The 236,775-nt window shown below is 39.2% G+C and overlaps 6 protein-coding genes across 11 annotated transcripts; 2 read left to right on the top strand and 4 right to left on the bottom strand.

The window, feature by feature from the left end:
* Positions 1-23,232: 23,232 nt before the first annotated feature.
* gab1 (GRB2-associated binding protein 1) lies at positions 23,233-77,128 on the bottom strand. Of its 6 annotated transcripts, XM_055224422.1 has the most exons (14): positions 76,629-77,069; positions 76,384-76,544; positions 40,825-40,953; positions 39,403-39,568; positions 36,418-36,649; positions 35,170-35,831; positions 32,780-32,874; positions 31,978-32,275; positions 29,570-29,662; positions 28,193-28,286; positions 26,879-26,993; positions 25,681-25,809; positions 25,056-25,247; positions 23,233-25,013 (listed from the first exon to the last, which is right to left on the bottom strand). In XM_055224422.1, exons 2-13 carry the CDS (start codon positions 76,453-76,455, stop codon positions 25,089-25,091), a joined length of 2,244 nt encoding a protein of 747 aa, XP_055080397.1. In that variant the 5' UTR covers positions 76,456-76,544; positions 76,629-77,069; the 3' UTR covers positions 23,233-25,013; positions 25,056-25,088. The 6 variants fall into 6 exon arrangements, with proteins under 6 accessions (XP_055080397.1, XP_055080390.1, XP_055080400.1 ...); XM_055224415.1 differs by having other exon boundaries at positions 23,233-25,247; positions 76,629-77,128; XM_055224425.1 differs by lacking the exon at positions 26,879-26,993 and adding an exon at positions 26,289-26,364 and having other exon boundaries at positions 23,233-25,247; positions 76,629-77,071.
* A 1,462-nt stretch (positions 77,129-78,590) lies between these two features.
* Positions 78,591-89,130, bottom strand: usp38 (ubiquitin specific peptidase 38). Its single transcript, XM_033967328.2, is given in 13 exon segments — positions 78,591-79,593; positions 84,617-85,958; positions 86,182-86,288; positions 86,382-86,475; positions 86,559-86,686; positions 86,688-86,737; positions 86,740-86,752; positions 86,830-86,988; positions 87,187-87,288; positions 87,370-87,499; positions 87,579-87,714; positions 87,791-88,481; positions 88,985-89,130. Coding segments are annotated over 12 exon segments (3,105 nt in total). The 5' UTR covers positions 88,473-88,481; positions 88,985-89,130; the 3' UTR covers positions 78,591-79,431.
* Positions 89,131-89,522: 392 nt separating this feature from the next.
* smarca5 (SWI/SNF related, matrix associated, actin dependent regulator of chromatin, subfamily a, member 5) lies at positions 89,523-97,795 on the top strand. Its single transcript, XM_033967422.2, is given in 25 exon segments — positions 89,523-89,771; positions 90,358-90,498; positions 90,723-90,889; positions 91,446-91,546; positions 91,629-91,729; positions 91,824-92,003; positions 92,090-92,245; positions 92,366-92,497; positions 92,642-92,710; positions 92,808-92,852; positions 92,854-92,918; positions 93,044-93,270; positions 93,670-93,791; positions 94,050-94,202; positions 94,287-94,419; positions 94,502-94,650; positions 94,736-94,858; positions 94,973-95,080; positions 95,148-95,261; positions 95,454-95,576; positions 95,813-95,945; positions 96,020-96,138; positions 96,561-96,773; positions 97,166-97,276; positions 97,384-97,795. Coding segments are annotated over 25 exon segments (3,126 nt in total). The 5' UTR covers positions 89,523-89,696; the 3' UTR covers positions 97,450-97,795.
* A 32-nt stretch (positions 97,796-97,827) lies between these two features.
* On the bottom strand, positions 97,828-134,160 carry frem3 (Fras1 related extracellular matrix 3). Its single transcript, XM_033967532.2, has 24 exons — positions 128,894-134,160; positions 128,555-128,644; positions 118,682-118,828; positions 116,758-116,988; positions 116,547-116,672; positions 115,403-115,654; positions 110,856-111,005; positions 110,572-110,781; positions 109,824-110,021; positions 108,923-109,087; positions 107,936-108,118; positions 107,527-107,657; positions 106,012-106,170; positions 105,162-105,465; positions 104,949-105,080; positions 103,967-104,298; positions 102,999-103,191; positions 102,712-102,816; positions 101,372-101,499; positions 101,143-101,277; positions 100,691-100,817; positions 100,273-100,460; positions 99,606-99,752; positions 97,828-99,118 (listed from the first exon to the last, which is right to left on the bottom strand). The coding sequence occupies exons 1-24, from the start codon at positions 133,905-133,907 to the stop codon at positions 98,570-98,572; spliced, it is 9,396 nt and encodes a 3,131-aa protein (XP_033823423.1). The 5' UTR covers positions 133,908-134,160; the 3' UTR covers positions 97,828-98,569.
* Positions 134,161-139,416: 5,256 nt separating this feature from the next.
* si:dkey-27h10.2 (podocalyxin) lies at positions 139,417-153,625 on the bottom strand. The gene is made up of 10 exons (XM_033965497.2): positions 153,495-153,625; positions 150,963-151,154; positions 150,775-150,888; positions 150,403-150,441; positions 150,248-150,327; positions 150,081-150,177; positions 149,083-149,166; positions 146,329-146,580; positions 145,904-145,956; positions 139,417-139,502 (listed from the first exon to the last, which is right to left on the bottom strand). Exons 1-9 carry the CDS (start codon positions 153,526-153,528, stop codon positions 145,913-145,915), a joined length of 936 nt encoding a protein of 311 aa, XP_033821388.2. The 5' UTR covers positions 153,529-153,625; the 3' UTR covers positions 139,417-139,502; positions 145,904-145,912.
* Positions 153,626-193,506: 39,881 nt separating this feature from the next.
* On the top strand, positions 193,507-215,425 carry hhip (hedgehog interacting protein). Its single transcript, XM_033991849.2, has 13 exons — positions 193,507-194,229; positions 196,408-196,600; positions 198,923-199,064; positions 199,263-199,464; positions 204,452-204,603; positions 205,486-205,659; positions 207,692-207,835; positions 208,026-208,144; positions 208,223-208,346; positions 208,923-209,059; positions 209,791-209,872; positions 213,985-214,133; positions 214,679-215,425. Exons 1-13 carry the CDS (start codon positions 193,954-193,956, stop codon positions 214,873-214,875), a joined length of 2,091 nt encoding a protein of 696 aa, XP_033847740.1. The 5' UTR covers positions 193,507-193,953; the 3' UTR covers positions 214,876-215,425.
* The last annotated feature ends 21,350 nt before the right edge of the window (positions 215,426-236,775 follow it).

Consider the following 236,775-nt stretch of genomic DNA (forward strand, 5'->3'; position numbering starts at 1 on the left):
AATACAGAAACAATTAGAATCAAATTTGGTGTGTTAATTATTCAGGGTCTTGTTAAATATTATATGTATTCACTTTTCCAGGGAAATAGATTTGTTCCATCCTTGGTTGCAGCCTTGCTTGTTTATGGACTGGGCTATGATAAACATCCAGAGGGCTCCTAAGATCCATCCTGCGTTTGAAGATTTACCCCCGAGCATGGTAAGTCCCCTCACACAGATGGCTGCTGATCCAATACACTGACAAAATCACTGCCAACTTCTACAATTATTTAGTTTGCAGTCACAAGTCAGAAGATTAGAAAAATTTGGTAAAGGCAATGGCAGCTTTCATTCATACGCCTGTCACGATAACAACATTTGAAATGCGATATATTGGTGAAGAAAAGAAAAAGGAAATACAATAAATGGTAATATTGAAAGTACATTATGCTACTAACACAATAACCCTGTACAGACATGTTATGTAATAAAAATCCAAAATGTAATAATACTGTGATCATGTAATAAAACTGCGTTTTGTACAAATGTCCTTATTATGCAATAAACTGCCTCAATGCATTTTGTTATTAAATATTGAGCAAATTATTACAAAATATGTATGGTAAAACTTTTTTTTTTCTCCTCAAAATATAACAACATGGTGCATTATGAGAGAATCAAAATCAAAAGAGGTTAGGCTACATTATATTAGACAACTAAGGCTTGTAATATTTTATGTTTATTTTATTGTAATTATGAGTCTCTACAGCTCAAATCTTATTGTAGTATGCAAAAAGAACACAATGTTCCTACTAGTGCAAAGGAAAAAGTCCCCACAATAAAAAAATATTGAAAGATAAGTCGATATAGTCATTATTGTGACAGGCTTATTCAGTCACATTTAAAATTACACTTAATTCAAGTGGCTCTTTCCTCTTTTGAAAATGAATGTCATTATACTGCAGACACCTTTAAGTTAGTGGAGAGCTAACCATACCTTGTTGATTTTTTACTTTAGGGCAGTGGCAGTGTACTACAGTGTATTTAACATGAAATAAATGCTTTTTGACCTGAAGAGCCAACAACAATTACCGGTACACTCCAAAAATTGTATTAAATGAATCAAATGATAAAAAAAATGGAGCACATGTTTCACTTGTATTAGCTTTAGCTAATGCTATGTCTGTAATGGGTATTATAGTAATATAAGTTTCACTGACTGTGGTTTCATGCTCAAGTCTGATTATTAAAGGAGACCTATTACGCAAAACTGACTTTTCAGAGCTTTTAACCATGACATAGTTATTTCCTCCTTTACCGTCATGAAGTTGTATTTAGAGTGACACTTGCATGTTTACGCAATATTTAATTGGCCTTTTTTTTTGAGACGCCACATTGCCAATACACTAACATTTTAACCGCCACTGATACACACCCACTGCTCTGTACTTACATGTTGTTCAATTTTATATTCTTAATCTGTGATACGCGTAGGATTTGGCAGCATTGCGTGGTAATTTTGGTACAAATGGAAAAAAAAAAAAAATTCTGTTACTTGCTAGTGTGACGTGTAGCTGTCCATCGGAGGTGCTGGACAGCTACCCGCCGTTGTTGCGGTGACATTTACGACGACGTCTGCTTTCATTGGGCACTGCAGTTTTGTAACACGGAAGTCAGCGGACTGGTTTCTTTTAAGCCGTTTTAGATTAATATTGCGATTTAAAATGTGCAAATTATAACATAATGAGCCATGGATATCATAGATTATAACTATATAGCAGACGCAAGCACAATATGTCTGCTTTAAAAGATGTTTTGAGTTATAAGACTATTAAAATGCCAAAACAGTAAAATTCATCTGATTTCTTTCCGACCATGGTCCCTCTTATTACTCTCATCACATTTTGCTATTTGCAGAAATCAGATATTTGGTGTGGCTGTGAATATCCGTATCTGTAATAATCCGTAGCAAGCCGTTGTAAGTCAGTAAAAGACTCCTGTAAATGTAAAACTACTTGCCAAAGCAGGGAATTTAATGACTCCACGTTTTACATCTACCTACCTGTTTGAGTCATTGTTTTTAGCTTTGTAGCATTTGTGTTGCACCCTGGTATCGCTGGTTATAAAGTGTAATAGTGTTTTTTTTGTGTTGCACAGGGGTTACGTTAGAGACTTAATTGAGTGCTGAGAGGCAGAGGCAGAGTGCACCCGGGACTGCTGCTGGGTATCTTTGCCATCTATCTACTTTGCATGTCAGGCAGAGAGGCATGATTGATGAAAACTTCCGCTGTCAGCTACAAATTGATTTTTTCGCACTAAGTCCCTCAAAAATGTAGAAACAGGGAGTAGCGAAGTTTTAAATATTATGTTGTTTTAATTGAAAGGTAGCATTAATACCTGGATAGAAAAGTACTGGTAGTCAGCGTTACTGCATTATTGATAGAGCAGATTAGTTGTCATGTTTTTTGCTGCCTTGGCCAAGACGATGGTTCAGAATTCACCCACATTAAATTTTAGATGCAAATTAATAAACAAACTAATACTGATGTAGACATAGCATTCTTAGAGAGGGGTAATAAAAATGCAGAATCACATGTTTGGTAGATATCAAATGTACCAGTGATTACCCAGAGGATAATGCATTGGAGCAAGGAGCAAATGAACACATGGCGGATAACTGTTCGAGGTCAAGTCATGGCATTAATGTTTGAACAGCTAACAAGGACATGCACACGTGGACGTACACACAGTAGCACTTTCAGGGTGATTTATGGAGGTTGAAAGAACAATTGAAAATGAGCTGCAGAAACATGTGCGACAGGTCTGTGGGGAAGCTCCCTGACACAGAGGGCAGCTACACTAAGCCAGTGATAGTGAATAATGCTATGGACGTGATGCATGTACACGAACCACTATAAAGCCAGAACAAAAAGAAGTACATTATTGTACATTTTGCATCCATTAAACAATAATCATGTATGTTTTGCATGCAATGCCAAATGGTAATATTTCTCAATGGGATGCTTTGATTAAATGTTGGGGACTGCTGTTGGCTGGTCATTGGGGTTTAATTTGGTTTGCCAGGAATAAAAACAGGAACAAGTATGTTGAGCAGTTTTGTCAATTTATTTGCCAACATATGGATGACACGAGAAAAGTATATCATGTGACTAGTCCATACAATAGTTTGTGATCTTCTTCTGTTTGTTTAGATGAAAAGAAAAGGAAAACATAGAAAGGAGTCTACTCTGCAGTGATCAATTGTGCTGGTTGACTCTGGTGCTGATCTCCCATTAGCCCTGTCCCTGAGGACATCATTGTGTTTGTGTCAGAAGTGTAGGATGACCTCTGGTAAATATGTGGCAGGCACACAGTGTGGAGGTAATCCTCATTCCATTGCATCGTGGGTGGGAAGATGTGGGATGATACTAAGCAAAAGCAATGTTTACTGATGTGTAGCAGTCCTACTCACTGATGCATACAAAAATATAATTTTAATTAAAGCATTTTATTTCATTGCAACACAGAGAAAGTGGGACGTTATGTTTCTTTCTGTGTGGCATCATCCAATCCTAAAATACAATGCCTTCAGTCTTGAATACTTTATAGATAAACAATGGTTGTGTCTCCATTTGAGCCAGGCTGTACCACTTCAGGGACACACAGTGCACTCAGAAGTCCCCAGCATCACTTAGGTTTTTCTGTTCAATTGTTTCATTTTCTTTTTTAACATTTTCACCAAATGTTTAGGATAACTGGTCAGATGGCTGAGATACAATTACAGATCTTTCGAGTAAATTTTGTAATTTTGTAAATAGTTTGCCATCTCAGTAAGTGCTTTGTATCATGCACAATGAGTCTCATTCATGAAGCGTTCTTACAAACAAATTTGTTCTTAAGATTGTTCTTATGAACATTTTTGGCATTCACAAAATGTTTTCTTAACTGAAAATGTTCTTCTGGAAGAATAAGTCCGACGAACGGTCAGGAGCACTCATAAGAACAAACTTCTGTTTTAGAAAATTTTAGATAATGCAATCCAAAATTCAAATTCCTCCATGATTGTAAGTTATATATTGTCTTAATTTATTTTGTATAAAAACGATTTAATAACATTTACGAGGAGTTTTATAGAGTACATGGTTTATAAAACAATAAACAGACTTTACACGCTGCTGTGACAGCCTCAGCCTGTCACAGCCGCAGTGCTCTCCTTATGAGCCACAGTTCTTTGGATGTATGAATTTACTCATGTTGTTATTGCTAAAAAAAAAAAAAAAAAAAACTTTCAAAATTTCTAAAGTCTTACTGTGAGAGAGCTTACCTCTCCACAGATCTCACTTGTAAATTAGCCTTGTGGCATCAGCTGCTTGTCTCCATGAAGATAGATACATCCAACATCCAAGGAGACGAGCAGGTGGGTCATCAGTCTGCAGTCTCCACCACAGATACATACTGTAGTTTTAAAGTGCCAATGACAGACTGGACAACTAATTTTACTAAAATACATTTAGATTATTATATTTAAGATTTTGCAATCAATCAATCAATCAATCAATCAATCAATCAATATATTATATATATATATATATATATATATATATATATATATATATATATATATATATATATTCCCAATTTTTACTTCTTGGTTGGAAATCAAAACAGTCTTTTTTTTTTTCTTTTTTAATAGTAACAATAATCTTTTGTTTACCAAGCTTTTTGGAGACAGTGGGTGGGTGTCCTGCTATTACGCATGGCGTACCACAGTTTATAGGGCTCAATATGAAATTCGAGCAAGTCGTGTTCTCTGTATTGATCTACTATATAAGTTATGAAGCAATGATACTGATCGTGTGGCAACTGGACATCAACGCAATCAATGTTCAACTTCATCCCAAAAATGAATAAATAAGCAGCATATCACGCACATGTGCAGATATTATGATGATATTCACTCATTTTAGTTTTAGCTCAAATTAAAATGCTGTACTCTGATTATTGATACAAGTCCTTGGTGTGTGTGCATGTGCTTTGTTTGCCTGGTCTCAGGAGGCTCGCGCTTGTCTTATGACTACTCATGATACGCAACACAAGGCAAATCAAACATCGTAGGCATGGAATAAATCTGTTACCGTTAACAATACATGTCAGGACATCACTTTCATTTAGCTATAGTTGAAAACTCTGTAATGGGGGAATAATCTAATCGTATTGTTTATTACAAGTCTATATTAGGCAACAATAGGTTTTTGGACCCACACCATGTCTCAGTGTCACTAGCCATATGACTCTCAGTTGAACACACACAAACCAATTCCTTTCTGCAGGGCAAAAATCCTATTACTTCTGCTACCACCTCGGTGGCAGCATATCATAGTCCAGCTGGGTGCTTGATTGCTCGGACAAAATGCACTGATAGTACTTGGAGTACTGTGAAAAATTCACTTTGACAACTGACGCCTATGGCTTTGTCATGAGGCTCTTATTTTTCCAACATTCCTTTTACACTGGTGAAATGTGAAGTAGGGCTTCACAACTAATCGTTATCAAATCAAAATGGCAATTTGGGTTTGTGCAGCCTTTGTGCTTTGATAATTGAATTTCCTCTACAAAGAACAAAATATCCTTTTTATAGAAAAATCACATTGTACCTGTAGTTTAAACCTCTATAAACATGTTCTGAAATGCATGGGATTGTTGTATTAGTTCAATTCAGTTCATATTTCAGTTTTCTCTCAAACATTAAAGTGCCTGGAGGTGTTTACAATGTGCAGTCTGAAACAGAATCCTACTTTTAAAATATATATTGCATCAAATCAAATAAAATCTAATCAAAATAACCATACATTAGGAACTTCAACTGCAGACAGAGCCCCAGCACAAGTAAGGACACAGCACTTACGTCCATAAAATACCAGATTGTGATCGTAATACTTGTCATAAAAATCACAATTATTTTTTATTTTTATTTTTTTAAATCAAAATCCTGCAGCCCTAATGTGAAATATACTGAGAAATTACAGCCAGATGAAAAAAAGATAATCAGTGATGGGGCAAGAGTGAGGGCACAAAACTTTTAACTTAACCAGGTCCAACATGTAGAGAAAATGGCTCTAATTCTGTCCCCTATAGTGATCTTATGGCTAGTGTCTCTGAACTGACAGCCACTCTGTTCCTCTTCCTGCTCTGTGTCTTCCTGGATTTATCGGAGTGATTTAGCCCCTGCTCTCAATCAGAGGAACATGTCCAGGTCTAGTTCATCCTGAAGCCCAGTGGACTGTGTGGCCACATTGACGAAGTGCATCTGCCCCTTTTCTAAAGACTCCTCCATCAGCAACAGACTCAAAGGGGACAGAGAATAAAGGAACACGGAGAAAGTGGAATGGGGTGTTTAACAAAGAACAGTGCAATTAGACGAGTAATTAAGTACAATGCAGCAAACTCTGAAAAGGACATGTACAAATATTAGGAAAGAAATATCTAAAATATCATAAGCAGTGTAAAACAAGGAAAACTTAAACTCAGTCAATTAATTCTGGTTTTAGTCATTTCCAAAGAAAGACAGTCCTGTCCTATCATGAACTTTTCTGTTTGGAGCTTCCATTGCGCCTTATTACACTTCCTTGGAAAAGGTTATGCTGAATGTGTTCTACTATTTCTTTTCTTTGTTATATCACCACCTACACAATACGTTTGTTTTATAACCTATTCCCCTATAGCTATCCAACAGAATCCACATTGATCCAGAGGATTTCCCATAGGAACACCTATGTACACACAAACATGTGTGCTATTTAAATCCACAACATGTCAATACTTCTTCTGTTCGTGCACTTGAAGACTCGCTGTGCAGACAATCTCCATAAGCTTCAATTAGTCGTCAGGGGCGTTATAGCAACTTCCACATGCAGCGAATCCCAACAGGTTGACTAAAGAAGTGATTTCAGCTCTTATCACACTGGAGCTCACACTAACAAGCCCAGCCCAGTCATTTCCTCTTGGCTGCCTTTAATTATTTAGGAAACACACAGTGAATACTGTAAATCTGCTCACAAGCGCACACAGCCTTAAATCCACAGCAGCTGGAACATTATTTTCCCAATTAAACTGATGTTTGCTGAGTAAACACATCCCAGAATGCCACAGTCCTATACTCTGTTTGATATAAACTATCTACCAATTTTAAACCAACTATTACCAAGAATAATTCATAAACATCTGCTGCAATCATACTCACTGGACAGACAGATGTTAAAACGAATCACTAAACTATGTAGTACTGAAAAACAGAATAAAACAATCATTTTAGTTTGGCAGTTTTAGTAGTGTTGGTTGGTCAAGAAAGAAGGACAGGATTGGGGCAAAATGAGAACATCAAGACAATTAGACAACCATAAAGTGTTCACACATCAGGGCTACTACCAGTGCTGTTTATCAGAAATCAAAACACGTATCGATGAGATTATATTTGACATCAATAAAACTGGTGCTAGTAGTATTTCAGACATTTTAGTCAATATATCCATGATACAACTGGAATATGCAGGACATATGCAGCATTCTTTTCTTCATTTATACCAAAAAGATCACATTGTACAGCTTTTTAGTGTTGTCCTGACACTAAAATTTCCAGATCAAGTTCGATAGTAAAGAATGGACTTGATACTTGATACCGATTTTGATACCCAAATGATCATTTCAAAGTATTATATTTTCCAACACAAAATAATACTACCGGTATTTGTTTATTATGCCATGTAGTCTTCTACTTGCTTAAATGTATAGTTTCAATACTAGTTTTAGTATTGATTAGTATTAATTCATTTTCAATACGTATGATAACTCTACAGCTTTCTTACATACTGAGCTCAGTGTCTCAGAGCAGTATTGAGATAACAATTTGCTTGCACATATTGGTGGATCAAGGGCTTCCAGCGCACATTGTGGGAGTGACTTATGGTCCCCCTGGGAAATAAAGTCTAATTGATAATTACAAAGAGCCGACTTGGTGAGGCACCAGCCCACACACTCTATCAGCACTGCCTGAATTGTGCGCAGCATGCTAAATACTTAACCAATATTTATGGATATTACAAAATAATGATCTGTCCTATTGGTTCACATTGCATTCTTAATAAGGTCAGGTGGGAAACAATATTGACAACAACTGTAGGACTATTATTGGGAAAGCCCTTGAAGATATGAATTCTGCTTTGCTAGAAGAAACTGTCTGAGTGCGGCCTATAAGAATAATAGAGTTTTCACAAAGTGGGTGATTTAGCTTACAGTTTTACGGTGTTTCTCTCCACCGTGCAGAGCAGTACATGCTAGTAGTGCCTTGCAGATGACATCCAGATCATGTTTTATTTGCTTTTGGCTTCAGTTAAAATGTAGAAAGCAAAATGCAATTGGATTTTATAGAACACAATATTACAAAATAAGATGCATAATGCAGCAGCAAAACTCCAACTCCTCTAACAGCATCAGAGTATCAGATTAGATAATCAGTATTATCACCAAAGGTTTCTCTGCCACACTAAAAGAGATTGTAACTAGACACACAATAGGACTAACATGATCAGGGCTATATGATGTATTTATTTATTTTACCAAATCATATTTATTTTAGCAAATCATAAATAAACAACAGGCACATAAAACACACAACCGCACAGAATGAAAATAACATATTTAAAAGGGAGTAGGGATGTAGTACTCCACTTGTTTTCCTAGTAACTTTTCTCTGGGAGACGAAGTTACTTAGACTCGAAAAAATGAGGGCTTGAGAGTGACTTGGACTTGAAAAATTGTGACTTGACTATAACACTGGGTGGAAGTACCAAAAACGTTCAGAGCCCAATCTTCTGATGGTACTCAACAGGTGGTAACCAAGTTGCACTGTCTCCACATGCACATGATGAGGGGGCGTCGCTTTTTAAACAAGACGTGTGTTTTTTAAAAAGGAGCAGGTGCACACTGCTCATGATAGAATTTTTTTTATCATTTCCTAAAATATATTTATTCCACATTTTCAGAAATATGATAAAATGATATTCCTAAAAAGAAATCTCTGCATCTCTTTGAGCTTGTTTGTGTATCTCCATAGTTCTATACTTTCCAATATGAAGATTCATGAACACTAAACACTTTTTTTAGGCCACTGGATACACTGCTTTCTGTCCCTTTTCTGTCCGACGCATAGCTCTGGTCTTTGAAATATACAGCATATATTATTGACCGAAATGTATGCACATTTTTTTATCAAATGGACAGACTTTGCAGTCTTCTGTGGCCAGTAAAGCTTTGCCTGAACTCACAACACTTTTCATACCAACATGTCTTTTAAAACTGACAATTCTGCATCTGGAGCCCAACTTTCTTTTTGCTCTGTGAATATGGGCAACAGTAGCAGGAGAGATTGTCATGAAGAAATCATCTCTACCTTAACCTTTGAAAAGGGTTAGATGTGTCAGTCCTGCAGGCCACTTCATGAGTTAAAAAGCAAGGTAGAAGTCCATGGGATGTGACAGCTGTGTACTCTGGGCAAAATTCTGTCTGTTGCATCAGCCTCAGCTGAAAAGGAAGAAAGTGACCAAAAATTCCATTACCACGGAGATGCTCCAAAGATAAAACAGATGAAAAAATATTACACATTGACTTGTTTTGTGGCTGGCTGTGCAACTTAAGCAGTACTTCAGCTAAAAGTACTTTGAGTGGGTTATATGCAGACTGCCTGTTACACCTCTACTGTGTACTGCGCTGTTGATTTGACCTAGTCAGTGCAGTTTCACGTGGGTTCGAGGGACATGCCACTACAGACTGCTTTGCGGCCATTTAATAGTGATATTTGCACAGCTTAACAGCATTTTCTATTTCTTTGTTACAAAAATATTTCTACTTGATGAGGTTTTTTTATTACTGTAGTTTAGTTGTTTTTATAGCCTTCCGGTCTTTTTTCTGATTCAAAACCATTTAAAGGTGGCACTTCACTGCTGGTTTATGCTGTACATGCATTGTGATTTTCCTGAATGATTACTGCTTGTGAAGCTTGCCTGTGATCAGTTTGTTGTCGTTTTGAGTTGTTGACATGAAGCTTCTCTTTCTATTAAAGCCATAGTTTGTTCACCTACTGAAGGAATTAGCACAATTTAAATATGATTGATTTGAACATTTAACCGTGTAATATCACTGCAGCTCCTGGGTACCAAACTCCTTTGTTCCACCCCGTTTTTGGTCTAATGAGTCATTTTTTGGGAAATTAATCGCATTTATTAACTCATTAACTTTGAAATGACAACTTTTAAAACAATTTCCTCAGCGTTTTTGTGTTCATAGTATTACAGTAATTGAATGACACCTTTTTAAGAAGCTTCAAAATTATTTCTTGTCTGGAGGTCAAAAATTAAAATTCCAAAGTATGAAGGTAATGCTTCAAACAGTAATAAAACACCTGCGTAAAACACTACTCAGTAGTACCTTATATTTTATTAGCCTACTAAAAGGTGACTTAACCTTTTAGTTACTTAAACTAATTACAAAACAACACAATTAAAAAAATTTTGCCCCCAAAATACACCAATGTCCCCAATTCGATCACAGTTTATTCAAGAGGTATTCTATCATTTTTGAAGAGCATCCTGACTCTTGCAAAGCTTTAATCCATTACAGGCTGTTCTGAGCATTATCTGGTAATTGGCACATTCCCTTGGTGAAAATGTGACAGCAATCTCTGCCTCCCATCAAAGACGGATGCATTTTGGAGTAAATTCAATGTGGCTTTTGAACTTATCCTTGTTTTCCCCAACCACCAGACTCTCTCGTCTCTCAATATTGAAAACTGAAGCATCACTTTAGGGCAGGACTGTATGCATTAATGTACATTGCTAATGATGATGCCCTTACTCTAAATTATACTACGCTACTACAATACTGTACACTAACAGGTATTTTTGTTTCACAAGGCATTTGAAAAGAAAAACACCAATGTACTAGTGCAATATGTAAAATTAATAAATGAAATGTGAAGGTCCAAGGCCGGGTGCTGATGTATTAATGGGTTTCAGCGTCCTGTTATATGCAACGTTTTGAGGACTTTGCCCATTCAAAAAGATTAGATATAATATTTAGTTTTCAAATGTTAATCACTGTGGCCCTAATTTATCAACATTATGAAGCCCAGACTATAAGGTTGGTAAAAAAGCTGGAACACCTTTTATGTACATTTTATTAAAAATTGTAAACTGCTCTATTGTAAAAAATAGCATATATTGTAAAAAATTGTAAACTGCTATATTGTTCAGCAAAAGTACTTATTAAAGAGGGGGTATTATGCAAAATGTACTTCTTTGAACCATGTTATAATGTTGTTCTTTCATCAAAAACATCCCTGAAGAGAAGATTTTACATGTCATCCATGCACGTTTCAATAATTTAGTGATCTCTCCTAGGCAAACTCTCCCTACAGTTAGCTACAAGACTCTGTGCAATGCTCAGCCAACAAGTCGACAACAATTCTCCATAAATATACAAAAGCATAATACAAAATTTGACAAACCTGGTGCGATGTGCAGTAGTTTCATTAGAGGGATAGCGTTCTGAAAGGGAACTGACTGAACAAAGGGCGAGGAAACAAGAGGGTCAAAAACAAAAGTGAATCTTATGAAACATGTTAAGACGTTGTTTTCTGAGAGTATACTATTTTCAAAACAACATGTGATATGCTAGCAGTTAATACTCCACGGATCAGAATTCAAAATTGCCCTCTTTAATAGAGACAGATCCTTTGGCTATCTGTACAAAAGCACTTTTCAAATGATGGATAGTGCAGGATCACTCAAACATGCATGAATCCAAGTACAATACAACGCTGACTTGTACTGTATAAATAATAGATCTACTTAAAAGAAAAACATTTGCTATAAAAAACATGGTCTGTTTCAATGTCTTCATAACCAAATTAGAGAAACAAGCCTGTACTCTAAAGCTGGATTGGTTACTAATTTGTTTCTTAATATGCACTACTTGAACCAACTGGAGCTGAATAAAAGAGCCCAGAATAACATGAGTTACCCTGAGATAAGGCTCCCCCACTGTGCCCACTTAAACACCTCCCCCCACACCCGCTTCTGCAGTGCCTCCTAAATAAATGCACACTGACTTTTATTAATAGCCTGTCATCACAGTTAACATTTATTTCATGTGTATTCATCCAAACAGGTTTTACAAATGGCCTACTGTTTGAGAACCGTGTCTTGAAAAATTGGCCTTGTTTTACTTTATTTATTAATAATACATCTCCTGAATTGCCCTCATGAATATCAATGACTACAGACATGTAAAGACCAATGTCAGGTAAATGCGTTTTCTTCTGCCTTGTACCAAAAATGTAATCTAACCGAGCTGTTTGCAGTGCTCTAAAACAAGGCTATAGCACAGATGCATATAAGAAAAATTTAAAAGGTCAAATCCATCTGTCCATCCATTTTGTGATCATTTATGTTTTGATTTGTTGTATTGTGATTTTAATCTCTTTCTTATTCTGTTAATCACTTTGAATTACCTTGTGTATGAATTGTGATATACTAATAAACTTGCCTTGCTTTGCTTTGCCATTTACTTCCATTTACCTGGGGTCGGGTCACGGGGCAGCAGTCTAAGCAGGGACTCCCAGACTTCCCTCACCTCAGACGCATCCTTCAGCTCCTCCGGTGGGACCCCAAGTCTTTCCCAGGCCAGCCGAAAGATGTAGTCCCTCCAGTGTGTCCTGGGTCTTCCCCGGGGCCTCCTCCCGGTGGGACATGCCCAAAACCCCTCCCCAGGGAGGTGTCCAGGGGGCACCCAGGAACAGATGCACGAGTCACCTCAGCTGGCTCCTCTCAATGTGGAGGAGCAGTGGCTCTACTCTGAGCACTTTCCGTGTGCCCAAGCTCCTCACCCTATCTCTAAGGAGGCGCCACCCTGCCAAGAAACCCATTTTGGCGATGTTGTCCTTTCGGTCATTACCTAAAGCTCATGACCATAGGTGAGGGTAGGAATGCAGATTGAAATCGAGAGCTTTGCCTTTTGGATTAGCTCTTTCTTTACCGATACAGCGACCACATCACAATGGACGCTGCACCGGTCCGCCTGTCAATCTCACGCTCCATTCCTCCCTCACTTGGGAACATATACTTGAACTCCTCCACTTGAGGCAGAGACTCACCACCCACCCGAAGAGGGCAAGCCACCTTTTTCCGGTCGAAAACCATGGCCTCGGATTTGGAGGAGCTGATTCTCATCTCAGCCACTACACACTCGGCTGCAAACCGCCCCAGTGCCTGCTGCAGGTCCTGGCTTGATGAAGCCATCAGGACAACATCATCTGCAAACAGCAGAGATGAAATCCTGTGGTCCCCAAACCGGACCCCCTCCGATCCCTGGCTGTGCCAAGAAATTACGTTCAAAATTACAATGAACAGAACTGGTGACAAAGGGCAGCCCTGGTGGAGTCCAACATGCACCTGTAAATTTACTTTATAATACTGAATTATATTTCATGCTGTGCCTTCACTATTGCTTCTTTTCCTAGTTAAAATTCACAATATATGGGTAACAGTTAGCTAATAAGATATGGCCCAATGCATGGCCAAGTAAGTATCAAATGATAATAAATAAATTAATAAAAAATAGTTTAAAGTTGAAGTTAATCTTTTACATTTTGGACTAGTTTGGTGTTTGTATCTTGCAAAATCTTACAGGGGCTCATTTCACCAACACTAAAAAATATTTGTTACCACCATATCAATAACTATTTAAAACAGATCATTTTGGATATAATTATTTTCTTTCTACTTGAAAAGTTGAAATTAGCTTGATGTATCAACACTAAAAAGTCACATTCACAGGACAGAAATGAACCTTTCCTGAATAGCTTTAGAGTGATGTTGAGCTGTATCAGAACAAGTACAGTATAAGATCGCACAGACCTGTATTTGCCCATGGCCGATTATGGAAAATACTAAGATTTAACACTTCATATTCTATTCTCTAAAAAAAATATTGTGGCACCAAATATAATCCTTAGTACCAAAAATTAGCTTAAAAATTAAGTATCGTGACACCTCTGTAACCAACTGTCTTTCAGCTCATCTTTGATGAAATTCTCCCTTTTAAGTTATAACGTGGGTATCCTTCACATTTGCAACTCTACAGAATTGATGGTCCACTGGCCCTTATAGTGGCAGGGCACAAATCCCAGAATCCCAGAAGTGTGCACTTTTAGGAAGAAATCTGGTGTGTTGACAAAAAATTGATTACCCCTGCAAGCAGACAATCTATTTCTTCCTCTAAACAGATAGCAGACAGCAATAGGAAGAGAAAGGTCGGACGTTCACACAGGGAAAGAGTGTGTGTGTGTGATGGAGAAATAACAAGAAAAGTGCCGTTTTGCAGCTACTTCCCATTCCCAAAGACAAACATGCCAATGAAAGTGTTTTGCATTGCTGATTTATTGAGTGATAGTGCAGAATCTGAGCTGAATTTCAATGGAATGTAGACTTTCATGGTTACAGACATCCAGGCATTTGTTTTGTTTTTTTGGGTTATTAATATTTTTATTACATTTTAACATATTACAATCTCTCCCACCCCTCCCTGGGCACCAGGCAAGCACAGGGACAGAACACAACTGTTACATACACAAATGCATTAAGATTAACACATTCCTATACATTCATATATCCTCAAAGACACACACACAAACACGTGCACACACACACACACACACACACACACATCAGGCACAGCTCCCAAATAAAGTATACAAACACACTAATGTGTATACACGTAAATACAAACCAATATAAAATATGAAAAATAACCGTAGTAAAATAAACAAAAATAAATAAATAAAGGCATTTGTTTTCAGTGGGACGTGAGTTCCATTTGATTCAAATTCAATTATGTAATTATGTCATTGGATAATTTAAAAGGTCGTTACATTACCTGTTATTGAAGCTCACTGTGATTTCTCATGAGACAAAAGTAAAAATGAGAGGAATACAGAGTATTCGTCCTTCACTGTACAACACAGTAGCCTTACTAATGAACCATTTAACAACAGTGTTGGGAGGAAGAGCAGTTAAACCATTGGCTGCTTATGGGTTTAGCAAGAGTGTAAAGACGTAAGAGACAGTAATACTTTATGATGACAAGAGACAGAGTGAATAATGAGAGGTGTTGGGCCAGTTTCTTTGGGAGGCCAAGCTCCTAAATTATTCTTGTACCATGCCTCATCTTTCCTAGCCTGGCTCCACTTCTCTGTATAGGCTTTACAGAGGAATCAAGTTTGGAGGCACAGCCATTAACAGCTCTCTCTTGTCCAAAACATTTCTCAACCAACCAATCATATCGCCACAATGAAGTGGACAACCTAATGGCCCAAGGTCCTTTATCCAAAATAAACAAGCTGGTGCCTGCTACAGTGAGTTCACTTTTGTCACAATTTTAAATACCACGTCCCTACGTCGGATATAGTGTAGGCTGTGTTGTGCTCCATTTAAAACATAATTAAAGACAACTTCATGAGATGACAAGATGTTATACAGGGAGTAACAGAAATGTTGAAACTAAATTGGAAACAGAGAATTTGGTAGTGTAACCATGACAGACAGATATGCAAATGCGCTCATCTATCTTTCGGGAACATGGAGTGAGAGGGCTTTAGTTCATCTTGAAGGAGCACTTTGTCTCAGTCACACAGCATTTCTGCAACCCTAAACCAAGAAAATGCAGAGCTCTCTACACTGATGTGACACTTAGCTATCAAAAAACTATTATTTTTCTTAACCAGAAGAACAAGTAGATAGTAATAATACTGATCTAATTGGAAAGAAAAAATGCATTTCTTTCAATACATACCATTTACTTGTTTTTTTTCCAATCTGCCACATCTTACCCTCATGATCCATTTTAACAAATGCAAACTAATGGTGCGTTGAAGAACGCGTTAGACGCCTCTAGTTGGGCACCTTTGCATTTGAGAACAAATGCCCCCAACGCCTATCATGGACGCTCTGGACGCATGTCATCTTGACGTGTGTCCAGAGCGTCCGTTGCAGTCTGCAAGTGCGTTTGGATGTTTTGTTTCCCCTGTGTTTTTGTGAACACTGCAGACCAGATTGAGAAAGTTGCCTTAGTGTATTTATTACATAAAACCCATCAACGGAGGTGATCGGCTCTGTGGAGGCATGTCTGGGTCCGTGGCTAGCCTTTAAGCTAAAGGCTAGCTTAATTAAGTCGCTGCTACTTTCTAGCTCATGTCTTTCTACTTTTTCTGGATAATGACGTTGCTTTGTCACTGGAGTGTAGTCTCTGATTGGTTGACGCTGTGCGTCAAATGCCAAAAAGTTCAGCTTTTTCAAATTTTGGACAACTTTTGAACAAAGCATCCAACGCCGTGTCAACACCAGATTCGTGTCCTTCTGGTGCTTGAAAACACGCTGCAAAAACGCAGGGTGGCCAAGACGCGTGTCCACCATAGACTTTGCATGTGAACTCGATGCCCTTGACGCCCCAGTGTGAATGCACCATAAGAAGTGTGTTCTGCTGGTGCCTGTGCTTAACAAAATCAATGTCAGCTTCTGAAGGACGCACACTGAAAGTATGGGAATGTGTATACAAATTCTTGCTTGCTTGAAATAAGTCAAAATCAGCTTCTGCTTCAAGTATTTTATTACTTTTTTCATCAGAAACAAAAAAATCATAATAATTTGGAAGGTGAAGAAAAAAGAAAATGGTGAGATTTCTCCATATGATTTTGCAGAACCAGGGTAGTCTAAAATAGCTGATTCTCTATTAAGTTGCGACAAGTCCCATTACATAGATGAATAGGTGTTTTGATTGGTATACACAGGGCAGCCAAACTATGATGTGCGTTATTTAAAGTGCCCCTTAAAGACAACTAAAATCTGATGAAGTGTCTGCTATTCTAACAGAGAGTGCTGAGTGCTCTACCTGCGACTACTGCACTAATAATGCATTACTATAAGCAGTGGCAGCACTATCTTAAAATGGGAGCAAATGGCCGTTAGTTGACCAAAATATCAAGCGCAAATCGAACCTTCGAAAAATGAGTTCAGATTGCAGTTATGGATGTCTTGTTGTCTGCCTCACAAACTCCAACATGCTGTGTAAGACCCTCTAGCACCACTGCACTGATGAAGAGCTGACACGCCACAAAAGAAACTATCAAGAGGGAAACAAAACAACTTGTGCTGCTTTCAACACATTTTGACCACTGATTAGTTTACCCTGTAACAAAGACACACACAACAGAAGTAATTACTCCACGTTTCACTGAAAAATTACAGCAAGGATGAAATGATCTATATTTTAATTGGTCATGCAATTTCATATGGGGCTGTTAACTCATTATTTTCATGAAGGTCTTATATGAATATTAGACAAAAATGTGTATTTCTAAATAAGACATCTTGGTAAAATAATAACCCAGTTTTTGTCAATACAAGACCAGTGGTGCTCAAATTGTTCAAACCATACCAAGTACCACTAATAGCAAGATTTGGCTTTCCAGCACCAAATTTAACTCAGGTCTAATCCAAGTGGACTACATAATGTAGTAAAATCTACTTCAAATTAACTCACAAACTGAATAACACCCCCTGAAGGAGCTGGCGTACCACCAGTGGTACACCCATCCCAGTTTGAGAAACACTGTACTACACCAACTACAATATAAAAGCAATATACTACAACAATTAATACGATGACAATACATTTCCATTTAAGAGACTCTTAAAGGAGGGATGGATCTGAGGCTTGACAGAATCCCATTCATTAATCATTGATTTGTTCAGCAACATTTATTCCTACTGTGCCTCAAGTGGATAGAATTTACACAGAACTACATTTAGTATAATTCTTTAGGCAAATTCCTCCAGGTAATAAAATGAATAGTACCTCACTGCGCACTGTAAAGTTCCTATCTAGAGCATTAGTAAGTCTGCAGCCATATCCCTAGTGATATTATAATCGTGAGCTTATTTAATGGCCCAACAAAATGTGTCCTATGCAGTGAAAGTGAGCAGTGGAAAATGATGCAAATCACAAGCTGAATTACAAGAGTCCAGTGAATCCCAGTGAATATAAATACCAGCCTTTCCAACAGTAATGGTTTGACAGCTCCAAATGAATCACTCCTCATCATATGGCAGGAGATGGTGAAATTCAATCAACAAGCTCAGGCTATATTTGATTAGTGGTGTTATTGGTGAATACAATAATAACAAAACTTTTAAAATGAGGCCAGTTTGGTTCAAGGATGAGGGTAACAATACAAGAAAATACTGTGAAAATGTGGTATGTGACACAGCTGCAAAAAAAAAGAAAAATAATTCATTAAATGTAAAACAAAAATCTCGACCAAGCTGCCTGTCAATCATGCCCATATGAATTCTCAAGACCGGTGCCAAGATCACAGATTTGTTTGTATATTCTTAAAGAAGTGTGTATTCTTGGCTCACAAGGATAATATTTGCCTGACCAGCCAGTCCCTCCTACATTCTGTTTGAACGCAGAATGGTCTGGAACCAGACCATAAACTGTGTCAGACAACCGTCCCAATCACAGCCGCTAATTTGCAGCACATCTCCTCTCAAATATTCTTGTATCATTCAGAACAAAATATATAACTTCTTTTACCTGAGATGACTAAGAGTTTAGTGCTTTGACTGTTTTCTCTGTTACTTTCTCCCTTTTTTACTAGTTTGTTTTGATGTGAACAAACCATGCATTTCTCTAATTGGTTAAGCCTCGAGTCACACTCATTGCAAATCGGAGAGACAAGATATATGGTTCCAGACCCACACGTCTTTGTTAAATTTTTATTGTAAGTGTGGTTTGGGCTGACCAGGAAAGGATAATATGACCTGCAATCATGATTGATGGAATAAAAATTTTTTAAAGTCTATTATAAATGGTAATACTAGCATTAAGTTGTTATGAACATGTATTTACCCACACTTTGTGTGTGTGTATATATATATATATATATATATATATATATATATATATATATACACACACTTTTTTTTTGTTGAGAAATTTCCATTAAATGCTGATATTTTATTTTTTTATTTTATTTATTTATATAATTTATTTATTTATTTAAAAGGGACAATGCACATTAATAAACACCAGTAAAAAATACACGTGTAAATGTGCTGAAGTTAGCTGCACAGCTGATTTTCATTCGCAGTCCCTCAACATCTAAAACGGGACAAGAGACAGGACAACACAAACAACAATCAAACAACTCCACAGATCACAAAAAATTCACACTCCATACGGTCTAAAGTGCCTATTTATAAATATGTGGCTAAAGTGCTTCCAGTAATTTTAAAGTGCTGTAGTGTTCTAATAAATAAATTGATTTAGTTTAAAGCCAGTTCAGTCCAGATGTGTTAGTCGTCTCCTGCCGCTCAGAGACGACCAAGACACTGGAGTTTACAGAGCGCCCTAAAACATTCATACATATATACATATTTACATATTAACAGTAAAAAACAGTAACAGCATAGATTGCTGGGTACATGTATGCCTACATGCGTATATATATGCATGCACCGCACAACAACAACAACAGTAAAATATGAGTCTGTTCAGACAATCATGGTAATGCTACATACGTATATGTATCATGTACATGAGTCTGAACAGCTCTAATGGGAGCAATGTTAATTAGATTTGAGCCATTTTTTAAGGTAAGTTTTAAAGGTGTTATACGTAGAGGATTCTCTTATTGTGTGAGGGATGTTATTCCAGATGTTACAGCCTCTGACTGAGAGGACTGACTGTGCAAAGGTGGTACATCTATAAGGAACCTCACTATCACCTCTACTAGTCGCTCTGGTATTCCTGCCAGTGGGAGCTTTTTGTTTAATAAATTCTTGTAGTGGTGGTGCGAGTCCATGGAGGATTTTGTATATTGTACAAGCATACCTAAAGTGTTTGAAATTTTCAAAGCTCAATAAATTATATGTTTCAAGAATTTGACAGTGGTGATATGAAATTGGTTTCTTAGCAAAGATTTTTTTGTCCTCTTTTATACAGTGATTCAATCTGTTTAAGTGTGGTGTCACTGGTCAGGGTCCAATTAGTGAAGCAGTATTCGATATGTGAAAAGATCAGCGCATGCAGAGACATTCTTGCTGCCTTTAATGTCAATGACATTAAAGGCATTTTTAACGCATTTTTTGAAAGTGAAGGAGGAGTCGAGAACTACACTGAGATACTTGAACTCTTGTACCAACTCGAGCTCCTCTCCCCTCGGAAATACTTTTGAACTTGTAATCTGCTTAGAAATTTGTTTTGAGAAAATCATACAAACAGTTTTTTTTGTATTTAAGAGTAGACATGATTTTGTGAGCCAGTCTTGGGCTTCTTGTGTGTTTTTTGCAGGTGTGAATATTACAGCATGATTGGCGTACATTTGTATGTGAATGTTTCTGCAAGCATCCGGAAGATTATTTATGTAAAGAGAGAACAGAACTGGTCCCAGTATGGACCCTTATGGGACCCCTACTGTGCACTCCAGGTATGGTGATTTGACACTGTTGACCATAACACACTGTGTTCTATTGTTCAAGGATGATTTTATCCATTTGAGTGCTTGATTTGAAAAATTTAAATGTGTGAGTTTGGCTACAAGAATCTTGTGGTCCACGGTGTCAAATGCCTTTTTTAGATCTATAAATATTGCACCAACACAACCGCTTTTGTCCAACAAAGATTTTGTTTTTTCTATAAAAACACTAATTGCAGATGATGGGTACGAAATCTGAACTGCATGGGGTGTAAATGTGTATGGATATCTGGTGTATATCTCCTGCTTTGAAAATAGGACTGACGACATCGACCTTCCATACAGTTGGGACCATGGAATGTCTGATTGATAGGTTTACCATGTGTGTGATTGGTGCTATTAGTGCATCCTTGTATTCTTTAAAGCAGCTGGCATCAAGATCAAAGTAATCTTTAGCTCTGGATATATTTAATGAATCTATTATTTTATCTACTTCTGTTGGAGTTATTTCATCTATGTTAAAAATTGGTAGTTCAGGATTGATTGGACAAAACTCATGTTCTGGTGGGTTAAACTGTTTAGATATTTCCTGCACATAATTTATGAAGAAATTATTTAGCTCAGAGGCAAAAATGGAAGGGTCTTTTACTAACTTATTGTTAATCTGTAACTCTAACTCATCACTATCTTTTTTTTCAATTATCAGTTCGTAATTAAAAGTTTAAAGTAGTGACAGCATAATAGGAAAAGAAATGTACTTACAGCATGATGTGGGAGATGAGAGTGTGCCCAGGTGGTGGTAGTTGTGCATATGGAGCAGGATCACTGGCTGCAGGAATGGGATGATAAGGCAGTTGGACAGATGTGGTAAGCACAAGTGGAGATGATGCCGTATAGGGCTGCCAAGAACTGCTGTAATGAGATGGATGTGATCAGACATATGTCCAAGATTCAAAAAAGGTTTCATTCATTCAGACAGATAAGCTCCAGTGAAGTTCATCTGAGAGCCTCAAACACTGGCAGCATAAGAGTGTGGGTTAACCAATATTATTTCTGAAAAATGACATCTGATGTCCGTACAGTCAGTTTTCATTAGTCTACTAGATTCTCTGGCAACCATTTTAATGTGAACTTCCAGCTTCTGAAAATGATGTTTTAAATTTAGAGCCTAGTTTTGTGTTCCCTCCACAGGGTGAGGACCTCAGTCACATGGGAGGAGTTTGGAGTAGAGCCGCTGCTCCTTCATGTGGAGAGGAGCTGGCTGAGGTGGCTCCAACGTCTATTCAGGATGCCTCCTGAACAACTCCATGGGGAGTTGCTCAGGGCAGGTCCCACAAGGAGGAGGCTCCAGGGAAGACTCAGGCTGCGCTGGAGGGACTGTGTCTCTCGGCTGGCTTGTGAAAGCCGAGGGATCCTCCTGGAAGAGTTGTGTGTGGAGAGAGAAGTGTGGGCATCCCTGTTTAGACTGCTGCCTCTGTGACTGGCCCGGATAAAGCGGGAGGAAATGGATGGCTTGATAGATTTTAGACACTATCCAATTTTGAGGCCTATTATGTTAAAAATAGGTGCAAAAATAATGTACTAACCAAAAATATGTTTTAAATAATCCTGGAAACATTGTTGTTCACTAATTAGCTTGGGTTAGCTAACTCCGTGGTTATTGACTTGGCTAACACGTGCTAATGCTAATGCCATAGACTATATATATATATATATATATATATATATATAACTATACATCTTCTTTATGTAGTCTATGTTATTAGCCTGTTCACCAAATAGATCAGCTTCATACTTCAAACTTGTATCTTTTTGCAGAGTGGGCCCTTAAAGTCCATTAAATGTGTTTACCTTGTCCACGTGTCTGGTCCTGGGCAGGTCCTTGGGTTTTGAGCCCAGACTTTCTCTTTGGTTGACCCACAGAACATCCCAATTGTCATAATGCTACTTTACTTTATCTACTTTAATAGCATTCGAGTAGGCCAAATAAATTGTAGGAAATGTCACTGTGGCGCATATAGGAAAAATAAAGTTTTAAGAGGCATCAGAACTAAATATCCTGACAGTGGAAGTTGTTTACCTGAAGTGAAGACGAGAGCACGCGCTGGGAATAGACATTTCTCAAGCAACAGCTCCACCTAGTGACCATATATGTACATACAGTATGTTTATGTTATGTTTGTAAAGGACATTAGAAAGGGACTAGCCTATGCAAATTCATTTTAAAGATGAACGAGGCCTAAAGAAAGCATATCTGTCCCTTTGTCTGTTTAAAATATGACAGTAAAAAATACCATTCCGTAGAGAATGCATGAATAAGATTGTAAAATTGTACTTTGTCTACAAAAGCACCAAGACTAAAGCAATACAATTATAGCTCTTATTCACTCAGGGGGTTTTAGGCTACACATACTTTTTTGTAGCCGATATACAACATCTTATTTTATTTAGTGTGAAAATAATATTACAGTAATATTACTTATTACAGTCACAGCATAGGCAGTCCGTGGCCTGCCTAGAGATGGGTACATTGTCACTGACTCTCAAAAGCTATCGCAAAGTCAACAGCATAACCAGGTATGCTGGACACAGACAAATACCTAATAGGGTAGCCTAGGTCCAACTACACAAAGCTTAACAAAAACACAACCAAATGTTTTAAAGTTGTTGTTTTTCTTTTTATTTAGTTCATTTTAAAATTTACATTTCTGTCAAGAATTATTAAAAAAGATAAAGCATCACCTGCCTTGCAGTTTGTATCACAAAGAAAGTGACCAAGAGAGTGACAAAGATGGCTTAGTAGGCAAATGTTTTAATCATTTATCAAATCAATGGCAGTCTATATACAGCAGAAATATTGTATTTAATGACAACACATGCTTGAGGCTTGAAGCACAGACTTATGTCAATGTGTAAGGGAACATGGGATTAAAACATTATGGCAGTTCAATTGCAAATAAATTAAACCTAAGACAACAGAGTTTGGAATCTCAGTGAGCATGTGAATGTAACTGCAGTGCATGTAAAACTATGCAGACAAAGTGAGCAGGACAACTCCCAATAAAATAATGTGAAAAATAAATTACAAATGAATAGCTGTTAATAGTATGTCATTGCAAAGAGTACCTGATTTGCTCTCTCTAGCCTAAGATTACCACCTTTGCATAACCTAGAGAAATCATGTCACAATGGATTTAAACTCACAGTAATTCATTCTTTAGTCCTGAAGCCACCTCGATCAGGCGGAGGATTCTACCCTGCAGAATCCACAAGCCTTTTAGTCACACACTGGAAAATGCATACAAATAAAGGACACTTATTTGGATGTTTATATACATAATACTTTTGTACAGTCTTTGTGCTTCTTTCATGATGGATTGAAGCACTTGTGGAAAAAGTTGAACAAATACGAACTGAAGGTAGCCCCAAACTGACCATGTGAATTGTGCATGTCCTTGGAGATCACAGTTATCCTTACATAGACCAAAAGAGAGAATCCACTTCCATAAGGTTGTTGTCGTTGTAGCAAAACATCTGTGAATCTGGTGCTTACCTATGTGACTGACTAAACTACGAATGGAAAGATCCCTGTAGAATACTGTAAAGTGAATTATCGTATGAAAAAGTATATAAAAAGAGCTAAATGGCTTTGTTGACTGTTTTCTTAATAAACTGGTGCGTGCATGTAAAATACTGGAATCTGAACACTGGCAGTGCAAGGTCTGATATTATTAAGCTAATTGCCTGTTTTCATTGGTTTAAAGCTAAATAAAGCCAGAGCCATGTTTTAAATTTAATCAGTGCAAAAGTTCTAAAGTTTACAATGTAATTAAAGCAGGATCAGATGTGCTGTTGTTTCATGTGATTTTTTTATTTTGTCCTGGAAAAGACCAGCCAGGAAGACTGACAAGTGGTGTGGTAGAAATGAGCATTTCTCAGTATAGATTCACAAATTGCGCTGCAATAACAACCTCATACCGTTTGGCAAAACAGTTTGCTTGTTTGAAATTAAGTCAAGTTAAAAATAGTTACTAGTTAATAGCAACATGTTGCACTGGCTGTTACAAACCATGATCATGTATATTACCTCGAACTCAAAACAATAACAGCAACATAAATTTAGGAAATGTTTACTGGGGGTCAACCCAGAAGCCACTCAGGATGAAAAACATAGGAAAAATTTGGACTCTGATTAAGAAAGAAAATGTATCCACAAAGGGGCAACAGTCAAACCTAAATTAAGTCCAGTCTTGTCACCTGCGTTCACATTGCATACAGCTTATTGTTGGCCGACACTCCACGTACAGATGTCAGTACAGTGCAGCTCCGGGAGGACAGCAGCTCCACTCGACTCTCCCACTGAGAACAGCACAGACTGTACTGTGCCTCCATGAGAGCCTTAAACAGTTAACAAGGCCTGTGATATCAGGCCTGAGGTACCAGGCCTGAAGTACCAGGCCTGAGGCACCAGGCCTGAGGCACCAGGTCTGAGGTGAGCTGCTGGGCTGGAGTGTGACACAGCACATCACTTGGTTCCTTTGTTGGGGGTGTCTGTGTCTGTAGACTGTCGGCCATCGTTCCAGGCCTCTCTGGTGCTTTTTAAAGCCTGAGTCCGCTGCCTGTCCACAACCACATAGTCCACACGCTCGTCTGATGCAGGCATGCCTGCCCCATTGCTTTTCATCTGCAATTACACATTTTAACGTGAAGATTATTGGCTCAAGGTAGAGTAAAAACAAAGCTTTATTGTGATGGTCGACACCACAGAGGGATACCTAAATACATACATGGACATTAAAAATCTAAGTAAATGTTAATGTTTTTTATGTAAATAGTTTAATGTATATAGGTTCCTGGAATAATAACAACAAATATAACCAGGATCTATTAAGCACTTGATAAAAATGAATGCAGTAAAGATCTTGACATGCCAGAGCACATCTCCAACCATAACGGGTCACCACGGAACATTTCATGAGACAGTGTTTTTGTCAGAATAGACCTCTTAGGGCAAGAGACAAGTGTCTATGTGCTTCCATTTGTGTGATGTCAAGTTGTTTTGCACTGGTTGCAAGTACTATGCACATTCAAATGTTAATCACTATTGTTGTTCTTACCTTCCTCGGTGGAGTAGAGGTTCCAGACTCAAGATCCAAATCTAGATACTCCACCTGCTTGTCTCCTTTTGGTTTAGACATGGGGCTGCTTCCACCATCAGCAGTCATTGGTGGAACGAGCTTCATGTTCTAGATGCCATGAAATATATTGTATTAAAGTTACAGTGGAACTTAGAGCATTTCACTGTGTTGTCACAAGAGATAGTAGATGTAGATTTGATTTTGTTATATAACATACAATAATATAATGCCAATATGGTCTTTCATATAGATTTGGATCCCTCATGAGGATGTATTTTGAGAAACTTCAATTAAAAAAGTTAAATAAAATTTAAAAAATTAAATATGCTACAGGACATGCACTATTTTGTTATGATATTGTGACAACACAGAAACATGTGTCAAATTAAAACATGTTAAACTATACTACAGGTGGATGGAGTTAAGACTACAATGGCAGAATGGTGTCTATATCCTAAATATCACTGCAACCACTATTACCAAGGCAAACTTAGGACTATGATTTCACACTTGCAATAATTCACACAATACACTTTAGTTTACGGACAGGGTAAGCCATGCAGTTTTGTGGTGGCAACCCTGCTCACCTCCTCTATGGGTTCAACCTCCTCCACCTCCCTCTTTATAGGGGTGATGGGGACAGTGCAGTAGAAGGACTCCTCTCTAGCAAAAGTCAGGAAAACAACAGGAAAAAGAGAAGATAAAGCTTTAGTAGAGCAACATGCCAAAAGCAAGCAAGAATAGAAATAAACAAGTGATGAAAGAGTGTCAGCCAGAAAAGGAAAAATTAAAATCAATAGCAAATCAATTTGAAAACAGGTTCTCTAATAAGTAAAGTGTAAGGCAGAGGAAACGTGTATGACCTGTGAATTTACAGAAAAAAGCAAGTTGCAATTTAAGAGCTGCCAAGCAAGAGAACAAAAAGTGAAGAGGGGGCGACAGGACGGATCGAAGCTGTGAAAAACAAAAGATGAAGTTTCGAGGAGTCCCTCTTCAGCACCTAGTCATTTGTACAAGTAATAAGGCTTTATAGATCTGGGTTTTGCTGTTTGTCTACCATTTAGGACCATTGCTACATTTATATGGCATTTGTAAACTCTTACAGCCAATTAAAATAGATTTATAAGGACTGGAAATGCATCTTGCTATGATTGAGAAACAGTGTTGCGTTACATACTGGTTCGTCTGGGGGGACCATGGGTACATAATTGTCATCACATTCCTCGGAGTCAGTGCTGGAGGCTGTACTATGCACTGACGCAGGTCGCGTTGACATTGGAAACCTAGGGAAACTGTGGAGCATTCACAATGTTTACACGCAGGCTTCCAAAGAAACACAGTCCACTAGTGAGCACATGTAATGTCTTATGTCAGCCACTGCGTCCCAATGAGTCCCTGTAGCACCAAGCATAAGGTCATACAAGCACATGACCTGCTTTTTAAAAAATGCACAAACTCGCTGCTCCTCCATTGAAGGACTTCATAAAGTCAAAGACTGAGTGAGATGAGCACCAGGGCCACGGCTCGAGGAGACTGTGTGGTATCACACAGATGCACCATATTTGGATAGACAATGCTGTCTGTCAAAAACACTAATAATTGGAACAATCTTCCACAGACAATAAGAGAAAGTCCATCTCTGTCCACTTTCAAACTGCACCTTAAACTGTGGATGAAGGAAATCAGTCTATGAACACTGTTCTGTGTTATGTCTTTAATTGAAAAATGTTATAATTGTCTTCTGTGTCACCTGCCTAGGGACAGCTGATGAAAATTTGCAACAATCAGTCATATTTACACTGCAATTACAGATATTCATTAATATGCACTGTCCCTATCAAATAAATAAAACAGATAAAGAGAGAGCCCATAATCCCATGTATAATGTTATCTAATAGCTACAGAGAGACTACTGTAATGCATGAAGTGTTAGTTTCTACATCTTTGTTTTGTTTTTGTTGTTGTTTTTTTTACTTTAGTTTATTAGACAATTGTTCACACCAAATTCATTTTTGTGCACGGAAGAAAATTATAGTGTAAAGTGTCCTTTTCACAAACTTTCCATCACAAAAAAACAAGACAGTTAGAATATTTTTTTGAAGACTGAAAAATAGGGCTGTGTGTTTTTGGACAAAAATGTATAAATACATAAAAAAGAATTACTGACAAGTAAGAGATTGCAATACATATTTAAAAGTACAATTCTATTATTCAGAGTGCACTTTATAAACTCATTTGCAAGAAGACTGAAATTTGATCTGATGAATAAATACAAAAATGCATTCATTCCACATTGCAATCTTATCTAAATAAATGCAGCCTTTGCAATCTGATAATTGTACCAAATCAAAGTGCAATTTCTGTTTGACTGTGATACGTTGTGCTGCCCTATGTTTAGTTACTCAATATTAATTCAAGAAAGCAAAATGAATGGTGTGAACAAGCTTGTATATACAAGTAAAATGTAGAGCTGTAATGTTGGGACACTTACTCTCTGGCAAACGAGCGCGTAACAGGTGAGCGGACCGGTGTACAAGGCTCCTCCCACTCCGGCAGTGGTTTTATCTCCAGTGGGGCAGGTTTTCCTGACACATAAGAAGAAAATAGATAAAGGTATACTGTGATGGTATGTGCTGTGTTCGATATGGATTTAAAACCTCTAAATAATAATAATTTTTAAAATCCTGATATGAAAAGTGTAAGATACAATTTAACATCTGCAAAACTGAAGGATAACTTCATTGTAATTTTAGTTGTATACATAAGATTACAGACATTTCAAGTAGTCGTTGTGTCCTATCCACGGGTTTCAGACTCAGAATGATGAAAATCTAGCACTGTTCCCATGAATACCCACTGTGTCTCTGATCTGAGTGACTGGTGAATGAAATGATGGTGTTGTGGTGTATGTTCTCGTGATAGTGGTGGGGAAACTGTATGTGCAATGTGCCCCCCGTCTGCACAAAGACAGATGTGACTGACAGAACAATGTACTTGAAGGTGCACTAAGTAACATTTCTAGTGGAGCATCTACCACTAGCTTGTCTCCATTGAAATTGTGTTACGTAGTATGGCATTAACTTATCCATATTGCACTTGTTCAGTTACAGGTGTTTAATTGCCAAAATATTTCTTTAAATATGCTCTCCACAGGCCTGACCTGTAACCTGCCCTGGCAGCGTCAACCGTCTTGTCTCCAGATGGATTGATATTTATTTGTCAGATACATCTAGTTTAATAACATGCACTGAAAGGTCAAAATAATCCTCCTTATGTCTTTAGTTGCAAAAAATGTAAGTAGTCAAGCCATGACAAGAAAACTACAGGAGCTACCTGCTTGTTTCCATGGAAATCTTAATTAATATTGCCATACTGTAGAACATTCCAAACAAAACAACATCTCCATGGAGACAAGCAGGTGACAAAATCTCCACCCGAAAGGTTACATAGTGCACCATATTCTGGGCAACAACCTCCATTGTAGTGCCGACACAGAAAAACTCAGACATACTCTAACATTTGTTCTTGGTTGAGTCTATGCATTATTCACTCTTTATATACAGTCTAGGCCCTACACGTGTTTGAAATTTTTGTTGTGAGACAGGAGCATTGGTCCGTCTTCCATGTTATTCATTCACAGCAAAAACACTATAAAACAAATCAAGTCATACAATGCATTCAAACATCTTGAAAGAACAAAGGGCACACACTCTGAACACACTACACATACTGACAGGACAAAAACCCAGAGAAGACCCTAATGACACAGTAGTGGCTCATCCAGTGCATGCAGAGAACAGAGGTGGAACAGTCTGGACAAGTCAGAAGATTTCAGAGAGACAACAGCAGTTCAGTGTGGAGTACCTACCCTTGCGTCGTCCCCTGGGGAATTCACCTACGGTTTGAGAGTCCGTTCTCTCTAAACCCACACCTTTTGCTCTTATTATTTTAGGACTTTGACCTGATTGGTGAAAGAAGACTTGGCTTATTATAAATACTTTTGGCAATCACAACATTTACACCCTGAGATGTATACAATTGCCCTGCCATGCAAAGCCAAAGACGAGATATTGACGAACATCCATTGATTGTACACCATTTTTTATGCAATCATGAAGAGGATGATTGTCATGACCAACAGCAGACGATGCTAACCGACATGCACCTCGCTCCATGCACCACGGCTTCCCACGCAAACACTGACATCACACCTGTGCATGCAAATGTCACGAGAGAGAGGCACAGACTTTTAAATTGTGAACACGCTCCTTGTATTCCATCATTCGATTAGTCAACAGAGATTATGAATTATGAACAGTTTTAGAAAAATATAATCTGTATTAATAACAAAGACAAGACAGTAAAAAGCATGGCTCATGGTAAATATAAATCAGAAAAAAACATTTGCATATTATTACTTTCAGAGAGTCTATTATGTACATAACATGCAACAATCCAAATACAAGATGTGCACCTTTAGCAAATACGCATTCACATAAATTCAAGATCTACTTTAGACTTGTAGCTCAGGGTTCATAACTAGTTCATGCAATAAAAAAATGTCTTAAAACAGCATCTTTTTCACTATAAAAAAGTATATTTCAGTATAAGTTTGGTATATGAATAATTGTTATTATTCAGATATATAATCACAAATGGCTTTATTGTACCAAAGGGAAAAGGGAACACAAGCTCAGACACTGGAGAAACATTTCCGAGGTTACGTGGGATTTCACACACGATTTGACGACGTTTTATGGCCCGCGATGAAACAAAACAGAAAGAAACGACGCACGAGAAGGGTCAGCCGCTGACTGCTCCTCAAAGAGCTGCAGCAGAGTCGGCCCGTGCCAAATGGGACAGATACAAGAGGTCCGACCGCACTCCCCTCGGAACACAGTGTTTTCTGTTTGAGAGAAGAACTCAACCTTAATATGCAGAGTTTGTGTGTTACATGTGTGAATGAAACAAAACAACTCTGGGCAAGAAACAACATTATATCAGATCAGAAAATAATGTAATATCGGTTCTTTAATGGTAAATAACTGTTAAATTGTGATGTTTCTACTCGCAATAACCACAACACAAAACCAAAAACTGTGCCATCCCCAATAACAAACCCTGATGTTGCTCTAACTACATATGTGTGTGTGATATTTCTCCCTGCACAGAGCGAAAGTCCCGGCCCTATTAGGTCTCAAATCAAAGGACTCCATTCAGATGAGTGGAACAAAGGGGACAGAGGTGACCACTCGGCTCTTTGGTCACTCCACAGGGCCTCAGCCAAACAAGAGTGCTTTTGTCATGGACCCATCTGTGCCAGGAAAGGATGCTGCCACTGCACAAACTCATCCAAAAGGTGAAACTAGCTTGTTACTGATGGGAACACTGGTATCACACGGACCAGAGGACAGAATCTACCCAGCTCTGCAACATCTTCTATGCTATCAGTTGGTGTCTAGTATAATTTTCAAGCTGAACGCAGATTTTACGTAACCGTGTCATAAGCCAAAAAAGAAAATGGGAAGTAGCACTAGAAGAAAACTAAATAATTATTGGAAATGGTTAATGGGTGTAAGACTAAATAAGAGGCATTCCAGATCTGGAAGTGGGTTAAAGTGCATAAAACAGGTTCAACTATTAATTTATCTAAAACATAGTAAACTTCACTATATTTAAGATTTCCAAAAAATCTTGTGTAGTCTTTTGTACTTTTGTAATTTTGGTGAAGGGTCTAATTTTTACTTCCTGGTTTGACACAGGCAGCAAATGTGACATACATAGAGGTCTGTTACTTTGACAAGTTTTGGTCCTTCAAATCGGTTTAATCAATGCTTAAACCGTCTTCCTTGTACATAAATTGTACTTATGTCATCAACTGTCAACAAAGAGTATTCAGTTTTCAAATTGACTGTATTTCCCAATTTTTTGTTTCCTACTTTTTTCCACAAACTTTCACTTATGATCAATATTTTCTTCAGGTACTATCCCACCAAATCAAGTTAGAATTTCAAAAATATATTAATCTGTCAAATGCACTTTAAGTCAATAAGTAGGACTGAAAAGACCAAATGAAAATAAACACCACTTATTCAACAAAACACTGGTTTATTTTATACCCATGAGCCAGCGGTAGAGAAAATGAGCAGAATTGACAATGAAGCGCAGTTAGCAGTCCGGTTGGTACATTAGTCAGAACAGACCCAAGAGCAGACACCAAGATGTTAATGCTCTTTAGAGAAGCTGCACATGCGTCGGTACCTTAGAGGCGCTCACCTTTGCGGTCAGGTTTGAGGTTACGGTCCACTGGAGGAGGCTGGCAGTCGCTCATCATGGGTCGCCGAGGGGGAGTCTTGGGACTGGATCTGAAGCCCATGTGAGCAGGGGGAGGTACCTGCTTCCCCAGAGAGGAGAACTCCATACTGCTGGGGGTCATGGGGACGTAGTTGGCTTCGTGTATAGGCTCAGACAGACTGCCTGAGTGGTGCGATGGGGAGTTAGCGCTCATGGGGACGTAGTTCTGATCTACCTCTTCTGTGGACTGGCTTCCCAAGGGCATCATGCCTTTGTTTTTCTAGTAACAAGAGACGAGGCAGACATTGAGATATATGCTCAGCCGCTACAGTGACCACCTGAACATTCAAAATACACAACCAGTCAAAAGTTTGGACACTTCTTTATTTCCATGATTATTTGCATTGTAGATTCTCACTTAAGGCATCTATAATCTAATATCTTAAGGCAACTATAATTGAACACATATGGAATTTAGCAAAAAAAAAAAAAAATGTAAATAACCCTGGTTTGCACTTTGGCATTTTAACAGACTAAGTCAAAAAGCTCATAGAGAGATGGTCAAGGGTTTGCAGCTCTCTCATCAAAGTAAAGGGTGGAATTTGTATATAAAAAATAAAAAAATATATATTGCTAAGTTATTCAACTTTTTTCCTTTACTTTGTTCCATCAATATGTATATAAAATGTAGAGACTAGTGAACATAAAGAAAAGGGAAAAAAAAACTAAAAACATTGATGACATGTACAAACTTTTGACTGGTAGTGTAGGTGTTGATACTTACAAAATAACTATTGAAGCTTTCATTGAAATCAAATGAGCAGCTTTTGTCAGAGGGAAATGACCTAGGAATGTCATAGCAGTCCTGCGATCCAAAATCTAGAAGAAAAAGTTTAATTAAGTCAATTAAAACCAAAATAGAAGGGAGGGTTGAAAATCACTTCACGTTTAACCAATTAACTAAATGATCATATAATTTTAATAACCTTACTTATCTACAAATCTATATAGAATCATTTGTATTTTGCATTCTCAAACAGGCACAGTTGTAATAATTGATGTCATCACTAGAGGGCGAGTGATGTGGGGCCTGTTTAAGCCAATGATATTTTAATTCAGGAATGACTTGTTTTTGTGCTCACACTTTCTGGCACTGGTATCCTGCACTGGCAGCAGATTTGTTTTCAGACAGTTATCTGCTCAACAGTGAAGGAATCCCAAACATTTAAAAACACTCAGCTATTTTCAAACACGATATTTTATCTGGAAGGGGAAATATTACACTGACCGGTTATTACACAACTAAAACTTTTTGATTAGTCAGGGGGATTTAATATTACCAAAAAAATATAAACATAAGAGATAACACATTCTTTTGCATAGGCCTAGAACTTTGAATGTAAAACACTGTGTGGAAACCTGAATTGCTTTCACTAATCACTTCTTGGTCCACAGAGCCACTAACAGCAGCTTAAAATTATTGTGGTGACTCTGCAAATACTAAAGAGATATAGGGCTCCAGACTATTCGAGCTGGGTGCACCGGTGCGTCTAAGATTTTCATGTGGGTGTACCAGAACATGATTTGGGTGCACCAAAACCCAAAACTTATTGAAGCCATTGTAATGGATTGTCCTTAAACTGCTTCAACAATAAGGACTAAACAAGTAACTAGGTTAGATATGTTTACCTGGATATACAATTCACTTTGTATACTATACATTTATTAAAGAAAAAGAAATATAGGCAATAATATTTCAATAATGACTTGTTTTATCTAGTGAAAGTTGTTTAGTTGATCATAACATTAAGAATGTACCTTTTCTTTAAGCAGAATTAGTAGCCTATAAGTTTAATTCATAAAAAGCTACTAAATAAATATTGGCTTCAAAAACTAGTCAGAGTGAGAGGTCTGTGCTTTTAAGGATCTTTATAGTTCACTATACGACGTGCAGAGTGAGGCCTCTTACTTTCAATTGTGGATTTTTTGCCATCTAGATATATTTTCTTTTTCACCTCGCACATCGCCAGCTTCATTTGAGTAACTAAACACAGTGTGGAGGATCTGCAGGTTTGATGCTGCTCTTTAAAAATTAAATACTGTGTCTCATTCACAAATGGTCGAAAAGCGAAACTTATGAGCTCCACAGTCCATATTAAACTATGTACCAGAGCCTGGCCTGAGCGTATCGGCCTTGGCTCCAACTGCCTTTAGTGATCTAGTCAGCGACTCAGCGTTGAGATGAGAATGAGTAACTTGAGTTTTCATTTTGTTGTTGATTTCAAATGTTAAATGTGTTCTATACTATTTAATCCACATTTATAATGGGGGGAGTGAAGACTGAGATGAATGGGAAGAAGATCTGTCAGGTGCCCAAGGAAATTTTGCAGTTGCTCCAAGTAAAATTTTAGGAGCATGTGCGCTCAAATTGGTCACACTCTGGAGCCCTGAGATGACTAATCACCAAGGTAAGGCCTTTAAATAAAAGTCAGCACATAAACAACATTTTGTTGCAAATTAGCCACATGCTTTGCTCATCACTTCACCAGTGCATTGTAGAACTTTTAGATTAAAACTAAAAAGGATATAAAACACTTGTTCAGTTGCAGACCTTTTCTAAAATAGACTTTTCAGAGCTATTTAACAAGTTATAGCTGTTTCCCCTTCTCATTTACCCTCTCGAAGTTGTATTTGGAGTGATTCGTGCATGTTTCTGTCTTTTTAGATGAATATTGCGATTTAAATTGAGCAAATAATAACATGATGAGATTATAACTATATAGCAGGCACAAGCACAATATGTCTTTGTTAAATAATGAGTAATACCAATGAGCTTGTATTCAGTTTCTTGATTATTATTTTTTTTTAATCTTTCTCTAAACATTTTAAGTTGGTAAAAATGTAGTTTCTTATACTCCCTCTGAATTTTTTTTAAATACAGAACAGATTCTCTAACCCTATCAAAATCCAGAAAATGTCCTAGGGCTTTTAATAGAGCTCGGAATTGTGTCGTCATACCTCAAAATTTTAGGATGCTAAATAGAAAAGTTAGCAGTCATTCAAAAGTATTCTGACAATGTAGAGTGATTTGCGCCGCTGCTACAAACATGGCAGATTTTGTCATTACCATAGACCTTCAATCTGGAGCTTTACACCTGACCAGTGAAGTCTAACCTTTCCGTAGCCGTGAACAGTCCACAGTGCCGATGGTGTTGCTGCGCAGTGCCTTGTTTCCCGTGGCCGTGGGCACACAATAGTTCCCGTCTGTTTCTGAAGCTGACCGGGGCACGCAGTAGTTGTCCGTAGGCGATCGCTCAGCAGGGGGCGGTGGTGGTCCTGATGTGGAAGTGAGAGAGGGTTTGGGTGGTCTCGGAGGTGGGACCACATCTCCCCCACCCTCCGACCCTGTAGAAGGCATTGTACGGGGCACTTGATATGTACAGTTCGAACCAGGTGTGGTGGGGAAATCATAACTGATAGACATGTTACGCATTTGCATCTCCATGGAAGCCTTCCGAGAGGGCGTGTTGAAGGTGTAAATCTCGGGGGACTCGGTGCTGTCCGGGTGCGTAGAAGGCGAGGGGGCAGATTTGGGGCCGAGCACAGTGTCCTGGGAGTAGCTGCGGGGCAGGTGGTACAGACCAGTGTCAGTAGAGAAGGAGGTGCCTCGTGAGGGAGGGGAGTCGTAGATAGATGAGGCCGAGGCAGGGCCGTGGTGCTGGGGGAAGAACCCATTGTGCGAGCTGTGCTTGGCCGACGAGGTGGAGGTGGGCGTGCGGTGGGATGGGAGGTTGTCATTTAGGTCGGTCTCTGAAGAGGTAGACTTTGCATGAGCCCTAAAACAATAAGAGTGAGAAAACCAGTTACTTTAAAGAGGTTAGCAATAAAATCTTTAACCCAAAAGGGCATTTCACTTTGACGAAGAGGTGTTTAATGCAACAAGACATTTTAACTCCAAGCAGGAAAATTTGGTTGCATGACATGGTCCCTGCATGTTTGTTTGTTTAAATATCCAGCTGAGGTATTGTTAGAATCTAACACACTATGGACCATTTGTACATGATGAATCCTATTCTGTATCTGTACAACTTGCCCTGTTTTATTAGTACAACAAAAATGCAATGCAGTAACACATGCAAATATGAATTAACAGCAACGTCAAGTAAGGGGTCTTGGTGAGAGAGAGCACCACTGCACGAGCAGGCAGGTCCAGCTGATGGGCTGGTGACTCACAGACTAGCTTGTGGACAGAGAGTCCTGCTCTCACACTCCTCCAGGAGAAAGTACTCCTGGTCTCCCTCCAGTGGAGACTCAGGCTGCACAGAGCTAGGACTGAGCAGGGCCAGAGTGTCAGACAGGAGAAAGCAGAGATGAAATGACAACGAACAGCTCAGACTGATGACAGAGCACAGCTGGGCTCACCTGTGGGGGTCAGGCTTCTTGCTCTCACAGTTGACCAGCCACAGATAGTCCTCAGTGGGCTCCTCTGAACTGGACTGGGATTCGAGGTGAGGAACGTGGACAGGCTGATATGGAGGAGGGATAGCTGACAGCACAGACGCGGCTGGGCCTATAATGTTCCCATGGTGAGCAGGGTGTGGGGGTGTGTCCACCACCTGGCCTGTGGACGACTGGGAAGAGGCTTTGGCAGCTTCTGTGAAGACAAATACAAGCAATCATGTGTCATAGTGCATATAGTGTCAAAAACAGATTTCAGCACAATCATGTGTAACTTTGAGTACTTACTATAGGAAGTGTAATGTATTACACTGTGAAATACAAAAGCCAACAACATATCTAATTTGTGTTGGATGTTTGGATGTTGTATTTGAGGCTTTCCTTTAATCTTCCTGTCACAGAGCATACACTGTTACATACAGCCTAGTGAGAAACATGCAGAGAAATTATGAAAGGTTCACTTTCTATGACAGTGTTCTTGTGAATCTCTCAGACAGCATTTCCTCTAGGTCCCTGCTTTTCACACAGGCTTTTCAAATCGAACAGTCTTTTTCAATCCCTTCTGCTTGAGCTGATTGTTGTTCTTCAGAAAGAGCCAACATGGCTGCTGCGTATGCTGGATGAAATGCATCTATGTTTTCTGACACTTTTTTCTTCTTTTCACAGTTTTCCTCCCACTCAGTTTGATGAGAAAGAGGCAGGCACTATGGAATTAACATCTTAATACAAAATCACTTTAGTGGCGTGCTTCACCTGCTCCCTCCTGTGTCCTTGCTGGCTGGTTTGTCACAGTCTTAAGTGCTGATCCATGCAGCAAAAGGGGAAATCCTCAGTGCTCATCCCCTTGTATCCTCCTACACTTTCTTGTTCTCTGTGCATGTTGTCTGTTGAATACCTGCCCAGCCTTGAAGCTCACTACTGCAGCCCACACCAGAGTAGGGTGGGAGGCGAGTCTTACAATCTTTAGAATTTGAAGTGAGCAAAAACAAGAGCCAAGAACAGTATTTCCTTTTAACCCTGTGAGAGTAGCTGTGGGAGAGGGGTTCATAAATCTCCAGCATAGGGCAATATTTTTTAAGGTGACCTGCTGCCTAAAGAATACACATAATGCTTTATTTTAACACTTAAGTGAAAGGAGATAACTGCACAAAACCTGACTACACAGCTCTCTTACAGGTTTATGGTAAAGAAAAGCACTGTGGGTGTGTTTGTAGTAAATTTAAATTAGAGTGTGGGGAAAATAATCAAAATTGAAAAAAATTCAAAATATCAGCATATCGCCATCGGCCGATCTCTACTTAAATAGTGCCGGTATTTAAAGAGATTTGATTTAGTTTTGGGCCCATCTCATGCTAGTGAGGGGATCTATATTGTTCTGATACATTTATAGTGTACAGTAATTCTCCTTGGAGACAAGCAGGTGGCAGATCTCATCCACCAGAAGGATTACACATTGCACCTTCAATATAGTCATTGTCACAGATCTAGTTAAGAGAGATATTAGTACAGGACTGTCAGAAATACAGCACTAGCTCAGATCACATAATACTCTGTTGAAACAAATGATTGCTTATGGGTGTGGACACAAAATACCACTGTAACCATTAGAATGCAAGATACAGCTACTATCAAAACATTTCTTTCACATCAGTAAGTTTGCATTAAGTTGCCAGGGATGCCCCACAACACCACATATGTAATATGCGGAGGCTTACACACTGTTCTGTGGAGGTGTTGACCTTAGACAGAGATGCTGTGTGACTCATGCTTGAATAGAAGAAAAGCACATCTTCTTTTAAAAGATTCTCACCGTGGTACATCAGATGAAAAATGTTTGCAACAGTTATGCTATTTTCAATGAAAATAACATGTATTTGAATATGTGTGGGGAAAGAAAGTCCAAGTTGAAATTCAAAGACAAAGGGAAACAAAAGCTTGAGAGGGGAAAAGGAGGAGATTCAGATAAGAGTGGAGCTGGGGGACAAGCACATAATGCTTTGATTATGTAGTACTGCGAACAAGAGTAATGTGAGCCTGAACATTGCACATGGATCCACATATGCTCCATTGGACCTTGGCTGAGAACTGGTCTCCTTCTGATGCATTCACATGGGTCACTCTCTTGTTAAAAATGTAAATGTGTCTGTCATAGGGGGTACGAATATGGCAAATTACTCAGAATAGGTCATGATTTTGATTTGATCACATTTGAGGTACACTGCAGCTTTATATTGTCATGAACTATATGCACCTTCACGCTTCACTGTGACTGATGACTTCCATTAGTCACTTACACAAAACATGATAGAAACAGACCAAAACCAGGAGAACGTGAAACAATTAGAGGGGATTAAACAGAAAAGGTAGTCTGTAGACTAATCTCTCCAAATAATCAGATCATCACAGTGGAGCATGGTACAAATTGATATGGTCTTGTTGCCCACAGCTAGTCAGGCTAAACAAAATGGCATTGCTGAAATGAAAGATATATTAGGGCATCAAAGTATCATCACTTCATCCCTTTATACAGTAGAATGTAATTTTCAACACAGAATATAGGTAATTTATTAATTATTCCATGGTCATACCATCTCTGATAAAAGGTCAAGACCATTTTAAACTATTAATGTTCAAATTTGTTTCAGTTGTATAATTATTTTATACAACTGATTGGCACACCCTTCTACAAATTATGACATACAAGACCTAAAAAAAACAGAAACCTAAAAATTGCAGCTTTATATTGTCATCAAGAGGTAAGTAAATGCACATTCTGGGAGTTTACGCTTCACTGTGACAGATGAGTTCCACTAGTCACATACACAAAACATGAAAGAAGAAGACCAAAAGCAGAAGAAGGTGAAGAAAGATAGAGGGCCTAACAAACCCAAAGACTTCTGATAAGCATGTGTCCTTGGTGATGAGAAGGGCAAATGTTTTATGTCTTACCATCGTCAGTGGGGTTGAAGCCACAGATTTCACAGATGGAGTGAACCCACTTGTTCATCTCCTCCTCAGTGTCAGCCACCAGGTAGAAGACGCGGTCGATGGTCTTGATGTCAAATATGAAGCTGTGCTCCAAGTCCTTCTTGTTAAAAGTCAGTCCAGCATCCACCTAAACAACACTGAGGTCAGTTTCAGTGGTTGCATAACTTAAATTGTAGTAAACAATGAGTATGAAAGAGCCTATATTACGCATGATTGACTCGCGTGAGCTTTAAGTCATGGTATAATGTTGTTACCTTCTCAAAAACATGCCTGAAGTTGTGTTTTGTTTCATTCACGCGTTTGTGTAATCTGTAATCTATTATTAATCTGTATACATCTCCAAAACTCAAAATGCTCTGTTCCACCTTGTGATGTCATGAAGTGGTAGTTTTCAAGTTAACTTCTTTTAACTATCTTTTACCTAGTAGAGATTGGCAATTCCAGGGCTGAAATTATCCAAATGATTCTAGTGAAGGTGTGTGGAGTTTAAAAGCACAGTGGAGCACTTCCTGTATTATCATATGACATCACAAGAGTGTTTTCTGTTTGAAAGAAGAACTAAATGTGCAGGACTTGTGTGTTAAACATGTGTGAATGAAACAAAACACAACTCCAGGTCTGTTTTTGATGAGGAAACAAAAGTGCAATACAGATCAGAAAATACAAGTGTTAAGTATAGAGGAGGGTCAATTTCTGTTATTTTTATAGTTGGCTAAAAACACTAATCTTTCTGAAATAAGCTATAGTCTACATATTCATCACTGCCCATTGCAAATCAGTGGATCAACAGTTCTGCAATATTCCATACTAGTATAGAATTTAATTAAATCTAAATGAAGGCAATTATAATATTTATGCTGTATCTCATTCTGTATTGTAAAAACTAAAATGTTTTATAATTGTATGCAATATGGGGCCTATTTGTTGTAATTAGAGCTGGATGATAAAAATTAATCATGATGTTGCCTCATATTGATCAGTCACAATTTTTGAGACAATTTATTCTGATTTATAAACAACTAATTCAATTGGCATTCAATAGTCATTTCCTGAACATAAACAACACAGACTTTTAACCACGGTCATTTAAAATTTAAAAAAATGTCAGAAATGTTAAATTTTCTACTTCCAAAGTCTGACCTCTGCTCCAAACCACATATTTTTTCTGACCGAGGATCACCTCTGAACCTCTTGATTAAATAGACCAAAACATATTATTGACGATATGAATCTCAATCTCAATCAAAACTGCATCCAGCACAGCCCAAATTGTAATAATCATATAATAATATTTAGCACCTCTATCACGGCTGAACCAATGTAAATAGATTGTGAATAGTTAAAGAAATAGTTAATAAATACTTAAACTATAATGTTCTGTACCTGCTCACATAGGTTGAGGTCTATGACTCTTATTGGCTTCTTGGCATGGTCATTCTTGTAATACTCCAACACGTCTGGGTCGCCCGTCAGACGGCCATTGCGAAGAACAAACCACCGCTTCTTCCATGCCTGCGGGAGAGCAAAGAAACAGGGGCAAAGGTCAAGCAAGTTTATAACTGACCATAACCTGACCAGATGCTTTGAGTGTCACAGTCTGCATGCAAATTTTCACCACACATGACATCATAGACTGCTACCAACTCAGTCTTACGCACAGGTGGGTAATACTCAGTTACATTGTACATTTCATAGTACCTTACTAGCAGCATACTATTTGAGTAAGTGCTGGTTACTCTTCTCACTGAGAGTAAGTCTACAAGTGACAAAGCCCTTAATTTAATGTTTTATCCTTCAAATTACAGTAACTTTCAATTATAAATCAGATGTTGGTCCCGAAAGTTACTCTTACTTGAGCAATAGTTTCACCAAATACCTTTTTACTCTTACTTGTGTAATGTCTTGTACCTCTACTTTGTACTTCCACTTGAGTAGTATTATTTTAAAGTAACGCTGCTCTTACTTGAGTACAGTTTTTGACTATTCTACCCACCTCTGTTCTTAAGTGCCAAGAAAAGGCCTGTAACCAAAAGTATGTGTCTGGGATAACATAACAAAAGCCACATCGTCTGGACTGGCACACTCAATGAAATCTAAAAAGGGAAACATGCAATTAAGCCTTTGAGAGGCACTTTATCGTCTGTGTTCACAAGAAAATGGGAGACAAAGGAGGAAAGAATATAAAACTTTAACAAACAAATTGAGATTAATGTCTTTTACTCGCTAATCATCTTCTTTATAAACCACTTACTTACATTTTTAGCAGGGTCAGAGTGAACATGTCCTCCATTATCAAGATATCTGAAAGGAGCTTTTTGTTGACTGATACGCTGGTATTTCAAAAATCTCACAATAAAAAGATATTGACAAGAAAACAAATGCTGCATAAGTGCTGTAGGATAAATTTATCAGTGAAATGTGCAAAATTTTGAACATTTGAAGTCACAAATTCAGGAAAACAGTAGCCGTTTTTTCCTACTGATCATACTGTACTTTGCTATGAAATAAAAGTAAATACACAAATGTTGACCATGATAATTTCCATTCTTTTTATTGGCTATTGACCCAAGAACTCACTGCATTAACACAGAATTATGCATTTTAACAATATTAATTTTGTCCCATCTGTATTCAATATTATTAGTCTATAGAATGTTGAGATGTCACCTGAAACACAGCAATGCAAGTGTCAATCTAAATTATAAATCTCTCTTATGAAAACTGCTATCAAAAATGTGAATTATTTTGGCTTAGAAATGATCAATAAGCTCCAACGGACAAACAGCCACCAGTGAGATCAGAGAGATCAGGAAGCAGACCAATCGTGTGAGAGGAATGCAGACCAGAGCTTTGCAGCCGTTGGGCCGAGACTTTGACCTGTTAAACAATGGTGTATTCTTGTCTTTTCTGTTTTTCCATGGGGTGTTGTTAGCTTTTGGGCCAAACCCAACCTGAGACACAGCGAAGAGCATCAGAACACTCGCTCCACAAACAGGACGACTGCTGGGTAAAGCAGCAGGAAAGGGGGGATAAACTTGTGTAAAAGGTACATGTGTAAAAGTATGTATGAGGTCAAATATTTCAGGAAGCACTGCGAGTTATTCTCAAGAATTTACACAATATGTCAAAGATATCTAGATATAAGGATGCATTGTTCTAGTGCTGATTTAGTTTTCAGAAAACTTTGCATTTTTCAGTTGAAGCTAAAATAAAATAAAGAACTATGAAGCCCAATTTGGAGGCGTTATTAGCAACCAGTGGAGACACTGGAGACACAAGAACACTCAGCACAGTGTGCCGAAGTTGACCAGTCAAATTTGACCCAGTTTCCTTGTTTACACAATCATAATGTCAAACCAAAGTCACATACATAATACGTCTTTGGTTTAAAAAGAGCCAAGTAAGAAATACAACAGGGGCCTATAGCTATATAATAAAAAAAATATTTGATGGCAATTTGCTGCACTGGAGAAATATCGATAGTCTTCCCACACTGCCATGCACTCACACATGCAGCACAGAGTTCAAACTTATGTAACCATGCACACAGCGAAACAGCCTGTATGAAGACTGTCAGACACACTTTAAAAGCAGCTCTTCACTAAAGGCCCAGTGAGCACACAAAGGCTGCACTGATGAGCTGTGTGCACTGCACAAAGACACTGGGTGTGGAGAGGAAACCTCGCTCTCTGCCACATGACAAAGCAATTTGGGCTCAGGTTTCCCTTTGGGGAACAGAAGGACCCAAAGCTAAGGTTACAGCTGGGACAAGCCCGCCCAGGCCCTCTGTTGACAGGGAGAGGTGCTGCAAAACAAGGATAGGTCAGGCCAGCATAGAGGGCACCTGCTGTGACTAATTACACTACCAATATTACCGGGGCTTAATTTGAGCTGGAACAAACTGGAATAGGGAGGGCATCCGTCGAACTGAGCATAGTAAACAGCTTTGTGTGAATGAGCAGCTTTTACACAAATCCAGATCTGAGGAGGGCTGTCCTGGGAGGGCATCCGACGCATATATAAGAACAATATAAAAACAAATAGACAAATAAAATGGCCTTTTATATTATTTAGAATTGAGTAAAATGGTCAACTGCATTATATTTTGATTTTGCTCATACTTGCCTATTCTGTGTATTGTGGTAAAGTTTGACTTTGTATGGACATCGGTCCCAAAGCCATTTTTTGTTCTGGCAATGTCTGATTTACAAATTAAGCACTGAATATGACCTTTTATTACATTGCACAAGAGCTGCTGTACTACTGATAATGAACTACAGCAAGAACAAAAGATAGTCCATAATTAGAAAAGCAATTTTTATTTCACCATATACCGGTAATTGTTTTGGTAGTTCATATTTTTAGATACATACAGCTGCCTACCTCCATAGATACATCCTATTGAACTTGCCCTTGTAAAAAAATTATAATCCATCATCTAGATCTTGTCACGTCAGCTGAAATCCAAGTAGAATGATTAGGTTTGAGCTGTCCCTTGAATGGGAATCCAACAGCACACTGGCTTTGATTATAAGCTAACCATGCATAGTAGTAGTGCCCTCCCACTTACCCCCCGATATTTGTGGCATTTGAAAGACACAGGAAGACATCATGCTTTGGGGCAAGGGGGGCGGCATTGCGGGTCCAGTCATGACGAGAACTGAGCATGGGGTGGAGGCAGAGGAGGAGATGCCAACTGAGTGTAGTCATTCTCCCAAAATGGTCATATCAGTAATAAGACTTGCTTTTGCAATTGCTTTAGTTCTGGGGTTAATGTCATTTATAAAAAAGTTCACTATGTAACTTTAACAATCCAGTTGTTGTTTTTCCTAAATATAAAATAATGGGACATTAACTTAACCCATCTTCAATGTTTAGAATGAACTGGATGTAGTTACTACTACTGCTACTTATCTCCATGGCAATAGACATATATAATGCCATACTGTACAACATTTTAAGCTAAACAACAGCATTCTTATGGAGAAAACCTGGTGGTGGACACGCCAACAGAAAAGATACATAGTGCATTGTGTCGTTCACATTTTCTATCCATCCTTGAACACAATCTTGAAATCCTTGAACACAAATGGTTATCTGTACAGAAATCATACGTGTTTTCAAACTTTATACTACTGAGCTCGTTGGAGGAAAATTGGTAATGGAGCAGAATGCAGATTGCATTGGAAAGTTCTAAAAAAACTATTTGCTTCATTTGACTACTTCATTCTAGTGATACACTTTACCTCTACCTGCTGCCACTAACGTCATTGAGCGGTCCTTGCATCTTTATGATTTAGATACCTTAATGCATGCTAAAAGGTCTTTAAGTGCACTAATTGCAAATATGGGTATACTGTCAGCACAAGCTGTTAAATAGCATACTTAAGCCCCATCGCTAATGGGACAAGATAGTAAAGAGGGATGATAGGGATGCTTCAGGGGCGGTAGCAGCTGCCAACTGAAAACATTTATAGGACAACATATAAAATAGAGCAAAAGTATAGCCATAAGAACATGATTTACAGACGAGACAGTAAAAAGATTATCCAGCAATAAGACTTGGGTGCTCCTGTCTAGCCCAAAACTGCAACTGACTAGTCGAACAATGGCAGAGTGGTTATCCTGACTGACTAGATAATTATTTCTATCATACATTGATACATTTTAATCAGGGTAGCAAAACTATAGAAAATCAGATTCTAATCAATACCAAAACTAGTATCAAAACTAGATATTCATTTGAGCAGATATCAAGACTAAGAAAAGTCATATTCACAGACAGAAATGAATGAATAGCTTTAGAATGATCTTGAGCTGTATCAGAACAAATATAGAACTACATGGTATACGCCCATGGACCATTATGGAACCTACGACTGAGGGATTACACAGATATAAGGCCACGTGGTAATATAAAAGAAAGTATTAAGATTTAATGTTAAAAAAGCGCGTTCTATTGTCTAAGTAAAAAAGAAATGTTAATATCGTGACAACACCATTTCAAATACACTATAACCCAAATAAAAAGGAGCAAATATGTTGACTAAAGACTTCTAGATAGACCATATTTAAAAATAAAAAATAAGAAAATAAGAAATTGTTGATTTAATTATGCCACTGTTTTTGTAATTAAAATACTGTTTTTATGGCTGGGCAATATGGTGATAATCAAACTGAGTTCACGAGACGATCTGCTATTTTGGTGAAATAGACACATTGCGATTCCCTGTTTTTCTGTTTATTGCAGGTCTATGATCAAAAAGACACTCAAAGACACTTTCCACCACACACTCCTCCTATTGGTCAGCCTTCAGCATGCTCTGAATGAGGGCCAGGTGGATTTAACCAATCAAAGTGAAGAGGAAACTTTCAGATATTAACTAAACATAAATCGTGACAAAACCATGACATGAATTTTTTTGTCATGTGGCCCTCCCCTAGTTGAGATAATGTATTATTTTTTATAGTCATCATTGAGTGGACTACATTTGTGTGTTGATGTCTTTAATCGCAGGTGTAAACATAGGCTTAGTTCATACAAGTCTGAGTCTGTGCAGTTATCACTCAGCAGGCAGCGAGAGGCCGGGCCATCTGTCCCGTGTGAGTGGGCTGGGGGAGAATGACCTGTACCCCAGCTGCACTGACTCATCCCCTCTGTTTGGTCCTCACCAAAACACGGCCTAAAGGCTCCGGGAGACGCACCACGGGGCCGACACGGGGGAGAGAAGGTCATCGCCACGGTGATAAGGGAACGAAATTAGTATGTGCTATCGCTTCATCAGCTGCAAAACGCGGACAGGCAACATTTGAAGGCCATGCAGAGAGCGACGCATCGCTTCTGCACAGTTAATATTACAATGGGGAGCTTTTCGGGCATTAGCTACACACCTGGTATCTCACAAAGACAGGAAATTAAATATACACAGTGCAGCTATTGAGGTGTGTGCACATCAGATGAGAAGTACAAATGGGCCCTGAGTGAAGTGGTAAGAAAAATATACTACAAAGCTACAGTTTTTGCAAGTTTGGACTTATGTTATGACACTTCAAAAAGCAAAAAACTGCAAGCAGACTACAAAACATGTCACAACACCACCATGTGAGGCTTCTGACAAGGCTACAGCGTCTACCAATAGAGAGTTTTGAACTGTTGAACTTCAAGAAGACAGAATTAACTCTTTCGTTGACCATGACCCAGATATGAGATAAGCTGTAGACATCATTCATAAAAAACACAATACTTTTAAATGCATTGTTGAGATTGAATGTTAAATGTGAATATAAAATGATATAATTAATGAAATCATAATCGTAAAAAAACATCAAAATACGAGATCAAGATTGTGATAAAAGGCGGGATATTCATGTACCAGATTTCAGGTTTGTGTACCTATGAGACTTAGAGTTACCAGCAGGTGGAGTTAATGAATAATCCAATGTACTCTGCAATTTTAAGTGTCAAAACAATGCTACATAGGCTTAAACCAAATGCACTTTTATTATTAACAAGTCAAATTCCCTCATGGTACCCCATATTGATTATATTCATCACTTATCAGATATTGACGCAGCCTAAGTGACATTTCAGAGTCTGATATGCATCCTAAGGCATGTGCCCAAAAATGCATGACACAGCAAAGTCCAAGTCCAGTAAAGAAAATACGCAGTCTCTTCAACCACAGCGGGCGATTATCTGGACCCCAGGACAGAGCTGAACAAAGACGGGCCTGAGAGCGGGGTGTGGGGAGCGCGTCAGAAGTTTTGGCGCTCACGGTCGTGGTGACGAGCTGTGCACAGGGAGAAGGAGAGGACTCACAAAAGCTCCTCTATGCCGACTGCCGCAACTCGTATAAATCAGGCTTTGTTACAAGACATGACTTGGATTCTTGCTAAACAGCTATTTTTACATCGTTGGGCAGCGGAGAGGGTTGTTAACGTACAAGCAAAAGTGCATGGCCTTTGGCGGACTGTATCGACGTCATCCGAGCAGGCTTCACCTACTCAGAGGGGAGGGAGACTTCCACAGAGGACCAGCGTGCCCTACATCCAGCTACACCGAAGACAGTCATGCATTTGTGGTAATATTGGTAAACTGCTTATGTAATCAACAAACCTATTTTATAAAGCTATAGCTGACTTAATACATTCTTGGTGTGTATCTGAACTAAACTGGACTCAAAATACCACTAGGAAAAACAATTTGAACAAAAAAATACTAGGAAATTGTGTATTTATATGGAAAAAAGATTCAATCCAATCTTCAGCTAGCTCACTCCATACTCCATACACTTTCCTTTCTGCTGATGTGCAAATAAATCTTTATAATCTAAATAAAATAAGTAGTCGACTAATTGACCAAAGGACTACAGCCGTACTATTTTGAGCAAAAACTCTGAAACAAGCGACATTTAAAACAACTACTGTATATAAAAAAGTTGCAAATATAATTGAATTTCAGCGTAGGGTGATATTTTTGTACTTTTGTGTTTAATTTTATGAACCTCAGCCTAGAAATGTACATGGAATTTGAAAGACACTGCTGGATTGTAAACTGTTAAATTGTTGTTATTGGTTATCGGTACAGTCAATTGAAAATAAACAACAACAAAAAATTGAGATATTCATTTATATCAATATGCCCCACTTTTATATCCTACATCACATTCAGAGAACATTTAACCAAAGCACAAGTTGTCTTCAATAAAGTTGTCAGAAGTATTAAAACTTAGATATTAACTGAAACTTGTAACTCAAACTAGCATTGAACCTGGATACTCATTTGATACTTGTAACTAAAACATATATTCACTTTAAATGCATTAAAAACACATCAATAGTTATTAAAAAAAAGAATGCTAAATATTAAATAAATATGCACAGATACTTTACAAAGCTGGAAGAAACCACTCATAAAAGAAAAACAAGCTATTGAAGGTAAAAACTTATATCAGACTTGCCAAGGCTTACCATAACATTCAATACAAATGACTAAACAATGAAACAAAGTTGTAATGAAATCAAGCAAAAACACCTCACACTGCCAAATAAAAGTTGATGTACAGGAGCCTACCTTGAGTATAGCTTAAGAGAAACCTTCCCTCGTGCCTCTCTGAGTGTCTTTGCCAGTGCGTCTGGCTCAAAAGGGGGTTTGTTGTTGTTTTTAATGTCTTCTGGCTTTATCATGTGCTGCCCAGAGTGTGAGGGTCTGCAGCTTGTGACCTCTCCCTCTGAGGACTTCCTGTTCCATGTAATCAGGTTGGTCCAGACCTTCTTAACGGCCACTTCTCAATAAGAGTGGGTGGGACTATGGGGTTTCTATTTAGTTAGCACGTTAAGGGAGCGAGCGTGTGCAGCGCGCTTCAACAGTTTCCCTTTCAAAACAAAGCGGTACTCAGATCAGGCATGTTCACAGTGCAGCTTAGGGGCCAATCAGGGACATGGGGTTTCAATAGCACCAGAGGACTAACTAGTGGAGACTGCATTATACACAGGTGTAGTGCTAAATTTAGTCAAATGGTGGCGTCTATCAGAGGCACAAAATTATGGAATACACTGCCAGAGCACATCCGAAACTGACAACTACTCAGCCTTCAAAATCGTTCTTAAAACTGATTGAAAAGAAAAGAAATATACTAGTCATGCACACATTGATGATCTTATGTCTTTTATCTGGCTTAAAGGAACAACAATTTACAATGGATGAAATGTAGCTTTTGTGCTAAATCCAGCATATTTATGTTGACACTGATTGCTAACACATTGATTAGTTTACACTGTCCTAATTCAAATAAACGTATAAATCACATGAATAAGCAGAGATATATCCTCTCAATGCAATGGCAAATGACAATAGGCCAAAAATATGTTGAAATAAATAGACATGGTTCATGCTTGCTTCTATTTCAGTTCAGTCTACAAATTTCATTTTTTTTTTTACATTTATTGAATATTTATGACCAAATGTCTGTAACTAACAGGTTTCAATCAGCCAGTTATGAGTCAGTACTAAGACAGATCTCCATTTGAAAATAACTGATAACTTCAACATTACATGATAGTATGGCAAATTATGCTAGTGTTGACTAGAGGGTCACCACAGGGGTCAGAATGATGTTCTTGACTGAAGTAAACTGTGTTTGTTTACAATGGAATATTAAAATTTGAAAGTGGATTAATCTTTAGACCTGCAGAGATAACAATCCTGGTATTGAATATTAGGGCAGATCTTTACTGCATAGGATATCAGTTCTGTGATATCGGTTAAGCCGATATCCTGGTTGGGCCTTTAATTGGATGTAATAAGTAATAATTTACAGGCTGAGTTTGGCTTAGAATGTTTCGGAATGTTCCAGCTTTTATTTATAAATTTTCAGTAGTTATTTGAAGAAAGATAAATAACATTTGCTTAACACAATGCAAATGGATCTCTTGTGTAATAAATGAACTGTGTTTTAAGGAACCAAGTGCCATTTTCCCTCCCCACACTGGCTCTGGTCAATATCGATTATCGGCAGATACTTAAAGCTGAAAAAGCTGGATCAATGCATGTCATAATCCCAAGAATCCAATCTTATTTTTGACATCTTTATCATCACAACATCAATAATAAATAAAAATAGAAGAAAAAAAAAGTATAAATAATAAAACGTGATCAAATCTGAAATGTCTGAACCCTGCTGACACACATCACTCCAGCCGTTATGTGATCCCATCAAATGAACACACTTCCTGTTACAACTTACAAAAGGTACATCATGGTAAAGACAGTTCTTATGTCCTGGCTCTATAACTCCTGTCTCATCTTACCACTCATGTTGATCATTCTAATGGACTCATTGTATTGATGCTGTCCTATTGGGAAACCGCAGCAGTCAAGTACTCATCCCCATTGCTTCAGCTTCATTCACAGCCCGTAATTACAGACAACTAGTGTCACATCGCTGGGTCCTTGCTTCTCCTGTATCTACCATCCAAGCGTGCACCAGCTTCCTGTTGCTGTTTTATGATGTTGTTTCCCATCTGCACTCTCATTAAAGGAGGTCAGAGATGCCACGACATGGACAGCTTCCTTTAGGGCGGGCTTTATGACAAACCCCAGTGGAAAACGCTGCTGGTTACAGCTACAGAGACGTCAGCTAGTGAGTAAACAGAAGGATATAGTAACAGAAGCTAAAATTAAGTGGGGATCTTTGTTGTAAAAGCCCAAGAGACATAGCAGAACAGCTTAGCATTAGAGCTGTAGGGCTTTAGTTGCATAGTCGATCAGTTGATGGTGTCTTGATTGACCAAAATGGGAAAGGGAAGTTAATGAGTGAGCTGAAAATTAGGTGTTTTTTTGATTTTCAGATCAGCCCAAAAATATCGACAGAGCTCATCAGCCATCATTTTCTTTTTAAACAGTTGTATCGAACATGTAAAAAAAAACCCATTTTGGTTGATCCCTAATATACAAAGACAAAATTCAGCGCTTGGATTATTAGATGGTTTACTCAACAACATTTCCAGTTAAAGATACGAAATATGCATTTTGTAAAATAACTGACTGGTTTCAAAATGCAAACAAAAAAGCAAAAATCCTCAGTTATATTTTTAGCTTGCAGTCAACTGTAGAGCGGTAGTCAATTAAAAAAAAAATCTGTTTGACTAAAAAAAGTGTCCTGCTGATTAGTCAACTAAAAACATCCGCCATGTATCTGATCAAAACTGCCCTCACAAGACGGCAACCACAAGGGAGTACATTCAAAACAAATATTTACACTGATAAATACTGAGAAACTGTATTTTTATCCAAAGATGCAGATTAAACTCACAATTCACTTCCAAATCTTCAACTAACTCTATACATACCTTGCTGTTGCTGCTGCTGTTCCATATAAACCCCTCCTATCAAAACAAATACAAATTTTGGTTGACTTAGACACCATCCACAGCCCCAGTCATCACAATATAACAAAAAGAGCCGAGGCCACCCAAGCACCGACTGATCCCTATACGTCCCTCTCATAAACACCCACAAAGGTCATCCCTCTTTATTTCTCCAGGCTCCGAGTGAAAACAAAAAACATTGAATCTTTGTTGAAACGTCACACCACACCTTCCCACGTGGGTCAGCAGTGCAGCAGAAAAGCAACATTTACTTTCAAGGCTAAGCTTTATGAACAAATGAAACACTGCAAACTCATTAGGATGATTACTAGCGAACAGTTCGGCCGGTCATGAATTTTGAAGTGCGATATATTGTGATATTTTGCAGAAAAAAACAGGGTGACCTCAGTAAAACATTTCCAAAGTGAACCATATTGTTAAAATTCCCCTTAAAAATGATTATTCCATCTTATAGTAATTATGATGACAGGTCTATAGTTCAATATATCAACTTATCATTCAATATACACTAGATAACCAATGTTTTTCAAGTATCTTTTCTTCGCACTAGCTGGGAAATATTTAATTTTCTGTAGTATTAGGCCTATGTGATGATATCTGAGTTGTAAATGGTCCAAAAATTAACATACAAGACACATTATAGACATTAGAACTAACTACTAGTGTTTCATTGTACTATTTATACATTGCGGTCCACATTAAGCATTTTATGATGTGTGAATACATTTTAACATCGTTTATTGTGACATTTTCAGACTCAATATATATCGCAAATCAAAATGTGTTACTGTGACAGGCCTGTTGAACGATAAATTGATAAAGTAATCATAGTGACAGGCGTACTGACAGTTACAAATAGAGGTGCCCATTATGAATATATCAAGGCCAAGAAAAACAAAAAGTGCATTAGATGTGATCGCATCTTGTTTAGCAGAACTACGCTCTTACTTCTGACTGAGAATCTCTGCACTTACGCATTGGCGCTTGTGTAACGCTGACAGTAAGCCATGTAATGTATGTCTTTATAACACTTTTTAACTTTTAACTTCTGTATATGTACTAGCCTGCTTACCTGGAAATGACTACAAAAGCGCAACATAAGCATAAAAGGTTAATTATAATGAAAGGTAGCATGTTAACTGATAGTACTGTGCTGTAACATGCGTCTACCGGTAATCATAAAACTATTTTGTTTGTCCTTATTATACAGTCTCTTTTCAGGTGGCAGGAGGATGTTGGGGTCACCAGTGTATTTACTGGTAGGGGCTGCTGGGAGAGAAGGCTTTGGGAACCCTAAACCCTCATACTCCTAACTAAAGATGGAGAGTTCTGTCATTGATGCCAAGTCACCCACTGCTTCTCTAGACAGCACCATTGAGGGATGGAGCAAAAGCAGAGGAGCTTCTGTCTGCTATACAGTTACAATCTACGACTCCCGTGGATCATTATATATCGCCCATTTTAAATCACAATATTCATCTAAAACAAACAAGTCCGCTGATTTTTGCGTTATAAAACTGCAGTCCCCATTGGTAGCAGATGTTGCCTTAAACATCATCACAACAAAAAGCTGTGGAGTTGTTAGCACCTAGCTAGCTGCACATCACGGTAGCGAACAGTGGATTTTTCTTTATTTGTACCAAAATTACTATACAGTGCTGCTGAATCCTGCGTGCATCAAGAAAGACATATACCGCTGGTGGTGAAAATGGTGCTTGATATGGCGTCCTGAAAATAAACAATTAATAAAGATTGCTCAAACATGCACAAATCAAAATACAACTTCCAGAGGGTAAATACGAAAGGGAAACAACTATAACATGGCTAAAAGCTTCGAAAAGTAGATTTTGTGTAACAGGTCTGCTTTAATGTTTACATTTTGTGGCTCGAGTTAACTGGAACAAAGAATATTCTAATTTCTTTTGGCACGTTGAACTAAAATATTATGAAACACAAATCAGTACTCCATCTTTTTAATAGTCCAACAAACGTCACTTAAAATAGAATTCAACAGATTCTCTCTTTGCGTCACAACTTGGAGCCTGCACAGATGCCACACATGGTCCAAGGTCGACAGTTGTTTCGTACAGCTGGACATATGCTACGGAGGGAACACTTGTGCATTCCTACCTAACCAGAAATAAACCAGAGAACCGACATCTGCTGTTCAATGTAAAGACAGTTGGAGCAAGTTGACTTCTGTAAACATTGAGCACAACCACTGCACACAGACGACATGCCGTAAGCTCTTAGCAAAGCCAGACAGACAATAAGAGGTGCCTATTGATCTCTTTGTAAGTAGTATCTATATTAGCTCAACAACTGGATGGTTTGTCTTCACCTATGCAATCTTCTTCAGCGGGTTCAGTGTGCCATCCCACCTTCGCAATGCTTTCATGTTGCAGCTGTGAAATTCTCACCCAGCTAGCACCCAGAGTAAAGCTCCAGACTCAACTATCACGAGACCGACTCTTGTCCTCTTTCTATGACTACAAGACATTTCTTCAAGAGTTTACGGGATAAACAATCATTTCTTTGGCAGGTGATAACTGAGACACCATGATACAGGAACTGGTGATCATAAAGAGTTTTTTCATTTTTTATGTTACCCTTTGTTGTGGTTGAATAGATTCCACGGCATACCACCAACTCAAAGATTCCCACATCTTTTCTTTAAAAAAAAAAAAAAAAAAAAGCCAAAAATTGTCCTGGAATTTTAAATTTGGCAAAGGTGATTGTTTTGCTTTCCTTTCAGTTCCGGACAAGTCAGAAAGGTAAATTATTCAATGAAATTAATGTGTGAATCTGTCTCAAATTGGACATTCATCAAAGGACCATCTGACAATGTCCTCAAGGCACCCTAGTGTTCTCTGGCACACTGGTTGAAAATCAAGGAAACTAGCAAACCAAAAATAACATTAAACAACTTAGCATTGCCAATATCATTAGAAAAGCTGATTCTAAGTTATTTACCTTAAGGTGAGAGGCCGTAGAGTTTCCATCTTGCACCTATTCCATTCTTGTGTAAAGACCAAAAGCCTGCATAGACAACTATGTAGCAGCAGCTGCCTTTTAGCGCACCAACTCTTTTGTGTGGGGCGGAGACAGGAACCCAGGCTGAACTAATGATTCCATATCATTCACTGGAGTGTCCAGCCGCAGAGCGAGGGAAATCCCATATGCACGGACAGAGGGAGAATGAAAGTTGCTCGATTGTATTTCATTACAGAAATATGATAAAAATACTAGTGGAACTTCTATATATGCCAGTGTCTATAGTAACCTGCTGTTTGGAGTCTACCTCTTGCTCTAGGGGTAAAGCATTAACTCCCAAGTGAGCAGGTTTAAAGATTAATAGGGCACATTGTGAATGACTGAGGGAGCACACAATCAAGCATCCATGATAGGTAGCTTGAGCTAGAATTTTTAGCAAGCCAGCTACCTCTTTTTGGCGTTTTCAGGAAATCAGGGCTTAGTTAAACAGCAGAAAAGAGGAGAGAAAAAACACACAAGGCAAAATAACATCCTTTAGTGGAAGTTTCCACTTTGTTAGCGCTTTTTATCTTCCTGGTCATCTGGTCCCAACACACACCACCATGGGCAAAAAGATTTCCTGTTTTGCCTCCGTTTGTCACTGGAGTTGTGCTTTGGAGGTCTAACTTTAGATCAACTGAATGTATACATCAGATTTTCAATATGCGTACGGTTACCAAGCCCCCACAGTACAACGTCAGTACTTTCACACACACGTCATAATGAGCAGGTATTGATGCTACAAAAAAACGTTTAAGTATGCATTTGAACTTTATCAGAACAAGTATAAGATCTCTTAGTAACAAAGAAAGTACCATTATTTTGTGTATGAAAATTACATTCTATTAATACTGATTATGATACTTCACTGTAGTACCATAATCAGCACTGAGTATAGAGTGATTTCCTTAGTGTTGAAATTGAGTTGCAGTATCGTGACAACACTAGGCCAGAGCAGAGGGAAAGACACAGCAGCATGGCTAACCACAGTATATGATTTGCCTATGGTTGACCGCTTAACTTACAATGTTTGAACTGCTTGTAGAAGTCATAAATCCTAAACCATAAATTTCTGATTTGATAATACAATGTCAAGAGAATGTGTCATAATGTGGCATGCAGACAGAATCAACATGTTCTATAAAGCTGTTGTAAGTGAGTATTTGATGCTCTATTCATTTGTTTTGGTTCAACAGCCTACATATTCGGGGTGTGTTAACCTACAGTGTAAAAAGTAAATTCTTCTACATGTCAAATATTGTTCAGTGTTCCATGTGTTTGTGTTTATTATGAGTGAATAACTATAAGCTCTCACTGTATTTTATTCAGCCAAAAGGAATAACAAAGAACACTTCCGAGGTACACATTGCATTCACATACTGGTAATTTTTTGATTGATAATTTGTGATAATACAAATAAAACCAAACATGTATCTATAACCCACACACAGACCACGCGGGCTGTACAGCTGAAAGCCTCAGAGCACATGGTGGACATTTCCTTGCAAACGTTAGACTCAACAGACAATTTAAGGTTCTTCAAAGGTAATAATCAAGCCTCAGAGGTATTATGACTGCTAAGCCAAAGCAAAGCAAATACGAATAAGAATATTTGATTAAACCTTTTTCCCATCCTAACACGACCCACGTTTTCAGTTTTTAATTTTTCCAAAACATCTCGTCGCATTTCTAAGACTCAAAACATGTGCATATAACTAATCATGCGTATGCGTAGGTATGTTACCTGGTTGTCAACAGTCCCAGCTAATCACCAGGAGAAGCCATCCCGACCTAACCGCTGACCAGTTGCTGTTGTGGTCCGAGTCTGGCCACTTTCCTTCCTACCCCGCGGACTTCCCTCCCCTACGCTCCTCTCCGTCAAGTCTGCAACACCCTACTCCAATAACCCTTGACCCGCAGGAAGTAGACACAATGGACTCAAAATAACACACCACCTCCCCTGGCAACAACTAGCCACCCTCCACTCCCCCCCCAACAACGCTACAGTATAGTCCACTCCAGCTAACAGCCCAATGCCACAGCGAGGGCGGCCCATATAGGCAACGCTCCAGTGGGGAGTTGGCTTGAACACACAGCTCACACTATGTTGACATGTTAAAACTAATCAGACAAAAGCTTGATTGACGTATGACGTGGAAAGTCGAACATGTGAAAATCCTAAGTGTTATTGCATTCAAAGGCCATGCTGCATTACCGATTATGGCTGTCGAAAGTATTGATACTAAAACTACTACTGAAACTACCTGAGCAGGTATCGATACTCAAAAAAGTAACATTCCTTTTCCTGAATAGCTTTAGATTGATCTTGGGCTGTATCACAATAAGTATAAGACACATAGTATACACCCATGGAAACTACCTGGACGACAGAGATTACACAGATATAAATCCACCTGGGAATATAAAAGAAAGTACTATGATTTAATATTGAAAATCACATTCTATTGTTTAAAGAAAGAGTGTTTTATTACATTACATTGTAGTATCAGAATCATTATTGGGTATTGAGTCTTGGTATCAAAATCTTCCAATCTTCCAAGTATTGAGCTGCTCGTTAGCAATTCAAGCAAAAGCAATCAACTCATTTTGTCTCTCTTTTGTAATATTGTAATCAAATGATAAACGATTATATTGAAGCTAATTTACGCCACTGTCACAATAACCCAAGCAGGATTATCTCCACCTTCCCCAAATATTCTAAATGTACAATTGTAAAAAGAAATTCTGTCAGAATGAAAAACAGTACGTTGTTATGCAAGTTATTTAATCCTGTACAGCTAATGTTCCCCCACTACTACAAAGAAAGTACCCACAGTAAATACTTGTGACAGGCTTAACACAAAACAAAAAAAGCAAACATTATCAATCCTCAGTACTTGCTTTGTGATATGTAGCCACAGATTAGCAAACAGTAGCGGTTAGTGTGGTATACAGCTATGCACTTTGTTTACCTATGCAAATGAGCCATGTGCTCCAACAGGTATTACAGTGAGCTGCTGCTGTACGGATGATGATTTGGCATTTAGTTTAAGTAGATATTACATGACAATACATGGAAAAACACCTGAATTAACTTGTTCACTAATCACATATGTGTCTTGTCCAGTAAGAGCTGTAAATAAATTCTAATGTCGAATAAAGATTCAAAAGGGGAGTGGTAAAAGCTCTCAAAACTATTACGCATCTCTATCTGATCTAAACTGCACTCACAAGACTACACTTACACAGAAGTTCATGCAAAAATGACACTCTAGACGTTAAGTTAAATCTGTCTTTATACAAATATACTGTTCCTTAGTACTTTTTTCTGCATAAACACCAAAAAATATCTAATCTTCAGATAACTCACTTTCTGCTGCCCATGTAAATCTAAATAAAATGATTGTTTGACTAAGACAATACTACCCAATAAATCGACTTAACGATAAAAAGGCCTGCAGCCCTTCACCCAATCCACAATTTGTTTTACCAGAAACTAACACAAATGTTGTATCCACTGCTGTATTTAGTGCAAGTAAAAGCTCCCTTTCCATGTACTGATACCGACTGTTAAAATCAGCATATTTGTTTCTGATGGGGATGGGTGCAGTTTTGCGGTTCTTGGTGCGACAGAGGGCTTCACACTCCAGCAGCAGGTTGTGGGCTGAGCGTCAGACTCGAAGCAATCCAACTGCTTTCTGCACGGGTCCCACAGCCTGACGAGATGCCCACTCCACAGTCTGCACAATATCGCATCTGCACCATGAAAGTCATTAAAGATTACAGCATTACACATAACCAGGGCTGCGTTAGGCCTGAAGGGTCATTCCAATTTGAATGGACGCAAGTGGAAAATCACAAAGGCAGCAAAGTGAAGAAATTTCCTCCATAAACAAAATACTAAGTCTTATTTTGTTTAAAAAATTATTCTGTAGTTTAGATCTGTGCAAGCAGGTTCTGAAATATGATTCTATGATAAAAAAAAAAAAAATCTATTAACTCACTCAGAAATTTTTCATGCAGTTGACAATTTTCATAAAAAATAATACTTAATCATGCCAAAGTACTACAAATGGCACATATATTTATACTTTTGAGAAGGATATGGGCATTAATGGGTTAATGCATGCACATGTAAACTCTATTATTAAAATATTGCAATATCTATATTGTAGTACATCTATCTTTAAATACTGTGTAGCCCTGTACATAATGCTTACAAGTCCATCCAAACTTAAATTTGATGGTACAAAATTTAGACAGTAGGTAGCTTGTTTAATACTATGTTAGCTCTTTCAGTGTGAGTTTCAAACCTAATCTGGATCCTTGCAGCGAGTAGCGGGAGTCTAATCAAATCATGCCAATGAAAATTATTTAAAATTGCATTTAGTGGACAGTGAAAGGTTGCTTTAGACATAATCTAATTAGCTACTCTCTCTCGCAAGACCAAATGGGAAATGGCCTGTGATGCAGTGAGATAAGGAAATTGACTCTGTGCCGCACACAGAATTCTGGAGATAGATGAGGGTAAATATTTTACATTATTTAAGAAGCATGCTATACAGTCATGTTAATATACTGGATATGCCCCGTCATTTATTCAGAATTTTAACTCAAATCTTTGCCTACTAGACTTTTCGTTCAAGATACCACTGCAAGAGGGTAGTGTTTTGCTTGTGATTGTGTGTTTTTTGTCTATGTAAATAACATTTCCAGAGTTTTTTTGTTCTGTTTTTTTTCTTCTCATCTTGATCAATCACAAATTTCTGGAACACAAACAGTGCACAATTTTAATCATTGCCAAAAAAACATAATTAAAATACATAAAAACTGATTGGAAACCAAACAAATCATGCACCTATAGATTAACTTATGCTTTTGTTCTTGGGCACTTTTAATTTCTGACTGCTGTGGCTGTTTTCTGTAATGTCTCAGATTTGTGTCATATGTTTGTTGTCTTTTTGCTTAATGTTTAACGTGTCTGTTGTCCAATTTTTTAAATGTTTTTACCTGCTTTAAATCAACAAATGAAATCTAACTATTGTGCTAACTATGGTATATTTATGTTGAAGCTGCATGCATTGTTAAGGTGAGCAGTGTAGTAATCTCCATATTAACTTTGAATAAATAACGCTGACTGAAACTACCAGTATGAACAGTTGATTCCAGTCAGAGCATCAGGAGGTGGATAATTTGAAAATGTTCTTTAAAAGGGATTCATTTAAATATATGTGTGGTGTGGAATACAGGAAACAATGGACATGAATTAGTAATAATATAAACTTAAAGCAGTTTAAACAGCAGAAACAAACAAATATCTATAATATATAATTGGTTGTAAGTTATCAACATTTTAACAATCTAAATACTCATTTATATCAGTAACAAGGAAAGTGGAGAGGAAAAACATTTAGGTACAGTTATCAAGGCACGTATGGAAACACAGAACTAAGCAATGTCTTTCTGACAAAGAAGGTCGCCTTTCCACAGATCTGACCTGTCACTTGGCCTAGTGGTTGCGTCTTCTGCTTGTCTCAATTAAACACAAATATCTGTAATGCCATAGTATGGAGCATTCTAGGCAATGCAATCACATCTCCATGGAGTCAAGCAGGTGGTGTACCCTGATTCAGAAAAAATACACAGTGCACCTTTAAGGAGTTTCCACATAATAAAACAAAGAATGTATCAAAAACAATTAAGACAGACGTCACAGCAGAAATATTTCATGAATGCAGATGCGTATTCAGTTCACCTGTGACATTTTGTCCTATAAAGATTATCAGAGTGCAAAGTGCTGACTCCCACATTCCCCTTGTTTGGTGTCCTGTTCTTTAAGGTCTTGCCCTGGCTTGTTACTCGCTCACAGACCCCGCCCCCCTCCCGCCCTCCCGCCTTCCCAGTCCCCTGAAACAGTCCACACCTCCGCCACCGCTCTGCACTGTGGCATTCACATGATACCGCCCGCCTCACTTTCAGCTGAGAGGGAATGCAGGCACACACCTCTCTGACCGATAGAGTTACATGTGTTTTCATGCAACTCCCAGGCAGTGCTTGGTGATTCATATTTAAGCAAGAATGTAAGGAATTTCAGCCTCCATTTTTTTTAGCCCATCAATACTAGGAAACAACGCTAAATATTTTCAGACAAAACTATTACGCAAAGAAAGAATGTTGGTATTGCTGTGGGGAAAGCTGTCACATGCCTGCACAACTTGCAATGTGATCACTAGCAGTGTCTTACATGCAAAACATAAAAATAAACTGAGATTTCAGAAAGATTACCTTAAGTGTGTTAAAAATATTGACTGGTGAATCAAATTATTATTATCAGGATTATTTAACACAGTAACATTGTAAATTGTGTACCCTCTCCATTGCCCACATGTAGAAATGCACAAATTGGGAAAATAAAAATCTAATTGCAATTTTTCGGACAAGTATTGTAATTGCAATAAGTGATGAATGTTTAAAAAGATTCAGAATGCACATTATAAACAACTCCAGTAGCATTAGCATTTTAGAGAATACTGAAATATGAACAAATGACCCAAACTGCAATGAATTTCAGAGCATATTTGTAGAAGACAAATCTACAGGTGCAAGAGGATATTTTGTTATCTGCAGAGGTACGGCATTTGCAATTTTATAAAATGCAATTCAGATTTGACTGCAGTACTGTGCAGCCCTTCAAATATGCTGTCTTTGATAATTCTACAAAAATGTTGCTAGCCTGTAGCCGTAGCATATGCCATGTTACCAAAACGGTAGTTGGGGTCAGCCTAGTCCCACAGTTTCAATCCCATCTTGGTTGTCAATACTTTTGTTTCTTACCTCACAAATGTGTTAACTTGCAGTACATGTGCAGTTGTTTAATTTGCATGTGACTACTGCATTACGTAATCAGAGGTGTGTGCATGTGTATCCTTTTCCTGTTTGCACACTCGTATCTGTCCTTGTGATTTATGGGGATCGTTGGGCTGCGAATGCACTCACATTGGTTTGTGGTGGCAAGGGCGAATTTTAGGTCAGCAATCAATAGCTTTTACCCCGCTGAGCAAAGACGCGTGTTGAGCATACGGCGTGGAGAAAGTGAGACTCTCCATCAATCAATGTGGACAGTGCTCCCAGCCACATTTTTGGAAATCAATAAAATGACATTGTCTATGGAAAAAGCCCAGAAATGATAGCTTTAGTTTGCCTGTGATGCCATTCAAAGTGTGCAATTAATTTTGTGCTTGATATTTAGGGTAAAGGTTTAGTAGCCAACTCTCTTACCATGGCTTAGTAGCAAAGCTTTCAGAAACACATGACAGAAATGTATATAAAAAGCAATGTTTTAAAAGGTTATACATTTTGTTTTTAATGATCTTTTATTTAAATTATTTGAATGTGTCTGATGTCAGTGTAAGGGACAACTAGTTGCAGAGGTCCACAATGCATTGCTGGCATCTTCATTATTCACATCACCACAAAGAGTTTATAAGCTTGTTTCACAACTTTCAGAAGCCAGATTAGAGTTTTGCTATTACGGTAATGCTAACAGCACACTTCCTGATTTTCTGAAGATAGAACGCGGACAGCACACCGCAGTCTCATTTGTACCTCAGAAGCTGCTTATACAATAGATCTGTACTCGGTTAAACACATTTTGCTCAACTACTACAAATCAGGTAGAGCCACTTAAAGCATTTCCACTAAAATACAAGCAACAACTGATTCCCAGCCGAAAAGATTATCTCAACAATGAACATGTCTTTTATTTAGCCAATGGGAATGATTGGTGAAAATGCTTCCCGGAAGCATTTCCTTAATTACCCTTGTTCATACAGTGGCTCTTTCAAGCTGCATGCTCTGAGCGTGGCTTGTGAGTGCAGATGGCAGCTCACTTCAGCCATGAGAACTCATCTGACTCCATGGTACAGCATCCAAAACACGAGCCTATCTCACTCCCACAATATCTCCTTGTTGTTTGGTCTTTTTAAGAGATAAGCTGTAAATGTTCCAGCCTTGACACTAGTATCCTCGACATTCTTGCGTTTGATTACCTGCCGGTTTCCATCCAATCAGGGCACGCCGCTGCTCCCACTCAGGTCAATCTGGAGCTCAGAAGTCACATGCACTTGTCAAAGTTGCATGGTTAGAATACAACACATTCCTTGTTGGCGGGCCTCGTTCACATGATTGCCCCGTTTCTTGACCGCTAACGAGAGGGGCTTAAACAATTCACCTTTCAAATGGCTGTTCCAGCTAAGCCCATACACCAATAGAGTGTCATCAGGGCACAGGACAAGAGTGTAAAAAATGATGATGGAGAAACATGCACAAAGTAGTAGAGGCAAAAGGAAATTGAGTAACCAATATGGCAAAAAGGTTTCCTCTATTGGTCCATAAAATCACAACTTCAGACAAAAGCAACTCTCACCCAATCACTGAAATTCTCTGCAATATCCAGTTGCATTTAACCATAATTATAGTGGCCAATGCAAGTGCCTCAAGCAAACATATTCTTGACTCTTTACCGATGACATTTTTCCCCTTCTCAGGCATCGATTTCAAACACAGTTGTTGTCAATCGACAGTAAGTAACTAAAGCTTTGGGAATCCAAATCCTGGTTAAAAATAATAATAATAATAATAGTGGTACAAATTGTGACCTTAACACTAATTGCCAACTCCAACTTCTTCAAATCATATAGTGTTGTCTGCGTTACATGCTTGAAGCACTAAAATATTTAAAATTATTTAGTAAAGCCTTTGCAAGATTTACTAGAGGCCAAAAAGTTAAACATGTCTTTACCTCTCTGTTGTTGGACACAATCCAAATGTCATATATTCATTGTGGCAAGAAATAATCCATAATTTCAGAGTAGAAAAACATGCCAAGATCTACTGCCAAAAGAGTCAACAGTAAACAGCAGGTTATCCAAACCAGCACCAAACGCAGAGTGCGAGCAGGGGTCTCCTCTCTTCTGTGCCTCTGCCTCTGTATGCCTGTGCGTGTGGTGTGTAAGTTTAACCACGTTCTCTGGCTGGAGGCCAAGCCAAAGATATCAGGCAGCACCACAGTAACTCTAATGCAATCAGGGGCGTGCCCACAACAGGAGCAGCCATCTTTCATGGTCAACTTCTGTCTGCACTGTGGAGTTACTGAAAGTGAAGCAGTGAGATGTGTAAGCCCAGGGTTTCCCCAATCCTCAAGAGATGCATATTTCAAATGTCCAGCTGCAGGTCAGCTGCTTTGTGTGTATATATTTGACCATTCATCTGTACATTTACTTCAGTCTATGCATTAAGACAGCTTGAAAACAGATTTTAAACAATATCAATCATCAACTTGTTTTAATTGTCATAGGTGGTTGTAGTCGTTGCTTAGATCCCATCTCAGTTAAAGTGTGGAACACTTTGATGAACTTCCATCATTAATTCCAGTAGCATTTTTTCCAAGCCAGAGACACTTTCTGATATAATATTAACCAAGTATGTCATCTGATACACTGCAGCGGTTTAAACAGTAGCTCAAGTCAACAGCATTGTGCTGTCCATGTATGTACTGCATGGGCCCTGTCTGACTCACAGTAACATGGCAAATTACACAGGTGTGTAGCAACATTTCACATGCAGCTTCCAGCCTATAACCCACCCTAATACCCCCTCCACACATGTGTAGTACTCAGATACATTTACTTGAATAACTTTTTAAAGAAATTGTGCTTTTCTAGTAGCGTACATTTCCTCCTATCTGAGACATATTTTGATTGGAGAAACACCACTATTACTTGAGTAAAACTGCTTCTCACTGCTTTATGTTGGCAATATTAAATTATTTGAACATTTGTGTGTCTTGCACCACTCTTTCAGATATCATATAGTTTCTTATTTTTGTCATCATTATTACCATTTGAAAGTGTCAGATTTTGTGCAACATTTAATGTTCAAACTCATAAATCAGATGTTACGCTTTAAGTTACTCTAACTTAACTAATAGTTTTCCTGAATACCTTATACTCCGACCTGAGTCATTTCTTTGAGCACTACTTTGTACTTCTACTTGAGTCATTTTATTTTTGAAGTGATGTTTCTCTAACTTGAACAATTTTTGGCTATTCTACTCACCTCCCCTCCTCACCCCAGCCTCCCCAGTCTGACACAAGCCCGTACTGTCCCACACGTATCAGGGCACACAGAATTGGCATGACAGCAGTGAGCTATATTGGGGCATGCAGACACAGCGGCTAGGGGTCACATGACACACAGAGACATGACTGAAGGGCCAGCTGCAGCGGAGGGCCTGACAGGTGACCCCAAGGAGTTACACCCATACAGACGCAAGCCATATTTACTAACTTTAAACTGTTTTCCGATCAGACGGCAATATGAGTGCAACAGTCACAGTACCAGTCAAAGGTTAGGACACACTTCATTTTTGGTTCTTTATTTCTATGATAATTTGTGTTGTAGATTCTCACTGAAGGCATCAGAACTAACTATGAATGAACACATAAGGAATGCAGCAAACAAAATATAAATTCAAAATTATTTTTTTTCTCTGATAAGGTGGACCCCTGAAGTGAAAACCATTTCAGCAGATTACATTTAGAAGATCACTGAGGGAAGGCCAAGAGTTTGCAGCACTGTCATTATTATTAGTTGTTTTATTTTAACTTATTTCTTTGATACATTATTCTACAGATCTTGCTAAATATATCGGATGTCTTCCCATGTATTTAAAATAAAACTAGTAAACAAAGAAAAAAAACTGAATGAGAAGGTGTGTCCAAACATCTGACTGGTAGTGTAGGTAAGGAGACAGCGGTATGACGGTTGTTTTTCTGAACAAAAGATAAACAAGTAGATTCTCCAAAAATATAACTCACTAAGTCTTATCCAAATTACCTTTTTTCACAATCACAATCAAAAATGTGTTTTGAGACCACCATACTTCCACTGATGGCAACTTATTTCACCAACATGCTTCATAAAACAAAGCTAGCAAGCAGCAAAAAACTGTTTCCTGTTTATCGAGATATGAAAGATTGAAAATAAATTTCCAGTAAATAATGCATCTACCATTAGGCAAACCCACTGCACTACATAAAGAGACATAAAACATGGTGTAGAGGCACAGAGAAGTGAATTAATAGCAGAAAAACAGACCCACTTCAAGCAATGAAAATGGAAAAGAGGCTATTGAGGCAATTTCTAGGAAATGGTGTATAACAAGATGATCAACCTCCAACATGATGGTAAACACAAGCCATTACCAGTAGACTATCCGTTAAGATCACAGTCTAAAACTAGTTAAATATTTTGGCATAGCAACACAAATTTAACTTGTATGCCTTTATCTGGGAAGAATTCAAAGCTGCACAATAGAAACTAAATCTAAAAAAAGAATCAATGATAATAACCTTGACTGACACTACTTGAATGAGGTGGTCTGAATCCACCTGAATCCCTTCATCTAAATTTTCAAAGACTCCATCAACACTGTAAAGAGGATAGTTCCAGATCCAGATGAAATAAAAACTCTCGGCTATAGATAGACAAGATATAGATTCAGAAGTAACTTTTCCATCATAAGAACAGACTGTAAATCTACAATCACTGAGTGAGTCATACGTGAGTCACAAGGGCTTGGAGTAAAAGCAAGAAAATTGTATGCTTTGTGCCAATCAACATTACCTTCAAAAACTATAGTTAAATAATTCTCTTTTTCACTCTAGCATGAAAATCTCTTGACATTTTGATGTAACACTACTGCCATCTTTGTTAAAAGGGTCTTTTGCATGTATTTTAGATTCTGTATGATCTACATAATGGTAACAGTTATTTCAATTAATTGTTGCAGCAAATGTATGTGTTTTTGCTGATGATAGAGAACAAGGTGTGAATCTTTTAACATGTGTGCTAAATTTAATAGCATCAATTTTCTCATGTTTGCTTAACTGACATAAAACAAGATCACGGTTTATCGTTTCCTCTGCTGCCACAAAGGTCCATCCCCACTGACCACCCTTACAACAAACTACAGTGAGGAACAGAGCAGAACAAGTTGCCTGGGATCCAGAAAACACACTTCTTCAATACTTGAAGATGTGAGTCTGATCACCAGTGAGTCTCCCCGTTTTCAGATGGGTGTGATTGACAGGTGGATAAGCCAATTAGGGACACGCATGGTCCTTCCTTTTCTTTTTTCTTGTCAACAGCCGTGTTTGTTTTGACATGAAGACATATCACAGGGGGACTTAAAACATTTTGGATTTAATGAGTGAAGCTCACGGTTTGTAAATGATAGATGACCAATGAGCTCCTATGGTTCACATGCATCACTGAAAAAGCAACAAAAGACTGATCACTGCCGGATCACATTTGGTTCGACTAGAGATGCAACGGAGAGAGTGGGGACCAGATTGATATCCATCTGTAGAAAAAATACAAAGAGATATTTAATAAAATTTTGGATTAGCCAGGCAACAGAACAAGTAGTGAAACTAAGTGCAGGCCTGCTCCTCCTCCCGAGTGTGGAGTCACCATCTGGTAGCCATCAGAGGCTCACACAGGAAGGGGCGGCCGTGCCTTTGCTGGGGCCAGGGAGCGGCTCTCCTCTCTTCTCCCTCTGAGCAGCAGCAACAATGGGCCAAAGCAGTAGAGTCGGGCCTGTCCCATATAGAGGAGGACCACATTCCTCCTGCCTGTGCCTGCCAACAAGCTCTGAGAACACGGAACAGAGGGGGACAGGGACAGGGAAGGTGCTCTGGCTAATGCTAATGTTGCTACAGCGTGATGGTAGCACTATATCGATTGTCGTTGTGGTATACACCACCAGTCTCATTTAATGTTTAATGTTTTTCTACATTTTACATATGAACAATATCAAATAACTTCCTTAAAAACTTAACTAAATATTTTTGTATTTTATATTCAAATCCTCAGAGTTGTGCTGCAAAGTCCTGGTTTTCTCTCAGTGATGTTTTTGATGAAGTCACCTGAAATAGTTTTCACTTCACAGGTGTGCCATGTCACAGTCAAATGTGCAAAGCAGTGATCAAAGCAAAGGGTGGCTATTTTTAAAAATCTAAAACCAGTTTTGAGTTATTTTGGGTTTATTTCTTGTTTGCTACATTCCATATGTTTTCATTCATAGTTTTTGATGCCTTCAGTGAGAGTCCACAATATAATAATAATCATGGAAATAAAGAAGAAAAATAAATGAAAACACGTGACAGATAGAGTATCCCTGTCTGAACCATTGACATGCTGGGAAATGAGCAATAACCTGTCACAAGAAAATAACATTAAATCAAACCAAAGTGAAGAGCCTTATATTGAGCTGTGCAATTAATAGTCTTCTCATCAACTCAAGATCTAATTGTTTCAAATCATCAGCGATCAATTTGTTTTTGTTTTTATTAATTGAGAGGTCTATAGCCAATCCTCCGTCATGTAGTTTTGACATTACTTTTTGTGTTAAATAGAACAGATTAAAGGTAATGTCTTGCTAAAGTAAACAAAAACACAGCATAATGCCCCATTAAGCCTAGACAACGTTTTGCTCAGTAATGTTGCCTACATGACAAACCATCCATCTGGTGATATAAAATATGGATTATCTTGATTCAAAATTTAGGCCGCATTATTGCTCTAATTACAGCAGACCTTAAAATAATGGGCTATCGGGAATTATAGAAATATCAATGAAAGCATGAAAAAGTATATTGTAAACATTGTAATAGTTATATGTAGGACTGCATAATTTTGAGGGCCAAATAAAAAAAAAAAAAAAAAAAAATATGATTGCAGTTTTAAAATTGAGGTTTAGTCAACAGTGCACACTTTAAACATGTCCATGAGCAGTAATATCTGAGGGGAAAAATGAAATGTGCACTGCCAAACTAATAAGAAACAATCCCATGTATTACGGTTTAAACTTCAGGATGGAATTTTGATTGATATACACTGTGCAGCCTATGTTTTTTTATTTGTCTAATGTATTAGAAATATCTAAAACAAAGTGTTCAGTTACTTCATTCCAAATAGTGGAGAGGTTTCTATCATCTGTGTTTAATAATAGCTGCACTTCAAACTCCTGCACTTGGAACCGTGTCAAATAGAACAACCGGATCGTGTTACAATTCCACAGATTCATATTCCCAGAGAATACGCACACCCCAGTTCCCAAGCCCCAAACAGGAAAACCAGGTCTGCAGAGGAACACTCACAGTGAAGTTGGCTTAAAGCACAGTAAACAGCTGCATTGGGCAAAGAGAGACATGTTTACCGAATGTTATATCAGCCTTGACCTAGCAGTTCACCCAGAATCTGAGGCGTGATAAAAAGTAAATACACAGGGCATAGCTGAAATGGGTGATGTGATTTAGCTACAAGTCAAAGACCTTCCTTGTAATATTATGGTGCCTAGACCTACAAAGAAATGTATTGGTGAATATATTCTGTGGTGCAACTTGTGGTTGCCTTATCCAAAGTTTGGTAAAATTGCGACAAAGAGGAGCCTTTTTTTCATGTCATGATATACATGACATCTCCAAGATCAATATACAGCACAGAACAGAACTGCCAACATGTTTAGATTTTATGGTTTACTTCTCTCCTGATGTAATGACATGTCTGTCTAAAGATGAAAGTAGACTGCCATTGTGTTTAAAACAATGAACTGAATTCAAACCATCATTAAAGACACTTTTACCTGTTTTGTGGATTTGTGTATGATTATGAAGGCCCAGCTTCTAAACAGCACAATAAAGTACCATGTACAACAACATACAGCAGGGGTACAGAACCATCTCCATAGAGGATATAGGAGAGACCACAGTGAAAGCAATCCTCATATGTGTTACACAGAGGTGGCAGACTGTGTCTGGGACAAAAGTGGGACCGTAAGATAACTATAGTAGTGCCACATATGAATCTTTAATGCCTATTTGTTTGTAATGGGTGCTCAATTATTAATGGCACATGCAATCCATTTTCAAGCTGTGGTAGATCACACAACAGTTTTCAGACTCCAAATGGACTGGCCGACTATAGTGGTGGTCAGGACACGGTCCAGTGGCTCTTGTTTGTTAGCTAAGAGGCTAATGCTGTAGATCTCTGTACTGCAGGGCAGCCTGTTTGTTTCTTCAAGCTTGTACAGGGGGTGTGTTCTGAGTACAACTTAGCAGATTAATAAAAGTTGTACTTGTTTGTCTTCACTAGTAACATATCATTTCCTGTGAAATCCACAGTCTTATAAAGTTTCACTTCCATGTAAAGAAGAAGTGCACTTTGTACCCATCATTCATAGAAGACCCAGCGGCACAGAGCCTGTCCTTTCCAGCCCTGAGACGTGAACCTTCAGGGTTCAATATTTTCCTTCTTCCGGTCGGCCTGCACCCTCACACTGCTGAGGCCTTATTATGGGCTGCATAGAGTGTTCTACAAAACCATAATCAGTTTGTAGTGGCTACGAGCAGTGCATACAGACTGAACAGAACCGCTCTGCATTAAGTGAACACATCACGTTACAATGATCTCCTGTAGCTTCAGAGGACATGGACAGACCTCAGCTGAACAGAGAGCACTTCATATTGTCTGTCAGTGTGCAGTACATTATAGCAGCAGCAGTGCTTGCAGTGACACATAGTTGCATTGAGTCAGGAGTTAGAAAGAATACTGTGATCATGTCCTAACAACAAAACCACTGCATTCTCTGGCTGTTGTAATATTGTACTTTCACAGCTCCAAAGGTAAAGAAATGAAAGAAGAAAATTGGAACTAGATGGAAAATGCAGAGTCAATGAAACAGAAACCACAGAGGATTGAATCCTGATAAATTTTAGCAGAGAAAGTTCCTACTAAAGCAATAGTGGCAAAGGCCTTCGTGCTGCCCCTGATGAGACATTCAAATTTGAAAGGAGTTGCTCCCACTGCAGAATTCAGTGTAAACATAAAAAGACAGGTTAGACTTGTGGGACTCTCACATGTTGCCACAGCAACATGGACACACTGGACAATATAAGAACAAGGAAAACAACATTATTGGTAAGCCCGTAACAAAAAAAGAGTTTACTCTTTATTTGAAGGGACAATGTACATAGCCATTAAGCTTATAAAAACAGAGATATTCCACACCAGATTATAGCTAGTTACAATATCACACATACAACACAACCACACACCTCAACAAAGCATTAGGCATTTACAAAATCATGAGTTATTATGAGTCATCTTTATTTATGTCACTATTACATGTTATTAGACCTAATTACTAAATTGATACTATACTATTTTGGGGTCAATATTTATCGTTGTCATGGATACTTTTTGTTTGTGCTAGTGGGACGCTCTTTGTCATTTTTCTGTATTATGATGAGGTAAGGGCTGGAGAGGGTTTAATAAATAACTCCTATGATTAATTATCCATACAAACTAAATACTATATACTAAATACTAATCAGTGTTTGACTGATTTGATTTCATTATTTCACCGCATGTTCTAGTAATAATAATAATAATTAATATAACAATATAATACAATAGTAATATTGTACATTTAGAATACAATAGTTACAATAGTTTTTTGGGGGGGATAATCATGGTTTAGGGTTAATGTTTCATGCAATATATTTTCTTCTGCAGTGTAATGCACTTCATAATGTTATTGTAACAGACCTAACTGTCAGTAAAGCTGCTGGATGGCTGTCAGCTCAGTAGGGCTGCAACAATTAAATCGACTAATTCTATCGTATTGTACTCTCATATGTACTTTTTTATTACAAAGACAATGGCATTGTTAAATGAAAATGTCAAAAAATAAACAATTTTACATTTTCATCAATAATGCTTTAAAATATGGTCACTGAATATTTACAATCTTTATTTGGTTGATTGGGTATTTTAAATAAATTAAAAAATGAATCACTGACTGGTCAACTATTAAAATAATCGTTAGTTGGAGCCCTAGAGCTCAGACAGGCAAATCTCTCAGGCTCAGCTCAAGCTTTCACCTTTGAGCTGGGCCAATCAGCAGCAGAGCCTCAAAGGAAAACTTTGCCCTGAGTGGCTAATCAGGTAAGCTGGGGGCCCTGCGCGGGACAGGGGCTTACACAGACACCTACTGAGACTGCCAGGTTCACATTACTTTGTTTTTGTGTTCAGCTCTGGAATTCACAGCTTTGTTTAGCTTCTATATGGAACAAATACACTAAAGAGGAACCAAGAGTCTGTCAAAACACGGAATATGCACACTACAAGATTTTTAATTATGCCACAGTGGATGTTTTTGAAGTTTCGTGTTCAACTTCACAATAATACTTTGAGGAAGCTAAAAGTGAAAATGAAGAGTTGTGCAATATAATTTACTGTATTCTGATTTCTAAGATAAGACTTGGATTACAGACAACTATATCGTAACAACTATTACATCTCTGAATAGTAAATTAGTAATAACTCAAGTCATGCTTGAAATAATTTCATTTTGGATAACCAGTTTAGGACTGTTGAAAACATGGATAACCCAGACAATAATCAACACAAAAAACAGTGTCAAATCTAGGTACCCAGTTAGTATCAGTAGGCCTACTGAAGAAATTACATTTATTCATGAGTTTCAAAATAATGAAAAATTGCCAGCACGGTTGCCATAGCAATTAATAATTTAAAACAAAATATAATGTGTTTTAATTGGGAAAAAGTCCTCAAAATGTTGCATAACAGAAGGGGGTTTAAAATTATCATATGGACTCTTAGTATTTTGGATAAATGAAGAAAAAAGGGGGACATATCAGAACAAACCAAAACAGCACCAACAGAACTACACCTGCACAGGAGTTCATGCGAAAACAACTATTTATGCAGAAAAAAACTACTAGGAAACAATGTGAATCATGAGTTTAATCTGTCTTTTAACATATAAATTAGGGATGTACCAATCCATCTATTTCAGCTGTGATACAGACATTGATACTTTCACTTTAAGCATCCGTCAACTCAATATTAACCGATACTGGTGAAGAAACGGGAAATGGCACTTATTCCCTAAACACAGTTAGTCCAATTGTGTTATGCAACTGTTATTTATGCTTTAAATGACGACTGAACAGCTTCGAGTGAATAAAAGTTCAAACATTATGAAACGTTTCAATAGGCTCAATCAATTTTTCAGTATCAATATTGGTGCATCCCTAATATAAATACCAAATCTTCAGCTAACTCTGTCACTCGTTAACTTCTCCTTTCTGCTGTTGTCCCATATAAATCCTTATCATCTAAATAAAGTGATTAAGGTAAAGGTACCGTCGGCCGATCAATCAACTAAGCAACTTAAGGTCTACCGCCATATTGTAGTGTTGATCACAGTAGGATATGTATTTACCTTGTTGACATGTTTTGGCTGCTAACTACAAGAATTTTGTCAGAACTGCCACTGGTCTTGGTGGTGACATGTCATATATCAGCTGTTGTTACTTGTAGGTATAGTCAGTCTACAGTACACCCGTGGACAGCATCAACCGCAATGACGGAGCGTTCCTCTTTTCACACACCTGGGAACCCTCCTCCAGAGACCACTGAGCGACAGGAGGCTGACCACGCTGAAGTAGACCGCTCTGAAGATGGCTTGCAGCTCGCAGCCGAAACACGTCCAAAAGGTAAATACATCTCCTCTCCATACTGTCTTAAAAAAGAACCCAAGTTGCTAAAGCACTGAAGTTTTTATGTCGTCACAACACTAAACCATTTAGAGACATACCAAAGACATTAAATCAAAGGTGTCGGTTGAGTTTAAAGTAAACAAGGAGCATCTTTTCCCTTTCACAGTGTAACACATAACTCACACCAAAACAACACCTACTCCTACATGACAACATTTAGACCAATTCATCACCTGAAACCCAGAGCCAAGACATACTAGCCTCTCAAAAGCACTTGCTAGTAGGGAAGATTATTTTGTGAAGAGATAATCGCGATGATTCTATTCACAACACAATAGAAAGAGATAAAAAATAATAATAATTATGAGTTTTAGAAGCAAAATTAAGCAACTTCCAATCAAACTTTACAGCAAAAAAGTACAAATAAGGTAAAGTGCTTATTTATCTGGCTGTTTATATCACCTCAACTTTACTTTAGCCTTCAGAAAGTTTGATTTCATAAACCAGATCACACACTGTAAGAAGTTAGACAAAAGAAATGAAAGAAAATTAAGATTTCACCACTTTAGTCATGGTGTAAATAATGAATAATCGTTAAATCAATATATAATATTGTGACTATCTCTATTTGAATATCTCTATTTGCTAGTATGAACTGACTTAGATGACTTCATGATAAAATAAATATATCAACTTCTGGTCGCCAACAAACCCTTAAATAAACCAAAGAAGCCGCTTAACATTTGAACGCTTTGTCATATGCCAAAAAAAGGCCTGTCAGCGCAGGATTACAAAGCCTCATGTGATCACACTCTCTGACCAGGAAGGGACTTGCCAAATACCTAGTGACGCACTGTGAAGCTGGACTAGCAATGATGTTAAGGGAAAAGATCATGGTTAGGGATTCTAAGAAAAGTGCGTGTAATAGGCCAGGGAGTTTCATTTATTATTTGAATTGTATGGAATAATATGATTTCTACATGATTTTCTATTGTGTTGATTGGTGTGCACTTACGCAAACGACTTAGGCATTTATAATACAAGGAGGGACAGGGGATATCTGGACTGAAAGGGTCACAGTTCAAGCAGACATCTAAAGGAAACTTCAAAATATAATCCTATAATCCTGGTGTTTATTAATCCCTCGTTAGGAAAAATCATTCTCTGCATTTGACTCGTCCTTGAATGGCACTGGGGCAACCTGTCAGCAGAGTGGACGGCTGCAGTACAGAGAATCTCCAGATCTTGAGCTAGGCTTGGTCAGGAGTACCTCAACTGGAGGATTTGGCCGATTGTGCATGGTTTGAGTCTTTTCCTCTCTGGTTTAATCTTGAGTAATACTAAAATACAGTTAGAAATAGACAATAACACATTTTGAAGCATGATATGTTGCAACAGGGAAATATTGCAATAAAAGATAATATTGAAACTACTTGATGCCACTAATTAAGGTTTAAATAATGCAAGATAATAGCAGTAATTCATTTTTAAATAGACTGTTTCATTAAGAGACATGAGCCACAGCAAGTAAATAGCAGAATGTACCAATAATTGCCATGAAAGAGTCTTATTCACCCCTTTCCAGCTCAAATGTTACTGCATTACTACAAAAATACCTAAAATCTCCCCATTTTTGCAAAGAAAAAGTACTCACGATAAATATTGAGGCCCAAAATATATTACTTCTTTGATATATTGAATGAAACATCGATATTGTAATTATTGTGACAGGCCGAGTTAGAGGGCTGCACTGAGTTGTTACAATTACAGTCCAAGCTCTGTGCCGACATGCCAAGTCATAAATGCTGAGAGTGGCTCCCCATTTGGACAGATAGTCTGTTATAAACCTTACGATGTGGCTGTAAAGGACAATTTGGGTCATCGGAGGTAGAGTTTGCTATGGACATAATGATTAGTGAAGATCAGGGAGTGACATCCATTTTCAAAGGTCACACCTTTGTTCCTACGGATATTGATAGCCACTGACAACATTGTAACCTTTAAGACAATATATTAGCGTTGTTTAAAGTATTGAAAATCAGATATTAATCAATACTGAAAAAATCCTATGAACATCACAAAATCTGACCTTTCGTGAACAGTTTAGAGTAGCCTTTATCAACACCAGTATAGATATGGTATTATTTTGTGCTGAATATTACGCTCTATTGCTTAAGTGCTTTTTAATGATCAAAAACTGTATCAAAATTGGTATCTACCATCAAGCCTTTTCTGTAGTATCGAAGTAAGAGTTTGAAATTTTTGTATCGTGACAACACAACAACATTAGTAGCTCATAAACTACATTAACTGAGTCTGAAGTGGAAAGTAATTTAAACGGGGATGCTGGAATGTCAGGTTCTAAGTTCACTCACAGCACCTGTCATTCCTGCACCCCCCAGTCAGACAATGCTTTTTTTGTGACTGCAATTTAGTTTAGTAGCTTTTATACTTTAAAAAAGTTTCCATTGTAAATGTGGTATTCCATCCTCTCAAGCTGAAAGCCACGTAATTCAATCACAATATGAGAAAATATCTTGCCATCCACAAGGGAAAACCACAATAACTGTGCAGATAGCTTATTCTCTTAAGTTAATTGCTTTTTGAATCAGAGCTGTTGTGCTTCTAAGAGGCAGCACTACAAATTGCCAAAGAGAATTGCACAGTCAACAAGGAAAAGTCATTGGATGTGTGACCATCTTGTCCTTTTTAATCTGCTATAATTTAAAAGAACAACAAAGGATCATGTGTGTGTATGTGGGGGGCCATGTGATGTGTCTAAAGCTGTTAACTTTTACAGATCACAACTTAATGCTGGTTACACTTTTAAAATGCATAAACTAAGAGTGACCGTTTCATATAAGCTGCAATTACTCACAATTACTGGGAAACACTGATATTACTACCAGCCTATAGTGTTTGGTTTATCCTGTAGCATTAACTGTACACAGATTACTTTCCAAGGTCATCAATAAACAGTTTTATAGATTTTAGGACATCTATAAAATCCTTAAGGGTTACACTAGGAGGCCATAGAGTGCCATACAATACCAATTAAGAACAGGGTCATGGAAACCTATGGAAGGTGTAATCCAAAACAACCACCAAACCAAAGTGCCAAAAAGATGGTACACTTAAAATGCTAATTAAAATGTAAGAAAGAGTGACGAAACCCAGCACATAGATGGAAAACAAAACCACGACACAATTCCTTGCTGAAATGTATCCAACCAATATGAGGCCAAGAAACGTGCACTTTGCTCTGGTGCGTAAAAGCGCACAGACGCACACAGACAGTTCGACCACGCTCACACGCTTACAGCTTATTTTTTACTACATTGAGAAAGAGGGTGATATAAAGCGGACTTACGTAACGTCTCAACTTTTTTTCAGGAGGAGACTTTCTGAGCCAGCCCGAGCACACCACCTCTCCCCCGCTCATATCTGCTCCTGTCCTGTCCTCCTCCTCGGAGCTGGAGCGCAGAAAGCTTGTTTGTCTTCGTTTGTTTTTGGGAGTGTCTTCTTGTGTGCCTGAAAAGAACAGCGGCATACAGCTCAAATGACAAAGTTTGAATGCTCTGATAGTGTTTTGTGTAAAATGTGGAGCTTAAATACCGTCAGTTCTCTTTCGAAAGTCGCTCCTTACCGACAAAGCAGTTGTTTGAAAGGCACAGAACAGATTTCACCCAGTTGGAGTCAAATATGCGCTTCTATCCTTGACTTGGGGAACAGAAAAGGCACCGCGGCGCCGCCTTTTCTACAAATATCTGCGGTAGCTTGTGGATTTTGCAACGCAGAGGTCGCAAAAAGGCGCAGACAACTCAGGAGCCGCGAAGTTTTGTTGTTAAACGTGACGCCTCATGCTAATCCGCGTCCAAGTGGAGAGATTCCCAGTTTGCGCGATCAGGTGTAGACGTCCCACACTGGCGCGGGGCATAGTTGACGTCCTTAAAGCATTCACAACCTTCTTCTGTGAAAACGCTAAGGCGACCTTTCCAGGCAGTTTACTCCCATGGTTCCTTCATTGTGATTGACAGGGTGGCTCCGTCTTTCCCTAAACTCACCCTCGTAGGAACATGCGCCTGTCAAGCTGCGTCAGAGCGCAACACTACATCACCGGAAGTAACGCTTGAATGCAAATTAATTCTACTCCAATTACGTTGAATAAATGTCTTTGGGTCACTGCTTTAATGGCTAATGGCCTTGGAGTAGTGTATTTTGTATTCAATATGCGGTTTTGACATCATAAAGCATTTCTGTGTGTGGTGATAAAGCTCTGAAAAGCACATGAAACACTAAAATCACACAAAAAGTACTCCAATTAACAAATACTAACATAACATATAACATATACGTATTCAGTTGGTCATAAAATTAAGTGTATTCCAACTTTACGCACTGTTCATACCATCCAAAGCGTCTACAGCAGAGTCTGGTTTTATTTGTCAAGGGTGCTACAGGAAGACGCCCTGCAAAACGTCCTACTTTTCCCAGAGCAGTGTAGTGGAGAAGACCGAGGTGGGGTGGCGGCAGTGAGCTGGGAAAATGAGAGCCTCAGACATGGGACATGCAGTTCCACTATTGTTGAGGACTATTCTGCGCACAAAAGCCAGAGATGGTCTTTCTGTCCAAACCTATTCAAAAGTATTCTGCAACATGGCTCCAGAGAAAGCCAAAATATCAGTACTGTAAGAGAGTTGGTGTACATCAGTGCCACATTACTTTACATAGACATTATCAGACAAGAGGAAAAGGGTTACATTGTACAGTGGATGTGCAAACCTACTGTATAAACCCACTGAGAACTAGGAACATAGATGAAGTGGCCCTCAACGGAATTTAACTCAATTAAGAAAGTAATGAACAAAGAAAATGTCATTATGATCCATATGCATGCACCCTCACTTTAATGCAATGTGTAACCTACATGTCTATCACTTTAAACTGTATAAATCATTTGTTGACAGTTTAAATGAGCCCAATCCTAACAATGATCACGTGTCTTCACAAAACTGTTCAAATCCCGCGTGTTTCCAGCGGATGGAGGGCTGGTATTTGAGGAATCCTGCTGGAATGCTATTGTAATGGTTCACAGTAACTCTCCCAGAGGATGTTCCCTGCTAGTCCATGATTAATGACTTCGCCATCGTGCAGACTCATTACCTCTTTCAACAGCCACTGATGAAGAAATAGGACACTATTAAGACCTGTAAACACAACATACCCGTTGGATCCTATGTGTTTGCCTTTTCTATTTCTGTGATGCACTGTTGCAACATCTATTTTGGTGTGTATTTAGTTAATAAGGCTAAAGTAGTGTTTGAAATAGTCCATCCATCATGTGAGCAGAATTTTGAAACATTTACTATCATTTGTGGGAATAACATGTAACTTCCTACTTCCCCCTTTTCTTAGTTGTGTTGCTGACAAGACAATCTGATCAGTTCTTAATTCTAAATACTCTCAACATAATATTCAGACGGACAAATCAATGTTTTCTCATCTATTAATCAAACTGTCTGTATAGAGTTACTTATTAAGATGCATTTTATAGCAAAGTAGACCAATACGAAAAATAAATGACCAGCGTTTTTACTGTGGGAAAAGGTAACTGAACACAATACAGCTGAGGTGTACATATTACAGTCAGTGATCTCATCAAGTCTGCATTAAATATCAAAAAGCATACAAAAAGCAACCATTAACCCACAAATATCCCTGAATGATCACATACAGGGACAGACAATATAGTAATGTACATTGCACTGTTGTGTTTTTTTTTTTAAAACATCAATATAGCATAATCTCAAAAATGCCCCAAACTGAGATTTTTTTGCTCAGTTGATGTGGTTCTTAACAGTATGTACATTTATTGCATGTGAGATTTAGACAGTAGGGCACATCTTAAAATAACAAGGCAAAAACATAGGCATTTAAGCATGAGGTGGCCAAAAAATGTGACACTTAAATTTGTTTCCACTTTCATGCTTCACCAATCAAATAGTTTTATCATTATATTCTAAAAGCAAATATAGTTGTCATAATTGTTTGTTTAGTGATGGTTCTTTAAAAATTTGCTAAAATGTGTGCCGTAACAACATAAGTAAAAGTGGTTTATTATTGATGCCCGTGAAGAACCACATACTTTACACAGTTCATATCCAGTGGAGTGCTTCCATCAAATACTGTATAAAGTGGTGGAACACTTCTATCTTATTATAAATTACAAACATTTTCATCATGGCCAAAATATAAAACCAAAAGTTAAGAAACCAAATTACTTCAAGGTAAGAATCAATCCTCATTTGATGTTTTTACTAAAATGTAGCGCTGCTTCTGGGATTGGACAATGTTGTGGTGAGGTTGGTGTTGTGTTTGAGGCGGTCCAGAGTTGAGCTTTTCTACAGCGTTCCTTGCTTTAAAACACCAGTCTGCTGATGGTGTTGAAGCCACCTCCTCCTCCCCCTCCACCAGATGGGCCGCAGCTCCCTGGAGGGTTGTTGTCATCTGAACCATTGGGCTTGGAGGAGCAGGACGATGAGGCTTGCAGAACTTGGGTTCGGGCATTCAGCTCCTGCTCCTAACATGACAAAAAAGAAACACAAATTTAAATTCACTGTGTAGAACTAAAGAAATATCCATCCATCCATCCATTTTCTTCCACTTATCCGGGGCCGGGTCGCGGGGGCAGCAGTCTAAGCAGGGACTCCCAGACTTCCCTCACCCCAGACACGTCCTCCAGCTCCTCCGGTGGGACCCCAAGGCGTTCCCAGGCCAGCCGAGAGACAAAGTCCCTCCAGCGTGTCCTGGGTCTTCCCCAGGGCCTCCTCCTGGTGGGACATGCCCAGAACACCTCCCTAGGGAGGCGTCCAGGAGGCATCCTGAGCAGATGCCCGAGCCACCTCAACTGGTTCCTCTCGACGTGTAGGAGCAGCGGCGTAGATTGACCAGTAAATCGAGAGCTTCGCCTTCCAGCTCAGCTCCTTCTTCACCACAACGGACCGATACAGTGACCGCATCACTGCAGACGCTGCACCGATCCGCCTGTCAATCTCACGCTCCATCCTTCCCTCACTCGTGAACAAGACCCCGAGATACTTGAACTCCTCCACTTGAGGCAGAGACTCACCACCCACCCGGAGAGGGCAAACCACCTTTTTCCGGTCGAGAACCATGGCCTCGGATTTGGAGGAGCTGATTCTCATCTCAGTCACTTCACACTCGGCTGCAAACTGCCCCAGTGCCTGCTGCAGGTCCTGGCTCGAAGAAGCCATCAGGACAACATCATCTGCAAACAGCAGAGATGAAATCCTGTGGTTCCCAAACCAGACCCCCTCCGGCCCCTGGCTGCGCCTAGAAATTCTGTCCATAAATATAATGAACAGAACCGGTGACAAAGGGCAGCCCTGGCGGAGTCCAACATGCACCGGGAACAGGTCTGACTTACTGCCAGCAATGCGAACACAGCTCCTGCTCCGGTCATACAGGGACCGGACAGCCCTTAGCAAAGAGCCCGGACCCCATACTCCCAGAGCACCCCCCAAAGGACACCACGAGGGACACGGTCGAATGCCTTCTCCAGATCCACAAAACACATGTGGACTGGTTGGGCAAACTCCCATGAACCCTCAAGGACTCAAGGACCCAATGGAGAGTGTAGAGCTGGTCCAGTGTTCCTCGACCAAGACGAAAACCACACTGCTCCTCCTGAATCCGAGGTTCGACTATCGGATTCTCCTCTCCAGTACCCTGGAATAGACCTTACCGGGAAGGCTGAGGAGTGTGATTCCCCTGTAATTGGAACACACCCTCCGGTCCCCCTTCTTATACAGAGGGACCACCACCCCGGTCTGCCATTCCACAGGTACTGTCCCCGACCGCCACGCGATGTTGCAGAGACGTGTCAGCCAAGACAGCCCCACAACATCCAGAGAGTTGAGGTACTCAGGACGGATCTCATCCACCCCCGGAGCCTTGCCACCGAGGAGCTTGCCAACCACCTCAGTGACTTCAGACAGGGTGATGGACAAGTCCACCTCCGGGTCCCCAGTTTCTGCTTCCTCCTCGGAAGACGTGACAGTGGGATTGAGGAGATCCTCAAAGTATTCCTTCCACCGCCCGACAACATCCCCAGTCGAGGTCAGCAGCTCTCCACCCGCACTGTAAACAGTGTTGATGAAGCACTGTTTCCCCCTCCCGAGGCGTCGGACGGTTTGCCAGAATCTCTTTGAGGCCGTCTGATAGTCCTCCTCCATGACCTCCCCGAACTCCTCCCAACCCCGAGTTTTTGCCTCTGTGACTGCCCGAGCCGCGGCACGCTTGGCCCGCCGGTACTCATGAGCTGCCTCAGGAGTCCCACGAGCCAACAAGGCTCGATAGGACTCCTTCTTCAGCATGACGGCATCCCTTACTTCCGATGTCCACCACCGGGTTCGGGGATTACCGCCGCGACAAGCACCGCAGACCTTACGACCACAACTACGAGCAGCCGCATCGACAATAGAGGTGGAGAACATGGCCCACTCAGCGTCCATGTCCCCAGCCTCCCCCGGGATCAGGGAGAAGCTCTCCCGGAGGTGGGAGTTGAAGACCCCTCTGACAGAGGGCTCCGCCAGACGTTCCCAGCAGACCCTCACGATGCGCTTGGGCCTGCCAGGTCTGTCCGGCTTCCTCCTCTGCCAGCGGATCCAACTCACCACCAGGTGGTGATCAGTTGACAGCTCAGCCCCTCTTTTCACCCGAGAGACACTCGGGTGGAGGTCAGATGACATGACAACAAAGTCGATCATCGACCTCCGACCTAGAGTGTCCTGGTGCCACGTGCACCGATGGACACCCTTGTGCTCGAACATGGTGTTTGTTATGGATAAACTGTGACTAGCACAGAAGTCCAATAACAAAACACCACACGGGTTCAGATCGGGGAGGCCAATCCTCCCAATCACTCCCTTCCAAGTGTCACTGTCATTACCCACATGGGCATTGAAGTCTCCCAGGAGAACAACGGAGTCTCCGGTTGGTGCACTGTCTAGTACCCCTCCCAGGGACTCCAAGAAGGCCGGGTACTCTGCACTACTGTTTGGCCCGTAGGCCGACACAACAGTGAGAGACCTGTCCCCGACCCGAAGGCGCAGGGACGCGACCCTCTCGTTCACCGGGGTGAACTCCAACACGTGGCGGCTGAGCTGTGGGGCAATGAGCAAGCTCACACCAGCTCGCCGCCGCTCCCCGCGGGCAACGCCAGAGAAATGGAGAGTCCAACCCCTCTCAAGATGTTGGGTTCCAGAGCCCAAGCTGTGCGTGGAGGTGAGGCCGACTATATCTAGCTGCTAATGCTCAACCTCCCGCACAAGCTCAGGCTCCTTCCCCCCCAGCGAGGTGACATTCCATGTCCCCAGAGCTAGTCTCCATGTCCGGAGATCCGGTCGTCAAGGTCCCCACCTTCGACTGCCGCCCAGATCTCTCTGCACCCGCCCCTCATGGCTCCTCTCGCAGGTGGTGGGTCCACAGGAGGACGGCCCCACGTCGTTCCTTCGGGCTGGGCCCGGCCGGGTCCCGTGGGGAAAGGCCCGGCCACCAGGCGCTCGCTGCCGAGCACCCACCCCAGGCCTGGCTCCAGGGTGGGGCCCCGGTAATGCCAGTCCGGGCGACGTAAACGGCCTCGTTGGATTCCTCTTCATGATGGGCTTCTGAACCGCTCTTAGTCAGACCCGTCTCCCAGGACCTGTTTGTCATGGGTGACCATCCCAGGGGCATGAAGCCCCCGACAACATAGCTCCCAGGATCATTCGGGTGCTCAAACCCCTCCACCACGTTAAGGTGGCGGTTCGGGGAGGGGAAATATGTATTCTACTAAAACTACTAAAACTACAAAAACTCATTAGAGAACTTAAACATGAATAAAAGGTATGGGTTCATTGCACATATATACAAATGTTTCCATTATATCCAAATACTAAAACAGTTATCTTATCCACCCAGAAACTTATACATAGCCATTATGTTACTACAGCACCATCTAGAGGGAACTTTCTGGAGTTACAAAAGTATTTTATGAAGAGTCACATCAATATTGTTCAGTGACTTGTGAAATTACCTTTCATACATTTCACATTGCATTGCAAGTGCACCATTATAGTGTTGTTTCTTACCAAAGGCATTTACTCTGGAGAACATTTTGTCAGACAATAAATAAGTGAACTTATTGAAACCTTAACAGCCAAGTACATCCAAGAGACCACATACCCAACCAGTAAAAATTTAGGACACATTTCAATATTTTATCTTTGTTAAAAAGGCCTCGCATCCTCACTGCTTCCTCATAGAAACTGAAACTACTTGCAGCAGCCAGAATACTAACTCCACCCATTACGACTCAGCAGAAGTTAGCATAAGTCAGGTATCGGAGTTCAGAGAGAATTGGGCTATAAGCGGAAAGACTGTGGGAGAACAGTGCTTAAAAGGTTCTAATTTTTAGTTAGGAACCTGTTTTTGATGTTCATGAAGTAGATGTTTCTGTGCATATAAACTTGTTAAACAAACTATTAATTTAAGTATTAGTTAACCTCCCATTTTAAGATCAAACCTGAATTTAACCTGTCCATAGTCACATGTCTTCCTGTCCCTGATGGAACTTGAAGCCTCCTCTGGGTTACCGTTGCCATGGTGAATCCTCTTTTCTGAGATCCACTGATTGTGGCTTCTCTCCTCAGCTAAACTCACAGTGAACAAACTCTGAGTGGTCTAACTCTACTCTTTTCTGAAACAGGAAACGCTGAGTTAGCTCTGTGAGTAGGATCACTATAAGTCAGGATTTAAACTCAAGACTTAGCTGACCTTGCTTTGTGAAATAGGGCCTTTATAGTATAGTTTACTGACCATGTTGTATGTCTTCGTTTCTTATAGAACCACACTTCTAACATGCCTGTGGATTGTTCAATAAAACTCCTCACCAAAGACATCTGGCTGGTTCTTTTCTGGTTCCTGCAATAGGTCAATACAGATAGCATCCCCTAGTGTGTTTTTCAGTCTTTATGTTTAGTATTTTTTACATTGTAGATACATACTGAAGAGATCAAATATAGAATCAGAATAAGTTTTATTGCTAATGTCAGTGAACAAAGTTCACAAACTAGGAACTTGCATCTGCATTATGGTTGTGGGTGTTGTGCAACAAAGCCTGATGTATGGAATGATGTAGCAAATATGTTAAATAACGAAATGTTTTATATGTTTAATATTTTAGATTCAGATTCTTCAAAGTAGACACCCTTTGCTTTGTTGACAGCACTGCAAACCCTTGGCCTTCTCTTAGTGAGCTTCATGATAAAGTCACCTGAAATGGTTTTCACTTCACAGCTGTGCTTTTGTCAGGGTTCATTGGTGGAATGCCAAGAGTGTGATCAAAGCAGTGATTAAAGCAAAGTGTGGCCATTTTTAAGACCCTAAAATAAAAAACATGCCTTAATCCTTCTTCAATCCAATGTAGATTCACATAATCTACAGTGTAAATAGTCATGAAAATAAAAAAATATTAAATGAAAAAGTGTGTCCACGCTTTTAACCACACAATATGAATTGGCCAATATATCTATATTTCTTACCTGTAGGAAGAGTTTGTTGTCTTTAATAATAGCATCCAGAAGCTCCTTTTGTAGTGGTGGCTCTGCATTCATTCTCATCCCATTTGCCACCCCTGTCCCGTTTACGTTTTTCCCAGGAATCTCCTGTTTTCTGTACATGAGCACATATGCTGTGTCCTTGGGGAAGCGATTAGTAATATTTTGCACTGATTGGAAGGAGGCATAAGTTACTCTGCTGTCATTGAACAAAAGCCAGTCTTTGTCTGAATGTCCACTAGGGGATGATGTATTCCCTTGCTCATGTGAAACTGCCAGAGATGAGCAAGAAGGGATACAATCTGCCCTGTTATCATCTTTTAAGGAAAGACAGTTGGCAAGATGCTGCGTCCCATCTACTTCACAGACATTGCGACCGTAAGAATAGTAATGCCCACTTTCTGAGGACAAACCTGAATGCATCACCACAGAGCAGAGAACATAAGGGACCGACTGAACTGATGTGTCCTGTACAGCTCCATCTATTCTCTCCTCTTCATCATTTTGAGAAGGTTTGAGCTTTTTTGCCAGGTTCTCAGTGCATTCTGGAGAATCCTCTTGCAAAGATGTAGAAGATGGTCTGGGTATGTGTGTGTGCACAGGAAGCCTCATCAATGCTGGAATAGTGACATTGTCCAAAATTTTTCTCCGCACGTGGCACTTGGCATCATATGCAAATCGCAGCAGAGTCAAAATGAGGTACTCAGGTGCTGACACCATTTTTAACGTCCTCTCTGCTCTTTGGAGAGAGACGCACTTTTCACAAAAGTAAGCATTATCTGCATCAAGGATTTCTGGTGCCAGGAAATAGTTGACCAGATCAGGCACTGAGAGGGGAGGCTCGCTCATCACTGGCACAATAGAAACACTGCTGGCTGGTGATTTCACTGGCCCTGACTCAGGGTTTTCACTGCCACCATTGACTGATCCCTGACAATGAAGCTCCGGCCCCATCATGGGCCCCACCATGGGCCCCACCATGGGCCCCACCATGGGCCCCACCATAGGCCCCACCATGGGCCCCACCATGGGCCCCTCTACCGGGCCAGTGTCTGCAGAGGTGACAGGGGGACAGAAGGCCAAAGACAGGTCTGTAAAAGGCTCCTCTTTCTCAGATATGCTGTTACAATGCATACAGCGGATCCCGGTAATCAGCTTCCCACCAAACGTCTTCTCTATTAAAGTTCTGCTGTCACAGTCAGTAGGAGTTAGTGACGGCACGTGTTCATCTGGACTTTTGGGGCCATTGTCATTTCTGTCATCAGCTGAGACTTCTTTGGGTTCAGATGACTGCAGGACCTGAATTGTTTTCTCCTCTTCATGCAATCTTAATATTAGGAAAAAAACAAATTGAAAATCAGAATAACACAGTGCAAATATGAATGTTTATTTTGACTAGGGAGCATTTATTCAATTGCTTCATCTAATTTAATGTTGCTTTTAACCCACCAAACATTTTTAGGACTCCATTCAAAGAAGGGCTTTCCCATTTACAACTCATTTGAATCAAGTGACACATTCAAAACTGTAATAATTTATTGCAACTGTACCGGTCTAGAAGAAATCTGAGGTATTCAGAGCAGTCTTGCTGGGATCCAGCATTAAACCAGGGAGGCCGAGACGCTTCCAAAAAATTTTTAGGAGCATATGCTGCCCTCTGGTGGACAAATAATGAGGAAAGACTCTTAGACTCATTGTGCCAAAACTCCTGACATTACATATAAGATGGTAATACACATTTTATACTAACCTGAGTATGTGCAAGAAAAGCAAACAGCAACTGAAGCTTTTTCATGAGCCTTTCTGAGCCATTAAGATTTAAAGACAAAACATGTCTCCTAAAACTGAGGGTGGTTACAATAAGGAAGTTAACATTAAGAGAAACTAATACATGAAAACAAAGGGCAGGCTTGATTTTGTGACTTACTCAGTGGCCATAAAGAGGGTCTGTATGATGCTGTTCATATAGCAGGTATTTCCAAGGTTGACCAGGCCTGTTTTGCCTGTCTCAGACTTCCCAGACTGTCTCAGAAAACCCGGCGCAAATGAGTTGGACCTGAGAGGTCCAGGCACTTTGATTCAACACCAACTTGATCTCATCTTCCTCGGTTTTGGGAGATCCTGACAAAATACAGTTAAACATTATATAAAGAAAGTGGATGGCAAGTATTAGTAACATTATATTCTGTACTTTTTACCTTGATGGACTCAAGTATGTGGTCATAAAGGTCTGGGAATCCAGAGTAGTGGTACATCATACAGTGCATAAGTTTGGAGAATTGCAATAAGAAATCTTTGCTGTTGGGATGTCCATCTGTTGTTAAGGACTGGACTAATGGAACCACGCGGGGAACAACCTAATAGTTTTCAAGCAAAAATAAAAAAAGAAGAAAAAGATGATAAAAAGATTATTAAATCTGTGACAAAAAATATGTGAAAGTTCCAATTAGTCCAAATGACATTTTTTTAAATGTCATACTTAACTTAACTTCATACCTACTACATTAAATCATTGTAGTAGGTATGAAGGACATGTGTTTTGTAGAGAAACATACCAAATGAAAGGCTTCTGGAGAGTGCTGAAAACTCAACAGCATGTGTGACAGGACTGCAAGGGCTCCCTGACGAACAATGGGGTACCACAGTCGATTAAATACCTACAAGGAGAAAAATACATACATAACTATATACAATCTTGAGCTATACAAAGGTAGTATGAATAACATGTTATTACTTACTAGTTCAATTTTTAGCAGTGTCACATCAATAAGGATGGTGAACTTCTGAACTGCAGCCAGTCCTTTCAGAAGTGCAATGACCCAGATATCCACATTGTGGGCCAGAGGCCAAGATAGCCAATCGATCATCCTAAACACAGGGGTATTGGGGTTAGGTTTTAGCAGGCAGACCATTGGGACTTCAAGATGGTGGATAATTACTAGATCACCTGCAGAGGGCCTTGGTCATATTTGTATCTTTAACACTGTGGTCTGTTGTCAGACTCTTGATAAGCACTGTGATCATCTGGACTGGGATGTGCTGGACCAGACAGGCCAAGGCAATGGAGGGCTCATATGTCAGTTCTGCCAAGAGACAATGTTCACATCAAATATATTTTAACATGTAGCAAAAAAGACCACTGTTTGTTTTCAGCCTCACCTGTTGATGATATGATAGAAAAGACTTCCTGCAGTGATGGCAGCAGAGTTGCCGGATCAGTCTTCCAGATGTTCTGGAGCAGCGTGCTCGCCCTGGTCACTTGGTTTACATATTCTCTCAGCTCTTGCTCTTCATTGGCAAAGCACTGGAAGTAACTAATGGTCCTCACAAGCTGCTGACAGAACAGACCTCCAGTCTTGTCCTTTGGGATGCATTGTACAAAGTCAGAGAGCAGAGTGCTAAGACGTGCACACAGGGCAGGGTCAGGCCGCTCACAGACCATCCTTAACACTTCCACCTGAATCACACTAAAGATCTCCAGTACAGACGGGCAGCTGATGAGCAAACGCAGGCAACTGTGAATGAAGTCTATAATGGCTGGGTCTTTATGGTGCAGCTCGCCATAGCCCTGCTGGAGCAGACCCAACACAAAGTCCTTGCTAAAGTATCGCTCAAACTCTGGGCGGTGGTACCGGGCATAGGCCTCCAGAACCTGAAAGCCCACTTGCTTCTGAAAAGCATCTTCCCCGAGCAAAATGAGATGAGTGGTGAGAGTAAACATTGCTTGGCACTGCTCCTCGGTCACAGCTTTCTCTGCCGCCTCCACTACTTTCTTTATAATGGCCTTCTTCACATGAACTGGATGATTTGAGCTCACAAGGCCCTCCAAAATCTTGTCCATGGTGACGATCTAAAGAAGTTAAAAAAAAAAAAAATCAAAAAGCTTAAATACAGAGTTTGTTTTTTAGGATAAAGACAAAAATCTATTCTATTAATATTTGCATTAAAAACATTTTATACATAGTGTTGAAGGACAGTAAGCACGGTTAGTTTGAAAAAATAAAATTAAGCAGCGAGAGCACTTAGCTGTCATGAACGCGTCTTGTCGTTAACGCGCTGTGCACTGTTTGCTGTTGGGAGCTTATGGATGCTAGCTGCTAGCTGCTATTTGCTTTGTTATGACTATGTTTCAGGTATGGCAGTTGTTAACAGTACCTGTAAACTGTACGGATATGAAAACACGATTTATAAGTAAATCAGATCTTGGTGAATAGCTAATAGCTAATAAAATGACAGTAAAACTATAAACAAATGTACCTTACAGGACAGATGTTAGCTCATTCGAAGACACTGACTTAGCATAAATACCGCCCTGATCTGTGCTAACATACACTGTTATCAAACATGTCTTACCCAAATCAAGCATGTCAACAGTCTCCAGACTAAGTATTGTGATTAGTCGTTTGCTGTTAACAGTCCTTTGAAGGCAAATTAGCCTTATTTTGATTTAGTTGGTAGCTCCTCCGGCCCAAAAACAGCTGATTAACCATACACCGACGTCATTTCAGAGACAGAATGACTGTAGGACCTTCATGGGGAGCTGTTTACAAATGCCTGATTGAAAGTATTGTAAAGAAATAAAATAATAAGTTTAGTACATGTAAGCTTTGGATACTATAGTTCATTATTCGCACAGGATATATTTTTTAGTTTTTGAAGTATATAGTACAGGTATCATTTGCCTAAACGTTCAGGTATAGTGACATTTTTTTAACGATAGATATCAGCTTCAGTGTGAGAGCTACCAATGTTTCTTTTTGGTTTTTTGATTAGGAGCTGTAAGATTTCATAAAGGTTTTCTGTCAACTAAGACTGATTTTGTCCGAGTTTGGTTCTCGCGATACTTGAAGTGACGTGACTTGGCGGAACGCGGGGGCCCGAGAAGAAAACCCCGCTCGCGCGAACGTGCTCGTGTGGGTAACCGGTGCGTCTTTCATTATAAACAACAGGATAGTGATCGCTTAACGGACAAAAGTCACGATATTCTTAACAACAGCAATTGTATAATACGTCACACATCTATTAACGGATTATTTACTTTGATCAAAAGAAGAAATCTACCAAAATGTCCGAAAGCCCATCCAACGAAGAACAGCGGGAGGAACAGACTGAGGAACTTGATGAAGCCGGGGGAGCAGAGGTATGATGCCTTACAATGGGCATTGTCTAGATTTGGCACTAGTTGGGTGTTTTTTAACCTTCTCTCTTTGTTTAAAACTTCACGAAGCTCACTGCCCGTGTGTATGGACCTTAAATTCCGAAAAATTCCTCTTTCTCTTTGTCAGTGCTGCTGCGTAGAGTTGTGCTAGTTTAGCCTCTTTAGCTGTTAGCTCCTGACAACAGCTCCTGACAACAGCGCCTTCATCTCCTCCACCGGCGAGACAAGCTGCACTGAGCCGGGCTTCAGCTGCTGTATAAGCGCTAGTCCAACAGTCTACTGCCATTGGTTTTCTTTAAATGCCACAATGTTTCTCTGTATGTCATATTCTGGCACAGTTGTACGCAGTTGGATAAGTCCCTCCGCGGCACTGTCCCATTTACGCCTTTTGTTTTCAGGGGAAACATGCTGCAGACAGGGCGGTTGTTTTGAGGATCCACACACTGCCGCTGTTGCATGTTCACACTTTCTGTGTTAGTTTAGATCGCTATTAGAGGTAGAATCTTCCAAACTCAAGACTAAAACGACAGCAGTGACATTCAAAATGTTATGCGTTTATTCTACTTAGGAAAAGTCTGATTCCGATGTGGGGAAAGAGTCTTCCTCAGATGCTGGCGCTGATGGGCCTGATGGACCTGATGGACCCGATGCCTCCTCTTCCTCCTTCTCCCCATCCAAAGCTTCCTCAGCAGGCTATGAAGAGAAAGTGGTAGGTATTCTATCACTGTAAATAACATGACTTTTCTCTCAACTCCACAGCTGATCTCAATTAAATGTCTTTTTGTAAAGCCCAAAACAGCAGTTGCCTCTTATGGCTTAGTAACCACAATAAAGTGAGAAAATAAAAAAGAAATATAAGCAAATGAATAACTGTCCCAGTACATCCCAGAACACTCCTTTGTTTTTACTGATTTTCATATTTTGTTTTTGTAGAAAACCGATCGGACCAACAGGTTTGAATACCTGTTGAAACAGACTGAGTTGTTTGCTCATTTTGTCCAACCAGCGGCACAGAAGACCCCCACATCCCCTCTGAAGATGAAACCAGGGCGCCCGCGTATTAAGAAAGATGAGAAACAGAACCTGCTCTCAGCTGGGGAGTGAGTGCAAGACCTCTCTTTGATTATAGTTAAATAATGCATAATGAGGTCCTATATTAGGAAAAAATTACTACTGTGAGCTTTTAGTCATGGTGGAATGTTGTGAAATCATCAAAAACATAACCAAAGTTGTGTTTCGTTTCAGTGGCACAAGTAATCTTTTTATTATTGGTCAGTTTCTATCTCCAAAGTTCAAAATACCTTGTGATTTCAGGAAGTGGTAGTTTTGAAGTCAAGAGCTACCTTTTTACCTTTTAGTTCAGTAGAGATTCCAGGGTTGAAATGATCCAAATTATTCTAGTGAAGGTTAATGTAGTTTAAAAACATAATAGAGCACTTCCTGTATTATCACTTAACATCACAAGGTGGAGTATTTTCTGCTTGAGAGAAGAAGTCAAAATATGCAGGATTTGTGTATTAAATGTATGACAAACAAAACACAACTCTGTTATAATGTCGTTTCCTCATTAAAAAAAAAAAAAAACAGATTAGAAAATAGGGCCTTTTTAAAATAGATACTAACTGATCTTCATTTTTTGCTTTTGTGTTTCCTCAGCAATCGCCATCGGCGCACAGAGCAAGAAGAAGATGAGGAACTGCTGAATGAAAGTACCAAGACGACTAATGTGTGCACCCGCTTTGACGAATCCCCTTCTTGTAAGCACTCACTCTGTTCTATACTTAATAGAATTAGTTTATCTCATTTAGTTTGTCTGATTTCTTTTTTTATGTATTCCAGATGTCAAGACTGGAAAAATGAGAGACTACCAGATACGTGGTTTGAACTGGCTCATTTCTTTATATGAAAACGGAATTAATGGCATTCTCGCAGATGAAATGGTAAAAAAAAAACCCAAAAAACTAAGCATTCAATAATGAGCAGAAGTGTTCTAGGTCTACTTAAAAATAACTTGTAAATATTGTTGATTTCCAGGGTTTGGGAAAAACTCTGCAGACTATTTCCTTATTGGGGTACATGAAGCATTACAGAAATATCCCTGGTCCACACATGGTGCTTGTGCCCAAATCCACCCTGTACAACTGGATGAATGAGTTCAAACGCTGGGTGCCTTCCCTGCGTGCAGTGTGCCTCATAGGAGGCAGAGAGCAGAGGGTATGTCAGTGCTAAATGATGACTGAACATAACCATGACATCAAATATTAAATGAAATGTATGCATGTTTGCTTTTCCTGTTTTAGACTGCTCTGATTAGAGATGTACTGCTGCCTGGGGAATGGGATGTATGTGTTACATCCTATGAAATGCTAATCATTGAAAAAGCAGTGTTCAAGAAGTTTAATTGGAGATATCTTGTCATTGATGAAGCTCACAGAATCAAGAATGAGAAATCAAAGGTTTGAAACAGACTTTGCTTTATTGTGTGTGCGCGTGTGTGTGTGCGCGCAAGCGCAAAAAATACTTTTTTTTTTTATCTTTTTTTTTTTACAAACTAATTTGTTCCAACTGTTTTGCAGTTGTCTGAAATTGTACGAGAGTTTAAGACCACAAACCGTTTGCTTCTGACTGGAACTCCGCTGCAGAACAACTTGCACGAGCTGTGGGCTCTGCTCAATTTCTTGCTGCCAGACGTCTTCAACTCCTCTGAGGTACAATTAGATTTTTGTATTAAATACTTGCTTAAAGATGTGTCTAAGCCTCTTTTATGTTCCTACTCTGAGCTAACTTTTTTTTCCCTAAATCTTTTTTTTTTTTTTTTTTTTTAAATATCTTTTTTTTTTTCCCCACCACAGGATTTTGATTCGTGGTTTGATACAAATAACTGCCTGGGAGATCAGAAATTGGTTGAACGTCTTCACACGGTATGTACTTAATCCAAACTATTTTCAGAAAAGTTTCCAAATACAGTTGTATTTAGAAATCTTCAGTTTTTCTCTTCATGTTCTGTTTTTTGTCTAGGTATTGCGCCCTTTCTTGTTGCGTCGTATCAAAGCTGATGTAGAAAAAAAGTCTTTTACCGAAAAAAGAAATCAAGATGTATATTGGCCTAAGTAAGATGCAACGAGAATGGTAAGTATTTTTGTTATAACTTTCAGTTGGTTTATAAAAAAACATTACGCAAATTGATGCACTGATTAGGACATTTCAAACCTACACTATACAAAAACATATTTTTAAACCAACTTGTTGTGTAGGTACACAAAGATCCTGATGAAGGACATTGACATTCTGAATTCGGCCGGTAAAACGGACAAAATGCGTCTGCTGAACATCCTCATGCAGCTGAGGAAGTGCTGCAACCACCCGTATCTGTTTGACGGAGCAGAGCCCGGGCCCCCCTACACCACCGACCTCCACCTGGTTGTCAACAGCGGCAAGATGGTGGTGCTGGACAAACTGCTGCCCAAGCTCAAGGAGCAAGGTGGGGCAGAATCAAGAGAAGTGAAAGGATTTAATAGTATTAAGTCAAACTCATGATGTTTTTTAATACATTAGAATGTTTTTAAAATGCAAATGAATTGTACCATCTGTCATATTACCATTTGATACTTATCCTGTGTTATTAACTGTTCAGGAAAGGTCCTATTTGTGTGTGGGTTTTTTTTAGTATTGATTCTTGCCTAAATTTATGTTGTTTCAGCAGAAGTATTAGGGTTGTTGAACGTATTGATAACCCAGACACTAATTAAAACTAAATCAAACAGCATTTATTTAAAAAAATGAACATTTTATACACTCATTCCAAAGGGAAGTTGTTTGAATGAATGAAAAAAAAAAAAAAACTCTTTTACTTAACATTCCTAGTCTGTTTGATGTCCAGGTTCCCGTGTGCTCATCTTCAGTCAGATGACCAGGGTGCTGGACATCTTGGAGGACTATTGCATGTGGAGGAACTACGGCTACTGTCGTCTGGATGGTCAAACGCCACATGAAGAAAGACAGGTGTGACAAATGCCAAACACGTGTTAACTTATCTTTTCCCATGTACTCATACAGGAGGTTTGGTGGGTGTAACACTATGTTTAACACAGGTTGTCATTTCACATGATAGCGGCTGTTTGATACTTCACTTGTTCACTTGCATGATAACAGAATGTCAGTAAAAACTCTTATTCAAAACCAACGTCTTTTATTGCATGAACAACACAAACTGTGCTGCTTTCCCATAGTGTTGTATTTCAAGCTGTGTTTTTTTTCCAGATCTCTATCAATGTATTCAATGAACCCAACAGCAGCAAGTTTCTGTTCATGTTGAGCACCAGAGCTGGAGGTCTGGGCATCAACCTGGCCACAGCCGATGTTGTCATCCTGTATGACTCAGACTGGAACCCTCAAGTTGATCTCCAGGCCATGGTAATGACAATCCCTCCATATCCTCAACCAAACAATCTCTTAACACACAAAGGAACAGACTGTGTAATATGTTCTTTGTTTCAGGACCGAGCTCACAGGATTGGTCAGCAGAAGCAGGTGCGTGTCTTCAGATTCATCACTGAGAACACTGTGGAGGAGAGGATTGTGGAGAGGGCTGAAATGAAGCTGCGTTTAGACTCCATTGTGATCCAACAAGGTAGTCTTTTGACACTTTTTGCTTGTTTGGAAAGTACAACTTTCTGTTTGTAGTAAATAACCCTTTTAATTTAATTTTTCAGGGCGATTGGTGGACCCGAGCGCCAACAAGCTGGGGAAAGACGAGATGCTGTCCATTATCCGTCATGGTGCCACACATGTGTTCTCCTCTAAAGAGAGTGAAATCACTGATGATGACATTGATGCCATTCTGGAGAGGGGAGAGAAGAAGGTAAGACAGTAGTTGAACACACAAGAATAACTGCAGTGTTGAGTATTTGTGATGATTTGACCAAACACTAAATGTGACATCACAGACGGCTGAGATGTCAGAGAAGCTATCTTCTCTCGGTGAGAGCTCTTTGAGGAACTTCACCATGGACACAGAAGGCAGCAGCGTCTACACGTTTGAGGGCGAGGACTACAGGGAAAAGAAAAAGGTTATTTTTCCTGTTTATTATTTACAAATATATTATATTTACTTTATATTTAGTATTTACAAATTTGTGATTAAAACAAACTAAACTTATCTGCTGTTATTTAAAAAAAATCAGGTCATTACCAACTGGATTGAGCCCCCCAAAAGAGAAAGGAAAGCCAATTATGCTGTGGATGCTTACTTCAGAGAAGCTCTGAGAGTCAGTGAGCCTAAAGCTCCCAAGGTACGTATTTTAATATTTTTAAATAATTGTTTATGTATTTATTTAACATCCTTTTGTTTTTTCATAGGCTCCAAGACCTCCCAAGCAGCCAAATGTTCAGGACTTCCAATTCTTTCCCCCACGTCTTTTTGAACTTCTAGAGAAGGAAATTCTCTTCTACAGAAAAACTATAGGTTACAAGGTACAGTGACTGTTTTCATTTAAATAGTTAGGGCAGCAGCCAACAATAAGTTTCTCAAGTTGACATCAGGTGACATCATCTCAAAATAACGTGTGAATTTCACAAACTGATTAATCAATCTTAGTAATATTTTAAGGATGTTGTATGTGTGTCATGCATGTCTTATTCAGTCTTTACCTGTCTCTCCTATAGGTCCCTCGTAACCCAGAATTGCCTAATTCAGCTACAGTTCAGAAAGAGGAGCAGGCCAAGATTGATGAGGCTGAGACGCTAACAGAAGAGGAACTAGAGGAGAAGGAAAATCTGTTGCAACAGGTAAGTTATTCAGTATCTGTAAGCTGTACGTGAGGAGACTGTTCAGGAATTCTTGAAGCATCTGGAAAAATCCCCATGCTGTTCTGCTAACTGTGTTGCTAAATTAAACCACTAAAGAGATTCATGATTCAAAACAATTTATTTTTGTAAAGCCCAAAATCACAACAGCAGATGCCTCTTGGGGCAGAATAAATAATAATGAATAAATAATTATACTGTAACATTCCAAAATCCAGGGCTTTACTGCTTGGAACAAACGTGACTTTAATCAGTTCATCAAAGCCAACGAGAAGTGGGGACGTGATGACATTGAGAACATCGCCAGAGAGGTGGAGGGTAAAACTCCTGAGGAAGTCATGGAATATTCAGGTAAATACATGAAGATATATACATCATATTTAGCAACAAATAACAAACAAATTCAAATCAAATCTTTACTTCAGCTGTCTTCTGGGAGCGTTGCAATGAGCTACAAGACATAGAAAAGATCATGGCACAGATTGAGAGAGGAGAAGCCAGAATTCAGAGAAGGATCAGCATCAAGAAAGCACTGGACTCAAAGGTATTTGAAGAACTGAAACTATGTTTTGATTTTGGTGAAAAGTATCAAATCATACACTAATTGAAACAAACTGATATTAAATCAACTTCACAGCACAGTTGCTGATGCAACTGTCATCAGGACAAAGCATCTGCCCTGATGCAGCTTCTAAAGCATTTCAGGAAAAGCATAAGACACATAGACTAGCATTCACCCATGGACCACTACGGAACCTATCTGTATGACTGAGGGATTACACAGTATTTTCTTAAGTTAACATACAGCCTAATTATTTAATTTTGAAAATCACATTCTATTGTTAAGAGTTTTTTTTAATTATGTTTTTGGGATCGACTTTGAGTCTGTTCCTTTGTTTCTTAATAAAGTTTGAAATGTTAGTATTGTGACACTAAACTTTTCCTGACCCATTATTTCTTTGTTAGATTGGCCGCTACAAGGCTCCATTCCACCAGCTCCGCATATCATATGGCACAAACAAAGGCAAGAACTACACTGAAGAAGAGGACCGCTTTCTCATCTGTATGCTCCACAAGCTCGGCTTTGACAAGGAGAGTGTCTACGATGAATTGCGCCAATGCATCCGCAATTCCCCACAGTTCCGCTTTGACTGGTTCCTCAAGTCCAGGACAGCCATGGTAAGTGCTTTTTTTTTTTTTTTTTATAACCTTTTTAAGTGTCACTGCGCAAATGAATAAGTAGTTCAAATTACTTAAAGTTCGCATGTTTAAGTTGAATTAAGTAGATTTGACTTTGCAAGTAAAATGATCTCTCAATGGAATAAGGCTTTCTTTCTTGATTCAAACATTAGATTTAGTTTATTGTTTTAATTGCAAAGAGTTGTTTTTCATTAGCATCTTGTTCCACTATTTTTAAGTAAAAAAATGCTTGTTCTGTTAATTTTACTTGTCATGTGAAATTTACTCAATGAGAATATTTTCTTAATTGAAGTAATTTTAACTTGGCAAGATTTACATTTTCTTATGTAGATGTGGATTTGAGTTAATATTTAATTCATATTCTTCATCAGGAGCTGCAAAGGCGCTGCAACACACTGATTACACTAATCGAGAGGGAGAACATGGAGCTGGAGGAGAGGGAGAAGGCTGAGAAAAAGAAGCGAGGCCCAAAGTCTGGATCTGTAAGTTGTGTAAACACTTTTCTATAGAATCCATCTGACAAATTGTAAAGTAGCGAAAATTCTACAATGGGCCTACCTAAATATGTACCTGTGATTTTTCTTCTCAGGCTCAGAAGCGAAAGTCAGAAGGGACTCCAGATGGCCGTGGACGCAAGAAAAAGCTAAAGTTGTGAAGACATCAACAACATTGGATTCCTTGAGAGCAGCTGCTGTCAGCCCAGTGTGGTTAGTCCTAGTGTCTGTAATAATGTACTGTCGCCCCCCAGTGGACTGATGTGGCCATATTAGGTAGAAGGCCTTTCACTTCTGAACACTGCAGCTGTGCTGGTCTAGTTTTATTGGCTAGTTATTTTTTACTAGTGCTTTATTCAAAGAATTGTATTTATGCCCGTTGGTTGTACCACATTCCATTGCTTGAATAATATGTACAATTTTATTTTAAGAAATCTGTTCAGTTCTTTCTATGTGAAGTAGGAAATGTCTTTTGAACTTCAAAATAAACGTCCCATTTTCTAATAATGTGCTGTGAATAAATTAAGACACCAGAACTTCCAAAAAACATTTATATTTGGCAGTGGAAGTGTAGAAACATCCATATTTCAGCTGGCACAAAATAAGACAGCTGATAATAGAATACATTAAAATATATATACGGTCATATGAATAATATAATTATAAATTTGATACTGCACTGTAGGAGGAGTGGTTCTTTCAAGTTTCGCCAGGGTTTACTTCTATTGTATATACAGATGGTTTTGCATCCAATTACACCCATATTTAGCAGAAAAAATGTAAAAATAAAAAAATTGCATTTTCAAAAAAATAACATTTACAATCCCTTTCAGTGACACCATATTGGTAATATTACTAAGCAGTGGGCCTGTACATTCACTGTGGGCTTTTTGAAACACCACAGTGGCATCAGTACAAAACACATTTTCATTCAAAGTCAGTTTCAACCAACATTCAGTCTGTTCTTTACTCTTCACAGAACAATTAACAGTGAATCATAATATTAAAAATGGTAAACTAATTGGCAAAGGTACAGGAAATTTTCATAAGTTGGGCTTGCATGCATTTGCAAACATAATATTTTACAACCTGATGAGCAACCAAATTAATATAACTACATTTCAAGTGGCTCCTCTAATAAAAATAACGTTCTACATTTGAGGCGTGAAGAAGCGCCAACATTCTGTGCAGTCTGCAGGATGTGATCTGCTGGACTCAGTGCTACGTCAGTAAGGCAGGAGGACACCTGGGTGGAGGAGAGTCTTTACAAAGGGAGTTGCATTAGACCTCCGAGCTGTCTGAGCTGCCCCACATGCTCGCGGTGCCGTGGCTGTAGCCGTGGTACGCAGAGGATGAGGACGTGGAGTAGGGGGCGGGCTGGTTCTTCTCTTTCTTCTTGCGTCTCACCAGGAGAATGACCACCACAGCGATGATGCACGCTAGAAGGATCATACCTGCCAGTCCTACCAACATGGGCAGCATGGAGGAGTCAGTGGCCTCTCTACCAGAGCTCTCCAGCAGGGGGCGCTCCTGGAAAGAGTCGTGGTCCCTGACAGGAGACCAGGGCTGGCGCTGACTGATCACCAAGCGGTCCGAGCGGTCCAGGGCGATGTGTTGGATGTTGGTGCCGCGGTTGTTCTCGATGCCGATGTCTTGGGCGGGACCGGGGAGGGCGGGGGCGGCGCGGCGATTGCGAGTGGAGGGCGGGGCAAAGGAGGACATGCTGTGCTGCAGGTACTCCACGCTGCGCTTGCCAATGTGACGGTTAGCATTCTCTTTGGAGCGGACGGTGTAGATGGTGTGGATGAACCATTCTCTGCCTGCAGCCACCTGAAGATGAGAACATTGGTATTAGCAAAACTAAGCAAAAAAACAAAACAAAAGTTAATTAATTTTATTTTTATTCATTTATTATAGTTTATAAGTTCAACAGAGGAAGTTATTTACAGCTACACAGACAATGTGACTTTCTGGGGGGCTCAGTTTCTTTGACAGAGGAGGAAAAATTAGAGCCACTAAAATCAATGAACTCAAAATAAATATGTCGCGGAAGTGCCATCTTAAAATTATTCATATGTATGCCACTAGTTATATTATAAAATTATAAAATAAACAAATATATTTACTAAACTAAAATATAAAGTGTAATAATTAATTGTGGTGTAAAAAGTGGAAAAAATAAAATGTTAATGTTGGAGGAATGGAGGAAACATACAAACCAAACAAAAAAACTACACATTACTTTACTCTCACAGCACAAAAACTGCAGTTGTTAGTACCACTACTTTATGAAGAATCTCAGTCAAAAAGCCCTCACCTGGAAGAGTGGAGATGAGGAGAGAGTGAATCCGTCTGACCCAGGCTGTCTGACCAGAGACAGTGCTCCTGGAGTGTCGTAGGCCAAAGTCGCTCTGAACGCAACATCACCAAACGCTGTGGCCTGAGTCTCCGGCTGAGCTTTGTCCTGAAAAAAAAACAAAATGCAACAACACAGAAATGTTTTATAAAAGTACAAAACCAGTCAAAAGTTTGGGTGCACATTTAGTTTTTCTTTATTTTTAGTCTATTTACAGTGAAGGCATCAAAAACACACATACAGGGGGTAGTACGCAGTTACATTTTGCTCAGTTACATGTACTTGGGTAACCTTTTAAATAAATCGTACTTTCTAGCTGTATACTTTTACTCCTACTAATACTAATATTTTCATTGAAGTAACAGTACTCTTACTTGAGTAAAGGTTTTCTTTACTCTTCCCACTGAGTAAGTCTACAAGTGTCAAAAGCTTTATGTTGACAATGAAACGATTTGACCATTTATGTTTTTTGTGCCGCTCCTTCCCATATGATTTACTTTATCTCATTTTCGTGTCTATCCTTTGAAAATACCAAATTTTGTCCACTATTTAACGTTTTGTCCTTCAAATATTAACTTCAAATCATAAATCTGATGTTTTGCCCCTTTATTTTGCCTTTTTTACTTACCAGAATCTTGAATCTGTAAAGCAGAGACGGGGAATCAGCCAGGCACCCATACTCCTTGTTTGTGGGGTTGTACTTGGGCACGTATCCATCCGCCCCAGTGCACAGGAACACCTTTTCAATGCTGCAAGAGAAGGATTCTCCCAGGTTCTGCACTGGGTCCACCATCACACGGCCATAGATTGTAGAACCTGAAAACCAAAAGATAGATACGTTTTTGTCTTTGGGAATATTTAACACACTAAATCCTGCTCCACTTTATACCAAAAAGACAGATAAGTTCCCCCTTTCCTTGCTTTTGTATCTGCTTTTGAAACTCTTTTATATTTCTACGGACCCACACAGCACTTTGAAACTTTCTGAACTGAAGTATGATAAAGGTAGTTTCCTTTCATTCCACAAGAGGACAGTGTGGTCCTACCTTCTGAAAATGCAGTATCAGATCCTTCTCCAAAGCCCATAGAGCCATCAGACAACCACAGTTCTTTCTTGGACAGCAGGAACATTTGAGTGTTGAGGCTGAATTCAGCTGCCACTGGATCGCTCACCTACACAATCAAACAAATTAAACTATAAAATGGAAGCATCAACAAAAAGTATAATTATTCAAATATTGGAACATTAATATAAAGACTTTGCTACTACATTTACAAGTCTTTCCTCAAAATAATGTGTGTTTGGTTTCTTTCAAGAGCCTTACGCTATTTTCTGATCTATGCTATAATGTTGTTTCATCTTTAAAACAGACCTGGAGTTGTGTTTTGTTTCATTCACACATGTTTAACACACACAAACCTTGCAACAGCATTATAACATGGCTAAAACGCACAAAACTTCACCTTGTGCAATAGAGAACCTTTAAATATGTCTTACTTGCTGGAAGCGAATGTCCATGTCAAAAGTGAGTGGCTCCCTTGGGTGACACACAGGAGGGATGCTGAACTCTCCGTTGGGCGAGGCGATACAGGGAACCAATTTGACTGTGTAGGTCCCAGAATAATCACGCACCTACATGTCGCATAAACAAACAGAATATCAACACATGTTCCTATAAAATTTTTTTTAAATATTATACAAATACCATAGAATATTTGTAACTTACAGCAAAGTCAGAGACAAAACTCCACTGCTGCATGGGCTGGTTGTAGGTAGGCTCAGTCCGGACCAGGCCGAGAGAGAAGGTGAGGCCGGGATGGTCAGCACAAATCACCATAGAGGATACACTGGTGCCTATGGGTGAAAAGATCGATTAGCTTACATGAACTGGTTTAAACCTGGTTAAATCCTGGTTTAGTCCATTTGTCCTGACTTATTTCTTTTGTGTCAATGTACCATGGTTGGGAAGTAGTTTAGAACAGTGTAGAAAACAGTTTCACGGTGGTCATCTGGACATTGCTTTTGTGATCAAGACATTTTAGCTTCCATCCAGAGGCCATTTTCAATTTGATGGAACTGGCTTGAAGCACTGGGCTTTATCTTAACCTGAGTTTACAAAGTCCAGCCCCAAAGGAAGGAGTTTTAGAGTGAAACTGCCCTGCCCGTGTTTACGTTTGTCTCTAACATCATTATGGGTCATTATGCCGTTATTGTCTGCTGTCTCACCTGCTGTTAGGTGCCTGATTAACATTTGATTGACTTTTTTTGGTCTTAGTGCACAGGTTCAAAAGGCTTCTGTACACAGCTGGAAGATTATCACCATTTTTGCTCAGAGAGGAGAAGGAAAAGATTCTCTTTTATTCACGTAAATAACTTATTTTACACCTCTTGCAAACCGATTCTTTTCTCAGCTTAAAATATGCACTGCTCTTCAAATTTGATAAATAAACAATCATGTCATTATTTAACTGGCTCATGTTTTTGTTTTTTTGTTGTTTTTTTTCGAAAAAATATCAGTGCTTTTAGTCAACAAAAACATTTACTTTTAGTCATAGTTTTTGTGTTAACTTTAGACTATTATGATTATTATGATTACTTTTTGTTAGTTTTTTTAAATTCTGATTGAGTTTCAGTCTGCAAAAACATGACACTGATGAAAACTGTGACGATGAGATGTATTTCTAGTTAAATGCTTGTTCAGATCTTTATTTAGACCTGGTTTAGTCCATACATTTTCACATAAGTAATGCATCAGTTGTTTATCTTTACAAGTTCACTGTATTATTATCCCAATTATTATCTGTAATGTTTACTTACACAAAAAGCTTTTTACATTGTTCATGCCGCTCGTCCCCCTGTGTGACCCCTACAGGCTCATTTTGACATTTGCTGAAACGACCTCTGACACTTAACACAGGAAGGACCCCCAGTGAAGACCACCAGAAATAGATGAAGGGAAAAAGTGCCACATATAATCCTTCGGTAATCTAACAGTAGTTGCAGCTGTGCAGAATGAGCTCAGAGGATAAGTTAAGGTTATCCTGGAGCAGTGCACTAGTTCAGTACCTGGATGGGTCATGACAAACTGTCCTCTGAATCGAGCCTCTGTCTTAAAGTTGACCACCAGGCGGCCCTCTTCATTTATCCTCATGCTGGTGGGGTACATTGCACCTGTGGGAAAACAAAGTACATTTTAAAACAGGGTATTTTTTGTTTTTATTCATTATTATTTAACATTTGTATTAAGTTTTCAGTAATTCCTCCACTAGTTGTATTCAAACGTGTCAAATGAACCTCCAGACACGTTGTTAATGATATATTTTTACATTCTTTATTTAGATTTGACACCATACCTTGAAGTTCAGACTCAGGTGGGCTGCCGATACCATCCTGCCACAGAATAGCTGTGTCGTAGACAAAGGTGAGTTTGAGCTCTGACTGGAGGTCAAAGTGCTGCCACCCGCCCACAGCCACAGGAGAGTGGAAGACATAGGACACGTACAAGGGCACACGCACCGTCACGTAGGACTGGACCAGATTCAGCACCTAAATAGAAGAAAGGGCAGGGTTAAAAATAATGCTTTAAGTATCATTTGAGGGTTAACAGCGTAAGAGACATTTTGGGAATGATTAAGTTATTTGGCACATCAAATTAAAGTTTACAGTGGGCTTTACAAACATAGATACATAAATGATGAACACAATCTGCTATCTCTGATTATATTAGAGAGATATTAAAGAGTGCAAGTGTATTTAACTGCTATAAAGGTATATTAGACACATTTAGACCCAAGAAGGGGCAAATAATCACTAATTACTAGGGATAAACAAATGCTACTTAGCCATATATGTTTCCAATTTGTTCAAGATTTATTTATTTTTTCTTTCAATTATTATAATGTAACTTAAAGTCTTGAATTTTTACTTTATTTAGAGAGATAATGCCCACTGTAAATATAAATGATAACAATCTGTGAAGAAAAAAATTACAGGAAGTGGAGAGTTATATTTTTGACAATCAGACTAGGGAGAACTACATCCAAGTTTGGCACAATTTACCAGTAAGAAACACATTTTTCTGATACTTTAAATGTAATTTCAACAAAATAAATGTGTTTTCTTACATTTTTCTTTGTCAAATAATAATTTCTGTGTACAGGGAGTAGAGGAGTTTAGGCCCAGTGCAAGGTAACAGGAATTTCCTAGTGTGACGTAATGAGCACCAATCAGGAAGTAAAATCTTAGACATAATGATCTTATCTGTGCCTTGGTAAAATGAGTTTAAGCATTATAGCAGCCATTGTATATATCCTATTTCTACCTGTCCATCAGTCCCAATGGAGCCCCCGCAGTCATTGAGCAGCTCGGACATGTCGTAGTAGCTGGTGAACTCCCACAGACAGGCCTCCAGGTTGAGGTTTCTGTAAAAGCGCAGGGAGTTGGCTGAGCGCATGGAGGGGCTGTACTGATAAGGGGAGGTTTCTCCGATGATCTCCGGGTTCTTGGTGGCGTCGGTGATGAAGCCGTAGCCCGTCTGGATCTCGTTGAAGTCGAGCAGGTTGGAGCAGCGGTGGTTCCCTACACGAGTGCCATCCGGGCTCAGAGTCAGCTCGAAGTTGGACAGGGGTCTGGTGGAGATAACGGGGAGCATGCCTGATAAAAGAGAGACAAACGTTTTCATTAATCAGATTTGTTTCACAATTTGAGGATGTATATGTCCTATATATCCTCAATGTCCAAACACATGAACTTTTTACATTTGTTAAAGTTTTTGTATGTATTTTTTTGTGTTAAATACTTGTTTTAAATGTATTAAGTAACTAAGTAATTAAGTAGACATAGCCAAAAATGTACAAACAACCACTTCAATGATTCAATTCAGTAATAAAAGTTTTGGAAATGGAACGTTTGGAATGTTTATGTTGTGGTTGAAACTTAAAGAGGGGGTATTTTTTGGGGGGTATTAACTGCTAACACTCTGAGTCTTCCCTGCTTTTGCTCTCAGTGTTAAGTCACTCCCCCTTCAGACATCAACACAATCAGCGTGCATCGGATTTGTGAAGTTGTTGTGTATAGTTTTGCATCATGTTTTGGTATTTTCATGGAGAATTGTTGTGTAAGAGCATGATGATGTGAGCTTGTAGCCTGAGCACTGGACAGAATCTTGCAGCTAAGTGAAAGGAGGGTTTGAATAGAGCGCTAAAAAACTCAAGTGACATCTTCAGGTATATTTTTGATGACAGAACAGCATTATAACATGGTAGATAGCTATATAACCAACACAACACTTATATTTGACTCACCATCCATATGGGGCATGTTGACAGTGAGTTTGATGAGATTGGGGAAGTCCGGGTCATCTGGGCCAGTGTAGCGGATCTTAGCGGAAAAGGGTTCTGCCCCCACAGTGTCCGGAATACGAGGCTGACACATGCCTACAAAACCACGCACCGGACTTTATAATATAATACGATCCCCTTTATAATTACCAATACATTACCACTCATTTGTTTTACCTTCTTCTTTGCTGACCACAACTATGGGACTTGACAGCTCCAGACCTGCATCTCCGTTAGTATTGAAGGCCCTGGCGGCACACTGAATCCTGGATCCCGCGCGGAAGTAAATGGAGTCCAGGGTGATGGACTTGGTGTTGGTGAAGAAAGTGTTGGTGTCCACCTCTCTCATGGGGCTGGTCACTCCGTCAGAGCCTGTGGGGGCGCTGACCAACCAGCGGTACTGCGTCAGTGTGTCGTTGATGTTCTCAACCGCACAGATAGAACCGGTTTTGTCAAAGTCGTGATATTTTGGATTGCAAGCCTAAAGAAGAATATACAAATCACTTATTTTAGAGCGAAACATCAAATATATTAAACGGTCAATATTATGTCTGTTATGATGCTGTTTCTTCATCAAAAACATGGATTTGTGTTTTGTTTCATTCACACATGTCTAACACAAAATCTGCATATTAAGGCTGAGTTATTTCCTCAAATTGAAAAAAGTCTGTTCCACCTTGTGATGTCATGAGGCAATACAGGAAGTGCACCACTGTGTTTTTAAACTTCATACAGCTTCACTAAAATCATTTGCATAACTGTAGCTCTGGAATTGCCAATATCTGCTAAACTAAAGGTAAAATGCAGCTGTTAACTTTAAAACTACCACTTCATGACATCACAAGGTGGAACAGAGCATTTTGAGTTTTGGAGATGTAAACAGAATAATAGGATGGAATGAAACAAAACACAGTTACGGGTATTTGTTGACAAGATACCAACGTTATAACATGGCCTAAAGCTCTCAGGAATCCATGTGGTGTGATATAGGACCTTTAAAGTACATATTGTTGATAATAAAACATACCGTAACGCAAACGACAGGGTATCCATTGGGTGGGAAGGGTCTGTCTTTGATCTTGGACGTGTCGTCATACATGAGAAGGGAAACCACCTGAGGAACTGCAGGGAACGTGACATCGGCCACACTGTCCATCTCTTCAATGTAAACTATAGCTTTGTTCATCTAGAAAGCAAACAAAAAGTCATTGGCAAATCATCTTAAAATACAAGTGTTTATAGCTGATGGTTTACAAGAAAATAATGTCAATTGTAATTTTATTGACCGACTTACTCTACCAACTGAGCTGTATCGTAGCATTTTCTGTTATTACTTAGTTTAGTATTTGTATTTAGTATTTATAGTATTTAGTATTTTAGTAGTTTAGTATTTGTATATATCTAAATTTAATCAGTTTTCTTTTATGTTTTATTGACAAGGGAATTTATGTGAAATTGGTACAACTTTATAATAACTACACCTTTTTCAGCCTTAATACAGCATGAACAAAGGCTTAATTCATAATGAACAAATGATTCAGGCTTAGTAACAACTTCGTTAATGGTTAGGAGTAAGAGTTAGATTCAGATGAATGGCCAGACCAATCAAAATAGCTTGTGACGTATCGATTATATACGTTTTTTTTTCGAAATGTATTTATTTATTTGATAGGGACAATGCACATCTGTATAAAACAAATGTAAATATGTTGGATTGCTGTACACGGCCAAGCAAATTTACATCCGCTACATTCAATAAAATATTAAAATTGTATGATTGGTGTTGATGGTGAGTGGCGTCTTATTTCTGTCACATGAGTACTTGGCAGCTAATGTGGTCTAAATGTGGAGAATGTCATGGCCCTGTTTATAGCTCCCTCTACTGTTTGTTTCTGACGGGCATCTCATTCCAGGGAGAAAGGCTTTTTATAAGATTGGTGCGGGTGCGCTGACAGGGATGCCAGCTGTTGCCCTGGCTATTTTAACAGCCTCTGGTGCCCTGACACGGCGGGCGCATGCTCACGTGTGCTGGAATGCCCTGCTCCTCAGATATAGGCCACTGTGTTTATTTGTTTATGTGTTTGTAGGTGACATGGCATTTGCCCATAGACTGTATAAAGACGTGGACTAAGAGAGCGTGGCGTTACTCATAGTGCTCCAGAGAAATGAAGCTCAGCGAGGACAGCAGTAATAAGGGTGAATTTGGAGCTGAGATCCATATTTGGAATTCTGACTGTGAGTATCATAGCAACCAAAGATCCAATCAGGAGCAGTCACTAAAGGTAAACCCTCTTTCCCTTCAAATAGTGAAATAAAATCACCAGGATCAGGTAGAGCGGGTTAATACAAACATTTTAAGACCAAAATGACGAGCCTGGCAGCAGCAGTTACAGACAGAGGAGCGATGTTTTTTTCAATAGAAAGTGAATTGGAGTCAAAGTTGATGTTGCTGGAAGCGCGCCCATGTTCACTTCCTATTTCGAACACTGTGCCTAGGAAGTCAGCTGTCTATTTTTATATACAGTGTATGCATTTGCGCCACCTGCACTTCGGCGACCATGTTGTCGTCTGGCTTCATGTGAACGGTGAACGCTTCTCTCATCTCCCTCTCTCCGTCATACAGGATCTCAATCTCCACAAAGTGCTCCGTCTCGCCCTCCTTGAACTCAACATCTGAGGAATATATCAATTTAAGAATTATGAAATAAAATGGTTACATGGATATAGATCACTTTGTGCACTGCGTGCTCAGGACGGACACTAGACACTTATTCAAGCACGTATCGATACTGAAAAAAGTCACATAACTGGATAAAATTTGAGTTTTATCAAGAAAAAAGGTATATTTTAGATGAGGAAACTATAAATTATAAAGATATATCAGATAATAGTGGAATATAGACCCATTAAATTCCATTGTTTTCCTGTATTTGTCTAGTTGTAGTGTTTACCCTCTGACAGTGGGTTGTAGTCTTCTCCAGATGTAGCAGAGCCGTCTTTAGTGTGCACCCGGACCACAGAGACCTTTGAGGTGTCTCCACTTCTCAGGATGGGGATCTTGACAACCGCGAGGTTTCCTTTGACTTGAGGTTCACGTACACTGTATTTGATCTCAGAGAAGCGGATGATTGGCTCTAAAAAAAAAAAGAGATTTGTGTGAGATACATTGGTCATTATGGAGTAAAATTGTAATCCGAATTAACGCCAAGACCTCAATATCTATAGTGCATATGACAGGTTAGACTACTCATTTCTCTAAAACATAGTTAACATCATTAGATTGAAAATTTTACAAGGTTATAGTTTTACTTCCTGGTTGGACACAGGCAGCAGATATGACATACGTAAAGGGACGTTACCAGCAACCATAATGTTAACTTTTAAGAGGAAAAACTTGTCTTAAAAAATAATAATTGCAATAAAGGGATTCCGTTTTGGAACTCAGTGCTACTTCCTGTATTTTGCAACTTTTAGTTTTCTACTTTTCTTCAAAACCTGACACTTAACTGATGCAAAATTATGATGAATACTCAGCTCAGGTGCTATCCCACTAAACCAAGTCATAATTGGAAAAAATATATTATACTGTACTTCAATATTTTGTTTTGTAGTTTTTTCATAATATATAGACTTTAATCACACCCAAATGCAGTTTTAGCAGTATTATAAGAATTTTTATAATTTTTTCCCAATAATACAATATACTCTTTTTTACAATTTTATGGACAGAATATTTATGTAAATTATATTATGTATATCAAATAACATACTGAACAGTTTGATTATAGCTGATTACTTTTACCATTTTTTTTTCATCTTCTAACAGCTATGTACAATTTTATAAGCCAAATTACTATTAAAAAAAAGTCTGTTAATTTGACATATAACACAAACTTTATTATACTCATTCTGTATATAGGACATAATATGAGCCTTACTGTCTTTCTCATCTGTGACAGAGACCAGTGCCTCTTTCTGCTCTCCCACAGATGCTCCGTACTGAGACGTGCTCTTGGCCGATCCCAACACCAACCGGAACTCCTCATTTTCCTCGTGAATGGAGTCGTCCTCCAACTTCACCACGCATGGCTTCTCGCTCTCCCCTGAAGCGTTCACATAAGAAAAACAGTTTTACCCACAAGTTTCAACATGCAGACAGTGGTGGAAAGAGTACTGAAAATTGTTCTCAAGTGAAAATAGCACAAGTACATGGCTAATACTGTATTCAATTTAGTCTTTTTTTAGACAACATTGCATTTTTCAACTCAACATAAGAGTGTTTGTTTATTAAACCACTAGTTCTGATTAAACTCAAGATGAAACTGTTCAGGAAAGGTCAAATTGTGTCCATTTTTTTTTTTTTTCAGTATCAATTTCAATATGAGTTTTAGTTTTAGATTAGTACTGTATATGATTTTTGATTTTGACAACCCTAACTCAATTGCAAGTACTGCTGCCAAAACTGAACTTAAGTAAAAATAAAAGGTACACATGAAATATACTGCTCCGAGTACTAGTCGCTAGTTACTTTTTAACACAGTTTTAGAAGCATGTGCATGTTTTCTTTGCGCTTTGTCTAACCAGAGCGGGAGATGCACCGCTGTTATGTGTCTGTTGGTGTAGAAAGTAACAGAGGAAGCTGTGGACTTTGACTTTTGAGACCTGTACAGTACTCAGTAACTTCTATTATTTAAATTTTAATTACAATTACGTGACTAGACTTATACTCAAGGTTTAAATATCTACTCAAAAAGGTACAATTACCCCAAAAATCCAGTTACAGTATTGTGACTATTTGTAATTAGGTTACGTTCCACCCCCGCAGTGCGTTATTCTTACCAGGTAGAAAAGTGATGATAGAAGCATCTGTGTTTGGCCTCTCGGTGTAATCCATCATGACTTGAGCCGAGCCCTGTCGAGTGTAGCAGCGGACTGTGGACTTCAGGCTGATGTCTCCACTGCGGTAAACGATGGCACGGACCTCTCCATCAGACTCGTCCACCTTGTAGCTGCCTTCTTTGAACTGCACCTTTGGCACTGAGAAGACATTAGCAAGTGTGTGAACAGAAGGCTAATCATGCAACACAAGATTTCAAAGCTAGAGATTTTGGGGGGAATTGTTTAAATGTGTCTGTGTGATTGTATTGTGTTTTGTGTTATGTTATTTTCTTTTGTCATGTTTTTGTTATGTCAATGTTGCTAATCCTGCTCCGAGCTAAACTTCTCCATGAGGGGACAAAATAAAAGAAAACGTGAGACCTAAAATGCTTGTCTTCTTTAAAGTGAATAATGAAATATGAGGATTCAATACATATAGTAACATATTTCAAGTATTACAGCATTTATTTTATTTTTAGTTGTTTATACTGTGTAAATAAGTAAAGCGATGTGTTTAATAACTATTGCTGATGTGCACGTGTGTGTTGTGTTCATCAGGTTCATACGTTATGGATTTTCCTGGAGATATTTGGAACATATTTCACATTCTAGTAGAAATTGAATAAATACATTTGCCAGGACAAAAATATCCAAGCAATTTCAAACTCTATGAGAAAAAGCAAAGAAAAGAAACAGAGCTATATCTTACAGTCGGTAACACTGTCGTTGATGGTGACTCTTGTTTTGCTGGGCTCTCCTAACACTGCGTTCATGGGCATGTACAGCACCAGGTCAAACGTCTCCGGTCCCTCCAGCTCCGGCTGCCCCAGGTCATCCAGGATAGTCACCCTGAAAGTCTGCATGGTCACCCCGGGAGCAAAGTCCAGATTACGACTGATGCCAACGTAATCCAGACCAGCTACAACACAAATATACGAGTTTAGGAGCGATAAGTATTCAAATGTGTGGGATATTTTAAGTTGCTGCTGTTACCTTCAGCGGAAACAGGTTCACTCTTCTTGGAGCGGACCGTGACAGTCGCAATCTTGGAGAGATCAGTGCCTGTTCTCCAAACCTTGACCTCCACATAACCTGAACTCTCATCCACAACATATTTAGGCTCTCCAAAATACAACGAAGGCTCTGCGGGAATGGGAAAGACAAAAATAAACAAAAACCTCAATTCCGATACCATAATGATCATTTAAAAACATGCTTTCTTTAGACAATAGAATGTGATTTTCAACATTAAATCGTATACTTTCTGTTATATTACCATGCGGTTTTAGCTGTGTAATCCCTCAGTTGTCCAGTTAGGTGCCATAATGGTCTTTTATGCTTGTTCTGATACAGGTCAAGTTCATTCGATACCTGCTCAAATGAGTATTTAGTTTCGATACTAGTTTTAGTAGAGATTAGTATCTGATTTTCGATCCTTTTGCCAATGCTAGATATGTACATTTAGATGTATCATACAAGTAATACAATTAGACTCATAAATCTAGTGAGCAACAAGTAACTCCCCAGCAAAGTGCTCAAAGCTGCTCAGACACATAATTAAAGTTTATTTAGAGCTATTGAACAAGCTCCTTCATTTGTCCTTTGTGAGTCAGCACAGGAAGAGTGCTGTCATCCCTCTTACCCTGTCCTCCTTTGACCTCCTCATCATTTATAAGCAGACGGACCGGTCTAATCTCAGCGCCAAGGGGCCGGGGATACACCTGAACAATAACGTGTTTTGTGTTTGTGTGTAGGCAGGAATTTATCACTTTGTGGGGACTGAATCTGTACACAAACATAGGTACCTTGCTTCCTTCTGAGAATAAAATCATTATTATTAGATAGAATAGGTTTTAAGTTATTCTGTGTTGTTTTCATTCTATTTTATGGTTGTATTTATTGTGATAACTTGTTGATTCTATTTCACTATGTGCAGCACTTTGGAAATGTTTTTTGTGCTATAGAAGTAATGTGGATTGGATTAGATTTAAATTAAGTTTAACTGGTAGCTATATTATGCAAAATTGACTCTGTGAGCTTTAAATCATGTTGTTATCTCCCCAAAACTGACCTGGAGTTGCGTTTTGCTTCACTCACACATGTTTGAGTAACACTTTATTATTAGTCTGTCTACATCTTCAAAAACACAGTGGACTTCCTGTATCACCACATGACATCACAAGCTGGAACAGAGTGTTTTCAGTTTAAGAGAAGAACTAAGCCTAAATCTGCAGGGTTTGTGTGTTAAACATGTGTGAATGAAACAAAAACACAACTCCAGGTCTGTTTGTGATGAGGAAACAACATTATAACATAGATCAGAAAATCAGTCTCCAGGAAATGAATGCAAGTCAATGAAATGTTCCCAAAAAGTACATAAACCCAATATGTGTACGAGTGTGGACTCAAAGTGCAGTGTGAGCCAAAGGGATGTGCCGGTAGTGCGATGATGGAGGGTCTGATAAGAACCACACAGAAGGAGATGGAAGAGACAAGCCTCCAATTAGCAAAGACAGAGGGCAAGAATGCAGACCCCTAACACATCACATTAATCTCTCTTCACTTGTGTATAAAGCTTGTTTTCATCACACTCTGCCCTGCCAGTACTACTCCAGATGAATAGATGTGAGGCGCCAGGGCTTTTCGAAGTTTTAGATGAAAAAAAAAAAAAAAAAAACGTATACAAAAAAGTATAGTAGCAATTAAAAGTGCTGTGGGTTGTGTATTGTTAAGAACTTAGTAGAGTGTTGGGCTTGGCCATAATGACAAAATTTAGCAATAATAAGACACTGCACTTTGATTGATTTTAGTCATGTGTGGCTGACATATAAACAAATCTATAATCAATGACTAATTATTTAATTGCTATTTCAACTCTAATAATATCCCATAATCAGATGGTGTAATCTCTTATTTGCTCAGGAATAATCCATGGTAGAAAACGTTTCAAAGGTTCAAAGTTTCTAAGTACTCACCTAAATACTAACCTTGAGTTGTGTTTTGTTTCATTCACACATGTTTAACACACAAACCCTGCAGATTTAGGCTTTTCTCTCTCAAAAAACAAAAAAACAAAAACACTGCGCTATGGATCTGCCAATCTCTAATGAACAAAAGGTAAAACGAGCTGTTAATTTGAAAGCTACCACTTCATGACATCACAAGGTGGAACAGAGAATTTTGAACTTTGGAGATGTAAACAGACTAATTATAAAGAATAACCCAAATATGAGTGAATGAAACAAAACACAATTATTATTATTAAAGCTCACAAGAATCCATTTTATATAGAACCTTTAAACTTAAACTTGACAAACTTTATCGATAGACAAACAAAATTATTTGGATACAGTAGCACAAAAATACTATATAAAATTCCTAGTAATTTAATTTACTATTTACCTCTTTTAAATGCATATCTCACTTAGTATAGTATACAAATGTAATAGATTTCAGTTCTACTCCTATAGAGACTTGATGTGGCTAAAATGACAGCTTGTTGGATGGTGTGCAATAGCTTTTACTCTCCATGCCCGCTCTTTAGCACAATAACAGGGCTTGTACAAGGATGTGAGAGCCAACATGGCAACCTTAGAGATCAGTGGGGGGAAGAGTCAGACAAATAGAGTAACAATAGGGGCTTGATCTTGGCTACGTTCCAACCCACAAGTTTGGTGAAGCGTACAGTGGATTTATGGCGCGCTGTAACATCAGGACCCACCAAGAAGCAGAGCCACAATGGATCTTTACACTAAGAGGTTCTGTTGTCTCTTTGCTTGTCTGGGAATGCATAGTATTTACATGTAAACATCTATTCTACTTCAGACACAGACTGCATTCACTGTCACAAAGCAGCGACCAAGAAGAAATTAGTCCTTGAGAAAGGTAAAGGACAGAGACAACTGTGTTAATGACAGAACAAAGCTTCAAAACAAAAGGAGAGCAAATGGTGAGTGAAACTGTGACAAGTAAATGGGAATATTTGTAGAATGGAATGGCATTCATAGTGGATATGTTGGATCATTTAAGTTGACATGTTTATTGGCAAATATGGCAAAATTTGGACAGGGGGCACTCTAGGACTGTTCCATTTGTTTATTTCCTGTGAAAGTTGGTTAATCTGCCTGTTGTCTAATGATCACTGACTGTTTTACTGTTTGATTTTCTAACTTTCGAACTTTCTGTTGGTTAAATCAACTTGTTAAAGGTCCTATATTATGCAAAATCGATTGTTGCGAGGTTTAAGTTGTGTTTTGTTTCATTTCCACACATTTGAGTTATCGTTTCTACATCTGTCTACGTCTGCAAAGTTCAAAATGCTCGGTTCCACGTTGTGAGGTTATGTAGTGGTAGTTTTCAAATAGTTTTCAATTTAACCACTTTTACCTTTTGTTCAGTAGAGATTGGCAGTTCCAGAGCTGAAATCATCCCAGTTTGAAACACAGTGGAGCACTAGCAAGTTCATTTGGCTAGCTTTGAAGGTGTCATTTTACACTATATTTATCACATTTCTTTTCACATGCCAATATCACCACGTGCAAGTATAAACACATCAACCTGCAAAAACAGGATGTCTTGGGCAACCAGTGAGACAGAGCAAAAACATGCCAGTCATTTCTAATTCACCACAATAGTCTCACTCTTTCCAGCACCTGCCTTCTGCACCCCCGCTACCCCTGAGCTCCCCTGAATCCCAATGAGCACTGGGGGCCGCATGTCCATGTTTAAAATGCTTTCATGTGTCAAACAGTTCACGCTTTAGCATAACATCCACTGGGGCTAGCGTTCCCATTTCCACTACACCTGTCTATTGTTATCTATGACAGGCAGAGCATGGTGGCTGAATGAAGCCCATAGACGAGGTAATAGGTCTGTAATGCCACTGGAGCAGAATCCAGGGCTTTAGACGTGGCGACTGGAAAGGTTGTAGGGTTTGTAGTTGTTTAAAATAGTAATGAGTAATAAGTACGCTGATGTATTTATATTGTCTGGTCAAATTATGTTATTTTTGGCACATGCTATTAGGGTTTTTCTGTCATTGTTAAGGCACACATGCAGCTTGTACAAAAATAATCTAAAACAGCAGCCTTTTCCCCAACCTTTTTCTGATAAGAACCGATAATAAATGTACTATTTTTTTCAGGGACAGTGAAGGGAGACAGGGGCACTAATAAGAGTACAAAATGCATCAAACTTTTAACCATAATTTGAAAAAATGATCTTAATACTGTTTTGCTGTTTGCTGTTTACCAGATTAATTTGCACTATATTTTCTGAGGCAAACACATAGATATCTTGGTAGACTATAAAAAAGAAGTAAAACTCCTTTAAATATATATAACATTTTTTTGTGGGGCCCAGTACCAGATGGCCTGCGGCAATGTTTTGGGCCATTGCACAGTGGTTGGGAACCCCTCATCTAAAAATCTGAATGTCAGAAACCTACTGGTGTGGATTTAGTGTTTAGTCCGACTTTGAACATATGTAAAACTTGAAATGTCATCTTTAGATTTCCATGTACAAACACCAACAACACTCACCATCATCACTATCTGCCAGGATGGTCACTTTGGCACTGGGATACTTGGCACCCACTTGTCCCCCCATGGGCATGCTGAGGGTGACATTGAAGCTCTCCTCCTCCTCGTACAAGGAGTCATCGATGATTATGACGCGACAGAATTTCTCCCTCTCGTCTTTGTCAAAACGCAGCACGCTGTTGTGGTCCTCGGGGCGGGTGATGTAGTCAGAATAGGACAGGACGGTGCTGGGGATGGTGCCCATGGCAGTGCCTGAAGACAAATAATGGAAGTTGTAAAAGTAATGAATTGATACAGGCCTTGATATGTTGCTTTAATAATAGATATATTTAAGCACAGAATACAATATTTATCTATTCTACGCAACATCAAAGTATGGGTGGAATCAAGTTAAAATTGGAATTTGAGTAGGCGGAATCAAATCGGAAAGATTATATTATTCACATAAAGAAAGTAACAAAACAACAAAATATTCAGAAAAAAAATCTATTTTTAGAACTCTACAAATATTTTCTGAAATGAATGTGATTCTTGTATTAGTTTAGCAGTTCAAATTTAAGTCTCTTAAATATAAATGCTCCTAAATGTGTTTGAAATGTGCAATTCCTTTTATACCTGAATCGCTGCTCTATTTATATATATATATATATATATATATATATATATATATATATATATATATATATATATATATATATATATATATATATATATATATATATATATATATATATATATATATATATATATATATATATATATATATATATATATATATATATATATATATATATATATTCTAATTGTAATACAAATTTAGCTAAATTAAATCTTTTTACTGGAAATGACCATTACAAAAAAAGAAAATGTCTAAGTTGCTTACCCAAAACATACAGTTTTTAATTAAAAGATAACACAGTCAACCATTCTAAGCCCTAAAGCTCTGCCAATATTTTACTCTTCTGTTTTTTGTTTTTCTTATAAATCTATTTTTATAATTACTGGTGAAAAAAAGTGTAGATTAACCAATGGGAGCCTTGGTAATGCTTAAATAATTTTCTCACATATGATCTCTGTCATAACATGTAATTAAATGTCAGCCTTTGCACTTAACTGCAGTTAGGAGTTTTCTTAAGTCTAATACCTTGTTGTGTGTGGCAAACCACCATAAGCTCTTGGCTGGCATCTCCACTACGATGCACTGGGATCAACAACTCTCCTACATCCTCCTCGATCTTGTACTCTGCTTGAGGAATGAACACTGTCGACTCTGTTAGGGGAAAATCAACCAAGAGGGTCAGGAAAGAAAACACTCACAATGCTCCCAAACACTCAGTATGGAGATTATATCATACCATCTCCAGGGTCTACTATCTCCACAGTGGCCACATCAGGATATTCCAGCACGGCCATAACAGGGTCGGAGAGCTGGATCTTGAAGTTTTCCGAAGTCTCAAACTCCTGATCCGTAAAGATCTTCACCCTCCATGTAGCTGTGGTCTGCCCAGGGTTGAACTGAACCTGTTTCTGGGATTTACCACGGAAATCCTTGTCTTTCTCTGCTGTGCCATCCACAGTTGCAATGCCTGTGGTAAAAGAAAAAGAATATTAATTCAGTCAAACTTGAGTAGCACAAATATTAAACAATAATATTAATTATTACTAAACAAATGTTGAACTTAAAGATCACATGGACTCCAGCACTCAGTATTAAAACAGGGTGGTGTGAGCCATGTTGTAGTTGTTTCCCCTCACCATTTACACACAAGTTGTATTTAGAGTGCTTTGTGCATGTTTGAGATGTATTGTGATTTTGGTTCAAATAAAAAAAACTCTATTCAAAAACTCACTGCTGTAATGTGGAGCTGTTTATCGCAGATATTGTGAGGACATTTATCCACGGGTGTCATAGATTATAACTATACAGCAGACACAAGCAACCATAGGTTTTCTTGAAGTCTTCTGATACAACACAAGCTGTATTTAATGTAAGAATATAAAACGCTATGCTCTGTGTAATACTTGTGCACATTGATACTGCATTTGTAGATATTTGTTGTCACACAAAAGTATTTCTTAATTTTTCTGCCAAATTACTGTAATAACTTTCAAACATTTAAGATGATTTTACCTGAAGTAGTTTCAACTTTTTAAATATGTCTCAAATTTTATTGAATGTCGTATGACTTGTTACTCACTTAATGATGCGCAATCCTATACAAAAATAGCCCACAAGGTTGCTAACATATGTGGCGTCAGGTGTGGCCTAAATGCTGGTATGTGGTTTCTTGGTGCCCTTTACACCAGAAGGTCATGTGTACTTTTAATCAGCGCTCTTTTACAGTGAGACTGCAAATGGAGCGGCAAACCAACAAGACAACAATGCACTCACACACTTCTCTGGGCGTGATTGCACCAATAAACGCGAGACATTCAGCAGCTTTACAAGAATCTGTTAAGATTTCAAATAAGGCCAATGTTAATGTTTTATTACATGTCTGGCCTTTTGAATGCCGCTGTAATGAGAGAATACAGAGTCAGGGGGTAGTTAAATAAGCAGTAAATCTTGTATATGGTGGCACGCTAATAGGGGAATGATGTTTACTGTCATCTTCTTTCCCATAAATGAATTTGTGTGAGGCGTCAGAAAAGGTCAGATAACACATTTTAAAGAGAAACTAAACATTTAAATCAAAGTTATAGACCCTTTGGACTGCTATGTCTTTAAAACGTTCAGAATTTTAGAATAGAGGCAACAAGAGGTAAAATACTCATAACACATTTTAATGTTTAACTGACACCAAATACAACTACTAATCTTTATAACAAAAATAAGATACAATTTTGAATTTCCGGAGTATACATATTAATTAGCTTACTTTTGTATGAGCTTAATTTGTGCTGAAGTATGTAAAATATCTGTAGATAAAATAAATATCTATTGTAAGGGCAACATGTCTTTACGTATTTGTCCAGTGAAACCTAAAAATCTCAGTGTCAAAATGCTAAGTGTCGATCATAATGTCCTATTGAATAAACAAATGATGTAAAACACAATAGTAAATGTCTTTAAACTGGGATCTGATGTCACTTTTTAGTTATTATTTACTAACCTCCTATTGATTTTTCATATTTTGTGATATTCTGAGCGTAATCCCGATTTCCCCCTTTAGATCATATTGTGTTCCACTTCACTTTTACCTCCAGTTGCCTCAATCCTAGGATTCAGAACGTGTTTGTTTACCAACTTTCAAAGGGTCTGCAGATTTAGACACTTACTGACAAATGACGTCTCCCCAAGATAGCCTCTGCGTCTCAGCGTCACCTCGAGAAACTTCGCATCTTCATCCACTAAGTAGTATTCCCTCTCCAGAGAGATCCATGCCCAGTTGAGGCGGAAAGGCTGAGGTTTCAATTTGTTTCCGCCTAGAGACAAGGAAGAAGGCACTTTAAGTCTTCTACAATTACAAAAGTAAGGGTTTGCTGAGGGTATGTATTACTGGGGCATATAAACAGTTAGGGCTTAGACATAAGTGGAAGGACAGGCGTTTTAATTTTGGAACGTAACATGAGAAGTTAATACTAGACTTCCCCAAACCACACACCACTGAGCTATGAGAAAAGTAAATTAGCTTTGAATTGTCTGTCACTTGTGGCTTATGGTAAGACCAGCAATGTCTTCATAAGTCCGTATTCAGTGAAGGGCAAAACATCTTTGATTTTTTTACATAAATAATCAAAACAACACATAATCCTTAAGTGGTAGTTATTAGCTGATCACATTTTAACTTCCGTACCAAGAACTAAGAACTTAGAGCTTAATATCAGCTGTAGAATAATAATTTGAAATGCTAAAAGCTACTGTTAGGTCCTCTTTACTTATATTGAACACCTTTTGTTTTCTATAATTAGTAGCCATAGGAATTATACAGGTACAAATAAACTGACTGACCAACAAAAGTCACTAAATTAGTCTTAACAATGCCATCCCGATTTGGAAAAGTCCATTGAACCTGGATCATCTGGCTAATTTCTACCTAATTCCTATGGCTACCACGTATAGTTTTGAAATTGTTGTCTAGAATGATTAGGGGGAAAAGGTCAAAACATCACAATGGGACCCTCTGTAGCTCCCTAAGAGTGACCTGCCACTGATCCACAGCCATAAATCTTAATCCATACTATCTCATGACCACTGTAATCCTTCAAAAGGCTCAGTTCTGGTCACTGCCCTGAGGTTGAGCACTTGGGAGACACTTAAGAAGTTTGGCGGCAAAACAGCTCCGTGCCTCATCCTCTCACACCGGAAGAATGTAAAAAACCTGTGACTATAGCCTTAAAAATGGGTCAGGAAGAATAGGGTTTTCGGATCAGGGAGGTGAGACAATTTAGTTTTGCATGAGCGCTCATCCTGACTACTCCTCTTTTGACCTAACTGCTAAACATGCTCAACGCTGTGAGGGCACTTGGTCACTTGTAGGAGGATTTTCAGATAATAAGTTGAAGTAAGTCGAAGTTACAAGTTTTGACATGATACTTTGGAACATATTTTGGTTACTTTCAGTGTAAGCTCTGACGGTTGTCAAAAAATCAGATACTAATTGATAATAAAACCTTGTATCAAAACTAGATACTCATTTGAGCAAGTATCAATACTAAAACAGGCTAAATTAACCTTGGCTGAAGTTTTAGAATGATCTTGAGCTGTATCAGAACAACTATAAGACACATAGACTAGTATACGCTCATGCATGACTATGGTACTGATCTGGATGACTGAGGGATTACATAGATATAACTCCCCATGGTAATATAAAAGACTATTATTTAACATAAAAAATCATGTTGTATTGTCTGAACAGTGTTTTTTTTTTTTAATTATCATTGTGTTATTGGACTCTGTATCGAGTATCAAGCCTATTCCTTAGTATCACTAGAAGCTATACCTGCAGGGAAATTTGATCTTTTTATGCTTTGCCAGCAAAAAGAATGCCAACAACAGGGACTGCAGGAAGGGGCTGTTTCTACATGTACAGCCCACATGTAGAAACAAGCCTTTTGAGCCAATAGTAAAATCTCAAACACCAGCACACTTTAAAATAGAAATGTATGAAAAAGTAACTGCACAATTACAGTGGTTGTTTTTTAACTCATGGCAAAAAGTTACCAATTGTCATTCGCATTCATATTCCTCAGTTTGCAGAACCAACATCAGTGCATGCAAAAACAATTGGTAAGTACTGACTGTTCTGTACATGTAGTTAATAAAGGCCACCTTAGAGCAGCACACAGTGGGCACAGGCGCTTTACCATATACCACGCTCAGGTTTCCAACAGTCACAGCTAAAAATATAGGACGCATGGATCATGTCTGCTTCTCATGGCCTAAATTCTTCAGCGTTGATAGGAAACACACATATCGCATATTAAAAAGAGCCTCCACAACAGCTGTATTGAGGGAAGAGTGGTTGATAAGATCGTTAGTCAGTCTGCGCCTCCTTACATGACTGAATACAAAGCCTGGGAATCAAACCAGTGCGGGCAGCCTCATGTCGAGTTACAAAGCCCTGACACAGTACAATTATCAGATAGTTTGTGAGCGAGAGGAGAGAGTGTGCCCTGGCACCCGGCCTGTTTGGAGTTGATACCACTACAAGCTTAGTCAGTGGCTCTCATCATGGATTATCAAATGAACGCAGCCAAGTCAAAATGCTGTCTGCTGTATGTTTTGGCAGAGGGCTTAAGGATACTTCATAGCATCAACATGCCAAATGCCTTTCATGTTCAATTGCATTAGCATTGTTCGCTAAGATAAACAAATACATCTCAAACAAATGTGAATTTATGTTTTGGATACCTTTTTAGGCTTAGTATTGAGGCTGACAAAAGCATTGGACATCAGATTGAGACAAAAACAAAGTATGAAAATTAGATACTTATTTGGACAAGCACTAATACTAAAAAAGCAACATCAACAGGACAGAAATTAACCTTTCCTGAATATCTTTAGAATGATCTCAAGCTGTATCAGAACAAGCATAAGACACATAAACTAGTATAAGCCCATGGACCACTATGGAACATACCTAGACGACATACCTAGATGAATTAAATGGTAATATAAAATAAAGTACTAGAAGTAGAAAATTGCATTCTACTGTCTAAATAAAGAGTGGTTTTTTTATTATTCTCATGGTATCTGAATCGGTAATGAGTATCAAGTCTATTCCTTAGTATCAAAATCGAGTTTTAGTATCACAACAACACTACTTATTATTTCAAAAGCTACTGTAACTGAATTGTAAGGTATTGTGCTTCAACTTTCTCATATATACTCTGCAACCAACAATGATTTCAATGCACATTTGCTTGGTCCACAGCACACTTCTTAATCCCTTCTAGATTTAGATGTGTAACAAAATGTCGGCAAACATTATAAATGATGGAAAAAATATCAGCTAGTCCTTTCAAACACATTCAGCAACATCCAAATCACAAGCAAAACTCCAACTGAAGCTCCCGACATCAGCCTAACCTCACAGCCCGGCTCTTGTCTTTGTCCATCACTCCTTCTAAAACTTTCCCGCCAAATTCCCATGTACTGTGGAGCAGAGTGACAGCTGTACCTCTCACCCCCCCCTAACCCACCCGCCCTTTCCCCCAACACGATCTTTGTTCAGCGAGGGGCCTAAACAACTGACAGCAGGCCTCACTCTGGGTGGGCCATTTCAGTACTATGCTATTATTCCTCCTACGGGAATCTCTCTTTCTCCGTCCTTTCCTTTTTAAAGTCTGCTGTCAGATACTAAGGGCATCTACTTGTCTCGACATATCCACAACTTAGCGATCACTAGGCAGGCCCAGGACAACCACAACTCAAAATAGACGCTAATAATATAGAAATCAAAATGGCAGCCTGGATGTGAAGCGGTTTTACGGCACATGCTAAAATGGTCTGCCAATCAAACTTAATACATACAGAAGCAGCCAGGGGCGAGCTCACATTACCATTAGCTCTCCAAAATGGCAATCATCGTAAGTCCTGCTGAGATGAAAACTTTTATAGGCTAACCTTAACTCCGAATGTGCCTGTAAGTGTCAGCTATTCGGTCAGTTTGATGTGACAGATGATAGAGATGGACGTAGCTGAAAAAAGATGAGAGATGGGATGATAGCAGTTGATAGCATATACAGTATTCCTTTTAATGTGTAGCTACCGTAATTAAGACTTAACTCAAAGGTGAAAATCCCATAATGACCCGCTTCAAAAGACTTACAAACCCCCAAAACACAAGCTCACAAATTTTAGCATTGACTTGTTAAAATACATACAGAACAATTAAGTTTTTTGTTTGTTTAGCTTAATATAGGAGCACTATGTCACCTTCCTGCTTGTTACCATGGAGATGTTATTGTATTTGCCTGAAAATCTCCCACACTATGGCATTACACTTATCTGCCTTGCATATCTTCAATTATAAGCGATTTTCTCCGCAGCTCGACCTGTCCTGTCTTCTTGTCTGGACATAGATACGATATGTCAAGCCATACTAAGGAACATTCTCGGCATCGCTATAGAGACAGGCAGGTCATAAACCCCCCACTAAAAAAGTTTCTTAATGAAAGCAGTGGAATGAATGATGCGTTCCTCTCAACGGGTTCTATTGACTTGTTTCTTTTGCGTTGTTGCCGTTGCAGATTTTACAAATGCTTTCCATAGTGACTTTTAAAGCAAATATAAACATACATGGCACGATCGCTCTGGATTTCCCCCTGCCCAGTGCGCATCCTCAGCACATACTTGGCTCTTCCCATTTGCACCGCACCATACATAGATGCGAGTGGGTGATAGTGGGTCACACAGAGAAAGCCTTTGACGCTATAGAGCATGATGCAAGGACGAGCAACCTCCTCCTAAGAATATCCTAATCAAATAACACGCATAACCATTATTATATTTCCCCTATTAATCTTACACGGGTATAAATACACAGAACTGCCTCTCAGCTATGCACGCTATTTCATATCACTGAATCTTATTTTTATCAGCGATTCATTTAGGCAGGTGTCACTTGTGTCGGATTAAGATATGCAAAAGGTTTTCACATTTGTTTTTGTTGCATGTCGAAAAATAGTTTGCGCTTCTGTATGCGTTCCAAAAATTTGTGTTGGGAATTTTGCATGATGTGTATTAATAACTTATCATTCCTTGAGGAGGGTTACAGCGCGGCTCGTAAATCGACACATCACAGAACCTGGAGGCTACTTCTGTACAGGATGTAGTAAATCTCCCATCTGACAGTTTTGAAGTGTCACCACCATCGGCCTATACCACATGTTGACACACTCTCAAACAACCTTATTCCTTATCGTGTAACATTCATATTTGTAACATTTTATAAGCTTCTTTCATTGCAATTGCCATATTTTGCTTTTTATAAAAATACCTAATGATTGTTGGAGTTCTAGTTATTCTGCACTCTTCTCCTTTAATGGTAATTTTATGATGATAAAAGAAACTGGACTGAAACTGGACTGACGGACTTTTATTAGACATAGTAAAGTGACAGGAAAGTATTTGAAAAGTGACAGGAAAGTATTTGAAAAGTGACAGGAAAGTATTTGAAAAGTGACAGGAAAGTTTTGTAAAGTAATGGGAATGTTCTTAAACTGAGCCAGACAGTGTTTAAAGAGTGTAAGAGAGAGTTTTTAAAGGGTGCAAATGAGTGGGTGAGAGAGTTGCAGATTGGGTGATTATTTATGTTTTGATTTGTGTGATTTTAATGTCTTTCTTATTCTGTAAAGCACTTTGAATTACCTTGTGTACGAATTGTGCTATACAAATAAACTTGCCTTGCCTTGCCTTCTAACGTAGGAGAAGTTTATTTACCATCAGGTTCTGGGGACGTAAACCCTCAAGACATGATGATTCCAGTCTAGTGTAGTCCAGTCTGCCTATGCTTTCGTTGTAGGGAGTATTATACCTCTGATGATGCAGGCTAAGATAACAAGGACTGAGCTGGCAGTGCAATTTGTCAAATATTATCTAGTTTGCTTATCAGGTACTGTATAGACCCAAAGTAGAGTAGTATTAATTAAATTTTACTTAAGATCAACATTGCAAATCCCCAACCCTAACCACGAGTAACTATATATTGATCTTTTGTTCTGGTTACGCTACACTGCATGACCCCAATGGCAATAAATAACATTGACAGACCTGAAGAAAGCTTACATGAAAAGAACAAAAACCACAAGCAGCATCCATACGGTAACTCTATGACAGAGCAGCCGAGAGCGGACGACAGCTCTGCCATTTGAGAGCAGATAAGAATAACCGCCGCGCACATACATCATAAAGCCCCGCCCCAGCACGCCTCCAGCCTGCATAAATCAAAGCTCAAGAATTAGGGCAGAAACAGGAACACTGAGGAATGAAAGGTCACCTGAGAACCAAAAATTACCAGGAAAACAGCGAGGATGAACGGGGTCATGTGTGAAAAGGTGAACTATATGGAAAAACCCAGAGGTGTATGAAGGGGAGGATGCAGCAGGGATAGTGAGAACATGGTTGAGTTTGAAAACGGGAAAAAGGGGCTTCCAGCAGTAACCCCCCTCCCTCTTCCAGCAGGGGGCCTTACAGTGGCTCCTGTGTAGATAGTAAATCTCCACAGACTGATGACACGAGTGACATGCAAGATCCAAAAACACTGTTAGGAAGTCGGAATATAGCACGGACGCAACAGGAGGCAGCACATGCAGAGATGAAAAGAAACAGAGTCGTGTTACTGAAATGTCTTTGAAGAATGATGATTTTAACGAGGTACAGATGATGTTTAATTTCTAAAAGTAGTAATGATGTTCACAAGGCTTGAACGATAAAGAACTAAAGGTTGATGGATTTTTTGGTCTGATAGTGCCAAAACATCTAGAATTAAGACTTCAACCTTCAAGTTAGTTAACAGTCAACTTTCTCTATCTCCAGAGCTACTACATCCATGTTAATAGCATTGCTGTAAATATTTACCTGACCAGCCACAACCACAAAATTTTACAAAGGCGAGTGGGTCTAGAACTGTATCCTGTCTCCACAGTTCCAGGGGGTATGATTGGCAGATGGATTAACCAATCAGAGAGACACGCACGGTCCGTTCATGACAAAACAAACATGGCAGCTTACATGTAGAAAGCAACACAAAGGACTGAGGCTAAGAAACAGGGCAGATTTCTGGAGAACTGATATCTATCTCAGGTGAAAGAAGTTATGTATTTTGTTCTGAATTATATGAGAATTTTTCAAGAGAAGATGAGTTACACATGATTCAAATTTTCACACTCTATGGTCCGATTCTAGAGCGTTCTGGATTCAAACAGGACGTAGAAGGGACTGGCTGGTCAGGCAAAGTAAAATTAGTAATAACAGTTAAAACAGCAGAGCAAAAGAAGCAGCAAAAGCAAAATATATAGTAACAGTGGGATTCTGTGCAGTCCACTTGTGAATATAACACCAAAGCTCATTTACAAGTTCCTACATACAACACAGCAATATCATTATGCTCCCCGAGGAAGTGCCCACCCACCACAGCCCGCAGTCCAGCACCAACCTGTGGGTTATGAGGCTATCTGACATTGGGTTGGATTTCTGCAGAGCTGCGAGTGAGTGGATGGTGGACTTTGAAAGTTGATCCCCAAAAGCCTTGCCTCTCACGTACACACCTGTCTGCACGGGATACTGCTGCACTTCCCAGCCCGGCTCTGTCTGCGGACATGGAGCCTGCAGTCTCCCAGGAAGTGCATTCCTATCCTGACTCGGAATGATCGCATAACACTGGGAGCAGCGGCGTCAAAGATCCCACACCGGAGCTGCTAACATGTAATAGTGCTATTGGATATTTGTTTCTTTATGTCCTCACGCACAAGATTTTAGTTAAATGTGTTCTAACTTCAGAACAAAGTAGAACATTTTTGTTGAAGATACTTTTAAAGCTGTCAGAAAAGTCAACAGATGTCATGACATGTGGCACTGTAAGTCAGAAAGGTCCTTCCCCTTTGGCTCAGAGTTTGCTGATGGACAACAATATGAGTGAGCAGTGGACCCACTTGTAAAAACAAGTATTTATTGCACCCATATTTACTGAAAGTTGCTGTAGGCAGGTTTTGACCAGGTCACACGCCTGTTTTTACTTTTTTACTAAAAGTTCAGTGACTTAAACATAACAGTGTCTAAAGTAGTGTCAGCATTTCAACACAACTTTCTTGCTTTATCATTAAATAAATGTGAAATGTGCAATAATCCCTGAACAAGCCTTTTATGCAAAATAACATTTAAAAAGTGTATTGCTAGTTAAGAGGCTGATTAAATATTCTGACAAGGTAGTATAAGTATAAATCTATTAACTATTTTGAGATGAACACAAATGAGGAAATAAAACGTAAGATTTACTTCTCTCTTGATTGGGCCACACTCACTCGCCAGACAGGAATTTAGTGTGTGACCAGCAGCAGGTCTCCACTCAGACTGACGATGTGAAACTCAATGTCCACTTCTGACCCCACGAAGACACACTTGTTTCAGTATTACAACACTCAGCTGTGTTACACTGACCACACACACATATACACACACACACACACACACACACTGACATACCAGCACTTCTATATCAAGTCTTACACAAGTTTTTATAGAGATTAAAAAATAAATCGTATTTCGCTTATACTAATTTAGAATGATTATTGATTGGACTGTTGCAAAATGAGTTCAGCTTCTATTACCAACCCCTCAATAGATGACAAAACTAAAACAAAATGACTGACTGACCAATAGTAGTATAAATTCATTAAAGTTTATAGTTACATTGACTGTTTAGCCCATAGTATATAAGCTCCAGTGCTGAATGGTAGATATTGTGGGAGTTGCTTAAATTAATCCAGATTCCAGGGACCCTTATTAGACGGCCTATAACTCGGTCTATTTTTGATTTGCATACAGGAAAGATGATTATTGAGTGTGACAGGTATCTTTTAGAGGCTGCTAAGACTCTTAAGCAGCTGCCCATATCAGTGCCTATATTCAGGTTGGCTTGTCACACTATAGGGAAGGGACTACAGAGATGTGACTGATAGAGGCAGTTAAGACCCTTAATAACAAACGGTTATTATGGTTATTTTGTTGACACTAAGTTAAATAAGTCTAATTACATTTTTATAGATGTTTTTTTTTCTTTAAAGAACGAATATCTATCCTCCCACTCAAACACCACTTAACAGTTTTGATCTTCGCCCGGATAAGGTGACCATCAGTATGTCATCTACCTGCCTGTCCGGGCCTGCCCAGGATATATACTACCGCCTTTTTAAGTCACCTCTTTAACACTTCCCATTAGTAGCCCACTAGCCTCCGAGGGGTCACTTGATCTTTTGGTTTAACTGTTTATGTGTGTTGTCTGCCATGTTTTCTGTCCAGTTCATACAATACAAACAGCGGTTGAAAATAATTGGTTTAAGATCTGATATCAGTGAACGTGTTTGAGGCAAGAGAGCACCTGGTTAAGCTATGTTGCCTGGGAGCTCAAATAAAGAGGGAAAGCAAACATAGGAGTCAGTGAGTGAAGCTAATTAAAGGGCTGCTTTGAGTAAACCTGCATTTAAAGTATTCATGCAGTGAAAAGCAAAAAGAGACTAAAAATCAATACTACAAAATAAACTCTAGAACTCTCTGTTGTGATTTCAAAAGTTATTTTAAGTAAAACAGGAAACCATAAATCTTCAAACTGGTGTGAACAATTTTGAGTAAGCATAAAATGCCAGTATCTTGTTACACTGATCCATACAAGTCTTTGGGTCACTCTAAGCCCATGATGAAAGGGGACATCTAAAAGCTCTGGGAAGTGCCTTAAGGAAAGACTTCTTTTGTCTGTTCACAATAAAGCTTAGAGAATGTCATAGTCATATCTTTTCCACTTTTACCGACCCATAGTAAGTGTTTGGCCTAAGTGCCCTTTGACTCCCAAAAATGATGGGGGCTCTGTGGACCTGTGTCAGTCATGGCCAGCTGCCCAAAGTCTTTGTGATGCAAACAGTGGAAGATTGATAGGAAGCATGAAGTTTTGTTTTAAGAAGGTAGAAATATAAAAATAGAATAGTTCCTACCTTGATCTTGCACAGTGAAGTAGAAGATGTCACTTGTTGCATTGCTTGTATCTTGCAGCACATAACAAATCTTCATGTCATCAATATCAGCTGTCAGTGAGACAAATGCAGACAAACTCTATGTTAGTTGAGGGAACTGTAACATCCAAGACATTTTTTTCATCCCTGGGGCAGCAATTAAACTTTTCACAGCCGTAATCTGAAGCTTTACCCTATGGTCAAGCTAGCATTTTAAATTGTGGTTATTTGCAAGAGCTATGTAAACATACAACATAAATAAGCAGGCTATTCTAAATTTGATATAAATATATACTATGTAATGCAATATTTTGGACTCACCCTGAGTGAAGGTACTGACGCTGTCATTGCCCACGGCTGTGTTGATGATGAAGCCATGTTGAGGTGCCTCTGTAATAATGTACTTGAGAACTCTCTGGTTGCTGTCACGGTCCTCAGATCTAAGAACTTTTCCAGTAATCAGGAAACCAAGATGGCCGGTCTGCAGAAGTTTGAGTGAAGCAGCAGCCTTGTTCACCACAATCTGGGGCATACCATTATCTACTGTATTGATGTGGATGGTCATAATCTGGGGCTTGCGTGTCTCAAACACAGTATCAGGGAATACATAGAAGTCATTATGGGTTCCATCTGTGACAGTGAAGGAGAAGCTGTCTTCACTGGTCTCAGTGCCATCGTGCTTGTAACTAATAAGGTTTTCATTAAGGTCCTGTTTGGTAAAGGAAATTATTGAACGAGAATTGTTGAAAAGGAGCTGTCCATGTACTGGCACCTGTGTCACTATAAAACGTAAAAACTTGTCTGGAGTGTCGCGGTCTTCAGCTGTCAGCTCAAATGGAGTGATGAGCTTAGTGTGCCCCTCTTCAACAAACAGTTTATTAATGGTCAGAACTGGTTTCTTATTATCCACATCAGTAATTGATACTCTAAATGTACGGAAGACTGGATTGTACCCATCTGTGACCTCAAACTCAAAGCTGTCCATTTTCATCTCGTCATCAGAAGTATGAATGTAATAGATTTTGTTCCCAGCAAGCTGCAGTTGAGTAAAAGTGGATATGGGCACACCAGGGTGGTCAGTGCTCTCAAGATGGCCTCTACTAGGTGCTCTTGTTATGCTAAAGGTGAGATATTCATCAGGACTGTTGATGTCAGTTGTGCTGAGAAGGTCTGTAGTTAGAGTTACTTTGCCACCTTCTTTGAGAGTTACACCTTTGTTAATAACATCTGGGAAGACCATGTCAATGCTACCAATGTTGATGTAAAAGTAGCGGTCAATTAGGGGATTTATACCATCAGTGACATCAAACTTTAGCAGGTCGCGAATGCCTTCCTGACCAGTGTGTACATACTGGATGAACTGATTGTCAACTTCATTCTGTGTGAAGTTCATGCCCAGTGTAATATTGCCAACAACGTCTCCCTGCTTGGTGATACGCTGAAGATATCCTTGTCCTGGACCATAACGCACAATATAAGTCAGATGTTTGTCTTCTGAGTCAAGATCTGTAGCTTTTAAGGCTTTGTTACTGATAACTTTAGTTTCTCCAATTTCAACATCCAGTCCATCATTGATAGCCATCCTTGGAGTCTCATCGTCGACTGGGATAATCATAATGAGAACAGTCTTTTCTACTGAGTGTTTTCCATCTGAAAGCCTGATAACAAAGCTATCCTCTTTGGTTTCTGAATCATCATGTTCATAGACAATGTTGGATGCCTCTTTGATTTGCTCAAGGTCAAATGTCACCACTGGGAGGGTCCCAGTGCTAACCTGTTGGACTATGGCACCATGCTTGGGATTTTTAATGATCTCAAAGTTCAGTTCATCTCCAGGTATATCAGCATCAGCAGCATTTAAAATGGGTGTGTCAATAACTAAGCTCATGCCCTCCATCACCAAAAACTCCCGCACAAAAAGCTCAGGTTTTTCATCATTGGCTGGAATGATGACAATGGGGAAAAAGTGGCGTTCTGAGAAGTTAATACCATCTGAGCAGCGGAAAGTGAAGCGGTCTTCTGTAGGCTCGACACCCTTGTGGATGCTTTGCACATAGTAGATATGGCCATGGGCAATGTCTTTGATGCTAAATGCTGAGATAGCAGTGCCTGCTCTGGACTTCTCTGAGCCTGCAGCTGGGGAGATGTTTTCCACATAACCAGAAGATGGCTGAACAATAATAGTGCAGAGGATATCATCATTGTCTGTATCAACATCTTCAGCTTGAATATGGTTAGGTGTTATAACATTCTTTTCTCCTTCCACTACAACAAACTGTTCTCCTACACTCACAATAGGTGAGATGCTATCCACTGGAAGTATAGTGACATGAACAGTTACCCCTTGAACCTTGTTACCGCCAACAACCCACTGATCTGACATATCGGATAAAGTAAGATTGAAAGAGTCATATTCTTTGATTGGTCCAATTTCTCCAGAGGTGTGAGCATACACCACAGCTCCATTGATGATATCTGCTTGTGTGAATCGCTCAGCCGGAGCACCATTCACAAGAATCTCTCCAAGTTTAGGAGGTTCTTCTACAATGAAAGTGAGCATGAGGTCATCTGTGTCCTCATCACGGCCTTGGATCACATTGGTTGTAATCTCAGTTGCCCCATTCTCTAGCACATCAATTGAGGCCCCGAGCAGGCCAGCTGGGAGCATAATTGTAGGAGTCTCATCATCTACTGGCTCAATTGTGATCTTAACTGTGATTGGCACCTCATGAAATCCATCACTGACATCTAACTTGATGCTATCACTGACAGATTCTTCACCACCATGGATGTAAGCAAGGCGGCCATTTGTAATGTCTTCCAGCACAAATGTCTCACCCTTGGTCATATCAATTCCAAAAAACTGAAACTTTCCATGCTGAGGAACTTGTACAATGGTGAAGACAATATTATCATCATCTGTGTCAGTGTCAGTGGCATACAGTTCCTTTTTAGTTATCACATATGGGCTCCTTTCCATAAGTGTGAAACCAGTGTTGATGATAAGTGGTGGCTTGTTATCTACAGGTTGAAGGAAAATAGTGAATAGTCCATCTGCAGTGTTTCCAGCTGTATCTTCAACAATAAAAGTGAATTGGGCGACTTTTGGAGTGATCCCAAGTTCCTGGTCAGGTGGTTTATAGGCAATTTTGTGGTGGTTAATCTGAGCCTGTGTGAACTCTGTAATTATAACATCGACGTTGTCAGTTAGGACAATTTCACCCAAGAGAACTGGATTGTTCTCATCAGTATCTGTTGGTGGCTTAATAATGGTGTATTTAAGATCCCTGTCATCTGAATCTAAATCAGTATAGCACAAGAATTTCTTTTTAAATTCTGTACGTTCATACTCATGAACTGTCATGTGGAGAGTGGTACCTGGACAAAGTTCAGGGGTTATGTCATCAACGGGATGGATTTTGACTGTAAATGCATTCTCTCCTGACTGGTTAGGAGGGTCGTTATCATCTTGCACACGGAATACAATCTGGTCAATAACTGTGATGGTGCTGTGAGGCCCAATGTGGCGGTAAAACAGCTTCCCATCAAGAATGTCCTGCTGGAACCATTCAGTAACTACTTGCTCAAACATCTCATCTGTTTCACTGAATTTCCAAAGAGATGGGTCAGAAGGTGGCTCAATTTGTCTTAGTAGGAGCTCTCCTATAGTTGAATAAGGTGCTTCTAAGATAAACTTAATTGTAGAGTCTTCAGAATCAATATCGGTTGCGCTCAGAATAAAGGGGGAGATTTGCATAACTTCATTTTTGAACAAGACAAGACCAGTGTTAGCGTTGATAATTGGGGGCTCATCATCAGTTGGTGCAATTGTAATGGGGAACAAAAATTCAACTTCATTTCTGCCGTCAGTCATTCTAAAGATAATATTGTCACTGTATGTATCACTCCCATCGTGCTGGTACACCACAATACCGGCATCCAAATCAGCTGGTGTGAAAAATTTCCTACGATTCCCGAAGACAGTGAGATCTCCATGCTTTAAGCCATCAACAACAGTTATTCTTACATCTTCCAAATTGTCCTCATCACTAATCTCTAAATTCTGGGAGCTGGACAGTGGACGGGACTGCCCTTCAAACAAAAGCTGCCCGGTATTTCTGGTAGCTACTGGGGCTAAGGTATTCATAGGCTTCACCACAATCATAAAAGCAAAAGGATCGGAAACTGCGCCGTCCGTGTCTACAATTTCAAACTCTAGCTGAAATATCCTCTCTACATCTGAGTCCTCTGAAGGTGGCTTGTAGGCTATTTTGAGGTCTTTGATGTCCCGCTGATAAAAAGATGTGATAGGAAGGTTTTGGTCGTCAGTGCTGATAATGTAACCCTGCTGCGGGTTCAGAGGTGAGGTTATGTTGAAGATTAAATCATTTGCATCTGACTCTACATCTTCAGCTGCTAACATGTCAGTGGTGATAGCTGTCATTACAAACTGATCAACCTCCACCATCATCATAGACACAAAACTGGGCTTAGGTGGACTATTTTCTGCACCTTCTCTGATTCTAACCATCATCTGGAAATGTTCTTGCATAATAGTGTTGCCATCCTTATCCTGCAGCTCAATCATCATTGGAACATAATCTCTGTTTGGTGACTTGGTTGTAGCTATGTGCTTGTACACAATGCCCATTTTCACAAACTCATCACAGTCAACCATTTGGCCACTAGCAGGGTTATTCAAAAGAGTGCCATACCTGGGGAGACCTCCAGCGCCGACCAGAGTGGTAATCTTACACTGAGTAACGTCATCCTCATATGAGAACTCCAGGCCTTTTTTGTCAATGGGGTTACTCTCACCATTGAGCTTTTCTACATTTATGGGCATATTCCTGGTCAAGATTTCAAGCTGCTGGAAGACAACTTCTACCTCCAACATGAAAGGAATAATAACGGTGTCCGTCTGGGAGTCGTACCGAAGCTGCAGTTTGACACGATCTTTGCTGGGGCTTCGAGATCCAAAGTGAGTGTATTTGACTTCATCTGGTCCAAAAGAACAAGGGAACTTTTTAGGGGTAAGCATCCCAGGTTTTTGGGATAAAGGGTCATTGTCCAAAACTGTGATGTGGCAGCGATCTCCAGGCTCCACTTCTGTCACCAGGTCATTGACAGGGTCCAAAAACACAGAGCGTCCTAATGGCACCCTGATCCCATTATTAGCTACAATGATAGTGTCTTCATTAGGTCCAGTTCTGTGCTGATACAAGTGAGCGCGCTCAAATGGCTCTGCACCCACTGCAGCTAGGTGCAATATAAATGTAAGAAGCAGAAGTGTCTGCTTTTTACAAAGTCTGTAGCTTTGCAGACAACCAGCCATGTCCACTGCTAGTTGTCCTGCACAATGGTTCAGTCAATGGCAGGGTCCGTATTTGGTTAAACAGAATAAAAGTGTAAAAAGTCTGTGGTGATCTGGCCCTCTGTTCGCTCCTCTTTGCTCCTCTCTGTTGCTGTGGCCACACAGACACACAGTGTGGTAAATGCTACAGGGCTTTGCAGGTAATAATGAAACAGTAGACACTGACAGGCTCTGGCTCCTCCTTCTGTCAGCACTGGGAGGGAGCCTCCAGCCCCCATGGCTAATTTAAGATGAACCATTGGACAGGAGTGGGGGAGAGCCCTCATGCAGCAAACACGATTCTCCCCTACTAACACAAAAAACTGTGTTAAACTGAGTGACATGAACTAATTTAGTAACATATTTTTAAGTATTTACAAAACAATTTTAACTTTCTTGAAAGAAGATTTTAAGTGTAATCATTTATCACTTAAATGTTCATTTGTGATAAATATTCACATTAAACATTAAAAAGAAATAATGTAATGTTTTATGGATCTGTGAAAAAGATTTACAGATCCATAAAACAAGTACAGAATACCCCAAAACACTGAAACCTGAAAACATTCACAGCATTCAGCCTATGAACTGATTTATGGGGGTGGTGTTTGGTTTTCTAAAGCAGTAGGTGGCAGAGGTCAGGGGGCATAAGGACACCGCTGCTGGGCACAGAGAGGGACAATGCGCTGCCATCAGCTGTGAGACAGGTGCATTACAGGCACATATAATGTACTGAAACATTCCATTTTTATTCTAAAAAAAAATTAATAAAATAAATAAATAAATAAATATATATATATATATATATATATATATATATATATATATATATATATATATATATATATATATATATATATATATATATATATATAGAGAGAGAGAGAGAGAGAGAGAGAGAGAGAGAGAGGTTGTATCTGATAGTAAGTGCATTTTAACACGGTAATTAAGACACACATAAAAAAACATTTACAACACCGTATTAGGGTTCATTCAAGTTATATGTCCCTTTCATACAGGTTCAAGTGACTTTATTTGTACCTGTAGGTAGATTTGTTTTGCAGCTATATATATGTATGTATATATAAGTATATGTATGTGTGTGTGTGTGTATGTATATATATATATATATATATATATATATATATATATATATATATATATATATATATATATAGTCAGTCTCAAACTCATATAAGGTCAAGCTAAGATAAAAATATCTTATCTTAAAATAACAGCTTTTTTTGAGTCTCTCCTGACATTTGATAAAGAGTTCAATACACCACTCATTCTCCACTTTCATGTTGACACACCCCTGACAATTTTATAATCGCTACCAAGTTAAATTTAGTTAATAATTTCTCACATTCAGATATAAAGAAATGTAGCCAGCGTACATAGTTGAATCATAGATAATATGATTGATGTGTTGGTCTTGAAAGTCCCTTGGGGAGATAGTGCTTAGAGGAACATTACAAGCCACCCAGTAACCTCTTAAAGAGTGGGTCAAATAGTCAGAATGCCATTTTGATCCAAGCATTCTGTATCACACTTTTCATTGCATCCTTTAAATAAACCTTGAGCGCGTCACTTGGCCTGCCCAGGGATGTAACTATAGAAACAAACAGCAATCTTTTGTTTACTCAGCTACTGAATTTCTCAGCTACTGAATTTCCTCTGTGCCTATGTCCTTGACAACCTTAAAACACTGATTAGTAGAAGTACAACTGTTAAATCTCTTTTTTAGTGAAGGCACAGTCTTTAAGCTTAACTGTCTATTATGGCCCACATTGTTAAGGTCACTAGGTCATATTCGTTTTATGCAAACATTAAACACATAACTTGGGACTAATGTATTCTTTGTCTGGGGCTATGCTGGAATCCTAAGCCCAAGATCCTGTCGTCATCACAGGGTAGAGCATGTTGACAGCTGCATAAAGGCCCTATGATGGATGGGTGATGATAAAGACCTTTCGCACATAAAACATGTGTTAACCACTGTATGAGTGGGCATCCTTCAACTGTCCGGCTTTGTGTCTGCGCAACAGGGCTGTGCACTTAATCAAATTATATTCAATCATTATTCAGTCTTTTTAATCGTGCAGTTTATGGTCAATCCTCTGTCAGTAAAGCATGTGGTTTGCAGAACAAACTTGGATTTGAAACTGAAAGCCATTTTTATTTGTTTTTTAATAAAACAATATAAAATGTCTGATGTCTTGTACAGCACTAACTTATTTACATGTCACTTAGTGGAAAGTTACTTCTGTAGCTATGGCTACACAGAAATGCATCAATATTTGACAGATTCTTCTACCACCAACAACTCACATATTCATACTTAAAAATTTAATAATAAATAAAAATGAAATCTGACAAAAGGTGTGAGTTCTAACTCTCATTTGCAACACCCACCAAATGAATCCAACACACACATGCATCATATTATGTAAAAGGTACAGGATGAGGCCATACTCTCTGACCAACAGGTGGGCCACTACACTGAGGGTGAAACACTATGTGCACTAACAATGTGCAGCCTTCACCTGTAATTCTTATGGATAAATAAAGGCATTATTACTTACTCAAGTATATTTCTGTAACAAATAAATTATTGTCTAGTTTATTATAAAAAACAGAAAACTAAAAATAATCAATATGTCAAATGTGTATGTAAAAAGTATACTTTGAGCATTCCAGAGGTGAACACATGACATGACATGACATGAGGCTTTAATGGATGTTTTAAGAAAGCTGTGTGTTTCGGTGATCATTCTTCACATTCTGGGCGTGTTGCCCTCTTATCAGTCGTTAACATCTCCACAATTCATAAACGTGTCGAGTGCCTGGTCCAGCTGTGCAGCACCGTCTAAATCTGTGAGGAGGGCTCTGAGTCCAACCAGGGGTCAAATCCAGGTAAAGGTCAACTTGGAGAATGCTCACAGAGGAAGCTCTGAGGCAACGGCATCTCACTTTGACAGAAGAAAAAAATATCTTGGGTCAAACTAAGAAATAGTTGTAATATAAAGCACTGGTGCCGTCAGTTCATCCATTGACTTCAAGACCTGGTCAGTCAGCAAGATTTTATAATGAAAATTTGGCATTGCAACATTTTTACTTTTCTCCTTTTTACAGCTCACCTTTTACCTTTACCTTTCTATTTCCATGGAATCATGCAGTTGACTTTCCACCTCAAGAAAGTTACATATTATCACTTAAAGCAACACCTGTAAAAACAGCATAACTGCACAAGCAGGAGTTTTATCTACATGAATCAGAAGTGACGAGCATCCTTTAACTCTCCGGCCCTTGTGACAATTAGAAAATGTATAAATCATTCTATATCATAGCCATGGCACACCAGTTTGTTACATTTTATTGAAATTAAATTAAATATTGCCCACACCTACAGTTTGGACCAATCTGATCAGCTAGACCATCACCAAACTATGCCGGCTCTACAAGTGACCTCTGATCATCTCTTTTCTGTTTTAGAATAACTCCGGGCATTTCCATGTGCATTCTCCTTTCTGTACCACCACCACCATCCTAATCATCCGGCCTGTTGTAAATATACACAGCGTATAAATAGAGAGACCTGAGCCTATTGGATTCAGTTGCAGGGAGGTAGAGTTTTGTGCCATGGTGCCGGCTGTCCTCTGTGGTTGGGACTCGGGGAGGTCCACACATATTAACAGAGAACAGGGCAGGACAGCGTTTCATCTAAGCACTGCTGGGATTAAGTTTAAGGATAGCATCCTACAGTGGTTTGATAAAGGCCATGATCACTGGCAACAATGATGGAAGGATGGAGTAAGGAAGCACATAGAAACAGGATAGATATAGAAATTGGAGTGGGCCCAAGCTCTAGGCAACATACACGAGCACGAGTATAAAAAATATATTATAGTACTCGTAAAAACAAACAGGAAGTGAGTCATAAATAGACCATTCCTCCAGTGTATCAATTTATCTTTTTCTAAATTCAAACTAGCATCAGTCTCTTTTCTATCTCCATAAAACATAGCAACACATTTTTACACATAAATTTACACACATACTTTGCAGAAACTACAGTTGTCTAAAGTATCAAAATCAGATATTAATCCATATTAAAACTACTACTTTGAACAAGTATTGATACTAAAAAGTCACATTCACAGGACAGAAATAAACCTTTCCTAAATAGAATGATGTTGAGCTGTATCAGAACAAGAATAAGACCACATGGACCACTATTTAACCTATGAAAAAACTATGTAATGTTGAAAATGACGTTCTATTGTATAATTAAAGAGTGTTTTTTATTATCATCGTGATATCTGAATTGGTATTGAGTATCACGTTAATTCCTTAAAATGTTTGTATCGAAACACCTCCCAGTATTGAATAGTCTTGTTGAATTATCATAAACTGGCCTTTTGGAGAACCAAGCTGGAATGTGCAACCCAGTGTCAAGGGATTCCTGTCTGTTAGCACTGTCACTTTGAACTATATATGTTTGCACCTGGGCTGGATGTTAGCAGCCAGTCAGGGACATCAGAGGAGCAGTTGACACCAGAACAAGAAGGTCATGTCTCAAGGATACAACACGATAATTGAGCTATTGCTAATTAACGTAAGATTAAAAAAGGCAATATGCAAAACTTTCTGGAGAAATCAGTAGCTCAAGATTCATTCACTCATTCAAGTATTGTCAGTTATTATTTTACATTGCATTGCTCTATACTTTATACTTTAGGTTAATTGCAGTGAGATATTGAATTTGACAACTTAAGAAGGGGGTTGTTATGCAAACCAAAAACATGCCCAAAGAGTTTTTAGATGTCACCCATGCCCTATTCGAACACTCCTTACGACTTGCTGTAAGATTCAATGCAAACCTAAGGTACCCCTGCTCCCACATGACACATCTCCAAAAATATACAAAAGCATGACGCAAAATTGTGCATAGTAACGTAGCAAACCTGATGCGATGTAGTAGTTTGCAGTAGTTTCATTAGTGGGATGCAAGCTGATTATAAAGCGATAGAGCTCTGAAGGGGGAGTGACTTAACGTGGGGAGCAAAGAGAGGGCAGAGTCAGAGCGTCAAAAACAAAAGTGTTAACATGTTGTTTTCAGCAAATATAGCATTTTTAATACAATGAAAGTTAACATGGTGATCTAAATGTGTTATGTGTTACAGTTAATACCCCAAAGTAGTAAAATATTACCTCTTTAAGTTAAAATTGCTCTTGGAATTCCTTATATGTTCACAACTATGGTGACTCTGCAGTGCACAATTTTCAACAATGTACTTTTGACTGACATACACACAAAACAATTATGCAGTTTTATTTAGAAGTAAACATAAACATACCAACATGGCTTACAGTATACACATGATCTTTTACTCTCAACAATATAATATAACATAACATAACATAACATAACATAACATAATAATTATACTTGTGAAAAAAATATGCATAATAATATACACAAAAAGAGTGCATCAGTAGCTGAATATACATCCATCGTCTTCAAAGCAGAACAGAAGTGTCCTTGTCCACCACCTCACCTCATTCCCCTTCACCCTGAGAAAGAAAAAAGGGAAGAGAACAATGAGTGCATCCTGTCCCACAGTCATGTGTCCAGAAATCACCTGCTTTCGCACTCTCAACGTCTGCTTTGGCCAAGTTTATGTGGCCTATGCCCTGAACTTTGACCTCTATGGGGTAACATCTGTTTGAGGGAAAGGATAACTGACATAATCCCGCTGTTCATGTATTGATGTGATTTACGCACTGGATCTTCAGGCTCAAAGAACGACAAATGAAACAGTTAGATGGGTAGTGTGAATGTTTGGTGCCATTATACGTATTTAAAAACTCCCACCATGTTTAGATACTTCAACAAACAACATAATTCTAAAGTCATGGACAATGCCAACAACAATATAGAGACGTTAACTTGTGTTTCCTTCAAAACTTGTGGAAGGTAAGTGACTCTGCCTTGGGGGTGCTTTGACAATCTACCAAACTCCAGTGTAAACACAGAGGCTTATTCTGGTTTCAAATTTGACCTGTGTTAATCTGAACTGGTCCTTTTATAAAGAGTGGAGTTTTAAAGCAGTAATGTTAGAGGAGAGGTTCATGTTGCAGGTAAAGCCCACAGAGATAGGGATCTATGGGCAGGTTGTGTGCTGCTGAAAGATTGGCCATACCAGGTAGGATTTAGCAGTGTGCAAGAGAATGCCCAAGTCAAGCCCTTGAAAGCAGCCACACTCCCCTTTTGCTAAACTTAAAACATACTTCTCACCGAAGGCACCAAAAGTAGAAACAATAAACAATGATAAACAAATTCTTTAGTTTAAATATTACAAAAGTATTGTTTGTTCTGCACTTAAAAAATGCACCTAGACACCATTCATGGCACAAAAGAAATGTAGAAATATCACACCTGAAAGACAGATTATTTGAGTTATTTAGAATAAAGAGGCATAATGACAATGTTAAATGAAAGACTGAGACTGTACTCAAATCTCAGATCCATCTATAATCAGGCATTAAAGGCACCTTTTTTTTTTTTTTCCAAACAAACACATGATCCACTCGGTCCTCTGTGAACCAAAATTGCAGAGTTCCAAATAGATAATCAGACTTTGCTCAGACAGCCTTTTATTTTCAGACCCTCAGACAGTGGAATCAGCTTCCAGAGAGCCTCAAATTGTCTGTACATCTTAATATTTTCAGTAGGAATTTGAAAAAGCACATTTTATATAATCAAGTGTGTCAATATTAATTTGTGCTGTACTATATTTCCTGTAAAAACTTGCACATAATGATTTTTAATATGTGTATGGCCTGTATGAAACATAATGTAATGGAAATAATGACATTTTATGAGTTAGTCTTATAATGTAATTGTTATGCATTTTTAATGTGTGTTCACCTGCAGATGGAATGTATCAGTAGCTAAATCTGATACAAATCATCTTTTCTTTTGTAAAATGTTTGAATTTGCACTTAAACTAAAAACCTAAACTAAACTACTACTAACAAACATATGGAACTGAAAAATGATGGAGAACAAAAGAAGCCCATCAGTCATATTCTCCAGTCCTGTGAAGGATTTTGAAAAACCTGACCTGAAATAACAAAGATATCATCAATTCATAAAACATATCAAAAATTATGTTATGTCCTATTGTAATACTATATTTTTTATATTGAATCTGTGCCATTGGGTGAAAGGAGCAGGTGAGTGAAGCTCCTGCCTGTGAGCAACTCTCCTGATCTGTCTGCCAAAATGCACACACAACACAATGTCTACTTTCACTGGACAGCACAACAAAAGTCACTTTTTCATTTGAATGGCACCAATAGAAAATCATTCATTTTTAACACTTTTTTTTTTTTTTTTTTTTTTTTTACACTTTTTTGTGTAGTGGACGGACAGTAAGCTTCCAAAAGTTTCATTCTTGTCCAAGTAGCCTCTGCTCTTAAGTGCTGTGTTCACATAAACTAGCACTGAAAAATGTTGTAGTTACATTTCAGAGATGCTCTGCAACATAACAGTGTAAAAATCCTGTAATTCTGTCTAACAAGTCAACATCAAGACCTCAGGTATCATTTACTTGTTATAAAACCATAAGAGCAGTACAGCAGATTTCTTTAGGGCAGAGGGTCAGACTACGGCTGACTACGACCCTCTGCTGACCTTCGGCTACATATTACTGTCATTTCTGTTTTTTTTACATTTTTAAACATACAGTTCTTTTAATGAAGTAGCCAAAAATACTTTGCGAGGTCTTGTTTTCCAATATACCCTTTTTTGTATCCTCTGTAGCAGGAGGAAGGGCAAAAATCACCTGCTGCTAAAATACACTGTGTAAATGTTTTTGCAGGCTGCTTATCAAAGCAGTGACCAGAATACATGACAATGTGACAAGTGTCGCACCCACACATGTCACCCAGTCTCTCTTTATACTTGCATATATACTCACTTTGTATAAATAAATAAAAATACAAAATGAAAAAGTATAAAAATAGTGGTTCTATATATGAGTTGAAAGTATTGTTGTCGTGCTGCCCTGTCATGTGCAGTAGTCTGTACTGATGAAATGTATCCAGATTTCTACAGCCACTGCTCTGCACCACTTCTGCAGAAACTTGCTCAATGACAGACCAAGAATGTGACTCTGACATTGAGGCCACATTATTCTCCCAGCGTGGCCTTTAATTAGGAGTCTGACCTCTGAACCTCTGACCCCCGCTCTCTGGACCTGATGCTTCAAGCTTCCACTACTCAAAGCAGAGGATACAAATAAACATGTTGATAAGATTTTCAGGGATCATAATTAGGGCTTTAAACGTGCATTTTCCCAAAAACCTGTTTGAAAAGATCCATCGCAAATCTAATTATTATAATCGTCAGAAAAATCAAATTGACTAACATTTCCAAAGTGATTCAGCTGTATTTAAAATGAAACCCTGGTATACATCTGTTTCACATGATCACTGACCTCTTTTAAAATATCTAATAATGTAATACCTCCAATGCACAATAAGTTTTGTTTAAGGTAGTGTCAATTGGTGTCCTATTTGTCTAGACCAGAGATGCTAGCGAACCATGTTGACAGCTCATTAAAAGATTAAAGACGGCATCCTCCAAAGTCAAAGGCTAAACACTGTGAACCAATGTGCACTTTGTCACAATGTCACTTACTGTTGATGGCCAATGAAACTGTTCCTATTTTGTGAGGATTATTTATGGGTTTCAGATTCCTGTTATATGGTGCCATTTTGAGGACAGCTGACCATTCAAAAGATATAATTTTTGAATTGTGAATGATCATTTTGAAATAACCTTCGCCACAGCATCAGTGTATTGTCGCAGTGACCTTTTGATATCAATCTAAAATATTTTCAAACAGGCTGAAGAGCTACAGGTGGTCATAGCAGAGACGAGGCAGATAAGTTAATAAGCTGACTTGAAACTGGGAGCTTAATGTCAAAGCCTCTAATGAAAATGTCAGCCCAGCAGCCCAACCTGAAGACCCCAAGTGACCACAGTCGCTAAGCAGCTCAAGTTATTCATACAAATGCCTAAAATGTGACGTACAGAGTTAAATTTCAAGAAAAATATGAAAAATAATATAAAGGTATTTTATATCATTACTATAAATAAATGTGAATGTGGCAGCAATATCACATTTTTTAGTCACAACACGCCGCCAGGTGCAAAAGGCAAAAGGGAAGGGCCTTAAAGTTATGCTTATAGTCCCAACATCCATCAAGTTTACAGTTTGCAGACACTTTCGTTGCATCTTTCTGTGAACTTTCACAATAGTATACACTTATCCACATGTTGCATGTAAGCCTGTGTAAAGATTACAGTTAAAACATGTCTCTTTTTGGACTGATTTACGAGTTTAAGACCTTTCATTGAAAGACAGTACAAGACTCCAAACGACACATAAATTGTCTAATTGAAAGCCCCACAAAACATCACAAATGCAAATTTCTCCACAGTTCGAGACTGTTTAAGTTGAGGGTATAAGGATAGACCAGCTGTTGCCCTGTTTTTGCTGAGTGTGAGGGAGTGTCAGTCTGCGCTTTCCGACAGTCCCTCCTTCCTGTAAAGTTTTCCCAGGTGTAATGGTGGACCTTCCACCAACCACATCAAACCTCACAAGCAGGAAACCTTCTATCACTGCAATTACACAGACAAGACCGCACACTCAGCTCTTCAACATCCGAGCTGGATTCATAAAATGATGCCTCAGATCAAGACAAAACAGCACTAATGTTAAGTTTTGAAACTGCAAATTTTTTTGTTAATGTGCTCCAGGGATTAATCTGGTAGGCAGTAAATAGACTAAAGTCGCCAATAACAGACCACTCATCCAATCGAGGCAAAAACATTCACTCCATGTGAAATAAATAGGAAAATATACAAATAGGTAAATACATTTCGTTACTGATCTGCTCTGATGTGTGCATAAATGATAGCCAGAATAGTTTCACTTTGAGACTTTTTTACACTTTGAGAATGCCACATTCTCTGTCCTATAAAGAAAGAAACCATTATCCTCGGCCCTACTCCCTACTCATCTTTCTGACCTGTCTCTGAACTACCCTTTTCCCAATAAAACAAGCTGCTTCAAAGCTAACAACCACTGCTGTCTGGTCTGTCAGTCTCTTCCCCCTCATAGTGAAACCCATCCCAGGAGGTGCATAGCTTGTTTCCTCCATCGCTGGCTGCGCAACATGAAAGCCAAACTCTTAACTCCTTAATAACACGGTGGAGACATAGGTGTAATTATGTGGCTCTGCTTTACGGCCTGTCACCTCATGTCCATTATCCCTTACAGCAGGACCGAGCGGGGCCTTTCAATTTCTGCTTCCAGCTCACTCGTCACAGCCAAACCAGGTGGAGACAAGAGCAGGCTTCACTTTTTCTTGCTTTCCTTTTAAATTTTAATTTACAGTTTACAACGATGGTTCATTGTTTTGGTCAAGCTGAAGTCAAATACGAGTTTATGAGCTGGTTGTAAAAAAAGACGGTCTCTAATAAAACCACATTTCCTTTCCCCTCCTACTCAATGAATATGTTTCAGTTGAAATCCTATTTCTAGTATCGATACAATGAGGTAGCCAACTTACCCACACAGTGTATTGTAAAAGCAGAACATGCTTTTCTTATCTGATTATAAAACATTGTATCTACTGCAAACTTCTAAGAAAGTGCGTGTGTCACTAAGTCTACATGATGCTGATCCACTCTGCTTCTACCACTACATCAACCCCAAATACATGGGGATGGGGCTTGGTTAAAAAAATGTACAATAGGCTCTAGATTAGGAAGAATAGGTTAAATCCATAAATTGGTCTTCGAGGTAAATTCAGTGTGGACCTAACAGACTTTACACAATAAGTTGCTTGATTCTCTCAAACTATCAGCAACGAAAAACAATAACTTCAACCAGGAACATTATTCAGATACAATGGATCCCAGAGACAAAAAAAAAAAAAAAACAGTAAAAAAAATAGTACTTTGGTAGGATTTTAAAATTGAAAATCACTATTGACACAACAAATCAAATGATGCGTGACTGCTGGCACTGGAGGGCAGCGGTCTGCTCTTCAGATGTGAGCTTATCATCATCTGTTAAGAGCTGTGTGAATTCCTCTGGCCTCCGGCTGCGGTCAGGACAGTGCAGTGAATAAGAGGAGAGCGGAGAGACAAAGAGCACAGGTGCACTCTGGGATGTACATCCTCCTGCACATGATGATTAGACTGAGGGCATGTGAGGGACAAAGATATGAGATAAGGTGAACCTAAACCTACACAGGCCTTTTTCTGAAGCCTGTAAGAGCAGCAACATGCCAAAAGATGGACAACTTTGTTATAGCCAGATCACTATTTCGATTTGATCACAATTCTTGTCTTTTATACAGTCTTTAAGACGTGAGTAAAGATATCTCCTGTTTCTGAAGGTTTACTCCTCACTCAGAGCATAACATGGCTGATGGTGGAACGTGTCAGTTTTTGACCATAAAACTATTAAATAAAAAGTGGAGAATCATGATATGGCAGTTTTAACAAAATAATATCGTCACAGGGATGAGATCACAAATTGATTTTTGTCACTAACCCTAACCCTAACTGTGGGCTAGAGGGAGAGCTGAAAATGGGCAGTAAGGCTAATATGGAGTAAAAGCTTTTCACAAAACAGATTCTGAATGATAAATATTAATATGATAAATATTACAAACCATCCGCTTCTGGACAGTGGCTTTTTATAGGCAAAATATTATTGAACAATTATATTTGTCTATTAAATCTTCTGCTGTTTTTTTTTTTTTCCTTTCTATTCCCTCTTTTACTAAGAAAATACAGTACATGATAAAATATGGTGTAGCACTACTTGTGTAGTTTATGTAACTGATGTAAAAAGTATGTTCTGCCATGTAAACAGTAGTGTTCTTACCATCGGATTTCACACCATATTGTCAAGGGACACATCACAAAAAGCTTCACCTTCTGTTAAATGAGAAAACACACGTTACTATTGCTCAATTCATAGTACAAAGGAAGATTTTAAAGCATTTTTGTATTCCAGGGTGTATTCTAGGGCTGTAACAATAACCAAACTATCGTCATTTATCATATTGTCAAAAGTCTCACACTAATATCCTGTGCCATCACAATATATGGAATTACAAGTCTCTTTACGTAAATTCAGTAACATAGTACCAAAGGCTTGTTAAGACATTTTAAAAGGATAATATCCACAAAATATTGCTATAAATATCATACCGGACATTGTTACATCCTTAGTGTAGTAATATAGTATAGTAATATATTCTGTAAAATATGCTATAGTTAATTGAAAATAAAGTTATCCACTGTGACCTCTGGCTCCCCTCTGAGGCAGGAGGCTGCTGTTGCTGTTGTTCTCATTTGCTTCATTGCTCTCCTTCAGGGATTCCACAGAGGTCTTGTTGGAGGCGGCACCCTCTCCTCCTTCATCATCGGTTTTCTCCTCAGGGCTGGGCTCCGTGGGTGCAGAGGGGCTCGGCTCTGAGGTGTCCTGCTTGGGCTGCTCGTCAGGGTTGTCGACTGTTGGAGCTGCACATTCGGCGCTTGCTTCAAGAGTCACTTTTTCTGACGAAAGGAGAGTTTCCCGGCATAAAGATTAGCTATGACTAAGCTGGAAAAATACAGTACAGAAATGAGAGAAACAATGCACTGTACAGCTATTGGACCTGCACACACATTGTATGGCAGAGGGAGGCATCAATCAGTTACATTTTTTTTTTTTTTTTGTGAAACAGTAACACATTTGGCATGTTTTAATGCCAAGTTCTTGTACCAATAGATGTACAGAGAGCATTTTCTTGTACATTTACAAATATATCTGATTGACATTTTACTTCTTGTGAATAATGTTTGTGATTTTGTTACATTTGGATCATTTGATCTGTTATAATATGTATCTAACTATTGTCTATTATAAAACCAAAATAGAGTTTAATGCACAAAGCATCATCAGCACATGTATGGAGAACAATGTTCACATGACGAATGCAACAGTCACTGTTAAACAACTCTTTGTGCAGCTGAATATTATTTGCTGTAATTATGTAATTAGAGGCTCTTATTAGCTATTAGCTTAGTCAGATCCAGGTGGTGACTTTTAAGTGGCTTAGGTTTGGTTTTATAGCAGTACACATTTGCAGCGTGGTCATTCTATGCCACATAATAACAGTGTTTTCCTGACTATAGCCCGGAGTGGTTTTGCGCTTTGTGACAGTGGGATCGGGCTAGCCAGAGGGATCTTAAGGGGCCACCACGTTGGTAATGAAGCGTCTGATTACTGAGGGACTCTTAATGAGGCAAAACCATGCAGCTGCTGGATTGTGTGGGAAAGCAGGACAGCCCCATGATTACCTGACCTGGGGTTAGAAGCAAGGAAAAGCTCTGTTCAACACATAATTCTGCCAAGATACATCCTTAGGCATCATTCCAGCCTTCAGAAAATGTGCAGAAGCTTTTGGTTTACGGGGCTGGCCAGACGCTTTGTCATAGGACGACAGTTGTGCTAAAGATAACTTCTGAACATGTGAAATTGAGTAGACAGGACACGCTAAGTACATTTCTGTACATTGGACCTACCACTTAAATCTTCTAATCTATAGTTTTGTTTTTTGCTTTTTTTTTTTTTTTTTTTTTACTTTTTTGAACAACCCTTTAAAGAGGGTTATCATGTTAACAATTATTCAGGCACACAGTCACTTTGGCTGTCAGCTGTTCCATGAAATCTATTAAGTTTTATTTGGAAAATGATGTCACACAACAGGTTTCTTTCTTATCTTTTTACATGGTTTTAGTATTTCTCTTAAAAAGCAACAGCTAGTTACTTGTTTATCAGCCATGATCAGCCATATTTGTCACCCTAAATGCAGAAATATTTGAACATTTAATGACCCTGCACAGTATATTTTTTAGCAAACCAAAACAGAGTGCAGAGCGTGTTAGCTTATTTCTTTTGATGTCACCAGACCCTCCTGTTTAGGTGATCTTCCTCTTTTAGAAGCTAACACTAACAAATGTGTGATTTCTTCAGTAGTGTGACCTATGAAATTGAAACAGAGTGGAATTTCCTTTGTGCAGCTAAATAAAGCCTTTTGCTCATAACTCATAAAAGGAATGGGCTTTTACCACATAGCCCTAAGACAAAGGGTCATGTGTGGACAAGACTGCAGCTCTGTCTGTGCCTTTGTAATCCAGGTAAGGAGGACAAAAAAAACCAAAACATTTTAACTTGTATTATAGCTCATTGTTAAACTTACATAAACTTAGTATTGACATAACAATAATTAGACGTAAAAATATAAATCAATGCTGAGAGATAAATGGTGAGATTTAAGCCTCAAGATTCCCTAGTCAGTCAATGTGTCATTAACTTGCCTTCTGTTTCCATCAAGTGGTCAACTAAAGTACTGCATGTACTCTGCTGCATTTTACTTGTTGTTACTTGTTCTATGTTTAGCCACAATTGATGTCACATGAAAAAAACACCCCTTCATATATATTTCAGTATGTCCATATAAAGTTATTTAAGAGACAGACTGGACTTAAGCAGAGCTACAATACTAACATTTACTAACTAACACAAGTACTAACACAATACTAACACAACAACACTGAGAAAAAAACCCCAAAACATCTTTCTTTAGACAACAGAACGTGTTTAACATTAAATAATAGCACTTTTCAGTAAAAGTTCATTTCTTTCCTGTAAATGTGACTTTTTTTAGTGTTGATACTTGCTCAAGTGAGTATCTAGTTTCAGTATTAGTTCTGAGTTACATTACATACCAGAATGATGCAATGTGGTAGAGACTGTGCTTCAGACTGCGCTTCCTTTTTATCAGTTTAACTGATCTTACAAAAGAGGAAGATATGCCATTAGGCCATAGCTCCTAGTTTAGTTAACACATTTAAAATGCACCGCACCCCCGCCTAGAACACAGAATTTAGGGTGAGTTCACACTTGCACTTATACGACACCAAAATTAGGACTAAACTGGGACCAAAACTGAAACTAAACCTGGATAAAAAATGCAAATGTGAACGCACCCTTATTTTACTAATAATTCCTACCTTTCTGTTCCACTTGTTCTTTGGTCTTCACTTCAGGCTCTTCAGCTTCTTGTGTACTGTTTTCTGTACCATCAAACTGCAGTCCTACAATGAGTGTACACATAAAAATATAATCATTTGTAACATATTGGAAAGGTTGTATGTAAGTAAACAATATTTGTTTGTATATTACACAAAATTGACTCTTGTGAGTTTTAAGGAAGATCTATTGTGCTTGTATCTGCTAAGTATTTATAATCTATGACACCTGTGGATCATTATGTTATAATTTACACATTTTTAATCACAATATTCATCTAAAATGACTTAATAAAAGAATCAAGTCTACTGGCTTCTGTATTATGGATAGCTGCAGATTATACTAGTGAGTAGCAGATTTTTTCATTTAGACCAAAATGACTACACGACACTGCCGTATCCTACGTATGTCATTGATTAAGCAAATTAAATTGAAGAACGAAGTAAGTACAGAGCAGTGGACATATGAAAATGGGGATTGATCTGCAAAATGGCGTCTTAAAAATAAGCGATTAAAGATTTCTTAAACACAAATGACTCCAAAAACGACTTTGAGAAACTACTATTACATGGCTTTATAAGTTTTGAAAAGTATATTTTGCATAACAGGTCTGCTTTAAGCCATGTTATAATGTTACCGCATCAAAAACATACCTAGAGTTGTGTTTTGTTTCATTCACATATGTTTGTCTTTATTAGTCTGTTAGATCTCCAAAGGTCAAAATGTTCTGTTCCACCTTGCTTCTTGTGAAGGTGTTATGGATTTTAAAAACACAGTGGAGCACTTCTTGTATTACCACAAGACATCACAAGAGTTTTTCCCAATTGATAGAAAAAAAACACTTAATATGCAGATATGTAGTTTGTATGTTAAACATGTGTGAATGAAACAAAAACACATCTGGGTATGTTATTGATGAGGAAACACCGTTATAACATTATAGATCAGGAAATAATATAATGTGGGCCATTTAAGTTACCATTGGCCGTGGCTGTTTCAACAGGTCCCTCCGGTTCCACAGTGCTCAAAGGGATCTGGGCTTCATCAGGCCTAGAACTCAAGTCCACTGAGTAGCGCTGTGTAAGGACAGTATGAGCTCACAAACAGTGCATAACACAACAGGTCTGATGTATGAACTCAACTTACTCTTGCCCTTCTGCGGGTCACAAAGCAGACAAATCCAGTCAGGAGAGCAATGACGATGATAACTACTAAGATGATAATGCCTGGATAATCATAAAGTATAAGTTAGGTTTATTCAATTCAAAATTATTTATATTTCAACTTGTTTTGACACTCACCAACACTCTCGTTTCCGTCACTTGGCTTGGGAGTGGTCGCTGTCCAGATGAGATTGTCAAAAAGTTAAATAAATGTTTTTAATAAATAAATGACTACATGAATACATAGTTGTGCTGCTAGAAATAAGTAGTTGTTAATTTATAAATCATACATTTACATTTTGATGTGTTTCCCCCCACATCTTAACAATTTGAAAAATGATGTAGGAGAATGCTCTTATTATGTATAGGATGAGAATCATTCACTCCTCAGTCACACTTAATGGTTGTAAAATATATTGCTACACCTGGCAATAGCAGAGACACAGCTTTCACTCTGTGCTTCTGTATGTATGGTGAAAAAATAGTTTATCAACCAAAATCGTTACTTACTTAATGTGCCCTGGAAACCTCCTCTTGTCTTGGTTACTGGCTTGGTGGGTGTGAGCGTTGGCTGATGACTAGATAGTATTCGAGGTGCAGTTGGTGTTGCAGGTGGTGGATGTTCTATGAAAAATATGTTTAAATTTAATATACATTTAATAGTTTCACAAATATAAACCTTAGACACTAGGCCGCACCTTGAGGTGTTGAGGCAGATGTTTGGGTGATATCTGTTTGATTTACAGTGCCGTGGGTAATTGTGCTCATTGTGGCATTTTCAGTGTCGTAGATGCTTTCGTCAGAGGTGATGGGGGTTGTAAGGTTGGAGTTTTCAAATTCGCCAGTGTCATTCAATTCACTTGCACTGACAGATGTCATGAGAAAACCAACTACAATGTACACATGAAAAAAGTTAGTTAAAATCTCATCTTTGAGAAGCTTTCAGAAGCTTCCAAAGACATAACATCATGATCTGGGTTATTTCGGTAATCCTAATTGACCTGAAGCAAAATTTAGTCTGATTTCATGTCAGACAGTGAGAAAAAAGTGGATATTTCCTTTTATATAGTGTATGTAAACTTCTGGTTTTAACTGTGTGTGTGTGTGTGTGTGTGTGTGTGTATATATATATATATATATATATATATATATATATATATATATATAAAGTAATTATTACGGACACACCTGAATAAATTTGCATATTATTAGAACATTGTAACATTAAAAGTACACTATGAAACTTTTCTGGTAGTGGGTACGTCACCTGCTTGTCTCCACGGAGATTCCAGAGTGTGATATTAAACTTATGTATCTCCATGGAGACAAGCAGTTAATGCCACCAGGCAAATTTACAGTTCAGGGGTCTCATTTATAAAACTGACTAAAAGAGTATGTTATATTCACCTTATACAGGGCCAAAACAAACTAAAGCAGCTCCGTCTGTGCTCCTGTCCATATGCACAGTCGCCTTCAAAATGTTAAAACATTAATAAGAGTCAACTACTCCCTACAGACAGTGCTGTGATTTCGGGGAATATAAAGTAAAGAGATATTCATCATACAGAAACTTCCTCAAACTGGCTCCTCTCTTCTTTGAGCTCAGATTGCCTCTGCCCCCTGAAAACTCCATATGTAAGGTACAGAGTTTGAGGACAGAAGCGTCCAATCCCACGTCAAGTTGCCTTTTTGTAGATTTCAATGTTAACGTTAATGTATGTAATGTTTTGTCCATGCACATGTTTTAATTATTGAGGCTCCAGATCTGTGAAGAAGTAACCCCAGCCCCAGCAAGGGGAACAAATATGGAACAAAATCTATATTTTCTCATACCTGGCTATCAAATAAAATAACTAAAATAAGCAAAGGAAATTAATATTGAAAAGTACAAAGTTTTTCATTGTGAAAAACAAAGGCAATCTAAAGGTGGTGTTGGATTTTGGCTTGATGAAAACTTATTTTTAAAAATAAATATCTTGGAATTAGGTAACAGTTTAAAATTAAAAAAATATCATTTTATTATAGAAACAATTATTGTATCTCATTGAATTACAGAAAAGAAATCTACTCAATTCTTTCCATGGAGATATAATAAACATGCAGACTTCAGCCTCTACTTTGAAACTTTCAGACAAACTTCTTTCACTCAGCCCTTTGGTTCATAACAGGTGATTCATTTAAAACCCATCACTGTAAAAGAGAATGACACAGTATCAAATGTATTTATAAGGGGCTATGATGATAGACTGCCTCACTTCACCCGTTTATTCAACTTTGATACGTGAACTTTTATACAAGATCTCATGATTGTCTACGTCTAAAAGCTGGCTGCAGTAGGACTGAAATGGGCTTTGCAAAAATGAAACACATTTGAAGGACATGCAAAACTGGAGACACTGGTGCCACTAATGCACTTTAATAATCTGGTGATAAACATTTATACTCAAACCTGCTCCTGTTTTTATGTTTACTCTATATTTCAACAAGGTGCTCATGAGAAACAGTGTGGTACTCTCATTGGGCTCTCCTTTTCTTCCTTTCTTTCTTTCTTTCTTTCTTTCTTTATCTTTATTTATACATAGGAATCCAATGAGAGCACTTACTCTCTTTTTCATGAGTGCCCTGTTTAAAATACAGCAGAAAAACAAACTAAACCAGATTATTAAATGACTAGTGATTTGGTATTTAATATTCCCTTTATCAATGAACAACAACAAGCAGCTGAAGTATTCTGCAGTTCTTGAAGTAGTTCTTTATAGATACGTGTCATACAGGGCTGTTCTGTTCTCTGGCCAACCCACTTTTTCATAGAGAAACAGTGATCGGTTTAAATCCATCAGCTGTAATAAAACAGAGGGCAGAGTGAAAGAGTGGATCCAACGGTTTCAAAGTCGAGGGCGAAATCTGCGCTGTATAAATAAAGATAAATGAAAATTAAAATGAAAGACAAATAGCATCTTCATGGTGGCAGAGTCTCCACCAGAAAAGTTGCATAGTGTACCTTTAAAATAATTAATGTTAGCATTTTCAGTAATAATGATGAGATCTATTTGGTATGACGTACAATTCTACATCAGACTTTTCTCAACAGTCTGGTGAAATATCCATTAACACCACTCTACATAAGCTACTTCTAACTGTTCTTGTTAATAATTTACATATTTACAGAAGTAATCTAATCATGATCATGTTCAGACATAAACAATTTACAATTTAAAAAGAAAACTTACCTAAGATGATGTAAGAGACAACTGTGTATGTCATTTTTAACACTGGAAAAAAAAAAAAAAATCAAACCAGCTGAAATACTGTACGAAACAAGAAGAAAGCAGTTCTTCAAGTCCTCCCCAGTTGTTTTACAGTGTCACAGAAGACAGGAACCAAAAAGAGGATGCATTAAAGTAGAGCTGCTAAAACAGTGACAGGAAATGATATTACAAAACATCTCACTACTGTTGCAAATATAGTTTAAGCAATTTAATTTAATTTAAGCAATTATGTTTTGAAATGGCATTTTAAAGGTGCAAAACGTGATGTGTTTCTGTTGGAGGGTTGGCCAACTGCTTGTGTCCATGGAGATGTTATTACTTAGCCTGGAATGACCCACAATATGGCATTAATCTTCTAAATCTCCATTGTGACAGTCAGATAACAGCACCAGGCAAAGGTACAGGTCAGTTCTGCGGATATGTGAGCCCGCAAGATAACTAATAATTAAACTATTAAGCATGTCATTCAGTAGCATAACAAAAATCATCTTGGTGATCATATAATGTAAATACTGTACCTTAGTCATGACACATTTCCAGCGTCATCATATTTACCACATATTAGGCCTGTACTTTCTTTATACATGCCAATTACATAATCAGCTAAAAACTGTAGTTATTTTAGATTAAGTTTGGATCAACAAAGATTTTACAAAACCACAGGTGTACACTATAATAAAACTATGCTATTCTATGTTGTGGTAGAAGCATGGACTTGTACAGCCTGTTTTATGTTGTTCTTGCTCACTAGATGTCACTGTGACAAAGGAAAAGACATTCGTGGCAAGATTGGAGAACACAGGGAGCAGTTAGGTGACATAAGTAGTAGTTGACCTGGGACTTACTGAACAGGACAGATTTACACTTAGACAATCATTACTGATCCTCATGGGTAATTATGAGTCTTGCTAAGTCAAATCCCCTAATTAAGAAATCTCACACATCAAGGAACAGTTTAACAAAAAACATCTGTACTGAAAGAGTTTGTTTAGCAAGTATCTGTTAATGCCACTGAGAAGGCAAAGCAATAACATGAGGGAAAATGGAGGAAAAATATTTCAATCTCGGCCACAAACATCCTTGACAACAATTTGATTAAGCTGAAAGCTCCTTCATGCATTTATTACATTGTCTGCACAGTTAAACAGTTAAAGATTCATTGAAGGCGTTGGGACTATGATGTGTAAAGCTGTCATTGTAACATAAGCACATTTTCACCATGGAAGGCTATTGGAAAATTATTTTTATGCCCAATCTACTCCAAATGTGAAATGTGAGTATTTGGGAAGAGAACATGCTATGCTAACAAAGCTAATGCAAAAAAAAAAAATATTATATATATATATTTTTTTATTATTACTATGTTCTGTTCAAAGACTTGAATGAAAATGATTTTAATAATTCTCTCGGTCATTATTTTTTTGCTCTTACGATTATATTGAGGCCTGAATAATCATGATTTTCGATTGACCTAATAATCTTTACATCCCTGTCTACGAGAACAGGATATGCACCAATCTGACAGAACAAGTGTTGTCAAGGTACTAAATTTCAAACTCGATTTCGATACCAAGGAATTCACTCAATACTCAATCCCGATTACGATACTATGATGAAGACAAAAAAAAAGTCACCACCTGGATTTAATTAAGCAAATAGGTTGTCATTGCTGCAGTTGGTCAGGTCTAAGTTCAGCAACAGTCTGTGCTCAAAGAATGAGGTCAGCTGACACCTGAATTTACTGAATGACCAGGTTATTCCATCAATGGATTTTTTCTTCCCTGATGTCACGGGCATATTCAAAGATGACAATGCCAGGATTTATCGGGCTCAAATTGTGACAGAGTGGTTCAGGAGCATGAGACATCATTTTCACACATGGATTGTCCACCACAGTGTCCAGACCTTAACCCCATCGAGAAGCTTTGGGATGTGCTGGAGAAGCTTTGTGCAGCGTCAGACTCTAACATCATTAATGCAACATCTTGGTGAAAAATTAATGCAACACTGGATGGAAATAAATCTTGTGACAATGCAGAAGCTTATCCAAACAATGCCACAGTAAATGCGTGCTGTAATCAAAGCTAAAGGCGGTCCAACCAAAAATTTGTGTGTGACCTTTTTTTTTTGGTAGCGACTTTTTGTCCAAGCAATGTAGTACTAGAATAATAATAGTACTTTATTTATCTTAGCACTTACATTTGTTCTGAAAAAGCTCAAACTCATACTAAAACTGTTCAGGAAAGTTCAACATTTCCTCCTGTTTTATTTGCACTATCACTACTTGCTCAACTTTAGTTTTAGTATCGATTATAATCTGATTTTCGATACTTTTTACAGCCCTAGACAGAACAGGCACTCTCTGTCTTTAAGTGAGCCACCTCAAAACTCATCCTCTCATCATCCGCAGCAGCAGCAGCCTCCCGAAGCCCTGTCCCAGTCTCGCTCTGCGGCTCTGGCCCTCTGGATGAGCTAATGGAGAGCAGAGCTAGCGACACCGTGTTCCTCTGTGTTCCTGTGTGTGTATGTGTGAGAGAGAGAGCTGGACCACCCACCCAGAAGGATTCAGAGCAACAGGATTCACAGCCCATTCTGTTGACCTGCCACACCGCCCCGGCTCTGCACAGGACCCTCCTCAATTGTTCCGGCTGCTAACACGAGGACCTTGGGGAGGAGAGGAGGGGTGCTGATGGCAGGGGGGGCCCAAAAGAAGCAGTAAACAGTGGGCTGAGCTCCTCTCCTTCAGCGCACAAAGGGGCTGAATTGTGTCGGGGACTGGAGCACTTTTTAAAATGGCCCTGAATGAAACATCTGTGGAGGCTGAGCCCTATTTTCCCGTTCAACCACAGTGACAACCTGTTTTCTCTCGCTCGACCCCCCCCCTCCTCCAACCCCTCTCACGAATCCTAACCCAGCCACCCCCCTTATTCCTGCCATGGCCTTGTAAAACTATTCATACTGTATACTTGCTTTTGCCAAGCTAGTAACAGAGAGGCAACAGTAAACTAAAGCCCACGGAGCGATGACCCGAGTTTGGTTGAGGATACACTGTACTTGACACATGGAATTCAATGCAGCGTCTTTCCAGACACATGTTCTGTATATTTGTTTTGAAGCTAATGCTAAATAAGAACGTTTTGAGGAAGGACATTGTTTATAATACACATGTCAAGGGCACAATGAAAAATGATGGAAAGCGTTTGCAGAGAATTATTTACAGGGAAAAAATATAAAATTTCTAATTGCAACAGACAGTCCAAACAAGCACTCCAGCAAAGTGACGTTTTGGGTTCTAGCACACACAGAAAGAGGCTTAGCCCTCTGGTTTGTACAGTGCCACATTGCTATGTCATTAAGCATAATTTCAATCTTAAATAGACTTAAACAGACAGACAAATGGGTGTGATGTGATTAATGGTTATAGTTAGTGCATGGAAAATCTTTGAAGCTGTGGGAAAAATAATGGATTTATTAGATAAAATATCATGAAGTAAAGAAGAAAGACTGAGGAGGCTACTGGTCCTGCTGCAATGGTAGGAACCAGCTAAACTAGTAAAATGAACAAGAGGACTGAGACTGCATTTATACGAAAGGGACACATTTGGTCTTCCAGGGTGAATTTATGCATAAGCTTTATTAGGGCTGTACCAATACCGATACCAGTGCTGGGTATCATACTGATACCAGGTGCCAGTACTCAAATACGTCAATGTGCTGCCGATAGCAAAAAGTATAGCAATAGCCAATACAATTGTAACTGTCCCACATCTTATTCATCTTATGACTTTTAAATGTCTTTATTTTTCACAAAGGATATCAGTGCAGTGCTTGTATTTACATAGTAGCAGCCTCACATGGCTAAGTGATGTTGGCGGTTCTTAGCTTGTTCATGCATTATGACTTATTGTAATTGACAAACATCTAGTGACTGAATAGAGTGGCTTCTAAGCTTCTAAAAGAGGTATAGCATGTCCATATTGGTCAAAGTGTGACCGTCCTAAAGTTAAGAAAACTCACTGCTATGCAAAAACTGGCTCCTTAGCATTTAGGATGATACTGATATGGGTAATTGGTGAGTACTCATAATGTATGCAAAAAGTACTCGTACTTGTTTTGGAAAAAGTGGTATGGTATTCCTAAGCTTTATATTTAGAGTGAATGAAAGCTCTTTAGTAAAAAACAGTTTGAACCACAATATGAATCTTGTAGGGATCTTCAATTAACTCACTAACTTTTCTTTTCTGCTGTTATCTCATGTAATCATAAATAAAATTAATCAACTGAACAACTAAACATCTACAGCCCTAGGATCTCGCACTTTGACAGTCTGGGTTCCACATTAACACTAACACCTATAGAAAATGACATTGTTCATCAGTCCTGCCCATAACAACTCTATACAGTCGTGCCCGTCCCTCTGCCTACTCATCCACTTGCCCATCATTCGCGCCATCTTCAAACTGTCCCTTCCATACCACTCCAAAATGTTAGTGCTCCCAGTGCAACGGGAGCAGCTATAATGAATCTGTTGCAGCACTGTCTCCTCCATTCACCGCTCTCTGCAGGCTCCCCATCTTCCCACAAACCAGGAAGCACCGTCCAGCCACTCAAGTGACCGACGAGAGCCAAACTGACTGGGAGTTTCATTAAAATGACTATTTTGCAATGCGTTGGTTTGCTCATGATTCTCTGTTGATGCCCATATATTTATTTCTATCTGGAGTGATGGGTGGACTGTGTATTTCTAGGCCGTCGTTAGTGACATCATTACACACCATGTGCTTGTGAGTGGCATCCAATGGTGATTTATTATAGTGTATATTCAAGAAAGAGCACAGTCTGAAAATATTTTCATTTATTTTAGATACTGTCATTGGAGCATCTTATTTGAAGAGCCACAATATCCTGGAGGCGGTCTTCTTCCTTTTGCCTGGCCCTATGAACTTTGGGACTTTGAGTGCTAATCCAGTGCACTGAAAATGTATATACTTGTGTGGGGTCCCATAATATGTTCAATGTCCGGAGACTGACCATCCCATCATCAAACTAAAAATAAAATAAAAAAAACATTTCCAAACCATCACAGCACATTTTAAGTAAGTTTCTCCTCAGTAGCCTCAGCACTTCTAGCCAGTCCTAATCACAGGGAGAGGATTGCATCACAACCTCTAGTCTGAAACACTTACAAAAGCACAGGAACAGTTTCACAGCAACCTTTTTACCCTTATTTTGAAAGCATTGCTATATGAAGACTAATAACTACACTGGTGAAATTGAAGCAGCCTCAAAATTATAGCTAGCAACATGCAGAGTGCTTACTCATTTGTGGCAATTCTGAGCTAACCGTGCAATTATGTGATTGATTTGGAATTCACTGATCTCCGTCATTGGTTTCGGTGTCCATCCATCACCCCCTTACGGCATGCCTTTGCCCTTAGTCCTATTCCTTCCTGCCCTGCCCCACATACAAAGAGGGAGACCACTGAGACATTTCACTTTAATTGAAGAGGAAACAAAGATCCCTGCTTACTTCCTGGTCACCCATTTTCTTTAATCAATTCCCCGCTTTGGTCCTATATCATCTGTAATTACTTTCCCTAGCACGCCCCTTGTGGGTTTGCTCGCCGCACACATCAGCACCTCACCCCCTACCCCGAGCGGGCAATACCTTCAGCGTCAATAGCCCCCCCATTGGCTCCTCTGTGTCCAACAATAGAGGCTCCAGAACCCCACAAAGCCAGGCCTGACCCTCCCCTCCTACTTCACTAAAGCTTCATGTGGTATGTCGTCCCATATTCAGCTGGGGAGATATGGTCACACATGCACACGAGCGCGCAAAGAATGGGGGGAGGGAAGGAGGTCGTTTTAAAGAGTGGCTCAGCTTGTAATCACTGAGTTTGAACTTAGGAGGACTTCTGATGCTCAAGGGTCAAGAAGCCAGAACACTCAGCAGGCTTCGGGCTTTCTTCTCCGCTGGCCTCTGTCACTCTGTCATCAATAAGCTTCTTTTATACAGTGAGCTTTACCATTGCCAATGTCCGCACTTCAACAATGGATGTGTTGTCCCTGCATTTATCATCATCAGATCGGCGAGAGGACCTGATTATTTTTCAAAGAGGGTGTATTTTACTTCTATGGGGTATAAACTGCTAGCGCAAAGCATATTTAGATCTATATTCGCTGAAAACAAATTATTATTATCAGATTTGTCAAGTTATTGGGTACAGTATTGTATCACGCTTTTGTATATTTATGGAGAATTGTAGCGTGGGAGCGTGGGTGACGTAGGCTTGGGCTGAGCATTAGACAAACGAGTCCCTATTCCCCTGTCAAATAGGGCTCGAGAGACATCGTTAAATTACTTAAACATGCATGGATGACACTTATAACCTCTTTAAGCATGTTTTTGTTGAGGAAACAACCTTATAACATGGTAGAAAGCTAAAAAAAACAAAAAACCTTTCATGATAACCCATCTTTAACTTGCTCACTATCAAGAGCGGTGCAGTTTTATAGAGTAAAGCATATCTGTTGCTGTACCCCAAGAGTGCAGCACAGTTTTATTGTAATGTTTTTTTAACGTTTTTTTAATGTCTTCTCTCACTCATGCAAGTCTGATGATGTTTTAGTGAAGTACAATGACTTACACAAAATCTGTATCTGCTTTGCCATCTTTGCCAAGGCCCATGTTTAAACTAACAGTAATTAGCTTAAGTATTCAATTTCTTTTTTTTGTAAATGATTTCCTAAGTCGTTTAAGGACAAGCTGCTGGGCAATTTTAAGCCAACTATTATGGTGAATCTAGATATGTTTATGCAAGATCGGGGTCATTTTCTTTGTGGTCAGCTGCAGAAAATCAAGCAAAACAATAATCTTCCAACACTTCCTGGAGCCCCCATTTTTATCTTAGTTTAAACACATGATGTTTGATGATTTGCAAATGTACATTTTGATAATGGCATAAAAATTGCACAACCATGTCAACGTTAATGCTTGCCATATTTGCACTAATTACTATAGACTTATCATAACGGCTCCGCTTGTGGTGTGAGCATATAAAATGGTGTTTCTAAATGTTCTGTGTCGAAATTCAAAAACAATGCCTATAAACTGAACATGTTGAAACAGCCTCCCTCGAGACATGCTGCGTTCATCTGTTATAATCTGGATCTGAATGCCCTGCAAATTATTCACACACCTTTATTGGACTTCACAAATCACAAATATGACCACCCAGAAAACACAGCTTACCACCCACACACTATGAACATATCACTCAGCTGATGCCGGTTTGGACGATGAGTGAAAGAGGCGTATTGGCGCAGTAATCTCATTTGATGGGGAGGTGAAACATTAGAAAGTCCTGTATAAATAGATATTAAGTATGGGAATGGGGAAGGCGAGGTGTTCCCTGGAGGCAGAAATCATAATGATCACGCCAAATAAGGTGTTGATGTTGTATTGTAAAAGGCTCCAGAGGGAATTTTAGTGTGTGGTAAACACTAGCCTGAAGTTGACCTAGAGCTAGTTGTACCGTAAAGTCGGCAATAAACAGCTACAAGATCCATGTAGGCCCATGTATACTTCACAGGGCAGAAGTAATAAAGATTTTAAGATTTTTGCCCCCAGATACAAAAATGTCAAACTCGATTTTGAAATTAAGGAAAAGACTTGATGCTCATTAATATCGACAATAGAATGTGAAAATATTCCAAACGTACATGAAAAACAAATAGTTTCTTTTACTGACTTACAAACAGTAATTTAAAAATCCTTGAACATCATGGCTTTTTTGAAAAATGTATGCCTTTTTCTTCTTTTTAAAGCACAATCGAATACCACCTGGCGACTACAAATCAAAGCAGATGCAAGAATTCGAACAACTCGGCCTCGTACATGCACAGCTTTATCTTAACACTTTCATGTGAGGAGATAAATGCACAAAACGTGACTGCCCCACTCTCTTCAAGGCTCATGGTTAAAAAAAAAAGGGTTGTGGGTGCATTTGTAGTACATTTAAATTAGATTATATAGGGAAAATAATACAAATCTGTCCTTCATATCGTGCCAAAAATATCGCCAGAGCTTATCAGCCTTCGGCATCGGCATTGGCCATGAAAAAAACCCATATCAGTCGATCTCCAACTGCAACACTGCCATCTGGTGTTGTTAAATGGAATACCAAAGCTTGCGTTACTTGCTCTATCTTGGCTTCTGTAGTAGCACTTAAATTTTAGAAAATCAACCATGAACATTTGAAGAACATCTAAGTCTGTCAGTCAGCGTTAACCAAGCAGCTGTTTTGAAGTTCACTGGACCCCCGTCTCTCCAGCATCCCGCCATGTGCAGTGTACCACCTCAACTACAGATCCCTCCGCCTGGTATCTGTCTTTACCAGACCCTCGACACTCCATTGATGTGGGCCCTTCTTGTGTGGGATCTGAGATAAAAGACAGCAGGAAGGGACTAAATAGACGTTGGCCTCCAAAGTCTTCGTGTGGAGTATTTTGGAGAGTCTAATGTGCAAATGATAGCAGTTCATCCAGGCAGCGTGTGTGGTCAAGTGGTGACACACATGCCCACACACACCGTACACTGCACACGCACTCGCTCCTGGGTCTTTGGTGTTCATCTGGTCAATCAGTGGAAGACCTGCAGGCTGTGGGTATCTGCTGTGGCCTGTTCCAGTAACTCATGATGAATTGCAAAGCACACGAGAGCACGAATGTTTGGTGGAGATGTAACGCATAAAGAGGTTGTTTACTGGTACAGTTTTCTGTGTAAGTTTTCAGAGAAATTATGTATACAACTCATAATAAACAACTAGAAAAGGAAGCAGAAACACTTAAGTAACTATCACATAGGGATGGGCGATATGGTAAAAAAGACAATGTGTACCCTACCTTACCTGAGCTCCAGACTTTCTACTCAATATTATAGACCTCATTTAAATGCTGTTTTAATTGTAATGTAACCTGCTAACAAATGTCATTGTGTATTGTGTGTGAGTCATTTTTTTAGAACAAAAAGATGAGTCTTGTACAGATACTCGTCCATGGATCACACTCAGCACAGAGTCTGTCTGCTGCTGCTGTGAGAGCGGTGTTAAGTTATTACTCAATATAAATACATTTAATGCAAATTCTAAGCATTTAACGTCTCTGACATTGTGCGCACCTCACATAAATATCTAAAAAATTCTAGTTCCACATGTGCAAGTGCTTCAGAAAATACTCACAGAGACACCAAAAGTAGAGGCAAATGCTTTTGATCAGCAGCGCAAATGGTCCTGCATCACAACTGCACCCTGCATAAACTAATGGCACAAGCAACAATCACGGTTGATCGTTAGCATTATCATTAGCAATAGCAAATTACATGTGTTGCACCTTGTATCCACTCGATAATGTACACAACAAGTAAACACTAAATACATTGTACAACTTGTGTTATGGAGGTTCTGGGAAGCAGCGCTGTGCGGGGTACGAATGGAAATGAGAGGCCATGACCTCATTGTCATTTACTGTAACACACATTGCAGCTAATCCATCAGTTCATTAGCCCAGCGATCAGCAGTGAGGCTCCCTTCTGCTGTGGGTCCAGAGAGTATGAAGGGCGTTTGGGAGATGGGGTAAGGAGGGGTTTGTTTGTCTATGTCCAATTTTACCAAAACCCTCTGGGGTTTATTATTTTGGGGTTTATAAATACAATTTGATCAAAAAGTTGTTATAATGTTCTGAAAGCAATGAGTATCAAAGGACAAAAAATGTACTCATTTGTATGGATTTGCTGTGAGTATATAGATCGTAACACTGAAGAGCGCTCCCGGGTGGAATATAGACAGCATGTGGGACAGCTGATCAGTCCCTGGGGATCTACTCTGACATGAGACAAAGCTTGTTCATTAAAGAGTTTGTTGTTGTTATCACGTTGGGGGGCCACCTGTGACCATCTCCCAATATGTACCATGTATCTACTCTCTTCCATCCGCACACACAAAACCCACCACAGGCGAGCCCACCACAGAAGGTACACAGATGTGCCGCTGGCTAAAGGCAGAGGTAGGTCCTGCTCTCTCTCAGTCTCTCTCTGTCTCACAACTGATAGCTCTCAACTGGCATATGGCTGTAATACTGGAATCTGACATCATTTCCACAGCAAACCAGGGCCGGAGGAGGAAGTCAGATTGTAAGACTATTTAATGTAAAAGGAATATTCATGAGTTTCAAAAGGCAAGTATGGCTGCAGATAAGAGAAGCGTGTAATCACAGGGTTCCACTTCAGTTGGCTTTGTGTGACAGCCGGTGATTGATTTTGTTTGTGCTGGGGAATTCTGAAAAATATATGTTTAGCCTAAATTCAGAGCCACATCAATCAGTCGGACCACCAGCCTCTTCCTCAACATGAAGCTTAACACTTTCTGTCCTCTACGTGCATATATCACTAAAGGCAACATCCACTTAGCTGCAGTAACAGGACTCACAACCACTTGGCTTGGTAATTACGGCAATACATGTATACAGCATACTGTCACAAATACTTTGTGGTATCCTCGCAGGCAATGTTTGTGGCAGACTGGTTGCAGAGAGAAGGTTATTTGAGGCAAGACACTCCTTTTAACTAAATTTATTATCAAGGGTTCTCACTCAAGGACATCTGAAGTACTAAACAAAGGCCTGCGGAGAGTTATAAGGCTATTTGTTTCTAAAAACCATTACTCAGGTGTTTTATTTCTCAAATAAATCACATGTATTGTCAAGCTATAGCACCAAGAGTTCTTCAAATCCATAATTAACAGGAAGCTATCTTGACCACTAACACATGTTTTTCTCTTTGGATTGCAGGAGAGAACCACAAAATGTGTTGACACGGTTCAGAATTCTATTTGCATTAAACACACTGGAAACTGTCTCACTTCCTGACAACAGCATGGTCGGCTCCCTACCTCATAAAACCTGTTGATCTCATTTTAACTTACTTCAATAAAAAATAATTTTAAAGGAAGCCCCCCTGCTTGTTTATTCCACACATTTTCTTTTGATCTGGTCTTGCAACAAGTGCCTGAGCACCTTACTGTAAATCATTGAGTGCAATAATGGGGTTGGATGTGGAAAATGGGGTGAACGGGGGTGTTCAACAATGCAATCCGCAGTGCTTTCATCTCTTCTGATAAGTGCCATACCTAATCAGGTTAAAGCAGCACATGCCATGGAAAAAGAGGAAATTCCGAGCAAAACGGTAACGTATCTGTTCCGCTCTCATGCGTCGCATTCCTCTGGCTAATTAGGAGTAAATATCTGACCCCGAAGAGAAAATGTCCACATTAGTCCAAGCAGTCAGTCGGTGTGGTCCATCTGCGCTCCCCCTTTAGTCTAATTTGGCCTCACAACAGGACACAAAAACATAGGGAGTTCTCAGAGGCGTTCTGTCTTTCTTCTTTAGCTTCCCTCCTGTTTCAGACCCCATCATTACTGACGGCCAATCACTTGTTCTTATAGCAGATTATTCTGCCAGTGACCTCCAGGCTATGGCACGGTGCTCCCTGACACTCTCTTTTGTCTTGCCACAGATATACTTGAGCGAGTTTTCAGGGGCCACTGACAATGTAAAGACATCTGGGTGAATCTAGTGGTAACCGTCAATATTGGCTACACTATCAGCCTTAGCAGTCATTTTGGAATAAAATTTTAAAAAAGTAATAGCTCAGAAAATTCTTGTTTTCCTTTACCCCATACACACCCTCTGCAGTCACTCTGTGCCTCTATTTTTTTTTCTTAAATGATGATACACATAGGATTCTGCAAAGTTCCATAGTCATTTAGCCACAAATGAAAAACAATATGGTAGACCATTGTGTAATTTTGTTGTGATGATGGGTTAGGTTTAGTCTTGACTTGTTTCTATAGTTTTACATCAATATTGTCATTTTAAATATCCAAAACATAGAGTAAGCCATGCTTAGCTTCCGAGATCTGACGAGGCCACAACCAGGTCATCATTGTTATTCTTTAAAATTAGTCACTTACAATGTTAAAAAATCATCAAACTGAGCTTTTATAAATGAATCTGTTCCCTCACGTGCTTTAAGTCATCACAGCAGACATCCAAGGGTCTACATGCAGAATGTAAGGAAGCTCAGCTATGGACCTGTTCTAATTCTGATGTGACTCCAAACGTTGCAGCAGCGGTGATTACTGTTTAAAGTTTAGCTTGGGTTTCCCAGCACGTTCATCTGCCCAACCCATCTGCATCAGCTGTTTCTTCTTAATCCAGGTCTGGATGAGGCTGCACAGGGCCAAACATTATTTGCTTCTGTACCTACACAGTCACAATCAGCACTATAAAGATGCTGTGCTGTTTCCCTTTTGCTCCTATTTTAAACATTAATTTACATATTACATTTACAGCAGAAAAAAGTGATGCAGTTTCTAATTATGAATCACGTGCAACACACTGGTAATAGTTAATCAGTCTGAACTGGAGTTTAAAAAAATGTGTAACAAACAACTCTGTTAAAATTGTCCTTAGCCTTGCATGCTTCAGTAATTTAGGGGAAACAACCTGTATAAACTATCCCAATGAGGCCTGAAATCCATTTTTATCTGACAAACACCAACATTTTCTTGATTTGGCTAATCTGCAGGAAAAACATGTTGCAAAGTGAATTCAGACCTGGCTTTATGCTCAAAGAAACAGCCAAAAATATTTTCATGTCATTGTCAGCTTCACATCATAATCAATTTCATTTGATTTTCTGCTCATGGGTCTGACAGCTAAATCAAAACAGTCCTTGGTAATTTGGCTGCTCCCATTCACAGCCCATGTATTTATAAGTGCACAAACAGACTCACTTTATGTCTCATCAGCTGACGTACACAGCCCGCCACACACATCGCTGCAGGAAGCAGGCCGCTGTAATACACTTGAAGCTGTTTACATTACATTACACAGAGAGGAAAGTGCTGGAGAGGAACACCATCATCCCAACCCATGATCCTGACCTATGTGCAAGTGGATGTCAAGCCGCAGTGCACATGGTTCCAAACTGGAGACGACTCAAGAACAACATCAGCTGAGGTTTGGCACGGAAGAAAGCAGATTGTTGCATAGAGTAAGTGTGATGGTAGACCAATAGAAAGACAGTTTTTATGCACTGAAGTGATCACAACATGGAGCAGGGCTTTGACATGGCCCCAGCATCATGACAAACATGATATCTGAGCTTGTTTGGCACTGAAAAAAAGCTTATATTTTAGGTTAAATTAGCTCTAAACAGGTAAATGTAAAAGGACTGCTTTGTGTATCCATCTGTACAGTGATAAAACAGCTCTCTGCAAGAAACAAGAAAAAAACAGGGGAAGACTACTATACGACTATGGTAGAGTTTGATCATGCAAATCTAGCCTTAATAATGTTTATTATCACCCTAGAGACTAAATTCTTACATAAAGCATTGAGTAATGTGTAATTTTGAGTTTTGAATGAGTTTTGAAGCAAAAATGTTGTGGTGGTGGCATCAATGGCAGCTTTTTCAGGATAGTGGTAACAATGTAAAGCAGTGGGTTGTATCAGTTTCACTGTTTATGGGGCATTAGTCTACAGCGAGGGAGTGGAGAGGTCATTACTGGAATATGTAGAGGCAGTTCGTTTGTGGAGCAGTGCTGTAAGCCACATCCAGTCCCCACACACACTGCAGAATGTGAGGGATCTCATGACCACATGTACAGCAGGGTGGTTCACTGTGTTGTTTTTGACTCTTTTTTTCACTTGAATTTACTCTGTGGAAGGTAATTAACTCGATGATCAGAAACCATATTTATTCCCTTGTGGTGAACCACTGCATTATTTCCACTTTGAAGTGTTTTCAGAGCAAAAACAACAACATCTAAGTGCTTCCAGATATTAGGACAAGAGCTATTCTCAGCTCACTGTGACCTTTTTTTTCGTTGGAAGGGTGGAAATTGTGGTGAAATGAAGTAATTCATGTGTACGCATGTGTTGTATAAGTTCTACCCAGTATGCATCTTTGTGGTGTTCCACTTCATTCAGTTTTGTTTTCTGTTCAAAATCACAACCAATTATAATCATGAATGAACAATTTTACAATAAAATATCCACACCTTCTACATATAAGCATTCTTCATAAAATTAGAAGATTGTTTTAAATAGAAAAAAAATCTACTAAATGCTCAATAAATTATGTTGCATTTGAATTCTTTCACATCATTTTTTTCTTTAGTCCCTCTCGATTTGAACCTTTACTGTATAAGAACAATTGTAACACTTTACAATCTTTTGGTCTATACAAAAATACTTCACCATTACAACCAAACAACAATTTATATTACCCAAGAGGTGCCCATTTATAACTTAGGGGAAAATGCAGGGTCATTCTTCTTTCCCTGACTTTCATTTGTTCAGATGTCAAATATTAAGCCGCCCATTTTGAATCAAAGTTCTCTTACACTTGTATATGATTCACTCGCAGTGTCGGTCAGCGGTCTGCGGTCGGACTGTTGTTGTAGGCAGACAGCATGATGAAGTGTGCACAGAGCCAAAGAGAAAAGAAAGGGCTTCATGGGCAGTGATGTGTGACAGAAGATATCACAGAGGGTCAGCCGGTACTAGCAGCCACCACACCTCCCAGCATCCAGCCCAGACCGGGGCACTTGTGTCGGGCCGTTCAGGGTCACTGGAGGCTGGAGAAGTGTGCTGGGAGGCTAACCAATAGACTGCTTGTCTATCAGTTAACCTGTGTAGACAGCCCTGGTGTATCTACCAGGGCTGTCTACGCAGGTGGTCTGAGGCAGTAAAGAGAGTAGAAAGCATACTGAGGCTGCAAACAGGTAACCCAACCCTTCACACCCCTATTCTTCTGCTGCTGTTTCAATGCCTCAAGCATCCTTCTTGTTTTACCTGCTTTCTGCCCCACCCGGAGAACATAAGCAACATAATGTCTAACAGAGAAATATAAAATCTATAATAGTAAAACAGTTGAGCTTGGTCTTTCAAAGGCTGTTAGATTTAGTCTAATGAATTCAATACTTTTCTAAAAGTAGTTCAGAATTTGATATGGCTTTGGCTGGACCTTTGTACTTTGCTGTCATACCTGGATGTTCTAATAAGGTTCAAAAGACTCATTGTCTCATGGGATGGAACATATGTATGGAAAATTCATACAGTATTTGCATCTTTAAAAAGGTGCAAAAGCTGTTATGGAATAATAAAGAAAGTTTAAGCAGAATCCCAATTCCGTTGTCTCAGAGCACACTACTCTTATAGATGCATATACATTTCCCAGTGAAAGTTATAGGAGGGGACAGCCACAGCAAACAATAATGGCCTGTCTTTTTTCATCAACATTCTTCACAATGCATGGCCCAGACTGGAGCCAGAACACACTTAGGGATCCTACACATGGAGAAACAAATACATCACTTGGGTCAGGGGGTCAGGCTGCGTCATGATTACTAAGACCAGGCGGTCCATGTAGATGCCACTGTCGAGGAACGCAACATCCAGCCGCTGTCAGATGCTTCATCTCTGCACATAGCTCTACTTTCCAGCCATCACTATGTGTTTCTTGAGAGAAAGCCAAGCCCTTGAGCTGGAGACCCTCTGGGAGAGAATCGCTGTACCACACAGCCCCACTTGTAGCCCCCTTCACAAATGAGATCCCAGGTCTAATCAGAGACAGCTTGGCGTTGTGGGTGGAAACTAGCCACAAACCTCATCTTCAAATGAGTAGTTGCTACGAGAGAGGCCCCCCTGTGCTGTTGACTGGGGACGCTGAAACTCTGTCAATTCTCTTCACCACACAATGGAAAATGCCTTTGAATCACAAAACAATGGGTAATTATCACAGCAACCTAAGAGTAGATATGGAGTACCATATTAGTATACTGATGCCTCTAAATGAGCTGCAGCTTCTTGTGCTGTATAATTTGAAAGATTGTATGTGACTTTGTGGCCTGAACTCCTGTTGGTAGCCTGTGTTGAGGCCACAGGTCCTAACCATCAAGAAGAGGGAACTGAGAAGACTAGTCTGTATTTCAAGAAGAATTGTTTTGGGTAAGTCCAGCTCTGCTGACCGTTTCCCAGCCAGGGGTACAGGGACAGCAAGAATTTACCAAGTTTCAGATTTTAAAAAGAGTAGCATTTGAACTGTATGAACTTTGAAGAATCATTTACATCCAAGAATGTTTTTGCAGGATAACTTGGACATTATAATCATTAGAAAAGAAAATATTAGAGTGATACTTTACATTATATTAGTAAAGATGCTCATTATGCAACAAAGCGAATGTTAATTGGTAATATTGCTTAGTGGCCTGTTGTAGTAAAACTGGCACAATTTAAGAGCCTGTACTTGGTAAAAAGACCAAGTACAGGCTTGGTCTTTTTACCGTTTACTGCTTTTGCGCTGAGTCACAGTCTGAGCACAGCAGTGGACAACAGTGGTCTTAAGTAGCCCCTAAATACCCCAATCTTCACACACTTGTATCTAAACATCTGAACCCATGTTCTGTGTAAATTTGAGAACAAGGGTTTTTTACCCTTTGCTGAGATTGTATAAGAAATCTGCTGTGTGTGTCTGTAGTATACGTTTTGATCAGACCAAATGAAAATGATTAAATTAAAATGAGGTAAAAAAAAACTATCCTGTGCTGGATATATGCGACAGTGGATTGTGCTTGTGTATCCAACATTGTCCTGTTGGCTTGGGCTGGTATTGGGTGACTTAAGACTGGGTCAGAGACCACATGTCGGTGGAGCTGTGGTAAACTCAGAGTAGAGCATAGGAATGAAAGCTAAATAGAGCCCTGATGTAAAGCCCTATATAAAGTATGATTCATTCAACAAGATTCAATAATAATTTGATTAACTAACTAAAACATGTCTCCCTCTTAACACTAAAAGAACAAGTGGGGCACATCAGATCAAATCTACTGTAATTTAGGGTGACTGCCAAGCCAAGGCCACATCTATAAATAAGGTGGCACTACAGCAAACAAGTGCTAATTTCTGACAACCTTTCCTTTAACCTTACCTCATGATTATCACTTTGCTGTAGAGACATTTATCTTGCCTTCAATTACACAGAAGCCAACTCCCCTCACATTGTTAATAATAGAGTACTCTGGCTTGGGGCACACGTCTGGCCCACAACTGACTTTCAGCTACCTACACCACTGATGCCAGAGCAAATGACTCCGTCAGGGATAAAATTGGCTCTAACTTGTCATTACAAAATGGCATGAAGTCTAATTCAGACCACACCACGGTGGGCTCTATGAGATGTAAGTGATGCTTACAACTTGATGTCTACCTAAAGATTTAAAAATAACAAGAAAGAATTCATACCACTAAATTATTAGATTGTTTAACTTCACCTCAAACACATTTTCCTCATTGAATATATAGACTCTACATTGACCGAGAACAGTTGGAAATGGCCAAGAAAATATATAATATAAAATAAATATGGCAAACTACGGAAGCATAAGCTGCTCTAACAACAGACAACCTACATGCCTGTCCTGGAGTACAGTGGAGTTTTTAATGTAGAGGGTTCATTACAGCTGTTCAAACACTGGCTAGCCAAATGACCCATGTTCAAGCAAAACACAATGATCTACTCTGGCAGCATGTGCTAAAATAATGTGAAGGGGGGCATAGCATTTGTCATAATGCACAAGTCTGCATGGAGTCGGTTTGGGTCTTCATAAGACAAAAAGCAAAACAGGCAACGTTTTACACAAGGCCAGACAAATACATAAAGTAAGCCTGGAGTCTGGGCCCTCCACAAAGACTGTTTCACCTGGTGAGGAGGTCTTGGAATCCCACGTACATGTACAAGAGTGGGTACAGAGGGAGAGGCTCGCCAGTGTGCCAAAAATAGCCAAATAAAGAATATCTGTCACACTGTGACTTGTTGAGATTGGTGTGGTAATTAGTAAGATGGTTGGCCACCACCGCAAAGCAGTGTAGCCCAAAACAAACCACTGCAGAGAGGAAGAGAGTGCAGTGGAGTCTTTGCATGTCTGTATATGTCACACTTGGATCCGAGAGGGATTACCAAATTATTCCAAGAATAAGGAGGAATAGGAGGAAGGAACTATGAGGCCACAGTATGTACTGTCTTATTGCCTTAATGGTGGTAGCAATAAATCTGCAACAATCCAAATGGGCTGTTTAATCAACCAGCTCAATGCAGAGCATTTTGGAAGTAAAATCTGAGTTGTGTAGCAAAGAAAAAAAAGTTAAATAACTCAGATTCAAATTTCTCAGAGTAGCCACACTTTGCTATGTTGACAGTGCGGCAAACTCTTAGTCTTCTCTCATTGAGCTTCATGATAAAGTCACCTGAAATGGTTTCACTTCACAGGTGTGTCTTGTCAGGGTCATAAGTGGAATGCCAAGAGTCTGCAAAGCAGTGATCAAAGCAAAAGGTGGCTATTTTGAATATTTAACACTTTTTGTTTACTATATTACTACTGTATATATTTAATATATTTTCTATATTAAAATGTAAGTACTCTCTAAAATAAAGAAAAAACATGGGAAAAGTGTGTCCAAACTGTCAGTGTAATGTATACAGAGATGTACTAACCACAATCTTTGTGCAAAGGAACTGCAATATAAATACTGCATATCCCAACTGAAATGAGTCAATAAAGGAACATGCTGTGTTCAGGGGCTGAGCTGAGGGAGCTGGAAGATAGGTGAAGCAGCTTGCACACGGCCTATTAGCTTGATGTCTTGATCAAAAACTGTAATTTCAGCTAATTTAGGCTAAAAAGGAACAGAATTGGAGGTCCTCTCAACAGATACTCTGATCCAGATCCCCGGTGGACTATAATAGGTTCAATATGCAGTTGGCCATTCACTGCATATACATCAAATAATCCACCTTAATTATCTACATAAACAGTTCATTCACTTTTCACTGTGTTGCAGAGCAAATGCTTTCATCATTTATGTTTTCAATGTTTTCTTATAATTTTGAGTAATATTGATTTATGTCTAGACCTTGTAGCTTGCGTGATAGAGTAACAGAACAAGAATCTAGCCCAACAGACAGACGGTGTCTATGTCTACGTCTGCATTTGTTTGTTAGCTTAGAAGCTATGAAAATGCTACTGAAAGTAAGCCATTAAACCTTGCATAGCTCACCATATAAAAGCCATAATATGTTTTGTAGGAGGGATTGGGGAGGATCAAAGGCACAGCAGCAGATATGAGTTTGTGTTCCTGACTGGTCGTGGAGGGGGGCCGTCATACCAGACATAGTGAGCACATACATTTCCTAAGGCGTCCTGAGGTTCTGCATTGCTCGTTGGGAGTTCAGGGCCAGATTTTTGACAGTGATGCCTGTGTCACAGCCCTCATCCTCTGGTCATTGTGTAGTCCCTTGTGGGTGGTGAAATGAGCTAATAATGATGACCGCTTTGATACACTTTCACCTTTTCACACACGTGGACAGATGAGATCATGCAAAAGCAGCTACCTACAGTATTCACAGGGATCTTCTGTGCATTTTATGTTAGATAAATCGAAAGAATTTATTATTCTATTAGAAAGAGTAATATAATCGCTTATACTGTGTCTAATCTAACATTGATATAATTTTTTCCATAAATAATTACTAAATAATGTATAATAATTTGTTGGAATTTGCAAGTTTGTAATATTAATCTTGAGTTTATTATCCAGGACAGAGGTAAGCTACTATTGTAGCCACAGCTGCCCTGGGGCAGACTGACGTAAACTGGTGTCACCTTTTCACCTTATTCCAGAAGTTGTTGTGCCCATGTTGTCAGTAAATAAGTCCTATACAGACTACAGAGCCATTTTAAGCCTCCCAGAGAATCATGCAATGTTGACTTGTTGGTCACATGAACAATTGAACGTTTTACACAAATTAACCTACTTTATATCATATTTTAGTGGCAAAAACTTTCCCAAATTCTCCATTGTGGGCGGGGCTGAATAAGGTCAACAGAACAAAGTAGAACAGGGGCTATGAAAGTTGTTCAGACTTGAAGATAAACAAATTTCAACCAAATAATGCAAATAATCCAACAACTAATGTATGCATATAATGAGTTTTAATTGTTAATTGGTATGCTTTGCACGCTGTCTGTATGGGTGGGAATCCATTTCAAAAACACTCTGTTTGATTTTTTTTTGGACATCCAACTCTTTGAAGGGAATTGAATTAGATTTAAAATGACTGGTGTTCTACTTGTATTAAAACAATAACTTTGTATTTACCCCAAAAGTCACTTTATGTAACTCAACATGATGCTGAAGTAGGAATGAATGGGCATTTGTTCCTACTCCTGACATAATTAGCTGTCATTTTGTCTCTTTATGAAGAACATCAACAAACCCCAGTGAATGACATCATCTTGTTTGGCCAAGTGTATCCAAACAGAGAGTGAGACAGCATGGAGCGTAGTGTCCCGATCCAAGCCCTCAGCACTCACTCCCTCGGGCCAAGCAGACCTGGCTACTAAGAAGAAAAATGTGCCAAATGTCCACCAGCACCCCCCACTACCAGCACACTATTATTTTGCCCCTCTCCACGTACTTGAAAGCTTGGTTACATCATCCACAGTGTCCACATTTCAATAATGCCTCTTGCAGTCTCCCACTGGTTACAAGACCCATGGGGAGCTAGTGTTGAGAAAGATAAATACCACAATGCATGACAAAGAATAACAGTTTCAGGGAATGTTTTGACAGAAAGCAGGCACTCATTTCACTCTAGTATTACAATCAAACATAAACTCTATCTTGTTTGTTACAAACTTGATTGAACAGAAACACTACCTAACATAATTTTATGGAATCATCATGTCATTTCAGTGTATGCTGACTACAACTGAGTAAAACTGAGTATCTAGCTACAATGTAAAGGCTGATATCTGATCCACTTGGTTTTCTGGTAATCCGACCAAGTAGTTGTGGAAGTGTTTGTAAATTAACTCAGAACACCCCCCCAGGCCCCCTCTCCCATCTCTCTCTTCAGTGGTGGAGGGGGGTTCGAGCCCCATGCAGGCCCAGCCATAGCAGACATTTTTGTGGTGAAATCATTAAACCCACGTGCAGTGCTCTCTCTGTGGTCACTGGGGGTCGTGCTCCTCTGCCTTTAGCTGAATAAATCATAAAGTTTGCCGGGGACCACACAAGAAGACAGCCCTGTGTACAGCCAGTCAGCCAGCCCATCCAGTCTGTGCAGTCAGCAGCGCTAAACACAGGCACACACATATACACTCCAGCTTGTTTTTTGTCTTTTTCAATACAACACAAGCAGTAAGAATACAGAAACAGAATAAAATGCATTAAAACTGCAGGACATATTTAAAGGGACATATGCATGTCACCAACTATACTGTCTATTACTAGACTCAAAGACTAAAATGAAGAAGTGCCAATAACAAACTATAGTGCAGGTCAATAAGGTGTTCTGGTAATTTGACATCACAGTGTAAGGATGCCAAGATTCACCATTTAATCAATATTTGTAATTATACAATCAAATCATAATCATGACAATTGTAGAAGCAAAAATATTTCAGAGAATTAATACTCAATATTCTGGCTGTTTATGTCACACTCACTTTCTTATTTAAAAAAGCCAGTCACATATTTTAATATTAGACAAAACTATTTAGGTTTTTCCTTTTTTTGGCCATTGTGCCAATAATTGTGAATATCCTTGATGTCATTTCTCACAATGATGATAACAACACAAAAACTTTATATCTCGACATTCCATAGTCTAACATGTCAAAGGAAACATCTAGTATATAACCTTCAAAACTCATACGTGAGGTTTATGGGTTTATACAAAAGAAAAAAATCTATGCAATTTCTCATCCAGGTATGACAATATTCAAAACAATAACTTAACTTAAATTAACTTAATAGGATTTTCTTCTTTCTTTTCTTTCTTAAACCCTTCAATTGTAAGGTTTTACAAAGACTGTTTGTCTCTGGACTTATATACATAGCTCCAAGTGATGAGAAATTTATAAAAATCTTACAGCTGAAGAAGATGGATGATCACTGAAAAGTTTTGAGAAAAAAAATACAGAACAAAATAAAGTTGACCTAATAATATTGTTTAAAGTACAAAAGCAACAAATCCTATACACCCTAGAAGTGTAAATGCACATAATTCTAATATTATTACAAAGTTCTGGAAATGTAAAGTATTGCACACATATCATTTATCAAAATCTGGTAATGATAAGTTCATAAAACAAGCTCCAACATAGACGTGACATTGGAAAAGTTCAGGGTCTAAAACAGACGTCAACAACACTTGCTTCTAACATCATATTGGACAGGGCTGAAAAAGCAGCACATATTTGTGTGCTGTGGGCTCAAGAGCATCATAAAGGGGAGAGATCCTCTGTCTGGATGAGCTAGCCAGACTGATCCTTCTGCCCAGCCTGGACTGCTGCAGGAGGAAGCCCTGTGCTGATCCCGTCTGCGAAGCACATACCGTCTGGGGAACACTTAGTCAGGCCTGGCTGAGAATGTCCGCATATTTGTGTCTGTGTTTGCAGGATGCACCTATTAATTTCATTTGGGACCAGGACACATCGCTCCTAAATATGTCAGCCAGGGTGTTTGGGAGCACTGCACAGTCATGTTTTCATGTTAATTTGTATGCCAGAGAAGTGAACAGGATGTTTTCAGTCAGGTTACTTGAGTTCATCAATCAATCAAACTTTATTTTTATTTAAGTGCTTTTCATACACGACATGTAACCCAAATTACACTGTACACAGCCACATGTACAACTCCCACTCACTCATGTGCACTTTCACGCAAACCCACACACTAAAATGATGGACATGAGGCTGAGTACAGATGAACCAGTTTAGAAAGCACCATCAGAGGAGCAGTCAGCACCAGGAGCAGAGAACTGCCTGCCATTTTCATTTTATGGTAATTGTGAAAACATTCAGGCAGGTCTCTGGTTTCACTGTTCATCAATTTCTATTTGACAAGGAAAAATTCTTAGAAAGTATACCAATGTGGGGGGAGTCCCTCACCCTATTACTCTCCCAACTTACACTGTCCAGCACTATTTATGCAGCCATTTTGATGTAAAACTATCGACATGAAGATACTGCTAATGTTATCAAGACTGTTCCTGAGGCTAACCCGATCCCTGATGGCACTGACTTAGCTAATCAGGGCCAAAGAAATGGGTCAAATGGTGCCACAGAAGCCTAAAACCAAATCCCCATCTTATCCTGGTGAGTTTTTACACACAACAGAAAGTTCTGGCACCTGCCAACGGAAGAGCAGTGTTGTGTGGGAGAACCCTATTTAAAATTTTACAAAGATGAGGTGAAGCTTGATGGTAAGCTAGAGCTCTTTAAAGCAGACATTGCAAAAAACACTGCTGTCATTAAAAGAACTTAAGGGGATCAATGGGCATGTACTACAAGAGATCATCTGTAAGATGCTCCGCTGCACAAACCGGGACCACAGCCAGGAGGAAGCAAATGAAGGTGAACGGCAGCGAAATTCTATTTGAAGCGGATTACAGTGATTACACTGTGAAGAGATGCAGTGTGCTTTTGCCAGCCACGAACATGGCCAGGAAGCTTGGATTCACGTCTTTTCTCATCTACTTGCCAAAGCTAGAGCACCAGAGCAATAGAGGATCTACGACACTACACAAGACTCAAAGTTTAAGCTGTGCAAAGAGACCCCTGAGACAATCCAGCACATAACTGCAGGGTGTAAGATGCTGGCAGGGAAAGCATACATGGAGCAGCAAGTGGTGGGCATAGTGTATAGAAACATCTGTGCAGAGTACGGAATGGAAATAACAAGGTGAAGGTGGGAAACACCTCCAAAGGTCGTGGAGACTGATCGAGCCAAGATCCCATGGGACTTCTAGATACAGACTGACAGAATGGTGATGGCGAACCAACTGGACATTGTGGTGGTGGATAAACAACAGAGCAAAGCCGTTGTGGTGGATATCGCAGTACCAAGAGATGGGAACATCAGGAAATTTTTTTTGTTTGTCATTTAGTTTGATTTCTGAGGGTGGAAGGGAGGGCGGCATGAATGTGTGTCTATGTGTATGTATGTAAATGTGGAAAAATACAATATGGAAATGGAAACGTACTAGAAGGATTGGTGATTTATTTTAGGGGGATATCTTGTCTTATGATGCCATTAAAGAAAAATTAAACTAAAGCAAAGCTTCAAAATTGTATTATATGTGCCCATAGGTGGGTATTGGCAGAAATTATTTATGTTGTAAAAGTCAAAATGCCACAGGTACTTTCATTATTCAATACTTTATGGGACTGCCCTGTAATAATAATAATACATTGGATTCATATAGAGCTTTCATGGACACTCAAAGACATTTTACAGTGGATTATTCATTCACTCCATACTTGGTTGTGGTAAGCTACTATTGTAGTCACAGCTGCCCTGGACAGAAGTGAGGCTGCCAATCTGCCCCTCTGACCACCACCAGTACATTCATACTAGGAAATATGGATGCCTTGCCTAAGGACACAACGATGAATTATGTGTCTTAATAACTGAAATATGAAACATGTGTCTTAATAACTGAACATGCCCAGTGTTCTTGTAATTAAGAATAAATCAGAATTACAATCAGTAAATGATATATTTGATTTCAGCAGGTCTACTTTGTATCTGGAGACACAGTTAGGTCATGTTTATGGAATTTAAAATAAAAATCTTACATTTGGTTCCTTCAAACAAAACCCTATCCCCAACCCTTGTTTTATTTAATATTGGAAAACTTGATTAACATTTGAATAATAAAATCCACAGTGAACTGCAGTGGTTTCTATAGTGATGGACTTATGCATTTTCAGTTTTGTCATAATTTTTTTTGGCGGCAAAAACCTCTGGCAACTGTCAAGCACTTCAAACCTCTGCCACTTAAATCTGTTTTTTCACACCCTGCTGTCTGTTATTGGCTCTTTCTTAACCTCTATCGGCCCGTGTCACCTGCTTTAAAGGTGGGGGTCGTCACGCGTGTCATGGTGAGAAATGCAAGTGGCAGTGCAGCCTGGAGATAGACTAGAGATTGTAACTTTAGCCACTCCGTTAACGGGGGGCATACCACCTCTCGACCTGGGGCCACACATTTCTGCCTGAACTTTGGCCCTGTGACCACACGAGTGGCGCTGGCTCTTACATGTGCACATAGACACACACAACATAACCTTCGACACCCTTCGGCTCATGGGCAGGCAGCCATTACCTGGAGATTGTATCAATGTCAGTTTGTGGGGGATTCTTGCTCCCTGGGGTAGCGGATAGGGGGCAGGCGCCTGATCTTTCTGTGAAATGTTAATGTGAAACAAAAAAGGCTGAACTTTTGAGTGTAGCAATATGTGCCGCTCGTTCATTTGAGAAATCCTATCCCTCTTACCATCAACTGGCGTGTAATCAAGCCTGAAACAAATCAGACAGCTTTCAATGCCATGCAAAGCTTCTTAAGTGCTCATTTATAGTTCCACATTTAGATCAGTGAAGCGTGCTTTACAGTATATCTACAACGCTTGGACCTCATTAGAGTGAGACAAAAATCTCCCATTCAGGCACAGTTCAAGTGTTCATTAGTGCAGGTCTGTTCATTTTGAAGACAGTAAATTGGCCAAGGAATGTGCCTTGCTCACTCCTTATCAAAGTCTAGAAGGTAGGAGTCTGGAAATGCCTTGCTTTGTTGAGCGTTTAATTTATCTGTCCCGTAATTGCACACTGTAAAACTGCCTCTTCAGGCTCCCTGTGATCCCCAATGGCCAATGTAACCATCTGGCCCTTGCAAAGATCTGAGCAGGAAGTTATGTGCGACGTCAGAGGACTGGAACTGTGATAATGGATATTTAGCCTCACATAAAGTTGGCTGATGTTTTACATATTCTGCATTGTGTTTGGTATGCGTCACTGAATATTTTGCAAGCGTGCATAACATGATTACATAAGAAAGGAGATATTTGAATAATTGCTTGGTGTCACATGGTGTATATATTGCACATTAGGAAACACATTTAGAGCCATAAGTTCATAGAACTCTTGTTCTTTGTTTAAGATTGAGCAAAACCCCCTCAGAGAAATCAGCTCACACTTTCAGCTTAGGTTGTACAGTGTTCCAAGCTGTGAGAGCACCATAACTGAAAGCTTGTATTCCCAAATCAGTTCACACTCGAGGCACAACATGATAAATGTCAGATGAACACAAGGCTTAGTAGTTTTCAACTCTCTGATGAAGGGAGTCGTTTTATAAAATAGACTTATAAAATCATCATTCAGTGAATATACAACAGGGGAGGCACTCAGCCCTGGCATACAGTTCACATTAATGGGTAAGTCAATCACAACCAGGAACAAATCTTAGTGCACAATGATTTTAAGATAATAAAACCCAAGCATTGTTTTTATTTTTTATACTGAATTTGGTAAGCGAGTGTTGAAAGAGAGCTCATGGTCTAGCACAAAGTGTTTGAAAAACAAACTCTACGGGGATGCCCTGGGAAGTCGTAGTTGAAGAAAGGATAGCTCCTGGTAATTCACATGCAGGAAACCATAACATTTTTAACCTTGTGTGTATGACCTGGGGAAGTCTAATTATACATTCATGATGAGGGATTGTTCTGTACATTTCAAGTAAAATAATATTAAGCTAATTCACTGCAAGAGACTAACCAACATGCTAACAAGCTTTGCATTCAGCTTTGGCGCACAGGTGGAAAGAATAGACCTTGTTACTTGAACTTGTATAAATGGTTCATTGAATCAGAAATTCTGGCATCTCTTTACATAAGTCCAGGTGTATAGACCACACAGCCAGGTCTTTGTCAAATACCAGCAATTCCAGTATATGGGACACCTGCTGTTTTCATCCACTTCATCCATCATTTGAACTTGATGAAAAAAATAGTTTGTTCATTTTTATGATGTTCCTATCATTCAATGAACATTCAAAAATGCTGATGGCAACAAAGATTGGACATATGAATGAGCAATTACAGTGGGGGACCAATTTGTGGGAAATGTTAGCATTATCATAAACATAGATAACGTCAGGATATAGACCTTGCTTTTCTGTACAATTATTCAAATTGTATTATATTTCAAATGTTTGCCTGAAAAATCTATTTCTCAATTATAAATGTATCATATGAAACTCAATAATTAAATAAAAAGGCCATCAGAAGGTTACTCCCTATAAGGCACGTCCAATTTGCACAGATCCCCCTTTATGCTATTGTTTATTATGGTCCCAAGTTTTCCTTGCCTCACTGTTACCAAGGCTCCATATGTCAACATCTCACTGGTGGTTTGCATGGGCTCCAAACAACAGATAGGGTGCACTGAACCTGCCATGTAAACTTTGTAAAACAGTATCGGCAGAACTATAATTATTTACTGAACCAGAGTGTGGGAACATTTTTTAATAATGGCCTATTATGTGACAACACACACATTTGCATAAAAAATATTTGTCAGTATAAAGCCAAAACAGTATACATAACAGCACTGACAACAGCACACAAATATTAGACTAAGACATCTACATCCATATATTTCAATAGTAAATATGCACAGAAACAAAAACTACAGGAGTGATTTTACCTAAAAGTAAAATTAAAATAACACAGTTCATTACTTCATTAGAAAATCATGTACTTTAAAAAAAAATCTAATTTAGACAACATGAATTAGGCCATTAAAATACATTAACAAGTCTATTCTGTAAGGACCTTTAAAATGGTGCATAATTAGGTGCTGGGGAGAAGCCAATATGATAAATTGCTGCTTTTCCCAGCTTTGCTAACTCACTGGTTTGTTTATGTCAACATTTCACCTTTAGTGTTTCGTGACCTAACGGTCCATTGGTGGTTCTGCAAAATTTAGGCCACCTTGCCATAGAACAGGCATGGCAAAATCAAGATGGATTGAAAGGGCTGGTTGGTGTGGGTAAAGAGAAAGGAGGGGGGGGTTATTTTTGTGAGCACCCCTACAATACTCCACCTGTGCCTCAGTCATACACCAGAGGACCACCCACTTAGGAAGCCAGAGAAGTCCAGAATCCCTATAACCTCTTTGGGTGGGCAATAAGGCTGTGCACTGCACTCAAATGTTTCAAACTACTCAGAGACTCAGGAGGGACGATTCTTAAGCAATACCATCATGGCATGGGCAAAGCATAGCAGGGTCTGTTGTGGATTAAAGAGGTGCTTCATCAAAACAGGTCATCTGTGGTCTGGATAGGACAGGGCTGTGTGTAAACTGGTGTTTAAAGAGTATAAAATAATAATTAAAATACATCAACACAAAAGAATAGAATTTTAAAAACATTATTTTCAGCTCTACCAAACCCTAACCACCCCATGTCAAAGATTTATTATTTAAAAAAATATATAAGGTGACCTACAGGCCTCAAAATAAAAGTCTAAGTTTCACTTAACAGTACACCCAGCTCTTCCCTCTTATCACCACCTGCAGGTGAATTTCATGGTGCATTAATAACAGTCAGTTTTGATACTAGCATGACATGGCTAACACCAGATGAATCGCAGACCTCCACATGAGATGTACAGAGGTCAAAGACATACTTCACACTCTCCAACATAACACTGTGCAGCTCCTGGAGGATCTTATGTTAACATGAAGCACTGTTCTGCTGATATCATCACTTTGCCCAATAATCAATCCTGGATAGGACATTTTATTGGCAAATTCTCCGCGCTGGTTTCCATCTCTTATAACAACAGAAATAATATTGATAATGTAATAGTATTATATTGTGCTTTTCCATGGGCTAAAAATCTCTTAGCACACTCCCTATAGAGGGAGGCCAGTCAAACATCACCAATCATTTACTTTACTCTGGTCAAACCACTAACCTTTGGGTTTGTGGGTTAATGCTCAAACCACTGAGCCACTGCTGTTCCACCTCTGACTCTATAAAACTAACTGAGTAGTGTTAGTGTATGTAGTACCCCCCCCCCCCCCCCCAAAAAAAAAAAAACAAAAAAAAAAACAAAAACACACACACAAAGTTGTGTGTGTAAATCAATCAAAATTTTCAATTCTATTTTAGTCTTTTTTTTCAATATACATTTTCTGAACTTGAACAAACATTTAATCCTGCATAGCTTGATCAATACCACATGCTTTTACTGACAGGATTGACTATGGAGCTCAACAATCTGAGAGGTCCAGTGCTTGGGACTCAGGCATAATTGACAATTACAAATGACTGAATCGATTTTGATCAAATTTGATCAATTGTACAGTCCTAGTATGTAGTGTCAGTGTCAACACTTCATTTGCAGGGTGTACTGTGGCAACATTTGTCCCAAATAATACACAAATTTCTAACAAGTTATACATGTAATAAGTGACATGCATAAGTCCACATTAGTTATCTTCCAAGACAAGTGTATCATCCATCATTTCTGGGTATCAAATATAGCGAATGAAAAACAGACGTTGGGGTTTAAATTGCCTCTTGTTTTCATGCAGTAATCTGAAATGTAAATGGACTTAATGGGAGCGTAAGGACGAGTGTCCTGGCTGTGTTTGCTTGTATCTATCTTGTGCTTATATGAGTGTGAGTGATTGATGGCCGAGCAGAGAGGTGAAGGCCTCCTCCCCGGTGGTCTGTCTGGGCTCTTAGCCACTGTGCAGCGAGCGCTGCTGCTGCTATCCCTGACCCACATCACCACATCATTGACACTAAACCGACCGCCAATCTGCCCCTGGCTCGCTGCCTGCTGCCTTTGGCTGAGTCTACAGTGGAGCCGTGTGAATTATCACCCAACTTCATTACTAAGACCAAACAATTATGCAGAGAGCTCTATATCCACAAACTACAAGATACAGTTTATTTATCTGTGGTTATTGTTGAGTGGGCTGAAATTTTTGCTTCTTCTTAAACACTGTACACAGCGCCGCATGTTCTGTGGTGCATGTGTTAAGTGGCAAACATGGAAGGATAAAACAGCGCAGGAATACTATCCCATATTCAAATAAACAGAGGTGTGTGGGGTCTGAAGAACAAACACACATTCATTAGGTGTCTCAGACCTGTCATGTCTGACCAAAGATGCAAAGTCTGTCCCGTCTTTCTGTTCACTTTTTCACACGCAGAGTTCCCCATTACAAAATTGAACAGCTCTACTGACCCATTGCATCAGAGGGATTTGGTGTTTAAACCCTCCATAGGCTGCTCACTCGTTTACCCAAGAAACCTGACTGATGGATTGTATTGTTTGGCCTTTCACCGCTATAATTGGCTCTGTTGTATAGGTTAGACTTGGGATATATTCTGCAGACCCTAAACATGCCACACATGGCCTGTGGGTCATTAACACTCATATCAGTCCAAGGCCCCCGTAAATGGTAAAAGGTTGGGGAGTGCACGTCACTGCCGGCCACAACAGCCGCTGGACCAGAGACATACTGATCTTGCATCCAGCTCACAACACTAAATATTTAGCCAGGGCTCTGCACTGTGACACATGGCCAGTCCAAACAGCACTCTAAACAATTATCGCTGGCATCATCTGTGTACTGTTCTGCCTCCTTCATATATGCATGTGTCAAGTGCACTTTTCATCACCAAACAACCTTGATATTTAGTTAAATTTAAATGTCACTTTGAACATTCCCACTGATAACATAGAAGTAATATGAAATATTATCAGACTGCTTGTTGCTGCATTGTCCACATTGCCATCTAAGGGAGGAGGGAGGGGATGATGGGGGGAAAGTCATTTAATCATTGTACTGTATTTATATTTAGTATTGCTTCCGTATTTATGGTTCTAACTTGACTATTTTAATGATTTTTTAAAATGTCTGTATGTCTTCCCTATATGACTTCAGTGCTGTAGCCCTATTGCAACTGAAAAACTGAATCCCCTTCAGGATTAATAAAGTATGTATGTATGTATGTATGTATGTATGTATGTATGTATGTATGTATGTATGTATGTATGTATGTATGTATGTATGTATGTATGTATGTCTGTCTGTCTGTCTGTCTGTCTGTCTGTCTATCTATCTATCTATCTATCTATCTATCTATCTATCTATCTATCTATCTATCTATCTATCTATCTATCTATCTATCTATCTATCTATTGCACACTTGTTTTGCAAAGTTTATAACTTAAAAATTCTAGAGTCAACAATAACTAAGACTGGAGGATAACTAGCCTCTCTGGCAGCAAGAAAAGTTATCACACTTCTCTGCAAACATTTGCCTAAAATTGCTTCCTTTTTTCTGAGTGTGAATGTCTCAGGATGTTCACAGTTTATGTTGTTGACACTAGAAAAGCAAGTCTAATGCCCTCTTCAAATCTTGGAATACAAAAATATTGAAATAATATTAATGCCTTGGGGCAGCTGGGACAGAATATCTCAAGATCAAAAAGATCTTTACATTGCTGTGCAAGGACACAACATTATGCTCAAATGAGCTAGAATGAAACTGCAATAGAAAACCTTCTGATTTAGGCACAAATGTTTAATGGGCCACTGCCGCCACAAGTCTTATGAATAACAAAATCTTGTTGTGTCCCTTTAAAATTCACGTTAAAGTCAAAGAGATTAGAAAAACAACAGAAACAGTGTATGCTTTTTGTGACTCAGAAGTGAGAAATATAAACTATTAATAATCTGTTTAAATCATTCAAACTGATACAATAAAAATAGAAAATAATAGCCAAGGCTCAGGATTAAGTCCTACACTTGCTCCAATTAAAGACAACTCTGCTGTGCTTCCTGTTTCCTGTACTATTCATTTGATGTGTACAGACATCATTCCATGTTGTTTCTATCCAAAACGCTGACACACTGCTCCCTAGAGGAAGCCCTATCCTCCCCTGGTCAATGGTGGTACTGTGTTTTCACAGTCAGTTCATTTGGCGATTTGATGATGGCACGAGCACTGGTGCACACCGAATCCTCTGGATCAATAATGAACAGATCCTTAGATTGCATCAGAGTGTTTAGTGGGTCCTATCTAAAGAAATGTTGTCTGCAACGAGGTTTATGGGGCAGCAATTCTCTTTTTTTTAAAGAAAAATGTATCTATTTTAGCTATTTTTCAACTTTTGTTAGGACGTTGTAAGATTAAATGGTTTCCACAAATATGACGTAATTGCCAATTTGCCATCAAATAAATAATGGCTTGAACTTGACAAAATATTAACAGCTCCAGAAGCTTGAGCACTCTCCCATAAACCCAAAGCATGTATAATATGTAAAATCGTCCAGCATAGTCCTGACCAAGCCTTGAAAGTCTCAAATGGGTTACCTCTGCGACATTGAAGGATGGGTCAAATGCAGAGGACAAATTGTCTACAGGGAGAATAAAGACTATCTTTAAAATGTAACCTTAATTTTCCATATTTTAAAAGTCCCATATTACGTAAAATTGACTCTTGCAAGTGTTTAGTCATGTAAGAATGTTGCTACCTCATCAAAAACATATCTGGAATTGTGTTTTATTTCATTCACACATGTTTGAGTAACACTTTATTATTACTCTGTCTACATCTCCAAAGCTCAGAATGCTTTGTTGAATTCATGAAACGGTAGCTTTCAAGTTAACAGCTCCATTTACCTTTAGTTAAATTCCAGGGCTGAAATTATCCAAATTATTCTAGTGAAGGTGTATGAGGTTTAAGCAGGTCTTGTATGGAGTTTAAAAACACCTCTTGTATTACCACATGACATCACAAGGTGGAACAAAGTGGAAGAATGTTTTCTGTTTGAGAGAAGAGCTCAGTCTAAATATGCAGGGCTTGTGAGTTAAACATGTGTGAATGAAAGAAGACAAAACTCCAAGTATGTTTTTGATGAGGAAACAACATTATAACATAGATCAGAAAATAGTGTAATATGGCGTAATGACTTCCAAATATGTAAGGTCTGTAATAACTAGCTCTATATAAATATGTATAGTTGACAGTGTCTACAGTCTTTTCCTCTGAAATCCATGACTTGTGGGATGTTGATCGACTGTATAACTGTGGATTGGTTTGTGGTCTGTGACACAAAACCTTGAGAGCCTCATTACAATACAAAGGGGCTCTTTTGAAGATCTTAACAAGATGTGTTCTGTTTGTTGTGATTTTGTGGATGCTCAATCATTATGTAATCTCATAGTTTTAAACTTCTGACCTTTTGATATCTGTATTCTGGATCTGATGAGAGCAATAGAAACAGCAGCAGATATTGCCTAACTTGCTAAAATAAAAGACACAGTATAGCAATATGTAGACATCACGTTTATTTCCCTTGATTCTAGTAAACCAGTGTGAGACACATTTTATTAAGTCATGTATAATGGTTGTTATGCTGCCCATTTCACTAATTAGTTATGAAAAAATACACAACATATTTAAATAACATTTGAACTTTACTGATGGGGTTAAATACCACAATACTGTCCAGAGAGAAAATATATAGAACACAGTGTTACTTGTCAACAGTTGGAGCTACTTTTAATACACAAACAAAGTATAGTGTCATAATATTCATAATTCATTCATAATGTCATTTTTGCACAGGCTACATAAATAATTCATAAAACACATGGTTATTGTCATGATTATTTGAACGAATACTGGAACTCAGAACTTCAAGGACTCTTTTGGTGGGCTAAATGTACCACAGGAATATGAGCAGAGTTCATTTAGCAAAAGTCAAAGACTGAGCAAAACACATTTATTCTTGAGAGTAAATAAGAGTCTTCTTATGAGACTGCAACTGAACTGTAACAGTGTAGAAAAATACTAACTGTATCTCACAATAATTATAAGGCTGCTCTCTAATACTGCAATATTAGACATATATGTACCATTTAGAAACAACTTCGATCGTGTACAATCAAACACAAATAATAGTTTTAATAAACATATGTCATGTGATCTGGACGATATGGACTCTTACATTCAAGGTGTACTTTATTGACACCGCAGAGGAAATATGGACTCTGCAATTGACCTATCTCTCAGTGCTGCAGGGGCACCAGATTTTAAATGCTGTAATAGGGCCGACTTGCAAAGATTAAAACAATAACATGTTTTCAAAGCAGCGGTAAATACTCCATTTACTTGTAACACATTGGCCCTGGGTCACAAGAGTCTTCCACTGAACTGGAGCATTCCACTGCAGCTGTCCATCAAAATGGGTTTATGCATCTGGCCCATGCTCTTTAAATGAGTAAAATGGCTCGGTGTGGTTCAATCGCATGTATAGGGATCCTAGATGAGGTATGATGCACATCCCTGTCTCTACACAGCTCCGATGCCACAGGTGGGCAAGTTTTTGTGTGTGTACTGGCGTAATCCATCCTCCATTCAAAGCAAAAATTCACCAGCTCTGGTTAACCAGTTTTAAAAAATGTGGCTCCCCATTAGACGCAAATGGTGTGCATAGACTTGACTCTGGGTGCTCGTCCGGGGAGGGAATGGTATTCTGTGCCTATACTTTCACAATAAGCCGTTTATGAACCTTGTTATAGAATTTATTTTATATGTTTGATGTTTTACTGATACTGGTTATCCATAGACTATAAGTCTGTCTTTTTCAGAAAGAAACATTTACAGAAATTGGGGCATTAGTGCAATGTAGGCCTATTTAAACAATTAAAAGTTATGCCCATCAACTCAAAATATTCAGCCATTTAGTTAACAGAACCTAACTTAATGCATGGCTATACTCTCAGACACACTGGATCGATAAATGAGGCCAATTATTGTTGACACCATGCCCTGGCACAAAGGAAAACTTTAAGAGTCAAAAACACTCCTGACTTACACACACAACTGAGGCCAATTTAGAGACAGTCACCCATGAAGTGTCTAATGTACAAAGATTAGCAGTAGGACACAAAGAGCAAAATATGTACAGGTACGGTCAGGTGTTCAGACTCAAGCATTTCTAAACAGAGGATTTCTAATCATATATGTTTATCTAACACATGGTTCAATCTAGTGGTCCCCAACTTTTTTCCTTGGATCCTCCTCTGCTTGAGCTGGAGGCATGGCCCCTTGCCCTCTCTTCAATATATCACAAGAAAAATATGATTCCTATACAACAACAATTTGTTTTAGACAAATAAACAGGAACCAGAGTGTTTCTGTCCAATACTATTTTTCCAATGCTCAATATTTTTGTTAAAAAACAGGAACGATAATATATTTCAGAAGGCTTAATGAACCACTGTTATAACAGTGTACTTTCCTGTCTCAAGGACAGTTTGTTCCTAAGTGAGACTTCAAACCATTTCCCTATCATAATAAAAGGCAGGTTTCAAACTAAAACTTGCACAGTATATGGAGCACAGAAAAATCCCTGCTCTGATACTGCTTCTATCGTCTGTTGGAAAATGATCACAATCGCAAGGAGCCCGTGCAAAGCAATATTTCACAATTGGCCACAAGCCATGCTAAACCATAAAGTCTTCAGAAGATGCAGTATAGCATTGCATGATCAAACCACCATCCTCCAGAGTCAAGCTGAGGACCACCTTGAGAAATACTTGTCTTAGTAATGGCACCATAATACTTTCCATTTGCAACAGTGAATTACACTACTGTTCTGTTTCAGTTTAAACACATTTCTGACACGTCTATTGCAAATTCACAATTGGTACTCCATTTTACTCAGGACATAACAGCGACTATTAGGTAAACATGTCCTCAGCATATTAGTGAGTTGGGCTGGGTGATATTGCCTACTCATTAACAGATGTGTTATAATCATTTTTTAATCATGGACTAAAAATTAACCATTCTATCTTCTACTAATATCATTATTACCAATGTTTATCAAAGCTTTACATGTAAAACAACTTACCATAACCTAGCCATAACGTATCCATTTTCAGCATTTTTGTTCAATATTTAGTAAAGGTTTATAAGCTGCCCTTATCCTTTTTTTTAAGAAACAATTTTAATCATTTTTAAAAGAGGGGGTGTTTGTCAAAATCGATTCTTTTGAGCTTTCTACCATGTTAGAACATGCTTCCGTCTCCAAAAACATGCTTGAAGAGGTTTTAGATGTCGTCCATGCACGTTTCAATAATCTAGCACTCTCCTCTAGGCCCTATTCGAACCCTCCTTATAGTTAGCTATAAGATTCTGTCCAATGCTCAACCCACAAGTCTATGTCATCCATGTTCCAACACAACAGTTCTCCATAATTCTACAAAAACATGATACAAAACTGCACACAACAACTTGACCAACCTGATGCGATGTGCAGTAGTTTCATTAGCGGGATGCACATTGATTGTGTTGTGGCAGAGCTCTGAAGGGGGAGTGATTTAGGGGGATGCACAATTCATACACAAAGTAATTCAAATAAACTTGCCTTGCCTTGCAGTTCATCTTCAATTCATTCAATAAGCATGCTTCACACTTCATCTCAATGCATCATGCATCAGTACTATAAGCAGGTGCGATTGTAAAAAACAGACCATCTAGATGCCCCCCAGTAGGCTTATTTGGATACCCAGAGAGATTTTCAAATGTAGGCCTACCTGCTGGAGAACAAGAGAAGCCAAACAGGAACAGATGGATCCAGGATGGCGCGGTACTGGAGGGAAGAAAGGGAGAGCATCCACAGTCAGGGACCACCATCATTGCTACCCACACAGACCACATTTACCACCACACACCCATCCCACCAAATTCATTTGCTCCCAATAGTAATGAATCTGCAATTTGCACACATATGTCTGATGCCTTACATGGTACGACTTTGGGGTCTGTTTAACCCTGACGGAAACATTTACAAACAAGTGACCACAGCGCGTCACCAGTCTTTGCATTAGGCTCGCACTGGTCTCTGAGCTCTGTGCTGTATTACAGGGTTCACACAGATGACCAAAGAATATGTGACAGTGACAAAATGGAAATAGACTTCAAAAAGGGTATTAACCACAACTAACAGCAATGGTCACTTTAATGTTTACCTTGATTTTGGCCTACAAAGAGATTTAAATTGAAAGGTTAAAGCACTTTACTGAATTCTGTGCAAACATCTGGAAAGTCATCTCTTGATGAACAGATCGCTTCTTCATGTTTTCAGAGATTGAAAAACACAAACAGTAAGAGGGCACATTGTCTACTTGGCTTGAAGAGCCCAGTAGGTGTCTATTGCCACCGTACCAGGGAGCCCTGGGTGGCTTCAGTTACTCATGCCATGTGTATACTAGAGCCAAACAAGGCCTAAGGACACTCCGGGGTGGTACAGAGGATCTGCAGGAGCAAGTGTGGTCTGTTGGTTGAAGCTAGTGATTTAGAGGCTGTTGATACTGGGCAGACAGCCCAGCCTCAGTCACTGACTCAGTAGAGATGACGCTGCGTAAGTCACTACACTTAAAATGTCCTCATGTGTTTAGATTTGTTCAAGTGGAAATCAGGGTAACTCACACAGCTGTGAATTGCTACTGGATCTGATTGGAGTTTTTCGTTTTCGCTTTTTCTCAAAGCTTTCATAACAGATGGTAGGGCCTCATTAAGCTGTTGTCAGGACTATTAATGGCATTGTGAAGACTTTCGGAGGCCAGTGTGCCTCAGGGCTTACGATTGCCAAACAGGACTATTAAAAAAGGTGTGAGAGTAACATTGCACTGCTGTGTGCTACAAGTTGAGGGATAGCTCCTATGAAGGAAAAGCTGACATGTGCCTGAAGGGCTGTTTGTAGCAGATGACGCTGATGATTTCATGTAAGCCAACATCATGTGACAGAAGAGAAAATACTGTATGAATAAGTCAATGTAGCAGAGTGTCATGTGGATGCATAAACTCCTCTGGGATACTTCTGACTTTGTGTTAAAGTAAGTGTTAAGAGTAATTCACGTCAACTGATTTAAATGCAGAAACTATATGGACATTCACATGTGATGCCAGTGAATGTTTACACTTAAATATGTGCATACAACAAATGCTGCCACAGACCCTGCTCGCATTTGTTGTGTGCAAAGGCAGCAGTTTTATCAAATCCATATTTAAAAAACTGCTTAAAACTGGTTGTCATTAGCCTTTGTAAAACCTAAGACTAAAATCAATATTATGTATTTAACAAAAAGTGATAAAATGGTAAATCTTACTTAGCTCATCTTACTTTTACTTACATCAACTCCGCAGTAGTGGAATTACCGCGAGAGGAGAGGAAGTGGTTTTTGCCAGCTTGAAATGAGAAAAGTATAAATTAGTCCATCATCCAAGTGTAGATTTGTGATTACAACACTGAATTACAAAGCAAACAATCCTAAACTGCAATACAAGAAGTATATTTTGAACATTTCCTCATGCTCGCCTAATGTCAGGGTTGTAATGAAGGATTACATAGTACCAGACTAGTGTTGTTGATCCTTATGTGGTCATACTCACACATCTACCCAGGTCTGGGCGTCCTTCGTCTGTGTTGGACGCGGGTTAAATGAAAATCCCCCACTGAGCCTGCAGAAATAAAAAAGGAAATCATGATTTTTTTTGAGGGGGAAATATCACATTTACAGCTTGGATAATCACAACCAATGGACACAAGCGCAAATCACCTGCAAAATAAGCTGTTACGATGTCAAACTAGAGCTTTATTATAATATGCTAAGAATGCTGTTTAAATCTTGGTATTTCGGCAAGTATATCTGTTAGAGGACTTTTGTCAGCTCCAATCTACATCTGTCCAACTGTGAGTCTGCCTAATGGTCCCTCTCTCTCAGCAGATGTACTCCTCTCCACTGCACAGCTGCATCCCACATGTTTTCACACTGTTCAACAATGCACATATATTCTGTTACTCGCTTGGAGCCCTAGTGGTGGTGGCAGATTCTTTCACTACTCACGGCCCAGTTCCTTTCCTCCCTTTGCATCCACATTACTGCAGTAGCACTTACTTGGCTATACTTGGTCCTGTAGCTGAAAAACGTAAAGAATGTACTAGGTGGGGGGTCAACTCTTGTAGCGTCTGCAATAGTTTCATAGCACACAGTCATTTCCATAATTGCGCACAATCAAACCAACCCCTCCTAGATTCCAGCCGCTCCAGATTCTTGTAGATAAGCTGAGCTGGGAGACCCCCAAGTACGAACAGGTGCCGCTAATGGAACACAGTGCAGATCCGCAGAGTATCTAGATAGGGAGGGCTGCTGTTCTGCCAGTAATTGCTTTGCAGTGGACATAAGCTCCACAATTGTTATCACATGACATTTCAGGAGAGGAAAATGATAGAGGATTTGTCTCAAGGTGGTGGTGTGTTATCCTGAAATGTTAAGCTTTTTAAAAATCGGTAAGCTATAGAAGGGTAAAATATTTCACAATAACCTATTACCAAGCAGTTGACTAAAAGAAAAAGAATCCTGATTTCATTTTATGCAGAACAGTTCTGGTCAGTGTAATGGGCAATTTGAACTGTGTGTCCTGAGTCGACTAAATATACATCTCTTAATACTAAGTTCCTAAATAAATCTATTGCTAAACCAGTAAAAACAATGGAAATAGTCTGTAGCTGTTAAGTAGACATGGTTTTACGCAGAATGTGGACACATTTTCCACTTAATGCCAACCAATAGCCCTGTATTTCATAGCTAGCCAATATGCCATTTCCTTGCTCGCTCAGAACCCAAAATTGGAACAAGGTCAACAAACATACTGGCTAATTAAATTTCAAGTCTATTAATTAATCACCATGTTCTTTGATTCATGACTTGGTTTTGTCATACTCATTATAACTTTGTAAACTGTGACTCACGGCGCATGTGTCGTGTGTTTCCCGCCGCTCCTAGCGCAGGTGAGGTGGACACGTGCACCTCAAAGTGGAAGAGACCTTACCACGCGCGCGCTCCCGCACACTCCAGCCCTACGTCACCGCGCGCGCCCCTGTTCTCGCGCGCTGGTTAAAAAGAAGGAGGAAAGAGCACGGGGAAACATGTGAGCGCACTGAGGACTAAAGTGAGACACAACTTTTGATTTGTGATATTTTGACTCGTGCACGATCACACTGTCGTGCTTTGTGCTGAGGAATAACGTCTGAGGGAACGTGACGGAGTTTTGCTTTTTATGATTCCCTTCAGGATACATTTTGTTTCTTTTTAATTGAATTCTTTATCCGCCAACCACGTTGCAGTATTAAAATCAGCAGATAAGCTGTTTACTCTATAACACGTGTGTTTCTGTCCCTCAAAAGAACATCTGCTGATTTCTAATTTGTAACTATTTTATTTTGGTATTTCTTTTAAGAATATTGTCATACTTTGCGTATTCCATCGGGCTCTAATTTAGTTCTCTTATATTTCTAAAAGACTATTTTTGTGGTCTATTTCTTTCATCTTTTATTTTTCTCAATTTTAAAACCATGAAGCACTTGCAATTTGTTTTGGTCCTGGCTCTCGCGGTGAACGTGTGGGAATGTGGAGACGCAAAGTTCGGCGAGAGGAGTGAGCTGAGCTCCAGGAGGAGACGATGTTACGACGGGAGCATGCCCAAGAGGCTCAAGAAAAGGGAACGCAAAGTGCTGCTTGACGGCAGCAGTGGCAGCAGCGGAGAGGTGTGCCACAGGTTGTACCCCCGCGTGTCGTGCTGTCCCACCAGGAGAGCCGCCTATCAGATCCTACACCGCAGGGACGCCAGGGTACGTGCCCCAGAGCTCTGCACGCTGACATTCTTCACATTTAGAGGGTCTGGTTTTAGGAGCGAAGCGCCTCGGGGATGCCTTTACTGCCATTGTGTATTGTCATTCTCTTATTGCTCACTCTTAATGACGGCAGAGGAATGGCCTGAGGCTGTGGGACATAATGTCGCTTCCGAATGTCTCCAGAGACAAAACGCTTTATTTGAACATTCCTCTGGGTTTGTGTGAGGAAGGAGTTCCTTCTCTGTCAGACTATGTCCATAACTTCAGACAGAGATTATCTTGCGCAGGTTACACTGAGCTGTCATTCTGACTGTGGAATGTTTGTGGCAGTAGTAGTCGCTAGATTTATGCAGGTTGCCGTTTGTGCTGATTGTTTGTCTTGTTTATTATTTGTATACGGCTCCGGTTCTAGTGTGAGATATAAGATATGTGACTCCTGGTCTACCGCAGATTTGACAGTGGATATAATGTGCAGATGCGCGTGTACTGAACAGTGTGGAGCATTCACAGCTCGTGATGTCATGTTCTGGGGTTGAAGCCCATTGAGCTTGAATGAGTCCAGGAGAAAAACGACTGTGCGACAAACGCGGCTTCCATTAGAATTCTCCCCGTGCCATTCTCATGTAAACCACTCCTGGAATCATTCAGTGGCTGGGTGGTAGCGCACTTTGTGCTGCGACAAAAAGCCATATTGCATCATTTAATTTGCTCAAGTCATGCAAATAAGAGGGGGAAAGTGAATAGGACAAACTCGACTTCTCCTCCTCCCCACTACACTGCCCACACACAGAGTCCTTTCTGATTATGGAGAAAGAATAACAACAACACTATTGTGTTTGTTGGTTTCACTAATGGGAGAAGCTGGAGAACATCATTCTCCTCCAGTCACCAACCCTGTCCAAGTGTTAATGCCTTTGAGAGGGTGTGTGTCATTGCAGTACCACACTGACAACCAACTTACACCTATTCCCCAAGGGCAAGTGCACTGTTAAAACTCAGTATGGTCTAAATCATGACTTCCCTTTCCCTTGTCTCCTTAAAGCTGCTCCCAAGAGTTTTTATTTAATATTTTTTCTTCTTAATGATAGTTCCTTCAATATATCACTGGCGTTATTAATACCAGTAATTCCTAAACAAAGGGTTGTGTTGAGGTTGAGGTGTTCATATAAGCCCCTCACACAGCTAACTTAATAACTGTTGCATTATTGACAGATTATTGACCAATGCCTCTTATTATACTATCATAACATTGACCTGCCCAGGAAAGTGCAAAATGAGCTTTATTGCAATTTTTCTGCTTTTGAGGAACATGCTCAGTGAGATGTAGCAAAAGACAACAAACAAAGCTCCTCTTGTTCTGGCCTGGATGATTGCAACATTGGAACCTATCCCAGTAACATATGGACACAGGGCATGGCTGAGAGCACACACATGCAACTATATGGACAGTGTGCCAGCCTATGGCACGCGGAATCAATGGGCAATTTAGGAGGGCAGCATACTCACCCAGCAACATGGTATTACTGTACAAGGCATGGATACAGACCAGAACTGCATACACAGTCAGAGCCAGGCTTCAAAAAGGTCTACACCTTCAGCTAAATAGACTTCAATTAGACATTTGGATTGACAGCCTCTCAAAGATCTGCCACCTGTTGAGGGGCTCAGGGAACAGAAAATGTCTTCACTAGTGCTAGTTTGTGCCAAAACATAAGCAAAGTGTAAGGCGTCCATATGTTGGCCTTGAGTCCACTGGTCTAATTGACTTCGACAGACTGCTAATTTGTTGATACCAGAGCAGGAATGATGTGCCTGTCTATCTCCAAATTGATGTTTACACATGGACCTCACACAGAGCAAAGCACTACCAGCCAGCATGTGCGCTTGTCTGCTGGCAGCACCACTCTGGATTTAAAACAGATTACATTGTGTTTTATTACAGCTAATTTGTTAGGTAAATAATCCAGCTAATTTCTTTGGGATTAACTCTTTGCATATCTGACCTCAAATCAACCTTGCTCAAGGTGTTGTAAACATACAGTGGTTTCTCAATGCGGTGGTCAAAAATTACATTAAGCCACAAGTCACTTTTGTTGTATTATATTGCACAGCATATTTATTAGACAACAGGGTTGTCATTGTAACCGGTGTTTTATGCTGTGTGTGGCCCCCCAGGTTTTCTCCACAAATAATACTGAATGTGGACGCCTCTTGGAGGAGATCAAGTGTGCACGCTGCTCCCCTAACGCCCAGGTGTTGTTCCACTCCTTGGACATGGATAAGATGCCACACAGGGAGCCCGATCTGCCGCGACTCTGCCAGGACTTTTGCCGTGAATTCTACTACACCTGCAGGGGGCACATACCAGGTAATTACAGCGCAAATAATGACATTGAACACAACAGCAAATTATTATTAGAAAAAGGTGACCTGGTGACAAACAAGCAAACATTCATACAGTGAACTCAGCCACAGTTCTTAATGCTCCTCTGACAGGATATGCACAGTTCATTTGTCTAGACTGTGAATATTGTCTGCTCTAGTATTCATTTATTGCTGAATACATCTCCCACTTTTGCTTACAGTGGTGTTTATGCAGCACTCAAAAATGTTATACAGGTTTTGAAAGTTAGTACTTTTAGATAATATCCTTGAAAATAAAAGACTGTTTTATGTATATTATGTTACTTAGAATTGGCATTTCTTACAATATATTTCCACCTGGGGATCAGCAGAATGTAACATTCCATGTCTAAGAATAGTTGGAATTTATTCTTTGAAAGGACTGGGAGATCACAGGTACTTGTGCCTCCAGTGTCTTTCTCTTCTAGCCAAGCCTTCCTTCAAAATCTCATATGCCATAAAAGAAAACGGAATAGGTTAGGTTTGCAGGTCAGATCCTCTCTAGTGTTATGCGTAAGTGCATCGCTCATCAAGTCTCATAGATAGTCTTTGAGGCTCACCTTATGTAATGACAGACAGTCTGGGCCTTCTAAGACTGACAGGTCAGAGATGGGCAGAACAAGTAGTAATCTTTTTGGCTTTACCAGTAGGGTTTGACAATATCTACCACTTAGTTTTGCCCCCTGTTCAGAACCTAACCAGTCTCCTCCCTGCTCTCAGCCCCTGCACAGATCAGCATATGTGGTGACGAATGACACATTTATTTTTCTACAAAGGTTGTGTATATGTAAAACTGCTGAAGTGCATCAAGATGTCAAGTACTTGGCGTGGGCCACCCAGGTTGTGTTGGAAGATAACCAGATGGAAGTATAACATTAGCACAGGGGAGTCGAAGAAACGGACGTGCCTCTATCTCCCACTCCTTCTTTCTTTCCTGCATTTGTGTTGTATTTTGTCTGGTCTCATCAGTTTTGTTGATTTACAATTAGAGCTTAAGGAGTAGATGGAGGTGTGGAGGTGTGAGTTGCTGCAGGAGGCCCAAAGATGTGAAGGAGGATGTGTAGTTAAGGGAGGATGATAAACTGTATTACTGTATATTTATTAATCATTAATCATCATTGCACTGTTACCCCTCCTTTTTGCCTAAAGGTGGATCAACAGGGAAAAATCTTCAAACAGTACAATTTAACTTGGTCCATTACATTTTTTATATTACTGGAATTTCAAGTAGATTTCCAAGTATCGTATTCATCTTCTTCTTTTTTTTTTTTTTAAATATATACTTTGCTTAAGTTTAACATGGTATACAGAGCACAAGGCCAGTAGGAAAATCACATTGTGAAGGACTACACCACCATGCCTAAGTTGCCATTAAGCAATTATTTTAGACCATTTACAGGCAAAATACATAGCAGAGTTTCCTTTACAAGGGCCATCTTAACACTTGTAAATCTTTTCTCAGGTCCTGTTTCCTCATAAAGACATTTACTACACTCACTCTCACTTCCACCTTCCACCTCCACAGCTCCTCCTGCTTCCCCTCCCCGGTCCCCAACCAGCATGGTTAAGATAACTCCAGACAAACGGGTGGGTGGTAGAGCCACAGTCCTGTTTGATCTCCATGTTATGTTTAGATGTTTCAAGGGGATATCCTATCACCTCCAGTCCCCCATGCGGTCGTCCATTGCGGTCGGGATGGGGCAGGAGAGGGAGATGAAAGAATTGTGTTTTTACCCTGGTGTGTTTGCTCTGCGCTTGTGCTCACAGGGATTCGCTAAAGGAAACAATATCGGCAGGATTGTTTTTAGGTCACCAAGGGCCATTGAGAACCAGCACTTTGTGGAGAAGGATGCCATATGTGTGGTCCTTCCCCTTTTTAAGTCAATCATTGCTTATAACATGCCCTGTTTTTGTTGAATGTTTGAAATGAGCAGGATTCTTTTCAGTGTGAGATTCTTTATCCTTCTTTGTGAATACGTTTTGTAATACTTGAATTGAGAAGTCAACTCATACCTACGACACTACTGTTTCTTCCTTTAGCTATTATAACCCTTTGGTTTGGTCTTGTCCTCTTCACTTGTTTGCTGCAAACCAGTCAGGATTGGGTTTGGCACATCAAGTTGAACATTTGTCCCCAGCATATTCTCTTAAATTCTTTTCTTTGTCGAAGCACATATCAGTCACACAATATTTGATTTTTGGGTTATACTATGACACAGTGTTTAACATTCATTCTAGTGTAGCATGAATTGTTAAAATTGTTGTACCTGTTTGCTTTTACTTGTAGAGCTTTTCCAAGCTGACGTGGATGAGTTCTGCCAATACTATGGAAGAAGGGATGGCAGCCTATGCTTTCCCGATTTTCAGCGAAAACCACTTCATGGCCTGGATTCCAACTACTTAGGGGATGAAAAAATAGAAGATATCAGGTTTGTCATCTGGCTTTTACAATGCTACATATGCATATTTCACACATGTGTTTAATGTAAGTGTAGAGATTGTTCAGCCAAATGTGACTTCAGGACCTTTCAAAATAATGATCTGAATAGTCCAAAGTCTTGAGGTTTTGTATAGGATTTCTCTCTAGCATTGTGACTTTAACCTTTTGTGTCTCATCGGTTGCCCAGGAAACACAAACACAACTGCTACTGTGCCCAGGAGGTGTTGAGTGGTCTGAGACAGCCAGTGGCTGCAGTGCACTGTGGAGATGGATCCCAGCGCCTCTTTGTCCTTGAGAGGGAGGGCATCGTCCGAATCCTCACCCACGACCTGGTCATGCTCAAGGAGCCCTTCCTCGACATCCACAAACTTGTGCAAAATGGCATAAAGGTATGGATTCTGTTACAGTAACCCCTAAACACTCCTCATTGTGAAAGATAGTTGTCATTGTGCAGCATACTTTTGAGGAGTCTTCTAAAGAAGATCTTTAGACTTGAAAGATGTTCTAAAATGACTCTTTTTACATCACATACTGTTTCTACACTCACGGACAACACAAAATTATTTTGAACATTCTGGTAAATAAAAAATTACTAAGTGGAATTGATGGTTGAGCTACTGCAAACGTCAGCCCTTACAAAACTGCAAATGTCTGCACTATAGACAAATCCCTTAAATGAGGTGCCTGCAGTCTATTAGCAACCAATGATATAATAACTAACAAGCAGCCATTCGTCAAATGTAATTGTGTCCAATCACTGCACATTACCCTCTAATTAACTGTACGCACAGAACACATTGTGCTCACTCCTAATTTTCTGCTAATTCACACAAGATGGGTTAATGGCTTTCTTAATCTGTTCCACATTGTTCCTTCAAGGGTGGTAATAACCCACATGATGGCTTACCCAGTCCTTTCAATGGTGACTTGTTTCACAGCTAAAATAATGACCCAAATAGTAGTAGCCTGTAGACATGCAGCAGTATTTACACAGAAGCAACTGTGGTCATTATATTTATTATAGAGCATCTCCACATGTGTTCAACATATGTTTGGCTGAGGAACACTGGCAATGTCACTCAACATTTATACAAAGGTGATGTCCGCTCACCTCACTCAGGTAGATTCATGTTACACATGTGCATCGCCTTTTGCCTCTGGAGGCTTATGTACATCTTTTTTTTTTTTAGAAAGAACCTGTGACACAACTTGAATGATGTGAAAAGTCATTTATGAATCCATTGCCTGTTTGTTGCGTAGTGAGCACACACTCTCGGACAGGAAGTTTATCTATCACGCATGCCTCCCGCTTCTCTGCTGACAAGACTCGATGCTTACACCAAGTCAAACGGAGCACAGCGACTAAATGCGCAGTTACTCCCCACAGGATGCTCTGGCAGCTCTGCTCTGCTCACTTCTCATCATTCAGTCCAATCTGGATGTGAATAAAATTATTATAACAGCAGTCCGACATGGCCCGGCGAGTCTCAGGAGTCCCATTGGCTGCTGTCGGCTGAAGGGGAAGCGCTGGACACAACCAACAGAGGCTCAGGTGTTTACTGGCAGTGTCAACAGGATGGAGTGCTTTTACACAGAGAGGACCTGGCCCCTCCAGAGAGCTGTCAGATAACGGCTTTATCATCAGCCTCATGCACATGCTTTGATTGTAATGTTCTGTATTTCCTTGCTCCCCTCGCCTGGATCCCCCTGGTGCCAATTAAGCCAAACTGCACAAAAACAATGCTGTGCTGTAGCAGTGTGGGCTGCTAACTGCGCAGTGGGTGTTCTACAGCTGAAATCCAACCTCTGTGTTTGGCTTCCCCACTATCCACCCCACACAAACACACACTTTTACTTCACATTGGTAAAATGATCCAAACCTAAAGAGTTGTCTGTAGCGTTGCATTGAACCTTTTTCTGTGAATAATGACTAGATGCTGAAATCAGCTGTCTTTCAAGTGATTTGCCGTGTTTTTTATTCTTTCCATCTGCCCCCCTCTTGTTGTAAATTGTTATATCCACTTTTCATGGTGATATATCAAAACTGAGATTTCCTTTTGTTTTTACAAAGCAGTTAAAGGTCTTTACAAATGCTGCTTTAGACTGTATGTTTCAAATATGAAGTTATCAAGAAGGGTAGAGCCAACACTGACAGTGAGTCCGCTGGCACGCATTAGCCTGTGAAGAAGGAATAAGGGCAATCAAATATTTCAGTACTAAAACATATAAGTCACTTCATCTTGTCTTCTGACAGCTGCTGTGCATTCTCAGCAGTCATCAGAGGCTTCGGGTGCTTCGTAAAAGCTAAAATAAGCTGCACTGCTCATCCTTACATTAGCACTATGAGAAGGAGCTCTGGGGCAGAGCACATGTTGTTTCAGAAATGACAGATGCATTTATTTTGTTCTCATAGCGTTGCCATAGAAGCATTTTATCTTCACTGGTATCTCTAAAAAGACTGTAAGATCTAAAGTTGACTTCACAGTCAAGGATTACTGTACGTCAGATGTGGTTGTCCGGGCCACAAGTAAACCAACAGATGATAAAGTACTACACTATTGAACATCACTCAAATTTGAAAAGCAGTTAAAATAAATACTGGGTACTGTTGTTTAAACTTCTCAGAAAGCTTCTCGGCGATGAGCACATTCATTGTTGCTCTAATCAGCTCATGGGGAATGTCTACGGTGTAGGAATGCCCACAAGCCGGGATCAAACGGTTTCTAGTAACAAAGTATGAGCCAGCACTTGTGTCTCTGGGCGCAAAGACAGCTGCCTCTGCAAACTGGAATCTTTGGAGCCGTGTGCCACTCAGAGGAAGTCAGTATTCCATTTTAAGCACCACAAGATGTTAGATAACAACCACTCCTTATCCTTAAGCATAACTTTCCCAGTTTTGTGTGGACAGATGCCAATGCTCTGACAGTGCCAAAACCACATCCCCAGTGAGCAGAGCTGGAGTGAGTACAGAGACAGGTGTAGCAAGAAACAAAGAGCTTATGTCTCATGAGAGGTCCATTTAAAGCCTCCTGCCAGGATCAGTGAGAATAATAGCTCATAACAGAGACAAATAAGAGGGATTTGCTTGACGGGGTGGAACTTAAGATTTAATAGACAGATAAAGTCAGTTCAGCAATACTGCATTTTCTACAAATTACATTTAATATTGCATAATTATATGAGTTATAGAAGTCTAGAGTATGTGTTTGAGCCTGTATGTCTCAAGGCCAAAGAAGCAAATATGAATGCATTTGGGAGATTTGATTGTGTAAACATGGAATGGCCATTTGAATACAGAAAACACGCAAAGATAGAGTACAAGAGACAGGAGAAACACCCGCTCTATAATATTCTTGACGCAATCTTTTTCAGAACTGCTGAGTGTGAGTGTGTGGCAGGTAGTGTTGTCACAATACTCATACCCTACTTATTTCAAACTCAATTTTGATACAAAGGGATAGACTCAATAACGACTGTGATACCACCTGTATAATCCTTTAGTCGTCCAGGCTTGTTTCCATGTTAGTAGTCCATGGGCATGTACTGGTCCATGTGGTCTTATACTTGTTCTGATACAGCTCAAGATCATAAAGCTATTTACAAAGGTTAATTTCTGTCCCGTCAATGTGACTTTTTTAGTATCGATACCTATCAAATGAGTATATAGTTTCGATACTAGGTTTATTATCGATTACTATCTTATTTTCAATACTTTTCATAAGTGGCAGGTGCTTGACTGTTGGCCCTCCCTCACTTTAATCACAGTGTCTCCTCACACACTTCTGTGGTCGCTCTCTGTTTGTTTCTCGTGGCCCCTGTGCCAGCTCTGCCCTGAGCCTGCTGCTGAGGGAGCTGCTCATTAGCTCAGAGCTAATATTTCAGCCCATTTAACCACTGTGTGTCTTGGTGGTCTCCGTTTGGCTCCGGATCCAGGCCTCTTTAGTGCTGTGGTCTTTGACTGGCTCCCCACAGTGAGTTTATTTTGGGGATATGGGTCATTGCATCCCCAAATTCAACATATGGATCCTGCCTTTCAGGAAAACTTTGACTTCCTTGGATGAAACTTTCTGACATTCTTTGGCAAAGTGCATTCACCTCTGCTTGGACTAACATCCAGCTGTACACTGCTTCATTCCTCCCACATAACTCCTCTTTATTTGACTTCACCAATCTGACATTTAGTAGTACTCATAAATTTCTGAGCAAAAGAACTTTGCCTTTGGAGAAGAGATTTATTTGTCAACTTCACATTTCACTTTACATTGAGATTGAAAGAACCCCAGTGGTTGATAATGTGGGGCTCTGTTGTTCTTCGTACATATTTTATGTACATTCTTTCACATGGAGTCATCTATTTTGCATGTGTATGTGGCTTGTGTCAGTGCTGTGCTTCACTAAGCTTAATGCAGTCCACACACAGAATCCAGTAAATTTAAGTACGTGTTCTTTGGCCTGTTGCATGGAGATGGACTATCTGTACACTCTTACCAAACCAGACCATATTCATAACTGTAAAAGTGATTACATATTTTTCTGTTTGTGCTGGGGCTGTGCTGATTTGTCCAAACTTTGTTTGAGGTGAGCATATGAAGCATTGCACCTAAACCTCACCTTCTGTGTGGCAAGGCTATATCTATAAAGGAATGAGGGGCCAACCTGGCCATAGATGATTATTTCAGCTAACTATGATGACTGGACCACCGGCATAGTGACAAGTGATGCAGCTGCCTGTGGGGTGAAACAAAAGTTTACATATTACACAGCAATTTAGATGTTTTCTAAACATGTTGCCAAGAGAGTGGAGACGGCAACTCTTTACTTGTTTCCTTTTTTTCTTTTACGCTACTCCCTCTCCTTAGACTTAAATTTTGCATAGATACTATGAGTAAAAGAGGACAGGGAGCAAAAAGCACGGACTCAAGCACTCTGCACTTTTGTGCTCTCTATGAACTGTGAGTGAGCTAATAAATTCTTTCAGCCACTCAGCATAGCATTCACGGATATCCCCTGAAGATTACACACACAAATCACAGCACAATGGAGGCCACCGGGAGGGCCCGGGCGTCACAGGGGCCCCCTGACCCTAAGGACAAGCGCACATAACCAGGATCCCCTCAAAACGGACTAAAGGGGATTGTAGAGGAGGTGCAGCTCCATCCAAAGTCACATTCAGAATAATAGCTGCTAATGGTACATTCTGAGAGGTGGGTGAAGGTGTGAAGTGAATTGCTTTGGACGGAGAGGAGAGTGAAAAAAACACAGGAATTCAAAGGATTTACAAAAAGAGGGATTAGAAAAGAATAATTTAGAGCGTAGGCATTGCATGTTGTCCAAGAGCAGCATAATTAACTTCTGGATATTTCTCAATGACTACAGGGTGGAGATGAAAGAGGACTGCTTAGCCTGGCATTCCACCCCAATTACAAGAAGAATGGCAAGCTCTACGTGTCCTACACCACCAACCAGGAGCGCTGGGCTATTGGACCACACGACCACATTCTCAGAGTGGTGGAGTACACTGTTTCAAGGTACAGCATATTCAAAGCAGCAAACATCCTACCCTGTACATATTGATCCTATCCAGTGTACCAACCTAGAGGATAGCTGCTTTCTATTTATGTCTGTCATTTATTGATTATTTGGACTACCAAAGCTAAACCAGGACAACAGCGGGGTTAAACTAGGACAGAATGAGAACTGAGCCAGGACTTGAATTTGACTTAACCGAGAGTTTGTTTGCAAATGCTAACATTTTTAAATCATTAAAATTGTGTAAATTACAAGCAGACGCATTCATGTTGCTATTTTTCCTTCTCACGTTCATTTAACATTTTAATAGCTTAGTTATGATTATTGTCTTAGTCAGTAGTCACACTGACTGCGGCAAATCCTTAATTGAAGATGATATAACTAATTAAAATTGTATTGAAACATCCATTTTCAAAGTGGATCCAAGTCCACATATTTCACATAACATTGTGCAACAGCTCAAAGTTGTGTAAGATCTGCAGTGATCCACCCATTGTCTTCCTCAGTGAGACAATGCTTCAGCTTTAGAGTGTCTCCAGACAGCAAATTATTTTGACCCAATTCTCTTGTTGGCCCGCTGTGTCAGCATCCTTTGCTTACAGCTATTATGGGTATTCTTAAAACACCTTACTTGCAAAAAGTAAATAATAGTTAAGTATATACCACAATCTAAAGAATGATTGCATCTCTTAGAAAAAACAGGCTCGTTTTTGTAGCTCATTCTTTGTGTTTCAATATGTATATAGTGAATCAATTATTTAAACTAATTTTGAATATGAAGTAACTTGTTAATATTTAAGTAATTTGGAAAATCAAACAGAAAGTTGAGTTGGTAACAATGTTTAAAGTTTGTAAAGGCAGTATACATATGTTGGTGTTAGGAAAAATCCCAACCAGGTGGACACACGGACAGTGCGAGTGCTGATGGAAGTGGCCGAGCTCCACCGGAAGCACCTGGGAGGTCAGCTGCTGTTTGGCCCTGACGGTCTGCTCCACATCATCCTTGGAGATGGCATGATCACTCTGGACGACATGGAGGAGATGGATGGGCTCAGGTCAGAAAATACTAGGCCTGTAATTTGTTCAATGAGGTTCATATGGCCTTCCAGTAATTTATTTTAATTTTTTCAGACAGAGGTTTAGTTTAGTTTAGTTTTCATACCTGACAGTTTTGAATGCTCACTAGTGGTCTTCCTCAGAGTGGTCTGCTGATTTAAGGTTTTGGAGCTGTATTGTTTTGGTGCCTTCTTACCACTCTGAGGAAGACCGCTTTGGCTACTTATTTATTACTATGATTTTTCATCTGTGTACTCCTTGGGCCATTACGAGTTCAAAGTCTTTTGTTTCAGCTCGGCCCCGTTTGGACTCAGGACCCCCAAAACAACTTGTTTGGGACTCGCCTTGTCCAAAATGACATGCATCCTTTAAAAGTGGTGCTATAGTGACATGCAGTGTGACAAAAATGAAAATATTTTAAAAGATACAAGACTCAAATTTAACTTAGATAATATTTCATATAGAAAAATTTATTGTGGCAAGTTTGGACATAATCCTTAAAATTTAAGCAGATTTTTCCCATGGGATGGGCCCATGTGCATTCTATGGCCAAATGAATTCTATCCTTCGGTTTGGGGGTATAGACATTATTTGTATTATAGCAGGTGAACAGCAGATGTAGAGCTCGCCACATGCCAGTGTGTCACAATCAATTCCTTTGTGGAGAGGATTTGACTTAATTTTTTTTTTTTTTTCTATAAATGGTCTAATAATAAACAGAAATGCATAAACCCCTGTGAGGTTAAATGGACTGAGGTGTTCACAAATGAAAAATAATAGTAAGAAAATAGAAGCAAAATAATCTGTTATCTTTATGATTTGGCCATGTAACTGCACTCAAAATTCTACATATACTTATTTGCAAAAACAGAAAAGTAGCAGAAAAAATGTATTAATATGTAAAATGGCAGATTTAACACAGGATTCACTCCCAAATTTTCAAATAATCCACTCCCTACCTTCTCCTTTGCTATGCCTACATTTCCTTCTAATCAAAATAAAATAATACAGTCGACTCAAATTTACAAATCCATCAACTAATTCATCGGCTAAACGACGAAAGGACTACAGCCTTAGAAAATCACCGCAAACCAGGACTGGTAAAGTTGAGAAGGGCGATAATGACAAAGATAAATGGCCCACATTTATTTATCTGTACGAAGAAGTCAGCGTGTCTATTGCAGTGAAAATTTTTGAAGTCTGGCAATCATAAGTGTGTTTGCGAGTTAACTATTGTTGAGGCTACGTTTTTTAAACTTTAAAACACATCCCTAGTTATCACCATGAGTTCATTGCTTTAAATTTTAAAACATCAGCGTGCAACTTTGGACACAACTCGCTCCACACCAGCCCAGAGCAGAAGCACTGACCAGTCAACAGTGGCAGAGACACAGAAGCACTCATGATGGTGCACTGTGTCTCAGGTCTGGACATCTTGGTCAATGTCTTAGTTGGTGCCTTAGTAAAAAAAAAAATAGTATTAGTCGATTCTTTTATTTAGATCATTAGGATTTAGATTGACAACAGCAGAATGGAGAAGATTGGGAGTAGATTTGCTGAAAATTTGGGAGTAAATTATGTGTTTAATCTGCCTTGTTACATGTAATAACACTTAATGTAACACTTTTCCTAGTACTTTTCTGTATAAATAGTTATTTTAGTTGACCAACAATTTCTTTAGTCAGCCCTACAGTGCATCAGGAATGTGCTAAAATGTGCCAGTAAATGTCCAGACCATAAAAGACCATAAAATTAAATACAAAAATGCAGAAATCAGTTTATACGGTTGTTTCGGAGACAACATTACTTTCTAGATGAAATAGTCAATATTATAATTTTGTATATCTTTAGAACAACAATTGTGATATTTTCATTTTTTTTATATATATACTGCCCACTACATACAAGCAGATATTACCATAATGTATTGTTCCAGCTTTCATATATTGAATGATAAGTCAATATAGTAATTATCATGACAGGCCTAGCAGTTATCCCAAATGTGCTCATGTACTGTGTATGTGTGTCCAGTGATTTTACAGGCTCCATTCTGAGGGTCGATGTGGACACAGACTGCTGTTCCTCACCATACTCCATACCCCTGAACAATCCCTATTTCAACAGCACCAACCAGCCTCCGGAAATCTTTGCACATGGATTACATGACCCAGGAAGGTCAGTGGAACTTCAAGGTGACTTCAGTTTAAGCCAGACCTGTTACAAAAACACTATCTGGTTTGACTGCTAAAAGCTCTAGTACCTGCCCTGCCTAGTGCAATAAATTTGGCATTTGAAGAAAAAAATGATTAAAATGACCTCCTATTACAGGCCAATTAACAGATTAACAACTGTCTAAATGTTTTAGATGTGCAGTGGATCGACTTCAAATGGACAATGGAAGTCTTTCGATACTGTGCACCGACACTGCTGGGAAGAATACCACATCAGGGAGAATACTGGACATCTCTAAAGGAAAGGATTATGGTAAGGTCTGATGAATGTTACACCATGTGCCAATATTATTTTGTGGATGTTTACATTTCATATTCTATTTTTACCTAGAAAATGAGCCTTCTGTCTATAACCTGCAGTCCAACGGCGGCGCGCCACCTCTAGGGGGCTTTATCTACAGAGGGTGTCAGTCAAGGCGACTTTATGGAAGTTATGTGTTTGGAGATAAGAATGGGTAAGTTTTTTATGGGAATATAGAGACGTATGCAATTTGCACCTGTACAGCACATATTAAATATTTACATGTAAATATGCGAAGATTAGAGCCAACATGGCTGATTTCCATCTTTAGTCCCTTGGCAGGTTGGGGAAAGACTTGCTTTAGATGGCTCAGCTTCTTTAGTGTAAACTGAGATTATGCCTTGCGATATTCACCCTTGTCTTTTGGTTTGCCATTCATCCTGCTTTGCTGATCTGAAATACTGATGCTTTAGCAAACAAAGGAAGAAAATACAAGCCGGAGGGTGCATATTTGGAGCAAACATAGAATAGAAAACATTGGTCACATAAATCTCTGCTGTGTTACAAATTATAACTGTAATGGCCAAGTGCTGGCTCTGCTATGTTTGTTGAGAAACTGAAAGTTGAAATCTTAAGGCTGAGGGTTTGATGGATAAGCCAGTATTTAAATCCTCTTTATATCCAAACATAGGGGAAGATTTTCATTTGGATATTATGCATAGAAATATAAATTTATCACAATACTGTACCTGTGCTGCTGTGTATATTGACGTTTGCTGTTTCTTTTTAGTAATTTAAGGATTCTGCAGAAATCGTCCCTAGCAAATGGCGAAGAGTGGCAGGAGAAACCTCTGTGTTTGGGCTCTACAGCCTCCTGTGGTACGACACTTGCTGGCAACATCTTGGGCTTCGGAGAAGATGAGCTGGGTTAGTACAAGCTGTGTATTGTGATTCTTTTATTGTGAACAAAAGAACAGCAACACCCATTTTTAAAGGTCTGTCGTAAAAGGATGGATTTAGAACAACTGCCCCTGAAAGGCTATCATAAATCTTTTTCATACATATTTCGCCCTGTGCTAGTTTCATGTTGAATAGTTGTGCAAATTCATCACATTTTGATCCGGTTGTGTCAGCTGAGGTAAGCAGCCTAATGGAACACAGATTGGAAATGCACCATGCATTTGCAAATTTATTAACTGTCAAATGTGCTGTTTCTTATTAGGCAAAAATGTTGTAGATCACTTACAAAGGCCTGCAGAAATGTGTGATGAGGATTGTTGCCAGCTCTCATTACATAAGTAGATATTCAAATATTCCTGGATTTATTCAAGGCTTGTCAATGGTTAAAAAAAAATGGATGGGTAAGGGCCCCTACAGACACATGCTTGCAATTTGTCCCCTTATGGAATTTACTTGGGGCCTTGTTCCTCATTAAATTATCTGCTTGGTTCCCAGTCATAAGTATCCAATTGTCTCATTAAACCTTTGGCAGGTGCAGCATTGCAGAAGCTTTGACTACACTGATTGTTCTCATGTCATTATGTGCCTGTCATCTACTATTGTCCTCCATCTGTCGTCATCTCACCCCATTTTGCCATGAGATACACATATATTAAATACTTTTTAGTTAAATATGCTTTTATGTGTTTTCTATGCAGGTGAAGTCTACATTTTAGCGAGCAGTAAAAGCATGGCACAGCTACACAGCGGCAAACTCTACAAACTGGTGGATCCCAAAAGGTACAGCCCACACACTGCTTCTACAGTATCACACATTCAAAACAAACCACTCTTCTTTTAATGTAACTACAGATATGCCCATAATACATAAGAGTCTGGTGTTAAATGGCAAAACTCAAATAAAAGGTACCTCTTTAACTTGTAGGGAAATAGGGAACGCCGACAGAACAGGTTACTCTTTCACGCTACTACTGAAAGCATGAATCTCCTCTTTCACACAGTGCAGGATCCCTTCTGAGCACACACATTCCCCTGCACTCTCGATGCAAAAATGCAACTCAAAACAAGTCATCACTTGAACACATGCCATAGACAGTGACGAGACCAACAACAGTGATGCCACGTTAGAGCCATTTTTAAATGAAAGTTTGACAGCATGCGTCACACTTCAGTGGAGCTTACACTAGGTGTTGTTCAACTGTGGAAAACATGTACGTGAGTTCCCTTCATAATTCATGTGTCTACTCAGGCTTATCATGCAAACTCTAATAGAAATCACCCTGGTTGTGATGGATCTGTAAACTGTTTGCGAAAGCCGAGTACATGTGAAAATAATTTAGTCACATCTACACAAACCATCCGTTTATTTTACGCACAAAGAGAAGCTGGGCACACATGCTTCTGTGTAATCTTGTATAGTATTTAAAACTGTTTTTTTATGTTAAACCATTCATAAGTATCCAGTTGTGTTAAACATAAAAAGCAGTGTTGTCTTATTCTGTACTGCTGCCATTAAAGTGGAGGCCTATTTTTGATTGTTCCAGTTAATATCACTTGGTTGATGTTTTGCTGTGTTTAAAATCCATCAGCACACATCCCACCTTTTCACCTCCATTTCCTGGTTATCAGTATCATAATAATAATAATCATTTTTGGGATCTGTAGCAAGCTAGACCAATTGCAGAAGTAAAGGATTCAATTGGGGTGACTGCAGTGCCGCCCAGAATGAACACAATTAAAGACAACACAGAGCTATCTAATGACACTGGTGGCTCAAAGTGTATTTATGTTATGTGGGCTGGTTGCTGGACACACTTCTCTTTCCATCATCGAGTGGACTAACTTGACTGACTTGTTTAGTCTGTTTGGACTCCGTGGTGCTGGAGTCTGACTCCTAATCCACTCCTGCTTCATTATTAGGATCCTGTTTCAGGGAGAGGCATAGTGAGGGCACAGCTAAGAGGCTAATGTGTGCGACTGACCTCCGCGCTTTATCACGTCTGGTGGTCCCTGCTACACTCTAGTACATCTGGTTCTTCAGGCCTCTTAGAAAGAACTTTGTTTAAGAATATGGTGGTTTTGTGGTCTGCTATAGCATTGTGTTTTGATCAACTGTGTGTTTGGGAACAGAGAAGGAACGAGGAATTGTTCAGCATGCAGTAAAGGCGTACAGGGAAACATTGGCTATAAAATCCCAGCAGTGTTTGTGTAAACATGTCCTGGCCAGATGACTTCATTTCTAGGTATTTGTTTGTCAGTTGGAGTACCCCTCCAATAATAAATAGGCCACCATGCATTTTGTAACATGCTGCATGTGTGTGTCTCTATGAGAGAGAGCAAGACAGGGCCTGTTTGTACTGAGGCAGTGAAGGGAAATGTTTCCAGTCATAAATCACACATGGTGACCAGAGGATGCTCAGCATTTGACCAGTCCTTCCCTCACCATGTATTACTGTAGTGTCCAAACTGATTTCATGCATGGTCACATTTATTAAAGGTATGATCCAAATCCAAAGTCTATTCTGCTCTTGAGTCTGATCTAAAATACAACAGACTTGTGTTAAAGGCTGGCCCTGTGCACTAGTGTAGCATACAGTACTCCAGAGTGAAAGAACTTGACTTTGACATCCTCTTTCTGATTTGAATTTGATGTCATACCAAGGTGTTTTTTCTGCTGCATCAAATATTAGAAGCTCTTTATTCCCTTGTAGAACAGTTGTCATAGCCTTTGCCTTTAGATGCACCTTTTGTTTTTCCCCAAGGGGATCTTTAGAATTAAGCACAGCAGCTGAACAAGCCAAGAAGTCAAACTTTGTTAGATGCAGTTGAGAGGAAAGCACAGACTTTTGCTTTAATAGGCTGAAGAATGTATCGTTTGGGCACTTCACCTTTGGCTTCCACCCAGACCACAGTGCTGCCCTGTGATTGGTCCAGAGTCTGAACCATTGCTGGGTTGGGTGCAATCGCAACAGCTGGAGATGGATCATTGTGAGTTTGTGAGAATTCAACTTGCTGCACAAGAGTACCTCAGAATGAGGTTTACCTGGTTAGACAATTAATAATAATTTTACAATACAAATAAATGCTTAGCTTCTCTTGCCAGTTTGTTATAAACTGTTTGTCACTCACTTTTTTACTTGCTTTCTGACCTTACTTTTACACATTGAATTGAAGCCAGCCTCCTGAATGGCTCGTCACACATTTGGGTTTGTCAGCTGCAGCCTGCACTATTCAATTACAGTGAGCCGGAGCTTAAAGAGACTCAGTAAAGTCTGAATGGGATCCTGGGAGCTCCTTTATGAAGAGCATTAGCAATGGATAGAAATCACAAATCACAGATGTACAGCAGTGGTGTCTCAGTGTTGAATATATTCATCAGGGTTGTGTACAGAGATAAAGGCCGTGGGTGGGGAGTGCACGTGAACATGCACATCTGTCAGCTCCCTGCGCGTAGCAAAAAAAAGCCTTTCTTTATTTTCCCAATGCTCCTAAATCTTCCTCCACCTCTGCTATGGTCATCCTCGTAACAAAGCTGCTTGCCAGTTCCACTGAATAGCTTTGGCCTCTACAATACACAGTAAATTTTTAGCACAATTAAAACTAGGAATGAAGCTACAAAAGAAACCTCCAAACAATGGAGTCAGATGACAAAACGGCAATAGAGACCACACTGGGCCATTTGATTAAGTCATTGTCAGGGAGCACAATGTACACCACTCCACAGCTTCTTTCTCACATATACCTTGTGTCAATCATGCAGAGCAGCAAGCCAACCTTTCATACAATTCAGCACGCCTGTGATTTGAAGAATAATACAAACTTAAGTTACTCTATTTTACATCTGATTACCTTCTCATTTCCAAAGTTTACATAACAGTTCATGTAGCATGCTAGTTCATATATAGTAGTGTGGCCCTTCTCCCACGTCCAAGCTCCTTCACACCCCTCACAAAGTTGATAAATTCCCACAGTGGCTGTTGACCCAGCTGCCTTTGTCAAGTGGAGCTACCAGCAGGTGCTGTTTTCACAGCCACCCTGGCAGTCATACAGAGTGTTTAGTAGCGCCGCTGACCCCTGCCTGCTATTAACAGTGTTAGCTACAGACCCCCATCTCTCCTGGGACTCTTTCTCTTTCCCTCTCTTTCTGTTTGCGTTCCTCTTTCACTTTTTCCTTAACTACACGCAGCCTGCAACAACAAAAGCCAGCATGATCGTGTCTGGAGTTGGGTGCTGATGGGAGCATGGGAATCTCCCCCACTGGCTTTCTCCGAATAAAAGTAACAGGCATTTTGCTTTTAGATAAGGCAGTGTTGTAGATCCCATGCATTATTGTCAAAGGCATTGTACAAGAATCTCAAAGCAGACTAGTATCACAACTAGAATATCATAACTAAAATAAAATCAGGTTGGCATATTGAAGTGTTCAATAAATGAAGCTAGCTAAATACAGATACTTTCTAAATGTTTCAACATTGTAATTTGTGTATTTGTCACCAACATTTTTCCTCTAAGCTCCATTAGCAACTATTATTTCCAGACTGTGAATGATATGAAACAATGTGCGTGTGTTAGTCTTTTTATGGAATGATCACAACTGCGCTCTTCTCTGGTGTAGACATTACACATATGGTCAAGGGATGTGTTTGTCTGCATTCTCCAAATCATGTTTATATCAAATGAAAAGAGCGTTTTCCTCATCAAGCATGGAGTGAACTCAAGGAGAGGGAGCCAAGAAAGCCGAAAACTCTGAATGTCAAACAACTGACAATTATACTTTGTCACCTACTGCACGCAACTCCCATTTACACTGTGCACCCAGGAATTCTCTTTAAAAGGACAATGTAGCGAGTGTTCTGTCAGTGTTGACATTATTGTCATGATTGTGATTCCAGGCCGTACACTCCAAAAGAGTGCCATCGGACTGTGGAGCCTCCAGAGCTCCTGATGACAGCCTGCTCCAGACACTGTAAGAACGGGCACTGCACCCCCACGGGCAAGTGCTGCTGCAGCCCGGGCTGGGAAGGACCCCTCTGTAGAGTGGGTGAGTGAGACATACGCACTATGGCCTGCTACTTTTTACTAAGAACTATATGTGTTCATGTTGAAGAGATCACAGAAATGACATGGATTGATGGATAGAATTTTCACTGCCACTAGTCGGAAAAGGTTTCATGTTTGCACCTGCCTTAGGGCAACAGATGAAATTTAGCTCCAGTGGTAACTCCGGCATATTTATGTGGAAACTTTTTTGTAGACGCATTGATTAATATGTGCTGTCCTAATTCAAAAAAAAGAGTGCTGAAAGATCTTCACTGTAGCAACTGTCAGCACATCTACATATTTTTATGTCTATGATTTTACGAACTTGCACTAGTAACAAATGTAGTTTAATTAATGAAGTTGATGCAAACCAACTTGTCAAGAGCACAGTAACTACACATCATGGCCAAGGGTCAATATCACTCAAATAACTGAGTATCATTGTTCTAGTTCTACTGGGTTATTTTTCATGTGTGTCATGTCCAGAAACAGCAGTAACAGTAACTGACTGTACAATTGAGCCCTGTCCTCTGTTTTTGTTTATAGCCAAATGTGAGCCAGGCTGCCGCAATGGTGGTGTGTGTCTAGAGCCCAACAAGTGCCTGTGTAAGAGCGGCTACTCTGGAGACATGTGTGAGAAGAGCGAGCGAGGGATGCCCAATGACCAGGAGAGAGACGGCATCATTGACCACATTATGGACATGACGTCCTATCTACTGGACCTGACCAGTTACATCGTATAGGGCTGAGCTTCCTCTGTTCCACACAGATCTACCTAGCACCAGCAGCACACTCTACACCTCCACACCAGACCTCCACCCACTCACCTATAAGCTACATGCTTCAGAGCACCAGGCCTGGCATCCAAGCCTTGTTCACAGCTGTGACATAATCATTCACGAGCATGACCAAGATATGGGACTACGCCCCTCCCTCTGAAAACACCCACCTGCTGACAGAGAATCGTTTCACTCTCAGTGAACAACTCAAGACTTTTGCAGGGACAGCTGAAATGTTGCCTTAATCCAGCCCCCATAGACACTGGCTTCAGTGGAGACTATTGCTCTGTGTTATGGGGCTCTGTTAGGATGCAGTGGCGGGTTTATGAGTTTCAAACATTCTAAGGACAATATCAGTGTGCATGGACACTGAGGGAACCACATCCTGATGAAACGACTCAAAATGAGACTACAAGACTGTGCTTACCAGGTTCCATAAGCGTGTTGGCACAATGTCACAAATGCTCATACTATGTAAACTGTTCTATTGATCTGCCATCAACTTACAGAACAACAGAGGGCTGTTTTACACAACATTTGTGGAGACTGGGAACAATGCTTGTTCACAGCAGTCCTATAAACCTGAATGGAGTTATGAGCTCCCATGCACTGCATCATAAGGTTCACTATTACTTCAAATGAACTTAACTTCATGGTTAACAAGTTAATGGTTTCTCACCATTCACACAAAAACTGAACCATGTTCATCAAAGGGACACGACAGCATCATGTTGTATATTTCCAATACAGTAGAGCTTACATAAGTACTACTTAGCATTGCAAAACTATAGCATTATTATTGTTATCATAGAGGAGGTTTATTTTTGTAAGCTTAATAATATATGGGAGAGAATGGTGTTTCTAGAAGTAAGTTTTACACAAAGCTCGTCAGTTCATGTTTGTTGTATGCTGTTCTTCTCAAACACAAGGATATAAGTATTGTTTTCTACTCTTTAAATGCATGTCTGTGCCTGCATAAAGTCAATTAGAGCAGCCGATGGAGTCCGTGTAATTCTTGAGTAACACGCACTTCATTAGAGCTGTCTGGGACACGCGTGCTGTCTGGGACACGCGTGCTGTCTGGGACACGCGTGCTGTCTGGGACACGCGTGCTGTCTGGGACACGCGTGCTGTCAGACCATCAGAGCCACTGCCATATTATCTCCAAGCATCTGTCTAATGGAGTCAGTTTAAAGACAGAAGGAGCATCAGCCCCTTTCACACACTTACACTGGGATTGTCTGGAGCCACCATAAACAGTCATGCTGAGCCATGATGTGTGTGTATGTCTGTACACACACATCATATGGTATGGCTGTATTTACAGAATTAACATACACACATTTGATCTCTATTTGAAAATTGCAGTAAAATACTCACCAGTCTCTGCCTCTTTCCATTCCTGGTATCATTAAACTAAGACCTGAAGATAATTTTCTTTTGTATCTTCCACATTATCCGTGTTTGCTGGATGAAATTAACCTGACACCGAGTCAAAATGGAATTCATGCTGTAAAAATAAAAAGTATACTTTTTTAGCACTTAATGTGAAAGTTGCATTGTAGCTGCTGAGACGGCGTGGTGTGAATAGAATAACCATTTTCATTATTTTTATTTAAGTAGTTACACAAATAAAATAATTATTTAAGTTTTTTGTTGTTTTTACCATTGTAATGTAAGTGATATTTTAATTCATGTATTGTAAATAAAAAGAATAACTTTGTTCATCTTTAAATATACCAATATGTTAAAATGTACAGCATGTCTCATTTTGCTTGTAGGTAGGTGTTCCAAAAATAGTTTGGGAATGATTTTGATAACATCAGTTTTTTTAAACTTTGAAAAAGGTGTTAATTGTACAAGGTATTCAGTTTAAAGGACCCATATTGTGCTTTTGTCAGAATTATGTTGTAATGTTGTTACCTCCTCAGAAACATACTTGAAGTTGTGTTTTGCTTTATTCTCATATTTAACTAATAATAAAGTGTCAGTCAGACGTGTGTGAATGAAACAAAACACAACTCCAGGTCTGTTTTGATGAGGTAACAACATTCTAACGTCGCTTAAAGCTCACAAGAGTAAATTTTGTGTAATATAGGAGCTTTAAGGTGTTTCATTCATAGTATGATACATATTTTTTTAAACTAGACATAACAGGTCACCTGAGGTCGACCAAATGCCATTAGTTTTTTGTTTATATATGTATGTGTGTGTATATATATATATATATATATATATATATTTATGTATGTGTCATTCATAGTATGATATATATTTTTAAAAACTACACATATAACAGGTCATCTGAGGTCATGCAAAATAGTTTTTTGTTTATATCTATATCTATATATCTATATATATTCTATATATATATATATATATATATATAGATATATATAGATATATATATAGATATATATAGATATATATATATAGATATGCAAAGAATAGCAATTGTTCACATGTGATTCTTTAAAGGGCCCATGTTTAGCTGTTTTTTGATGTATGTTATGTTTCTTCCTCATCAGCACATACCTGGAGTTTTGTTTTGTTTCATTCACAGGTTTAACACACAAACCCTGCAGATTTAAGATGAGTTCTTCTATCAAACAGAAAACACTCTGGTCTACTTTGTGATGTCATGCGGTAATACAGGATGTGTTTTTAAAGTCCATACATGTTCATTTGGATAATATCAGCTCTAGAATTGTTAGAGAACTAAAGGTAAAAGGAGCTGTGAACTTGAAAACTACCACTTCATGACAAGGTGGAACAGAGCATTTTGAGCTTTGGAGATGTAGACAGACTAATGATGAAGAGTTACTCAAACAAAACAAAACACTACTCCAGGTGTGTTTTTGATTCTAACAAGTCTTAAAGTTCACAAGAATCAATTTTGCATAATATAGGACCTTTAAAGCACCACAGGTGATTTTCACTAATCACATTTAAAACCATTCAAATAAAGCAGGGGTTTCCAAACTTTTTCTGCTGGTGAGCTACTGGCAGAGAGCCATAATTTAGATGGATAAATAGATAAATACATCAATAAAGTCAGACATGGGACACATTTTAAAACACATGAAAACAGCTAAATGGTCTGAGCTCATCTGTTGGAATTCGGAGGCAATGGCATTTTGAATGAAGGATTTACAATGGTAAGCATGGATGAATCATTTGAATTATTCAGAGTAATCTGTATTATATTATATATTCTTGTATATGTAATTATACTTTGGGGAGCTGCTTAGAAGGGAGTGGTATTAAATCATTTTTTATTAAGTTTTAAATCAGTGAAAAGCCATGAAACAGTTGTTTGATAGATCTAGAATGATGTCCACTGCCCCAGTATCTGTGCTGACTGCCTTGAGTGACATCAGTTGGCAAAAAAAACAGTTGAATTCTAAGTTGAGGTGGAAATTTGCTGCTTTTTTATGGAAATACACAAACAGGTTGGTGCAGTGAACCTGTCCCATATTAATTTCCTTTCCCAAATACCAGCCTTGTGTTGTATAGTGATAGCGAGCAGAGACCACCCACACAACCGCACACCACCGCCGTATTTACAGTAATGGAATGTAACTTGTCTGTGCACTGCTCAAATCCAATCAAAATGGCAAAAAGTGGAACTGTCCAGTAGTTGCGCTCGACCCGGCGTATATTTGCATTTATACACTATCTGTGGCATGGATCGTTACTTTTGGAGTAGGTTTCTTTTTCCCTTTTGATAGGCCCTTGTCTGGCTATCTTCCCCAAACAGTGTAACCCAGTACTTTGAATAAACATGAGGAGTCTGTATACTAAATATTTGTAAGAGTGAGATGGCTGGAAGTGCACACTATATTATTGTATACATGACAGAAAGAGCCGGCACTAGCGATACTTATAGGGTAACAGGAGCAGAGAGTCGGAGCAGGAAAAAACTGGATCTTCAAGATGAAAATGAGACTTAATGTTTTAAACATACATTTGAACTGAACAGTGAAAATAAACTGACCTGTGGAATAAATACATTGTGTTTATGTGATGGTGCATGATCACAAGAGCAGAATTCGGGTTTGAAGAGCATTTACTTGAGTAACTTGAGTAAATTGTACTTTTCAGAGTGGTTTTTAGCTGTATACTTTTGCTCCTACTTAACTCATCTTTTTATTGAAGTAACAGTACTCTTACTTGAATAAGATTACTCGTCCCACTCGTCCACAAATGACAAAAACATTTAGTTGAAAATATCAAATGATTTTAACATTTGCGTTTCTAGCACAGCTCTTCAAATATAATGTAGTTTTCAAATTTTTGTTTCTATTCTCTGAAAATACCAGATTGTGTGTATTATTCAATGCTTTGTCCTTCCATTTCCATTTAATTAAGTTCTAAACAGATGTTACGTCCCAACAGTTACTCTTACTTGAGTACTATTCTGTAGTCCACTTCTACTTGAGTAATATTATTTTGAAGCAACATTACTTGAGTAGAATGTTTAGTTACTCTACTTACCCATGAATGTGAAAAGTATTGTTCATTTGCTTGTCCAGGTATATTTGAGTGTGAACCAATCATAGCCTTCTTCCTGGTTAAAAGAATACAATCTCTCTCCTTCTGTCTTCTTTCTGTTTTAGCAAACCTTCAGCAACCGGTACCTGGCCCATTTCCACTACAGCAGCAGAACCATCAGCCACTTCAGCCTCTCCACACTCTTCTTTTCACTACGACAGAGATAGGTAGTGTAGTTGTACTCAAGTAAGAGTAACAACAGTAAAAATCTACTTAATTAAAACAACCAACCTACTCAAATAAGAGCATAAAAGTAAAGTAAAAGGAAACTACTACTCCAGTAAGAGTCACCGTGAGAAAAACTGTCTAGACGTAACATTTGATTTATAATTTGATGCTATTGGATGGACAAAACCTTAAATAATCCACAAAATCTGCATTTTTCTTAAAGAATAGGCCACAGAAGAAAACTAGAAAACTAAACCATAATTGGAATACTGCAAGAAACACACATGTTCAAATCATTTAACATTGTCAATAAAACTTGCAATGAAAAGCACTCAAGTAAAAGTATGGCATCTGAAAACTACTCAGAGAATAGAAGTAAAACTGTATTTAAAAACTTCATGTTAGTAAAGGTAGCAAGGTACTACACACCTCTACTCCATAAGATACTATCCGTAGATGGGGTAATTATATTCTGACTTAGAGCTAATAAATGAGCTTCATTAGAGCTGGTATTCTGTGTTGCAATAACGCTGCAGACTGCGTTGTTTTATTTCAGCACAGCAGTCATAATATGAGAGGAAAGATTTAAATCAGAAAGAATGAAGTGCTTCCTCCGTTTTGACAGGGCAAGTGCAACCAAAAGTGAAAAATGCTGACAGGAATGAGTAGTGTTGCATAAACGCGCCAAGACCTCCTTCAAGGTGGTCGGCGAGTGCGGTTTGTTTTGTTATGTGATAAGCTGGGAGTTAGTGAAGCGGAGGGGAGGGCAGCGGCCGAATCAGAAAGTGTGTCTTCATTAGCTCTCCGAGTGGGAGTATGAGATTACAGCAGGGCTACTCACTGAGTCATGGCTGTGTAAACACATGAGGTCACCAGATAGACCGGGGGACCAGTGGCAGTCCGACACCGGCAGACCTGTGGCTGAGGAAAAGGAGCTGAACACTGAATGAGATGCTATCGTCATCATGGTTTAGTCAGGGAGGCGGTAGTGCTCTGGATAAGTTTGCCCCCTATAGCTTGAAGATGTTGTTGAAAGGACCAACACAACCAAAAAAGGGGGTCAGTAGCAGTCAGAAGTACAAGTGGGCGGGGTGGAATAAAGTGAAGACTGGCAGACATGTGGCCAAACCTCTGTGTAAAAGCCTGATTTCATCAGATCTCATAAACTAAGCAAGGCTGGATCTGGTTAATACTTGGATGAGAGAGCACTGGAATATCAGGTTCCACAGTGGGGTGCCAGTAGCAAAAATATCGTTGTGTCCTTAGGCAAGACACTTCACCCACATTGCCTAGTATCAATATGGTGTGTGAGTGTTGGTGGTGGTTGGAGGGGCCGATGGTGCAGACTGGTAGCTTTGCTTCTGGCAGTCTTTCCCAGGGCAGCTGTGGATACAGTAGTAGCTTACCACCATGAGTATGGAGAGAATAATGCATGAAATTGTAAAGTGATTTTGAGCATCTGGAGCTCATTATATAAGGTCCACAAAGTGTGATTACCATTACTATTGTTGTTTAACAGTCATTTGTAATATATGACATTTGTGTAGCTTTACGTGACAATGAAAGACCCATCAAAGCTAGGACAGACAAAAAACACAAATAAAAAGGTAGAACTGAAGATGCAGTTAGGCAATTTGGACGCTGTTTTGAATAGGTGAAATTTCAGGGCTTTCTTGATGGTGGTGGGGGAAGAATTTCCTTTAATACCTCACAACAAGAGTACAAAGCGTTATCAATGAACACTTGGTTATGTGCACAGCATTAGGAGTACTCAGGTCTACTATTAGCTCATTCTTTTTTTGGATCCAGAGCTTGTTTACTGTCCCAGGCCCAGCACTGACTCGAATCCATGAAATGATGCAATTAGGGTTCCCACTGAGGCCCAATCTGTCATGTTTACACATGCAAAGATACTGAGAAGTGCAGGTAGGATTAATGGGAATGACTAATGTTGGGGACATACATGTGAAATCCCACATTATTTATCCCACTATGGAGACTGTAGAAAAGCTAAGAGCCACAGGACAAGCCTAAAACAGAGCACCAAAACACTGTTCCTAATGGTCGACTTTAAACCTATAGTCATGTCAACTTCACTGCTTGTGTTTATGTCTGGTCACAGTGTGCCAGAATGCCCAATGTTACTGACCACTACGTAAGGAGTGAGAAGTGGTTTTCACAGTCAGCATGTGGGCTGTGAATAAAACTCAGCAGACTATACTATGCCCAAATGTGAAGGGGAAGGTGATGTGCAAAAAGACAAAACAAAAAAACATATATACAATTTTCTAGAGCCTAGATCATGTAAACCAATATTAGTTTTGTTTTTGTTTTGCATTTTACGAGGCAAGTAAATATACTTCTACAGACAGTTCACACTTCCCTTTTCCCTTTCATTGGTTAAAGCCGCCTGTCACTCAGAGCATGACAGAGGCTGCACAGTAGGAGTGAGTGGGAAAAAGTGTCTGTTTGAACATCCCCCAAAACAGCAATTATACCATAATTATGATTGTTACTGCTATAAGCCAGCCATAATAGAGGAATATTACATAAGTTTCTTTGAATTGATTACAGTGTTTAGGGGGAAAAAATTATGTGTGTATTTGTGTCTGTACTGTTATGTCATTATGTGAATTAAACATGCAGGTTTCAAATAAATATTCTAACTCACAAATTAGTGAACTAGCTGTACCTGCTCTTTAACACAAAACATAATATTTTTAATACATTTTAATCAAATACAGTTTGGAGAGATGCAATATGTGAAAAGAAAACTCACTAGACCATATTCTAGGTCAGTTAGCTCAGTAGGTTGGTGGAACATCTCGGACCAGTACATGCTGTCACTGTGTCCTTAGGCAGGACACTACAGAAGTACCACTGGTTGTCGGGTGAATGACCAATGCAAATGTAAAGCATCTTTGAATGTCCAAAATTCAGTGCATTGTTACTATTTATTAGAGTCCCACTGTCCAGGCTAACACCTCGCACATCTCAATTCACTTGTCATCAGTTGTATTGTATGTTTAGTGACTTGTGCTACTGCATGTTTATGTGATCTCAAATGTATTCCTGTCCTGTTGGTTAGAATTCCTGCGATCCATTTCGCCTGTGCTGAATGTCGCGGTCAAAGACAACACATCGTTCTTTGTCTGCCTCCACTCTCCATGAGGCCGGCCTAGGTAAACAACTGATGTAGGCTGGAATGGACCACCTAGGTTTTAGTTTCCATTTGGGGGTATCTCCTCAAAGCAGCGCCAGTACATTTTCCGAAACACATTAAAAAGAGTTATGCAAATGGTTTACGGCAGAGCTCGTGGTGGCGGTATTGTTATATTAATCTGTATACACTGTGACTGGTCTTGGCAGGGCTCTTTTGTTTGTCCTCGGGCCTAATCTGCAGGGCTCATCTCAAGCTTACAACGCTCACAGTCAACACAGGAACATGCTCCGCGCTGTTGTACTAACACCAGGGCTAATGCTCAGGTCAAACACTGTGCGGCTGCTAATAACGCAGGGCCAAACCGGGAGAAAAAAAGCTGCTAACCACAGTGATAGTGATGAGGTGGAGATGGTGCACCTGACACAAATGAAATGCTCTCTTTGGAAACCAAGATAAAACTGGCAGTTATTGATGTTTGAATATGTAAAATGATAAACAGAACTATGTAATTTTAATCTCATCGGACAAAAGTTGTTGCTCGCTTTTCAAACGTGCTTTTCTCAACTTCCTAAGGCCAGAGAGGAGTTTTGCTGTCATGGTAATCCTAACAACAACTATCATGCTAACAGTGTACTTCTTAGTTTGCAGATGATTATAAGTCACTGTAAAGATCTCAGTTTGCCTTGTGTTTTTGTGCTGTTTTCCCCCTCCCTTCTGTGTCAGAGCCTGGAGCTGGGCGGAGACTCGGGCTCCTCCCATGCACACCTGAAACTAATTGCCAATGAAGATGCACCTGGGGAGGACAAAGGGCGCCAGGACCTGACATTCAGTGTTAGATTATCTGTGTATCCACAGTTGTACAGCTCTGCTGGGTTCAGTCTCTTGTTTTTGCATTTAACCAGTCTATTCTCAGTGGGATGTTTTTGCTCCTCATCAGATCCCGCTCTGTGGACCTGCTCAGCTCCTTTGTCTCTGACCCAGCTCTCCATGACCGGTATGAACCTCTCACCCTCTGACCCAGCTCACTTCTACCAGTACTGCTCACCTTGTCCCTGGCCCCGATGCCCACGGTCTACTCCTTGACTACTGCAAACAACCCTGCTTTCAACTATCTCATCAATCTACCTTCATTTGCACATTTAACACCTGTAAAATAAACATTATTAAACTGTTCCCCGAGTTCTGTCTCTTTGGTCTCCCTGTCAATCGTTATGACAGTTGCTCCGGAGTAAGTCAAAAAATGCATATTAATGAAGGAAAATAAATTGTATACTTCGATGCGACTTATATTCCACATATAAGTCACACCCCTGGCCAAACTATGAAAAGGAAAAAAAAAAAGTGTTACTTATAGTCTGGAAAATACAGTATATGCTTTCTAATTAGAAGCAGACAGTGCACTGTGGTCTCATTTTGACCCCCACAAGTTGCTTTTTGATATACCTTAATTGGACAAAACATACATTAAGGCCCATTACATTCAAAAATAAAAATCATTTTTTCTGACAAGGCTAAAAACAATAGCTGATATGTTTTGACTTCTTTGAGTTCAAGATGGATATGATTGACAGGAAGATTAGCCAATCAGGGACGCACATGATCTGTTTTTATTCAAACAAACACAGCTGCTTAAGAAAAATAAGTTTGGTTTTTCATCTAAAAGAGAGAATCCAAAACTAATAGTTCAAAAGTGGAAACACAAATGCTTAAATACTTAAATCAGATGTAGCCTAGTACAGAGGTGATCAACAAGAGCAACTGAAGTTTCAATGCTAAAATACTTCTGTCATTATAGCTACTTCATATTTACTAAGATAACACACCATATACTGCGTAGCATACTAGCATTTTTTCACAAAACAATAAGGCGTCCTGTTAAAACATTACAATGGCACTGTGCGATACCAGCTCAGCCTTTAACCTACTGTTGCTGACGTATTTCCACAGCCACAGTCCACAGGTTTTATAGGGTCAGGCAGACTTGACCACAGCAGACCTGAGTTCATGGGAAACTTTGAGAGCAGTTACGTGGTTTAGGCGGTTAAGTTATTGGGAACTTGACTGCATTTTCTTTTCTTTTCTTCATTACGGGCAAATAATGGCAAACAGGGAGCACGTTTTGGATTTGTTAAACAGTTTTTAGTAGTTCTAGGTAATGCTCTTATTTCAGTTTAAGTGGTAAGTTATTAATTAATCATCCAACCAAGTCTAATCACTGAGTTGCGAAATAGAAAACTGATGTTCAAAAACAATAGTAAGGAAGCCTTTTCATAAGCATTGCATAATTTTGTGTCCAACTGTTTTGTATTAGACACCATTTGGGTTAAACTATTAAACTTTCATTTTAGGTAAAGTGAAAATTGCATACTAATTATTATAGCTTTCTCTTTGTCAGCATTAGAAAAAGTGTTTAAAAAACACTCAAATGTAAAATTTATATAGGACATTTTTGTGTTGAGTTTAATTTTGGAGGCAAGGCAAGTTTATTTGTATAGCACAGTTCATACACAAAGTAATTTAAAGTGCTTACAAGAAGTCACAATACACCAAGTCAAGACATAAACAACCACAAATAATCATTATAAAATTAATCTTAAACGAGAAGAGTGCAGAATAAAAACCTTTCAGTCAAATGCACAGCTAAACAGAACTGTTATGAGCCTGGATTTAAACATTGTCAAAGTAGAGGCCTGTGTCACATTTTTCCAGGTTTTACCTGCATAAAACTGAAATGCTGATTCCCCATGTGTAGTACTGACTCTGACACTTTCTCTTTGTTTCTGTGGGCCAAAGTCTATGACTGGTGCATATTCACCTGCTGCAGTGAGACATAGATCTGAGTGTCATCTGCATAGTTGTGGTAGGACACATTATTGCTGCGTATTAACTGGCCTAACAGCAGCATGTAGAGATTGAACAACAGGGGTCCCAGAATTGACCCCTGAGGCACCCCACAGGTCAGGAACATTTTATCTGAGACACATTTTCCAATTTCAATTTCAAGTACTTCCTGTCTTCTAGATAGGACTTGCACCAGTTTAGTGCCGTACCAGAGACGCCCACCCAGTCCTCTAGTCTCTGTAAGAGGATCCCATGATCCACACTGTCAAAGGCAGCACTCAGATCTAACATGATCAATACTGAGACTTTGCCTGCATCAGTTTTCAGGCAGATTTGTCACCTTGATAAGAGGAGTCTCAGTGCTGTGGTGGGGTCTAAAACCTGACTGGAAAACATCAAAGGAGTTGTTCATTTGGAGAAAGTTAAGAAGCTGGAGGAAGAAAGACAGTATTTAGAAAGTGAATTAAACTAATAACTAGTCCTCAATGGTGGTTTTCAGATCCTAGACTGTGATGATGCCATAGTCTCAGATGGGGGTAGCAAGAGACAGTTTTTCCTATTGATTACATTGTACGTTACCTTGAAATATCCAAAAGGTACATTTACAAATGTTGATCCTGTTCTTTTTTGTTAGTGACTAGAATCAAGAACTCAGTGTATCACAACAAAAACCTACATTTTAACAATATGGGGGCCCATCTGTAGTATATATTATTGTCCTGTAGAATGCTGGGATGCCATCTGAAACTCAGCAACCACTAGTTTGAAGAACCATTGATCTAAATAAATAAGCTGTGCATATAACCGAAATAGAGTGTGCCATAGGACGTCTCTACAGCGTTTAACTTTGCTTCACAAGTCCACATTAATTAACACAATGCATTACTCAAATTAGAGCCTCTGAATGTACTTTAGAAAATGAATCATAAATACTTCAAGTCAGTGGTATTTGAGAAATGGATTGCAGAACACCCCACTGCCAACTCAATCATTAAATATTGCCTCTTCATTCTCCTGAAAGTGTATGGTGCATAGTTGTGGTTGGCGATGCTGTGGTGGTGCACTGCTGCCTTAGCTCTAATCCTTGGTTTGGTACAGCACTGCCTGTGGTGTTACTGTTGTGTGTGTTCTAATCTCTCCAAAGCTCTGTGTCGAATGGCTGCATTGCCTACTGTTCGCTCTCTACTCCTACTTCAGCTTTATCCTTATAACAGCCATGAAAGAGTGGTGATAGCAAAACATCCACATACAAGCAAATCTGTGAGTTTATGAGCTTAAGTTAACACATTTAAGAAAAGAGTATGCGCAGATGTATAGCACAACAATATCTCAGTTTTGCTTTGGATTCATGATTTTGAGGTTTAAAAATTTGAATTCAGTTATGTTCAGTAATATATATATATATATATAAATACAATACAGAGTCACCCATAATTATATTTCATTAAATGTTCTATTTCTAGAGTCAAAGTCAAAATATACTAATGCTGTGTTTAGAGATCACCATAACGTCTAGTACATAAACTCCTCCTGATGGACAAACATACTTCTACTATTGTGATGAATGGGGTGGGGGCTGCTTCCACACTCTCCTCTTACATGAAGCGTATTGTCCTGGTTTGGTAGCACCTCTGTTGTCCTCATCAGGCCTGCGCAGGTGTCCCATGAGCTGACCCAGGTCCTGACCTTTCACCTTTCACCTCTCACACCTGGGTGACTCCTTTGCACGCCCTCTCCTAATTCCGACCTCACATTGTCCATCAGTACTTCCCGGGATTGCCTGATGGGAAAAACATTAAGGCTTCATCTCTAGGTTTAAATGCAGGAAAAAATATGACTTGTGTGTTTCTTATTGAGGTTTAGTTTCAGTATCACTCAATCAGCTATGGGATAATTAAGTCTTAAATAGCAAAACAGCTATTGTTTACTTTGAGATAAGTTCACTACTTTGTGTGTACTTAGTCTGGAATTGTAATATTTGTAGTTCAGCAGCAGCATTTGTCAGAACGTCTGTGTGTTTTCAGTCACTAATTGCTAATTTGTGCAGGGTTTGCCACAGAGGAATTTCACAGATGTTAGGTAGAAGATTGTTTTATCACATGTTTAATAGATTTCCCACTTTTCCTGAATACAATCATCTCATGCATTAGCGCTTTTCACTCAAAGTGGCTTCATGCAATATCCATTCACTCTTCACATGTACTGTAGCCGCAGCTGCCCTTGGCTGGACTAATATTTGAATGGCCAGCAATCTGTGTCTTTTGCTCATCCAGCCGTCACCAATCGCACATAAACACAATCATTGACAAGGTGGAGAAAGCATTTTTTCCTCAAGGACACAGCAACAGCTTTGATCAAACCACTAACCAACGTTCACTACCTGCTTGTTTCCATGATGTTATTGTGTTATGTTATTACTGGAATGTTCCACAGTATGGTACTTAGTTTATAGACCACTCCAGTAGGCTATTTGTACATGTAGCCTGCATTCTAAAGCTGTTTACTATTTCATGCTTTGGCTCTAATACATTTTCAGTGGGGAATTAGCCAATTAGCAAACTATAAAAAAACAGAGCTGTTTTGGCAACTGACAACCACTCGACCACGTGAACAGCACCAGAGCCTCATTAGAACCCATTACAATGTGCAGCATTGTTTTACGTAGATTATTTATGGTTAGCACTAAAATTAGCATAAATGCTGACAACAACCTGATAAAGAGGTCTTCAAAGGTTCTATATTACACAAAATTGACTCTTGTGAGCTTTAAGTCATGTTATAATGTTATTTCATCAAAAACATACTGGATTGTGTTTTGATTCATTCACACGTTTATTAGTCTGTCTACATCTCCAAAGCTCAAAGTGCTGTTCCACCTTGTGATGTCATGAAACAGTACTTTTTACCTTTAGGTCATGAAGATTGGCAATTCCCAGGGCTCATCTAACTGATTCTTGTGAAGGTGTCTGAAGTTTAAAAACACAGTGGAGAACTTCCTGTATTACCACATGACATCACAAGGAGGAACAGAGTGTTTTCTGTTGGAGAGAGGAAGTCTGTATAAATTTGCAGGGTTTGTGTGTTAAACATGTGTGAATGAAACAAAACACAACTCCAGGTCTTTTTATGAAGAGGAAACAACATTACAACAGAAATCACAAAATATTGTAATATGGGCTCTTTATTCTAAAATTATGCAGGATAATATTGCACCGAAAATATAGCTGGCCACAGCACTCTGACAATGAAATTATAGTTGTATAAATAGGAGCTTGAAGTGAGATTTTACTCATTGGCAACAAACCAGCATTTGTCTCCACTGTCTACAAATGTCAAAAAATTATAATTAGGGCCCAAGTACGAATCTGGAGGGTGAGTCAGTGACTCCTCCTTGTGCGAGAGCCCTATTGTATTTGTACTATTTTGAGGAAAATCACAAAAATCAAGCAACAAACAATGTATAAACTAGGGTTAAACCAGAGTGTAAATAAGACTACAACAATATCATAGTAGTTCAAACTAAGAAATTACCCAATGGGGGACAAGAATGCAGACAAAAGTCTTTCTGGCACCATATAGAGCACAATAACTGACTTCAAACTGCAATGTGCTGCAGTTTTTTTGAATGCCAATAAATCAACAGGAATGTGTCCAAGTCTTCCTCCTAGAAACTAATTTTCAAATCCACCTGGTGAAGCAGCAGATAGCAGATCTACCCCTGGATCTGGGAGATGAGAACAGCTCTGCATGGACCCCAGGCTCTACTGTATCAGGAGTCTCTACTGTATCAGGAGTCTCTACTGTATCAGGAGTCTCTACTGTATCTGAGTCTCTACTGTGTCAATAGTCTCTACTGTGTCCGGAGTCTCTACTGTAACTACAAGCTCTCTTGAATCAGCAAGTAGTTCAAGATCAGCAAACCTAGCTGCCATGTTCAACAATTTTGGGTGCCTTTGTAGAAGAGTCAGTTAGTTGTGCAGACAATTAACTGTAATTAATACTGATCATCAAGAGACTCACCTGAAGGTCTCAGGGATGTTTTTTGGACAAATCATCAACCTTGCTGCCTCAGACACAATGTTTACATCCCAGGCATGAAACAATGAAGAGATAAAGGGTTAGTACGCAAGAGCATGCATAAAAATGATTTGTTAAATAGAAATAGATTGAATATACACAGAAAATATATGATTCTTCAGTATCTTTCCGTATTCAGAAGAGGTTTGTCGCTGTCCTCAGCTCCCTCTAATTTAAACTCCCATTGTGTGACAGCAAACACAAATTCAGTTTGCCTTGTACATGTTAAAATATTACACTGGTAAACAGTTTGTGACTCACCGCACATAGAACGTCTTCTGCCGCTCCAGCAGTGCACTGACCATATGCCCCGTGGGGACAGCTCGGGATGATGATCACGCTTAAGTTTTTGCGAAATATCTAAGGTTTTTATACCTTGTCCAACATATTCAACTATTTCACGCTTTTTGGTACTTGAGAGATCCTTTTTCTTTTCCATATTGCTTGAAAATGGTGATCTGCTTAATAATGTGGAATGTCCTTCTTAAGTAGTTTGTCCTTTAATTGGACTTACCTGACAAACTAATTGGCACAGGTGTCTGAGATTGATTTCACTGATCTAAAGAGCCCTAAGACACAAAACCATCAAATGGTATCTTAATGTCGTAACGATTGACAGGGGGACCAAAGAGGCAGAACTCTGGGAACAGTTTAAGAATATTTATTTTACAGGTTTATAAATGTGCAAATGACGGTAGATTGATCAGATAGTTGAGAGCGGGGTTGTTGTCCAGGAGTAGATTGTGGGCAGCAGGGTCAGAGACGAGGTGAGTTGAGCTGGGTCGGAAGGTGTGAGGTTTGTACCGGTCGTGGAGAGCTGGGTCGGAGACAGAGGAGCTGAGTGGGTCCAGGGAGCGGGATCTGATGAGGAGCAAAAACATCCAACTTAGAAAGGAGTAGCAATACGCAGACGATCTGGCACTGAGTGTCAGGTCCTGGCTCCCTTTGTCCTCCCCAGGTGCAGCTTGATTGGCAATTAGTTGCAGGTGTGCATGGGAGGAGCTCAAGTCTCTGCCCAGCTCCAGGCTCTGACACAGAACGGAGGGGGAAAACAGCACAAAAACACGAGTGGGATCTTGACACTTTATGACACTTAAACACACTTAAACTAATTACACAAGCTGGGGACAGATGAGTGATTTGTAAAAGATGGAGCAGTGTGCAAACCTTGAGATCCGCAAAGTGCTTGAAGTCACACAACAGTATTTAGTGGAACTTTATTACACACTTTTTAATATTTACAGTCATACAGGATAAAACACATGCCCATAGGGTTCTAGTAATCCCTGATTGTAAATTAGATGCCTCTTTGTTTATTATCCTTAACATACAGCATAATGTCTAGAATTAAGTAAATTTGCTAACCATAACTAAAGAAAACTGGAAGTGTACATGTATTCTTTGTATACAAACCAGATAACTTTTTGATACTTTCAGGGGCTGACCACAAATGTGCGAGGAGGGTGGGTCAGCAACTCGTCCACCTTGTGCAAGAGCCCTCTTGTATTTGTACAATACTATACAATCCTGTATAGTCAAGTAAGAGGTGTCAAAGTTGAGTGAAGACCCTGTGAAAAATAATGAAAGATGACTCAGTAGCACCACCTCAAAAATAAATTTAAATTGCACTATTGGGTGGCTGGCCCAGAAAAGTGTTATCATAGACAAATTCAAATTTAAACTTAGCGTCAAAAATAGGTCACGTCAGGACATGTAAAAAATGATATTATAGCCCTGCCCTAAACCCTACAGGAAGTCAGCCATATTGGATCAAACCCAGACTTGACAAAATCACTCAAAACAATTCAAACTTGGCCAAAAGACACAAAACCCATGTGCAATAAAAGATTATCAATTAATAAATATGTGTATTATTATTATTATTATTATTATTATTATTATGCCAACAAAATCACTCCTCAGAGAAAGAAAAAAGCTCAAAAACTCAAATTTAAGTTACATAATGTGGCCAAGAATCTATGCAGCAGGATGGTTCAGTTGTTGATATGCAGCTCTCCCACTGTGGCGTGCCCTTCCGCAGTCACAACCCTTTATCACTGCTTGCAGTTTTTATTTGATATTGTCATTTTGCTGCCTCATTGAAATGAAAGGAACATTTTTATCAGTCTCAGGCTGTGGGAGCAACTATTCTAAACACGTCAATCCTGAATGGTTCTATTTCTATTTTCTACTGCAGGTATGTTTATTGCTCTGCTTGCCTCCAGTCTGCATGGAGTTAAATAAGGTTCAGGCCATACTGTAGATACGTACGTTGAAGAAAGCAGTATGAAAACTAGCAGATGCTGGACTAACTACTAGAAAAGTTACATAGTGCATCTTAAATCCTGACATATAGTATGATCAGTATGTTTTATTTTGTTATTTCCTTTGGGTACAACTGCAGATTTTTCATTCATTTCATTATATAACATTATAACTTGGATGTATTTTTGGATCCTGTGTTTGCTGTTAGAACAACCTAATTCGCCCACCCCAAAATTCAATCCGCATTAGACCACATTGGGAAATTCTAGTTCTAGTTCCCTACTGACTCAAATGGCATATGCTTTTTTCCCCTCCTGATTACTTATATCATAAAACACTGTGTAAAGTGTCTCCTTTTTCATTTCTCACTTCACTACCCTATATTTTGGAAGGAAAATGGTCAAATAGTTTAACCACCAACTTGTAAAACAGCTATGTTTAAATCTAAACGCTCCAATTAGTGGTTATGTCCCTTCCAAACATATGATTAGTCATTACAATAAAAACCTTGTCCAAATGTACTGGAATTGCCTGCTGAATTGTAACTGCAGTTCACTGGTGGTCCTTAATCTCCCTGGATATGTGCGGGGTAAAAAAAAAATCCAGAATATCTTTAAAATAAATCAAATCATGTGTTTGAATCATCAAGCACCACGACCGCATGTCACTAGTACATATATAAAAGTACTATTTAATGGAAAGAGAAAGCCCTTTTGCTCGCAGCGCTGACCACCAACATTGTTCATATTTTCATAAAAACGGAATTCTCTCACAACTCATCATCGGTGAAGAGTATGTTATAGTTGGAGGCAGGTGGGGGCGGGGAGGAGGAGGGAGGGAGAGGCAGGGGGGGAGGGAGGTGGTTCCCAATGACATCTGATCTCTTTGTGGGGCATCCCTTTTCAAGTGGAGGAATCAAAGACCACCAATGCGTTACACCTCTAATGTGGTCAAAGGAGGAGGAGGAGAGCTGGAAGATTTGGCCCACATTGAAATCTTGATCTGCTTCCATTGGCTCATGGGCAGATGGGACTGACGGCACTTGCCACACACCGAGCCGGCCCGACAGCGGTTATCACAAAGATGGCCGCCGTGTTTCTCCATTCTGCTCCCCGTCTTCCCTCTTTGGCAGGCCGGATTAGGTTTAATTGTATCGTGTATGACAGATACGCACTGAGGTTTTGGCCCAGAGTCAAGGCAAACCACGCACAGCCATTTTATGGTTTCTTTCCACCTCACTGGAAGATTTGTGCTGGTGACACATTTGACGAAAACCATCTAATACACTGGGCCCGGCTGGATGTGTGCGAATACAACCTGAAAATGGATTTGGACCCATTTTTAGCATGCACAGGTTTTTCATTTTCAACCAGCCATGACTAATCTGTGCCAACAACTCAGTAGTATAAAGTCCATGACACAGCCAAGTAATGCAATTTTCCAAAAGACACTGAAGGTGCTGTACCTGATTTTTACATTTTAAAAACATAAAAAACTAAACAAATTCATTAAAAAAAAAGTTTGCACTGGGCCAAAGTTAAGCCTCACTTACCATAGACCTCCAAATTATTCACTGTGATGAGTTTATAAGCACTTCAAAACTCTCAGGGACCAGAGCGGGGGTTTGCAGTGCAGGTGTTGTGGAAAAAGTTGTTTAACCATTGAATGAAAATGAAATGGAAGGTCTGGTGGAGATTAATTCTTTGCAAAAGGGGACAACATGTAACAGATCATATAAAAGATACAAATGATTGCATCAGGAGTACTACTGTGACAAATGAAAGTACTGTCTGTACCGCAGATAGTATTTAAACCGGAGAATGTGTTTTTCCATTAAGGTTAACACTTTATTGTCTCCATCAAGAAATCTGTCCTCTGCGTTTGGCCCATGCTTTAATGCTGCTGGAGCAACCTGTCAGGAGCAGTGCTGCGCTCCAGGACACGTGTCCTGATCTGGAGCCAAGCTTGGTCAGGGCTACCTTAGCTGGAGGATTTCAACTATGTTTGATGTTATGGTATAAATATAGATAAATAATAATAAAATGTGACAATCACAGAAGTTGGTCTTGTGCAGATGTACGTCTGTCTCGCTTATGAAACTGAAATCTGAACTCTTAGGACTGCATCTTAATCTGATTCCCAACATCTTTGGTTCTTTGTGCGTTTTGTTCTTCTATATAATTTATTATTGTGTTATTGCCTTGTAAATTCCATAGAGCAGGCTCAGGTTGAGCAATGTGCATCTGCATTACACATAATGGTCCCATACAGCACATTTGCATGTTAGATTTATTGCCACGTATCTGAATGTGCCTGGTTTACAGTAGGCCTACATGTGTTCCATACAGCAGTGGCACCCCAGGGCTACAGACCCACAGTAATCTCATAATTAGCCTCATGGCTTTGGAAGATCCTGCCAAAAATGTGCCATTTGTTGTTCATAGGGTTGGACAAATTGAGGTGTCAATTGAAAGCAGAGGCATCTGGTTTGCTGTAGTGACTGAACAAGCGACACAAAGTGGAGTTTGGTGGGAATAGGTCTAATCAGTTTGATGTGTGCCTTCCTCACAGCTGTACAGAGGTTAACACTTGAGGAGGACTTTAGGAGCTCCAGCTGAGGTTCATTCTTCACATGTTGTGATCAAACATGTGTGATTGTGGTGTGAGCGGACCACCAGCGGCTCACACGGCCCCTCCTCTCAGCCTAATACCACTGATTGCAGTCTGATCAGAGCTGGTAATAGTTAAAGCTTCAAAGGGTCCACCTCGGAGGCTGCCAGCGCTTATTTCCGACGCACTGGTCCCCATTTCTTTGGAGAACACATAGCCCCCAGCTCTGCCTGTCTGACTCTGTTATTAGTTTATGTTGATAAAATGATATTATTACATAGCTTACATGCTGTACAGTTACAGTTAACTTCCAAGACATCAAATATAATATCATAAAAAACTCTTCATGGCCTCTTGAAATGATTTTTAATGGCAATACCCAGCCTTATATGTCCTGTGTTTGCTGGGGGTTGAAGCTGTGATATGGCTATTACATGGCAAATGTAGCTACCAAAGTAGATGGGATTAAATTATGGATAATGTTGAACAGTTGTGTTCTAAAGAGTCCTAACCTTAACCCTAACTCTAATCTACTCATTATTATAAAAAGCAAGCCACAAGTAACTGAGGCTCACAGCCACAGTGCTAACTAATTGATGCTTTGCTGTGACATCATGCCATTAGCTGTTGTAGTTCAACTAAGTCTTCTTTATGATCAGATTGTGTTAAAGTGGAGCGTTGACTTTTTAGAGCTTTTAACCACATTATACTTGTTTCCCCTCCTTATTTACCCACTCCAAGTTTTACTTAGCGTGATTTGAGCATGTTTGAGTTACCTTTATACTCCTGTATTCAGTGCTTACTTCGTTCTCCAGTTTTATTTTCTTAATCAGTGATACAAGTAGGTTTCGGCAGCATTGCATATTCATTTTGGTACAAATGAAAAAAAAATCTGCTACTCGCTAGCGTGATCTGCAGCTATCCATCAGAGACAGCTGCGCGTCTCTTTGTTGTGATGATGTTTACGACTCCCATTGGGCACATCAGTTTTCTAACGTGGAAGTCAGCAGACTTTTTTCCTGTTATTAAGTTGTTTTAGATTAATATTGCAATTCAAAATGTCCAAATTATAACGTAATGGTCCTCGAGAGTCATAGATTATAACTATACAGCAGATACAAGTACAATAGGTCTTCTTTAAAACAATGCTCAAATTAAAGTCTAACTTGAGTCACAGACCTATTATATGTTATGAATAGTAACAACAAAAGCACAAATCATGCAGCAGTAAATGAATTCTATGGGGATTTATGAGCTTTTGTCTGTCCTTGGACTTCTTGTGTGTGAATGTGACACAGGGGACAAGCCAGAACAGGCACAAACACAGGCTCTTCACTGGAGATGTCATCCTCTTTCAACCACTTCTTTCAAAATCCAAAACATATATTATTTAAATCAACTCACACACCAAAACTATGTCACTCAGACCCCACAACATGATTCTGATATATTAGAAATCCTACTTTTTTGATCATTTTTACAGTTCCCTCTCATTTTCTTTGTCCCTCTTTTTGTCCTTTAAGGTGAGTTGTCACACCTACCTCCTGCAACCTGCACTTACACGACCAGACGCCCACCCCTCTCCATTCCTCCAACACACTACACAGTTGACTGCCCTTTGGCACAGACAACACCTTTTAGACCTCCAATTTCACCTAAACGACGCAAGCAACCTCCAACTTACGACAATATATTTTTTTCAAGAACAATGCCTTGCTAATATGACCGTCGGGGTTGATGATACACATTTTGCAGATAAAAAATGAACAAAATAAGCAGACTTTTTTTTATATTAATGGTTTGTTGCTTAATGCTATCTCGGGCTCATCATCAAAACAGGTAAGATTACATTACATTATTATATGGTATCATGGATAGTCATTTGTCTTAAATTATGGGATGTGTGGGTGATTGGTTCAATGTTGGTGGCCCCGAGCTCTCTCCAGCGAAGTAAACCTCAGTGGCCTGTGTGCAATCATTTAATAGGCTCTTATTACAGTGTGGGTGTGAGTAGATTTAACAGGCAGCAGTCATGAATGGAGTCCACCAAAGAGCATGGCGAAAAAACGCACCATTGTTCGGCATGACAGATGAGACAGAATGGAAATGGAAAAAATATGTTTGTGAGATGTGTTTCATAAGATAATAGCATGCAAGAGAGTTCAGCTGAAGAGTTTGAACTGGTT

The sequence above is a fragment of the Periophthalmus magnuspinnatus genome, chromosome 1 (assembly GCF_009829125.3).
Source record: "Periophthalmus magnuspinnatus isolate fPerMag1 chromosome 1, fPerMag1.2.pri, whole genome shotgun sequence".
In the NCBI taxonomy this organism is placed as follows: domain Eukaryota; kingdom Metazoa; phylum Chordata; class Actinopteri; order Gobiiformes; family Gobiidae; genus Periophthalmus; species Periophthalmus magnuspinnatus.

Bases quoted from the DNA above. Each gene is read 5' to 3' on its own strand.
- hhip (XM_033991849.2), top strand. From the start codon at position 193,954: ATGAAGCACTTGCAATTTGTTTTGGTCCTGGCTCTCGCGGTGAACGTG. The intron at 194,230-196,407 runs GTACGTGCCCCA...GTGGCCCCCCAG, and splicing joins TACACCGCAGGGACGCCAGG to GTTTTCTCCACAAATAATAC. The intron at 214,134-214,678 runs GTGAGTGAGACA...TTTTGTTTATAG, and splicing joins AGGACCCCTCTGTAGAGTGG to CCAAATGTGAGCCAGGCTGC.
- gab1 (XM_055224415.1), bottom strand. From the start codon at position 76,455: ATGAGCGGGGGAGAGGTGGTGTGCTCGGGCTGGCTCAGAAAGTCTCCT. The intron at 32,875-35,169 runs GTTAGACTTCAC...TTTTTCTTCTAG, and splicing joins CTGTTCACGGCTACGGAAAG to ATTTTGGATCGCAGGACTGC. The intron at 29,663-31,977 runs GTGAGCGCCTCT...TTCACCAATCAG, and splicing joins CCTCAAACCTGACCGCAAAG to GTCAAAGTCCTAAAATAATA.
- frem3 (XM_033967532.2), bottom strand. From the start codon at position 133,907: ATGGCTGGTTGTCTGCAAAGCTACAGACTTTGTAAAAAGCAGACACTT. The intron at 111,006-115,402 runs GTGAGTGTTGTT...CCATTCCCGCAG, and splicing joins CCTGGCAGATAGTGATGATG to AGCCTTCGTTGTATTTTGGA. The intron at 100,461-100,690 runs GTAGGACCACAC...TTTGGTTTTCAG, and splicing joins TGATACTGCATTTTCAGAAG to GTTCTACAATCTATGGCCGT.
- si:dkey-27h10.2 (XM_033965497.2), bottom strand. From the start codon at position 153,528: ATGACATACACAGTTGTCTCTTACATCATCTTAG. The intron at 150,442-150,774 runs GTAAGTAACGAT...TCATCTGGACAG, and splicing joins AGGTTTCCAGGGCACATTAA to CGACCACTCCCAAGCCAAGT. The intron at 145,957-146,328 runs GTCACAGTGGAT...CTCATTTAACAG, and splicing joins GCCTCAGAGGGGAGCCAGAG to AAGGTGAAGCTTTTTGTGAT.